We start from the raw sequence: 277,666 nt of genomic DNA, 5'->3' as shown, positions 1-277,666 counted from the left end.
ATATTAGTGATTTTTCTTTTAGTTATTTTGCAAATGCAAATCTTACTTGCAATAAAGTACTGTCAGCCATCCTGCTCTCTAAATATATCGGTATCTGCCAAAACAATCTGTCCTACAGTAATAGATCTGATTCAGCTGAATCATTCATGCATCTTGATTTGGGTTGAAGATCTTCTCATTTATGCGTCTGACCTTTATGGAAAGGTCTTTATGACATGCACATCAATTGCCTTCCACACACACACGCACACTATAAAACTTAAATCCCCTTGTAATGTTTCTGTAATCCGTCTCTTGAATATCACCATTGCATCACCACCGAACCTACAAAAAACTTTGTCATGTCTACCCTTTAAAACCCAGCGCTCTTATTCAGACTGTTTCAGGGCGTTTAAAAGGTCACAGCTGATGGGATTTTAGTCCTCCAGCTGATGCATCATAAGTCTTGTGTTTAAGTTATATAAGAGAAAGGAATAATCTAGGCGGCACGTTAAAGACTCGCATTAGATTATTTGGATTTGGGTCTCTCGGGGCATTACGTGCGTGTAACGGCCCATGGGCTTGAAAAAAAATCGAAATTGCTTTTGCAGACATGACTCAGGAATCGAGCGAATGAAAGCTGAGCCGAACAACTGAGATGAGCCAAATAAATGTGAAGCGAATTAATGACTCTGTTTTGGAAAATGGAAGATGGATTGACTTTATTGCGCTTGTGCTTGTCTGATCATATAATATATAATCTCCCCCTTTGTAAGCATGATTATCAAAGGCTCTTTCTTTTCTTTAAACTAATCCTTCTTTTTATACTTCTTTCAGTGCATCTATTTATACAAACTGTGTGTTTGTATGTGCAGGTGTGGATACAGTATTTCTTTATGTCTGAATTCATTTATGGCAGACTGCCATGTGGCCGCCCTATAATGTTTCAAGCGTGTGCGTATGGCAATCCAGGTCCATAATTATACCCCATTCCTCCTTTTCCCCTGGATGAACTATTGGGATTCCAACGTCCCATGATTCATTACGGCATGTGGCAAATGGGAGTGATGTCATCCCAATAGGATCAGTATACTGTATGTGTTACTGCACTACACACACACATTCACTTGACAGTGGATATGAAATACTGCTTTAGTGCAGCATTTTGGTTTTGTGCATCTGGCTAACTTGGTTGACTAATATTCTGTATTTTTGTAGTATTTTTTCCCCCCTATTAGTGTACTTCTTATGTTACTTCATAACTTCATAATTCATTTTTTTATTTGAATGAAACAGATTGTTGCTACTGTACCTTTAAGGCTTCTGTATGCAAATCTTCTTGTTATGATTGCTTGCTCAGCTTTAATCACTTCACTACATTTCAGAATGCAGTACACATTCCAATCGGATTGCATGATAAATTGCACAAAAAATCATAAATTTGTGAGCGCGCAATTTCGTGAAATTTCGTACAAATCCTTACAATGTGATATATATGGAAAAGTATGTATAAACTTTAATATCTAAACCTATCCCTCACTGAAGCGAGAGCAGATTGGATGAAAATGTATGAATGAGGTTGTACGAATTAATCGCGAACAAATCAAAATAGTTATGAATTGTTGTGAGACCGTATTGTATCCACGGTTGTGACCTCATACATAACGTTCTCTAAATGAGCTAAGGTTGCTTAGTTTAAAAATTGTCGCAAGTAGAAGTGGGCTCTCTGACTAAAATCTTAAATCACAATATGATAATTTTATTTCACTGTAACGATTTAATTCACAAAATATATCATGATATAGATATTTTTGCTTTAAGTAAGGTCTTTATCATACCAACATTTTTGTTACCATAGAAAATTCATTGTTATTGTCAACCAGTGTCGGTATAAAAAAAAATTAAATGAAAATTAAACCAGTTGTTACAACTGTTATGTACACAAATGTACACTGTTACGCGTTTTCTTTCACAGCTGTTTGCTTTCACTTCAGACCAAAATTGTTGTGTTTATCAGGATACTTGCAAAAACTGGCATTTTACACATAAAAACATTTTTTATTCAACTATTCAAGGCACATAAAGTGGCAAGAAATACCTCCGAAAACAACTCTCCCTGAGAATATATCACGAATATATCAAAATTTGTTCTCTTTCGGTGCTGACTGTGCTTCATCAGCTTAAAATAACTTGTTATTAAATCACAAAGTTAAAAAATGCTTCTAAACAGTACGTTACACCACGTAGCACAGCAACGTCAACATGTGAGTGTGTAACCGCGATAGCGACAATAGTCAGAAATCTCTACCAGTTTACAAATTTCTACTGGCCAATCACTGATATATCATCCAATCCCTAGTCGCAGGTTTTGCAAAATTAACATTACAATAGATTTCTATTAGTGGTCCATCTAAATGGGTTTTTTGATGGCTGATGCTAATATCTAGAGAGCAGGTTGGTTAGTGGCTGATTTTATGCTAACATCCAGCTAACATGAATGCAAGGTTTTCGCAAAGTTATGAGCCAACATTTTTTAAGTTGGATGTTCGTCTAACTTTAATTATTTGAATACTTATCAGTTTCGAATGGTTCCGAGAACATTTAAAAGTAACTTTCCAACAGTGTTTGCAAAATGATAAAATGGAACGTTCCCTTAATGTTTTCTGTGATGTTCGCAAATAAAAAAAAAACTATTTGCTTTGATCGTTCAGAAAACATACAGATGTTTTTTCACATTGGAAATGTTAATTTAGTTGCTGGTTATATACATAATACAATTCAATGCCAACAAACTAGATGCACTTAAAATGGCTAAAATCACCGGTTTTGCTCAGAATGGGGAGCTGCCATTACCAGTGACAAAATGACCTATAACATTGTCTACATCGACCAACTAATCAGTCTGACCAACATTTCTATCACTTGTCTATATGTAGTGTATATCAAACCATTTAAAAAGGTAAGATATCATGTTTTTCCTCATAATAACAGCGCATCTGTTGTTGTTAACTACAGTACACTGTAAGACATTATAACACATTTATGAGGAACCCTGTCTGATATTTGATTGGTTTGCTGTTTACGAGAGTGTGTTTTATTTATATATTTATTTTCCCACTGTGCGCCTGCCACATGACACTGACCACATTTCTCTGACCTGATTATGAGTAATACAGCTTAATAAAGAACAGAGATAAAAAAAAACAAGCACAAAGTACAAATGGAGCTCTCCACACATGCTCTCTCTAACTCTGTGAGACATGTCATATGTACAGTACACTGGTTAGACATGTATTTAATTGAAATCACAGCGACAGGATTTTCACCCAGACAGGTGTGTGTTCATTCTAGACATGTTTGACCACCTCTTTCTCTCTTTTCTTTTTCATCAGGAGGACCCTTTCCCTCTGTCTCTGGTGGATTTAGTGATGAACAGTCCGATCTCATCTGTAGATGATCTGAAGAGACTTCTGGACGTAGAATTCGTAGGTAAAGCTGATCCCATATATGAAATACGCTAAATACAATGACACAATATCTGTTTTTTTTTTGTTGCAATGGCCGCCTTGCTCTACACATTGTCATCGTCCATTATAAAACCCATATCAGCACTAGTAAACGTCTCGTCATTTGTGGAATGTGTGTGTTTTCTGGGGTGTGTTGAGTGGGAAGGTGAGGCAGGAAAGAGTGAGGGGTCTGGAATGCTGTGTGTGTGTGTGTGTGTGGATAATGGTAATATTTACATGAATGGGCCATGTATAGCTCTTCACAGGCACAATAGCAGTGACCTTGAGCCCAGTCCAGCACAAAGTTTACAAAGGGGACACAAACACAAGGCTACGCTATTGTTCCCTATACCGGTGTGTGTACATGTACATGTCCATTTTAGCTAGATTTAACAATGTTACGATGCTTACTACCATAGCTTAACCAGGCGAACGTCACTTACGGAAATACAGTATCTTGACAGGGCTTGATCAGGTTTACGGTAAGGTGTTGGGACGGTAGTGTCAAGAGGATTCAAATGGCATTCCCAGACGCAGCAGGTCTTTAGGATGAGACACACTGAGACGCATACAAATGCACAGACAAAGTAGAGTTGCGCAACTTAAATGCAAGTTTCCATGAGTCGTATGTACAGGTTCACTTTGAAAGAAGAACTAGATGAAATAGCTGAAGTGTCTCCCCTAAAAGAAAAAAACAAATGTCTTAAGTCAGTGATGCGCGGGTCAGTGTATAAACCACCGACACCCGACCGATATTTTCAACTAACCCGCCCGAAAAAAGAAAAAGAAAATATTGTACCCGACCCGCTTCCTGGCCCGCATTTGTTAATAGTAGTAAATGTGTCGCCCCTTTATATTAATTTAATTACTTAAATAGGGTATAGCCTACAGGATAATAAGCGTTATGACCGCACACATAAAGCTTGCCACAAAGAACCGGTTAAAGTAATGATTATGAATGGGGCTAAATTAACAAGGAGACATTTAATTGTTTAGTAATAAACCAGTGTTTTCTGTGTCGCTGCTAAGATGAAGTTGACGATGCAGACTCGCCATGAACGCCAGAGAGAAATGCACATTTCGTATGGATTACATATTCAGAGAGTAGACTATTTATTTTGGTTTGAATATTTTCGTTTAAAAGTAGACATTTCAAGCTTTCTGTTATATATTACCTATATTTCTTTTAAAACCCACCAACTAAAAAATTAAGACACTACCTGACCCAAAATATCACCCAACGTTTCTACAGCTTTTTTCTTAACTATTTCAGAATCTGGACAAATTACTGGGACTAACTTGTTACTGCAGTCGGTAGAGCGATATGAATGTGTGTGATGTACAGCATGATAAATGCTCATCACTTCTGCCCAAACTTTGTCAGCCTGTGGGTCATTTGGTTTATTGGAAAACGATTGCACTGATTTGCATGTTTCTTGATGATGTGCTTTTTTCTGTGGTACTCACATGCACCATGTCGCTTCACGTCGTATTCTCCTCCATGTCCCACAGAAAAACTGAAAAAACTCTCTCTGCTTCACCATCTACAGGTCTTAACCAAGAGTATGTTGCGGTCCATTCGCTATTAAAAGTGCATCTTCTCTTTTTCGTGGCCACAATGGCCATGACTACGTAATCTGACCGAATAGCGTGCGCGCTCTCCAATTTAAGATCGTCAAGTATACAGTAGATCTCTGCAGAAAAGTAATGTGAGTTACTAGATCAGGGTGTTTTTACACCACGGTACCCGATTGGCTGATGTCATAGTGATGTTAGGTTTAGGGGAGGGGTTGGGTAAAGGGGATCATTTTGATTGAATGATTTAGAAACACCCAACAGTTTGAAAACACCCACAAGGTGATAAACGCCCACTTTTGCTCTGAAGAGACCTAAGTCTCGAGATTGTTGAATGTTGAGGAGGCATTCGTGCACCAGTCAACAGTTTGATTGACGTACGACTCAGCCTATCGACTTACACTTTTAATGCTCTCCTCTGAACAATTGGACATAAGTTACAGTATGCCTATGGACGTATCCGTGTATTTATTGGGGAGGGTCGAATGAAAAAGTGGGACGATGCTCAATTTGCGTGAGGCGGGACAAAGGGTAAAATTGCTGTACAGTACAACGTAAAGCGGGACAGGTGGTCACTCTATTCGCGCCAGTTATTCAGCCAGTAAAGTGTAGGCCTATGTATTTCTCAATTGTGTCTAGTACTATATAAATTACATCTTTATTTCAAATGACCCGACCGACCGTGACCCGAATATTAGTAAAAATATTTTTGTATGACTCGTGACCGTGGGTAACCACGCATCACTGTCCTAAGTTCTTATGTCCTCCAAAAAAACAAATAATGTAATGTCTTGTAAAAGATAATGCTCTCGGAAATTTAAAAATGCAGAAAACCACAACCGTTCAAACCACGATAACTACAACGATCACCAAGAAATTATGAATTACTGTTTATAAGTGCTCACTGCAGTTTTGTGTCACTTTAAATGCTTAAAAGGTGGATTCTGATTGGCTGTCAATAATTAATCATTCATCTTCTGGGGAAATTATTCTGAAAGTGATTCCAACAAAATCATTCATCTGTGCCATCATAATTGTGATAATATATAACATGAGCTTCCCTTTAAGATGCATTCACACCAAAAATTATAACCATAAGGATAACTACATTATCGTCCGCACTAATGGACACTGTAAGCGTACTGTAGTTTTGTCGTCTGCCACATTACATCCCCAGGCTTGTAAAAGTCAGGTACATTCTGATTAGCTGCGAGTGTTTTTATCGTTCTGAAAATGATTAGCACGAAAAAGTGTTGTTATTGTTATAGTTGTGGTGTGGTTTTCCCTTTAAGGCCATTCACACACAAAATATGCTGTCGTTTTGTCATCTGCTGCTTAACATTTTTTGTGTTTTGTCGGATGGATTCTGATTGGCTGTCAATATTTGTATCATCAGCTGCAAAAATTGTTCTGAAAGTGATTCAAATTATATCATTACAACTTTGCTGTGGACTTTTGTATTCTTATATAATTAATGTACGTTTAGATGTTTTCTCTTTTGCGTTTTTTTTGAGGGGGGGGGTCAGATGAAAATGTTTTCTAAATGATTCCCTGTTCACATTGTGACATCATAAAGTGTTTAAAGACATGTTAAAGACTTCATAAAGAAACACGAGACAAATACACAAAAGTAACGTAATGCATTAGTTTACAGAAAAAAGTAACTTCTGTAAGTAATGCAATTAGTTACACAATATTGCATTGCATTACTTTTAAAAGTTACTTTCCCCAACACATAATTATCGTACTTGGTGTGAACAGACCTTTAAAGTCTGATTACACAAAAATTTAATTACACTTTAACTGGGGAATTTCCGAAGGTCACACATCTAAAATCAGCTCCATGATCTCTAACTAATCAAATTGGTGAACGATGTTCCATATCTTTAATTCCACCTTCATTCCATTTTCAGAGGAAGATGATGAGAAGCCCGAGAATGAGATGCACTCTAACGGAACACACATACGTCTTCCCAGAAGCCTTAGTAAGTCTGCTAGCATTCCCTCCCTTCCTCTCTTTGTCTCGCTGTCTCTTTTCCACACTCCCGTCTCTTCATCTTTGTCTTCCAGCAGAATTTCAATGTATTTCCAGTCTGTGGCAATTATTTTGAGACACTGTGGCATCTCCATTCCACAATGGTGTTGTGGCTTTGTTGTGTGTTTGTGCGAGTGTGTGAGATGTGCGTATATGGGCCTGGAGTCTGCTGTTGCGTCTCCGTGATGGATCCTGTCTCGTCCTGTCTCGCCACATGTCCTTAGGTCACTCTCAAACACACACACACAAGGTTCACAACTCAATTTAACCACCCACGCTTCTTTCGCACATGTACTCGAACCCTTATGTTTTTTTCTCTCTCTTTCTCTGAGTGCTCGCTTTCAGTCAAGTGCACCTCAGATCTGTAAACTGTACAACAAAACACAATGACAGTGCTTGAGAGGGTGAATGATAGTAGTTTTGTTAGTCTGGTTTGTCTAACTTCCATCCAGTTTGGCAGTGTGATAAATAAACATGAAAAAAATGTTGAATCATCCATTGCTATTTCTGACTCACAGATGTTCAGGTGGCCGTGCCGGCGATGTGTAAGGTGAGGACAGAAGTTATGGAAGTGACCCGTTCGATGTTGGACAAACGGAACGCCAACTTCTTGTTATGGCCTCTGTGTGTGGAAGTGCAGCGCTGTTCGGGCTGCTGCAACACACGTGTTTCACAATGTGTGCCGGTCAGCACAGAAACACGACATTTACAGGTATTTGTGTGCAAAATTGCAATGACTTTGTAGCTGTAGGCGATAAGATAGGAGATATAATAATGCCTTGAATGTTTTCTGTTGGCCAAACTCTCAAGTATCATTACATGAATCAATCAACGATAAATCATTCTCAGCATGTACTGTGCAGAGCTGTGTGACAAAACATCTAAAAGAGTTCATAGAAATCTTAAAATTAAAAATATACTTCATTCAATATCTCAATACCCAATATTTGTGTGTACTATATTTGTATATGTATTTGTGTCACATTGTTAGCTTAGAAACATGCTAACATAAAACAGTCAAATCTAGTTACAAATGAACTATTTTACACAATATTTATGTACTGTTTGTTATGCTAATTAGTGTTATCGTAGCAACATGCTAACATAAAATAGTTAAATATAACTTACTAATTTACCCAATTTTTATACATAAAAATGTTCCTGTAGCTCAATTGGTAGAGCACTGCACTATCAAGTGCAAGGTTGGGGGTTCGATTCCCCGGGAACCCATGTTTTTTAAAATTGATAGCCTTAATGCACTGTAAGTCGCTTTGGATAAAAGCATCTGCTAAATGCATTAATTTATTTAAATTTAAATTTTAATTTTAATTTAATTGGATATAACATTGTTAGCTTAGCAACATATACTAATATAAAATTGTTTAAATAAAAAAAATATATAGAGTATTTTAACCAATTGTACTATGTATTTTATGCAAATTAGCATATCACCTTGTTAAATGGTTAGTCCACACAAGAATTAAAATTCTGTCATTAATAACTTGCCCTCGTGTCATTCCAAACCCGTAAGACCTTTGTTCATCTTCGGAACGCAAATTAAGATATCTTCGTTGAAATCTGAGAGCTCTCAGACCCTCCATAAACCTTATAAACACCTTATAAACACAACTGGAAACCTTATATAAACCTTATAAACACAACTGAAATGTTCCCTGACCCAGAAACTTTGTAAGGACATCGATAAAACAGTCCACAAGACATCAGTGGCTCAACTTTGCTGAGCTTCGACAATACTTTTTGTGTGCAAAGAAAACAAAAACAACAATTTTTTTTTGTAAGTTCCTGGAAATTTACTGGACATTTTCCACCCCTTTGCCACCCTAATAACAACTGGACTTTTTTGCCCAATATTTAAGTGTACTGTGAATTTTTTATGTTAATAAGTATGTCATATTTTTAGCTCAGTAAAATGGAGGGATTTGTTCAGAATTTTATCGTTGTAAATATTATTTTAATATCTCTTTTTTTTTTTTTCTAGATGACAAAAATCCAATACATTAACCAAAAACCAGTCTACGAGAAGGTTGTCATACCCGTGGAGGACCATGTGACTTGTAGTTGTCAACAACGTGTTTCTGCTCAACCCCCACGACCCCAGACCACACCCCTTCCTCCACCCAGACCCCACCCTAAAGTAACATTACCAAAGACGCAATCAAAAGAGGATCTACACCGCAATGATGAACTTAAACATAATCAAAGGCTCCATTTGGAAGATAGAGAGAGTCAGGAACTACAATGGCAGTCGAAATACACAGTCGCACACACACAAGGGTACCGACAAAGCCCATACCAACATACACTTACACACACACCAGTTTATACAAGCAGAGGAAATGTTCCCACCAGACAACCCACATTAGGAGATCCACACATGATGAGTGACACAACACAAACGGAGGAGGTTGAGCCCACGAAAACCGAACACAGTGGCGACGGCATGGCGAAAAAGACGCAACAGCATTACGACAAACATCCACAAGAGGAACAACGGACGAAACCATATCAAACAACACCACAGCAACCAAAAACCAATCCTTCCCAAAAGTCCGTCCAATCAGAGCACATCATGCCACACGGCAGCCAATTAGACAGTCTAAGTCGCACTTACAGTCACGTTGAGGTCATTGGCCAATCCAGTGGCTTATCAGAAGTACTAAATCATCACCCTGAGCAATCAGAAGTTAGAAAACATCATCACCACCACCAATCTGAAGCAAGTAACCAAAATAACCAAGAAAAGGAACAGCAGCAAGAGGAAACACAACATTATATTCGTCACCAACACCACCGACACCATCAGCTTCACCAACATACAACGCAAGCAGTTAGCCAACAACAGACTAGCCCACAAACAACAGGTCAGTGTATAAAATGTCTATTGAGTCATTGTGTGTGAACACATTGTATTGTAATTAGTAGATTATGCTTCCTGTTATTCTTTCCATTTCTTTAACGTCAGAAGTAGCTTATAAAGTCGAGGGTCAACAAATCATGTAACGCTAATATTGTGATGGCTGCCTTGAGATTAATTCTTTCAGCGTTCATCCAACCATCCTTCTAACCCCAGTCTTCTGTTTTCTTCATTATCCCATAGTGATAGAAGCCCCTCCCACCACTCCCTCAGCTCCACAGACTCCGCCCCCTCTTCCGCCCCCGCGGAAGCGCCGACGGAAACACCGGAGGAGGATGAGCAAGGCCTCCATGAGAGCGATGATAATGTAATTTTATTATTATAGTTTGCTAAACCAAACTATGAAACCAACAAGAATGCATTGAGTACCTTGTGAACACTCTAAAATGTCATTGACGCATGCACTACTAAACATAGAATAGAACAAAACTGAGTCATTTCTATGTAATTGGTGGCATCAAAGAGAACTGCTGAAATATTTTCCAATACCCCATCTACCATTGTTGGGTTAACAATGCTAGCAAATGCTAAGGTTAATAGCATCTTCCATATATAGACATCACTGGTTGAGCCCATTTAAACAGACTGCAGTTCAGTTTGATACTGTTAGCGGCATGGAAATGACACACTGCTGATTTAACAAAACAATTCAATTTTCAAGTGAAATCTAATCAAAGATCTAACCAGATTTTGACATCTATCTTCTAACAGGGTAATGTCCTGAAGAAGACCAAGACTCTGAACTTCTGCCAAAGTCCCAGGAGCAACCACAAAGCTGGGAGTGAGGGTGGAGACACACACACAGGATATAGCAGAGAGACACACTTGAAATCTTTTATAATAACTGGAAATGTCTTTGATCTTTGCCAAATAAGCTCCCGTGAACTACATTTCCCATCAGCCATTGGAGTCGTTGGAGGATCTGTGGTCTCTGCACTATTGGAGCTGGTCATACTCAGAATATCCTGAGAGAAAGGACTTAAAAGGGATTCCGTACGGGTGCACACAAAGCCTGCCAAATAGTGAGACTGTATTTAAAACAACACAATTGCGGTCTGCCATATACACTTCACACTTCGGTCAGCACAACAACTGCCAAATGTGGTGCAATATTGACATAAACTACTGGTTGGACAAGAATCTGGCTGAAGTCAGTGATTAGCTACTTGGGGAAAGCCAAAGTAGCCTTCAAATGCCAATGAATGGTGTAGACCCACTGCGGGTCAGTTTGGAAAACAACTGTGGACTATTTATCCACTGGGGGAAATACTGGAATAGCAACTGGAAGAAGTAAAACTGGAATATGTAACTGGAAAGTTGTGAGGACTTGTGAATTTGGACTCTCGAAGAGCAAAACAACTGGAGATATGAAGCTCAGGACTTCCAGTATAAAATACAAATTCATCTCAAAATGTATAATCTGTACATTTCGCAAGATACTTAAACACTCCAAGTTTATTAAATAGCAAAATATCAGCTGGCTAGATATGAAATCGAGGAGTAAAAGCACTTACAAAACGTCTTTTGGACCTTTACTATGGTAATATGATGGTATTCGTTGAAGGACTTTGGAGTACCATGTATATACCATGGTATATGAATATGGTTATCCATCTGATACCATGGTACCGCCTCATTATCATGCACATTATTTAATTGGTGCAAAAACACTGGAATTTCATACACTGGAGATTATCAACTATGAAGTGCTGAAAGCACTTAATGTTCGCATGTTGGTAGATGCACGGTCAGATATTTCTTAATTCAATATTTAAATAAAATAAAGAAGATTGTGTCTAGCCATAATGATGTTGCCGTGAAATACTCCAATCCTGTAGGGGGCGGTATGGAGTGCTCTGACATTTAATGCCTGCTGTTCCCAAATGTCCGTCTGTGCATTCTGCTGCTTCTGGAATCTTGTAAAGCTATAAAAAAACTTTTTGTAAATGATGCATTTCTTTTCTGGCTTTTTACGTAACTTATTTATAAAAGGTAGATGCACTACCCAACTGCTTCCGAGAGTAAATAATTGTTATTTGTTTTGATGGAAATTACTGGTAATGTAATAATGCTATTTTAATATAAATATATAAAGTGTTAAATTTATCATTTGGTTTGATGTTTTTTTTTCCCCAGTCGAATTTTGCTAAAACGTTTTAGATTTTACTAATATGAAAATAATTTTACTCACCCTCCAAGCTGGAAGTCTGTTCATTCAAAGACGAACGTGACTATGGTTTCTTAAGTAGCATATGCATAGCATATGTTCTTGTTTTCAAAAACAGTGGGCTGTAGACTGGGGTCCTGAAACATGTTTTTAAAGGTTGACCCATTTTTTACGTAATTCATGGTATAAAAATAAAAGCGCAGGACGCTCACAAAACAGCAATATGTAACACCATTATAAAACAAGTCTACTTCCATGTGAATGTAGACAAATACATATAAAATATTTAGACAGTAATTGGCTTGTAAAAATGTATTTTATATCATGATTTGTTTGGGTGTTTTAGCATGCTAGCAATTTAATGTTACTGTTATGCTAAAACCTACTCAGAAAAGTTGTATCTTAATAAAGTGAAGTGACATTCAGCCAAGTATGGTGACCCATACTCAGAATTTGTGCTCTGCATTTAACCCATCCGAAATGCACACACACAGAGCAGTGAACACACACACACACACACTGTGAGCACACACCCGGAGCAGTGGGCAGCCATTTATGCTGCGGCGCCCGGGGAGCAGTTGTGGGTTCGATGCCTTGCTCAAGGGCACCTAAGTCGTGGTATTGAAGGTGGAGAGAGAACTGTTCATGCACTCCCCCCACCCACAATTCCGTCCGGCCCGAGACTAGAACCCACAACCCTTCGATTGGGAGTCCAACCCTCTAACCATTAGGCCACGACTTCCCACATAATATCGCCATAGATTACTCACTACTTGCAGAAGAATCATTTATATAACTATGGTCTGGATTAGAATGCTTTAAAAAAAATAATTGTTATGAAAATAAAACGAAACAGGATATAATCAAAATCCCTTGAAACCAAGCCACTCTTGGTGGCCTTCTTAAAAAACCCCAACACTTTTAATGTAGTATTAGCTATATTTAAAAAAATAATGTCAAACAAATACATCTAAAATTGTGTTCATCTGCCAATCCGCAATACAATCTGACAAAAATAGTATCATAGATTCTACTTCTTTAGCACAAATCATACTGTTTCTGCAAATGCGCATGCTAATGCTTTCTCAAAATTTAAGGTTTGCATTGTCTTCAAAATGTTGTTTGTATCTGTTAATATCACTGATATTATTTTAGGAAAGTCATAAACCAAAACAATATAGGTATAATCTATAGAAGACCGTTTCCGCCACTAAATTTAAGAAAAAGTAACTGCGAATTTGTATCTCACAATTCTTTATCTCACAATTGCATGTTGCATTTCTGACTTATTTTATCAGAAATGTGAGATGTAAACTGGCATTGGTGAGTTATAAAGTCCAATTGTGAAAATAAAACTGATTTGTTCTCAGAATTGCGAGTTTATATCTCACAATCCTGACTTTATAAGTCACAATTGCGAGTTTATATTACGCAATTCTCACTTAATTTTTCAGAATTGCGAATTTATAGCATGCAAAAAAAAAAAATCATTGTGTGATGTAAACTCACAATTGTGAGGAAAAAAATGTGTAATTGTGAGATAAAAAGTTGCAATTCACCTTTTTAATTAATGAATATATATATATATATATATATATATATATATATATATATATATATATATATATATATATATATATATATTCAGGGGCAGAAATGGGTTTATGTAATTATCTAAATCCCTTAAAGCCATGCCAAATTTGCCGGCCATCTTGGAAATGTCCCCTATGCAGCATTAGTTGTATTATACAAAAAATGTCATGCAAATGCAGTATCAAACAAACACATCCAAGATTGTCAGATAAATGATCTTAGAAAATAAGGTGTCATGAATTCTACTTTTAAAAAAAAAAATCAAATCAGGATACACACTATTTTTCAGACTGATCCTGCTAATACTCATGCTAATGCTTCCTCGGAAATCAACCTTTGTGACCACTTCAACATGTTTATGTCGTTTATGTTTATGTCTGTCTGTAAATATAGAAGATTCTTTTTTAGGAAAGTCATAAACCAAATCCAGATATAATCGAAATCTCTTGAAGTCTTGTTTGTGTGTCTGTACATTTGGATGATTCTGCACAGCATGAGGTTTTCTAAGCGTGTAGCATGTGGTGGTCACATTACAGTTGTGATTTGTGTGTGTGAGGGTGACAGGTTGCAGTGGTTACCGACAGTCGTCATAGCAGCACAGATGGATATGTATGCAAAGGGAGATCAGGTGGTGTAACGGATACGAGAGGGCTGGCTAGGGGAGATGAACTGATAAATGTTGGGAGACTGAGGGGAGAGCAAGCCAGAATGAGTACGTGGGCAAGCTGTGGGTCAAACGGCAAAGTGAGAGGAGAGATAAAAGAGGAGAGTCTGAGAGAGGGCAGACGAGGAGAAAGGGAGTGTGAGAGAGACATGTAGGGAGTGACACTGTGTGGTAAAGTGGTAAATCTTTGTGAACGCAGGCGGTAGTCTTCACAAGTGCCCAGTAACCTCAAAGGGCCCCGACATACGGGCTGCCTTGTCAAGTGAGGGTCTAAGTTAAATCAAGTCTAAAAAATTAAACACCGCAATAATTTGTAGAAACCACCAGACCCTCAAAGTTATGACCAAGATGTTAAAAAAGCACAATAGTGAAATATTCTCCACACAAAACTGTGCTCCTCATGAAAATAAGAAATTCTACTCGCATTCCAAAAGAGCTTGACTTTGCAGAATTAAGCTCCGAAAATTTAGTATTTACTTTTTTCTTATTCGTCATCGATTCCTATGAAAATATGCTTACAGATGCGAAAACACAAAAAAAAATTTTTTGACAGACGAAAGTTTCGGAGGCAATGTGTAAATGTGATTTTTTTTTTTCAAGCAAACGATCTCGGCGTCAGCGCAGAAAGTGAGTAACTAACTGATCTCTGCTTCATTACAGTTTGCACAAATGTTTTCATCGCGAACGTTGATATTCCTTCAAAACAGCTGGTAAAAGAGTCGCGCGATAACGCGCGTCATCACTTCGACACGGAATTAGATCTGGCTTTTGTTCACACAGTGCTCGTCCCAGGTCGAACCTCCCAATGTTACTAGGTCCCCTACCCGGGTTCAATTCGGTAATCAATTCTGGGACGTGGTTGCTTTCACACAGAAGGCGACCTGTCAATGTTCCGGAAATATTGCGGGTCCGACGTGCAGTGTGAAATGGGCTTATCTTGAGTGAATGTTTTCACTGGGTTTTTTGCAAAGTATTCTAGGAATGCCCTTACTGAAAAGCATAGATGTGATTCTGCTTTCAAATTCTGCCAAAATCTAGTGTATTAGAAGGTAGCATAATTATTATTTTTTTGCCTACATGGAAGTCCATACGTTTCCATATGTGTAATTACTACTAAATCATAATTATGAAATATTAAAGTTATTTAAGGTCATAATTATGAAATAACCATTTCAAATTATGAGATAAAAAGGTCAAAATTATGAGACACTAAATAATAATTCTGAGATTTAAATTGAAATTATTACAAAAAGTAAAAATAAAAAATCATGAGTGAGAAAAAAATTACAATCTTTAAACTTTAAAAACTGAAATTAAGTCAAAATAATCATTCAAATGTATAATTCTGAGATAAAAGTCATAATTATTACATACAAGTCTTTATTATAACATAAAATGTTGAAACTACGATGAGATACTAATCATAATTCTTATGATTAAGGTCATAATTATGACATTAACGTTGAAATTATGACAAAAGGTAGAAATAATGAGATGCAGAGTTATAATTATGTCATAAAAAGTCCTAATTATGACATCATGGACATAAACAGTTGAAATACTGTTATAAAAAGCAATTGCAATTATGACATATGACTGACTTTTCATGTCATAAGTATGTCTTTTCATCTCATATTTATGATGCCATAAAATGCAGTCTAGGAAGGCAGCTTACTAAGTTTTGGAACAGAGTCTCTTTAAAAGTTCAGCCAAGAATTTTTCCTGAAATCGTCTTTCATTCAGAAAGCTACTCTGATTTTTTTTGGAAAGTGAATGCCTCTTAAGATATACCAAAATCAAATGTAGTTCAGAAAATACTTTTTCAAACATTTTATTCTGTGAACTTCATTCAACCCAGCGTGAAATGGTTCAGACACGGGGGAGGATGACATAAACACTATTAAAGAGTTAATGCATCTCTGCATGTTTGTGTGTGTGTGTGTGTGTGTTGTGATGCATGCTGTGGTTTTGGTGCGTTAGCGTGATGTGAGAGCTCCAGCTGACCCCTGGCACACCCTGCAGCTTACCTTCACTGAACTCTCTCACACCTGGGCTCCACTTGGCCTGATCTCCCCTGCCCCGGTCAAACCTCCATCCATCTACCCTGCTCAAACAACCACCATACACCTCTGCGAATTAACATGTGTGTGTGCATCTAATATAAAGTCCAGATTTAACCAGAAATGTATGGGCGTGTTGCGTTTACACACAAAAAAGGTAAAGAGGGGGTCAAATTTGTTCTAATCACTTAGCTAGGGGTCATTCTAATCTACAGCGAGTGTTGCGAACTAAGAGATTATTAAGTACAACTCTTCCTTTTTCATAAATTTGTCATTAAAAATGTCTTCAGGTTTATAAACTTCATTCGAAACCAGGTAAATCCACATAGTCAATGGTGCATGGGTCCATAGAGATTAACTGTCGAAATGGTGAAACATTTTAAAACAGTTAGGTAAGTAAAACTAATCTATTGACATCATGTGACTTGGGCAGTTTGATACATGCTCCATTAAAACAATTGGTTTGAGATAATTCACAAAGGTTTCGAAGCTTCACAAACCAGTGTTAAGAAAGCATCCATCACTACCAAATTACAGATATTATTTGTTTTACCTCTGAAACAATTTTATTTTTCCAGTGATGTCATCTAGGCCAGGCAGGCTATTGGTTAATGCTAACCAAACAATAAAAAGCTGTTGTTTTGGCAAACTAGTGCCATTGTGGCTCGTACAGCTTTGGATAAATAGCTCTGATATAATGAAGAAAGCATTGTAAAATACTGCCAAATGTAGCACCATTAAAATTGAACTCAAATGTCAAAAGGTTTTGTAAGCATTTTCTCAGCTGGTCTGTAACAGTTAGTGCTGAATCTACTTTTTATGAGTTCCTGGACCATGTGAGGTGTGTTTTGGCTATGATTTTGTGTGTGCAATATTTATACATTTGTGTGCTCCATGTGTTTTGGCTGGCATGGATAGAGCTGATAATGCGTGGGTGGAATAAGGCCTAATGTGTGAGTGTCATAATCACCATCAGATCGCGCAGGGCTGGTAACACTACACATGGACCTGTGCCAGATTTAGCAGCCGTGTGTAAGGACACACTCTTAAAGGGACAGGTACAGCCCACAACATACACATGGGACACTGATCAACACCAAGAGAAAGAGAGGAACAGAGAAATTGGATTATGCTATAATACCGCAAAACTATTTAACTAGGTAGCAATTTCGTATGAGTTGACGGGCATATGCAGATTAAGTGAAAACATACAAGTGAGTATGAATTCATACAAATTAGCAAACAGTTCACCAACCCGTAAAATAGGTAGGAATTCCTATAAGATTGTGTTGGGAGAGATCAATTTGAAAAATGCTGGATGGAAACACTAAAATGCTAAGAAAAAGTACACATAAAATATATGCACTTTGCAGAACTGTCTGATACAGATACATCAGTCACTGATCACTCATAAAACTGCAATTCGTCAGAGAGTTTGTATTCGCAATCTAGACCGTGAGTAATTTATAACACAAAAAAGCCACAGTGATGATTTTGTTCTCTTGAATGCATGAGATTTTAAATGCAGGTTTAAAGCCCGTTCTCACCATTTTCACTAAAATCTATTCACGCTTTGTGCGCAATTTGCGTTAAAAAATGGTTTCTCCCACTGATTTTCACCGTCGTTTAACAAAATACCACTAAGTCAATTTTATGTATTTGTAAGTGGCTCTGGGCATGTGACCAAAAGAACAAATCTTATTGGTTGGCCAGTTTTCTTAACAATGCGATGGAATAGAGATAAGAAACTGTCTATAAAAAATATATATATCCTTCGCATTGCTGGCATGCAAATGTTCATGTTGATATGAACAGGCACATTAACGGCTAATTTAAGTTTGTCGCACCAAATATTTGTCTTTTCCCAAAATATATATATATATATATATATATATATATATATATATGATATATATATATGGTGACAGAATGTGCATTCATGTTTATTAGTGTTGAAAAAGTCTGGATTGAACACATTACACGTTCGAACGAAAAGGGCTTATTATTCAAAAATCTCTATATTTCCCAGATTTCCAGTGCATGAGTTACAAACCTACTTGTTCACAAACAAAATCGGCAACAATCCTACAGTTTCCATCGCCCGCATTCATCCCAGAATTCAATCTGATAGTTAATCTGAACAGTATCTTAACTCTTAATCGGTTTGTGTCATGACCTAATCTCGCTGTGTGACTAATGTCTTCCCCCCCCAGACAACATATCTGACACATATCGCATGACTCAATGCCTGCAGGCTTCACAAACATGCAGGCATCATAGACAATTCAGATGCTGTACTTTCACAATTATTTTTAGGTTACCCGTCCATGACGTTCAACTGATCTTGGGAATGTACTGTAATGGTTTCTCCCTCATTGTGCAGTACTGTGTCAATATTGTCTGTCTGTCTCCACCGGTTTGTGAAATCCTCCCCTCAGAAAGCGCTCAGTAGAGGGAAGCCCACCCAACTAGAGTCAGAGACCTCTTAACTGCACCATGACTGTCAATGTGTGTGAGTGAGAGAGATCATGGCCCCACTCAAGCGTATGCTGTGAGGTATGTGTTGTTTCACTACGACTGACAGCACTGAAAATACACACACATACAGACAGTTGAAGCTAAATTAGCAAGAACCTCTTCATACACTGAAAAAATTTTTTCATTCAACCAATTAAAAAAATTTAGGGTAATGGTTCACATCTATATTTTATTACTTGTACCAATTAAAAATAAATAACTTGCTCTAAACAATATTTTCTCTGTCTATGAAAACTATTTAGTAAAACCTGATAGAAAGTATATTTTTCTTGTTGATGAAAGTAAATTAATTTAAATTCTATTTTTGATCTAAACAAAAAGATATAGATTTAATTAAAACAAACTTTCTCATTTAAGAAATATTAGAATAATTTAGTTTTCTCAATCAAATATATAAAGATTCAATTAAACAATTGTTTTAAATTTAAGAAATATGTATTAGAAACATTTAACTTTATCCAATCCAACAGATATAGATTTAATTTATCTTAATATAATAGTTAATAGAAATTTAGTTTTATACAAATAAAAACATTAATTTAATAAAACATGATTCCCATTAAGAAACATCATTAATAGCATCTGATACAAATCTAATCCAAAAAGACATCAATAATTTTCAATACATCATTTTATTAACATTTTACATATCCGTAACTTGCTACTAAAGTGTCAGATTTTTTACATTCTTCTGAGTTTGACATTTTCAGATTTTTTAAAACATTTTTTAACATTTAGTAGCTGGCAAACATTGACATTTTCTTAAATCTGTGGAATTCGTCAAGCATTGAATTAGGATTTTTTTTTTTTTTTTTCCCATCAGAAATCTTTTTTTTTTTTATGATGCAACAAATAATATCCACCGGCCAAAAAAAAAAAAAAAAAAAAAAGTTGGAAACAGAACGCAAGTATGGAGTTGTTGCGTACACCGTCATAATACAATGTAAACTTAAATAAATTGGCAGCATTTAGAACAGCTGATTGCCAAGGCTTGACAGATTATACTACTAAAAATACTGAACCAACTGCCGAACCATAGCCAGCTACTCAAACACAAAATGAATTGCAGGGTAAACATTTGCAGGGATGTGTGGGAACCCTGAATTAAGATCAGGTGGCTGGTCGTCGCTTTTTTTGTTTAATACGCATGCGCAGGCATGCTCGAAATTGTACATTCATCCAAACAAATATTTTTCCGTTGAGCACTTAATGAAAAATATTTATATTCAACAATGTTTTGAACGAAAAAAATATTATTTGAAAAATGAAACAAATAATTGTAAACTAAATTGAAAGACAAATTATTAATTAGATGAGGTACTGCTTGAAAACTTTTTTTCAGTGTAGACATGTTCAAATCCCCTCTAAATTCGGTGCTAAGATAACATTTAATGTAACAGAGCTGCAGGGATGATGTTTTTTTTGTAGGCCAAAACCTGGAAAGCAGTTAGCATTTTAGCGCTACCCGTTTCATCGTCCTGAAGTCAATGAGTTTTTGGGTTAATGACTGAAATAAGGCCTATGGTGAACTCAAGTTCAAGATATGTTCGTTTTCAATCCTACAACATTTAATACATCACTAATAGGTTTTACTTCCTTAAAAGGCAATTGCTAATAAGTGGCTAAACGTAACTACAGAGAGGTCATTAAACATCATTATGCTGACTAATCTGCAACTACTGTAATCTGCTTCATAGCCTCATTGTGTTTATAATCATGCTCTTACAACCTATTCTATCTAATAATGTTTTTTAAGAAGACCAATTCATGTGATTGTGGTGAAGTTTGTTTATATCCTTTAGCTTTCTACTTCTGCTGATTGTATTTATGTGTCATGAATCATAGAATATCTTTATGACACAAAATGTGTAAGAATCAGAAACTTTTGTGGGTCACAGAACTTATTTTCCGCAACAAACCAACAGCCAGTGCAAAAACCTTCTTGGGTTTTTGTTGAGGAAACCAGGGTGATGCTAACATCTGGGATTGGCCAAAAACACGTCATCACTGCAGTGGTCTATTAATGCTAAAGGCTAAATTTATAAAGCTAACGCAAAATTTTGCTTTGACTAATTAGTTTGTCTTTCAAATGGTTAGAATTATTTACATACATACCTTACATATCAGTTTACAACAAGTTTTACCATATCTGTGAGGAGATTTAAAAACAATTGTCCCTCAGTTATTAGGGGCTAAGACTGTTAGTAATTGATTAGCAATTTGCTAAAACTAACTTATGTGATTGTACAGAGACACACACACACACAAACACACTGCTGTTTTGTACCTGCTAACTAGCACTCACCAAACTCCTTTATCTCTAACACTATCACTCACACATTTCTTCGCACACTGTGCATGTCTTGTAAGCAATCTTGATCTGTGTGTGTGTGTGTTTGGGTGGGGATGGTATTTTCCACTTTCACATATATAGTTTTACTGGATGTCACAATCATTCACACCCTGAATGAAATGCTGAATGAAATTTTTTTAACTCAGCATTTTCCTTCTTCGTCCGTTGTTTAAAACACAGGCAAATCACGCAATACCACACAGTCAGTCAGAACTAGTGATTCTGCACTACACTGTAAAAACATCTACATACTCAAAAATTTATATAACCCCATGTTTTACTCCTAGGTGTATGTGGCTTTCTTCTTTCAGGCGAATACAGTCGGAGTAGTGTTAAAACATGTCCTGGCTCTTCCAAACTTTATAACGGAATGGGGGTCAAGATTTTGAAGCCCAAAAAAGTGTGTCCATCCAACATAAAAAGTGCTCCACATGGGTTCCGGGGGTTAATAAAGGCCTTCTGAAGTAAATTGATGTGTTTTTATAAGTAAAATATCCATATTTAAAACATTATAAACCATACTCTCAAGTTTCTGCTACTACCTTCTTAGCTTGCTAGAGGTATTAGCCACAAACAAAATAGTGTTATACTTGTATTTGAGTAGGAGAACTTTACTGCTAAGTTTGAGAAGCTATTGATCATAAATGACATGTAAACTTGAGGCTGTGAAGGACTGAAGTACATTTTGTTGCACTATTGTGAACCAAGTTGTTATTCTGTGACAAATTAAGCATTAACCTTTCATTATGTTGCTAAGAATTATTTGGCCAACAAAACATAAAGTGGCCTAAACATGATCTGAAATCTTTTGCTATCGGTTTCACATTGTTGAGGTGTTTGAAAACGCTTTCACTCTACTTTTGCTTTTGCATGCCCCTCACCCCCAAACTAGTTAAGCTTTTAAAAAAATCACACATTTTTTTCTCAGTAAATTGATGGAGAAAAAAAACAACAACACTTTTTTACATCGAAGCAGGGGCTTGAGCCATATATAGTGAAAATTAAATTAACAGTGTTACGATTAACGAGTTACAAAGTAACGGATTACAGTAACTACATTAAACTAATAATATTGGTAACTACACTACTTTACTAGACTATAGGAATGTGCTTTCCTGCGTTACACATGCCGTGTTTGCCTGTGTGTAAAGTTCTGGGCCGGGTTTCCCGATAACGATTGATCTTAGCGCTTATGAGTATTTTCTATGAGTAATTTTACGATCGTTTGTTATTGTTTGACGTGCGTTTCCCAACATTGCACGTAAAGCAATCGCACACGGGCGCACGCGCCTGGCCCTAAGTTAACTTCCGGTCTGTGTTGTGTATTGTTGTGTTGTGGCTGCGGTGCTTTTACAAATGCAATTAAAGTTAATGTGATGAGTAGACTGAAGTTGGGCTCAGGTGGTTGTGCTCTGGGATGTGTTTCCCATACATTCATTATTTTTGGAGACTCGCCACGATTTTAAAACTAAACGAATTTCCAAAAGGCTTTGTTGAATAAACATGAGCATGAACTGCACTTTAATAATAATAATTATTACATTTATATGTTTGAATATCAAAACGAGGCACAGGTGTTTTTACATTACTGTATTTCTGAAGGAAGACTTGCATGTTAAAAAAATGGAATCCAGAAGAATTAAAACGGAAGACGGAATTTGAAAAAAAATCCCCCCAAAAAAAAGGTTAAGTAAAGTAATAAGTAGTGAAGTTACTTTTCAAATGCAGTAACTAGTAAAGTAATGTCATTACAATTTACAGTAGTAGTAATTAGTAACTAATAAAAAATTTTTTGTAACTACCCCAACACTATATATTAATTATAGCAAGACAGTATATTAAACCTATAATCAACTTTTGTATATGTGATAATATTTAAGCTTTTTATTATTATTATTATTATTATTATTATTATTACATTTTAGTAATATATTGATATTAGATAATGAATGGCCCTGCTAATGTTTTTCGCCAAGTTGCTTTAGCACAGACTGGTTTGGGGTGAATATGTACTGTATATATATATATATATATATATATATATATATATATATATATATATATATATATATATATATATATATGATTAAACAATTCAGTATAAAAAAATTCAGTTGACATTTGAAGGAGGGACTCTAGCCATATATATTGAAAAAATACATATTTTAGCAATGTTAATCAGATTTGTTTTTATTTTTTTAAACATTTTGTTACATTTTAGCAATATGTTTAAACTGAATGACATTGTGTTTCTCAAGCTATTTAAGCACATAAAAAAATAAATAAGAAGAAACTGATTTTCAGTGAACATGGGTTGATCCATATATTGAGAGCAGATCATCGAGACCTAAATGTGTCTCTTTTTATTTGGGACATTAAGTAACCTCACAAAACTCCCTATCAACCACTTTGAAATGCCCTATAATGACTGCATAGAAATGACTAGGCAATCATTTAGGACATCCTAGCATTACCAATTACATTTCCCTGAAAAATATGCAAAAATACATCTTCTTCTCTTTTTTCACTTCTTTCATCCAAACTGGAATGTGCAATCATTCTGTGGGGTCCTTGTGATAAAATAAAATGTGCTTGTTTAATCGAAAGTAAGAGGGCCGCTAATTTCCTTCTCATTTCAACGTTTGGAGAAGTTCGAAGACATCAGCTGCTTCTACTCCTCCTTTCATCCTGCCATCAAAACTTCATCTGAAAACAAAGGAGAAGCCTCACCACGCAGCAAATGTTCAGTGTGCGCAAAAAATGCGGAACGTCTCCAAATAAAAGCCGTGGGTCTCTGTGAAAGTCTTTCGAAATGAGAATTGTGAAACGTGGTGTTGTCCCTCCAGTCCTCGGCTGTTGTTTTATTTAGATTGCGGTTGCCATAGAGGTGTCTGGTGTTAAAATGCGCTGATGGTTGGAGATATTTTAACCCGTCTCAGCGCAGAGAGCCTGGTGTTAATTGGATCCTTGACCTCTGACCTTCTCTCACACTCCCTGGCTTTCCAGGTCCCACGGTTTTAGTTTTGTCTCCCAAAACCCCTCAGCACAACTCTGTTTAATCCTGAGCTGTCAACGCTACTTCCTGTTAGCAGCCGCGTTAGGCTTTAATTCACTCTCCTGTCGTCTCTTTCGGTTACTAGGCCCTTTCTCGCCATTTCCCCTTGTTCCTATTTGATCATGTTGGGATATTTCTGGATTGTGTGTGTGTGTGCGTACGTGCGCTGTGCCATAGCCACCTCAGAAGCTGATTAAGTGAGGACTTCATCAGTTCGCTGTGACTCAGCTCTATACAGCTGACTAATGAAGTGTCTGCTCCACTGCACATCTATTACAGCAGAGCGATTACAGCCATATATATATACACAACTGGAGACATCAGACGAAGAATATCGGACGTCTTTTCATTGCTTGGTAATTGGTTGACCTAAAGTGGTATTATCCAATTGTGTACTTAAATTTAACAGCTGACAGATTCATTGCATACCTTTCTACCAATGTTCTACCATCATTTTATGATTGACTAATATAATATAATATTATTTAACACGTAAATAATAAATTGGCAACCCTTAGGAAAGAATACTTTATTTATGTGATGTTAATCATCATCCAAGTGCTACGTGTGTCTGCTTTTGTTGTGTAGTTTACAAATGAGTGTGTGTGTGTGTGTGTGTGTGTGTGTGTGTGTGTGTCCTCAAACAGAGACAATGCTGGAATGTGCGGAATGCAGCTTGCACTTCCTGTGTTTTCATCTTGTCGCTAGGTACCATTTCCTGTCCAAGAAACGGAAAACACGGGACCCGGTCACAAATATCAGTGGACACACATACACACACACACACATGCATTTAAAAACACACCACAAACAAGTTCTGTGGTGGGTTGCCGCACTCTGACCCTCACAGTCACTAATGGGGTCACCCATAAATTTGTTTTTCATGTCGTCGCGTAACGCTCAAGCTCTCCCACCGGCTCCCAGTTCCCCAAACGTCTGAGTACACATCCTTCATGCTCACTCATGAAAAATGCCTTTGTCTTGTGCTGGAGGGGATGGAGAAAAGGGAAGCAGATATTTTCATGAGCACAATGTTCCTGTTTTTCTTAAGTTGGTGTAAATATGTGATGCAGATGGGCTAGTGTGTGTGTGTGTGTGTGTGTGTGTGTGTTAGATACGGGTGTTGAACAAGTAGCACCTGTATTCTTGCGTAACTCTCCTCCAAGCGCTTAATTCACCTTCGCCGTTGTTGTTTCCACTGTCTTGATGTTTCTTACACAACATGATGCCATTACAGTGTGATCATGTCTTCAAGTCTGGGCTCCAAATCAAGACTGCAGAAATGTTTAGTCACTGCTCATAAAGTCTTGTTTGCTCAACAATTGGAAATTTTCAAACAGATGGAATATATATATATATATATATATATTGGCTTATATTTAATTATGTGAACCAATGATGTTAATCTAAACCTTTAATTTGCATATAATTAACATTATATTAGCATACGGTCCTTATTGTAATAGGTTTCTCTGTTAATATGTTCAGTTCTTCGGCATAATGGATGATGTCACTTTAAATCTTTTTAATGAAGTTGACCCTGAGTCTCTCTTGCCACACAAGCACACACACACACACACACACTCACTCATGCATTTCTGCTCATTTTAATAGAGAGCAAATCTCTGTGGACTTGCATAAGCCTCTGATCTCTGTCTCTATCTCTCTCTCTCTTCTGAGTACTGTGAGTGATGTTATTTTCTTAGAAAGCCTCCAGTAAAGCATCTGTTCTCTCCTCATTAATTTCACCTTTTCTTTCTGTGACTTACAGTAATTTATCAGAAAGTCAGCAAAGGACACTCAAATCAGGACATTGTTTATATGTTGATTACTATTTAAAAAAATACATAAAACTGAGTGTACTGGATTGCCTTGGATCATAATAATCAATACTATTTCTTCATACTTAGTGATTTGAACTAACCCTAACACTCAGTACACCCTACTGCATAGCAACATGCTAAAACACTTAGAAAACCATACTGACAAAGTAGTTTTGCTTTCACAACGAAACACACCATTTATGTGACATGATGGCGGCAGCAACAATGCTACAGTGAGAATCAAAGTCACGCCTTCTTTCTTTGCATGAACAATTGGGTAGTGTTATGCAAATCTTCCTACACCATGATGTAGACATGTGGGGGCATGTTTAAACAAGGTGTTTTAGGAGGGCCTGGATGAGAGACTATCTCTTTGGGTTTGAGACTTTAGTCATAAACAGCTTGTAACACTCCGAAGAGAAACAAAAACTTTAAATTGCATCATATGACCACTTTACACCTTAGATTACATCAATAACTTTGAAGTAACTGCAGAACAATGTACTAAAAACCACTCAGAACATCTTTGCACCACATTGCAATGCCCTGACAACCAGCCCACACAACATAAAAACTGCATAGCAATGTGCTAAAACCCACTCAAAATACCCTAACAATTGCCTTGAACTGCTTAGAAACCACATAGCAACACCCTGGCAACCACCCGAAAATCCTACCATTGAAACCGCACATTTTTCTAATAGGCTTTTTGTACAGCGCCTGATGCCTGACATGAATATAACACTAGCAAGAGAGAACATGAAGTCATTAGTCTCATGGCTAATTGTGTCTTTCCATGGCAAATGGACCCATTTAAATGATGAATCACACGAATACACTCATGGTGAGGAGGTCTTGGAGCACCAGACGACCCTCATCAGTCGTTCTGCAGCTATATAAAGAGCTGTAGTCCATCACTGTGATGGAAAACGAGCATTCATGAATACTGCATGTGCACCCTAACTTTAGCACTGAGCACAGCTAGAGGCTACAAGGAGAGTCCGACCTCAGATTTACTACAACTAACACAACAACATCAAAGACAATAAACATAAAGCAGAATAAAAGACAAAACAACAACAGTTTTATATAACTAGCCTTATAAAACTAGCCTTTCAGGTCAAAGGTCAATCCAGGAGTGCTAACATGCTAATGCTAACTTTACTCTTAATCACTTATGTAATCAAACACGTGAAATGATAACAATGGCACTAAAGAAAAGACACCTTAAACCAACCAAAACACCCTAGCAACTGGTGTGCTAAAAACAACCCAGAACCTCTTAGCAACAACATGATGACACTTTGGCAACCAACCATATTACCCTAGCAACCACAAAGGAGTGTGCAAAGGAACACTCAGAGCACTTTTGCAACTATTGATCCCCAAGCTGAACCCCACAGGAACATGAAAAAACATTTTAAATAATTACATATATTCATTTAGCATTAAAGCTACACAGAGTACCTTAGCAACCACATAATGACAACCTGGCAACAGACCAAAACATTCTAGCAAAATGCATAGATTTGTTCTAAAAACAACAACAACAACATAGCTACACCCTGTTAACCAACTTGAACTTCCTAGCACCTGCATAGCAATGAGCAAAAAAACTCCTAGAACACCTTGGCAACCACCAACACCTCAACATAGTAACAAATTTGGAATACACTGGAAACTAAATAGAAGCTTTAAAATTACATATTTAACCAAAATATCCTAGAAATTGCATAGAATTGTGCTTGCACCAACAACTTTGTTACCAACTGTAACATTCTAGTTCCTGCATAGCAATGGGCAAAAAAAATCTCTAATGGTGCATCTCAATCAGCTACCTGGCTCCTGGTCTTGTGAAACAGTATATCATGTACACAAATTCGTCACTGGTAAGTTCCATGAATCACAGCGCGTTGGGACAGTGATCACTCGAATTCCAGTGACATGTTTCCACATAACGTCAATGGACAACATTGTAGAACATCATCACTAGAATTAATAAACCACAGGCAGCACCAGATTAATTTTTATATTATTTCTTATTCTCTCTAAAGACATTCTTTTGTTACATGCTCTTACAACATTTCAGCCGAATATTAATTATAAATGTTAATTAGATGTGTTCCTTATCAACCATAGAGCAATGAGCAAAGGAACACGTAGAACACTTTTACAACTGCATAGCAATGTGCTAAAACCACTAAAAAAATTGTAATAACCTGACTTCTAACCAGAAGTATAAAAGATTACTTAGTAATAACCTGGAAACTAACCAAAAGCATAAAAAGTACTTACAATACCTTAGCAACCCCAAAATGATCCCTGGCAAATAACCAGAACATCCTAGCAACTGCATAGCACTCAAACTTGGCGCTTTCCCCCTGCATGGTATGCCATGATATGGTTCTCTTTTTGAGGGCTTTTCACTTGGTTTGATTAGGTTTCACTCAGTTGAGGTTCCAAGTCAACCGTACCATTACCAAAATTTCATGTGTAACCTCTGTTGATCACTGATTGGCCGGAAAGAATCATCACTACCTGCGTCACAAACACAAAAGAACTGCCAGATTTAAATCAGCACACCAAGTGAAGGATCGAACGCAACACGCTCGCGAAGCGGAATGAAAAAGTGTTTTTTTCAGGAGTCGTGGCAGAAGAGGCTGCATAACTATAATGACATGTGAATAATCCTGCCCACTCTTAAGTGACACTAAACTACTGTATAGTAGAAATTAAAACCGGGCCGAGGCGAGCCGTGCCAAGGCGTACAATGCAGTGGAAAAGTGGCATTAGTAACACCCTGGGAATTAACCAGAACACTCTATTACATTGTACATTTACTAATTTACATATTTTCATTTACTATAAAAAATACGTAGAATATCTTAGCAACCACATAATGACACCCTAGCAACCAACCAGAATATCCTAGGAAATGCATAACGTTGTGCTGAAAACAGTAAAATTAACACTGGCAACTATACCATCCCCTGCAAAGATGGGCAAAAAATGCCTTTGACTACCTTAGCACACAATTTAAATGTATTAATTCACTATAAACTACTTCAAATACCTAGTAACCAGAGACCAATGTGCTAAAACACATTCAGGACAACTTTGCAACTGCATCTCAACGTGCTAAAAACACTTAGGACATCTTAGCACCCTGATCTCACCCAATCTTCGCTAAAAACGAAAGCAGGCTTTCAGAAAACAGCGAGAGGAATGCAAAATGAGTTGAATGGAGGCCCATATAGGTACATCTGAAGATTCTCTGACTGTCGCTACATGCTTGAGTTTGGAAATCAGCCAAAAAGAAGTCGTGTTCGAGGCTTATGGCAGGTCTCAGCACAGTTCATGAAGGAACCCCACCTCCTACAAACACACACGTACACGGCTCTTTTCTCTCCTTTCTTCCAAATGACTCTTGCACATCTTGATTGTGAATGGCAGTTATGCAGATGGAGAGAGAGAAAGAGACAGACATCAGAAAGACAGAGCATGGAGGAATGTATCGCTAAAGGGGAGCTTACAGTACACTCATCTTTTATTATTTCTTCTAATGGCCAGCTCAAGCCAAAAAAAGGAGGGAGGAGAAGAAGGGATGGAGGGTGAGGGTGGAAAAAGACTAATTTAGAAGAGTTTGAAAGGCCATATGCTACACTTTTGTGGCAATTTTCGCAATAAGGGGGGGCGCTGTTTCTAGCAAGGATGTAAGACGTGTTTCCCCGCTGCTCTGAGAGAAAGTGTTCCATTTACTCATTTATTTGCACAGTTTTGTATAATTTCTTTATACAAGTTGTAAAAATAGTTTACTAACATTAGAAGAATCACTCGCATTGACTGTAAGTCACGAATATGTCGTCTTCTCGAGCGAAAACCTACGCGGGTAAGAGCGGCCGCGGCAAAACTGCACACTCGCCGGAGGATGCTGATGAGGCCTCAGCAAACATCAAGTTTACAGACAGTTCATCTGCAAACATAACTGTCATTCAGGGCATGTTGGAGTCAGTCAAAAATGATATTTGCCAGAAAATTGACTTATTGTCATCGGATCTGCGGTCAGAGATCGTCACAGTTAGACAAGAAGTTAAAGACTGGCTAGGCCCTTTGCAGCAAAAAGTTGAAGCTAACGCTGACACTATTAGAGAACTGGAACGTTCGGCATCTGATCACAGTGATCGCATAACTGAAATGCAATCAGTCATATCCACGCTTCAAAAACAGGTGGTACAACTGGATGCCAAATGTGAAGATCTGGAGGGAAGATCCAGAAGGAACAATATTCGCCTCGTCGGATTACCAGAGGGAGTTGAGGGTTCGCATCCTGCTGACTTCGTCTCTCAGCTTTTGCAGAGCTTGCTGCATCTTCAGGAGAAACCTCTACTTGACAGGGCACATCGTACACTGCGTGAGAGGCCAAGGAAGGGGGAGCCCCCCCGTCCCCTTGTCATTAGAGTCCACTACTTTCAAGCCCGTGATGAGATTCTACGACGCGCCGCGCAGCTATCTCCTCTGATGCATGATGGAAATAAGATATCTGTCTTTGCGGACTATACAACTGCTGTTGTGAAGAAACGAGCTGCTTTCAAGGATTCAAAACGTCTCCTTCACTCATGCCCCGGGGTTAAGTTTGGCCTTCTGTTTCCAGCTGTGCTGCGGATCACTCTCTCCAATGGTGCTGTACACAAGTTTGAGGACCCGGCCGCCGCATCGGACTTTATAAAAAAAACTGTCTTACCTGCTAATACCTGAGGTAAATATCATGTAGTCAGTTTGGCTTTAAACAGTGTGCACTGACCAAAATATGGCTATTGTCACTCTGCTCGATAACTTGCCTGCGAGTGTTGTTCCTATTAATATAATTATGTTAGTTTAACATAAGTTCGCACACGTTATTGGTGTTATGGACAAAGTTTAGTCCTCTGTTTTTATTTATTTGTGTTTAATTATTATTATTTTTATTATTATTATTGCACTTTCTCCCAGGCAGCATAGAGTTAATTGTAGTTGTCTGAGTGTTAAAAGGGTAAAGTGCATGTGTCTCGTTTGGGGAGATGCTTCTGCTGAGGTGGGTGGGGGGTGGGAGAAAAGGGGTTTTGTTGCTGTTTTCATGTGTTTTTTTTTTATTTATTTTTATTTATTTTTATTTTTTTTCTTTCTTTTTTCTCGCTTTGTTTTCTCTTCCTCTTTCCTTGGTCTCCGCTCAATTTTTGTCAGTTTCACAGTAAATAATTATTTCACATTCAAAATTTGATCCATATCATCTATGCCACAACCTAAAATGACGCAACATCTAAGTGGGAGGAGTTTTACATTTATTAGTTGGAACTGTAATGGAGTGAACAATCCCGTTAAGCGTAGCAAGATACTACATCACCTCCAACATTTAGGAGCTCACATTGTCTATCTTCAAGAAACACATCTTAAAATTCACGACCACCTATTGTTGAGGAGAAGATGGGTTGGGCAGGTATTTCACTCCAAATTTCAGGGTAAAGCCAGGGGTGCTGCAATTCTTATACACAGGTCAGTTCCTTTTGTGTGCTCTGATGTCATAGCAGATCCCAATGGTAGATTTGTCATTGTCACAGGTAAAATCAGTAATTTTCCAGTTATTCTCGCCAATGTTTATGCGCCTAACTGGGATAACGATAATTTTTTTAGACATTTATTTTCTGTACTACCTGATACTTCTTCTCAACATCTTATTTTGGGAGGTGATTTTAATTGCTGGATTAATCCCAAACTTGATCGTTCCTCTGTTAGACATAATACACCATCAAAGTCTGCAAAGGTGATTCAGTCTTTTATGGAGGAATTTAAGGTCTCTGATCCTTGGCGCTTTTTTAACCCGTCTGGGAAAGAATACTCTTTCTTTTCTCAGGTTCATCATACTTTTACTCGGATTGACTTTTTTTTGATAGATAACAGGTTAATTTCTTCAGTTGAGTTATGCTCATACAACGCTATTGTTATTTCAGACCATGCCCCGGTTAGTATGAAGATGTGTATTAAGGAACTCGAGGGCACACGGCCACCGTGGCGTTTAAATACCCGGTTGTTGTCAGATGAGCAATTTGTGGAATTTGTTTCTAATCAGATAGATTTGTTTATATTGACAAACAAGTCTTCAGATGTTTCAGCATCCCTCCTTTGGGAAACCATGAAGGTGTACTTAAGAGGGGAAATCATCTCATACACTGCATATAGGGAAAAAATGAGGAAGCATAAACTATCAGAGATCATTCAGAAAATCGCCCATATAGATAATATCTATGCAGTTTCTGCATCCCCAGATATATATAGGGAGCGTCTTGCTCTACAGGCAGAATTTGACATTCTTTCATCATGCTACGCAGAGAATTTAATGCTTAGATCTAGATACAAATACTATGAAGAGGGTGATAAGGCAAGTAAGTTGCTGGCCCATCAATTAAGACAGGATTCATCCTCGCATCTCATTCCTCAGATTCAAACCTCATCAGGGGTAACAACAAACCCCCAGCTAATTAATGATCATTTTAAAGAATATTTTATTTCCCTATATACATCTGAACAAACTGATAACCCCCTTGCTTTTGATGTCTTTTTTAGCAAACTGAACATACCCATTGTCGATTCTGCTGCCCATTTGGAAGAACCAATCACTATAGAAGAACTCACTCAAGCTATTACCTCTATGCAAAATGGTAAATGTCCAGGGCCAGATGGGTATCCAGTAGAGTTTTATAAAAAATTTCTAGACAAATTGGCCCCCATGATGATTGACATGTATTTTGAATCATTTGATTCACTCAAGCTCCCCCAGACACTTAATCAGGCTTCCATCTCTTTGATATTAAAGAAGAATAAAGACCCCTTACATTGCACTTCTTACCGACCGATCAGTCTTCTTAATGTTGACTTTAAGATATTATCAAAGTTGTTGGCAATACGTTTAGAGTCCATTTTACCATCCATTATCTCCCCGGATCAGACCGGGTTTATAAAAAATAGACACTCTTTTTTTAATATTAGGAGACTGTTTAATATCGTATACAATCCCTCTTCTTCTGTTGTCCCAGAGGCTGTCATTTCATTAGATGCAGAGAAAGCATTTGACCGGGTGGAGTGGAGGTATCTTTTTTACACTTTAGAAAAATTTGGTTTCGGTTATAAGTTTATCTCTTGGGTGAGGTTACTGTATTCTGGCCCACAAGCTTCTGTCAGGACCAATAATACTCGTTCAGGTTATTTTCCCCTCCATCGGTCCACTCGCCAGGGATGCCCTCTGAGTCCGCTACTCTTTGCCATTGCTATTGAACCTCTCTCTATTGCACTGCGATCTGATTCTTCTATAATGGGCATAAAAAGAATGGGTACAGAACAAAAGGTATCTTTGTATGCAGATGACCTTCTTCTCTACATTTCAGATTTGGATAGGTCAATACCTACAGCACTTGGTGTCTTAAAGTCCTTTGGTTCAATTTCTGGTTATAAATTAAATCTAAGCAAGAGCGAGATTTTTCCACTGAACTCTGCTGCTAGAAATTACCCTTTACATAATTTTCCATTTAAGATCTCTCATCATAGATTTACCTATCTTGGAGTTTGCATCACAGATACATTTAAAGACCTTTTTAAATTTAACTTTTCTAAGTTGCTTCTACAGATGGAGAAAGATTTTGAGCGCTGGTCACTGCTTCCTCTGTCCTTGGCTGGAAGAATCAACTCTGTTAAAATGAATATTCTTCCAAAATTCTCTTATTATTTTCAGTGCATACCCATTTTCCTTCCTCAACATTTTTTTCGTCAAATTGATTCTCTAATTTTGGGTTTTATTTGGAATAAAAAGATCCCCAGAATTCGTAAGGCTTTTCTTCAGAGACCCAAAATACTTGGGGGAATGGCTTTACCTAACTTTCAGTTTTATTACTGGGCTACAAATCTTAGGGTCATGCAATACTGGTTAAATCAAGATTTTTCACATGATTCATTTGTATGGCTTACCATGGAAGCTACCTCATGTATGCCTACTTCGCTAGCAGCCTTAGTACATGCTCCCATTAAATGCTCATCTTCTCCCTACACCAAAAATATTATCGTTAAAACTACATTGAGAATCTGGAGGCAATTCAGACTCCACTTTGGTTTACAAACCTCTTCTATTTCTGCACCTATAGCAGCAAATTTTGCTTTCTTACCATCATTAATGGATAGGACTTTTTCTCAGTGGTCGGCATTAGGTATTATAACATTTAAGGATTTTTATATAGATAATGTATTTGCATCTTTCCAGCAATTACGGGAAAACTGTGCAATGCCCAAACACAATTTTTTTAGATATTTGCAAGTTCGTAGTTTTGTTCGGGACACGCACCCTCAGTTTCCTAGTCTCCCTAGTGTTACTCCCATTGACTCCTTCCTCAAACCTATTCATGTTATGAAGGGTATGATCTCACATTTTTATGAAGAAATCTGCTCCTTACGTGAAAGCTCACTTGCATCTATTAAATCTCAGTGGGAGGAAGACATAGGAGAAAATATTCCAGAAGAACAATGGGAAAAGATTCTAAGTCGTGTGCACTCCTCATCATTCTGTGCCAGACAGGGTCTGATGCAGTGTAAAATCCTTCATCGCAGCCACTGGACCAAAGTTAGACTTTCTAAAATATATCCTGAGGTAGATCCCATGTGTGATCGCTGTCATCAAGCCCCTGCATCTACTGCGCATATGTTTTGGTCTTGTCCATCTCTACACAAATATTGGTCTTTGATCTTTAAAACATTATCTGAAGTTCTTGGAATTTATGTCCAACCTTTGCCTGTCACAGCTCTATTTGGTACTCTTTCTCTTTCACTTGACATGCCCAAATATAAGACTGATTTTGTAGCTTTTGTTACTCTTCTGGCGAGACGCCTAATTTTAATAAATTGGAAATCACCTACACCTCCCACTCATTCTTCATGGATTAATGATATCTTTCATTTTATCAAACTAGAAAAAATTAGGCATACAATAAAGGGATCTTCTGACAACTTTTATAAAATTTGGGGCCCTTTTCTAGATTGTGTAGGGAAGTGAAATGGTTTTAAACACCTGTCTATATCCCCTCTGGCAGTAAAGAATCTTCTTACACGCAAGATTAACCTGAATATGTCTTTGGATGACCAAGCTTTATATGGCTTCTCATTTTTTTATTTATTTCATCATCTCTCCTTTTTTTTTTTTTTTTTTTTTTTTACTTTTTACTTTTTGGTTTATGTTGCTGTTCTTGCTTATTGTTTATACTTATGTCATTGTTTTATTCTCTCATGCTGAATGCTGTTTGGACGTAAGTTGCATCATATGACGGATCCATAATTGTATATTTCCTTTTTATTATTCCTTTTTTTATAACTTAGAATTAACTTTATTCTGTCTCTATTTGCTATTTGGTTCTTTCTATGAACAAAAGAGACGGAATTGATTACATTTATGTGATATTACAATGGTATCTGTAATTGTGTGATGTACTCTGTTTATGTGAAAAAAAAAAAAATCAAAATAAAGTGGGGAAAAAAAAAAAAAAAATTTTCGCAATAAGGTTCATTTATAGCTGCGTTCAAGCGATCTTGTAATTGCCGTAATACCAGTGACAACATGTGACGATCTACTCAGAGCTGTTCCACGTCCTCAGTCTGGGAGTTAGTGCCTAGTTAATGTCTAAATGAATCTGGCATCAGTGAGGTGGTTCAGCGATCACATAGTCCAAGTAATAGCTCTCAGAACGTTGCAGCTTACATGCTGTAATTACGAGTTCTCCAACCATGTGAGCACTTTGGCAGTGTTAGTGTTGCCATAGAGACAAATAATTCTAAATCCAAGGACTTGGAACTGCTCCTACTAGAACATCATGTGTTGTCATTTCAGTCTTTTGGAGGTAATTATGACATAGCTTATAATAATTTAGCGATTTCATCTGCCCATTTTATCCTTGTTAATGGTAAACGGAACTTGGCTTGCAATCCTCGATGAAGGCTCGAAACTGAGACTTGAATTGAGCTCCGAGTTCAATCACCCCCCCCCCCCCCTTTGCGATACTACATACAGGGAGGATGACAAACAGTAGAGGAGATGGGGACTTGGAGGGAAGCCGGAAGAATTGATGTTGGGACGTTGCGATGAGTGCTGCTTCTATAGGCTCCTATTGATTACTGACAAGGACTGAATGATTAGGCTCTTCCAAAAGATACATTTGAAACTTCATATAATTCTGAGTCTACTTGGAACAGCTCCAAGAAGACCATCATGGTAATTACGACATTGCTTACAATGTTTTATTTTTTATTTAATTGTATTTTTTTTGCACCAGAATGTCATAATTCAATTCTGAATGAACATTTCTTAAATAACATTTCTGAGACTTCAATAGTTTGTTTATGAAACCAGGAAGTTTACTGTTTTTAGATTTCACATCAGAAATGCCTTTAATTCAAACAAAGTCAAGACCTAATAACCACAGCAATTTCTAAATTAGGGGTTTCCAAACCCTGTCCTGAGAGCCAGTGTCCTTCAGAGTTTAGCTCCAACTTGTCTGGAAGTTTCTTGTCTGGAAGAATGCCTAGTAAGACCTTGATTAGCTGGTTCAGGTGTGTGTAATTAGAGTTTGAGCAAAACTCTGCAGGTCACCGGCCCTCCATTACAGAGTTGGAGACCCCTGTTTCAGATGGTCCATTTCTGTAACCCAGTGGTTCCCAATCCTGGTCCTGGAGAACCTCCCATGGTTTTGGTGTCTGTTTTATATGACACACTTTTGAGGTCTTGGAGTCTTTACTAATGAATTGACGAGTTGAAGGTGAGTTTGAATTGGGAGTCTTCTGAAATGGGGATCTCCTGGACCAGGACTGGTAACCACTGCTTGCCTACTGACAATACATTGGTGCAATGTCTTTAAAAAAATCCAGTTTTTCCTGAGATACACTACTTTATCACTGTAACAAGTTTCATGGGGCAATGAACAAAGAAAAATGGATGGTGGTTGATGAAAATGGGGTAAGAGGGGAAGGGTGTGAATGAAATGGTAAAAGGAAAGATGGGAGAGGACAAAAAAGGTGGGATAATGGTGGTAGTAGAGTTCACGAAGCAGCTGTGAGTGTCAGATTTAAAACAGGTTGTGAGAGGCATATAGGGGGACAGGTGGGAACTAAAGAAAGGTACGATGAGGGTCGAGACTTTGTGAGATTAAGAAACAAAGATTAAAGAAGAAGAGAAGCATGAACATGTGAAAGTGTAACTGTAGGAAGTGAAATGGTTGGTAAGAGGATGCACCTGATGGAGGAGAAGAACAAGGAATGGGTGAAGGTGTGGAGAGGTGGGCCATAAATCTTGAGGGGGCCGTGGCAAACACAGCTGTTTCAGAACAAGCCAGATGTGAAAGATGAACAAGAGGGATTCAAACTTCAGGATGTAGCTCCTCCTGCACTGTTGTTTATGAACTTTTTAAACGTGAATTTTAGAGCTCGGTCTCATGAAATGCGTATAAAATAATATGCCAAATAAGATCAAAGCTTGTGGTATTGATTTGCAAAAAATTACTTTGGTGTGCTTATGATACACAGTTTTTGCATACATTTGATACGCATCTACGCCACAACCCTAATCCTACCCATTGCGTAGCATATAGATGCCAAAGTCAATTTTTGCATATCAGTACCATGAGTTTTTGTTTTTATTTGGCGTACTACTTGTATGTACTTTTGTGAGATCGGGTTGGAATTTTACCACAAATCTTGCAGGATATTTAGAAGAATTTTCATGCAGTTTCTGACCTAGTGTGATAAAAGTGCGTATGTGTGTTTTTTGGCCTGCAGCCCACAGCCAGGTGTGGAAGATACAGGTGAGATATCCATCCATCAGATTAGGTGACACACAAACATCACATTCAAAAAGGTTATTTTGATTGAACTCAACCTAGTTTTGAAAGTGAATCTCTGTTCTGTCATTCATTTTTTTAGAGCGTGACAGAGTACGTCTCCATATCGCCTTATCTCTACCTCTTTATTTTCGTGCAGTCACACCGTTGTTCAAATGACAGCTGTTTCCTTTGACAAGCAGACCTGCACTGCCTGGAGAAACACACGCATATGCACATAACGTCTCAAAATAAGAGAGTGAATGGTAATTACTCATTCTTAAGAGTCAAACAGCTGTTCACTGCACGCGTCTACAGTCATTCAGAAAACACACAATGAAAGAACAGCCAAGGGGTGACGACTTCAAAAGAAATCAAAAGAGCCGAGATAACACAAACTCTAATAATTTGTATTTGAGAGGCACTTCTTTCCAAAGAAGCTTAAAATAAATGTATCAATATGTCATCCCCAGGAACCGAACCCATGACCTAATGCAATACTCTATCTGTTTAGCTAAAGTAATAAAACCCGCTACAGGAAAAATACACAAACATTTTTCAAATTGAAGACACAAACATTTTCCAAATTGAAATCTCATTTGATTAATAAAATCCTTAATCCTTATTTTAAACTAGATAAGGGATTACGGATTAAAACAACTATCAAAATTCACAGTGCCGTCAAATACTGGAGTGGAAAATTAGGGGCACTTGGAGTCAAAAAGGATGAGAACCACTTCTCTAAACCAAGATTAAACAAGACATTTTGCTCAGGAAAAATACTCTGAGAAACGGGAGACATTGTATGTTCTTGATTTAATATTGATGTCTATAAGAAATAATTGAGATATCAAATTTGTGATGGTTTTTTCTTTCTTTCTGTTTAACAGATACTGAGTGAAATATTTTGTAGTTACACAAGACACAAATTCCAAGATTAAAGAGATATATTTGGCAGACAACTTTAATTTTATTAAATGAATTAATAATGTACATGTAAGCTTATAAAGCAAGGGTAAAGAGGGGTGTTTAATCCTACTCCACGAAAACCAATGAATTAATCCCAAATATACTCCAACACACTTGCCTGAAGATTTCCTGTTGTTAATGTTCATTAAATGATTTTATGTTGTTCGTGTTTCATGTTTAATTGGGTATATTTAATTGGGGTCAGAACTGAACTCTGCAAAACAGTGGATCTCCAGGAGCATGCTTGCACACTCCTAACATCACCCAAAGTCTCAAACTACAGTATCTTATGTAATACTGTACTCTGGTGGTAACTACAGAAACAGCAGCCATGAGCTTCTGGGATTTCCTTTGTTATTTGATATCTTTGTACATGTTTGTATTCTTTTCGATGAGTTGAAGGTATGCTGAAATATCTAAATATATACTCCACTCAGAGTTTTCCTGGAGCACTTTCTGAGGAAGGTGGATGGAAAACATCTTTGTTTAAATCTTGTCTTAAATTTGTCTTTTGTTTAGGTCAGATCAAAACAGGCTTAGGGCAATTCATGTACCTGTCGCCCATTTCTACATTCAGACAACAAGCCTCTTGCGATGCACCCTGGCTAGTGCCAACAGAATTTGCAGGATTCTGCATGTATCCCTCTGAACATGGGAGAACTGGGTCATGGAAGTTGGTGGTACGAGGCTGAATTAGACCATTTATTCCCTTTGCATTCCCAGAGGAACACACGGACACAAGGCATGGATCATCAACGTGCAAAACCAACGGATGGCCCTCGGTTTCTCTGCACTGGTTGCTGGCATCAATGTTTAAGGTATTTTCTGAATCGCTGCGTGGAAAAACAAATCATTGGCTATCACATTTATCTCCCTCTATTTATCTCTTTACAAAGAATTTTACGACTTCCCATTCCAGAAATTCCAGAGTGTTCCAGGAATAGAGCCTATAATTTACTTACAACGAGGACAACTGTAGATGGACATCCACAATCTGAGCGTTACTGATATCAGGATCCTTCAATTCGGTAATGCAGGGGAAGTGCTCCATCTGAGGATGCTATCGGTAAACAGGATGTTCACACAGTCAGCTTATGATTGTGTACTATGTTTAGAAGATTAGAAGAATTAGATGACATTGATAAATGCAAGTGTCCAACAAATATCCTGTTCAATCAATTAAACTGCGTTCGAAGGTAGTCACTGAATGTAACCATACTGCATTTGTAGTTTAAATCTTAAAGACGAAGGCTCGCCCACTACTTCGGTTTCATCATACCAGATGTAAACAAGGCCATAGCTGATGTGACGTGGTCCAAGTTCAGGGCTCAACCTACCTGTGACACCTTTGAGACTTTGCTGTGGACAGGAGAGGGAAGAGACACGTCCCATTCTCTCAGTCTTCTAAAGAGAGAAAAAGAGAGAGAAATGTTTGTTTCCTGTAGTTGCATTTTAAATTCTCTTTTTCTGTCATTGCAATTGACCCTTAGCCAGAAGCTTGATTGACAGGCATTTTGACCGATCATAATGCTGAATTTGCCCTTTATTGATTAACATCAGTGGACTTGAAAAAAGGTGTGTATTGATGTCTTTCCGCGATTGAAACAAGATACCTTCTGATGTTCACTCATGTTTATTTTGTGCTATAATTAGACAGGAAGAGTTGATCAATTCACATGCCGTTTGAAATGAGGCGCGACAACAGATACAACTACAAAGTGCCACAAAACGGTATTTATTGTTGGAATTCCTTAAAAAATGACAAAATTCGAAAGCTGAGATGAGAACATGATGTGTGGCATGAGATCATCATAGTTTGTCGGACATAGCAACAGTAACTAAAGGGTAAAAGAACTTTGTAAAAGAATTTTACAAAATTTACCGCTGAGCGACAACCAGAATGATAAAAGCTATGATAGAGACAGCTGACGTGAGAGTCGCAATGAGGAAGTACAGGAGAAATGTAACTAGATGTGGCGCAAGAGCTTCTGAAAGAAAAACATACATTAATAAGATTTATACCCAGGGTGTCCAATCCTGCTCCTGGAAGGGTCAACATCCTGAAAGTTTCTACTGAGTCTAAAGACCTTGATCAGCATCTTCAGGTGTGTTAAGTTAGGGTTGGAGCTAAAAATCTGCAGGATAGTGGCCCTCCAGAAACAGGTTTGAACACCCCTAATTTATACAATGTATGTTGTTGTCTTGTATTGTACAACAAAGATATATTGATATGTAGGGAGTGGAGTCGTCTCAAACCAGGTCGTGTGGTCCAGTAGACGGGGTCGCTCCACTCTGAGGGATATCCAGAGTAACGCCATCCTGAACGTCTGGAGGCACTCACATTACAGCGAACCTGAGCACAGTACTCTGAGGAACCCTGGAGAGAACGCTCTGATATAGCAAACACCATCTCCCCGTCAGAGAGAAAGATGCGCTTTACATCCTCCTACAGAGAAAGATGAGGTTAACACATGCGTGAGAGAATGAAAGTGGGTGTTTGTACAGCTGCATGGCACTTTTGACCTTGAGGACTTTTGGAAGATGCAGTAAACTCTCTTAAAGCACTTTTTGAGAAAACATATTTATTTGTCCACTAACAATGTACAAAAGTGGAAATACAAAAAATTGTAATTGAAGTAGTATTTTCCTTGATTTCATATTTTTCTCAAATTTCCTTTAAAATTATTATTATTATTATTATTATTCATTTTTGTGGAAAAGGCCAATTTGGTTTAAAGATTTATGTTAATCAGTATACAATAAAAGTTGTATTATTATTTATAGATTAATTTAATAAGCTTGTTTAAAATGTAAAAAATAAAATACTGTATCATATTGATATAAAAAAGTTAAGAAAAAATATATAACATTTTTGATTTTAGCATTATAAAAGACATTAAACATTACATTAGTGAGTTGATTACAAACCTAATAATTCAATCTTAAAAATGTAAAATAAAAGCACTTAAACACTACAAATATAAATATTTTATTTGTTTATATACATGTCAGTGCATCTATTTAAAAACATCAGAGGACTGTAAACATGAACTTGTTGTTAAATTATTGAAATATTAACTTTCAAGCAAATATTACATTGTAAGAATTTGGCTGACAAAAATGTTTGGGGATTCCTGCATTACATGAACAAACATTATTAAACATGGAAACAATGACATTACACGCCCAAATGCTTCCATGTTTGAAATATTTTTGTTCAGACTTAATAATTTACTGCCACTGTGTGAATAATATGTAATCATGTAATCCATAAAAAAGTAATTGTAATCTGATTATAAGCATTTTAAAATGTAATATACTCCAATTACTTAAGTACTTAATTTTTGGAATCGGATTACTTAATCCATGATTACATGTAAACAGTTACTATCCTGCACTACATACAGTATATCAAAGAAGTTAAAGAAACATAAAAATTATAAATATTTAAAATATTGCAAAGACAAATAATATTTAGAGTTCTATCTTGTATTTTAGCTTAAACCATGTCATGATTTAGGCTAAAAACACCCTTCTATATGTAATACTCACAGGGGTTAGTATGCTCCAGTACTTGAGCTCAGTAGTGAGAGGTACGGTACGGTACTTTGTTAAAGTCCAGTTCAAAATCCAGTCTTCTCCTCTCAGTTCAACGCTCAGACCCGTGGGACATGCAGGCTGGACTAGATCACAAAAACCACAGATACAGACCAGATCAATGACACAGCTCTTTAGCAGGGGGTTAAAAAGGGGGTTTTATTTGTAGATGTACAAACTGTGTTCGTAAGAGCGGATCACTTTGGTCACCGGCACTGGCGTGAGTTGCACCTGCAGCACTCCAGGCTCAAAGACACTAAAAACACCAACCATCCTCAACAAAGCTCCTTTATTTGTGACCTCCACCTTCTCAACACATTCCCACTCGTTTCTAAAAGAGAAAGATCACACATGTCAGAGCTGAAGACAGTGTTTACACCATCTAAAATGCTCTCGGACACTCACGGTGCAGTGGAGTGCGTACGGTAGGACAGTGTGTAGCTGATGTACTGGGCCAGATCTGTTTTGAGATCCCAGCTACAGCTCAAATTATTCCCGTTGCTGAGCATGCAGTTTAGGTTAGATGGACCGGGGAGAGAGTCTGAAACAAATAATGGTCAATAATACTCCAGGACACCAGGGGGCTCCACTTGCCTAAAGATAAAAGACTTCCACTGGGTTTTCTTTTATACTCACACTCAGATATCAGTTCTGGCCTGTCGGTTAAGACCTCAGTTCTATTCTCGCCGTCTTCCACTTGTTTCTGTGTTGGTTTGTTGTGAACTTTCCCGCCATTTTTGTCTCTTTTTATTTCATGGCCAATTTCGAACTACAATGGTACAACACACAATTCAATTTGACAATTAAAAACAACAAAATCACTTTGTTATGTTTAAACCTCCAAAAAGCACGAAGAACTCTTGTAATATAAGTCTTTGCAACAGTCTCATGGCAGCTTGTAGCTACTGTATTTTATGTTTTATCGAATTGATGGCTAACACCGTGTCCTAATCTGATGTGACGCGAAGCAACAAGATTCAAGCGACTAGCACCAGATGGGAAATAAATACATGACACGACAGAATCACTCTCATTTCCTAATGAATGGACACCTATTCATAATTATTAAACCCTTTTTAATATTATTGAAATACATACTATGTGACTGATGCCATTTTTGTTGGAATACGGGTTGTTACACATGTTGGCTCGCACTGAGTTCGCAGTTGTTTCCTTTAGTTTATTTTTGAAATCTGAGGTACACTATCTATTGTTGCTTTCAGTATGGCTATAAAGGTCATGAAAATGATATTCAAACTCACGTTAGACACTTTAACATTGAAAAAACACATTATCAGTAACTGAGATTACCATTGTTATAGTTTGCATGCTATTGTTCCAGCAGCTACATCGCAAAAATAGATATCATTTCTAAAATAGAAACTTTGTGTCTCGCCGTCACCGCTAGTTAAGAAAAGATACCTTTTATCACATGTCGCAGGCATCATATGTATTTAGTACAGGGTGTCATTTGTGTGAAATGTTTATGTTTTTGTAAGACTGAATATAATATAACATCAAGGTAGTGGCGAATCTACATGTTATTTTTTTTCCCTTAAAATTATGTTTTTATACGAAATTAACAACTTGTAAAACCAAGTGTGCCGCACACATCCTGAAAAGTGATTTGGTGGCTGGCTGAAGTATAACGGATACATAAATGAAATGGGACCTAACCTATCTAAAAAAAATTTTTTAAATGCATTTAAAATAAATTTTGCCCAAAGATAGTTTCCATCATTTTATGAAGTTTTTTCCCCACACTGATGTACATTCAAGTGTTTGTTTTTGTGCTTATATCATTAAAAAAAGGGTGGTGTGTTGTTCTTGATTGTGATCTAGTGATTTTTATAGTCTATGTGTAAAACACATTGGTCTTTCTGACCATAAGGAAGTCAAAAATAATTTCAAAGACATCTCGTGTCAGTTTAGCTTGACCTTTGACTGAAAGTGTGGTCGTTTTGACACTCACTGAGCGCTCTCGGTCATGATTTCTGAAGGGGTCAGAGGTCAGAGGTGAGGGGGGTGGTGTGTCATCTAGCTGGTAAAAATTCCAGTATGGATCTGCATCTTCTATAGGGAAGTCAAGAGTAGACTCAGCTTAAGCATTACATAAACAGCCAATGCTTAGGTATGTCTATGGTATACTGTAAATCTGTTGTACAAATTGTACCAAATCTTGTGAGTCTGAAGGATCTGGAAATGCCAGAAGAGTGTGCCATGTAGAAGAAGAACAAGTCATCAAAGCCGATGGCAAATAGAGATGTGTTATACTGACATGAAACTCTCTCCCTCCCAGTAGGATTCTGGGAAGGGTTAGGAGTCTGAACACAGGGCGATACTCTGAAATAAAGCAAAAAATCATAAAAACAAGCCATCATAAGATATATTTGAGTCTTTTAGCTTAATTTATGTGTCATGGATTGATCATGAATCAGTTTTTAGATCTTAAACTGTGTAGATCCAGAGTGATGTTTAAATCTTTTTCCTAAACTACTTGTTCAACTATTATTTTACTCTACTATGACTCTTATTAAATTAATATACAATAATTTCTAGTATTTTATACTGTATTCACTGAATTGCTTAAATGTTTTAAATATTAATAAATACATTTAATATAATATTTTTTTATTAATTTATTATAATAAATATTACATTACGAATAGAATGGTGTATTATATTATATTATATTATATTATATTATATTATATTATATTATATTATATTATATTATTTTAAATACAACTCAGATAAAAACTATTGAATTACTTCAGTAGTATTTCTACATAATTTTTTATTAAATGTTTAATAAAAAATAGCTGTAAATTGATCAACTTTACTGTAAAACAAAAATGCAGTTATGGCATTTCAAGCATTACTTACAGAATACATTATTATTTGAATAAAAACAAGACAAAATTGACTTTTTACACGGAATATAAAACATTCCCTTTCCCAAATATTCTAAAGCAATTGATAAATTTTTACTTAAAAACATAATTTTAACAATATTTTACCGTAAAAGCATACAGGATTGCCTTTGAATATAAGTCGTCCCTGTCGATAATAAAGTAATTCATACTGCTGTTTAAAAAAATGATGTAAAATATTTTATAGTAGAAAAGGTACCAGAAATATTTAACATAGCTCTTTACTATCCAAAGTAGTTAATATATGACCATTTTAGCATTTTAACATTTTATTACAATTTTCTTAGTACAATTACTGACATTGTTTAACGCAATGCATAATAATATTATTAAATTATTTTTACCTTACTATTATTCATATACCAACACAACTGAATTATTTTACTTTTATTGCTCTACGACTATACCATTCCTGTGCCTAAATTATTATTGCTTTACTATTATTACTTTTCTAATATGACTAAACTATTACTCTACAATTACCACTCTCCTAATATGCCTAAAGTATTAATCTTCTGCTATTATTGCTGTAATATCAGTGGTAATGTCCAGTGATCTGTATGAAGACGCGGCTCTCACCGGTGGTCATCTGGATCCATGTGGAGCAGAGAGAGATGAACGTGAGGATCTTCTCTCCAGCTGCAGCGGATATGAGAGCGGTAGTCATTACGGCACTCCAAAGACTCCAGAGCAGAGGATTCTGGGAACACAAGATGTAAAACAAAGCTAGAAACACCCAATGATGCTGAAACACAAGCAGATTACAGTAAAACAGCCCTGACCTGGAGCAAACGTGTCAAGCTGAGGACATCTTGGGCGGACTGATGTCCACAGTACAGCCAGAGTCAAGGAGATAGAGATGTTTGGACGCATGGAGATCACCGCCTGAACAACCGCAGGCGAAGAGGATGGTTCGGATAATCCCTAATAACAAGAATAATGATTGAGATTGATTCAGAAACATCTGTGCATGACGGCCAGTTGAGCTTACCGTCCAAGCGCTTGTTCTTCTGCTTCACACTGACATCCTCAAGTGTCCCTGTGCCAGCTTGACCTCAAATGTGTTTACTTTTTAAAAGGTTCAAAACTGCTTCGTTTGCAGATTTTGTTGTGCCATACGATTCCTTCCCCTAAATTAGAAAGTAAAACTGCATTTAAAAAAATGCTATATGCCAGTCTAATCATCTATAATAACTAATATACTCACATACTAATTATTATATTATTGCAAATTTTGTATATCATATTTAATATTATATTTTTATGACTAAAAAACTTTAATATTAAATGTTTCAAAAACACTGAATAAATTCATATAAAAGGCTATTATTAATTTAATTGCTTACATTTAAAAAAAAATATTTTAATTCTTAATTATTGGGTTAAATTATTATTACATATATATTAAATTATAAATTATTCATTATATTACATTACTATTTGAATATACAGTATTTGTTTATTTATTTTAGATTTAATATTTAAAAAACAATTAAATATGAATTATATATTATATTCAATCATTAATTACTTAAATATTTTAAATATTAGAATGAATAAATATTACATTATTTTTAATTGTATTGTATTACTAATTTAATATATAAGATAATATAAATCTTTTTCTATTCTATGCATCAATCATTTTTATATGAAATCAAATTTGATTTAAAAAGAAATTTAAAGTCTTAATCATTGATTACGTTTTAAATATTTACATGATCAAATATTAAAGTATAGCAAAAATGTTACAGAATTAATATATATTATTTTCTATTCTTAATTTAACAGATTTCCATTTTTAATATGAAATTATAATAAAAACTAAAATATATGAAAAGATTTAATTATAGAACATTTTAAAATATAGATATTAAAATAAATAAAAACATATTGAAACATTAATCGTACATTACATACTTTTATTAATGAATTGCTTAAATGTCTTAACCATTATTTAATATCAAATTATCAACTATATTATTAAAAAAATATTACATCAGTATAGAAAATAATAGAACGTTTGGTAATATATTATTTTATAATATTATATTAAATTGTTTTTATAATTAGCATTGCCTAATTTACTACCAAAAGAAGTAATACATAAATAAAATTTGAGGTATCACTCATATTTATCGTACAGTAACATAGTTTAATACCTAAAACTAGAGTTTTGCTGAAATCACTAGCTCTAAGTATGAGCGATGTGTTAGTGAAGCTTGACTTAGCAAACACGGCTAATGATTAGCTGTAGTTCATTCATAGATTAGCCTCCTTCCACACATTCATCAATCAACCTCACACTCGCCTAAAGAGTAATCGTGTGTGTGCTGTGAATTTGCACACGTGTGATATACAGTATATCAGCACCAATCCCTGCTTATATTAAAGTATAAAATGTACACATTTATAATTGTGTCACATAAGTCAAGATGCGCCACACATCAAGTCACCCGTGATTTTATGAGAAGACTTTTTTTTTGGCAATGAAAGGAACTGAAAGAAGAAGTTGGCTAAAAACTTCACCGAACAAGAAAAGTGAAATGCCACACAATCAAAACTGCTGAAAAAAACAGGAGAAAATCAGTATTTAGTAGCACTAAAGATGTATAAGATATGTTCTGCGACAGATTCCACTGTGAAATACTGGTTGTGTTAAAGACTGGTTAGACACCCAGAAATTAAACTTTGTCAATAATTACTCATCCTTAGACCCAACTTCTGCTGGTCAACAACAATAAACAGAAACTGGGGTTTAAAGCTTCAGGACACAAAAGCAGCAGCAACAACAATAAAAAAAAAAAAAAAAAATATATATATATATATATGTATGTATGTATGTATATGACTTGTATGCTTTACATAGTAATGTAAGACAGGGTTATTACAGCTAATTACAACTAAAATTAAAAACATAAAAATGTTTTTGTTACTTAAAATAAAATAAAACAATAAAATAATATACAAATTTCTGTTTAATTTCAGCTTGTTGCCAGGGCTACATTGCTTGTGTTTTATTTGATTCAACTGAAACAAATAAAGCTGAATAAACTAAAAATAAAACAAATAATAAAATGAAAGACAAAATACAAGAAAACACAGATATTTTTAATTTATTTATTTAGTTGTCAAGGCTACATTTCTTATTTAGTTTAGTTTAAATTGAAATACTAAAACAACTGAAACAAACCATTAGATAAAAATAAATATAAAAAGGAAAAACAGTAAAAGAAAAACACAAAAATAATTACCAAAATTTTACAAACACCAAAAGAAAAAAACAAACAAAACAGATCATATGAAAAATAAAATCTCTATGAACTGTATAAAAACTGTAATAGTATATTAATAATAACACTGGTATGAAATCATTTAGTATTTTTTTGGACAATTGAGTTATTATTATTCACTGATTATCTTCCAGTGATCTGTGAACTGATGTTACCTGATCAGTGAATCAGTGAATCAGTGAATCAGTGACTCTGTGAAGCGAATCATTCTGATTCATAAATGAATCATTTAGACTGGATCAACTGATTCTGCTTCAAATGTCACAAACGATTCAAGGACAGGTAAATATGTCAAAAATGTTACATATTATTGTGAAAATTATCCCTTTTAGTAACCAAAAATAGTTTTCAATCTGAAACCACATAAACTAAGAAACGTTGTGCAATGATTTGGAAATGAACATCGCTTCAATCCTCGTGGTTGTAGACGGATAGATCTTTGGCATGCGTGACCAGCAGCTCCCAGGGAAACTGATTCACGGGCCGTTTGACCTTCGACCCCGTCTGTTTGCTCTCTTGCACCATGAGAGTGACGTCCTCATCGTCTAATATCCGTATCAGATCGCCCTCAGGGTCCCTGTAGTTCAAAGCAATATCTTCCACTTGAAAGACGTCCCTGAGGGGGTAAACAGAGGAAAACTAATTGTGTAGTAGTTTAGAGGTCAAATATAATTAGTATAATGCAATTTCAGGCCTCCATGTTGTGTCGGCAGTCATGTGACCTTTATGCAAATGAGTCAACAACAGCATTCAATGACTGATGAGGTTTATTATTATACATTAATACAGTGCTACTCAAAACGTTGCCCTCGAGACATCGTTTTGTGGCCTTTGTGCTGTTATTTGTTGAAAGAATACAAATTAATTTGGCGGGGTTGAAATCCAGCATTAAGATGTGGTTAATCTTTTTCTCTTTTTATGGAAAGATCTCCATAAGAGATCTCTTGTTTTTGAAGCTACTCATTTCTGTTTCTTTAAGGCAATAAATGTTGACAAGTCACACAAAATGAATTGTTTGTAATTTTACAGAGTGATTAGTTTTGCTCTAACTTATGTACATCAATTTAAAAATAAAATAAATGAAAAAATCGAATAAAATTGTATATATTTATTTTACATATTTATTTTAATATAAAAAAAACTTATTTTGGATGCAATTAATCATGATTAATCATTTGACAGCACTAATTATGAATAAAAATAAGATGCATTATTATATATTATATAGTTAATAACTAGATTTTTAATTAGTTATAATAATAATAATAATAATAATTATTATTATTTATATTTAATAATATTATAAATTTATAATTGATTATAATATACAAAGAATGAAATGAAATCAATTAATTTACAATTCATGTAATAAAAATAGTAAAAAAACAAACAAACTGAATTTATTACATAGTTAATATTTAAGTAATTAAATTGAAAATAAAAAAATTGTAATGTAAGTGCCGTTGTGCTATGGGTATCCCGAGTTAAAATCCCAGCTTGAGGACCTTTCCAGATTGCACCCCCCCCCCTCTCTCATTTCACTTCCTGTCTCATCTACACTGTCCCATAAAAATAAAGCCCCCCCCAAAAAAAAAAAAAATATACAAAACATTGTAATGTCATGTAATATATTGATTTTAAAATTACAATGATTAAATATATAAAATATTAAATATTTTCAAAGACTTTTAAAGAAACGAATTGAAAATATAATGTTAATTATATTATAGTATATAATATTATTATATATGTAGATGTTGCTGCTTGTAAAAACAGGATTCAAAATTATTAGCATGTTGCTAATCTAATGTTGAAATTAAATATAGTTAAATTAAAATATAGCCAAATTATATATATATATATATACATATGTCTTTACATTTTACATGTCTATTTATGTGTTTTGTTATATTATTGTTAGATTTAACTATGCTTTTAAACATGACTTAAACAGTTTTTTTTCCTTTTATTTCAAAAATGTTGTCTAGATAGGCAGGTCACTAGGTTTTCAAAAAAAGATTGCTGCAAGATGTTCCCTAGATGAGAAATTTGAGAAAAGTAATTCATAATTATTACACTGTACAAAAGATAAAAACGATGTGTTTTTGTTTTCTAAAGTGTTTTCTGCTGGTCAGACAGAAAAGTTTGACATTTAAAAAGACTGTCTTTGACTCCTGGATGTTTTTCTGTTCCTTCTCTCTGTTCTACCACACCTTTTTCTCCTTTCTTTCTTGAATTAAGGCAGGAAACATGGTGTGGATATTAAAGAGAGACACCAGCTCTCCTCAGTGTGAGAAGAACAGCAGAATTAGCGATGCTGATGATGGGAATGAACGAATAAACACAAAAAGATTAGGAGATGCTTGAACAGTATTAAATGTTAGAATATTCAATTAATGAGGCTCTCTTTTATGTTTCCATTCTGAGACACACTGTGAGCGTACAACATGTCAAACAGCACAGTCTGATTAGAGAGCTGAACAGGACAGGGATAAAGTACCTCATTCGGGAAAGCAGATCTTCATAAGACGGTTGAGTAGAGAGATCTTCCTCAACACAAATGTCCCTACAGCAGACAATAAATACAGCATCACATTATAAACATGATAGTGATTAAAAGGATCATCTTTTTAGATGAACTGACTGTGTGCATGCATGCGTGCGTGTGTGCTTGTGACCTTGTGTCGATGCCCTCTGGCTGTAGCAGATAGCAGCGCAAGCAACTGTATGAACTCTGAGCATGATTCCCGCTCTTGGAAGCTCCGCCCTCTTCGTCAGAGTCACTTTCTGGAAGAGGTTTAATAATGTTCACAAACGACTCCGGAAAGATTCCAGTTCTGTCCCTCACTGTGCCCTACAGAGAGAAGACACGACATTAGCAGAGGAAGACATGTCTATCTATCTATCTATCATCTATCTATCTATCTATCTATCTGTGAGATGGTTTCTTGTCTCTGCAGGCGAGATGAATTGATGCGACAGGTGGAAGGACACAATAATGCAGAGGTATTATTGTCCCCAGAAGTGGTAGGAATAATGATCGCTATGCCCCTGATCTTCAGACACATTAGGTTCATTCAAGCGACAAAAAGAGTTTCGGAGACAATGGACTAGCGAGTTATGGCTTGATCTTTCTCTTTCACCCGCTCTTATCTGCATTATGTTATTTGAGGGTCCATTGCATGTCTTTGCAATATCCTATGTTCACTCTCTCTCTCTCTCTTTCTGTCCCTGGAATTCAATTCAGGTTAAATCGTTCTCCTTTATTGTCATGATCTGATAAGATTGCAGGTATCTAACTCATAAAAACCATGTGCATGAGTGAGTGAGTATCCATATCACATCTTCTCACTCTCAGTTTACCACTCCTTCACACACACTCACATACACACTCTAATACTTAAATGTCTCTCATCTTCTCATTTGAGGTCTATCTTTCTTTTTAGTGCTTTCTCAATCACTTTATCCTTTAAATCATTCCCTTCTTCTTTTCTTTAGTGAACACCTTTATCTATCATGTACTTCTGATGCTGTATCTCCACTTAGAGTAATGTATATTTGTAGGTATATTTACATACAGTGTACACACATATTTTCATTTGGATAGATGCTGAATTTATAATATCGATGTATTAAGTTGAAACCGGTGGGAACTTGGGAGGAGGCTCAGGAGGAGGACGGGCACCTTGGAGTCCATGGGGGTAACAGAGGACAGAGGAGCCAGGGAGGAGACAAGAGGTGCTTGGAGCAGAAGGAGCCAAGCAGGACCCAGGTCACAATCATGACGGTGAGCCACGGTGAAGCCGACGGAGTGAAAAGCCATGGAGGAGGAAGGGCCAAAAACTTCAGGGGGCCAACCAATGGTGGCAGAGCAGTTGGCAGAGGAGCCCGAGGCAGAGATAGAGAGTAGATGAGCCAGGGTGACCATGAGGATCTTGAGGTCCAAGATGGGGCAGATGGTGCCAGCAGTGGAGACAGAGATCCAGAAGGCCACAGTAAAGCCAGAGTGACAGATGACCCAGGTGGAGCCGAAGGGAAGAAGAAGCCTGACAGCCATCGCCTTTGACAACAGAACAAAGTGGAGACGGAGGGATGAGGGAGTCCAGAGAAGCCAGTTGACAGATGGGCCACCGCGAAGAGGAGAGCTCTAGGAGCCATGGTGGAGTCCGGAGATTAGAGGCTGGAGGCAGAATCAAGGGATACTCCACGTAGAATGTAGTGGAAATAGAAACTGCAGCCCACTCTGGGCTGGACGTGGGAACAGGGGTAACAGACGGCTCCAAATAAGGAGGGAGGAGAGGGGGCAGTTCAGTGTACCAGTCAACGAGGTTCTCACCTGCTTTCCATTCACCCAGATCTATCCTCAGCTCACCCTCAGCCACGTCGCAAGGAGCAGCGCTACTCTCCACTTTTCACTTTCTGCAACAATTTCATGTCGGGCGTTGTAGCAGACGCTCACACCTGGTCTGACATATTCAGCAGCTCCGGCTCTGAGGCAATCCTCAGCTCTATCACCCCGTGCAGCGATGGCTCATCGGTCGTGGCAGACTCGCCATCATTGGTGGGCTCTGGAATAGGCTCTACGCAGCAGGGAGATGGTGGGCTGGGCTTTGGGTCAGGAGTGGATATGGCGAGATCATCCACAGGGCAGATGATGAATGGTGATCTGTTTCTAGCCAGAATCCACTCCACGAAGGTGGCAAAGTTCTCTTGAGGACCATCTTCGGCACACGGTGTTCAAACTTGCTTCATTGAATGAGCAGAGTGCCTCGTCCAAGTAGCTGGTGGTGTTAGCTAACATCAGGAACCGTCTTTTATGACCCCAAAATATCTGTCCCCCTGCTCCAGTTCCGGGACAAAGGAAGACATCCATGAGGGAGAACACAACAGAAACACTGTAGGAAAAACGGAAACAAAACGTGGAAAAACATGCTGATATACTGCATGCTGGTCGGGTCTTCTGTCAAGATACGCTGCTGGAAGGAACGACAGTGATACAGTCTTTAATATATCTACAATATTGGGTAAATCCACACCAGGAAAAAATAATGACACACAAGAACTGAACAGACTGAAACTTAAATACATGACAGAACAAAGTAAATGGGATGAACACAGGTGTACTGAATGACTAGCTAAACTAAACGGGGACACGAACATGACCAAATAAGGGAAAATAGGAACAGAAACAGGGACAAAACAAGACAAAACAGGTCCATGATCATGACAGTTACCACATGGAGCACATTTTTAACTTAACCCTGTTTTCAGTGTAGTTTAAGAAGCACCTCTTAGAAGCAACATTACAGAGACAGACACATATAAATGTATGTGTGCTATAATCACACTTACACACAAATGCTTCCAAACATAAATGAGATCATGCTGCTCCATCCTTTTTCACTCTCCCTCCCTTTTTCTCTCTTATAAACCCTCCTCCCTATCTCTCTCTCCTCCTGCATACCTATCCTCTTCTTCCCTTTTCTCTGCTTCTATCCTGTTATCCCTCTCTCTCTCCATCTCTCTCTCACCTCCAGCCAATCTGTGTTGACTCTCCGCAAGAGGAAGATCACGTCTCCAGCCTTCAGACTGAGCTCCAGGCGTCCGCTGCCGCTGAAGTCAAACACCGCCTAACACACATACACACACACAGCGAGGACACGCAAGCGGGAAACACACACCGACGGAGAGAAGAGAGTGAAAAACGTTCTGAGTGAGATCAAGCTGCAGGTAGGGGATACACATTCTTTAAGGACTTGAAAGTGAATGAAAGGAAAAGATGAGAGTGTTATAAGATGAGTAGATGCCTGTAAGAAAAAAAGATAATTACTATACAAAGTGGCAATAAGAGATTAAGGAGTGAAGATGCTGAACAAGAACTGAGAAGTGAAGTTTTTTTTTGTCACCAGCTAAATAGTACTGTGGAAATACTAAGCGTTTAAGTTTTTTTTTTTTTTTTAGTCTTGCACTATGGTATTTTCAGTGAATACCATGACATTCTTGTTTAAAATATGTCCAATAATTGGCCATTGTAGCAGATAGTAATACAATGCTTTGTTGTACATGAGTGTTGTACATTTTAAAAATGCCACAGTTTTACCATAGTACTGTGATAAATGTATAGTGCATGTAGTTTGACAAAAACTTGTATTCTGAACACACATTTTTGTATTCTTAGACATTTGCCATGACCTAAATGGGTTTGGATAGGTACAAAGATAATACCATGGTACTCTTTGAAGAACACCATATTTATTTAACATGTCCAAATACCATGCTTTTTGAGATTATACTGAAATCTCAGGAAATCTCTGATATTTCAAGGTATTTCAAAGATTAACACGGTGTTGCTATTGTGTGTCCATATACCATGTTATTTGTGCATGTACTGGTAAATATTATAGTGCATTTATATTGTAATCATTCACATGAATATATTAACTTTTGGACATATATTTTGAGACTTAGAAGAATACCATGGTAATCAGTAAATTACAAAGGTGCAAAGGTGGAAATCCAATATATATATATATATATATATTATAAAACACCAGAAGTCAACTGAAGATCCCCAGCATAATCGAAAAACAAAATCTTATAATAAAAGTGCTGTTAAGTACAGGCTGTTTACACATCATAATTACAAAAACAGAAAACAAAAAGAAAGCGACGCAGAAGAATAAGTGAAAATGCATAACAGAAGAGGAGAGTGTGATGTGAGATATACGTGATGAAGAGGAGTGATATGTAATGGAGAAGTGAACAGTGGAGAGAACTTGTGTGTCCTCCAATGTCGAGGTAAATTCTTCAAGCTTAGTTAAATCAAAAGAAACCAAGGTCAATTACTGCAGAAAAGCTCCTGCATATCTCAAGAGATGGAACAGAGCTCTCAGTTATGATTTGTTCAAGTACCAACTTCTGTTTAGATGTTTCTTTTAAAATATCTTCTGAAAATAACACACAAAGAGGCTTAGAGTATGAATACATACATACACACACATATATAGCTAATTTTCTAACAATATTTAAATTGTATAATTTTATATATGTAATATATAAACTCAAATATACACGCTGCTGCACTGCACTATGGCCACGGATTCCTGTAGTTTCTATCTATTGAACTGGTGTTTCAAAGTGCAGTGTGTAACGTAACTGTATGTGTGATAGGCATGAGTGGGCATCTGTTCGCACTCTGCCATATCTGTATGTTTAGATAATGCTGTAAATCTGCTGAGCTGTGGGTCGCTTGGTTTGTTTGCATGTGTAGGAGTGTGTACTGTAGGTGAGTTAGACGTGTTAGATGTTACCAGCTAATTACATCTTGGCAGTTGCTTTAAGTGTGAGCATGAATGTGTGTATGTCCGTGCACACTCGTAGGCAGCTTCTGAACAGAAAGATACAATTTGTGCCAAAACTCGATGTGAAAATCTCCACAAAATCAACAGTACAGAGCAAGTATCTGAGCGCAGGCAACTATTTCAGAAACTATTTCAGTACCACTGCTGCTGTGAAACCCTAAAAATGGATTTTGGGTCATTTGTGTGGGCTAACTTTGTTATATAGTGCAGGAAAGTAAATCAGTCTAATAATTGGCTTCTTTAGCCACACTACGGTAAAGTTAAATTAGACCATTTTAAGTGAATGGAATTTTGTTCCTATATTCCTTTTGAAAAAGAACAGTACAAATTAACACTTAAAAATGTGACACAACCTGACAATACTAGAAAAATCCTGTTATAACCAACAAACTGCAGGATGTCGGACTAATATCAAAAACTAACAACAAAATAACACCTTTCTTCCTCATATTGGACTACGTTTTCTTTTGCGTCTGGTTTCTTATCTTTTCATTATATGGTTAAACCACACTGGAAATTAAACAAGACTTGGAAATGTGTGAGAATGTGCCACAAACACACTCTGCTATGTGGAAATGTGACAAAGCAATTTCCTTCCCCCTTTTCCCAATGTAATATATGTGCTAATTAGCCTAGCGCTGAGAAAAGCTCTCAGTAGCATTAGCATTGCCACTGTACCCTGCAAGGTAGCACTCTTTTGAAACTCATCTTCTTTTTATTGTCTTTTCCCACAGTCTTCTGCAGTGGCTTCATCTTGAACTACTAAACATACAGGCTACATTCACACTTTCTAGATAATATCAGTCAGCGATTTTGGTAAACATTATCCTTAAAGGAACAGTTCACCCAAAAATGAAAATTCTGTCAGAATATGCTCAACATCATGTTGTTCCAAACCAGTGTGACTTTCTTCTGTGGAACACAAAAGAATAAGTTTTGAAGAACATTTTTGTCCATACAATGGAATTCAATAGATTCCAAACAAAACAGAAATTTCATTTTTGGGTTAAATATTCTTTTAAGAAATTTTGATAGAAAATTCAGCTTACCGTATTTTTCGGACTATAAGTCGCACCTGAGTATAAGTCTCATCAGTCCAAAAATACGTCATGATGAGGAAACAAACATATATAAGTCGCATTGGACTATAAGTCGCATTTATTTAAAACGAAGAACCAAGAGAAAACATTACCGTCTCCAGCCGCGAGAGGGCGCTCTATGTCTTCAGTGTAGACTACAGGAGCACTGAGCAGAAAAGAGCGCTCTCTCGCGGCTGTAGACGGTAATGTTTTCTCTTGGTTAATTTCTCTTGGTTAATTTCTCTCTGTTCATGTCAAATTAATTTTGATAAATAAGTCGCACTTGACTATAGGTCGCAGGACCAACCAAACTATGAAAAAAAGTGTGACTTATAGTCCGGAAAATACGGTACTTTATAGAATGTTCATCGTTTAAAAAAAAGTGATGATGAAACCACAGTTTTTGTAAATTGATTGGTCTACTTTCCAGCACTCATTTACATACTGAATTGTGATTGGTCTTTTATCACTTCAATATATTCTACCTTATATAGTCATCTACTAAAAAGTGGTGTTGCATTATCAAGCCAACGGAAAACAAGATGTCCACTGAATATCATGACAGCAGTGTAATTTGTTTACAAACAAGCAAAGCCTAAATCATAAGCTTTCCTAAAACTTTAACACTATTAATGCACTAGTATACATCTCCAAGATGTTTGTTAAAAAGTGCCTGATAGAAAAGCCTTCACATTTTAATTATTGCGCACAAACACTTGATAAACATTTTTAAAAAAGCAGACTGACATTCTAAATTGAACATCTCAGAAAGATGTCCTTTAAACATCCAAAGGGTAATGTTTTAGAGATAATGCATAAAAAAATATGTTTTCCAAATGAAAACACGTATATTTAATAGACACTTGGGTGACATATATGTGCTTTCAGGCAATCTAGTTAGCAATAAGTCTATGGAGTGAGTTTTGATTCTTTATTACATGCGAGAAAATAAAAGATCTGAGAGAAAAAAAAAAGTTTGAGAGAAAAAGTTATCACACTGATAGCAAAAAACATTTCATGAGAGAAAAAAGAATATTTGAGAGAAACAGTTTTCATGCCAATAGCAAAAAATAATTATATTTGAGACTAAAAAAAGTTTTGAGAGAAAGTATTTTCTCATAGAACATAAAAAAAATATACATTTGAAATTTTTTTAATTATTTCTGAGAAAAAAAATCTCTCTCAAAATACTTTAAAAAAAAATCTCAAATATATATTTTTTGCTATCAGTGTGAAAATATTTTCTCTAAAAAAAAAAATGTTTCTCTCGAAACGCTTTTCTTTGCTCTTGATGCAATTTCTTGCTCTCGTGTCAGGATTTTGCTTTCACTGTGAGAATTGTGTCATGGGCGGGGCCACGTTCCTATTGGCCAGTAGGGTGAGCATCGTCTTGTCTTGGGAGTCGAACTGAATCATTACACCATTGTTCGGTTCACCTGCATAGATGCCGCCTCTGCCTTATGGCTAGTTAAGTTGAGCACGGACACTCCAACGTTTGGGCAAGATGATGACACACGGCTGGCTGAGCAAGTTTAGTATCACTTAAGATTAAACATTAAAAAATAGCACTCATATTCATGAATAAATGTGTATTATATTATTTGCTTGCTAATCGCTAGTAAAGCTAACCAGCCATCATGCTAGGTAAACTTGCAAACTCACCTGGTTTATACTATGTTTAAATCAAATGCCAAATTAATGTTTTGATTTAGATAGTTTCACGCCTTATTTAGTGAGTAGTGATCTAGTTTCTACCTTTGCAATTGCTAGCCTCAAAGCACCTGAAGAGTAACTGCTTGTTCATACAACCTCCCGTACAACTTTCAACTAACGTTAGTATGCATGGACGGTGGCAACCCTACAACTAGCTAACGTTAGACAATGATTGATATACCGTTTGAAAGATTTAAAAGAAAAAATTATTACCAAGACAGTACAGGCACAAACATATTTGTTGGTTGCTAATGTAAGAGTTAGTCCTAGACCTGCAATTTACCTTGTCAGCTCTAGACCTCGGCTAGATGGTAAAAAATATTTAGAATAAGCCCGTGTAGCTGAGTTTGTGAGCTATACATGCAGTGTAGCAGTAGCTAAACATGTGCAACAACCATACAAAGACTATTTTAAACAAAACTAGGTGGGACACTTTCAAACGGTATATCAATCACTGCTCACTACTCACTAAATAAGGCGTGAAACTATCTAAATCAAAACATTAATTTGGCATTTGATTTAAACATAGTATAAACCAGGTGAGTTTGCAAGTTTACCTAGCATGATGGCTGGTTAGCTTTACTAGCGATTAGCAAGCAAATAATATAATACACATTTATTCATGAATATGAGTGCTATTTTTTAATGTTTAATCTTAAGTGATACTAAACTTGCTCAGCCAGCCGTGTGTCATCATCTTGCCCAAACGTTGGAGTGTCCGTGCTCAACTTAACTAGCCATAAGGCAGAGGCGGCCGGCATCTATGCAGGTGAACCGAACAATGGTGTAATGATTCAGTTCGACTCCCAAGACAAGACGATGCTCACCCTACTGGCCAATAGGAACGTGGCCCCGCCCATGACACAATTCTCACAGTGAAAGCAAAATCCTGACACGAGAGCAAGAAATTGCATCAAGAGCAAAGAAAAGCGTTTCGAGAGAAACATTTTTTTTTTTAGAGAAAATATTTTCACACTGATAGCAAAAAATATATATTTGAGAGTTTTTTTTTAAGTATTTTGAGAGAGATTTTTTTTCTCAGAAATAATTTAAAAAATTTCAAATGTATATTTTTTTATGTTCTATGAGAAAATACTTTCTCTCAAAACTTTTTTTAGTCTCAAATATAATTATTTTTTGCTATTGGCATGAAAACTTTTTCTCTCAAATATTCTTTTTTCTCTCATGAAATGTTTTTTTGCTATCAGTGTGATAACTTTTTCTCTCAAACTTTTTTTTTTCTCTCAGATCTTTTATTTTCTCGCATGTAATAAAGAATCAAAACTCACTCCATATAAGTCTGCATATTAGCTATAAACTATGACTTAAGTGATATGAAGACCTCAGGGCTTGTGCTGCACTCAATATCGAAGAGAACTAGGTTGAGAACAAACCGAGATAGATAGACTAAAAAAACCTAAAAAGAAGTTTGTGATGAAGGAAGTGTAAGCTATGTTGGCCAAATACAGTATGTCAACTTGAAAAAAAAAAGCCACCTAAAGACACGTTTAACCACAATAATACTCAAACACAAATGGCTATCAATCTCTTTCAATTAGCGATTGCACTCTATTGAATGGGTCTTTCACATTTGGTCATATTCAGAGAGTTATTTCAGCACGGGATCAAGGAGTCAGAGAACATCTCTAATTATAGCACGACTCTGGGGGTCACAAAGCACTCTGATTTCAATTAGGGAGTCAATGACCTCCGAAATGAGCTCATTAGCACGTGGCCGGCCAAAAGGGAGGAGAGGGAGGTGTTTTTTCCTACCTAAATGAGTGACCCAGATCGGCTCTTCTCAACTGGGGGATCAGAGCAGAATATAAAGAGAAGAGATCACTCTCTGGGGCCATGACACATGACAAAGGAGTCTAACCAAGAATGGGTGTCAGTTATTAACCTGCTTATCAATGCTTATAAAAGTTGTTAATTTGCAGATGTAATGGGTGAAATACTAAGAACTTGAGATTGAATCAACAAAAAGTATGCAAAAATAAATGCCTCTCTTTTATCAGATGGATAACCATCCAAAACAAGAACTCTGGGACTCTCACCCCCAAGCTATCAGGCAAGATCAGGTGTGAAATAGCTGTCCTTTACAAAGCGGGCCATGAAAAGAACCGTGAAATACAATAATGCGCAAGTGTGAATGCATATAATCAGTAATAGCTGACTTTAATGCTTAAACGTTATTATATGTGACTATATAGTGCTTAAAATATCTTCTCTTAGATTGCTCATACCGTAACAGTATTTCTGACAGCCAAAGTGAAGGACTCTAATGGAAGCAGATCTACTGAAACATTATCTCCAATCTCTTTATGATGGCTCACTCTTACTGTCTAAACTCCTTACAGTGAAACGAAAGAAAGAAAAGGCTTGGATTTACAAACAGGCTCTCTGTCTTGTATGTTATGAGCCCTAGAAAAATGGCCATGAAAATGCAGCACCAAAACTGTGGACAACACGACTACACGATATCCCAAGTCTTCTGAAACCATATGATAATTTTGTCAACATTTTTTCAATTTTCACTTAAAATCTGGCTTTCAAATTTACATTTAAACTTCAGCTTCCACATATTCAAACTTGCCATCTCACAATCTTGTTTGATTTCTTTTCTCTTTTTTTTTTTTGGAAAAGAGCAGCATGAACATCCCGCTGAGCATCTTCTTTTGTTCTCTAAAGAAGATAATAAGTTAAACAGGATTGGAACAACATGATTTATCCCAAATAAAAACATCTTGCTCAAGGCTTCAATAGTGACAGCTCATGGATCATCCCCTTTAAAGTTCGAACCTGCAGCCTTTCCCAGATATTTAACAGCATTGTTCTATCTTGTGTTATGAGAAGTGTAATCTGTCACGTTCTCTCTCTCCCGGCCACATGTCCACAAAAGAATAAGGCAGGAGTCTCTTCCGCTGGGATCTCCATGTGGAGAGCAGCATGCTTTGAATCATTTGCTCTCACATGAGCATATGAAGACAAATGTCCAGTAGCATGTGAGATTTATCGGCACACCTGCTACATCGATCTACATCAGGATGGGACATCAGAGAAATGTTTTGAGGAGATAATAAAAGAAGGATGTGTTTGTTGAAAGTGTGTCAAGGTTGAAAAGCATTAAAGAATTTGACCTTTGGGCTCAACCAATGGCATTTTGAATAACTTGGGATTAACTGTTTGTCTCAATATTGGAAGACAAAGAGAAAATGGGAAATGGGAATCAACCCAATCTCATGAGATAATTATTTTACTAGGTGGCAATTTTGTATGAATTTATATGGTGAGATTTGTTAAAAAATGGCAGATTTTTAGAATAATGTACGAAAACATACAAATTTGATCATAAAGGATAAAATAGTTTTGAATTGCCATGAGATTTTGTTGAATCAATCGTACACTCAAAATCGCGAAATCAGGTTTATTTACAATAGTGCCACCTTGCTGAGTGCAGGTATGGACATGATTTAATCTTATTAGAATTGTTTGGCAATTAAACTTTGACGCACACATGCAAATTAAAATTCACACACCCTTCCGCCCATAACTACAGAGGAGCGTGGGATATGAATAATGTTTTATGTCATTTCTTTGTGGTCACATCTGGTGTGGAAGGAATGATAGAATGGCAATAAGGTCTGACAGCATTGGAAGACACAAAGACAAAATGGAGGAAACCATCTTGAAGGAGTGCAAGTACTCCGGAGGACAAAGAGTGAGGGATGCATTAAAGGATGGTATGAGAAAGCGAAAGAAGAAAGCAAGACTGATGGGTGAACTCTGAGGGAAGAGTGGGAGAGATTAAAGGAGGGATTGAAGGATAAAGTGAAGAGACGGAAAAAAAGAGCAGATAATACATTAAGACAAGGAGAAAGATAAGAGAGAGAGGCTGAAGGAAAGTGACTGAGAAGTAGGTGGAAGAGAGAGGGTGATAGAAAGGAGTAAAGCACACAAAAATATTCATCATTTATTCAACCCTTATGCCATTTCCAATCGCTCAAGACAATTTCTTCCATAAAAATACAAAATGAAAAATTACGAATTTCCTGCTTGCTCTTTTCAATTTCAATTACATTGGATGGAGATTGAGGCTTTCGAGCTTCAAAAAGAAAGCAAAAGCAACTTAAAAGTATCATAACAGTCAAGATGTCTTGCTAATTATCAGTAATCGATGAATTGAACATGTGAACTAGATCGACCCGACTCCAGAATAAACGGTTTATACAAATTCATGCACAAATAGCCATTTTGAGCCAGATCTTTTGGTTCAGTACAGTTGGCTCACAAACCCAGTGTTAACAAGTGGTTCATGAATCAAACGGATCTAGTTCACAAGTTCAACTCAAGGATTCAGTGATTCAGATATGCAAAAGCTGTATGCACTTTCACGGCGCTTTTTGTCCTTTTAAAGCTTGAAAAACTCCATTTGCTGGAACTGAGTGATCTGTATTTTATGTAAAATATATTTTTTGTGTGTGTTTTGGAATGACATGAGGGTGAGTGAGCACAGATTTTTTTGGTGAACTAACCCTTAAAAAAGCAGCTCAGGGAAAAAAAAGATAAAGAAATTAGCAAAAGAAGTAGAACAGGGCAGGAACCATTAATGAGCCAAAGATCTGACCTAGAAAACTGAAAAACACAGATGTCGCTCTCTTTTTTCTCTGTACAAGAGGAATGTTACAGATTTAGTGACATCACTGTAAATCTATTAAATGATGAGTACACAAAACCACATAATTATGCTGTCACAGTATCAGGAAACTAGATTTAGACAAGACTGACACGATACTGACAGGAAACTTTTGGGTGGTTGCCAGGACTTGCTGTGTGGATCCTGGTGTTTTCTGAGTGGATTTGAGTTGCTAGGGTATTCGAGGTAGTTGCTAGGGTGTTGTGGGTCAAAAAAATCTCATCCTCAAGTCTCCAAGTATGACTTAGGTGCTTCCTTCAGTTGAAGCCCATGAGATTTTTTAGCCAAAATGTGTGATATCATTTCTGTCCATAACACAAGTTACATGCTAAATTTTAAAGCTTATGTTTTTTGTTTGTTCCCAACTAATTTGTTCAAAATCATTAATATTTTCTACATAAATTCTGATACGTATTCCGAATTCTCCCTAAAAGGAGCACATTGAATCACGCAAAGCAAACTGTAAGTGACACTGCAGCATTGCGGAAGAGTCTCGGCCTCCACAAAGTTTCGTGTCATAATCTTCTGACAAAATGTGAGAGTTTTGAAACTGAAGTTGTTGGAGGTGTGTTGTGTAATAACCTCCTGACCAAATGTCAGAGCTTTGTGTGGTGCCTGCGTTCTTGAGCATGTGAGTATGTGTGTAGTATGTAGCGTGTAGGCTGTTTTCTGAACGTGTTTCCAAGGAAACAATGGTATACCTCTGCTCTGGGTGCGGAGAGAAGGTCCGTTTTGGGCTTTACGGTTTTTCTAGTAAGAGAAAGAAAAGAAAGAGCATTGTGAGCTTCAGCTGAATAACAGAAGAAGAAGTGGTTTCTTCAACATTTTCATGAGTTTTCACGTACAAGACAGTCAAAATGAAAAGCTGACAACCCTAAATGAGAATTTTTGTGCTCAGAAGTTCCTCTTTTGTAGTTTCAGGCACTTAGGTTATGTTTCATACATATGTTTCTGTCCTGTCAGCTGTTATACTGTGCTTGTAGTACATGCTCTTACCCTGTATAATTTCATATTAAAGTGTGATTGAAACTACTAGCATGTGTGTCAGATCTGCATCACATTCAGCAGTGGCAGCTCTTAAAGGAACAGTAGCCATATAAGCTAATAAACCAGCTCCTGTTCATCAAAGAACAAAAGTAAAAAAAGAGCAAATCAATAACTTTTTTTAAGCTTTAATGATTCATCTATTTTTAATATAGAATTTGATTATTCAATTTCCTACCTTCTGAAGGGCTCAGGTAAAAATGACAATTTCAATTAAATAAGAAGTTTTTTTTATAATTATTATTAGAAATGTTAAGATGAATAGCTCTCATTTATACTGTAATTTTAAATGCCCATATTAATATCAAATTACTATTTCCATAAATAACATAAAAAGATGCCATTAAACAAATATTAAATATATTCTTGTTTACACATTAATTTGAATATTGAAAGTAAAATTATTGCAACGCAATAGCATATTTAAAGACTTTAATGTTGGGTGGGATTAATCATGATTAATTTCAGAATTCGCAATTAATTTGTTTGTTTATTTTCTTAATTGTGGACAGCACTATCATTATTGTGTATTATCATTCATGTTTCTCCAAAAACTCCTTAGCTCAGTTTCAATGGTTCGGATCTTGTCAAACCACCTACTCTGACACATTATTGAGCTCTTATAGTCACAGGAGCAGTTAAATTTTCCATTTGCTCTCTATTTAATCACGTTAAACAAGAGATTAAACGCATGGACATGATTGATAGAGCCAGAAAACTTTTCTACTGAATAACGGCGGCAGAAAGTTAGCAGAACAGCAGAATCCTGTAACAGTACACAGTGAAGTATTGGAAGGAGAAATGAGGGATTGTGGGTAGGCTCCTACACTCTGCGTGTGGGGGGCCGCAGGCGGCGCAGGACCCGGGGGACCTGTTGGCTGTCCGACTCAGTCTGGTAGAAAAACATCCGTATCAGATCATCCAAGAGTATCCAGGTAGGCAGACAAAGCAACCTCTAAACAGACAGAGAGATGGAGTTAAGACTTGTTTAGTAGGATGTTTTTAGCTTAAATGAAATGTGCTTTTTTTTGTGTGTATTCAGATGAATGTCATATTTAAATATAGTCTTGAATGCTATTGAACAGAAAATGGCATTTGAGATCTTACGAAAACCCATAGTTGAAGAATCGCCCTTAAATTAAATCAAAACTGACAAGTTAAGCTGACCGAGAGTGAAAAAAAAAAGAGAAGCAACAAAAAAAGGAACTGCTTTTTTCCTTCTTCTGGTAATTCAACATAGCGTTGTTCATACTGCAAAGATTTCAACCCCTAAAATACACGAGTGCAACAATTACCGAGCGCAACTCCCACCAATGCAACATGACTGTGACACAACCGAAAACTGACTCACCTTCATGTAATTGTTGAGCTCTGGGATTCTGCTCTCTGCAATCTCCTTTTTGTGTCCCATAAACACCTTACCTGCGGCGAAAACAAACAAGCGGCAGAAATAAGTATTTATGTCTCAAAACAAATTAGTTTGTAAACCAAGCAATCAAAAGCTAGCCGAAGGGCGCCTCCGAATCTCTTTAGTGCTAACGCTAATTAGTGCTTAGCGTAGTGTCAGCCCAAATATTACGCTAAATTACTTTCTCATTTGTATTTTTGATTTCACCCGACGGAAATGTTAATAATGTGTACAGTGAACAACAAATAGAGGTCTATCATAAGAGTCAGAGGGTCATTCTCAAAAGCACTTTATGGGATACGACTAGGAGAAAAAATTAAAATTAAGAGCGATCCATTCATACAAGTTGGTTTGAATCCAATTTTAACACCATTTCAAACGCCATGCAATAAGTCCAATTTAAATCTTCCAATTCTCATCGCTGTCTCTTAAACGGTCTATCGTTTCTAATAAGCTTCATTATAAATCTGCATTAGCTAAGAATTAGTTAGATCTGAATGGCACGAGCAAAGCAAGGAGATGCCCCTTTATAGTCCATCAGAGCAGACTTTGCTAACGTCCTCATATAAACTTGCCAATTATCTTTCCATTCTGTAATATTGCACAATCAATATTACTCATTGGCTTGAGCAATCAGTTGTCATGAAGATAATAGTTTGTAATATAACTGGGCTTGATATAACATAGGTTCGGGTTAAGCTGGCAGGGATTTTTGAAGAAACTTTGGTGGAAAGTCACGGAGAGATGTCGAAGCCTGTCGGCTTGTAGTCTTTAGGTAGGGTGCCAAAGAACAACCTCTCCTTTCCTTTGAATTCAATCATACACATACCTGAAATAATTTGAAAACTGCATTTCCTTGTGTGTGGATAGGTGAAGTGAATAGTACAATTGGTGGATGGAGACAACAGTATTAAGCAGCAGTGTGTGTGTGTGGCTTGTGCTAATGAACCTAGATTCCTCTACATCGCTAGTGTTTTAGATAATGCTGAGAAAAACAGTGGCTTAGTCCCAGACCTGGCAGTGAAGGTAGTTGGCAGGTGTAGTATCCCGGCTGGGCTTCAGATGAGTACTTAAGCTCCAAACTCTGGTGCAGGGTGAAGAACTGACGATACCTTCTGTAGATCAGGTATTTATTGTTGCCTTTGGTCTTCACCTCAATCACGAACCTCTATAAGAAGGTGATAAAAAAGTCAAAAACCAACGCAGTATGCTTGATTTAAAAACATTTAAAGAGGCACAATGGCAAAAGTTTAAGACTGCCATTTTATACACATGGCATTTAATAGTATTTTGTAGTTGGATGCTGTTGGTTAAACAAACCACAGGTTATGACTATAATGCAGACAAATAGTAAAAGACAGGCAGACTAGGGGAAAGATCAACTACAGGGGTTCAGGTCTGGGGAAACTTACATAGTAAACAATGAAACCCTTCTTTTCCTCAATATCAGCAATGGTTGCAGTGACTGGGACGTTGTCCGGAAGCTGGTCAAAATCACTGTCAGGTGAACAAATGTAACAAACATTTCGATTAGCACAGAAAATATGTCCTGAAATGTGTTTTTTAATCAGTGGTACAGTAATTAATTTACAATAAAGCAATCTGCTCCAGCAATAAAGGCATTTGTGTGTGTGTGTGTGTGTGTGTGTGTGTACACAATATAGAGATTATATTATTTGTCAGAACACTTATATTAGTACTACTATTACTACTACAACTAATAATAAAAAAATAATAATGTTTTATAGTTGTCTAAATTATACTTTTTGAGATGAGAATACTTTTCTGTGGATATATCAATACCCACAAGTTTATTTACATTTGAAAATTTTTAGATCAATTTTATTTTCTGAATAACTTTATTTAGTCATAAACAACAACAACAACAAAAAAAATGTGATTATTAGGGCTGCACTGCACATAGTGTTAAGAAATGGTGACTATTCTTGTCTAGTATAGGTTTAGTCAACTATACTAAACTGAGACTAGTCTGTTGTCCCACAGTACACTCCATCCAGTACAGGAGGTAGCCTACTGCACAGAAGAATAACTACACCACAGCATATTCATTATAAAGTACAGCTCAAGTTAAACTGGAATAGCACACAAACACTACGCCTTGAAAGCGATTCAACTACAGCGCAGGAACACCGGCTTTGATTCCATGAACGTTCTCGGGTAAATAATAAAAGTAAAGAGATGGTTTCGTTCACCTTTCATCGCGCAGCTGTTGCGGGAGAGACATGCTGGATGATGCGGGATCCCGAGCTCTTCAGACGCTCACAGAGAGAGAGAGACAGAGTGAGATTAGTTGAGGAAAGTGGAAGTGGGTTTCTGAGTCGGGTTTACAGTTGAACGTAACCTAAAGGGGAACTGAAAGAGTTCCGGTGGGGGGTTCTAGCATGTGGACTTCACAAACGAACGCGGAGAACAGCGGTATGAAGACCGCGTTTAAAATGTTTTCAAGACGCGAAGACCAAGAGGTGCCTCGTGAAAGAACGCGTCCTGTGTAACGCCCACTTAAACTTTCTAGTTTAATAAGAAAGAAATTAATTATAATATTGATAATAATAAAAAAAAAATAGACAAAAACGACATTTCGTTGATTCATTCACGTAGTGTTGTTGAATCATTTTCTCTTTCGGTTCAGCAGTCTTTTTAAGTTTTTAATTCTTGAGTATGAGAGGAATTCACCTGCAAAGTCATCAGGAGAGACAGGTCATTTTTGCACTACATACTCGGATGCGAACACAGGCTTAAAGTATTTAAAGATAAAAAATAATATAGCTAATGTTAATTTATTTCATGGGTCTCGAGAAGCAGTTTCTTGAAGTTATAATTTCTGTAAATGCTAGTGTCACCAAATAGCAAAAATATTGAATGTTTCGCTCCAATCTATCATTGGTCGGCTAAACAAGTAGTCCCACCAATAAGCCACGCTATTGGTTGAACCAATGGTCGCTAAAACAAACAAACAAAACAAAAAAAAACTGAATTTTGATATGGGCATAATGTTACCTTTTTTCATTGTTAAAATACTATCACACACACACACACACACACACACACACACATATTTATTACTAAAATACTACTAAAACCTATATGGGAAACCTGTTTGAAAACAATAGATAATTTTGCTTTTTATTTGGTGCCACTGTAGCTAGAAATTACAAACGTAAATGGTTCACAAATCAAATTGAGTAATTTAGCCAATTTAAGAAATAAATAAACAGCTTCATTTTTTTTAGATTGCATGAGGATAAAGAGAATTCATTGTTTGGTTGAACTATTCCACCAAGAAACATCAGCAGAATGAAAGGCTAAGGATGGAGATGCAGTAATAATGAGTGACCGCTACGTGGCAGCAAAAAGAACAGACCTTCTGCAGAGACACAAATGGTTTAACGATCTTATAACAGATAAATTCTAAAGATACTCTATTGTATATAACAGTAAAACATTATATGTATATATATATATATATATATATATATATATATATATATATATATATATAAATATTGACATAAATTAAGCACCACTATCCTATATATAGACCCTTACTGTTCTGTACATATTACTATAAAATGTACTTCTAAGATCCCTTAAGCCTGGGAATGTCAACAATGTCCAGACACTTTTAATCCAAGAAGATGAACCTTATAACATTGCAATCATATACATAGACGCTACATTAAGGTCAATGTCATGGCAGCTGTGATGTTTTTTTTTTTTTTTTTATGCTTTCAGCTCCAGGGATCGTGTGTGTGTCTGAGGTTTCACTTTGCCACTTCAGCGAGAGTGTTAAGATTTGACTGACAGGGCGTCTTTGAATCTAGAGATTGTTTCCCAGACAGTGTTTGTTCTTGTATTATTAGGACAGTCACAACCCACCAAAAATGAGATCACTTTGATATATCGGTTGTTTCTTGTAGACTTGTAAGTGTCCTGCTTCTCGGATGTTTCTACTGAGAAAAGATCTCATACGCGAGTTTCAGAGTGAACCAATGTATCAAGACAGTACTCAAGGTTACCTAGATTGTACATCAACTATTGTCCGTTTTTTTTTTCTTTCTTTGTGTCTGTCCCTTCAGGAGAAACATCTTTTACACCTAAATAAATGAATGTGAAAAGAAAAATGATTTAAATGTTGCTTACATATATGAAATGAAGACTAAATCACAACACTGAACACACACACACATACAGAAACTTTTTACTTGCCCTTGCCCTACTTAATTTGAGATTACATGACACAGTGTTCAGTATTCACAATTATAGACCTTATGCGTCAGAGAAACAAGTGGTCGGTCATCTTTAGATTTTATTTTCTTTGAACTTTCATTTTTGCGGTAGCTCTACAGCATCGCTGTTGAAGATTAATTAGCTGGTTAAGTGCATTTACTTATTGTAGAGTTAATATATTAGCATTGTAATGTTCAAAGTGGATGTATCGAATGGGTCATCGGGTGCAAAATGCACTTTTACATGCTTGTTTGAACATAAATTTGTGTTGGCAGTTTGTGTTCACAACCACCTTATAATGATAAAAATCCACCCAGTGTTTTTTTCTTAATTTACTAAAATCATAACCCTTTTCTCAAATCAAGCCGTTCTCAGCTTCTTGTCTGTGTGACATCACAGACCCAAGCCCCTCCCATGATTGTTGATTGACACTAGCGTTTTACAATAGACTTGCTCTGAGTGATCTGTCATTAGTCATTGTTTTGACGCAGGATTAGATGTAGACAAGAATGACTTGTTGGATTACATTTGTTGGATTACATAAATTCGTTTATGTTCATCATTCGCGCTCCAGCTTCACCTACTGAAGAAGTGAGTAGCCTGTACGTTTTTTTTTTTAAACATTTTTTTTAATGTATCCTTACAAATGGCTTTTCCGAATAATGTGCTAGTTAGCAAGTTTCACGGTGACTGCGGCTTAAATTTACTGGCTCGGAAGAGAGGGGAGGGGTGAGCAGAGCTCATTTGCATTTAAAGCGGCATGAAATAAAACAGCTTGCTCTGAAAAGAGCTGTTTTGACAGGGTAAAAAAGGTTTTACACTAGCATTGAGAAATTTAAGAGTATGTATTAGATAGACTTTTCATTAAGTGGAAAATAGGCATCCGATGACCCCTTTAACAAATGTCTGTAGACTAGCCCTGCATTCCATTTAGAAGGGCTCTTCCCTATGCCTTAATCCCTTCAAAGGGGGTGAGATGTTTAGAGGGTTGGAGTGTGTAGTGGACCAAACAACTGTTCCTTGAATTGCCCTTCTGTGTCATCCTCCCATGCCCATATAGAGGCACCGTCATCATGCAAAGAATCAGCACAAAGAATCAGGAAGGGCTGAAGTGTCCATCAGTTGTACCCTTCAAAATCCTTCATTCCGAAGGGCCAGTTTTGAGCACTTCGGTTTGGAAAGACTCTTCAATATGGCGGCCATGATTGTATTTACTCCAGAGGGTGATATATCCCATTTGGAACACACCACAAAAACACAAACCGGAAGATAAAAGACTATGAGTGCAGCGCTGAAAAGAGGCAGAGCTATAAGCAAGGTCTAAAGATGGCAGAATAGTCCAAGACCACTGTTGAATTAGAAAACAAAGCTATTGATGTGATAAATAATAATTAATAAAACATTCCTATCATAATGAAACAATAAGATACAAAAGCTGTTCTATTTAGTGTGCTATATATTATATTCAATAAAAAGGCATATTGGTCTAATAGTAGCCTGTGTACTATGAAACCCATTGAGCAATTTAGGACCAAAACTATTTACTTTATATTTACTTTACATAATTAATAAAGCTGTCGTCACATAATATAATGCTACTTTTGTTACGTCATGTCACTAGGTTTAATATTGAAAAAAAAAAAGTAAAAAAAAAAAAGCGTGAGGTTAAGAACTGAACTTTTAACTGGAGCGCCGCATTTTTTGAATGGCACTGTGAGCGGGACGCTGCAAAACGCGGGAGTGCAACGGTCAAACACGTTTACATACAAAAGCAGCGCAGTGGCATGGAAAAACGCGTTCTGTGTGAACGAACGACAGCAAGTTCTTTTTGACCAGTGACCATTTCCATTCCCTCTCCTCCTTCCTCTCATCACTTCTTATTTATTAGCAGGAGGACAGTCCATTTGTGGATACGTTTTCTTTCTATTTCTGTCTTCCTCTGCCTTTCTTTCAGTCTTCGTTTTTCTCTTCCACAGCCAACACCGTGTGTGAGTACTGCTGAGGCAGGGTAATGTAATAGGGCTGGTAGAAATAGTGAAACACGCTAGCATGGTGAGAGAACAGAGGGTCAAACAGTACAGAGAGAGAGAGAGAACATGGATTAGATGTAGGCAGGATCAAGATACATTTACATTTATATTTATTCATTTAGCAGACGCTTTTATTCAAAGCGACTTACAAATGAGGACAGTCAGTGGAAGCAATCAAAAACAACAAAAAGAGCAATGATATATAAGTGCTATAACAAGTCTCAGTTAGCTTAACACAGTAAACATAGCATGGGCTTTTAAATAATATAATAAATAAAAAGAAAACAGATAGAATAAAAAAGAATAGAGCAAGTTAGTGTTAGAGGTCTTTACACACACACACACACACAATTTCATAATAAATTAAAAGAAAATAGAGTACAAAAAGGTAAGTATTTTAAGTAAAGGTATAAAGGTAGTTAGAATTTTTTTTAAGAATAGAATTAGAATAAAGTTAGAGGGTCAAATAAAGATTGAAGAGATTTATTTTAACTGATTCTTGAAGATGGCTAAGGACTCAGCTGCTCAGATTAAGTTGAGGAAGTCATTCCACCAGGAGGGAACATTTAATCTAAAGTCTGTAAAAAGTGCTTCTTTGGGATAGCACAATCAAGTGACGTTCACTTGCAGAAAGCAAGCTTCTAAAGGGCACATAAGTCTGAAGTAACAAATTTAGGTAAATTGGTGCAGAGCCAGTGGTAGTTTGGTAGGCAAACATCAATGCCTTGAATTTTATGCGAGCAGCTATTGGAAGCCAGTGCAAATTGATGAACAGAGGTGTGACGTGTATTCTTTTTGGCTCATTAAAAATTAATCTTGCTGCCACATTCTGAATTAATTGTAAAGGTTTGATAGAATTGGCTGGAAGACCTGCCAAGAGAGCATTGTAATAGTCCAGCCTGGACAGAACAAGATCTTGAACAAGGAGTTGTGCAGCATGTTCTGAAAGAAAAGGCTTGATCTTCTTGAGGTTGAATAAAGCAAATCTGCAGGATCGGACAGTTTTAGCAATGTGGTCTGAGAAAGTCAACTCATCATCAATCATAATTTTTGAAGGAGTTATGGTTGTTGTGCCTAAGTTGGTGAAATTGTGATGGAACGATGGGTTTGCTGGAATCACAGGCAGTTCTGTCTTGGCAAGGTTGAGTTGAAGGTGATGGCCCATCATCCAGCAAGAAATGTCTGATAGACAAGCTGAGATGCGAATAGCTACTGTCGGATCATCAGGATGGAATGAGAGGTAGAGCTGAGTGTCATCAGCATAGCAGTGGTATGAAAAGCCATGTTTCTGAATGACAGAACCTAATGATGCCATGTAGACAGAGAAGAGAAGTGGTCCAAGAACTGAGCCCTGAGGCACCCCAGTAGTTAGATGTTGTGACTTGGACACCTCACCTCTCCAAGATACTTTAAAGGACCTATCTGATAGGTAAGACTCAAACCATTGAAGTGTGGTTCCTGAGATACCATTTGCCAGTAGGGTTGATAGGAGGATCTGGTGATTAACCGTGTCAAAAGCAGCGGACAGATCAAGCAGAATAAGTACTGAAGATTTGGATTCTGCTCTTGCCAGTCTTAGAGCTTCAACAACTGAGAGCAAGGCCGTCTCAGTTGAATGTCCACTTCTGAAGCCAGATTGGTTGCTGTCAGGAGATTGTTGTGTGTGAGAAATGTAGAGACTTGTTTGAACACAGCTCGTTCAAGTGTTTTTGATACAGTAAAATAGATACAGTAACAATATTCTGATTTCTAATGGATGGGAAGTGCTGTGTTAAAGGGGAATCCCTAAGAAGAAGACATATTTGACTCGTCAGGGCTCCATTTCCTGTTCTGACCAATGAAAACCATCAGAATATATATAAATAAATATACATTTTTCTGTTATTGATTACAAATTACATGATGAAAACGGTTGGTAGCAATCTAGTTTACTCTTTTTACATAATGTAAGCCTATCCTGACCACTTTTTAGATTACTTTTAGACCTAACTTGTTTTAAACTTACCTTTTAATGTATCATAATGATGTAAAAAAAAAGAGAGAATGAAAATATATTCCATTAATTGGTATCAACATTATATGAAGTGCATTAAAAATGAAACCAGGGTTTAATGGTGTAATCATATAAACCATAATAAAGTAACTGCAATCTGATTTAAAATGTAATAAAATCCAGTAATGAGTACTCTATTTTTGGAATCTGATGATGAAATCTAGATTATGTAATCAGTTACTAGCCAGCACTAATAATTTAATATAATACTGTATACATATATAATTTTCAGCAACATTACTGCAGACGTTGGTGTCACATGATCCTTCAGAAATTATTCTAATATGCTGTTTTTCTGCTCATGACACACCTCTTAGTATTATTCAATTGTTGTGGTGCTCAATTAATACAACTGATACGGTGTCTTTTATATATGATTTTTTGGTGAACAAATGCTAAAGTGGTTTACGTCAGTTTCACTGGATTATGGATGCTAATTTAAAATGAATTGTGTCCTATTGCCACAAGTAATGCTTTCTTGTGCCTTAGCTACTTTCCACCATCCCTTCTCAGATGAACTGCTATCTGTCTGTCTGCTCAAGAGAAATTCTCCTCACCTGCTAGAAGCCAACAGTGAAGGAGGGATGAATGTCAATGTTAATAGCACCATACAGAGGTCAAGAGTCAGTGAAATAAAAATAAATAAATACATACCTACATATAAAAAAAAACATGCTTGGTTATATATCTATAATATATATATATATATATATATATATATATATATATATATATATATATATATATATATATATATAATATATATATATATAAACATATATTTATCATATGTATTTTTATATTTGTATACATAATAAATAACACATTTAAATGTATTTTATATAATATTTCCTTCAATATATATATATATATATATATATATATATATATATATATATATATATATATATATATATATATATATATATATATAATACAATAATTACCTTAATATATGCAATAAAATCTGTTTATAAATATATAAAATAAATAAGTCAATAAATTATACAGAAAAATGACTGGAAATATCTGTGCAGTTTATCATATGTGTGTGTGTGCGCTTATGCAGCAAGTATTTCACATTAGTTAGTTGAGACGACAGGATTGAGTGCCACTTTCTGAGGTGCCAAAGAGAAACTGCTGAGAGTTGACAAGCGCACTCAGTCATTCACATTACTCTCCACATGACAGACAGCACTGTGACCAACACTGTAAAAGTCGCAAAACATCAAATATAAACAACAATAAAAAACTAAACTCAGCCCAAAACAAGGGCCTCCGATTATCAAGCCATATATCCACAGACCCGACACTGTCACAGAGCGTGGGGATGGTTGTGGTCCCCTACCTTGACTGCCACAAGATAGAGGAAACTAATAAATTTGGTTTCACTAAGAACAAAAGGGGAAGCAAGATGCACACTGGTTAAAGCTCAAGTACATACTGCACTAAATAACCTTGAGAAGCACTGTGAGATTGGTGATTTATCTGTGAAGAGAGATAAACTGAATGCTATACAGTATACAGTTGCTATAGAAAGTGATTTATGGGACGAGGGACATCTGAAACCCAGCTGGTTTGATATAGATGTTCTTATTAATACAGTGTCACAGTTCGGGGATCGCACAGGGCTATGTATACCCACCAAGCACTGGTGTTGTGTGTAAACATGTGTAAGGAGTTCTCCCTGTCTTTCGTCGACTGTCTTAAGTATGCGTTAAGTACACGTGGCTCAGTCATCGTAAATCTCGAACAAAGATATTTCAACAGCAGGGCGACGACAAGAACCTGGAGATATAATTTATGGCATGTTGCATTCCTCTCAGAAAGTCTGAATTTCCTACAACAATTTGGGAAAATAAAGACAACTGAATGCTACCTCACGTCACACTAGAACTCGGACGTCACTGACATATTCGTTCTGAATTTGGCAAAATTTACAGCATTCTTGGTTAAAAAAGCATCTTATTCGATTGACAGCCATTCATTTTAGTAGTCATGTATTCTATAAAAAATGTGATACATTAATAAAATATAAAAACTTAAATCTGGTTCTTAAAGCATCAAATAATAATAGAATTCATTTTATAAACAAGTGTTTGGTGTGACAATTCGGTGTGCTAAACATTTTAAAACGGATAGTTCCGGTGCTTGAATCTGATTGGTTGGGCCACTTTCGAAGTGGTTGTAAATGACACTACAAACATTCACCTTTGTTTACGTCTGTGTGTTGCTCGGCAAAGTGGGACCACAACTGTTTCCGAGGTTCTATATTGCGAACTTTAAACAACAACAGCTGATGGAACCGTAACAGCGATCTGGCATAAACTGTTAACTGCTGTAGCCAAAGAGTGCATAAATTATTAAGCAACAGCAACAACCAAGAAGACGGTGAAACATTCAATCATTTATCATTAGCGTAATAAAAAAATTAATTTAAAAGGGCAAGCGAAAACGTGCTTTTGGCATTAAACAGCAACTTTTTGTCAGAAGAAGAGTTTTTAGTCTTGTATGATGCTAATGAGTCTAAAAACCTAGATTTACCATGCAAAATATATTCCCCTTTTCAATCTGTTACGTAGTAGCGACTATGGCAAATTAGCTGTAATCCCGTAGTAGACCGATTTTTTTTTTCTGAGATTTTTCGTATAATTGCATGAAAAAAAGTCTTGTGAGATAAAATTATCTTGGGGGGGGGGGGGGGATTGGGTATTGGCACATATTGGAAACAAGCTTCCATTAATCTCTTTTCCATCACACGGCAAAGAAAACTGTTCAGCCAAATGGCTTTGTGTTTAGTGGGCATTCGCTATTGAGCTCCATTGGACTCAACTGGTAGTCAGTTGGATTAATGCGAGTCGCACCTTCTGTGGTGTGCTGAAGTGCTGTCTAGGAGGAGCATTTCAAATCGGTCACCTATTTCCATTTGAGTCAGGATGTAGGCAGTAGACAGCAAGGCAGTTCACTGGGGTTTGTAAAAGAGCTCAAGAAGCTGAAGACAGAGTAGCAGACAGAGATTTACTGTGAGGACACAAGAAGTCAAATGGGACCTGATTATTAATAGTAGCATTTGATTCGCTAGTGCCACCAAGAAAGTGATCTCACACACACACACACACACACAATCCTTCATTCTCCTGCGTGTTGCATTATGACCCAGTCTATCCTGAAATAGACATAGGGTAAGCCAGAGTATATAAGACGCTTGGTGGATCCCCATCTCTCACCTCTGGCTCTCTGTCCAAGTCTCCCCTCCAACTTTCCCTTCACACAGGTAAGGTTAGAGTTTAGGCATATCATTTCTTCTGAGGATTTCCTAAAAAAAATTGACATAAACGAAACAACTGCTAACATGAGGTGATGGTAAAGAGGTATAAAATGATAATGCGGACAGCGTAACTTGTATAGTTTGGTCTTGAAAGAATCTGATTAGAAATGTTTGTGTTCTTATTGAGATCTCTGAGTTTTGATGGAAACTGATATCTTGGAACATCTAAGCGCGTTTGAGAACTTGAGATCTTTTGTAAAGTTTTAGAGAACTTCAGCAAAAATCTCTTCAGCAAAAATCTGAAATCTGATCTTTCCTGTTTAGAAGCATTTTTTGCTTTATAATGGGTTGTGTGCATAATCTGGCTTAAAGTATAACCGGACTCTTTAAAAATAAAGGTTTCAAAAGCAGGATGTTGAAATTTCGGTTCCTCAAAGAAGAATTCAGTAAACCGTAATTAATAGATCCATTTCCTTATTGTAACAAACATTTTCAAAATCGTCAAGAAAGTTTGTTTCCAAAAAGAGCCTTTGGTGCAGTGGAATGGTTCCATTGGTTTGAAAAAGTTCTTCATGGAACCATAGATGCCAATAAAGACCCTTTACTTTAAAGATTGCAAAAGCAGCCATTGTAAAAATTAAAAGATACTTTAGGAACTAGTATTTAGGGTTCGTCAAATATGAACCTTCTAGAGAACCTCTACACCCTTTTGAAGGCACCACAAATATCCTAATGATGTTCTTTAGGAACTTCACTACATATATTCAATTGACCATTCTTGCAGGAACTTGTAAGTTTTGCAGGTTCCTGAAAGAAATTACCTTCTCCAGATGGTTCCATTGGTGTGAGCCCGTATGGTTCATATTTAAATTTTCTCTATAAATTGAGCTTGTGACTTTTTAGAACACTGTTTGTCAGAAACTCCAAATAGTCAAACAATATTTTGACAGTCACTGTGCATTAGAACTTTGTGCGATTTTTATCAATTTGTAGTTTTCTTTGGTGAAGTTACTGTGGCAGCTAGTTGTATAGAGCTCGTAAACACCTACTGCGCAAGGAAGAATTGTTAAGAAAACACCATCTCATCTGTCATGCCATATATTTTTTTTACATTTGAATTACCTTCGTTTGTTGTACTAGAATTGGCTAGCTAATGGTTTCTTTCAGTGTTTGGTTATTTCTTGTGGTCTCAGCATGACAGATTTAGAAGTGTAAAGTTGCGCCGTAGAAGTGTAAATAAGGCTGGTTGCACATCTGGTTTTAAACACCGATCTCTTATTGGCTGCTGCAGTTGTGAAGTGGTAAATGAGGTTAAGCAGTCAGATCTCTCTTAGCGTCACAACGGAGACATCTCAAATGTCACTTCACTTTATAATCTCCGACCCCCCCACCCCCCAACCACACACACATATATAGTCTAAACTACAGAAGGATAGAGTTTCTCAAGAAGGCTAACACATTCTTCTCCGAAGGCCTTTTTGCCCAACCCATTACTCTTGGATGAAACATACCTCAACTTAAATAGACAAACATACAAACACATACACAGCTGTCATGCCTTATGCATGCCACCTTTGCAACGTATGAATGCTGTAAAGTTATTTACGGGTGACAGGAACTCTTGCGATCATGAGAGGCTGAGATGAGAGCAAACGAATCTCTTCTCTTGGCAGCGGAGCTCATTGTTGGTTAGTGTTCATTACAGCAGTTGCCTAAGCTTGGACACTAATGGTTCTAATAGTAAGCTGATACAGCAGGAGGATTTGGTTTAAACATCAGTACCTTTGGAACAGTAACTGCCATTTGCCATTTGGATATTAACAGGAGAATCAAATAAACTTGAGAATCAAGATTTCCTGACAAAATTTGCTGTATCAATACTTAAATTTGAAACAAATACTATCTAAATCCTTTTGTTAGTAGTTTGTTTAACTTTAAATTCATCAACCAAAGTTTGAATGATTAAACAGCAAGAAAGCAAACTTATTTATTGGAATCCATGAACACCAAAGAAGAAAATGGTTTATGCTATACTATAGCGCTCCTTGTGGACACTAGTGGCAAATGCAAACTGCACCTGCATGGCATTATAAATTTAGTTTATGTGCACCAAAATGCATCAACACATGAAACCCAGCCTAAAATCACTGCTAAATCTGGTATACAGACATCAGGAAAAAAAGTCAGTATAGTAATACAAAACCTGCATGTAGTTGTAAAACTTCAAGTTAAAGAAAAGGCTAACCATCTCAGAGGTGAAAGGCATGACTAATATAAACAGATAAACAAGACAACACAATCAAATTAGCACTGGATTAGAGACGCGACTGTAAAATTCCTAGCAATAAAATAAAATCAACCCACTTCCATTTTATAAGTCTACTATTGCATAAGTGCATTGTGTTACGCATATCACATGCATATATTGCGAAACAGAATGTAATGGATTAGATAATAGTTTTCCTGGGATTTAACTGTAACTGGGAAGAAGAAAAGAAAGTCTTAATGACTTTGCTGCTCAAAGTCTGCTTTGGCATCCATTTCATTTATATGCGGTATTATCACCTAATATTCTTCTCTCTCTTTCTCTTTCTCTGACTCTGTCAAGCTGTCAAGATGGCAATGAAAAACCTTTTGAAAGAAGACGACATCAAGAAAGCCCTTGATCAGTTCAATGGTAAGTTTAGTAATAAACAATAATTGCTAACACTAACATTAGTTAAGGGATAGTTCACCCCAAAATGAAATCTACCCCATGAGTTACTCACCCTCAAGCCATCCTAGGTGTATATGACTTTATGAAAAAAAAAACAAAAAAAAAAACAGTCTTGGTTCTTCCATGCTTTATATTGGCAGTGAATGGTGGTCGAAATTTTGAAGCCCAAAAAAACGCATCCATCCATCATAAAAAGGACTCCACACTGCTCCTAGAAGCTAATAACGATTTTCTGAAGCGAATAGATGCAATTGTGTAAGAAAAATATCTATATTTAAACTATAAAATGCAATTTCTAGCTTCCGCTATCGAATGCACGTTCATGAAAGTGTGGCGTTCCAGTGGATTGCGTAGCGTAAGCTCCAGTGAGAAGTGACGAAACCTGAAGTGCAGAGGAGAGAGCAAAACACCAGTCCTGAATTAGAAGTACAGAATAAGGATTTGTAAAGAAAAATATGGAGAATTTAGATGTAAGCCGAAAGGAGAGTGGTTTTCCTTTGCTGTAAACAAAACTTCTCGCATTACTAGCATTTTCTCACATGAGCTTACGCTAAGTCTGTGTCCTACATAATTTGCTAAAACGTCACTCTCTCATTAACCATTGCCTATACATACTTTTCTCTATACTATGGAAGTCAGTGGTTACCAATAACTGTTTGGCTACCAACATTCTTCAATATTATATATATATATATATATATATATATATATATATATATGGAGGAATGTTGTGACAACTGAGGTGAAACCTTGGTGTCTGAGCAGCATTCGAAAATATTTAGCACATTCTAAGTCTAATGTTACCGCCCCTTAATTTGTATAGTAGTCTACACTGAAAACATAGGGTGCCCTCTCGTGGCTGTAGACGGTAATGCTTTCTCTTGGTGCTTGGCACTAAATAAATGCGACTTATAGTCCAGTGCGTCTTATATATGTTTTTTTCCTCATCATGACGTATTTTTGGACTGATGCAACTTATACTTAGGTGCGACTTATAGTCCAAAAAATACGGTAATACATCTTTAAAATAAGCTGCATGGTTTGCGATGTCAATGGAAACGGTAACAGATGGTACATTTGAATGCGGACACATTTTATATATATATATATATATATATATATATATATATATATATATATATATATAAAAAGAGAGAGGGAACAATATAATAAGATGCTTCCGATGCCATCGCAAAAGACACAGTACAAGTGCATCAGAATCCATACCCTGTTAAAAAAATCTGCATATGCGGGTTTGGTATGTTTTGACGCTGGGATGCTGGTCCTATGCTGATCTATGCTGGTCCCTTGCTGGTTTATGTGGGTCATGTGCTGACAAATGACCAGCATAAACAGCAAAAGGACCAGAATAAACCAGCAAAGGGCCAGCATAAACCATCATCCCAGTGTCAAAACATACCTAACCAGCATATGCTGTTTTTTCAGCAGGAATGTTGTGACAACGGAGGTGAAACCTTGGTGCCTGAGCAGCATTCGAAAATATGTAGCACGTTCTAAGTCTAATGTTACCGCCCCTTAATTTGGATAGTTTTGATGAACTGAGGAACGAGTCGCTATTGTTATTTTGTGGTCTGCAGTGCAATGTCATCACTGAAGTGTCTTTCTCATAAACAGCTGTGGACAGCTTCGACCACAAGAAGTTCTTTGACGTGGTGGGACTGAAGGCTCTGTCTGCTGAAAATGTGAAGTTGGTCTTCCAAGCTCTGGATGTGGATGCCAGCGGCTTCATCGAGGAGGAGGAGCTAAAGTGAGAGACGCTTTATAAGTGGCTGCATGGTTTTACATTCTTGTTTGCATTGATTGGCTCTATATATCTCCTCTGGCAGCATCATTGCCCACTATTATTCATTATTAGTATATGACTGTCCATCATTGGCCAACAGCAGGGAAGTACGGGGTTGCCAGATTGAGAAAAAGACAAGACTTCCACAGAGAGCCATTGGGGAGACCATTTTTGTAATTTAAATGAGTTGAGGTACTTAAGTAAACGATTATCATTATTAACTCATCCACAATTTGTTCCAAACATGTGTAAGTCTCTTTCTTCTGTGTTACACAAACAAAGATACTTTGAAAAATCTTAACAAACAGTTGATGGTCCAAAGTATTCCCCTCACCACACTTTGGAAGCAAATGGTTTCAGTCAACTGTTTGGTTACCAACAATTTTAGAAACATATTTTTTTGTGCGTGTTCAACAGAAGAAAGAAACTCATACAGGTTTGGAATGATTACAGAATCTTAGTTTTCACTTCTACCACCTCCAAAGTATGTCGAAACAATTATTTTGTCATTGTTGTGGGGATCAACTCGCACACTAGAAAGGTTTTTGGATTTTATTATCATATTTAGTCACTTGACTGTTGTGCCAAAGCTGTGACCTGGGTTGCCAGATTGATGGTTTATCCCTTCTCTTGGACAGGTTTGTGCTGAAGGGCTTCTCTGCAGATGGCAGAGATCTCAGCGATAAGGAGACCAAAGCATTCCTTGCTGCTGCCGACAAGGATGGAGATGGGAAAATTGGCATAGATGGTGAGAAATCTAGTGCTCTTAAAGGAGCGGTGCCTCTTTAAATTATAATACACTCTGCCCCATGTTTGTTCTAAAAATCAAGAAATGTTTCTTAAGTGACGAAATATATGATTTAATCTACAATCACCTCCGATTTTCTTTCAGAATTTGAAGCTTTGGTGCACGAGTAAATGCATAATATTTGGCAACCCTTTACACCACTACTCTCCTGTGAATACCTACAGCCAATCATAGTGTACGTCTCTACACATCCTGCCACGAGCCAGGAGCAGAACCGCCTCTTTTACCACATTTATTTATTTACCATTTCTTTTCTTTTTTTTTTTTTTTTACATACAAACTCTGTATATTTTAGTTAGTCAACCATGTCTGTCATAGAAACCTGGAGATTCCTGTACTGCTTTAACCTCCCACCTCTTCTTTTTTTGTTTATTTTGGCACGTTTCTCTGTTTATGCCTCAAAATGCTCTTTTCTTCTTCTTATCGCGCGCCATCTGTCATCCCTTTCCCTTTTTCGCTCCTCTCTTGTGACAGAGCCACAGAACTCGGTGAATACATGAAGAGAAGGAAGAGACAAAATGAGAGAAAAAAATATTTCAGAGAGATAAAATAAAGCCATGCGTTGAGAAAAAAAACAGCAGTTTTCATTTATTTCATTGACTCATCAGTGCAGTGTGTTAGTATCCTGTTCTTGTAGTATTAAAAATGTAATAATAATAACAATTAAAAAGCTTTTCCAACTGGGGCTTACAATTAAATTGATTTCATAAGTGCACCGATAGCTTTAGGGGATTTATGCAAAACATTTTAAAAAATGCTCACAAAAACTTGTAAATATTTTATCTATCAAATACAGTACATTCAGACACGAATATATAGAAACATATAGAAAAAATATAGAGGTAGTTACTGTCAGTGGATTTGTGGTGCTGATCTGTCATTGGTGACTGTGGGATGGAGGTTCACGGTGGCAAAAGGATTTGATCCTCTAGAAAACAAAAAGAAAACAGAAAATTAAACACATTCTGCACCACATTCCAATGATTTTACTGCAATCAATCAATAAACAGTCGTTTAGACAGATCTAGTTTTCTGTTGAAAATGAAAACTCCCAAGACTCCAGGTGTGTAATACCTGGGGAAAAGCGGATGCTCTGGTGCTTGTCCATGAGTAGTTGGCCTCTGCGAACATTGAGCAGGTTTTATGATAACATTCAGGTTCACAAAAAAAATACATCTAAGACTTCATTAATAGCCTCAACTAAGATGAAACCTCAACAAGAACCTGAATCTGAACAAAACACCAAAAATAAAACAAGGAAATTGCGACTTTTTATTTCACAATTCAGACTTTTTTCTTCAGAATTGCGTAATATACACTCCAAATTATAGATATTGGTCGAATATCAGCTGATCCTCGGCGAAGCGGTGCTGCTGGGGGTGGCATCTCATGATAGGTTTTTTGGCTGGTCTTGACCTCATAGTTCTTTTCAGGGAGGGGAGAGATTGGGTGAAGATCAGCTGATGCACGACGCATAGATACCACTTGGGACAGAATTTCACTGTAGCCCTGGGTTTCTGAACATTATGATTGGCTGGTTGGCTCCAGGAGGTTGTTCATGCTGTGGCTTCAGTGCGACGTGCTACGAAAACATCAAGAACATCATTCAACATCATATACTCAACTTTCCCTTAAGTCCAAAGGTAGAAAGTCTTCAGTGGGTGCCACACAGGCAGCAGGAAACCAGCCTCGACTAAAAATACAACAGTAAAGCAATGGTAAGTGTAACTGTACCTTTAGCCATGGTACAGACAGTAGACACTTGACTCATGGCATCCATACAGCCAACCATTGCGACTTGGGAGAGGAGACGGGGCTGCGAAGAAGTTTAAACAGAGAAGTCCATCTTAACAAAACAGTAGGGTAAATTACACATTGACTTAGTTGTGAACTTATATAGAATCAAAGTTAGGACTTGAGTCTCCAGACCTCTAGAGGGCACTCTGCCCAGCGGCTCATGATCCATTTCTCTGTCTCCAGTCTGCAGCAGAGAACCCAGAAAGCTGGAAGAAACATCAAGCCAGACCTAAATCTTAGGGTTAACAAGCTTCTAAAAGACACACAAAAGAGTAAAATACAAATAAATGTTTATTTTGCAAAGTAAATGTAAAGTTCTGACTATGGGATCCTCATCACACTTTTAAAATCAGTTTAAATTATTAGAGTTTGTTGAAGTATTCAGATTTCAAGTGCAACTTGATTTTTGCTCTCTGTAAGGCTAATGTTGCTAAAGCTACCATTGTCAACACATGATTTCACTAATGCTGCCTTCATGTGCTACTAGAATGATCATGAATAGGAATGTGGTAGTTAAAAATAGTGTTTGGAAGCAATGTGTGAGGTCAGTAACACAGTCACAGTAACACCGGTATGCCCTAGAGCATGAACTCTTGAAGCTTCGCATTTTTCTGAGAAGGGAGCAGGGTTTTCGCCCTCCAACCGTGTTAAAGTAGCCCAATTCTGCAGGAAAATTGGCGGGAGGGTGGCGGGAGCACCAGCTAATTTTCATTTAAAGGGTTCATACATGTAAACAGAGAGTTTTGTCTCAAACCCTAAAAGGAGTAATTTCAAGAAACAATAAAAATTGATACATACATTGATACATTTTTGCATACACTCTGGGGACAATATTTAAAATAGTGTATCAATACACTTTATGCCACCTTTAAAATCAGCTGATATAATTAATGTTTAAATTATTATGTTATCTTAGCAACATGCTAACATCTGAATCTATCTGAATCAGTTGAAATTGCGTTTGATTGAGTCTGTTGACGTAAGCTTAACAACTTGCTAAAGTCAGACTTTCAGAATCAGCGGAGATTGTTAAAGTACTGACATGTTAACCTGTCAACCTGCTAATATAAGTCTCTAGAATCAGCTTCAAGTTTCAAGAATCAAGTTTTTAGAGTTTGTTACTGGGTAAGTATGGCGATTTTAGCTTAGCAATATGCTAACATCAGATTCTATTAGAAAAACTGAGATTGTTAGAGTTTGTTAAACCTTAGTCTTAACAGGCTTCTAAAAAACACTGGAATTTTTTACGACTCCTTGCAATCTCCTGCTAATATGTAGAAAAGCACTCCACCTCCACCAAAAACAAGTTGTGTATTGCAAATGACATTTCACGACTTTAAATTATGCCAAAAAAACAAAAACAATTTCATGGCTTGTAAATTCACCCACAACTAACAGATGTGACAAAAAGTTAATTTTGGACCTTGTATGCCACACAAAGCCATCCATCTGTTCCATTATGTGCGGAAATGTCTGGGCTCGCCAGTTAGCATAAAACAGCACGGAAAGTGGGGGAATATGGATAGATGAGCAGTTACTCTTCATTCCCATCATTCCAGTGTCACCTGAGCTTCTTGATCTGATGGAGTGGGTGTTCGAGGTCTGGACCTTCTGCTCTCACTGACTTTTTCTTTCCAACCATCCGCTCTCTGCTGGAGAGATACTCCCGTCTGTCAACACACGGAAAGATGGTTGTGCAGTGGGCTGATAAGGTTTGGATGGAACTGGAAAGAGGATCCATGCGACTGAGTTCACATAGCTAATGAACTCTAGTGGAAAGCAGCTGTACCTTGTTGATAAGGTATAGAAGTGACTGTGTAAGTCCACAATGTTTTTCAGCAAGGAAACGATATCTCCTCTCTTCCTCTTGGAGAATTTCATGCTGGCTCTGCCTCAGGTACTGCATGTACTCACTGCCCTCCTGCATACACACAGACACATACACTGAGACACAGGCTCTGATCCAAAACCTAGTGAGCGTCAATGTCGTCACTCACAGTGGCAGTTGCCACATTGCGTAAAAAGTTGAACTCAACTGTGTCATATTGCCAAAGGTAGTTCTTGCCTCATGTTGTCATTTGTCACTAGCTGCATTTCTACTACTGATTTGCGACATAAATGTCAATAATAATAAAAAAATATGTAAAGAAACAATTGCACTTCCACAAGCTGAATTAGAGTAATGACATGTTATCTTAGCAACAAATGGCTATTGGACTGAACGGAGTTTCTTAGGATGATGATACACGGTGCAACTTTTCCTGAGCCATGCTGCTTGGGCACTTAACCACTGAGAATGTGTAACGAACGAACAAACACCTAACATGTACGTGAATTTGCATTGCTTTGATTGTTCTCTGTAGATCTCACCTTATCACTCGCCACGATTGGTTGATTATGTAACATACCTGCATGTTATTGGTCAAACTACTTTGGATGTTTTAGGCAATATGGAAATCCTGGCAAGGACGCGTCCTGGGAAAATGGCTCATATGGTCACCCTACCTTAGAGTTTGTTAGAACATTGGTTGTTAGCTTAGCAACATGCTAACATCAGACTGTGTTATTTGTTTTTTCTTCATAATGGCAGTGAATGGGGGTTGATATTTTGAAGCGCAAAAAAGTACATGCATTCATGATAAAAAGTGCTCCACATGGCTCCGGGGGATTAATAATGGTCTTCTAGAGTGAAACAATGCATTTCCCTGACAGCAAGCAGTTCCGGCCCAGATCCAGCCCACCTCTGGCCCGCATGGATTTCACGCGGGCCAGATGTGGGCCGGATCTGGGCCAACACTATGTTGCTGTCTGGGTTGTGTACACAAAATATGCATATTTAAAACTTAATAAACCATAATCTCTAGCTTCTGCTAGCTGTTGTATGTATGCGCACTCACGGGAGAGTAGCATTCCAGCGAATGACGTAGGACGTAGGTGTATTAGACCCCCGGATGGATGTATGCACTTTATTTTCCTTTGGAAACTCAATGCCCGTTCACTGCCATTTTAAAGCTGTTTAAATGGCAGCCACTCCATCGTTTTCATAAAGTCTCTGTTTTTGGTCTGTTTACACTGAGTTTTCAATCTAAAATGAGGTCTGCAGCATTTTTTTTAAGGGTCGAAAACGCTGGAGTAGTGTAAATGACAGGTGTAACCTCAGCAAAAGTTACGCATTTTAAAACAAAATCTCTGTCAGTGCAAACACATCTGATGACATTCGATCACTGCTGAGTGCAATAATTGGCGAAAACTTTGAAGACAAAGGGAACATAAGACCGATAACATGTGTGACTTGTCTACAAACCAAAATGTACTGTATGAATACATAAACTTACCAGCGAGTCTCTGAATGCACCACGTCTCAGCTGTCGCTCCAGTGCTGCAGCCTGACTTTTGACCTCTAATTCATACACCCTACGGCTGCCCTACACATAAACACACAATATATCAGCTCATCATACACATATACATACATACACACACACACCATGGTTCCAGACTCACTTCGATATATTACTCATCCAACTTCACATTCTTGTCCATAGCCTGCAGAACCTCCACGTGGAACCAGCGGAGCTAGAACAAGACCAGCAAAGAATCCAGTTTATGAATCCAAATTAGACAGAAAGACTTGAAAAAACAAGAAAACTAACGATTTACTTACTACGCGATCCACTTCAGCTGTTTGCGCTGGGTCTCTGATATCTGAATCAACACGTCACCTGGCAGACAGACAAATAATCTACATTAATTTAATAACGGTTTAATTTAATAACGATCATGAATACATATTTAATAAGTGCAGAAATGGAAGAGTGGGTTTTTATAAACATGATAATATAATGGTGATCGATTACCAGCTTTTGTGATTGTTCAGTCGGTTGTGTCATTTAATGCAGTCGAACCGTAACAAACTATAAGCAACTGAATCTGTTGATCATCTACGTATCATTAAAGCGATAGTTCACCAAAAATGTAAAGTCTGTCATCACTCGCTCACCTTCTCGTCCCAAACCTAAATGGCTTTCTTTCTGCTGTGAAACACATAATAAGATACTTGGAACAATGTTTTGTTTTTGTCCATACAATGTCCATACAATGAATATCAACGGGGTCCAAAACGACATTTTTGGACCCCATTGACTTTCAATGTATGTCCAAAAAAAAAAAAAAAAAATCTGAAAGATATCTTTTTTGTCTTCCTCAGAATAAAGAAAGACATACAGGGTTGGAGCAACATGGGGGTTAGAAAATTACGACAGAAGTTTCATTATTAATACCTTTATTAAAGAAATATATTAAATATTACAGTGATTCAGTTGAATTGCTAATGATTCTTGTAAATGAACTAACTAATCATTCTTATAATTAAAAAAAAATTGTCAGTTATAGTTAGGATTTATTATAATTAAAAAGATCTATAATTGATTACACCTAATTAGATTAATTATGGACATTTTGGAAGTTTTAAAAAGAAAAGTCCCAACATTTATCTTGTAGCTTGTCCAAAAAACATGGTCCTTTTTGGTCTTTTATTACCATTATGTGCATGAGTGTAATGTGCTGAGGTGAATCAATGAATTTAAAGGGGTGAAAGAATGAGTCCATGCATCAATAATTTAAGTTTCAATGCTCACATGGACACCTGATCTCTAACACACACACACACACACACACACACACGTCTCTTCCCATCACATGCAGGTTTATATGCCTGTATTAATTTTAAAGCGATAAAGACTTGTTTAATTCATGCTGTTCCATGTTTAAGCCTCTAAAACCTTTGTTCTTCTGTTCATCACTGCCAGGGCGCTCTGTGCGTATGACTGGAACGAAAACTCATTACATGGGCAGTGAGCCGAGGGTTTCGCTGAGCCAAATCTTGTTTTATGACAGAGGAGAGGAAGCATCTGCCACTGGACACCGTTTGAGGAAACATCTATTGTCTGAAGTACAAACAAGCTCTGATACAGCCAGAAAGTATAGATCAAAACTCGGTGGACATCTTGCTGCACAATCTGCCCAACTGGCATTGGTTTAGAGACGCAAAAACACACACATCACACACATTTGAGTCTTACCAAGCGATCTGGGTGATAATGTGTTGAGAGCATGCTCGCCCATCTTAGCAAGAGCGCTGAAGTAGGCCTAGCTTGTCAGAGCCAAAGCTTTGACACACACACACACACACACATACACACACAAACATAATATACATTTAGGCATTTTTCAGCATTTACTAATGATAATAGTAGCTAAAACTAGCCTTGGATGGTTTGATGGTTTTCCAAGCTGATGTTTAGCATTTAAATGTCTTTTGAAGTTAAAAACAAACAAACAAACAAACAACAATAATAATATACACACAATTTTAGCAAAAAGAATGACAAAAAATGAACAAAAGAAAAATGAAACTAAAAAAACGTAGACAAAACAATTTTAACAACACAAAGACACGATGAAGAGCAAAAAACAAATAAATATATAAAAATAAAACCATTTTTATCAAAGTGAAAACACAAATTTTCACAAAACTAAATGAAGAACATGAAAAACTAAAGAAAGTGTGATAAAAAAATAAACGTAAATTTTTACAAAACAAAAATCCACAGATTTAAACAAAACGAACTGAAAAAAAAACCCAAAGAACAAAAAAAGAAAGAAAAAGTAACATAAAAGCGAATACATTTTTACAAATCAAAATTAAAAACTAAATAAAAAAATCCAATACATTTAACACAAAAAACTAATGAAATAATAAAAATACAAATAAAAAACAACGAAGAACAAAACAAAAATAAAATTAATAAAAAAACAAACAAAACTAAAACTAAACTGTCACAAAATAACCCCACAATTAAAAAAAAACTAAGAAAATTAAAAACAAAAAAAGTAACACAAACACATTTTAACAAAACAAAATGAACAAAATGAAGAACAAAATTCTAAACAAAACAAAACTTAGATACTTTAATACCAAAAAAAAAACAAAAAAACAAAAAAAAAAAAACTGAGTGCAACAAAAGGAAAGGTTGTTGCGTTTGAAAACAAGCACAAACTTCAGGCTCACCTTGAAAAGCCTTGATGTAGCCGTTTCCTAAAGTAACCAGCTGTTGCAAGCCAGGATTAAACTGATCCATGAGGATCTGAATAACACCATCATACTGTCAATATCAATGCTGGGGCATCAGAAATACAAGTTAGTGATAAAAAGTACGGTTAGCTAATGAGCTCAAAATAAATGCCAAAAGGGAGTTTATTGTAACAGATAAAGGAGTTGATTTGGAAAACAATGATTAATGATTAAATAATGAATACATTAAATAATTACTTATTACTTTTTAGCTGATCATAAACCCTGCGAATCACAATATACACACTAATATATGTATGTATGTATATATATATATATATATATATATATATATAAACACTTTCACTCTGAAATTGCTAGCTAATTAAGTACAAAGAAATCATAACACATTGCATTAAACCATTTTTATTGCACATATGGAAAACACCAAACCTAATCCCAGTTTGAATAATTATCTGTGCTTTTTATTTCAAGTTTATATCACTCAAGTAAAAGGTTTCAAATCAGTGCCACAGCAGCAGGTTAAACGTATAAAATGAATCAATGCTTATTTTGGTCCCTGCACAATAGATCTGTAGGTCCAGTGTTAAGTATAAAAGATCATTTTGTAGAAAAATCAAACATAAATACAACAAGGCTAATGAGAAATACAAGATGTTTTCAAGTTATGCATATTCGATGCATATTTGTTGTTAAAAACGTATTATAAATGATCATAGTTCAGTTCATAATTTCTACACTTTAAAGAGAGAGAATTGATCAGTTGCAGCTTAAAAATATTCAAGTATGAAAGGTTAAAGATGAAAGATTGTGCAAAAAAACTAAACAACAAGGCAAATAACAAATGAAAGACAGGACACAGAAACGCAATGAAGATCATTTCCAAGTGTATAGATAAATGCATTACAAATAGTAAATGCAAGGAAGTACTTTGTATTTGATCACAGTGGCTATATGGTGACCCATGACTCTCACAAGAAAAATCTAGAAAGAAAAGTGTCCATTTCTCTATAAATGTCACATAATGAATGCATATATTGATAAACAATGATTGAAAACATTGCCTCCTTTTTAGTTCACCTCAATGCAAATGTCAAACATAGAACATGTTAACTGAGCAATTTAGCATACATTAGATGTAACGCGATATAAAAATAACTCACAGTTCAAATATTGGATTGGGAAATGGCAGTTCCTATAAAAGGACACTCTGAATCCTTCATGTATGTCGTTATACTAGATTAACCTTGGTCCAATTTGGCATTTAAAACATATGGGAAGAGCATTTTATAATTAAATATACATTTTTATAAATAAATCGAACACGTCCGAACAACATACACACACACCAATGTAAACAGATATATTTCTTTCTGCATATTAAGCCGCCCAACGCTGTTGATCAGCTGCTGTCAGAGCTGCAGCAGCTGCTGGCTGAGCGTCTGTATGACATCTCTGTGCTCGTACAGGTACATCTGAGTCTCCCACAGCATGTTAACTAACACCGCGTCACTGATCTCATCCAGCATCACCTCCTGAGACAGCGGAGGACTCAACCTGACGTGAAACGAGAGAAGGAAGGGAGGAAGTGGAAGGAGAAAAAGACATGCAAGACATGAGAGGCAGGCAGAAGGGAGAGGATATCATTATTAGCTCACAGAACCGAAAGACTGCAGAGACATAACCATTCAAATGAGGCTATGAATGAGGGTCATGACTGACCGGTGGTAGTTTATATCGGCCATCTCACACCAGGCTCGTGCTCGGTCCACTGCACAGCCATCCGAGTCTGTACACTGACATAAAAAACATGAAAATAAACCACCCGTACAACATCCAACCAGCACATTAAAAAATGGCCTACAACTTGTACCTAATGCAATGCTTCTTCTAAACAGGTGACAGAAGGTTTTTGTGAAGTCTGTCTATGTAAACTCACACAGTCCACCAGCATCTTGCCCAGTCCTCTGACACCAGCAAAGGTCTTGGCCAGCTCCAGTGGACTCGAAGGCCTGAAAACGTCCACCGAGTTCACCGTCACCTGAGGAGGTCTACCGGTGCCCAAAGAGACCACCACACCTAACCTGCACACCTCTGATACACGGCCCTGATGGAGCGAGAAAAAGATGGCCGCCATTTCAACAATGTCCAGAGGTACGTATTCTTCTGTTGGCAAACTTGGCGAAATACCAAAGTATACTTTGGGCTTTGGGTCACATCTGATTATAAAAAACCCATTTGGAGTAATCAACTGGATCTTTTTAGGATGTATGATTTTTTAAAGGATACTAAGTAAAACCCATTGTATGTAATATTGGTGATATTGCAATGAAACATGTTGTATTCAATTACATTTCTAGCTTAAAAGGAGTCTTACAGGTAACTCTTATGACCAAATGTATGTATCAGACCTGTGCCTTCAGGGCTTTGTTGTACTGGTGTATTTCGGTCATGGCATCTAGCGTTGGGTTATTGGCCAGCAGCCCTCCATCCAGGAAACGGCCCATTGGTCGAAAGTACGTAGGAGCAGCTCCACTGGAGCGGGCAGCACGCCAAACTAATTGCTCTAAGAGAAAGAGGATATGACTGAGCAAGAGTACAAAAGTGCACAAGATGATCAGCCTCCCACAAACAAACCGACGACCCTTAGTTCCAACGTGAGGTACGACTGCGCACCAAACACCAAAACTGTGACCCCTCCATTCCACACACGCGCTCTTCTCTCTCTCTCTCTCGGTCACATACACACACCTTCATCCGTCACCTTCCTACGCTTTCTGGGAGGTCGAGTATATCCTACTACCAAAAGATCTTCGTCCTCCCATCCTGCAACAGTGACAGTGAAGCTTTACGAATCATTTGGGATTGAGGATGACTAAGAAACCCAGAGCACGGTAACATGCTCATAAAGACCAGGAGTATGATTATTTTCACTCATACTTCACCGGCACAAAGATATTTAGAGTAACGACATCCCAAGAATGAAAGCACATAAGAGATTCACCCTGCGGGACAGTAAGGGGTTGGAATGTGGCTGTAGATGTGTACAGAGGGTCTCTTTGCAGGGCCGGTGGGTCGTAATTACGAAACAGATGTAGTTCTCCAGGGTGTCTGTCTGCAAGAACGCTAGTCACCATCACTCTGAGAAAAACAGACAGAAGCTATATTAAAAAACGTGCATTTTCTAAAGAATATGTGTGATGATGGCTTGTGCAAAACTCGCTGGCCTCATTCCAAATGGTGCGAACCTGAAAGCTAAAGTGACGAATGGGGGAGCCTACGATCTTGCGGATTCAATGGATACATGCAAGTCCACAGGAAGTGTGTCATTAGAGACAGGACCAACATTGCCAAGTAGTATTTTGTTAGGGTGTTTATGGGGGGTGGGGGGTGGGGGTCTACTAGCTATCAGTACTTTTCCCCTAAGGCACTGTGAAGGAGGTATGGCTATAGTTGATACGTCATTACAAAAGAGCACTCGGTTGGTGCTAGGGTGTAGCTAAGGGGTGTTCAGAGTTATCACGAAAGACAGTCTGGGAGGCTGCTACAGTAGGGCATTACTAGGGTGTACTGGGTCATTGCTAAGGCATAGCTAGGACATTTCATTCAAAGCAAAATGGCTGCAAATGACTCCCTTTCCAGCAGAACACCTGGCATTTTCAGCTGGCTAATGACGCTTTGATGGATACACGGCTTAAGGGTGAACCGAGCCGTTGCTGGGCCGTTATTTGGCTGTTCTAATGGTTTATGGTGAGGTCACTGAAAGGATGTTGTGGGTCTTTGAAAGAGATTAGGTAGGAAGTTCTGCGTAGTGGCTTTAACAGTGTTAGGGTGTTTCAGATTGTTACAAAGGCATTTTAAGATGTTCTGAGTGCTAACATTGGTGTTTTGGGTGGTTGCCAAACAGTTGAGTGGCTGCTAGAGCATATATTGAGTGTTCTGGTCGCTGAAAGGGCATTGCTAGGCAGCTGAAAGGATGCTGTGGGTATTTGCTAAATAATAAGTGGTTTCTAGGGCGTTCTGGTAGGGGATCGGTTGTTTGATTTCATAAAATCCCAAACCTACCTGGGGTGTGCGACGTCCGTCATCTTGGTATTTTCTCCGAACTCATTCTTGAGAAATTCCTCCAGAGGGCCAGACTCATACGGCCGAGAACCTTTAAATACCTGTTCCTTCATCCTGAAGTACAGACAGCGCACATACTCCATCGATTTCCCTGCTCACGCACACAACACAATTATATATTTATTAGGGCTGGGCAAGTTAACGCGTTTTTATCGCGTTAACGCATTAATTAATTAACGCCGACAATTAGTTTATCGCGCGTTAACGTACTTTTTATTTTGAAAGTCCGTTACTCACTGCGTTTCAATACACATAGCTAGACTGTAATAAAACAACCGAATACAACACAAACCATGGGTCACAGGAGGGGTGGGATGTTTATCAGTAGGCTACTGGATGCTTGGGATGAGCTAGCGCGCAAAACAGAAAATCATGTCCAGAGTCGAATTCCATCTGGTTGGAATGTCTTGTATAAGCGACTCCTTCTTTTGTCTAAGTTCAATTTGTTTTTGTTCTAATTCTGCACCACTCGCTGCACTGTGCTTAAAATGGCCCACAACCTTTCTTCATTTGCCAGGACGTTGTCAAACGCGCTGTTGTGCAGAGATACTATGACAGAACGCTGGAGACTGCGCGCGACGCAGGGGACGTGTTCAAAAGGCAGATGTCTTGCAGCAGCGATCATATTTCTTGCACTATCTGTGCTAAGTGTGCTGACTTTATTTGAAATATCCCACTGCTGTGCAACGTGAATAAAATGTTTAGCGCACGTTTCAGCAAAATGTCTCTCTTTATCATCTGAAAATGTGAATAACCTTGTGTGTCTTAGCAACTGGCTAGGTGCAGATGAGTAAGTAAATGTAAAGTTGGAAGAATGGATAAATGAAGTTAATTTTGTCCACTCAACCTGCATCACTGAAAGATTTTTTATTTATTTTTTTGGACTGAGATTCTTAGTCTCTTAAAGGAGATTGATGTTGTTGCTCGGAAGGGGCCAGTTAAAATGTAATGATCGAGGTTCTGGACAATTTTTTTTTTTTTTTTTTTTTTTTACAAACTAAACAAAACTTTAATGTTTTATTTAATAAAACATTAATGTTTTAATGTTTTATTTATATGTTAATGTTATATTTAATTTGAATACATTAATGTTTAAGTTAAGATTTACAAGAAATGTTAACTGCTACTAACTTTTAACTGCTGTAAAAAAGCACTTTATTTTGTTTAAAGTTTTGACAAACAACATTTTATTGCACTTTTATTCATACAGCAGAACTTTGAAAGAATAAAATTACACAATACACTACTTTTGATTTCATTATTGAATTTTGCGCATGCTGCGATTAATCGTGATTAATCGCAGAAAATCATGCGATTAATCGCGATTAAAATATTTAATCGTTGCCCAGCACTAATATTTATTATTATATCCAGTGTAATTCGGTTCTGTATGCTGATTGGTCAATACGGTGTTATAAATGCACTTAAATACTGTATGGCTAATTTCAAATACCGTGTACAATTGCTAGGGCCAGTATGCCGCCAGTGCTAGTCCCAGACACCCAGTCAAAGAGTTCCCTGATGGGCCGTCCTGCCTCCTTCTCCAAAGCGATCAACAGCTGGATCAGAATCAGTCCTTTTATTCCTCCACCATCTAGACACAGCAATCGGTCTATTCTTAAGAAAAAGAAAAGCAAGCCAGTGATCAATTCTGTGTAGGCTTGTTTTAGCCATGTTGACTGGATGTAACATACTTCTTGCTTCCTGTGTTGAGCCCATCAACCTCTGCAAATCCACGTCTCATGGCCATGACAGCTACTGCCACATTCATGATGTCATCAAACCCTGTGGACCAATTATGGGAAAGATATGAAAGCAGTGAACCGAACTAAAGGCAAACTGATTCTATCATAGATTTGCTATTCATAGATACCACTGTTATTAAGACGTGCGATACACAAATTGGAAAGGTCAAAAAACACCCGCAAACACATGCAGGCGATGATGCAACAAGCACCATGGTTTGTCAGCACTCTTAACAGTGAAACACTTCCCTCTTTTGTCTCGCCGGTTTGCATCATAGGCTGCACTGTCATGGGATTTATGTTGGTTGGTGAGTGATTGTTTGAGTTCAACCGAAAATGTTGACCTTTCCAAGATGGCAGCAGAAAAATCTGGATTAGTCAAATGGGGCATCTAGGTATGCAAATCTAGTGTCTATGACCACAGGAAGCTTTAAGTAAAATAAACAGATTTAGAAAATTCGATTAGCACTGAAATTAAGACAAAAAATGTAAACAAAATAATTAAGATTGAGATTGAGGAAGTGATGGGAATAAGGGCAGATAAAAAGAGGACACAATTTTGGTGGCGATTAAGGACTTATGTAAATACATGTTTAATGGCAAAAATTGACGTTAATGTTTAAATAGTAATAATTAGTATTTAAATCTGTACATTATGTTCAAAAAACCAAACAGCATATTTAAGTTTATAAAGTACCTTGAACGTTAGCAGAGAAGGCACTCCCAGAATGCTCCACAAGGAGTTCAGCAAAAATTTTCATCCAAAATGGCGATCAAAATCGATGGAAATGTTGATTTACTTATGTGCTAAAAAATTTGAAGGGATAGTTCATCAAAAATAAAATCTACACCATGATTTACTCACCCTCAAGCCATCATAAGTGTATATGACTTTCTTCTTGCAGAGAAATTCAATCAGTTTTATTTTATATATGTGTGTGTGTGTGTGTGTGTAAATGTTCTGGCTCTTCTGAGCTTTATAATGGCAGAGAATAGGGGTTGAGATCTTGAAGCACCAAAAAACGCATCCATCCATCATAAAAAGTGCTCCACACAGCCCCAGGGGATTAATAAAGGTATCCTGAAGCAAATCGATGCATTTTTGTAAAAAAGCTGCTTGATTTACGACGTTTCTCTTTGCACAGTATTATGTGAAACATTCCTAAAGTCCATACATTTTTCTTTTTCAGTCTATGTATAGGTAAACATTTACATATAGTATATTCATATTCACAATCTGTCAGTAGGTTGGTTGTGTATAGGTATAGTATTATATGAAGCATTCGTATAATCTGTGTCAACTCTCACTTCCGCTAACAATCCTTCATGCGAGAGTAGCGGAAGTCGTAGGATTCGTCTAAAAGAAATCAAATACACCTAGGATGGCTTTGCTGTGAGTAGATCATGAGGTAATTTACCTTTATTGGTGAACTGTTCCTTTAATTTACAGATTATTTTACAGAATATTTTGGTTTTGCGCACTGATTAGAGTGTCATGTTGTTAGCATAGCAACATGCTAATGTTAAAACGTTTGCGTCATGTGAGGAACCCCATTTGTATAACAGGACTGAAGGAAGGACTGAAGGACAGAGGTGAAAGATACTGGCAGGAAAGCTGAAAGTTTGGGGGCGGGGCTTTACCTATGCCAGGAGGCGGAGCTTTGTTGACACTGAGGGTAGGGCTGTTGAGGGAGGAGGGGTGGCACCGCTCGGCCCCTACACTACACAGCATGTTCAAGAGCACCTTACGGTTGGGCCCTTCAGCAGAAGCGCAGGATTTGACACACGCATGCCGTCACACCCATGCACACGGAAGAAAGAAAGAGTATGCATTGACTGAATGCATGAATGACCAAACAAAAGAGCATGACATTTCATTATCATAGTTAAACAACTAGATCTACAAAAAACGTCATGACACGCAAGCGTCACATAGTTTGTGGTAATGATCTCTCAAAGATTACTACAGAAAATCAAAACATCAGGACCTATCAGACAGCTTCTGCTGGTTTTTCCAGAAAATATCTACTGTAGGCTCTTTATGATGCTGAAGACATTTCACTCCCTTTTTTTCCTATTTAATAAACTGATAAATTAATACATTTCACAAATAATACAATTCGTAAATATACATTTTAAAGAAATACATATATTGAAAAAAATATTTATTTTAAGATGAATAAATAAAATGTTAAACAAATTAAAGCTTTAAATAAACATGTTTTGTTTTGTTTTTTAAATGCATTTTAACATTTTTTTTTTTTTTACAAATCATTATAAATAAAATAATTTATTTCTCAAAACATCTCAAGGTTAAAGTAGCTCATAAATTTCAAATTTCTGATAAAATTTCCTAAATTTGTGCTCTAAGAGTTTGCATGTCTCATTAAAAGGCAGTTTATTTGCATATTCACTAATATATTTGAGAGAAACATACAGGCTGTAAATTAGCTGAGCATATACTTGTTTAATTAGTGACACTTAACCTGTATTTTAAAATATTTAATTGAATACAGCAATTAAAATTTGTATTTTTAACCCTTTTTTTTAGATATAGCAACATAATATCCCGCTCTACAATATTTCTATGAATATTCAGTCAATCACTGTGTGCATAGTTAATAAGTATGCTGACATCAACCCCACCCGTAAAGGTTTGTCTCAGCAGCTTTGTGAATAGGTTTTAAGAGAAAACTCTTAGCAAAAATCTTTTATAGCTGTTTAGGAGAACTCTTAATAGTAAGATAAAATATTTTGTGAATACTGGCCCTGTTGTCTTTAAAAACATGAAATATGCTTTGAATGGCTGAGAAATTAAACACTTCCCCTTTAAAGCAAAATCAAAGCAAGTCATTAGCGAGGCAAAAAATGTATGCATTGTAAATACGCACATCAACAAAGTTTATGATGGTATATGGTTAGATAATGCTATGCATGCATGCAACACCTCAAAAAATGTCATGCCGCACACTTAAGACAACAGGCTCCGTGAGACTGTATAACTAGAAACTGAAAGAGCTTCAATACATTGGCGACTGTTCTGCTAGCATTTAATCTGATGTCTCATCTCACATCTCTCTCTCTCTCTCTCACCCTTGCTGGTACGAGCAGCGATGAGTCCTGGTGTCTCTCCCAGATCATTGTGAACCTCCACATCTGCTCCAAACACCATGAGAGCTTTGATCAGGTCCATGTGGTCCAACTGCGGGCCCAGAGGATACGGCATACAAGACAAAACAGAAGAAAATACCAACAATTTCTGTTAACGTTTAATCATTCTGAATTAATCTGTCAATTACTGGTGATTACAGTTACTTCTTTACTTAAAACCAGTCATAAGGGTCATTTTCAATTGAGATTTACACATCATCTGACAGTTAAATAAATAAGCTTTCTACTGATGTATGGTTTGTTAGGATCAGACAATATTTGGCAAAGGTACAACTATCTGATTACGCAAAAAAATCTAAATATTGAGAAAATCGCCTTTAAATAAATTTTCATGCATATCCCTAATCAGAAATTACGTTTTGGTATGTTTATGGTAGGAAATTCACAAAACATCTTCGTTGAACATGATATTTACTTAATATCCTAAATGATTTTTGGCATAAAAGAAAATGTGATTATTATGACCCATACAATGTATTGTTGGCTATTGCTACAAATATACCTGTGCTACTTAAGACAGGTTTTGTGCCCCAGGGTCACATATGAGAGTGTCAATGTGACAATGGTTTGACTATAAAGGTTATATTTGTTTGCAAAATGTTTTTAGTTTTTTTACTGCTTATAGTTGTTTTTGATAAATAAAACTACTAAATTGGAATAAACCTAAAATAAAATAAAGTATTAAGATTAAATGAAAAACTAATTTAAAGAAAAAAAAAAAAAGCTTAAGGGACAATTAGACTGAAATAAAACTACTACAATGTTACCAAAACTAAAATGAAAACAGAAAATATAAAAGCAAATTTAAATTTAATTAATTAAATAAACTATTTGTAAAAAAATAAATAATAATAATGTAATCAAATTCTATCTATCTATCTATCTATCTATATATATATATATATTAGTGCTGTCAAAATTAGCGCGTTAACGCATTCGATTAATTTGAAATATTTAACGCGTTAAAAAAAAATAACGCAATTAACGCGGTTGCAGTTTTTTTTTTATTTCCAGTTGTGGCCTATGTGTGTTCAACGTGCAAAGAAATATGGATAAGACCAAGGAAGGACTTTTAGACGGAAAGTTTCAGTATAAAACTCTGCCGGATTACTCTTCAGTCTGCCACAAGAAACATTACTCTTCATTCAGTCTGCCACAAGAAACAGCAACATTAAAATCATGAACTCAAATGTCATTGTTAAAAAAAAAAAAAAAAACAATGACTGTTGTAACAGTGCGTAAATCAGACCTTTCTGTAACGCTAACGTTAATAAGCTTAAATGAAAATAACGAAATAATTGTGTAGCGGAGTATTTTTTGTACACAGTGCCGCGAACTGTCAATCATTCCTGTACGCGTGCATCACTGTCCTCCTCGCAGCTGCAGCAACTTGCGCTCTCTCTCTTTATCAAGCTTTAAAACAAAAAGGGGACAAAAATATCATATTGTCTTTGTGCATAGGCTATAGATTAATTAGATAAATGAATATCTAAATTTGTGCCTTGCCGTCTACGGTATTTGTTTAGAACTTAGAAAAAAGATGCTGCAGCCAATGAACAGCCAGCGGGGGCTGCAGGACGACTCAACCTCCGCAGACAGTTTTTAATGTTTATCAGACAATAAATACTCAAGATTTTGCTTTAGTATAACTCACAACGAGTTTCACACACCTTCTCCGGCCACGTTGAGTTGTTGACACTTAACAGTGGGAAAGCGACACATGCGCTATTCACTTGTATAACTTAAGGGTGAATGGGTAATGTAGTTTCTGCTCTGGGTGGGATGAATTAGGAAGCTTGCATTGTGAAGGGCGCTCTGAAAATCGGCAGTGCAGGTAAAAGATTAAAACCTTTATTAAAACAGATGTCCAAATGAGCGTACCGGTACGCTACAAGCACGTTCTGGGCGCACGGCGAGGTGGCGGTACGCTCAAGAGCTATATTTGGAAGTGGCAGTACTGAGTACGGGTGCATACCGGCCCACTTAAAGCACTGGCAATGACTATACTTTGGAATTTTTTTGCAGTCCACTTAGAATTCAACATGGAAATCATTTTTGTTTTTTATTGGCATTGATTGTTTTGAAATTCAAATGGTACTTACATGCCTGTGTTTTTATTTCTGTAATAAATATGGCTTTCAAGCCAACAGTTAATTTGGAGGATATTGATGGTTTATTGCAGGTATGTTGTTTACATGAGAAAATCTGTGTTACAAGTTAAACAAAAATTCCAATAAACAATCATATTTTGAATTTAAATAGTTTCTTTGTCTTGAGTTTACATTAATTATTTACATTTTACATTTACATATCCAAAAAGTTTCAGTCTTTTAATTGCGATTAATCGCGATTAATCGCGATTAATTTTAAAAAATTGTGCGATTAATTAGTTAATTTTTTTTAATCGATTGACAGCACTAATATATATATATAAAGATTGAAATACAAGCCGGAAATGTTCTTGACAGGTTTTAGGAAATTCTCTCTCATACCTTCATTGCGAGGTGGAGTGCTGTGTTTCCATCCTGACCCTTGATGTTGGGGTCTGCTCCATGGGTCAGCAGTGTCATTGTGGCCTCAAAGCGCCCCCTCTTGGTCAGGATGTGTAACGGACTCTCTCCAGTCTTACTCAGGTAGTTGACGCTAGATCCTCGGTCCAGCAGCACACGGCTCATCTAGAGAGACGAGAGACAGGACGGTCAAATAACTAACACTTAGAATTCCTCAGGTACAAAAATAAATAAATAAAAAATCAGGAAGAACCTCGGCGGTCTTGGCCCAGTGAAGAGGTGTTCCGCCGTAAATCGGATCCTCCGCCAGAAGTTGATTTGGGTTGGTGTTTAAAATTGCTTCGGCACAACTGAAGGAGAGAGACTGAGTTAGAAGCCCACATGTGAATTATCAATTATAAAGTAAAGAGAAGATTTTTTCCCCGCACCTTTTCTCACTAAACTTCACGGCGGTGTGGATTGGATAGCCATTGCTTCCCATGATGTCACAGCAGGCTCCGCCCCCCAGCAGGCCCTTGACCACCTCGACCTTCCCGAGACGGCATGCGATGTGCATTGGTGTTTCCCCGGAGGCGTTCAACTCGTTCACACCCGCGCACATCCGTGCACACAAAACCTACGATCGACAACAATACACAATCACAGACACCCGAATTTGCCATTCAGCAGATTGTATACACGGCCTAAGTTGACCTCTGACCTCTATAATAACAGCGGAGTCTTGTTTAGCAGCGCAGTGCATGGGCGTCTCTCCGTTCTTGTCCTTGATGTCCGTGCGAGCCTGACACTCATCCAGGAGTTCGCGCACGCAGCCCACATCTCCTCTCTCGCACGCCAGGTGCAGCGGGGTCTGACCCTGGGCGTCACGGGCGTTCATCTGACTACAAGGGGCCACAGACAATCACAACTTTCGGATATTTTGTTCTTGATTAAATGTTTATTAACGGACTCAGAAGACATTTTTTACATGAGGTTGGTTTGAAAAATGTTTCACTTTTGCATATCGTGACAATGCTGCATATCGCGTGTTTTTTCACATTTTATTTAAGGGGTGCACGATATGTATCGGCCGATAATTAATGCGTAAATTCCATCAGGTGCGTGATTTCACATAGAGCAGCTGTTACTACACTGAGCCGTTGTTAACTGACGTTTTAAACTGCGCTTGACGTTTTAAATAATTTAAACTGAAATAAAAATGTATTACATATATATATAAAAATTTATCGACAAAAACAAAAAAAAACAATTAAAGCTCTCCGATACAGTGCATGTGACGTTTGAACTTTGACCTTTGATGTCTCACCTCAAAACGTAAGTGTGTTTGAGACAGTCTCTCAGCCCAGTGTCCACGGCGACGTGAGCCGAGCTCCAGTCGGGGTGATTCCGCACGCAGTCCACGATTGGCTGGAGCGTTTCAGGTTTCAGCGGTGGGCGGAGCATCTCATAAAATGGGCGGAGTTTGAGGGCGTACTGAGGAAACCAATTCATGGCGTCTTCCTCTGAAGCTACCTGGAACATCCTGGGCACAAAGATATCAAAATCACAGTTAAAGTCATTCTGGAAACCCACAAATGATGAGATTAAGAAGTGGATGACCATGAGAAGCCATATTCAGGGCAGTGGATGATGGGAAAGCAAATCTGTTCAACATACTGTGAAGCAATACGGGAGTTTTTGCAAGATTATGATGAACTCACAGGACCCTAGTGACTTTTTACAGGAAACCAATATTGGTCACCCTGTATTATGAAGCTTAACTAAAGGGTCTCACCTCAGAGCCACAGATGGAGACTCGGGGCAGAGGAGCAGGCAGTCCCATGAATGGTTCTGTTGGTTCTTGTACAGGACCAGCCTGCCCTCCCGTTTCAGTAGCACTTTGCCATTATAATCCGACAGCTGCACATCCCTCACCCGGTACGGGTTGGAGAACAGAGTCGACACGGAGCTCACCGTGTTGAGGATACGGCCCAGGAACTGCATGGTGACCTGGAGTAAGAGAGGGGAGTGGAAACTGATGCATTGATCTCATTTCACCTTCCCTCATCCCTATTAATATATATCTCCTGAATTGTTTTTTTTTTTTACTTTTAAATTTTATGAGTCTTTATGGGTCTCATCCATGCCCAGTTATTTTTTGTTGTACAAAGCCGCTGGTTTTGCTGCTTGGTAATGCAAACTGCCATTTTATTTAAGTGTATAATCTTAATTATGAACACACTGGGTTGTAGTGCAAACAGTTTTCTTAGCTTATTCAGATTAAACTGTGAGAAGCCTTATTCCTTTACTTTTGCTACATATACTGATCAAGATACGTTTGAGGAGAAGTAACTCTTTTAACGAACGGTTCACCCAAAAATGAAAATGCTGTCATTAAAGGGGTCATATGATGCAATTTGTATTTTTCCTTTACTTTAGTGTGTTACGTGGCTATTTGTGCATGTATAAGATCGGCAGAGTTAAAAGCTCAAAGTCTCCCACAAAAGGATTTATTCTATTTAAAAGAGAAGGCTGCTTGATAATGAAGGCAAATAAAGGCGGCGTGGTTTCAGTAACCACAGTTAGTGTTGAAGCAGCCATGTCAGGGAGATACTGTGTGTATCTAAGTGAAAGCAAAAGCACTTTATTTGTCTTTCTGAAAGTAGATGCAATGAATGCTATTTCTGAAAGAAAACTTTGCTATGACAATCTTGCGCTTATTCGCTTGTCTTGTTCCTGTTTTGGGCTTGAACTGATGGTAAATAGGACATTATTAACTGTCTTAAAATTTATTTTAAAAGATTTAGCTCATGATTATGGAAAGGGGTGTTACATTTCTCACAAGTGCTTGCGGTGTTCGTCCGATCACAATGCACTGGGTCAGTTGGCCAATCAGAGGCACAGAGGACCTACAACAGGGCTTGGACGACGTGATGTCATTACTTGGCGTGGCCGCCACGTTGACAGCCTCCTTTACTGCCACTCAGACTACTGTGCAGTGTTTAGACATACTCCCTCTCATCCGTGTGTCTTAATTTGATGAATTAAAAATCTATTTTAACCATGGTAAACCGTTGCTGTATTGTGGGGTGTAATAGCGCAACACATAATCGCCATGGGGAAAATAAAATGAGAATGGATTAACTTTACACCGCTTTCCTGCTTGGAGGCGCGACTACAGAGACCATAACATCTGAATATTCATTTATATAGCTTAAGTCAACATTGAAAATAAGGGAAATTTCTCGAGTTACTCATCCAAAATACGGGAAATTTCAACATTCATCTTTTTGTTGCTATCCCTCTGCTGACATAAAAAAATTTGAACTACAAAACTGCTGCATTAACTAACGTTAAGCGATTTGTGAAGCTAGGTCTCACGTGACTTTAGTTACAGATTGGCGTGAAATCGTGCTCTCACAACAACCACGCTTTCTTAAAAAGCCCAACATCACGCTAAGGTTGCTTTCAAGTAATCAAAACAATGCTTTGAAAACATGTTTCGCTGGAAGGGCAAGGAGTAGCAACAGGACAACAACACAGAGACTTGACAGGTCTGATGGAGGGGCTAACGGGATATTTTACAGGATATAACTCTGCTTCTTCTCGTTCGACTTGATGTATGTTTACATTCGCGAGGCTGCCAGCAGGACCACCACGTCCCATAATGCAACCCGGCGCCCAAGCCCTATAATGTACATTATTTGAAAAATGATGTGTTTTTTGAACATTAAAGCATGTCAACATATTCTGTTACACCAAATACACAAAATAATGATCATCATATGACCACTTTAGGCCCAATCCAAATTCTATTTTATACCCCTTCCCCTTCCCCTTGTCCCTTGAAACAGAGTGTCAAGGGGTAGGGGAGAAAATATCCCCCTAAGGATTGGGACACCAATACTATGCTGTCACACGCCATCATTTGTCATCTAGCTCTTACAATACACACTTATACTGGTGTGCTGGTGTGCATTAGAGCCTTTAATTATCCTTCTGTATTAATGAGCTGCTTACTGACACACACACATAACGGAAATCGCGCATTTCACACATATAGGAGAAAATAAACCCCACGACGTTTATTAAATACAGTTTACATTCTGAATCGCTACATGATATTTTCCAGCAATGAGAGGATACATCGCTGTTTTTAAGTAAACTCACTCAAAAAAGAGAAACACACAGACGTGAATACACGCAACTTCCATTTCTCTCTCTCTCTCTCTCTCTCGAATAGGCAATATTTGAGAAAATGGTTTAGCGATTTCTAATTATTGGGGGGATTAGTCTACATTAGTTATCGCCCTGATCAGACATATGCTGTGGCACTATCATGCAGTCTGTAATGATATGACGTTAGCGATTTTTTGCAAACATTTCTTTGAGTAATATGACCGTTAATATGAACTCACAATGGAATGTAACATAAAACAAACTTTTCGTTAAAATCTTTATTTATGCCCAAAAAGCCTACATTTATGTGTCTTTTTGTTCGCTGTAGCAGCCATGTTGCTGAGATAATTCATACCCCTTCGTTTGAAGTGTGGTCCAGAAAAACCTTCGTTTGAAGGGCTATCTGGCCCTTCCCCTTACCTAAGGGGTAGAATTGGGATTGGGCCTTAATTACTAAATCCTCGTTTCGTTCTAAACCTGTAACCTTTGTTCATCTTCAGAACACAAATTAAGATATTTTTGATGAAATCCGAGAGCTTTCTGTCCCTATATAGACAGTAAAGCAACCGCTAGCAAAGCAAAATAATGACTTTATTTAACAATTTCTTCTCGTCTGTGTCACTCTCCGATCTGCGTTCACGAGAGTACAAAATTGCATTTTTGTTTTCTTTGTGCGTCAAAAGTATTCTCATAGCTTTATAACATTACAGTTGAAACACTGATATCACTTGGACTATCTTAATGATGTCCTTTCTGGGCCTTGAACGTGTCAGCTGCATTGCGTTCTATGCAGGGTAAGAAATCTCTTGGATTTCATCAGAAATATCTTAATTTGTGTTCTGATTCTGATCTTAATGGGTTTGGAACGACACGAAGGTGAGTAAATTAATGACAACATTTTCATTTTTGGGTGAACTAACCCTTTAAGATGCATGAAGTGGCTTTCTAATGCACTGTATCCCAATGTCCTGCAGAGTTTAGCTCAAACAAACAAGCTTCACTGGAAGGCAACCTTGATTGTCTGGTTCAGGTGTGTTTAACCTGGGATGGAGCTAAACTCTGCGGGACAGCTGAACCTCCAGGGTCAAGTCTGGACACTCCTGCTATTCATCCTCACATCTGGGAGGAGCTGAGTCTGAAGACAAAGCTGCACGATCAAACTCTGCTGTAACGTGGCTACTGCAAAACTGCAACCAATTCATAACGAGGTATGTTTTTTTTTTTTTTTTTTTTTTTTTTTGCGTGCACATTCATATCGCAACCGAAATTATCACCCACGCTGTTTTTACATTTTACAGCTCGCCGTCCATTCGCTGGCTTTTCATTATCATTATAAAACTGACAAAAAACAAAACTTGTTTCTCATAACTTTGCCTGCCACAAACCAGTTTAACAGTCAGTCATCCGTGCACGAGAACTTTATAAGTCACCAGAGTCAGCACTGATACTACAATTAAATCTTTTCCCTGAAATATTAAACCTCTTAGTTGAATATTACATTTTATCCTTCGCTAAACACCTTACCTTGTCGCTATTTCATTCTCCCGTACAGACTCAGCTGATCGCTGACTTTTGACAGGACATATCAACTTTCACGGCATTACAACCAACCGTGTGCAAGCTTGACCGACAGACGTAAGAAGCCAATCATCAACCGAGTTTTCAGTGCGCAACATCGATTCCAGCCAATGAGGCTAAGGGGGCGTTTTACTTCGACAAAGAGCCAAGCGTGTTTTTAATAAGAATAGACTTGTTTGGCATTATACCATGGTTAACCTATGGTTAGTGTAGCAATTGTTTTTTGTTTTCCCTATGGTTTAACTATAGTAACCAATTATCATGTGTGTTTTTTTTTTTTTGGGGGGGGGGGGGGGGTATATACATTATCTTTTTTATTTTACGTCATGTGTTTGAAAATTAGGCAGCCGCAGCACACACCACACCATTTCAAGGCACCTCAGTGGACCTTAATGATACCTGTTTCGACGATGTTAAAAACGTTTTTAATATATCAATAAGAAAGGCTTTTACCCAAGTATTTATCACTTTATTAAAAGTAAGCAAAACAAAACGTGAAATGTTTACTTTCCACAAGCCGTCTCTTTCTCGTATGCTTATAGTAAGCGTTCTCTTGCTCCATTAGGAAACAGAAAATGTCGGGAAACTACACCTCTCGTCATTCTTTTGGGTTGTTTGTCCAGTCACAGATACTGTACGGACAGCCCGACCCAATACGGCTCAGTTTTTAACCGTATGTTGCTCTGTCGAGCGGCAGAAAAGATTTAATGTAGGCCATTCTGATTTATCATGCTTTTCCAATGAGAGTGAAAGGACTGTTTTCCCTCAGCACGCTGACTCCGCCCACAACTATGACGCGACACCGAACAAGTCGAACGAGTTGTTTTGAGACTTTCTTGTATAACCAAGCTGGTATTTATTTGAAACTTGAAACCCAGCCGATTTTTTTTATAAAGCACATCATACTTATAAAAATAAAACAAAAAATAAATATTAAGGAACGTTCTTTATATATTCGCCCTTCATGTTGTCACACACACACGCACGCACACACACACACACACACACACAAAACCGCTGCATTGGAACCAGTTTTTGTAATGTTGGAACGTTAACAGAACGTTGTAGGTTTGCCTGCTACCTTTTACATATTACTTGAGAAAGCCTGACCTGGACTAACCTATTTTCATTCCCCAAAGCTAATCCGAGAACTAATATGCATGAACATATTTACAAATGATTATAACTTCAGTGATGATAAATTAGTCAGCAAACCAACAGACAACGAAACAGTTCGTCATTTCTGGATGTTTCCGTTGGTATTGTTCTCATTTCTATTTGACTGGGAAATATTCATTTATTAAAACAGAAACATGTTCGTACCGTTGCAACCAGGACATCTGTGCAACTTGCACTACTTTTTCTTTTCTTTTCTGTTCTATTCTGTTCTATTCTGACTATAATGTTTGAAAATTGAACATAATATATTAACATAAAGTTAGTATATTTTGTCAGTATATTTATGTATATCTAAGTAGGTATATATACACACACACAGACACACACACACACATATCCTAATAGATACAGTTTTTTTGTACGAAATCAAAATTATTATTAAATAATTTAAATAATTACAAAATATTTAATTAAAATAATTATTATAAAAAATTCACCACTCTTATTGATGCATAGTATAGGATAACGAAAATATATTTTTTATATCTAAAAAGTAAGAGCTTGATCATTTGTTTTATGTATCAAGACTATCGGGGCAAGTTGACCCAAAGCACGTGACAAGCGCTGGGTTTGTTGCTGTCGCCTGTCACAGATTTGTAAAGTGTAGCGCCGCGAGACAGAACCGTCTGGAGCGCACGCACCGAGAAGATGGAGCTGTCGGCGGAAGGAGAGCGGGTTTTCGCCGCGGAATACATCCTGAAAAGCCGTGTTAGGAAAGTGAGTAAGGGAGAACGGGGGTTTAGCGGGGTTGGGAATGTTTTTCACGACGTGAGGTACAGAGAGAGGGTCGGCTTTCGTTTGTCTGGCGATGCGGAGCTTCAAGGCGCCTGCAATGAAAAGAGGGGGAGGCCTACGTGCAGATGTTTCCCGATTTAGCGACCCAATGTATTTACTTGCATTGTCAGACTGGAAATAACAAATTCGAATGTGGGACGTTTGGATATTAAATTTGAGATTTATGTTGTAAAATTGGGGTGCGCTGTGTTGGGAACTGACAGCAGCCCGCTAAAAGAGCAGCAGGAGGAGGCTAAAAAAAAAGGGACAAAGTGTCTGGCATGAGTCCATAGCAAAATCAATGCATGCTGGCCGACCCAAAATTCAAAGATCTCAACAATGCACGAAGGTCGAGTAGTTTCAGTGCTGCACGGTGTCCTGCCACATGGTTTAAGCTGTTAGATGTGCTGTATTAGTGTATATTTGGGTCAAAACACTTTTTACTGAGCCCCCCAAATAAAATAAATGGGTATGAGGTTTGAAGTAGAGCATGTGTTGCTCATGCATTGTTTAGTTAGTGTTAAATAAGTAACATTTTATGCTGTTTTCCTCTTTGCAGGGTCGAATCGAGTACCTGGTTAAATGGAAAGGTTGGGCACTAAAGTAAGTGTGTAAAATATAAATGTCGCAATGGGTGTATTTTTATATTGATATTTTTCAGTGTTGTACGCTGTTTTCTAACTTTTGCTGTAGTTCGAGTGGAAAGGGACTTTCTTTGGTTTCACTTAATGTCTGTTTCACAGTTTGTGCACAAGTAGTGTGTGTGTAAGCAAAGCGTAACGCAGCTGCAGCTCCACATGCTGTAAAATAATGTGATTTGTGTGTTACTGCTTTGAATAATTCCTTTAATAACTGCCATGAATTCTAAAATGGTTACAACATTTATTTTAAACTTGATTGTCAAGTCTAATTTACATAAGGATCATGCTTCCACCCAAATGGTAAGTAAATGACAACAAATGGACTCAATCCAGAGCTACATTCATTCTGATTTAATGAATAGAAAGTGTCACTTTGGCATGCATTGTGAAACAGGCCTTATCAGTGCAGAATTGCATTGTGGGTAGCTGAAAAGTCAAACATGTTTTTGACTTGACATACTTCTAACTACATTTCTAAACCTATTTTCAATTACATTTTTGACTTGATGTTATTATTATGCATGCAGTAGCGTTGTCAGGGTACCAAAATTTCAGTATTTGGTACCAGTGAAATTCCATGGTTCTCGGGAACCAATTTCGGTACCAAAGCAAAACACAAAAACATGCTAATTAAAAAATGTAACTATGCTTTCATTTAATCCAAACTGTGTACATATTTAATCTGAAGGGCTGTTGAATTTTAAAATCCAAGTATAACAACAAAGTTAGCTAAAAAAGAACAACTGCTTTTCTGATTGATAAGACACATTGTTAACCATTTGTACATTCCCTAACACGCATATTTTAGATTCACTATTCATTTAAAAGCCCTTTCTGTGTAAAAATAGTAAATATCATCATGTTGTCCTGTTTTTTTTGTTTTTTTTACCCTAATAAAAGTTATAGGAGCATTAAATAGTTAATAAAGAAACTTCATTCTAATGCTCCTTAAATTAGCGTTAGTCGCTCTTATGCTAACGATCAACTACTCTAATGACAGTGTTCATTTTAATCCGACATTCAAATTAAAATATTGAATAGTATTCACAAAAGAACAGACTCGCACTCTATTTGTGGTGGCATATATATATGAACATTTATTCTCTGCCAGCAGGAGGTGCTTGTAGAGCAGGAGAGAGAGGTTTTCAAAGTAACGGCTGTAATCAAATAAGTGTTGCGCTCACTAATACTGCTCAGGCACTACAGGCAAGATGAAATGAAAATGACATCCATAATTTTCAGAAGACCGTCGGTTTCCTTCAGAAATAGACTGATATAAAAACACCCTAACCAGGTTTCATCTTTGACTCGCGCAGTGCTTATGTTTATTTAACGAAGTCAAAGCCTTCTGGAAAATCTGTTTGTGGCTGTCAGTTTTGATATTGTCACAAATAAATCACTGTATGGGAAACACAATGAAACTAACCTGCTTGAACTCTTTCAGTTTTATGAAGAGTGCACATTTCGGATAGTGCATCAAGAACCAGGTTGACCGGGTATTCGGTACCACCGGTACTTAAAAAAACCTGGTACCGTAACATTTTCACTTTTTTTAGTACCGACTTGTTACCGAAGTACCAGGTGTTTGGACAACACTAGCATGCAGGTTTAATTAACTGATTTGATGCTATGGACAATTGTACACATCATGGGACTAATCAAAAGAACTTCAAAAATGCACTACTGTAAAAATACAGCATATATAAATAAACAACTTTTTAAACTGATAGTAAAATCTTGATGGAGAAAAGAAAAAGTTGATATTTCATTAATACCTGTAACCATTTAAAAGACTTCAAATGTTTTTGCAACGTAGACACAGCACATGGGAACCAGAGGAGAACATCTTGGATGATCGACTCATCACAGCCTTTGAGCAAAAGTAAGTATCACTTAAAGACTTAACTCTTAAAACTGTATTTCTATATAAAGTTAGAAAATGTAGAGAACAAAAATATTTATTCCTCATAAAGTATGTATATAGATGCCCAACAGTTCGTTTTCATTTGTTCTCTTTTTTTTTTGCTCGCTTGATTTATTTTTGCAGCTTTATGCTGCCAGTTTGACTGGAAACTAGCCTCTCTGGTGGATTTTTAAACAAAGATGACTTGCATTATGCTTCAAAGCCTTCCATTTTGATTGTTATGGTTTGGGCTTGACGCTTAAGTGATGTCATATTTTCCTTGGCTTAAATGGTGCTGTCCTACAATTCATAGGGAGAGGGAGCAGGAACTTTATGGCCCAAAGAAACGTGGACCTAAACCAAAAAACTTTGTACTAAAGGTTGGAAGTTTCTTAAAACGTTCTTTGAAATGAATCTTATACATGATCTCCATTTCATAACATATAAATAAACTTTTAGTCTGATGTTTTAGTACCTCCCAGTCATATTTGCTCTCCACCTATCTAGGCACGGGCACAGGCTGGTGATAGACCTCGGAGCTCAAATACCCAACGCACTCCACCTCGCACCACAGCGAAGCCTCCCGCCTCTTCCACTTCTGCAAGTGCAGCTCCTCCTCAGCCTTCATTATCTTCTTCCTACAACACTGCTCCAACCCCCAGAGTGCACTCTCTTGCCGCTGCTCATAAACTGAAGAAAGACATCCATCGTTGTCATAGGATGTCTCGGCGACCTTTGCCACGACCTGACCCCCTAGGCAACCCCAGGGGGTCCACATCCTCATCCCGTCCTCCCATCTCTCCATTCTCTGAAACTGTCCGCATCCTCAACCGCAGGGTCAAACCGCGGGAGGTTAAGCGAGGACGCATAATCTTGAACCTGAAGGTCATTGACAAATCTGAAAACAGTGGCGTAGCAAGTAGAAGGACACCACAGTCGTTCACGGGGCGGGCAAAAATCCCATCCCGGAATCGCATCATTGGGAAAAAGCATGGGGACATGCCTTACAGGCCTTTCCAGCATCCTATGAAGATGTTAGGCTTCCCGATGTATGGCCAACCATTTGGGCTTAACCCCTGTGGGTCAATGTCCTCCATGGCCAATGAAGGATCCAACACCGGAGTCAATCAGAGAGGTGGAGGCTGCTGTGATAGCCATTCCTCTGCTAGTACACAGAAGTTTCAATATCAGCCTCCACCTTCTCCATCCAGCTCCAGTGGGTCTAACAACAGCCCCCCTTCACCTCAGAAACAAGCGACTCAACCTGAAGCCCCAACTAAATTGGACTCTGCAGCCTCAACATGTTCCCAAGATGCCTCCCAACCTCACCCAAAGTCCAGCTCTGCACCATTCCTCCCTTCCTCACCCTCCTATTCGACCTCCCCGTCATCCTCTATTGAAGACGAAGACCAGGGCTCTCCAAATCTCGCCATTTCTCGAGGTGGAAAACGGAAACTTCGACATCGAACCCAGGTGGGTCGAGCTTCGGTCTGTCAGGTTAGTGACTGCACTACTACCCCACTTCCTGAGGAAAACAGGGTGCCAAAAGAGGGGGATCCCGATTGGCACCCTGAAATGGCACCCAGCTGTGCCAATGTAGTCGTGACTGACGTCACTACAAACCTTCTCACAGTCACCATCAAGGAATTCTGCCAGTCAGGAGCTGAACCCTCCTCCCCTTGCCAAGCTGATAAACCACCCTGTCCCACCACAGCTGCCTCTTGAAAGTTCCCCCTAAATGTCTACAATAAAAAATATCTGCCCACTAAACCCCATAATAACTTGCCAAAATGATATTCACGCACCCTAAAATAGTTGCCGGTGATGAAATTAAAATGTATTTTTTGGGTGAAATTAAGATATATTGAAATAATATTTAAAGGCAGAATTGCTTTCCTTGACCTGTTCTTTTTAAACAACATGTTATTATGGTTTTGTAGTACTTCATGCTTTTTTCCCCCTCTTTTTTCCCCAGTGATCCTGTCTTTCCACAGCCTTTTCCCCCCTCCCCCCAAGTAATTGCACCTTGTCTTATCACCTCCAGTCCTGTAGAGACCACCATTTCCATATCTCCAGACCTAAAGCTCAGAATCCACCCTAGAAATGTTGATCTCAACAGCTTTCTTGGACTCGAGATGTTGCACCAAGACATTTGTAATCTTTTGATGTCCGTTTTCATTGGGATACCGAACACATGATGCTTTGGAAGTTTAGCCAGTGTGGGTGAAGATCCGCTCACGCACTTGATAGATAACACTTGATGTGGCAATATGCCCATTTAGGCATCCAACCCATGCATTGATCTCACCAACCTTCTCCCGTGCTAACGAAGAACTTTTGCTGATGAAGAACCCAAGTCATTGTGAAGCTCGCTGTATCACACGGGCGTAGACGTGACTCTATTTATATGCACCAAGCTGCAAAATTCTGAGGACAGTTAAGTTATTTCCTTCTGCTTGAACTCCGCTCTGATCCAGTTGTCTGCTGAGACTCTAAACCGACTCAAGTATGAATGCTGAGCACTGCATCTGTAGTATGGTACTGTACGTTAAACCTTCCACATACTCAATTCCCCACTTAGAGAAGTACCTTCTAATATTTGCCTTCTGACTACAATAGTTTGTGTTTCATGTTATAGTTACTGTATTTTTGGGGCCGTTTACCAGAGGTAGTTTCCCTCAGAACTTGATTGGAGGAGTTCAAATACCATTTAGAGACTTTTACACTAAGTGGGTTTAAAAAATACCAAATATAACAGATTGCCTTGGTTGATGAAACCCTCTTTCGCACTCTCAAATGACACAGTCCGGGACCACGTGTCTTATGTTGGTGACTGCATGTTGTTGGCCCTTGAGCTTGTCCCGTGTTGTCTGCAGGTCCAACTGGGCGCTGGCATTGACAATACAGACCTGGGATAAAGCTAGCTTGGTTAGTTAGTATATGCTAGGGATGTGTCAGTACTTATATTTTGGAACTGGTCCAAATGGGTACTCATAAAGTTGCTCTATCTATCTATCTATCTATCTATCTATCTATCTATCTATCTATCTATCTATCTATCTATCTATCTATCTATCTATCTATCTTGCTATTCAAATTATTAAAACAAAAGTGGTTTCTGTGCACCCCTAGTAGATACACCACTTGCTGTCAGTTGTAGTTAAACATTAGTTCATCCAAAAATGTACATTCTGTTTTAGAATTTTCATTCATTTACTCACCATCATGTTGTTCCAAACCTGCACTATTTGCGTCATGTTTGTCAGAATGTTCCGTACTATGAAAGTGGATGGGGACCAGAGGCTGTAAATTTCTGAAAAAGACAAATGACTTGTGCGCTGTATTCCGAGATGTATAAAGCCATTCTATTGCTACCTGTGTGGAATGGGCAGAAAAAAAGCAATGCACCATTCACTTCCATTGTAGGGAAAAAGGCACCTTGGACATTCTGACGAATAACTCCTTTTATGTTTTACTTCGGAAATGTTTCAGAATGCATGAAGGCACGTACATGACAACGGTTTTGCATGAATGCCATTTAATATTTAAAATTTTACTGAAAGCTAAATGTTTTAGTTGCTGCATGGTGTAATTTTATTATTTTAGAATTTATTAAAAATAAGTTGTGGGATGCTTTTCGCTTAGGCTTTTTTGGGCAGTCCAGCAAGCAATATTATAACCTGCTACATCAGGCCTGAAGAAACAGGCTAACGCACCGTTTATGGCAGCTAACCTGGTTGTACTGAAGGATGATAAAATGTCAGACTCCACCAGAGGACAAACCTCATTATAAGATTTAATTATAGAACACAATTAAGTTCCACTTGTAGTCATACAGTTGTCCTCTAATGGAGCGTTATTACTCTATCACTGTGCCTTTAGGGAGAAATTAAAACCTTACTTTTTTATGACTTTTTTTTTAAGTGTTTCCCCAATTTATTTACTTTTCTTTTAATAACTTTTTAGTTTACCGGCATCCAAACATTAATGTGAACCTATCTACTCTCACTTATTTTCCTTTTCAAAGTTCTTTAAAAGCCTTCTTTTTTTGTTGATATTCATACATTTATCCCAGGTCTGAAATAATTAATGTTCTGAACATATCCCTGGTGCTACCCCATGTAGGGCGCCACGTGTGGTGCATCTGTACAATAATATCTAATATTGAAGCATGTGTTGCCTTTAGCTGCTCCGTTCGATTCCATGATGTTGTTACCTTTGCCTACAGTACAAAATGTTCCATATACAAACAGTCAAGTCCTTGTTTACCTTTATATCCTTAATGTTAGAAAAAAAAATAGATGTCACTATGGTGTGAAGCAATGCAAGATGGTTTCTACTAAAGAGGTAGTTTACCACTATGATAATATGTGGCCTACATTTCATGCAATAGGGCTTGTATTTTATAGGATGTAGCCTCCAGGGACCGTTACTGCACAGACAAGAAGAGATTATGTTTATAAGGTAAGGATGAAGGTATACTGGAGGTTACTTCCTCAAATTTCAGTGTCTGAAGTGTGTCTGAAGTTTATTTTTGTTCATTTCAAGATGATTTATTAATTTTACCATGCCGTAGATATGAATGATACGTGCTGCCTTTATTTTATAGCCATTGTTGTTCACTTTTACTAGTTTACTTTGGGTTTGGGAGAATGTAGAACCCCCCCCAAAAAAACAGAACTAAGTGTGATTTATAGGAGTCATTTATTTGGTAACATGTAAGATTAATGCCATTGATGAAGCTGATTATGATAATGAACTTGTTGCTATGACATTGTAATGTAGTGGGTGCATGATTTGAAAACCCTATTTGTACATGTCATTTAAATGTCATGTGTTTGTTGCTTTGTGTGTTTCTTGAAAGAGGCTTTTAATAAAATCACTTTAAAGACACTCATTGCAACCCATTGTACTAATACTTTTATAACGACTATGTTCTTTTGTTGGTGCCTTTTTGCACTTTTAAATCTTTACAGTGTGTGTTCCTATATACTCTCATTGTGTCGGACAGTGCAGCATGAACATTATGCTTATCGCCTTTTGTGTTTTTATGGATGAAAGTAAGTCACACACAAAGGTGAAAAAATGATGGCAGAATTACATTTTTTAAAGGGGTCATATAATGCGATTTCAAGTTTTTCTTTCTCTTTGGTGTGTTACAAGCTCTTGGTGCATGAAGAAGATCTGTAAAGTTGCAAAGACTAAAGTCTCAAATCCAAGGAGATGTTCTTTATCAAAGTTACGACTCTGCCACACCCCCTAGAACAGCTCATTCAAACACGCCCCCACATGTCTATGTCACTATGTGGAAATATTTGCGTAATGCTGTCGAAATGTTCACGCAAATAAAGAGGGCATGGTTCAATCAACCACAGTTAGTGTTGAAGCAGCCATGTCAGGAATATGCTGTGTGTGTATCTTGGCAAAAACATGTATTTGTATTTTTCTGAATATAGATGCATTTTTAGGACTGTAAGCCCCTTTCACACTGCGATTCCGGAAATACACTGGTTATGTGTCCCAGCAATTGTTCCCGGGTTGTTAGATATTGCATTTTCACACTGCCAGTGATTTTCCAGAATATGTGCATGGGTTCACACACAACCTTTGAAGGTCCCGTAAAGACACGTGACATCAGGGTGTGACGTGTAATGTACGAGTCGAAAACACTTGGCACATTAACTTTCACTTAAGCTAGCGAACTATCAGCGCTTCAGCGCAGATAGTGAGGAGCTAACTGATCTCGGCTTCATTACAGTCACACATCACACATTTTGTCAGCTGTCTTAACCATTTGTGTCCCTTGTACTGCAAACACATACAAGCTTCATCACTGTGTTTGTCAAGCCACTCTCTGTTTCTCTTTCGGGCTTGAACTGATGATAAAACTTAGGACACTATTAACTGTATTTTGAAAGATGAAGATCACGTTTATGGAAAGAGCCGTTACATTTCCGACAAGTGCTTGCGGTGTTCGGCCAATCACAATGCACAGGGTCAGTTGGCCAATCAGAGCAGACTGCGCTTGTCAGAAGGAGGGACTTTGAAGAAATCAATGAGTTTGAGAGAGGCGGGGCATAGAGGACCTACAATAATGTACAGTATTTGAAAAATAATGTGTTTTTGAACATTTAAGCATGTCAACATATTATGTTACACCAAATACACAAAATAATGATCTTAAAAAAAAAAGCATAAAAGACCCCTTTAATGTCAACGACAAGCAACTTACCCACCGTGTACTTATGTCTGCTAGAGGGTGATGTGCAGCTCAAATGTTAATTGGAGAACTTTTTTGATATAATGATATTTACCTAACTAGGATCTCTGAACTGGTTTTAAACACTAGTTCTCAAGCAAATTGTTCTGTCTGTGTAGGCTAGGCTATCTCTCATGTGGGCTTCACCCAGAAGAACCGCATTTTCTATTAATAGCCGAGGAGTTTATGGACTCCTTACTTTATTCCTGGCTGCACAGAAATATCATGATTCTTAATGCGAGCACCAAATTCAACGTCCCTAAAATGAATCGACATTTTTATAGAAGCATGAAAAACTGTATTTTTGCGCCTCCTGCAGGTACTTTTTTTAAACCGACAAATAGGCTTGCTAACGTTGCTATTACTGTATTATGCTTCACACTTAACGAGGTATTTGTATGTAAACGCATGAGCACAGCAGTAAAAAATCTAATTAAATTGGATAGATGGATGGCCTGATGTTTACAAACTATATAATGAGATAGATAGATAGATAGATAGATAGATAGATAGATAGATAGATAGATAGATAGATAGAGGGATGACGAATGGTTGACGAGTGTTGGAGGCGGGTTTTACTGAGGAGGATGTAACGTTATCTGCGGTCGGTCATGGCTCAGTATCCTAGTGCAATAGTAAAAAAAAATGCCTTGTTCCCTGTTTGTAACATAGAAGTGCATTTTTAGGATACATGTGTTAACAATTTTAGTTTAAACCCGAAGATTTGTGATCTCCTTTATATGCGAGCGGGCTATGGATGCGCAGGTTGCAAACCATTGCAGCATCAAGTCTGCCGCAAAGACGAGCATCACGCAGGATGCAGCTGAATGCGGGATCGCCAACACGGCGAAGAAGAAACCCCGCTCGAGGAGAGGCAGGAGAGGCAAGCGACGGAGGGGCAAGAAGGCCAACGAGCCTCCGCCGTTTCTACCTCCGGAGGTAAGGTACATACCAATGCTAACCATTAGCCAGCGAAGAAGAAGCCTAATAAACAATATCAGCAACCGAGTTTTGCGTGGAACCGTGTAACGTTAGCTGTCCTTAATTTGATTGTTAATTAGAATATTAATAAAGCAACAAATATGCTGGCAAAATACTTATTCTAGATAAACAAAATTGGGAACAGCCGCCAAAATAGCGTACAGTTATCCTTACCTACTGTAAAAATCATAATCAATTATTAACAATGTAAACATTAGGCCTATGGCTTTCCTACTTTCGTTTTATTTTTGATAGCACGTGTCGAATACTAATTTACTGCTGCACTGTGTTACTGATAATTATTACATTTTTGTTACAGAGATTGCCAAGACCAGAATGCACACTTTATTTTATTTTTTTATGCTAAAACAGATATTTAAAAATACCCGCTCTTCATGCTGTGTTGATTATATGGTAGATAATAATTGTAAAAAATCAAATTAAATAAAAGTAAATACAAAAATGTGTTAATAAATTAACACAAATTAAGTTAGTAACATAATGCCAAATAAATAAACTTTTATGCGATTAGTATTCATTTTCCAGCTCTTTTTGAGGTAGTATTTTATCCAGTGAAAGAATGATTTTTTTTTTTGCAGGGTTGATTATTTATTTTATTTAAATTACGATTTTTATTTAATTGATTGTTGTTTGCCCACATTTCTTTATTTTGTAGGCTGAAGAGGGAAACATTGAATACAAGGTATGCAGACACCTGTGAAAATTGAAGTTCTCCTTATTTTCTATTGCCATTTTTATGTATTTAATGGCATTTCCATCCACTCTTTCCTCACTCAGCTGAAGCTGGTGAACCCCACGCAGTATCGGTTCGAACACTTGGCCACGCAGCTGAAGTGGCGACTGCAGGAGGGCCGCGGGGAGGCCGTGTATCAGATTGGGGTGGAGGATAACGGGCTGCTGGTTGGACTCATAGAAGAAGATATGAAAGCCTCTCTTAAGACTCTTCGCAGAATGGCTGAGAAGTATATATTCCGTTCAGTTTATTCTGTAATGTCAGTGTGTAAGAAGTGTCTTAGAGGTGTGTTGTGTTGTCTTGGTAAGACTCTGTGACTCTGCGCAGGGTTGGAGCCGATATCACGCTCCTGAGAGAGAGGGAGGTGGACTGCGATAGAGCGCGACGGAAAATCGCTGAAGTCCTTGTGCGGAAAGTTCCAGATGACCAGCAGGTGAGCTTGTGATGCTGCAGTCAGTTTCCTTTTGAATTTCTTTTGTGAATTGTGGTTGTTGTGGTTTTAGTTATTGTATCAGTCATTGCACATTTTGTTGTAAGATCTGTTAAGAAAATTGTCTTTATTATTTGTTTATTTATTTGTTAAAAAAGCTTATATTCTTGTTATCAACTATTACTGGAATAAAATATATTATTATTTTATTATTTCTTTAAAAAATACTAAATAGGAAGAATAAAAAAAAAGTAATATAAAACAAATAAAAGTTTTAAAATGATTATATTATGCTGCTTTTTATTACTTTTATTTTGTATTTAAGAAAAAGGTCTTGTAAAAAGGATTATATTCTTGAAATAAAAACTTGAAATAAAAATGGATTAAAAAAAAAAAGATTAACTTACAATAAACTAGGAATCATTGGAATAAGATTATATTTTATAACCACTGTATACAAAATAGAAAATTACAACATTTTAAAACTACAAAAAAAGTTTTAAAATAATTATGGATTTTGTCTATTTTTGAACTTTTCAGAAAAGTTCTCATTAAAATGCTTATATTCTTAAAAAATAACTTGATTTCTGGAATAAAATATTTTATTATTATTGCTTTAAATATAAAATAGTATGTGATTATTAAAATGTTAAATATTTTTCAAATGATTAATTTAAAATAAATAAATATTTTCAACAACTTATTTTTCACCAGTTAAAAACCAAATAACTCACAGGAAGCTGGTTAGTTGTCATGTTTAGAAGAAAGTCATACAAAAAGTTAAAATCATCACAACACTGACCAGTAGACTCTCATGACTGTGTAGGTCAGTACATTTCTTAAAATATATCCAATAATTTTGCCTGTTTTTAGGCTAAATATAATATTTGTTACTTATTCATGGTTGTTATACAGCCATTTGTAGAGTAATACAATTGGCATTTTTTCTAAATCGATTTTTAAAGCCATCCTTAATTGTCATTGAGCCACTAAACGAATAATGTATTATGTACCGTCACTGTGCTTTCTGTGTTTGTGTGTGTAGTTTCTGGATCTCCGTGTGGCTGTTCTGGGTAATGTGGACTCAGGGAAGTCAACTCTGCTGGGGGTACTGACTCAGGGCGAGCTGGATAACGGACGGGGCAGGGCCAGACTCAACCTCTTCAGACACCTGCATGAGATTCAGACCGGACGGACGTCCAGCATCAGTTTTGAGATCCTGGGGTTTAACAGCAAAGGAGAGGTGAGACAAATATTCAGGAATTCAAACCAACAACCTCCTGCTTACTAGCATATATCATGCTGCTTTGAGAAATACTGGTGTTTTTCATTGTTTTAGGTTGTAAACTACAGTGACTCCCGTACAGCAGAGGAGATCTGTGAGAGCTCTTCTAAGATGATCACTTTTATTGACCTGGCTGGTCATTATAAGTACTTGAAGACCACTATATTTGGCCTGACAAGCTACTGCCCAGACTTTGCCATGCTGGTGGTGGGAGCCAATACTGGCATTGGTTTGTATTATTTATATTGCTTTATAAGTTGTAAAAGTGATTTAAGAGTATATTAAATGAGCAAGCAATGGCCGATATGGTAAATATTTACAATAAATTCAGCATTTTACACTGTTTAAAATATTTACACTACTGTTCAAACGTTTGGAGTCTGTACAATTAAAAAAAAAAAAAACATTTTTTAAGAAGTCTCTTATGGTAAACCAAGGCTGTATTTGTTTGTTTAGAAATACAGTAAAAACTGTAATATTGTGAAATAATATATTTTAAAGATTTTTCTATTTGGATATATTTCCAAATGTAATTTATTCCTGTGATGCAAATCAGAATTTTCGACCAGAATTTTCACTCCAGTGTCACATGATCCTTCAGAAATCACTCTAATATGCTGATTTGGTGAAATAATAATAAGAAATAAGCATGTCTAATTATTATCAGCGTTGAAAACGGTTGGGCTTTTTTATATTTTTGAGGAAATCATGATACATTTGTTGCAACTGCATTTGTTTGAAATCGAAATCTTTTGAAATATTATAAATGCCTTAACTGTGACTTTTCATCAATTTAAAGCAAGCTTTCTGAATAAAAGTATAACTTTTTTTTCCAAAAACCACATTATTATCTTATTGAACCCCGAACTTTTAAACAGTAGTTTTTTAAATGAAATTATAAATCATTAATCAAAACCACCCAGATAACCCAACCTTGCTTTTAACAAATTTTGTTTCACAACATATTATACGTTATTCCCACATGGTAAAATTCTCCCAGCTGGCACAACTAGAGAGCATCTGGGTCTGGCCATGGCGCTGAAGGTGCCCATATTCATTGTGGTGAGTAAGGTGGACCTCTGCGGTAAAAGCACAGTGGAGAAAACGGTTCGTCAGTTGGAGAGAGTGCTCAAACAGCCCGGCTGCAACAAGGTCCCAATGGTGGTGTCCAACCCTGATGATGCCGTCACAGCTGCACAGCAGTTTGCACAGTCCTCCAGGTACATGTGTGTGTACGACAATAGAGGGGTTATTATACATTTTACTGCATTTTTTCTACCTCAAGTCAGTGTTTTTTTGCAACATAGATTTTTCCCTGACAACTTTCCACCTTCTTTTTGAGCCTCACAGTTAAACAGCCTATTTTTGGTACTGTACCTTTAAGACTTAAATATGTAACTTGCTCTAAAAATACCCTACAAAGTACCTTAACGCTGATAGCTGTTCAACACTAGTTTGTACAGTATGCGTGTGTGTAATGATGTTTCACTCTCCCTACAGTGTGACGCCCATCTTCACCCTCTCCAGTGTTTCTGGGGAGAGTCTGGACCTTCTGAAGGTCTTTTTCAACATTCTTCCTCCTCTGAGCAACAGCAAGGAGCAAGAGGAGCTCATGCAGCAGCTCACGGAGTTCCAGGTGCAAACACACTCTTACCAACGCACATATCTTGTCTTAATTCTAAGATATTCCAATATATTTGATGTCAAATTGATGTGCTCTTTAAGGTGGATGAGATTTACAGTGTTCCTGATGTAGGAACAGTAGTTGGTGGAACACTGTACAGGTCAGTTCACATCTGTTATGTCAATCTTGTCTGTTCATCTGTAATAACTGCCCACTATCAACCACTCTTTTTTCTTGTAGTAAGTATATATCTTATAAGAAAAAAAAAGTTGTTATTATATTTATACAATGTTTATTACACTAAACATAATTTAACCATGGTATTAAAACTGTGGTTATACAAATAGTAATCGATACACCAAAAAACATGGTCATTACACTTTCAATAGAATAAAAACATGTTTAATTTTCTTAAGGGACAAATTAATATCCTTCAAACCATTCAAGGCACCTTAGAAATTCATTAGCATCCTAGCAACATCTTAGCAACCACCTAGATCACTCTCAAGTAACATACTTGCAACTACTCAGAACACGTAAGCCTTGTAAACCTTCTAAGCAAACCCCATCTGCAATGCCCGATCAACCCCTTAGAAACCACCAACTCTTCCAAATGTCTCTCAAATGCTCAAAACTCCTAGGCAAAGACCTAGCAATGCCTTAGAAACCACCCACTCTTCCAACTGTCTCTCAAAAGCTTGGAACTTCTTGGCAAAACCCTAGTAACGCCTTCGAAACAATTCACTCTTCCAACTGTCTCTAAAATACTCAAAACACCTGGACAACACCGTAACAACACTTCGGAATCCTCTTGATCTTCCAACTGTCTTATAACATTCTCACAACCACCTACAACACCCTAGTGACTGCAAATCAATGCCCTAGCAACCACTCAGAACAACTTATCAAACCGTAGCAACTCAGAGCAGTGTTTTAGCATTGTAGAATCTGATTTACACACACATTTCAATGCCTTGCGAAATCTTCATGTGGAAGTCTTTCATGCTCTTGTGGAATCCATGATCTCCCAGTTTCCAGTTTGAAATGACCTGATTTCACCAGCAAAAATCAGTTAAATGATGGTTAATGTGACCAATCCTTAAGGCCTATATAACCTTCACACTTCAAGGCTTTTTCAGGCCAATCAATATAAAATTTATCTTGACAAACTTTCCTTTTCTAGTTCATAATTAACTTTCTGTACACACACAGTGGTGTGTGTCGTGAAGGAGACCGGCTGGTTGTGGGTCCCACCGATGATGGGCGGTTCTTGAGGTTGAAGGTGTGCAGTATCCACAGAAATCGTTCCGGCTGCCGCGTGCTAAGAGCTGGACAGGCCGCCACACTTGCACTTGGGAACTTTGATCGCTCATTACTACGAAAGGTCTGATCACAAAACGAGAGCAAGAGGAGAAAAGACTAAATCAAGCCTTTATGTAGATATATCTTTATGATGTCTTTGAGCTTGAGTGTTTGTGTTTTTAGGGCATGGTCATGGTAAGTCCCAAAATGAACCCTACAATTTGCTGGCAGTTTGAGGCCGCCATAGTCCTCCTGTTCCACGCCAAGACTTTCCGCAGTGGTTTCCAAGTCACAGTGCACGTGGGGAATGTAAGGCAGACTGCCACGGTGGAGTGTCTGCTTGGAAAGGTGTGTATTTTGTAAACTCCCTGACATGTTAGGAATCAAGTCTTTACAAATGAACGTGACTTACTTTCTTCTGTAAAATACAAAGTTATGAGAAGGATTACTCCTAAAGAGAAAGTCCTTTTTTTGTCATCTTTGGTTCCATGAAGAACCTTAAATATCCATTGAATCTTTCCATTGCACAAAAGTTTCTTTATAGTGGAAAAAGTTTCTTCATATTATTAAAAAGTTCTTTAACTTTAAAGGGATAGTTCGCAAGACCTTCATTCATCTTCAGAAGACAAATTAAGATATTTTTTCTTGAAATACAATCCATTTTTCTGACCCTCCATAGACTGCAACAGAACCACAATCGAGGCCCAGAAAGGTAGTAAGGACATTGTTAAAATCAGGGGTGCCCAAACTCGGTCCTGGAGGGCCGATGTCCTGCAGAGTTTAGATCCATCCCCAATTAGACACATCTGAACCAGCTTATCAAGCTCTTACTAGGCGTACTATAAATCTCCAGGCAGGTGTGTTGAGGCAGGTTGGCGCTAAACTCTGCTGGACATCATCAAGTTTGTTATGTTACTATGTAGGAGTATTTGTATGAGTCTATGTAACATCAGTGGATAAACCTTAATTTTACAAAGCCACAAGAATTATTTTCGTGCGCAAAGAAAAAAAAAAAAGACTTTATTCAGCAATTGTTCTTCTCCATGTCACTGTCACTATTCATATGAGTATCATGATGCATGTGCTGCACCATGTTTACAAGCAGAGGAATGCAGACGCATGCATCATGGTACTTTCATGAATGGCGGTGCACGGTGATGCAAAATAGAAGAATTTTGGAATTAAGTTGTTTTCTTTGTGCACGAATAGTATTCTCGTAGCTTCAGGAATATTACATTGAACCACTGATGTCACATGGACTTGAACTATTTTAACAATGTCCTTAAAGGAACACTTTTTTTTTTTAAAGATATTTTCCATAGATATTTTTGGAGTTAAACAGTTGAGTTTTACCGTTTTCGAATCCATTCAGCTGATTTCTGGGTCTGGTGGCAGGACTTTTAGCTTAGCTTAGCATAGGTCATTGAATCTTATTAGACCGTTAGCATCTTACTTAAAAATGACCAAAGAGTTTCAATATTTTTTGTAGTTACATCGTATACTAAGACTTCATTTTTGTGTTAACTAACCCAAATGGTTTTTCAACAAAATGTTCCATGGAGGGTTCTTTGGGAAACAAAAATAATTCTGTTTTGGAACTTTTATTTTGAAAAGTGTATCATCACAGAAAAATGTGTGTGTTTGTCCTCTAGGAGGAGCTGCGGACAGGCGAGAGAGCTGTAGTGTGTTTTAGATTCTTAAAACACCCTGAGTACTTACGTGTGGGAGCCAAGCTGCTCTTCAGAGTGGGGGTGACCAAAGGCATCGGGCATGTGACGCACCTCCTACCCTCCACCCAGAACCACATGCCTGATCAGAACCGCAACCAGAACCATAGTTAGACACATCGGTAGTGACACCATTAATCATAAGAGGACATTTGACTGCATCTGCCTTGAGATTGTCCTTGCCTTGAGTTTGCCTCCCCTAGTTCAATCATGCACCTTTCATTTCCACTCTGTAGATTTGCCTATATTAATTGCAGATTTGCCTGTGTGTAAATGCTTTTGGCTCCTGTGACATTTGGAGGGTTGATTAGAGTATATGTCTGCTGGGTGTAATGGGACTCGGAAACCTCTCCTATTTTTGCACATGTGCGTGTTTCACATCTCAGGTTGAAGCTGTCTGACCTTGAGTGAAGCATTTGGGAGACACTAAGTTGGGTATCTGGAGCAGATTTATGCAGGAACTCCTGCCTGCAGACTGCATTGTAGAAATGAGAAACATAATCGTAGCACTGGAAAATCTTTTTATTTTTTTAGCTGAACTAATGTCTTCAGTGATATTAAATACATGATATTACCCAAGGAAATCTGACAACACTTAAGTTAGTTTTTTTTTTTCTTCACAAAGTGTACACCTTAAGACAGGCCTTCAACCTTGTTCCTGTAGACCAGGGGTCCTCAACTCTGGACCGCAAGATCCACTTTCCTTCAGAGTTTCAGACACGCCTGAACAAACTAATAAAGGTCTTCATGATTACTACAAAATTGCAGGTAGGTGTGTTTAATCCATATTGAAGCTAATCTCTGCAGGAAAGTGGATCTCGAGGTTCAGAGTCAAGGATCCCTGCTGTAGACCTACTGTCCTGCCAAGTTTAGCTACTTTACAACCTTAAACAAATACAGCTGGGCCAGCTAATCAAGATCTTCAGGGTCACTTGAGAAATCACAGGCCAAGTATGTTGAATCAGGTTGGACATTAAATTTGAAGGACAGCGGGTGTCCAAGAGCAGGGTTAAAGGCCTAGGCATTAAACTCAAAGTATGCTTAAATTTGGAACGACAGCGGAAAATTTGTGTATAGCCGAATACAAAGCTTTTCAAAGCATACTCCAGTTGATGGCCAGTTAGTGTAAGAAAACTTAAAGCCGCATATGCGAGTTGAGTGTACAGCATATGCACAGTTAGAAAAATAAGTCTGTACCCCAGTATAAACATAATAAAATAATATTAACAGTTGTTCCATTATGATTAGTTTCCATTATTATAACGAAATTGAAATTTCAAAAGTTGAAAATGTCCAAAATTTTTTATTGAACAAAAAACAGGCGTAACATGTTAGTGAAGATTTTAGTTTAAATTTTAATTAAAGATTTTAATTTAAATTAATCTGACAGTCCACATTCATTTTAGGTTTCATGAATAAATGACCAGTCCTGTTTTTGTTCATTTAATTTTGTACCATTTCGGTACATTTGTTGGCGTGATTGAAAATCGCCCCCTATCTTCAGGACATGAGAGGTAACCCAAAGAGAATTTTTGGAGGAACAGTCAGGCATGATTTTTTTTTATCTTTTTCTATTTTTCACTAGCTTGATTACATTGAGCATAACTCTAAATGTATTTACAAATGACAAAAAAAACTATCTGTGCATATTGCACAATTGTTTGTTAGCAAATATGAGGTTTAGGTCATTAGCGATGGCTTACAGATTTAACCGGGTTAAACTTATGGCAGCTTTTTGTAATGGGCATTTGTCTCGAGCATGCACAGGAACCCAGATGACCATTGTGTTGTGTGTCTCATTCACTCCTTTTCAAGATATTGTGCAATTGCAAAAATATTGAATGTACCGCTAATGTATAGCTCATTTTATTTAACAGTATTAAACAATGAGAATCAGTAATAAAGCTTGAGCAGAATGCATTTACAAGTGTAAATAATTTGTAAAACCTTGGTTTTACAGAAATTTTAGCGAAGAAATTTGTTCTGCTTTCGTTTTATAAATGAGGCCCAATTGCTTTCATAACTTCCGCTGTTGGTCAACAGTGCATGTTGTGCTACCACAAATAATTAATATTGTCTAATGTGCAGCTGGTATGCTTTATTACATTTAAAATGTATCTTCATTTCATGAACTTCTGCAAAAAAGGCTTAAAAAAACCTAGAAACCAGACAAGTTATCTATTGCTTTGCTATTAGTTCCGATGTAATAAAGAATCAAATGTTTTATAGAGGAAACCCTTTGTTGTTTGTAATTATTCAAAGACGGGAAATACAATAGTTTGTCATGGAACTTACAAGTTAAAAAGAAGTAAAACTCTTTAGCAGACTATGTATGATTATTTATTTTAAACTGTCCCACATTTGGGACAATTAAAAAATAACAGAAAATGTATTGACAGGGCACTTGTAAGTCTATGGGGCTAGTTTATCTAGCAGAAATGTGAAGCTTGTGATTTTATGGTATATAATATTTGTACATATTGTGCATATATTACCTGGTTTAGTCTTATGTATATATTTTTAAACTGTATTATTCTGTTGCAATGCCTTATAGACTTCCATAGTAAATGTATTACCGAACCAGAAATCAAATGGGGAAAAGGACAAAAATAGTGAGTCAAGAGATTTGACAAGGTTTATTATGATACATGAAAGCTGTCTTTGCGCAATAAATTGTTAATTGTTCACAGAACACACTGTTGTAGCGTAGCAGCAAGCACCATAAGAATAGGTTTACATAACATGACATTATGAATAAAAGAAAAAAAAAATTATATAAAACTCTTATTTTCCTTCAAAAGATTAATGCTTTTTTTGTTTGCACTTTGCCAAACAAATCAGCATTAGTGAATACAGAAACTTTGTTCAAAAAGATGAAAAGTTCCATCCCTAAATCTGACATCCTTCATATGAGATATAATACTCAGATGACTATTAATGCATCTGTATCATTCATAAATTCTTCATTCCACTTTCACTTAACTATGCATGCTTGCTTCCGAAATGTCCATCCAAATCTACCTCTTCTACCAAAGCTTTTAACCTTAAAACATGTATAGCATACCAACATGAAACTTCTTATTTTCATCATGTAAATGTGATGCATTCCTCTTCTAAACTTCCTTTTGCTCTGCAGAATTAAGTTACTGTTGAAATGGTAGACGACAACTCCAGGCACAACAGCGTAGATTTGGAGAGTTTACGCAAGGGTCCTCTGCCTGGGCTTGATTCTGGGGTACAGCTACAGAAGAAAAACAAATATGAGCAATCTGTAGTAAAAAAAATAAAAATAAACGAACAAAAAAAAAGAATGTAATGTTCCACAATATTAATTTCCTCACCCCGAGGAGGTTGCGAGGTATGTAGCCCTCATTGTCGGCACATCTTGCCCACCACCACTCGGTTTCTTCACCGTCTTCTCTCCGTAGGACGGTCAGACAGTCTCCTTCCTTAAAGGACAATTCATCCGGGCTCTCAGCGTCATAGTCCCAAAGGGCATAAACAACGCCCCTGTTCATGATGCCCATCTTCTCCTGCACACCTGTAAAAAAATTAAACAAAATAAAAATAATCAACTATATAGTTTTACTGCAACAAGTTACCAGTTGTAACTTTGGTGAGAAAGCACCTTGTGAAACTTTACTAGAGGGACCTTTTCAGAACTATTGGCACAAGTTCTCGATTTCTGGCATGTTTACACTGCATGAACTAGGAATGTATAGTTCTAGGAAACGTTTATAGGACACTTATTTAGCTCCTACTTCAAAGTAGGGTCTAAAACCGTTCTGTGTGTACTATCAGTGACGTAAGTGTATGCTGACTGTCCAAACACTGGCTATCCAGCATCTTTGAACATGCAAATCGGTGATTACGCATTTTCCTGTTGTCTGCAGCACTGTTCTTTTCTCAGCATCATCGATATGTAACACTGCAAGTTGTCATAGGAGATTTAGTCAAATTTTTGTGCTCTGCCCCGTCCACACAGAGATGCATTTAGTTTTACAATTTTGTATCGTATTGGAGTTTCGTTTCAATTCCAACATTTTTGGGAGAGTGAAAGTGCCATTTTTTAAAACCAGGTCAGTTTCGGGTCTACACAGATATTTCTTGAAATAAGGAAAATAAAGATCAGAAAGGGAAAGCTCTGGCTCCGTGTGGATGTGCCCTAAATCTCGTAAGTTGCGCATTCCACCTCTGTTATCGCGAAACCAGTGACACATATCAAAAACAGCTTAGATCCTCTATTCACCGGTTATTGACGTTTGTAAATGCCGCGAATAAAGACATCGCCGTCGGCCGCTTCAGAGTTCCTGCTGCCAGTGCGAATGCAACCAGAAAAACTGGCCTGCTGGTTAGCTCCTACAACTATGTGGTGCGAAAGCGTCTATAATGGGAGGACTGGTCTCTCACCATAGAGAAACTGCGAACATTGGGCGTAACCTTCTTCCATCTCCTCACACTTGTCAGCCGCCGTCTGCATATCGCTGTAGGTTGTGGCGTATACGGCAGCTCCCGATTCCACCAGGAACTTACATACTTGCACGTTATTACAGGAAGCAGCACAGTGCAGGGGAGTCCTTATAGAGAGAAAGACGTTTTATTTGGTTGTAGTAAATTATGGACAGAATTTTAACGGGTTTACATAAATGTTTTTCGCTCACCATCCATCGCTGTCTGCGGCATTCGCGTTAACTCCAAACTGCACCAGGAACTTTACGATTTCCGTGTGTCCAGCACACACAGCATTGTGCAGAGCAGTAATGCCCTCATCATTGGGTAAACTGGGGTCTTCCACCTGGATATGACGTACATACATATACTTCAAATCCCAACTAGCTACAGTATATTTCCGGTTGTTATATTACTCACTAGTGGACCAAGTATGTAACTGATCCTGGCCTATTTCTCACCTCATATATGATCCTCTGGACAAGGTCATACTCGCCCTCTAAAGAGGAGTCCAACAGAAGGGCCAGAGGGTTAAAGTGCACACGCATCCCGTGGTTGATGCGCTCCGAGCCCGTCTTACGTAGGTTTGTTCTTTTGCCCTGTGAAAAACATGATGGATGAATAGATATTTAGTTATATACTACAAGGAAATTCTGTACATAATCGATGTGTATCTTGTAGTAAAGTTCTTGGATATGGAGTACAGATACTAGGTGTTAGCCTGACATGAACCACTCTTTCATTCCGCATATTAAAAGCCCATTGAGGGACACTGGTTGCCACTTCTGCTCCATTTAAATGTTTAATGAGATCTTTGCAGAGTGCTCGGAATCTTAGTGTGGCTAGTTGCTAAGCAACAGCCCGAATGGATGGTTGGATCAGAATCTCTACTGACCTGACTTGTCTTCACCCTGTTTCACTGTCTCTCCCTCTTTTCTCTCTGTGGCCTTACTTATGTAGGCTAAATGGCTATATAGTTTTCTATAAAGACAAGGAATCGGTCTCAAACGTCTCCCTCATTCCTTGGAGTCTTCTTCTGGGTCTAAGCTTCAGATACGTAATGCCACATGGCTTTGCGGATTCATAAAATGACAAATGGGCCGACATGGATCAAGTCCAAAAGACTATAGGGTGTCCAAATTGTAATTGTATTAATCAATGGGCATCCACTTTTGTGGCCATGATGCACAATGTTCCTTTATGTACCATTGTCCACATCAGGTACACCATTTTGACACCATCCATGACTCCTTGCATAATATTGTCAGGCACCTTTGTGCATAGATTTTGACTTTAATGGATTGCTCACTGTTGAGTCAGTATCTGACTAAGCTTAAATGCTTACACACCTTAGCACAGCAAAAAAATAATTTGAGTTTCAACCCACCCATCAAGTACCCTGCTGCTGGGATACTCTTCCCATCAGTGCACATTTTAGATGTCTACCTTATCTGACTCATTGCAGGTGTCTTGGGTCTCTACTATCAAATCGATGAGTTGATCAAGTGTGTTTGATAAGAAAGACGACAAAAACTACTGGAGATAGCTGGAATCCTATCTCTCTGGAATGAGTTTGGGTCGCTACAATTTGAAATAAGTGTGAATGTCTCTTCAGTCCCTCTGCAGCCCCCTTCCTCAAATCTTTCCCTGGAGGTCCAATGCACTGCAGAGTTTGGCTCAAACCCTGATCAAAGTCACCTGGCTGTGATTTTCTAATGATCCCAAAGACATTGATTAGCATGCTCAGGTGTGTTTGATTAAGGTTAGAGCCAAACTCGGCAGGAAAGTGGATCTCGAGGTCCAGATTTGAGGATGCCTGCTGGAACCTACAGATATGGTTTTACATTTTGGGAATGTTGTAGTACCTACCGGTGGTAGCATGACCTGTCCTGTGACCTCTGGAGCCTTCATATTGACGGTGTCCTCTCCTGGTCCCTCCTGGTCTGTCATGCTGGGATATGGAGGTGGAGGGTAAGGTGGGTACTCCTCAACATAGGGTTCTGGAGCGGCTGGGCCATAGACTTCCTGTTCTTCTTTCAGCGGTGGTTCCTTCGGTACAGTACTAGAAATGGAGTTGTCATCCATGATAGGCGATCGAGGTGGAAGCGGTGGAGGCGTCAGCTCCTCGTCCTCTTTCTCACACTCAGGTATTGTTGTATCACGGTGTCCCTCATGGGGTCTACTGCTCTCGTCAGCTACTGGCCTGCATCCATCCTCACCTTCTGCTTGAAAGAAGGCAGCTGGGGTTATAGTGGTCTCCATGGCTGCCAACGTGGTCTTCTGGTAGAGGAGCTTCTGGATGTTGGGTCCACCAGGCCCCTCAGATTCTGTTATAGAGCCACGCTTTTTAAGAGGTCTGGGCGCATGGTGCAGTCTTTTCCTCAGGGCCTCCAAATCAGCATCGCTCTGGAGCCGATGGGAATTTGAGAGGAACGGGAGAAGTTTGGTTGGGCTGAGGGGCCGAGGAGCGCGTTCTCCCTCCTGGCCCTCAACAGAGGAGGATGCAGGGGCCATATTGTTGCCCTGGTCCACTTGGTCAATATCTAGACCTTCAGTTTTCTCAAGATGATTGATGTCCTGGATAAGAGACTGCTGGCCCCCACTGGATGGGATGACTGGTTTACCATATACTGTTATAGGCAAGGAATAAGGATCAGATACTTCATAAAAACATCTATAGAATAAGTTGGGTGTCAATTGCCATTTATATTACGCAACCACAAAAATAACATTTGAACATTACTGAGCTAAAATTTATCCAATCTTAAGGGTGTTGAGTATATTAAGTATAATAATAATATTAATAAATAGTGCATTATATTTTATGACCATATCCTCATTTGATTATTTTTTTTCGTGTCTGAGCCACAAAGTGTAAGAGCAATCTGCTATGAGCTCAAAGTTTTAAAGATATGCAAACCAATGCTGGAACTAAAACGACTACAAAGTTATGTAACAAAAGAATTAGCCTTTCCTTATCTTTTTTTGGTAAGAGCTTCACTATGACCCTTACTCACTAGGGTGGGTAGAGTACTACTTATATTCTCATATGTACAACTTTGGTCCACACTATGAACTCACATATGGCACTGACACTTTATCTTGAAATATGAACTTAGAAATCAACAGCTATACACATTTATTTTCAATGGCAAATAAAACTTTCATGCCAAATATGGTCTCCTTTGTGTCTTTAAATTAAACCGATTCCAACTTTTACCGTCTAACCATCTGGTGCTTAAAAAGAAAGAAAGTAAAGTGAATAAGAATCGACACTAGCAGAACAATGCAGTGTCCACTTACTATGGGATCGTTTAAGGACACAAAAATACTATTACTATTTTAATTCTCCCAAAATCTAGGTGAAATCTGGTCAAAAACAAATTAAGCAGCTTGATTTAAATACTGCATTCAACTCAGAGGCTGTAATAAATCCGCTGTTCCTAATTTGTTTCTGCCCCGAAGAACTTTCAACTGAACTAAAGCAAGCTTTTGAACTTCAGAAATTTTCAGACACAATGTTTGGATTAAGCCTAAGAAATAAACACGCTTATTTTAAGCCCAAAAATCCTGTTATTATACTTTCAGTCATTTACACAACTATACGGAACACCAAAGCATTTGCAAAGAAATGGTACATTGTTTTCCACTCCTGTGTCGCAACAGCTTTTAAATCTCAAACAGCAGTAATAAATGTTGGCAGAATTGTTTTTTTCTTTGGTTGAACCATTCCCTTAAATTAATCAACGTCTTTTTTAAAGTTGGTTATGTGTGCTCTTGTTGATTTGACAGAATGTCCAGTGTAACATTACATCTTGTGAAATAGATACTTATCAGATTCCATCACAAGATACCTCTGAATTTGTTTGGGTGCCTAGTGGGGTGGAGGTACTCACATCGAGGCTGTGAACGGGTCAGGGTACTTTGCCCTTGATAACCCTTCCCAAGAGTGCTTTGTTGGGTGTACATGGAGTAGATGGATCTCGCTGCCACCGTCTGGGGTTTGTGAAGAGTAGTGGGGGTGGCGCTCTCCTTCCCTGCCAAAGTATCTGACGTGAAAGGACGTACTGTCGCCGCAGGTAAGGTGTCCGGTTTAGGGGGCAGAGGTAGGGGTAAGGTGTTGTTGTGGGATGGAAGGGGCACTGGGGGTTTCTGATTGGCTGGTCTAGCTTTGCCAGGGAAGGTGCCCGTACTGTAAGGAGGTTTACTGAAGGTGGACTGGCCTGGTAGAGCAGGTTTGGGCTTGCTTGGAACAGGAGGAGGAACCTTCCCAAAGGGTCTACCTGCAGACTATGATTAAAGAGTCATTAGTGTTTATTTACTACAAAATATCTATCCGTTAGCATTGATTTATTGCCAATTTTTGGAAACGGTTAACATCAGACACTCAGTGCATTACCTGGCTGTCCCTCAAGAGGTCCTCACTACTCTGGTTCTTGCGTAAAGGCAAGGGCGGAGGTTTCAAATCCGCCTCAGAATCTGGAACAGATATTGAAAAAAATCAGCACATCATAGATTTATCATCAAATTTAAACACTACAATGCCTGGTGTCTTCTGACTGGATTATGACATGGCAGAGGTGCCCAATCCTGTTCCTGAAGATCTATCTTCCAACATTTCACGCCTGAACCAGAAATGTTCCAGATCCTCGGGAACATTTGATAATTACAGACAGGTGTGTTGGAGCAGGGTTGGAACTGAGCTCTGTAGGTAGGTAGATATCCAGGAACGGGGCTTATCCCAGTTTAACGGAGACACATTTTCAAGTGAGCCACTCGTGGCTGACTTTCCTGAAGAGTGTTAACACTGTGGTTCTATGAAAACACTGCTTTGTTTGTTTAAGCGGTCTGACATGTCAACTTCTAGCTTGACTAAACTGCATGAGTCTGAATGTGGTTCTTGAAAGGTTGGAGAGAGGCGTACCTTTCTCGTGGGATCCGTGGCTGGTCATGCGGGGAAGGGTGGAGGAGTGGCCATGGGAGTTGCTGTTAGTTTCAGTGTTGGAAAACAAATCTGACACCTTGGAGATCTTACTTGTCAAGAAACCAATACCTGTCACATGGAAACAGAATTAGAAGATGAATCAGAGTTTCCTGGTGCAATTTGTGGTGAATACTGTACACATATATACACGTACCTGTGTTCGGTTTAGGGAGAGGTTTGGGAAGGGTGGCTGTGCCGTCGGGATAAGCAGGCTTCACTAGAATCTCCTGCCTGGGAGGAACTGGAGGAGCCGGGGTGGTCTGGATGTACGGCCCAACAGCAGCAACCCTGGAAGTGCCGGTGGGCTGAGAGCTCTGCCCTTCAGATGGCTGCTGGAAGTGGAAGAGACAAAGAATAAGAAAAAGAATTTCCGTGCGTCACAAACTACATCTGAGTCTAAAAAGCACAAGAAATGTAAACGTTTGAAAAGTAAATGTAACAAGTTGCTCACAGGCAAGTTCTCTTTCTGTTGGAGAGCAGCCTTTTTCTTCCAGAGCCTCTCTCTCAGTTCAGCCACTCTTTTGTCCATGGCAGCCATTTCTACGTTCCTCTTGTTTAGATTCTCTCTCTGCTGCTGGAGTTTGGCACTTTGCTCTTGGTTCAATTTATTCCTCAGCTGCAGAAAAGAGAAAAAGTCAGAACAAAAGAGGGACTGTTGAATTTTGTGCGCAGGACTACGGCTTTTCAATTCTTTACTATTTTTTTTTCTCCATTTAAAAAATAGAGTGTATTCCTGCTAAATTTTTATATAACTTACATAAAGGACACTTGCTTTACATTTTTTCTTGAATAAATTAAAGATATTCAGTCCAAGTAAATTAGGCGGCCTTAACTACTATGTACTTAAATTTAAATTAATAATTTAATACAATGCATTTATTGTGCACATACATGTTTTTACATTGTACTTGAATTTATAAAATACTAGGGCTAAAAAAAATTCTGGTTCATTGAAAACAATAGTTGACTAATCACACATTCATTAATAAATTATTTAAATAATAACGAGCCTTTAATTGCCTACATTGCCTAATAAGTGCTCAAGTGCATGCATAAAGCTTTCCACAGCACACTAGCAGAAGTAATGATTATGAATCTGTCAGGGAAAACAGTAAAGGCTATAATGAATAAAAATTTTAATAATAATTAAAAAAAAGCTTGCTCTCTACAGATATGTGTTTTCATATTGTAAGAGTCTGTAACCGATTGTAAGAGTTTCGCGCTCAAGTTCACAGAGATTGAGACAGACACAAAGCGCATCCTGATTGCTTTCATTATTTTACAAAAGCGCAATGTTTTCTTGTTATTGTGAGTGCACACAAATAAACAGATTCAAAAGGTGTATTACGCTCATCTGTATGACCTGATGTATTGCATTACCATAGACTAGCCGTTAAAAGTCCCCTGAAGTGCTTTGAAACGCGCATCATTATTCTATGTGGTGATGTAATTTCAACTGAAACAGGAAGAGAGGGCAGGACATAGAGCAGCCCCGCCCCCTTTTTTAAAATAGCCAATAGCGTTTTGTTTATATATACTTGGGCCAGAGCCGTTGAGATCAGTAAAGCCGCATTTGACAGCCACAGTTTAATATATTACCCCCTAGATTCAATATTAAACCCTTAGTAAAACAAAATAGTGGTCATAATCATGCTGAGGCGGTGTAGTTGTAAAAGTTTTTAATATATGCCGACTCGCACCTATGATCCGCTCCTTTCGATCGCGTCTCTGGACTGGAGCCAAAGTCAGGATGTGCGCTTCCGTGTTTCGCGTGAAATAACGTGAAACCAAACCTCATTTGCACCAATCAAAAGCTTATTTACACTGTCTGAATCGTTCCCTATCACCTACACTGTGCACTAGTGGCCATTTACAGAACATACTACACTGTGAACAATTGTCCGATCTCAGCTGGAGCTTCAGCGTCTGTTTATAGCGAAGGGGGCGGGCGCCAGATTCTCGAGAGCATTTTATTGGTCAGAAGATTTGATGAGAAGATGAAGTACTATGTGACATGTAAACGATGTACGATGTGACATGTGACTTGTTTCGGTAGGCTAACAGTTAGTTGACTATTAAGGGGGCTGCTGTAAAAAATACCTGCACGTAATTACATCTGTATTTAATTTCTGTAATTACATTTATAGTTAAATGTAATTACAGTATAGCAGGATTGTGTTACAGAAAGCTGTAGACCAACAGGAAAAAAAGCTACCTGAAGCTCTTTGTACAGACGCTCGAGTTCTCCGCTTGAACTCGGTCCAGCTTCATGTGGGACGTCCATTTTGCCGCCACGTAACATGTCCAGTTGTCGACTCAACTCCTCCACCCTGCTGACGGCCACCACCAGCTCCCGCTGCTTCTGCTGAAACAGACCATTCATCTGCTCGATCTCCTCCACTACAGAGGGAGAGAAATTAGGTATATCACTCACTTGTTAATTAACTTCTCATTCCCACGAGCAAAATCGTTTGTTGTTGTCTCTGTTGATTAATTTAGCCGCTAATGGCATTTTTATGTAACAGAAACAGTAGAGTGAACTCTTCCATTAGTGGGCAAATGATCCACAACAAATGGCATCTAAATAAATGAACCTGTAAAATGCCCTAAAACAATTTTTACCCAAAAAAAAAAAAAAAAAAAAAAAAGATGTCCAACTTTCAAATTACACACCTCAGTTTATATCACAATTAAAGTAAATCGGATTTTTGCATCAGAAAACCTAATTAGTCGATCAAATCAACTGACTAGGAAAAAAATTAGTTACTTATGTTGTCAAAAGTAGAGACTTTTGATACCATTCGATACTGAAATTTTAAATATGTCCATTTCCCGCTAACATTTGAGCGGATTCTTAAAAACCGCTGATTGGTTATTGTATTCATACGCTCAACAGATATGACTGTGAATGGCTACAATGATCATCTCTTGACCGAGCGCTCACACAGAAACACACAGAAGCGTTTGAATGTCGTGTCTATCAGAACGGATCCGTCTATGTGCTGATATATTAGGGATCCTTGACGGAGCCCCTGATAGACGTGGCTTTCAAACGCTCTTGTGTTTCTCTGTGTCAACATCATATCTGTTGAGTGTGTGAACACTGTGGCCAATCAGAGCTGTTTAAGTATCCGCTCAACAGCGCTCAAATGTTAGCGGGAAATGGATGTTACAAAATTTGCATTACTGACTGGTATCTTTATTTTTATCGATATTTTTGACAACACTATTAAATTAAATTAACAATGTTAAATTTGAACCTTTTTTATATTAAACTTTTTTTATCTTTGATTTTTTTATTTAAATAGTCTCACACGACTAATTTATAATAATAAAATATAAAACTAGTCTGTAATACAATAATAACGGTAATATTAATAATGACAATGTAATAAACATGTAATAAACATTTTCCAGTAAATTTAATTGCATTTAATGAAACGTATACTTTGTTTTATGCCACTCTATAAATTTAAATAAATAAAAAGTTATGCAAAAGACTTCCCCCTAATCTAGCAAACAAATGGGCCACAGCACTACCAGAAATGACACTTCACCTTGAGCTAATATCCCTCAAAGAAGGTCAATGTTACAGCATTTTCAGCATTTCTAACCTACTTTCTCTCAGGTCCTGACCTAGTTTACTGTTGCTGATGCGTTTCTGTTCCACTTGTCCTTTCAGAGCTCGAACCCTGCGCAGTTTGGCCTCCTGGTTCTCTGCGTTCTCCCGCAGCAGTCGCAGTTTCTCCTGCTCAGACGCCTGCTGCTGCTGCTGCCGCTGGTCCTGCAGCTTCAGGAAGCGCAGTCGCTGTTCCTGTGAGGAGGCGTCGGGTTACAATCTCACCAAAACTAATTTTCAGACATCATTAAGTTTCAGAACAGTGTGCCTACTGTTTATCATTCACGCTGCTGATGGACAAAACGGTAATGGTTTTGATATGGAGATGACTCCATGCAGTTGTTTATTCTAATGACCTTAACGCAAGCAATAACATCATTCACAGATGACTTCAAACCTGAACCTTGATTTCAACTGACAAACATGAAGTGCATCTCTTTTACATTTAATTATGGACCAAGTAAAGCCATGTTTGCCATTCATTCCTATTGTATGGAAAAGAGCAGCATGGGCATCCTGCTGAATATCTCAATTCGTGTTCAACGAAAATAGAATATCATATTCTGAAATAGCTATTAAAAAAAACACACACATTGAACAGTACATTATATCAATGGTGCAGTGGGCTACCTTTGTGGCTAGGAGTTGTTGTTGTGCGTTGATCTGTTGTTGCTGGCGTGATGCCATCTCTTGCAATTCACTGAGAGTGATGTCCATATGAGGAGCTGCCATCTAAAAAAACAATATATATATCAGAGCTTTTGCCATTTTATATTGGATGGCTATGAAGCGTCTGTATGTTTGGACATTTTAAGGTCATTTTAAAGGACTTTAGTATGGTAAAACGTTGGGTCACTTAGATACAGTTATACATGTCATGGTTTTCTTTTTGAAATCTTTACATGAATTTTGAGTTTTGTGGATCAAACTATGAGTCGACCCTCATTCTGAAAGTTTTATTTACAGTCAGTTTTAAATCATGGTTTCTTAACACCGTAAGATAAATATGTTTTGCAGCGTCACAATTATTTCTAGTCAATCCAACTGTGTGTACATTTGTGTACAGGATTAAAATAGCTATAGTAAAGTATCGATAATAACATTAACAAGATAATAACATCAAATAAATACACGACAAAGGGTATTTATGGCTTAAAACTAATAAGCAAAAAAATAAATAAAGTTAAAATTTGTTTTTTTTTTTTTTAAATAAAGGTTTTATATACACAATTGTTTTATACATATCAGATACATTGTTTTAATTACAAAAAAAATGAATAAACAAATAATAATAATATAAAAATATAATATAAAACCAAATAAAATGTGATAATACTATAACTTACATAACAATAGCACATAACTTGTATGCAGTTATGCATGTTATTCTTTTCACTTTTTAAAATCCTTTTAAACACATTAAAGTGCTGTGGATTAAACTGGGAGTTGATTCTCATTCCCAAAGTCTGATTTTCAGTCTCCTCAGTTTTTAATCATGTTAATACAATTTATTTTAATTATAAAATGATTAAAGAATGCTTTGTCACAATTAATTACAGTCCATGTATGAATAATGTCTATTAAATCTTTTCATTTGCACAGTTTACAGACAATTTCCAATTCAAGCCTTAGTTAGCAACCGTATCCAAGGGGGTGGAGCTTATCTATTCTCTGAAGGGAATTCATACTCACTCCATTTTCCATGTGTCTGTCTATCGTCCCCTTCACTGCGTTTCTTCTGGCAAGAGACTCTGGAGCCCTGTGACCTCCTGTAGTTAGAGACAGAAATAGCAGTGTTGGCTAAGCTAAACACATTCTCGCTTATTTCAGGATTAGGGACTTGTATTAAACTTTGACAAATAATTAGTCAAGTGAATTTTAGTTGAGTTAAAAACACAAGTGATACTCAATCCATGTGGCTTTTTGAGGAGAAGTTTATATTTAGACTTTGACTCAAAGTTCAACAGTTAGTATTTAGCAAACTAGCATGTAAACACGCTAACAATGGAGACCAGGAACTGCTGGTGTAAACCTCATTACATAATGACTGTTTGGCTTGGGAAAACAACTAGCACTCAATTATCCTGCATATGACTGCCTGGGCCAGGGTCCCACTTACATAACATCAACGCTGGCACCGCTAGCGCCGCTTATGTGGGTTACTGGATAAACCAGTCTAAGAGCGAAACAATGCCCAAATAATGTTCTTGGTCACAGTCTGACACCACAGGGGTCCTAATCAGAGCTTACTAATTACACAAGCAGGGTTTTACCTCAATTCTGTGTGAAAACAAACCACAAACACAAGATACTAGTCAAACTTTGTGTAATTGACATAATTATTCTAGACAGAGAAATAAGGAGCTCTTTGTGAGGTAAGGCCAGGCGTACAGAGCCGATATCACTTGCATTGTTGTGTAACAGCCGGTTTTTGTCCGGTGAAGAGGGACAAAGTCACTCTGAGAAATCTGAAACCTCACACATGGTTTCACATGACTGAGATGTTTAAACTACTTGGGGGAATAGGGAGGATTCACTTCAAACACGCCGTGTAAACAAACTAGCAGAAATTGTGATGAAGGGGATTTAAAAATAACATGCAAAACAACTTACGAAAAACTACTTTAAAGCTGTGTGAGATTTTATGTATTACACATTTTGATTACTGATTACAAATAAATAAATTAACCAAATTAAAATTGTGGTACCATAACTTGCAGAATAATAGCAAATACAAATAATAAAAAATATACATAATCAGTTGTGAGGTTTTTAAATATGTATTATACATTTTAATACATATATAATTGTAAAAAACATTACAATAGAGATGAATTGTCATGGGACGTGGTTGTAGCAATAGCGCACGACAATAGAGTAAACATAAATAGTTCTAGTTCTCATTTCTAACTTCAAAACAAAAAGACAGGAGAACTAATTCACATCAACTCACATAATCCATTTCATAACCATCAACGAAGACGAGACGACAGAAACTGAAAGCTTATAAAGACAGGCAAACAAAAGGAGCAAACGAGATGATTAACAAGGTGATGTAGAAAACACAGGTGAACAGAATGAGCTAATCAGGGCAACTAAGGGAGACCAGGATAAGAAACCTGACAAGAATATAATATAATATAATATAATATAATATAATATAATATAATATAATATAATATAATATAATATAATATAATATAATATATAGAAAAATAACCAAGTAAAAGTTCCAAGTAGGTTTAACTGCAGACCAGAGATTTTCAAAATGGGGCGTGAACTCCAAATTAAATTAAATGTCAACAACTGTTTCAGTCGTGACTGGATTAATTTGTTCTTTTAGGCGAAACTTAGTTGAGACTTAAAAACATCCACTATACAATCAATACAGTTTTCCATTGGGTGCACACGCATTTAGGACACAAGATAAAGGTCTATTCTGATCTATTCCAAAGTCCCCTACCCTTAGGCAGTGCCCACGGAACAAGCCGTTCAGCAGCAAATAATTCATGCCTCGACACAGCCATAACCACAACAAATTAACAACCCCTCTATTCACAATCTCCCATAAAAGGAAATGACATTCACGCCTGTCCGCAACAACAGCATGTCCACACTGACAGCAGACTGCCAAGGGGGAGAGGGTGTAATCGAATGGGTCCGTGATTTGGCATGGTAAAAAGAGCCAGTCTATATTAAAATTGTCATCTAACCATACAGCAGAGGGTAAATAATAAACAAGACCAAACATTCTTTACCTCTTTCGTAGTGCTACTGTCTTCAATATTTAAAATTAGGCATCAGACAAGAAATTTGAATCTAAAAGTAAAACAATTATTCCTTTTTATTGTTTTTTTTTTTCCACTTTTTTATCATTAAAAAAAAAATGTAATATATTTTGCAATATAAAAATGGCTTCAGAAAGGTAACAGGATTGATGGTAACAGGGTTGACAGCTTAATTTGAGAGTGAAACTACATGTTTCCATTATTTATGGAAGGGTAATTAAATTAAATTAAAATTAACCTCATGCATTTAGCAGACGCTTTTATCCAAAGCGACTTACTGTGCATACTATCAATCTTTACATATCATGTTTTTCCCGGGGAATCGAACCCCCAACCTTGCACTTGCTTGCTTGCTAACGCAGTGCTCTACCAGTTGAGCTACAGGAACACAATTGCATCCTGAAATGTCTAGGAATATATCCTTTTCGATTATTAGTTGTGTAATATATAAAAACATATATAAAAAAGGAAATAACAGTGCTGACATTTTAAGACAAATTTACGACTAACAAACATAATCAAACTTTAGATAAACTTATTAAGGGGCCCTATTTTAACGATCTAAACGCAAAGATCTAAATGCATTTTTGGAATGGGCTGTCCCTATTCTCTTAATAAGTAATGGGCGTAATAAGCAAAGTCACCGTGCACTGTGGACCCACCCAGAGGAGCATTTTCTACCAACGCACTCTTTAAATAACAAAAAAATATTGCGCCATTGAGTTTAGACTAGGTTTGAGTTGGTCTATGGCGCAGTCTATTTTCAGCTCCTTAAAATAGCATTGCGCCAGCAATGCGCCTGAACACACCTCTTTTTTAGACCAGCACGCCCATGTGCGCACAAATGGACCCAAATGCATTTGCTAATTAAACGACGTGGCGCTGGACGGGAAAATGCGAATGGCACCAGACTGAAACTAGCAAACACACTTGCGTCCCATTGTATGATAGGACCCAAGATGTCCTTGTGTAGCATTTTTTTCATGTAATATTTATTACTTAAAAAAAAAAAAAACTTAAACCTTAAACTCAAACAAATAAAGTATGTTTAATAAAAACATTGTCCAATCTAAAAATGTTACTAAAAAAGAATTGTGCATTTGCTAAAATAACAGGGAAAAATACACAGGTGGGGAAAGACCAAGAATGAATCCTCATTATGAAAGGAAAAAGGTGAAATGTGTATTAGACACATTCATTTGAGAGATGAAAAATGAGTTATGCAAAATGACCCGAACACATTCTGTGACTTTTGAAAGCACTACTCTCATATTGACTTCTCTCGTACTCTCTCTCTCACCTGTATCGTGGCCAGGTGCTCGGTCATGACGCAGGAAGAATCGCACCTCCGCCCTTTGCTGACCCCAGCGCTGCAGTACTTCGATAATTCGCTCGCTGTCACCAATCACACGCTCTAAAAAAGACACAACCAATTGGAAACAAGTGATGCAAATTAGGTGGCAAAGATCCATTCTAGAGTGATGCATCACTGCACTGATTAATTTTATGAATTTGATTTCTTTAACAACTTTGTAAAAGAAAAAGGTTCACTCAAAATGTCTTCATCTTTATTTCTTTGGTAGAACACAAAATTAGGTATTTTTACAACTGTTCATGCTGCTCTTGACAAATAATGGCAGAATATAAATTGCTGGGCAAACTGTTGCTTAAAAAGTGAGCCACATAAAAATAACTTTTTGGTTCATAAACTTGCTCAACAGGCCAAACACACAAAAGTGCAAGTCAGCACATACCAGATCCTCTCCACATCTCGGCCAGATAGCAGTCCACCTCCCCCGGCTCTTTACACATGTCCACCACATCTCGACACAGCGTCTCCGGCGTGATGGGAAGCTCTGTGAAGTGCTTGTCGCTATTGCTGAGGTACACTGTTAGGAACATCTGAGTAAAAAAAAAAAAAGACACAACATGGGACGTTATAACAACAGACAGAAAAAACACTCTAGGGAAAGAACATTGTTAGTTCCTCAATTCATTTTTGATTCTCTAGTTCTTAAGAAAATCATTTATTTTAAAGAAACCACACTAGAATTTAATTATGTGATCAAAAGCAGTGTTATTTTTTATATTTTTCAATCATGACAACTCTCGGATGATTTTAGCATGGTGATGGATATGACAGTGTTAATGTATTTGGTCTTGGCAGAATAGATCTGCTACGCTGCTGCAAGCAGGTACAGGAACTTGCTACTGCAAAATGCTTACGGCGATACAGTGCTGTGAGTTTTTAAGAAATACTGCTGCTGCACAAATAACATTTAAAATAACAACATAGCAGATCTACACAGGTGGAGCTGGGGTGGGTGGAGGGTTTCAGGGAAACTCTGAAAGCACACAGAAAGATCTCTAGTGAATGCCAGCCAGCCATATAAATGCAAGGCAGAAAGCTCATTGGCTGCAGATGCAGCATGAACCTATCAGCTTGTGCGAAGCTGTTTAACTCTCTGAATATCATGAGTTACATTAACAACCCATCAGCCTGCACCATCTAGAGTTTCATGACTGAACTATATATTAATATAACCTTCCATTTTGAATTTTTAGCTCAGGATGCAGAGTTCTTATAGTGTTGCGTGTTTTGATTTCTCCTGGAGAGGCTGCATGAGCCTGGCTTCAGCAGCACAACCTTATACTGTCAATAGATGCATTATTTACAGAAGCTATAGCCTATCCATTATTTGTCACTTACTGTTAATGTAATAAAGTCTGAATAATACTTGCATTTTAGTGTATACATAGTTATTTTTGGTCACTGATGTTTTAATCATGTCACTTTTCTGACGATAATGAAGCGTTAATGTCCAGCCCTGGAGTCAGCCCCAGACGGCCCCGGCTCAATTTAAACCCTGCCTATACAGCTGAAACTGGTAACTGAAGAGGTTCTTGCTTCCATACATTAAGGCAGCTTCATTATGAATGCTCTCAATCATCCAGACTGTTTATAGATACGTGACTTTATGCCAGATGCCCACGTAATCTTATAATACAGCTGTGATTGTGGGAGAAAATACCAAGATGAATGGTTGACAGCAAAAAAAAAAAAAAAAAAAAAGATGCTGTATTTCTGTCTTGGCACTTTAAATGCAGCCAGCACAGATGGCTGTCACATCAAGAGGGTTCTTATCCAGAAATAAAACACAAGCATGGGGTAATTAGTCAGAAAGCAAGGAGGTAATTGATTTGTAATTCCGAAGTGAACAGCAGTTTTTGGAAGGAAAAGACAAGGTCACTGTCAATGTGGCTTACATCATTAACGTAAATTAATGATGAAATGAATACGATTTCTTAATAAATAATAAATAATGAGAACATTAAATCAACACCTTAACTGATGAAGAGTAAACAATTTTTGAAGGACAATTCTGCTAGTGTGTGTTTATTTTCAGACTATCTGTAGCAGAGTTATCACTGCTGATAGAGTGCAAAAACACTCAGCAGTTCTGTGCTATGTGTGTGTGTGTGTGTGTGTGTGTGTGTGTTTTCATGCTTTGCCAAGCGACGCTGAGGTACTACTGTCACACCAGATGGGTAGAGGCAAATCTCGGCAGATCTTCCACCTTAACCTGAGTCACATGACAGGACAGGAAACAGTGCTGCATAACAATTCCTAAACGCACATATTTTATTACACGTGTCTCTGAAATATTTGATTCTGATTGGTCAACTGCGACATTATGCAGTCAATTAAGCATTGGTCATTCATTTTTCAACTGTTTTCCCATTAAACAGTTTCTTATGTTGTATTACTTTACATGCTCTTTCATTCATAATAAAACAATACTGTTTATTTGGTTTCATTTAAATGTATTTTCTATATATTAGGATCAATAAGATGTTGTAAACCTAATTTTGTCAATTTTGAAACCTCAAATACAGAACTTTAATGAAATTTACTTAACTGAAATAAAATAAGTACTAAAACGTATAAAAATTCCTAAAACTAAAATACAAATAAATAAAAGCTAAATCAAAATATTAAAAAAATATATAATTTTAATATTAATTTTAACACTTACATTTGAAAGATTTTGTTGGATATTTATATTTTATTCCAGCTTTATTTAAATTAACAGAAAAAATGGAAACTAACATTTTTGTACTTTAGGTTAACAATACCGACACAAACCTTTTGCTGAACACACTTTTCTTGATTGCAATTTGGTTTTTGCTGCAGACCACCACAAACAGCTGTCATCAACATTAGCCCTAACTGATGTTTTTAAAATGGTTACCAGTGTATCCTGATCTGTGCAGTATTGGTGCCGTGACATTCGTTTGCCGTCACACACTGCTGTGCAAACTGGCTTTAAGAGGCTTTCACTCCTTTAGTGTGCAATCACTTTGCTTCAGGTTCTTCGTGGAACCGTCAATGCCAATAAATAACTTTTATTTTTAAGAGTGTTTATTGGAATCCATGGTTCCATGTAGAACCTTCATCAATTTGAACTCTTGGAAGATTCTTTGAAGAGTCTAAAATGGTTCTTTTACAGCACTGCTGTGAAAAACTCCTTTTTGGAAGCTTTATTCATAGGAGTGTAGACCGTAGCCCTTCTGTTTAAGTTAGATGGATGATTTTATTTCTCTCAGGCCATTCAGTCTGAATCTCTTGGGCTGACCAACAAAAGCCTTAATGAGATGAATGACCCTCGCTGGAAATGGAATTTCATTAATCTCCCTTTAATGTATATCTTCTACTAATGTCCTTACGTTATATGTCTAAACCAAACGAAACGCTAACCTCATTTGCCCCTGGGTTATGGTTTATAAGATGAGCTCTTAAAAGATCCAAATTGAGTTATGAATGGAGCATATTGACTCATGTCTACTTACAAACCCGCAGACCTCTTATGTAGTATTTTCCTTTTTGGAGATGTTAATTCTTTATTGAACGCGTACGGTGGTAAATTCTTCCCACAGTGATATAAGTGTGTATTGGAAGCCATTGCAAATAAATATATAATGAAATGCTAAAATGTTATTTTTGCAGTCGTCATATTTCTAAGACATACCAAATAGTTTATTCTGCTATTTTCCAAATTTCAGGTACAATGCTTTGTATTTTGGTCTCCAGTCATCAATGATTTTATGTAGGGCATGTGTCTAAAATTCTGGCTTTTGAATCAGCATTTGTGTCTATTGTATGTTAAATCCTAGAGAAATTGCACACAGAAAAGCCCTTTAGCTGAAAGCCAGCCCGCGGCAGTGATCCTACACTTGATCCCCGGAGTAATATTTCTGAGAAATCTTAAGTGACATAATAATGCTGTCCTAGGGCATGGGACAGAGCTTTAGGATCACTGTAATAAAGCACTATTTTGCAACAGGACACTGTTTATGTTGCCACAGGTAACCACGTGTTATGTAATGGATTTGAATAGTCAAACATACTGGCTTTTTCCCAACAGCTGACAAGGACTAAACTCTCACTGAATTTCCTAGAGACCTCATTTATGGAGAAAGTTAAGGAGAAGTTAAGTTTAAGTCATTTCCTCACTTTTTACACACAAAATAAGATGTTTTGACCATACGATGAAAGTAAAATAACACTGGACCCAACTGACTTCCATTGTATGGACATAAAAACAATTGGAAATTGTATGCTGGTTGATGTTGGTCTAGGTCTGACCTGAAGACAGGTTAAGCTGGTAGTTGGTTAAGCTAGTTTAAGAATACAAACACAACATATGCTGTTACCCATCCATGCTGAACTTCTCAGCATCTAGAGTTTCTTATCTCCAGTTAATACTGTGACATCATTTCTCTAACTGACCTGGTTTTATTTATACTTTTATGTGCTGCCTACACACTTCTATAATGAATGCATTTAACCCAGTTCATTGGGTCATTCTGAGTGGACAAGGAAAAAGCACACCATTCCTTTGCTATTCAAAGTCAAGGGGCGTAGCCTCGGGTAACTTTGCATTTCGTGCATCAAAAGAATAAACATTAAACAAAAGATTTGATGACTAAACCTTGCCATGCCAACAGCCCATTTTCAACAGAGCACACAGCTTTGACATAATGATATTCAGATTAACGCCTACAATCATTAACCCTAATGTGTCTCAAAACTAACCAAGCCACAAAACCTTATAAACCGTATGGCATTTGCAACATGTTTCCATAATAGGAAGCATTCTTAATTATTTTTTCCTGTTGTTGAATGTTGTAAACAGTAGCATATTGTTCAACTCAGATGAATAACCAGTGACATCGTCTGTTCTGCAACATACAATGTACATTCAAGTGCCCGTACCACATGGTTTTCATTAACTGTAAAGGTTCATTGCTTTGACTATTGGAGCTTGTGGTCCAATGTGGGCAGAAATCACATTCGACTTGGATGAATGAAAAGCAGTCAGCCACAAAGTCTAGGAAAATCTACTATACCTACACAAAGAGGTAATCCAATGCATGCTGAGAGCATCAATTTTTCAGCCCGATCACTACATGAGCATCTGTCAATGCATTCTCTGATCAGACAACACATAGGAGCATGGTTTACTCTATAATATGGGTTTATTTAGTCTCTCACGATTTGTTAGGAAGTAGCTGCTCTGTGTTTCTGTAAGTCTCAGGACAGAACCCACAGATTCAGCAGGCTGTCAGCCCGCAGTGTGTGTGTGTGTGTGTGTATACGGGCACAGAATCAGCCATATGGCCCCTGCAGTGTACTGACACAAAGCACGACTAATGTGAGGATTAGCCTTGAGTTCATACACACCCCTCCAGCCCACACACTGACCCTCGGAAACCCTTCGGCTACCGGGAGAATAAAGTTGATTGAATAAAAATGCTGAAGCTTCAAAAATATAGTCGACTCACTCAAGGTCCATGATGGTTTAATTTAAACTAAAGAACAGTTGAGCCAACTGCATATGTCCTCTGCTCAGCAGTACAGACCCTGCTTATTGTAGCTAGAAATAGCTTAAAGGTCAAAGTTAAAACATTCCGAGTGCCTGATTACCGGCCGGTCCTTGGGAGCCGGGTTTTCCAAACACAGTCTCCTCTGCATAGCAGCAATGTTGTGGTGTGGAATGTCATCTTGGCAACAGTTGCCATGGCAACCGGCTGCCGCAATTCTGGTCATTGTTTCCCCGCTGAGGCCTCAGGTGGCTGAAAGGGCCCGACAACATTCAGCGATATTTATAACTCCTAATGCACAGCCTTTGAACTGAAGTGGGCTACGGAATTAAATTACTACAAGCTAATCTTATTCCACAAGTGCTCCCGGACCAAGTCATCTATTCACCTGTCAAATCAATTTAGAGTCTTGAAAACAGCTGCTCTGGGTACAATGGGAATTGCACAAAATACATGACCACACAAAGACCCTACAATACCTTTCAGCGGGGGGGAAGCTAGCGACCAAAGTCAACTTCCTCTAGAGGAACTCTAAACAATGCCTTGCTATTCTGAATGCAGTTTAAGTTCAAACTGGAACAGGGACAATGCAGGTTAGTTCTGTAAAATGTCACACAATGAGAGGAATATCCCACTTCTCCTTTTTTTTCAAACACAACTGATGTTCTTTTGAGAATAAAGGGAGCTAGTAATTCACAGGAAAAACAATGAACTCAGCGTCTGAGGTACCAAATGATTTATGGAACAAAGAACACAGTCGGTGTGCAGACATTTCTCAATGCTGAAAGAATACGCTTCATCACAAACCTCAAAAACACTGTGGTTCTCTCAAACACTGAGTATGACCTCAAATAGCTGCTTTACTTTTCTGGAGATTATCTATCTTAAACTGACCATGACAGTGATGATCCATTAAGACAAATATTTCTTTGCAAGCTAAATATACAATGCTGTTATACTGGCCTCAAACACACACGCCAGTGATATACCGTATTGCATATACACATTAAAAGAGTAAAAATACTCCATTTTGTAACATTTTGGTTTGAAACCATTGAAACAATACCTAGAAATTTTAAATCCTAAAGCTGTTGTTTCTGCAGGCGGCCGTTCATTTCATTTTTCACATTTGTAAATCCGTAAAATGAAAACTCAGAATATCTCATTTGAGTTTATACACCGGGATTATCATTTGCATGAATGCAGAAAAGCTATAAATCCATGGATACTCCTGATGGTTCATCCAGATTGAAAGCGGACATCCGGTGACAAAGCCGGTGGGGATTACGGACTTGCTTGAAAACGAACCTTTAGACAAACGAGTTTTACCCAGGACTGGATGTTTACCAGAGATGTACTACAATGAAAAGGTCAAAAAGACAAATGGCCCTTGTCATCAATGTGTACAGAGGTGACACGGTCATATGTTTTACTGTGGACGGACGGTGGGGTGGGTGTATGAATGTGTGACTCACCAACACCACGACTGACTCACTCATATGATTAGTGACAGCAGAGGGAGATAGACATATGTAGATAGATATATGTATAATCTCAAATACCATGTTAACATCAAATGACTCTAACATTACTAACCTTTCTATGAAGTAAATGGCATCTATAGAGTCTGGCAGGTAAATGATATTGTGAATATTTGGCTACGTTCTGTGTCTATAATGTAATAATTCATTTTGCACATTCCCTGGCACCTTATTTAACCCAAGGAACAGCAGAATGACTTCAGTTCTAGTTGAAATTTGGGTGTCTACATAAAATCTTTCTTCATTTCACCCCCTTTCTTATCTCTTCAATTCCAACACCTGTGCCGAGGTTGTTAAAACACCTTTAAGGAATCATTTACTGGAATTAATTAAAAGATACACAATGTTCTGGATCATTCTGTGTTTGTTATCAGAAACCAGGATATGAAATCTAAACAAGAAAACAGGTAATCCAACCCCTACCTCTATTTATTTCATGGACACCCCTTTATTACCATGACACTGATTCCTAGAAATCCATCTAATCCATCTGATATGATCAAAGCTGCTTAGATGAACACAAGGAGTGACATCTTCCCAATGCATTCGTTGAGTTCATCAATGACAAAGAAGCACTGTCGATGGAGGTGAAAAATAATGTATAGAAGCGAATCTATTATACACTGAACTTACCGGCATCATATTGAAAAAGATCTCGAGATATTCCGTATTCCGTATACTTAAGAATATAAGACCTTTCCCTGGTCCCCCAAGAAGTGTTTCTTGTTGTTTTATATGCAGGTATATTATGCAAGTATTATCCTCTTCTTTTACGTATCATTATTTTAGACTAGTCTCCTCAGATATTGTGCGACAACTTTGTAGCGTTGGTTTATTATAGAAACCTGTTGCAGAATGAACCCCAGATGAACTCGGTAAATAGAGTGAAGTTTCTTATACGAATCGCTCAGACGCAGGGAACCGCAGACCACCGATCGCACCGAACCATTTGTGCTCGCAGCGTTTCGCCACCGCTGTACAATATGAGCGAAATAAAGATAACGGTCGCTCGCGAACGGATCAGCTACTGTCCGCCAAGCAGATTGCAGGTCCACGTTATATCCGTGCGAGCGAGGTTTTTCTCTGGAACAACAAACGCAGCCCAACCCAAGATGACGCTGCGCGAGATCCCGAATATCCCCGGCGCGTGCATGACAAACTCCGCCTCGCGCCACCCGCGCGCTTCCCGCCCACTTCATCATCATCTTCATCTCTGAGGAGGCGTTCAAGTACAACGGTTCGAAGATTTTAAATGGCTTTGTCTTATTTAACGTGTCTCACACTCTTTAGAAGCTTTTGAAATGAATATTAAGGAATATGACCTGTTAGTTAAATTGAACGCGATAGATCTTTGTCGTTGGTACAATATTCGTTTCAACCCCCCTCATTCAGTTTTATTGTACGATTACACAAACTACAAGCAAAAATGTATCAAATGCTATCGAAATGTTAAGAAATACTAATAGATTAGATATGACCAGGTATTGAAAGTAGATAGCTAACAGAAATAATCGTGGCCCTTACGAAAATTTACAATGGGTTTCTTATAGTAGCCTAAAAGTGTAGTAACCACGTTTTTGAGGGGAGATTACGATTTGTATCATCACAGTTTTACTACAAAAGCCATGGTTAGACTATAGTGTAGCAAAATCATGGTTAATTTGCGCTTATCATGGTTTAACTAGAAACCATGGCTTTATTTGTATTTAAACTATGGTTAATTTTCGTAAGAGGTGTTGCTGGACGTGGTAGCTACTATGTTTTATTGACATGTTATGTCGATATTTGGGTATTTTAGTCATCAATATGACAATCATTTTGTCATTCACATATCATTGTGCATCAAAGTATTACCATGACACCATCCCTGCAGATTTTGAGATGAATATTGAGGAATATAAAGGACCTGTTAGTAATATTGAACATGATTAATGGAGCAGGAGCACCCCTATTGTTCCATATTAGTCCCCCCCCCCTTCAGTTTAACTGTAAGATTAGCCAACACAAACTAGAACTAACAAAAATGTATAAAATGCTATCAAAACGTAATGAAATACCCATAATAGATTAGAAATGACCAAGTATTGAACACTGACTGGCACATGATCTTTACTTGATATCTTAATGATTTTTGGCATAAAAGAAAAAGCAATCATTCTGACCCAAGCAATTAATTTTTTGTTATCGCTACAAATATACCCCAGCGACATAAGACTGGTTTTGTGGTCCAGGGTCACATACTGTATCAAAGTACTCTGGTATTACCATGACACCATCCCTGTATCGCAGTGCCACCATAGTAGCTTTTTGTTAGGGTCATCATTTCATTGGTGTTATCAGGTCAAACCAGAATACACATGGAATAAATTAGCATATATATCAGACATTTGACAGGAATATACTGTGTTGACTAGACCTTCCTTACCTGACCTACTCGCGTAAGGGCTGTCGTGGTACATCAGTGGCTAGTCTGTAATGGCAAAAATATATATAACTAAAATATGATGCAAATACCTCTGGCAGATCTGTTATCTTAACTATAAGCAGAATGTCCTTTCAACACTGGCTGAGATGATAGCCAGGTGGCGGTCTGTATTAAAGCACTGTCTGAGAATGTGACAGAATGGTGTGTGGTGCAAACCATTGCCATAAAACAAGAAACATCTTGAGCAAAAGCTGTTTTAATCATGGCTCAACTCCCTGAAATGAACTTAGATGAGCTTCCATCGAAGAATGGCAGTAATCAAATATACCTTGAAATACAGGGATTGATCCAGTATTGTGGTCTTCAAAGCACAAACATTTATAAGAAGATGTATTATGTTTCTTAGAAATGTGGTTGAAAATAATATTTTTGTCTGGCAAAAAATGCCATTAATAACATTTCCACTATAGCCATACATAGTGACCTTGTTATCATATATATATACCAGTAAGCCACCAAGCTACTACCTGAAACCGCCTAGCAATGTGACTGCAACTTATGGGTGGACCAGCACCACACTGTCTTTGGAAAAACCCTAATTAAAAAGCTAAAACCACACAAACACTTGAATACTGTATACATAATCCTATTTTAGTGCTTGCAAAGACCCCTTCATTTCTTTTTCTGTTCTGTTTCTTTTTTCATCTCTCTCTCTCTCTCTCTCTCTCTCAGTGTCTTTCTTGACCTTGCGGAGCACCCATGATTGATAGGTTGGGGACAATGTTATGGCAGGCTCTGTACGTTCTAGATTAATGATGTTTGGCTCAGATTTGGCTGTAAAATGCCCTCTGTTGAATGAACATCAGTTCAGATTTCAGTGCAATTTCAAAGGTAAAAGCTGTCAAAAGGTTGTTCTGGATGTAGTACATACTTAATCTGTTTCTTTTCAGTACCTTTGTTTTTGTGCTTACATTTGTGTGTGTGTGTGTGTGTGTGTGTGTGTGTGTGTGTGTGTGTGTGTGTTCATTCTGTCCTCTACTGGACAAGTGCAGTTATGACAGATGCCTAACCACTCCCCGAAGTTAGGTCCCACCCTGTTAGTCAATATCCATGGACAACACATCTCTGACAGACGCTGCTGATCTAGGATCAGACTGGACCTGTCCTTTGTTACTTCACTTTAAATACAAAACTGTGCCAGAAACTGTAGTTCTGGTTTGTCAGTCACCAGTGACATCAGACCTTATTTAGTGTGTGTTTCAGACAGGGCAGTGTATGTTGTGACCATAGACTGTATAAAAACAGTTGTGACGGATGGTCTGGTCTGGGTGGGGCAGGTGGACGGATGTGTTTTTGACTACCGCCAGATGACACTTGTCCCTGAATATCCCGAAAACACACAAACAACCTCTGAAGCCTTTAAGTAATTTTAAAGGAATAATGCATTTTGTTGATATCTGTTAATATGCAGCTGACATTTTGTAGTATCATTACTGAAATCAACATTTGCAAACATTTAGGTTTTTAATGTTTTTATATCACAGTTTTTTTTTCATAGATTTCAATGGATCAAAATGCATTTATGCTTTAATTACAAATATATTAATTACACATGACCTTACAAAACCTTTTATTAGTTAAATGCTTTATGTAATGTTTTGTAGACAAATAAATTATATTTAGCCTACTTCTAGGGTCAGAAAGTTAGCATGAAAGTGCTAAATGCATAAATAATGCAAAATATTAATATAATCATACTATATAAATACATTTTTAATGAAAAAGTTTTCCCTCCACTTTCTCTTCAATACTCTTAAGTTTTTTATATATATTTTTTCTTTTTTTTCAGTATTCCATATGTATATAAAATATTTTTTTTCATCATCAGCTTAACATATTTTATGAAATATATTACACTGTTAAAATATATACTAAAATAATCTTTCCTTAGGTGTGGATAAAACCGAGGAAATAACGGTGTTCGTTAAAGTCCACTACATCTAGTGTTTAAATCAATATTCTGTAATGTATTGTTTTTACACTAGATGGCGCTATGAAGAAGCATTTACTACAAGGGAATGGGACAGAGCTTCTTTTCCTGACGCAGTGAACCTGTGGTCATGGTTGCATGCCATGTGCAGTAACTCACTGCTTCTCTCAAACTGTAATGTGCTATTATCTTCCACGCAAATTTGTATTTACTAAGTTCGAGACTGCTTGTGATTGCTTGAGTGTGTGAAGCCCAAGGAACTTGCTACACTACTGCTGTGTGTACATACTTTAAAACTGTACAAATATTTTCTTCTATCATTTACGTTACACGTTTCATAATTTCAACAAATGCTGTAGACACGAATCCCTTTATTCTGTAACCAGAAATGTATTATCAGGGGTTCAAAGCGCATTTATCCTTTCTAAAGAAAAAGTGTCACCCCAATTTCCACAAAGCGTGAACCACTGCCCATTGTGCTTTGGTGTGTTTGTGGTGTGTGTGTGTATGTGGGTGGGAGTGTATTTTTATAAACCCACAAAATTCATTATAGTTTATGATGTGCACAAGAAAAATGTCCAAGTCAATGATGTGAATGAATGACTTGAATGCTTGACATCATATTCGTTTCCTGATGCACGTTTTGTCTGTTGCCACAGGGAGAGGACAGCAGAGGAGAAAAACAGAGCAAGGGAAGCGAAAAATAATAGGAGTGTGCTTCTTGTGCTGTTTAATCTCCAGACAGTCCCTAATTTCTCTAATTATCAAGCTGCTAAGCAAACAGAGGCAAGCAAGCAGGAATTGGCCGTCTCCTGCGGCTTACACTTCGGGGGGTCGTGTCTAATTTGAGGGAAGACCCAGTCCATCTCTTGCATGAACACATCTAGGGCTAACACACCCCTACCAGTGTGGCCCCTCCCTGTCGACCCCTACCCACATGCACCAGCTTTATGGCAGATGGCGTAGTTCACCCTCCCTCTGAACCTTCATTTCACCCCCACCCTCTGCAGCTTTTGTGCCCCTGTGCGTGCAGTGTTAGGGGGCTGCGACAACAACAGCCCTCCCTATTGCTTCCACCCACCCCAGTCCTATTGTAATCAGGATTCAGGCTTCATGCATGGCGCCGAGTTCAGGTGCCCTAACAGGGTTGTCAGCACCCGAAAAATCATTATAATCCCAGTGCTTGTGCATCAGGGCCACTGGAGTTCATACTACTTTCCTGACACACTTGACCGGGATTGATCCCTAAATATTGCTAGAATAATAGGATCATTCTAAAGGCCTGTCGCAGAACTGGATGTTTTCAATAACTTACTATTGACTTCTTTGCTTAACTGTTGAGTGTAGAGATGGTTGTCAAATCCTACCAAATTCTACTTAGCAGTGCTTCCATTGAAGCTTCTTTGGTTTGGTTCCTTCGCCAGGTTTCATTGACAGCTCTTCACCACAGCTGCATACCTGATCAAGGTCGTGGATCAGGCAAATACTCTGCTTGTACAATGGTGATGAGATGTAAAAACCTTGAGCAAGGTCAGATGTTAAACCATTATACTCACTAGAGGCTTAACTGAGGCTTTGACCATTGTTGTCTCTTTGCCAGGGTTTGTTCCTTTTTGTAGCTAAACACTTGATAAAAACAGCAAATACGGGCAAAGATTCTGCTTGGTCATGAGTGTTATGTAACTGCTAAGGGACTTCAGGTTCCCTGAGGTTATCTCCATGACAACAGGGTTCAAGTCTCTTGGGACTTTTGGCACACGCGACCCTTCTGCGGGGCAAGACCCCTGGGGTGTGGGGGTAGGGACACGTGTGGGTTAAAGGTCGCTGGACACTACGGACACTGAAAGCGAATTGGGTCAGGGTTACAGTGACACAGGCCGAGGTCGCCTCAGAAAATGCCTCACATCCATAGCATTAGTTGCGGTCAAAGAAGTCCTTTCTGGCCATCAAAACCATGATGACCCTTGGAACGGATGGCACACACTGCCAATTTAATCTTATTGACAGCTAACTCACAATTCTGTTTCACCCTCAGTTTGGCTAGTTTCTTTCTTGAATAAATCTATGATCTTCTTATGCCAAGTAGGTGAATCTTTGCTAATGTTGCATTCTACTGCCCCTGGAGATTTTTAGCAGAGATTTGCCAGAGTTCACAGTTGCCCCTCTCCAGGACCATAAACTCCTTCCCTGAAATTCATCTTTGACAGTGAGAAGGACATGTATGACTCAATGTCTTAGTAGGCAATGAATAGTTTTTTTTTTTTTCAGTTACCAGTTCAACATTCACATTTGGCTACAGCCTTGACCCTTTTCCTTCAGTTTCAGGCTACTGTACTTTCCATGGTTTGGTCCTCACAGTGTAGGCAACAGAGTAAGAAGCCAAATAGAAGGTGGACAGGGGGAAAAAATCAATACTTTGTGTGTCGAGTGGCGTATACAGATGATAAATGCAGCAACAGAAGATGCCAAGATCAGTTGGCCAATGTGAAGAGAGAAAAAGAGAAGAATGAACCGAGTATAAAAATACAGGGAAGGAGTTGGGAAAAGAGTCAGGCCCCCACTCTCTCCTTCCTCTTCCCTTTGTTTTTCCCTTTTTCTTTTCTTGTGGACTGTAACGTGTTCCTCAGTTCGTATTGTTATTGCCTGACAACCCGCTGACACTCATCCTCCAACTCCCTGAAATTCTTGTTGCCTCTCCCACAGTCATTCGTTCTTGGTCTCACATCCATATTTCTGTCTCGCAGCCTTGCATATCGTGTTGTATTGTTACTATTTATTACTCTCTCAACAAGTTAAAAGAGTCTGCGAAGGAAAAGAAGAGAGAAGAGAAGGGTGCCGGGATGAGATTTGTGTCTGTGGTCATTCCAGCAGCTCTTGTCCCACCTGCCATCCGTCCATGATGGAGGGGGTGAAAGAACAGTAGAGTGGGGAGCTGCATCTCTCTTTCCCTCGGCTAACTCACCCTGACAGGCGGGAACGCAGACTGCAGAGAGGAGGAGGACGACGAGGAGGGGCCTCAGCCCCCACCCTCCAATCAGACGCTCCCTTCGCTCTCAGCCAGTGGCAGCAGGGCAAAAACAGTAGCAGGGCTAAAGCTAGTGGTCCTCTCTTCTCCTCTCCTCTTCTGCCTTCTCTTTTCCTAAGACTCTAGGCATGGAGTACTATTCCTCCATCTCCTGGGCGTCACGCCTCTCTCCTCCACCCTGGCTGACCACTGCAGTGCATCCACGAGGTACTCACTCCCTCTCTATCTGATTTTCTTTCTCTCTTCCTTTGGCTCTCCCTCACACACATTCTCTTTGGCTTGTTGCTATCGTAGATTGTTCGAAAGAACTTTTTGGTCAATGCAATGCTGTTGGTGATCCTACTCCGTTTGTCCTAACGAAATAGGACCTGTTAATGTTGGAAATGACTATGTATTTCATTGCAAAAAAAGATCTTCGCTCCACTTTTAATGCAACTGATCATCCTAAATTCATTATTGGTTAAGTTTTGCCTTGCATATTTTATGCACCGCATTGCTCTCTGGGTTGAAAAGTAGCAAACAACCATTTATGTATTGACTCCATCATGAACAGCAGGTGCTGTGGTGCGAAATATTCCCTCTCTTCACAATTGATCGTAACTTGATAGAATTCAATTGCACAACTTTTCTATTTCAATGTGAAGTTTAATATATTTAACTGTGCTGCCTGATGTATTTAAAAAGACTCGTGATCCATGAAATAAGCAAAATAGCATTATGCAGATATTTATTCACAAATGCATTCTCTGCACTTATTTTTAAACAGTGTTTTAGGGACTGTTTTTACTACCACTGCCTAAATAAAAATCAGTTTTGATATCCAGATATCCGTATAAAGCAGCATGGCACACTTACTCATGGCCTCTCAAATGGAGAACGCATTTCCAGGCTACACATTTCTAAAACCAGTGTGTCCACCCCCTCTTCTGTCTCTTGTATTGATTGGTTAATGGCATTATTTGTGGAGTGTGCCTCTCTGGACGTTAGCCCTTTTTGGCCCCCTCGCTGTATTTGTGTGTGTGTGTTTGTGTGTTTGGTCAATAGAAGGCCATTGAGGCCTGACCGATGGTCATCCTTCAGCGTTATTTGCTTTCACACCAAAGGTCAGGGGGGGTCATAAGAAGTCAGAGGGTAATAAGTTTAACCCTGATAGGGCCAAGGTCACTCATAGCGTGATTTCAACGAAACCTAATCAATACTCCCCTCACACCATCCTCTTCCTCATATTCTGAGTAGGACTCTTTCCTTATTCTTAAAAATTTATAAACAAGCACCATGTGGAGAACTAAAGGTTTTACAAATGTTCCTCATAAATGTCCCTTGTAAATGTTTTATTTTAAGTATTATGCCTTTAAAAGTCTAATGTTTTGCAAAGACTTTACAATTTTTTATTCTTTTTTTTTTTTTTTATTCTTTCTGTTTTAAAGCCATTCAAAGATGTTCGTGTCGTCTTAGGTGCAGCGAGCCAATTGTTGGAGGCAGCGCAGGGCAACACCCACCCGACAGATTTGTGAACCTTCTGGAAATTATTCACTATGCGCTTCTGCACCTGCACATCTCGTTCTAAACCCTCATTCTTAAACTGATAATACTTTCACAAAATCGAATAACGCTGGTAAATAATTTCGTATCAAAAAAAGACATGGCAGTAGAAAGTCTTTTGATGCACTGCAGTTTGCTGTGGATTTCAACTTTACATCAAAAGTCCTGAGAGAAAAACAGCTGGTGTTTGTCCAGCATACAGTGCCTTGCGATAGAGACCAACTAAATGTTTAAACATGAACCAAGTACGAAAAATGGTAGTGTGGGAAGGTCACCGGCTGGGCCACCACATACGATAAGAGCCTCCATCTTCACTTCTTCAGTCAGCCATTTTACTACACTACCAATCATCTTCTGGTCATCCAGTCTACACATGCTGACAGTAACCCTGGTGTCTTAACATTTGTTTTACAAAGTGTACAAAGATTTTCACTCAATTTTGCCAAGTTACGATAAAGTTCTCAATCTGCAATAATCTACGAATACGCTGTTCGCTATATCTGAAAACCGAAAGGCGTGTGCATGCAGCGTAATCGCAATTGCAGCGGTATATCTCATTTAAAATTTACGGTTTCGTGAAAAAAAAAGAATAGTATAATGCCAACATGTTATGGTAATAAATGCACTCTTCCCACAAACTAGTTATGCCAATTTATGTCTTTGAATCAATAATTAAATTCGTTATGCTCGTAAAATTCACAATTTTTTTTTTTTTTTTTTTAAATGACAAACAAGATGAACTGAATACCATTTTGAACTGATTTTTATGTATTGCCATAAATGTTGTCAGAATTGTTTGTACTGGCCAAATTAACTGTATTAGATTCCTTTATAGTTTGAAAGTTTCCCTAATTCGTTTGTTTACATAAGCAGACTATCCTTTAATCTTGTAGCATTGAAGCCAAGTTGACGAAATACACAACACCAGACTTTACAAAAAAAAGACAAAAACTAACCAAAACCCAGACATAACTAGTAAGCAGATGCACAAGAATCATTTGATTATCTCGTAGTGTTAAAAACAGGTTGACGAAATCTCACAAAAATTAAATACAAATTCAAAATAAAAATCGAGTGTACTTTGCACGCTAACTGGCACGAGGTATGTTAGTGTACACCATGCTGTCAAAACAGATGCGTTAGCTCATTAACCTGAACTCCTTATGGCTCACCAAGGGAAACTTTGGAAGATTTGTATTATAATACAGGCAACTTCTGTAAACATAACCCTTCTGAACAGTGTCACCCCTTTAACCAGGCCAGATACACTCAGTGCTCTTTAACACGCACATACTACATTCCTCCTGTCCCGCCGGACCGAACAAGGGGAAAGAGGGAAAAGGGAATCGCTTTTTTTCACATCTTTCCATCTTAATAAATTCTCCTTATGATCGCAGCTCTCTCAAGAAAACCAAGCAATGGTTAAACAGGAAGAAGTGACCTGCAGGGTGGAACGCCTATCAGGCAGGCTGAAGATAGATCAATGAAGGGGGGCCATTGGAAGAAGGAGAGCCGTTTGCTGCTCTACAGTCAGAGAGATAGGGTGGGATTTCACAGGCTAGCAGCACATGCTCTCACCACGCTGAGAGCTGAAAGACGTATAGTACACGTGTGTGTTTGCAGTAGAAGGTCGCTTTTGAGGAAAAGGTAAGGTAAGATGCCTTTCCCATATAATATCCTGAAATTATCCTGCTTTTGCACATGTATGTTCAGACTCGAATGATAGATTTCTAAATCGAAACGTGCTTGGCAAAAAGTGTTTGATGCATGCCGTACAATGTTACGTCTATATAAACTATATGTTTTGCAGATTTGCTCATTTATTTATTTTTTTAAGCAAAAATTATGCTTTGTCACCATGGGCCCCTGGCCCATACGACACCGCCAGTAATTCAGTTGAATGAAGTAATGCATTCATTGATTGGTCACTGAAGCCACTACTGTACAAGCACATCTGCTCACTTCAGAATGAAATGAAGATTAACTTTAGTTTTTTATGATACAATAATAATAATAACGATAACATGACTTAATACTACAACTACCACTAATAATATATTTTAATATTATATTACTAAATATTTTATTACTTAAAAGTAAAAATGAAATTAATCAATTGATTCCGCCCACCGCATGCTTAAAAAAATGTTATTTTCCAAAAATTAGTTTTAAATTAGAATTAGTTTTACAAAGTGTAGGGATGTGAATACAAAACATTAAAATGCACATTTATTTGTGTAAATTAGATGTTTTAGACAGCAATACGTGTTTTTGGCTGGTGGAAATTGTCACAGGTACAGCTTTAAAAACATACATGAGACATATTGCGTAAATGTTTAAGTATGTATTACTGTGTGCATTATATAGTATATATTATGTTGTAAATGTTGGAACATTTGTTTGATTCTAGTTGGGTTGGATTTAGGCAGGGGGGCGATCACAGAACGCTTCTTTTGTCTGTAAGCTATCACTTAATTAAAGATGACTATTACTCTTAATTACGAAAACGTCCGAGACGTCCAGGGTACCATAGTAGGAAAACTTCAGAGAACACAATAAAACAGCCCTCATTAATGAAACAAGTGCAACACCACGGATCCTTCTGTCCAGGACTGGTCATATTGTCTTTTTTTGTCTTCAATTTTCTACCAGACAATATGATGACAGAGGGGGGTCCCAGGCCACATCCACTGCCAGAGATGCTGTTCCACTTTTTCAATTGTTTTTTTTCTTTCTTTTTTTCTCTCGCCCTTTGCCCCTGGTGGGAAAGTATTTAGGACTTTAGGTCTGTGACAAATAAAAATGTCATCCCTGCTTAAATCTGCTGTGATTGTTTGTGGGCAAACCGGTGCTCTGAGGTCTTGAGATGTTGCCTTACAGTGAGAGGAGATGCTGGGAATGGCTCCGTCCTCTTCACATGCCACCTTTGGTCAAGCCCAAGTTCTGGAACACCGCTGGCCTTTGCTTAACAATACCACTCGCCACACAGGGGTCCCCTCGAACCCAGAGCTCAAACTAATTCACATTGTACAGTAAAAAGCCTTTTGAATATGACCACCAGCTGACACATCTCATCTCAGCTTAAGGGGGGAGGAAAGAAGCCGGAGAATAGTGACTCAAAAACAAGTAACAATGAAAATGAAATGTATCGAGAATGGAACTGTGTAGAGTTGGCACAGTGGAAAAACAGAGCAAAAACTAATCCCTATATATTTTTTTTTAACCAAAACCACTGTGCTTTTGTAAAACCTCAATGTTTAAAAAACATTCGCCACTAGGGAGTTCATGGGAGGGGCACGTTTTTGTTTTGAAACAACCAATTTTGAAAAACAACGTAATACAAACGAATGGATTAAGCTAAAACTGCGACGTTTTCTTGCGTTATTTTTATATTTAAAAAAAAAAGAGCTATGTTCACACCTATTTGAAATCTGTTTGTCAGAAAACATTCACGGAGCACAAAGAAGACTGACATGAACATTATGCGACATTTGTAACTCGGTATCAGACGTTCAGCTTATCAGTTAAACTTAAAAACTGCAAAAATCATCTCACTTTCTGCAAACATAATTATAGTGCCAAGGGCAAATGTTGTTCCACCCTTTAACCCTTTTATTTGCGACACGGACCATTGTTGACCTAGTTTTCCATAGTGAAAAATAAATATAAAAATACAAATTCATTTACATATTTATTTGCTTTTTAAAAATACCCTATACTAAACCGGTATACTCGATATCTGCTAAATTGGAACAACAAATGTTGTACTTAATGTCCTTTAATTGTGCGTAAGTAGTGCTGAAGTCCAACTAAAGACATACTGAAGTGTATTTGATTGTGCTGAAGAGAAACTTTTGCAAGTATACTTCAGGTACACTTAAGTGCAAATATTATTGAAAGATCATACAATTAAAACACATTTTAGCTTTAATATTAAGAAATGTGCATCTTAGTAGTAGTAGTAGCAGCAGCACTACAAATAAAGATTAATTATAATTTTTATATCAGTAAGTCTTGAGCAATATGTCAGTAAATATGACATTAGATTTGAACTAAACTTAGTATGAAAAAATATATATTTAAAATATATATATATAGATTTTTTTACTAGGTTTGACTAAATATCTTGATTGAGTGAACTCTGCCATTGCAACACACTTGCGATATCAGATTTATCTATATCTATAATATTTTTGTTGATAATTTACACGTTTTTGTGCTGCGAACAACACAAATCAGGCAATGAATGTCTGTAATTTATTTATTTTTTTCTATTTTTTAACTTGATACTAAATATATTAAACTAAAACTATAATAAAATGCCATTGATCTTTGATGTACAACCCTAGTTTGTATTCATTTTGAGGTGTGTTCAATTAAAACTATAAACTGCAACATACTGAATTGCTCACGTTTTCCTTTCAGATTTCTTTGGTGGGTATCAGGTGTTCTCAGCAATAGTTGAAATGGTCAGTATACAACTCCCACAAAAGCTAAGCCCCACATGCTTTGTAAAAGGTCTGCTAGTTTGGGAAGAACTGGCCTTTGATCTGGCCAACACGACTTAGTCTAGCAAACACACAACGGCTACTCTCTCTCTCTCTCTCTCTCTCTCTCTTTCCCTCCCTCTTTCTCTCTCCCTCACTCCTTTCTTCCGTCCTTCTCAATTTGTTGCAGTGTTCTGGGGTGTCAAAGGACCAGAGCTGTGGCTCTAAAGAAGAGACGGCGAGTGGGACATACACATCGGACGCTCTGACAATGCCGGCTCAGGTTCCTGTGAGTTTGCCATGGCGACCAGTGGGCCCTGACAGCAGCGGGGATCACGGTCTTGCAGAGGAAGGGTGTGTATGTGTGTGTAGTTGAGGGGGTGTGGGGTTATTGGGGGACACACGCCAGATGCCTTGGGGAGACGCCCTTCAGCTCACCAGCTGGGAGAGGCTAAACTGCCCATCACGCGATGGTTTTCGGCCTTAACGGATTAGAGTGTTTACGGCACACTTCGGCTATCTTACGCTCGCCAACACAAAAACAATAGTAATATAAAATAACGCTTCACAGCTGGTTTTGTTTCAGGACACAGATTTTAAAGTAGACATGATGTTGTGACACAAAACCATAGCAAAATTGTTCATTGTATAGCGTTTTTTAAATGGTCTTAAAGTTACCATTCGAATCAAAATGGTCAATTCTTATTGGAATTTTATTATAAATTAAATTAATTCATAAATAAATACTTCCCCTTACATTCTTAATAGTAAAGACTACAATAGGGGTTTTCATGGCGATGTCATAACTATTTTGTTAACATTTTTAACCTTTTTTTTTTTACTTAAAGAACATTAAAAATAAAAAAATCCGTTTTACCCTCTGAAGAACTTTTTGTGGAATGGATTGTTTCCAAGGACTGTTAAAGGGATACTCCACCCCAAAATGAAAATTGTGTCATTAATCAGTTACCGCCATGTCGTTTCAAATCCGTAAAAGCTTCGTTCATCTTCAGAAAACAATTTAAGATATTTTGGATGAAAAACGTGAAGCTTGAGACTGTCTCTTCTGTGTTAGCGAGGCCACAAGGATGCACTGTTTTCTTTCAAACCAAAGCATAAATACATGTTGAAACAGCACATGCTTATGGCGCGGCTGACACAGAAGAGAGTAGGCAGTCTGAGTGATGTGGAGAGATACCTAGGAGACTGTTGACAATGGAATTGTTGAATAAAGTTGTTATTTTTGTTTTATTCGTGTACAAAAAGTATTCTCATTGCTAACATTATGGTTGAACCACTTATGGCAGATGGAGTATTCTGCAATGCTTTTAATACTTTTCTGGACCTTGACAGTATATTTTACTTGGCAGTCTATGGGACAGTCTTAAGCCTCCCGGTTTTCATCCAAAATATCTTAAATTGTGAACGAAGCTTTCATGGGTTTGGAACAACATGGGGGTAAGTGATTAATGACTAAATGTTAATTTTGGGGTGGAGTATCCCTTTAATAGTCCTTTTTTTATGGTGAAACAATAAGTTCATCCCTCCAACAACCTGTAATTCACATGAGATTGAAAAATGACAATGATCGGTTCCCGATGGAAAAAATCATATCCCATCCAACATTTTTTTTTCTCATTCGAGAAACTATTTCTTTTGAATATGTCAAAAAAGAACGGCTTATGTATCATGCTGACTTTAAAAATCAAACATTGACATTTATCAATATTAGCATAAACAATAATGACATAGACTGCACAAGAAAATTGTTGTTTGATGTGTTTGATGAATTCGATAGTTTCACGCTCCCAACATTTAACTATGCATGCTAATGGAACACGGTGCAAACCATGTTCATCCTGCAAACTATATTAAATATAGTCTACGATGCATTTAATTTACCTTGCAAAATTTCATTCATGTTTCTCAAAGATAAGGGCATTTCATGCAAACTGTCCATGTTTGCATCCCTACCAAAATACTGCTGAGTTTGATTTTGAAGACAGCATGAAACAAAACTGTACTGTATCTATTTGCATATAATCAATCTTATTGTGAATGTCAACAACTCACCAGTGCATTTTTTGACCTCGTAATTAGAATGTCACAATGTAACCATGGTGATGTATTCCAGACTTCGCCAATCATTCCGTCCACTTAAACTCGGCCCCTTTACAATCTTCTGCAAGCTCCCGTCCAATCAGCAACTGATGGATATAACCAAATCTCCTCCCTATATTTTCATAATACATAATCCAATTTTTAAAAGATCTTTTGCTACTTCGGAGACTTCAATATGATAAAGATATGCGAAGCCTTTGTCTTTTCCTCCCTAAAAATTACATGTATTTTACATGTTTGCATTGTTTTAATTCTGCCACATTTGATAAGAATTGACTAGTGACCTACTTTTGGATCCCAATCCACCATTTGAGAACCACTGATAATGCTCAGTTTAAACCCAACCTCTTTGTTATTGACTAGCATCACAACAAAGACGCAATGGACTGCCTGCGTAATCTCTGCAGGCAACTGTGATGTGATTTCAGTCTCACATTGACCTGTAGGGGTTGAGTAGTCTGTTTACACCAAAAACCTAAGAGAAAACCACATCATCTGCACCTGAGTCTGCCTTATACTTCAATACTACATCTATGCTAATGTCAATGCTAAAATGCTAATTTGTTGTTTTGCAAAAACCGCTGAACGAACTAACTAAATTGATCAACAAAAATGCATCTTATGCTGTACAGAGGAGCTAAAGAAGTTTGTAATGAATTACCATCTCTGGGACGCGAACATCTGCGCTCCCCTGCTGGAGGACTCCGGTACTGGCGGCTGAGTTTTGGCATAATCTCAGCTGGCAACTGTGAGTAGCGTGTCACCCCTCTCACAGGCGCTGCTGGGGTTCTGTCACACACAGCACTCGCACACCATGACGAAATAACGTTGGTCTCCATCGGACAGAAGAGGGCCACCTGTGGAAAAGAAGTCAAAGTATTATCTATAGGCTGAAATGTCAATGTCTAAAGTGTTTGAACTGGCTGATGTTGGTGATACTGCATCAGGAACTGATTGGATGATATCAAGGAGCCATCAGTTCTTGATGCACTCCCTTCAGCATCTAAAGAGACACCCGCGAGTCTTTTAACTTTTACAGTCCAGTGCATGGATGCCAGTGAACAGCATTAAACTGTAAGTGAGATGATACTGTAATTGTTTGGAACAGTTTATATAGATATTAAAGATGCTGAATGTAATTATCTATCCACTAGCAGGAGCAAACAGAATTTATAGGGCTAATCTGTTTGTTTGTGCGGCTGGATATAGTAATGTTGCTGAATTATTTATTGCTGTGGTTATTTGTCTTACTTGTAGAGTTAAACACATCATATGACACATTATACATTGTTTCGCTTTGCTTTTTCATAACGAGTTTTCCACTGTTTTCAATAAAGTTATACTTTACATTTTTTTCTGAATATACATGATCTCTGCTCTTCATTTGACACCAGACTTTTGACTTTAACTGAGAGACGTACAGTCAAGCCTAAAATGATTCAGACACCCAGATATAATTTTTGATATATTTTTTACAGGAGTGGGTGCAGGACACTACAGTTTATTATAAGTAAGGATAGCAAAATAAAGTAAACTGTTACATAGTATATCAAAAAAGTCTTCATAAAGGTAACTACCAGTAACATTTATAAAACTTTGGGACCAAAAATTATCCAGACACTTTGACCTGACCATGTTTTGCTTAAGTGTCTTTTCTTTAATTCCTAATGCAACCTTTTTGACACCACAGACTGAACAAAATTAAGCATTGCTTGGTAATTGCTTGACCTAAAGTAGTATTATCTAATTGTGTACTTAAATTTAACACCTGACAGCTATTAACCAAATTCATAACACATTCTATCAAAGTTATCTGAAATGATCAAGATTAATTCGTTCTGACACAGTTTAACTCTGAGTTCTTGTCATATGTTATAACCATTTTCTAAACTATACCGAATAAGCTGTAATAATGTGAGAAATGTTGACGGTGTCTGAATACATTTTGGTTTGTCTGTACCATTATTCTTATTTTATACATAGTACAATAGCCCCAATAAAGTATTCTAACACTTACAGATAGCCACACTTAAAATGTCTGAATCTCTCTGCATTAGAGGATAAATTATCAATAAATATCATTGTTATCATTATTAATGCAATTGGCCATGCCATTTGGTTCGGCATTTTACAATTTAAGAGTAGCCTCGATGCGGTCAGTCACAGTCTTTGCCTGAGAAATGGTACAGCGCCCTCTGTCGGTTCACTTCATTCATTGAAACCGTCTGAGCTGTTAGAGGCCTGCTCAGTAAACATTAAAATTCAAAAAATGTATATAGTTGAGCCTGGGTGGTATATGTAACACAGAGAAAATATATATTATATTGACGAGCAAAAATATGCACTGCATCTGTCATGAGTTTAACAACTTTAATGAGCGCTACAAGTAGCCTGTGCTGCTGTTTATTATCCCAGTGGCCACCAAGAGCCATTAGCACTGATCAGCTCATGTAGGAACTCAGCTTCACTCTGCTTGAGCTCACTTTTAAAATCGTATGCAGTTTAAGGGCGTCAAAATTGTAGCATTTCCTTCAAATAACATCAGTTGGTCTGTTTAACAGTTAAAAACACCGGCAGCTCAAATGAGCTCGAAGGCAGGCAGGATTAAACGCACCAAAAATGTGCGCAATTTGGATTGGCATGATACGCCTTCACTCGCGCAATCAATAATCGACGAGCAGCCAAATATTATATCTGCCGGGCGACAGTTAGACAGGACACCTCCATCTAAAAGTGAAGGAGTAACAACAAGCCCCCCCAGCAAACCAGATGGTTCTCCAGCGTCAGAACAAGGGCTCAAAGATGAGCCATGTGGCCAGGTAAACAAACAAACAAACAAACACAACGATAGTATTTTATCAGTGCGACATTCGTGTTACTCACATGCAAATATCAGTGTGTATGGATATATAGCTGTTAATACACACATTTTCTTTCCTTTATTCCTTTTTTATCATGAGAATATTCTGGCCTGTCCAAAATGTGCTGAATGTTTTGGCCTCATGCGTTTTCCAATATAACAAATGGACTGATAGGCTTAATCCACATTATGAGCAAAATTATAAATATTATTTCTGCTCAATGTCATAAGAGTAATTAAATAACCCTGAAATTAATATATATATATATATATATATATATATAAGTCAAAAAATAAAACTAAACATTTAGTACATAAATATGTAATGAAAGCTAAAATTCTCTCTCGCTTTCTGGTGTAGTTATATAAAATGTATAAATTTGTGCTTCGGATGAAAGTTTGCAATTTATTGAGACCTTTAAATGTCATATATTTAGTAATCACTTCATAAAAGTTCTTAATGAGTCCAAAAAGGTAATAACTAAACATACTAAAAATCTTGTTTTAAAGGAAATAACGAAACCCCTTTCTTGTAATGGATCTAATGAAGTTCTCCAGCATCCTAAAGTTAAAGATGAGAGGAAGTCGGTCAGGAGGTCAAGTTCTACCGCTGCATCGGGTGATTTCATAGACTCACTGTCATATTCACACATCTCTCCATGTTCTTATATTTGATAGTAATGGTACCGCACCACATACATATACTTACTGTTTCCTGTTCAGCATGATTTAATTGCTTTAATATTCACTTTCATGACTGTCCAGCAAACTCTGGGAATCCCGATCCTGAAATCTTCATCCAGGGAATGCAGGGGTACAAATGGACCGACACAGACCTGGAGTTTGTCTATCAAACCAAACGGAAAAAGCGAGTTCAACAGGCACAGGTCAAGGAGTGCATATTTTTGGATGGAATATTAGTGTTCTGCGTAGTATACACTGAATGCTGCATGCTATTTTAAAAAGAACTGCATGTTGTGCAGTGTTAAACATTTCCAATTGTAGCAATTGCTGTCCAGTTATCATCTCAGAATAATCTCAGCTTATTTGCAATATTATTATTCCGATTTTTACACCAGATTTGGTTTAAAACCATTGTTTATATGATTTTTAATTATGAACACATCGAAATTTTGCTATTGCACACAGTATGCATACAAAATATCACATTCTTGTTATTTTCCCATTTATGCTTAAACTGTCCATTGGCATAAACATTTCCTTTTCACCCTGAGAATTTAATTGAACCAAGGGGACGTTTTAATGACAATTTGGTTTACAGCAAGAGTTAAGCGACTTGAAGAAGTCTCTGAAGAGCATGAAACAAATGCGGGACATGGGCTTTGCTGCGCTTGACAAAATACAAGCAGAGCTTTCTAAGGTAATACATGATGCTTTTATAATGCATTTTGTCACTTCGTATCCACCGTTCCCATAAAGTGATGCTTGTCAACCACCTGTCTGATCTCAGTATTTGTGGCTCTGCTGTTTGAGGTGGCGTCGTGTGAACGTTTACAGCAAATTTCTAAGGAAATACTTCTGAGGTCCCAGAGCTCTAGTCAGCTGGAAGGGCTTGATCTTAAAGCGCTCCTTGCCAAGCTAAAGGTTGCTGATGTGCTCTGCACTACTGCTGAGGAGAAGGCAGAGGTCAGCAAACTCAACAAAGAGCTGGAAAAAGCACAAGTATCGAGGTATTAACCAGACAGCTCCCGAAACAATGAAAGAATGGCGTTTCTAGTGGTACTTACCCATGCAAAACTCACTAGCATGATGCTAAAATGTTAGCATGTGGTTGCTGGAGTGCTCTGGGCTGGTTTCTTACCCCAAAGCCTTCTGTGTCCCAACTTGTATGTCTGTAAAATGTTTGCCAGTTTTATTGTCCACCAGAAGAAAACAGTTTGCTCAGTCGCTAATTAATCAGGTCTTCTCAACATGCTAAAATTGTTGCTGCCTATTAGCAGTTTGTAGATTTTTGATACATCTACATTTATTCTGTTTCTAGAGAAAAGGAGGAGCTACTCATGAAGGACATTGACAGTTTCAAGGAAACCATCAAACAAATCAAGGTAACCGCTAGTTGGAATGTTGGAAATATGTATATTTTAAACATTTCGCACTTAAGATTATCCTTTTTTTTTTGTGGGAAGGTAAACGTAGATGCGCTGAAAGCAGAAATATCTGCTCTGGAATCCCAGCTGTCCTGTAAAGAGGTTAGTGGATCACTTTTGACTACAGTTTTCTGTGTCCTAGCTGATACTTTTAGAGCTTAGCAGACATGAAGGCCTCTTACGACAATGACAATAACTGTAATGGCAACTGTAATTTTAATACTCATTCTAAATGAGAGGAATTTTAAATGATAACGGAGGAATTCTATCATTGGAAGCACTTAAAGAGCGTTATTTTCCAGCTAATGAGTGATAAAAGCATTGACAGCCAATCAAAATCCACCTGACTTTGAAGAGTTTGAGCAGCAGCAGACTATAAAACTGCAGTGCGCTTGTAATAAACAAAACATTATCTGCTGTCTATGAGAACGCTAATGGTTATTGCTCTTGATGTGGACTAGGGCTACACGATTAATCGAATGCGATCAATCGCGATTGTCATGCATATTTAGTCAGTAAAGCCGGGTTCTGTGATTAGCAGTAAATCTCCATCACCTGCTTTCAGGTGGAGCAGCATTTACTACACAGAGCTATAGTTCTCTGATAATCAATGCAAAATCACGTTCATAATCTTAGACTTTAAATAAACATGGAAAAACTGTATTTAATAACATGTATTTACTCCAAATTCATTTCATAACGTTAGTCGAGTGTTTAAAATAAATCTTTCTGTGAGAGGATGTGGCTTCTTAAAATATTTCGGGCGCACAATATTTCATTGTATTTTAAGCAGTGATAAAGGCTATGTCGAATAGCATTTCATTATACAGTAGCTATATACTTAATTATGCTAAAAATTGTTATAATAATAACTCAGGTAATCCATTTAGTTACTGTAGTCTTGTTTTTATTAGTCATGTTGAATCAATGAAAGCAGTTAAATCTTCTGTTTATTCAGCTGCAGCGGACAGGCACTCTTTAATTTTTTTTCTGTGGGGCATATTTTGATTTTCAGCGCGAGAGCGCCCTCTGGCCTTTGGGTGGACATTTATTACTGATCACAGAACTGTGCTTCACTGAAAGATACGCATGACAATCAAAGCTTCTGCCTAATCACAATTTATTGCCTTTTTGATTTAATTCATTAAATTGTGCAGCCCTAGTGTAAACAGGCCTTTAATTTATACCTACACATTTTTAATCATTGAAATTTGCTTTTGACTCTTGCAGGAGACACCACAGTCATCTAAACCACGGCAAAAAGGCAAGAGAGCCACCAAACCCTCTACTGCCCCTAAACACCCTTCAGTCCCCAAACCTCCCGCCTCTTCTTCTACTCCAAAAACCTCCAAAGTTCCTGCTCCAAAAACCACCAAACCTACTGCCACCCTGAGAACCCAGATTGCATCCAAACCTCCTGCCTCACCTCCTGTGCTAAAAACCTCTAAAGCTCCTGCTCCAAAACCCTCCGAACATTCTCCTGCTCCAAAACCCTCCGAACATTCTCCTGCTCCAAAACCCTCCAAACTTACTTCTGCTCCTGATGCACCAAAAACCTCCAAACCTACTGCCACCCTGAGAGCCCAGACTGCATCCAAACCATCTGCCTCACCTCCTGCAATAAAAACCTCTAAAGCTCCTGCTCCAAAACCCTCCGAACATTCTCCTGCTCCAAAAACCTCCAAACCTACTTCTACTCCTGATGCACCAAAAACCTCCAAACCTATTGCCACCCTGAGAGCCCAGACTGCGTCCAAACCTCCTGCCTCACCTCCTGCGCTAAAAACCTCCAAAGCTCCTGCTCCAAAACCATCCAAACTTACTTCTGCTCCTGTTGCACCAAAACCCTCCAAACCTACTGCCACCCTAAAAGCCCAGACTGCCTCCAAACCTACCACTGCCCCAGAAGCCCAGGAGGGTGATGTCGGAGGCCTCCGCCGCTCAAAGAGAATTGCTGGTAAGAAAAAGTAGAGGAGAATCAGTAGAAGATCAGTTAATTCCTCCAGCTCATGAAGTTGTTTTCATATGTTCTTACTCTCATTCAGGACAGACCTATTTTTGAAAACGTTTTAATTTGCAATTATGTAATTTACAGTAGACTTTTAGACTTGGAGGGAGTAGTTTGGTGCTCTCTAGTGAATATTTTGAGTTTAGCATTTACGGACACTCGATGGTGGAAATCAGATATAATTCTGTCTAATGGTATAACCATAAAATAATGTTGTATTTTTGTTGTTCCACATGTTAAGAGTGTTTTTTTTTTTCTTAGAAGATGAATAAACATTTTTTTTCAACCCTTTATAAAGCCATCTGGGTTTTGTGTTGTAGAAGGAACATCTGAGGGTTGTCTTATTCAGTGTTAGGAGTAACTAGTAACACGTAACAAAATTACACAATTGAATTACAAAAAAACAAATTTAACAGGAAAAAAAAAATCCCTATGAATAGCCATATTGCAATTCCAAAATCTGTTGAACCGAACAATGTAGGGCCTTAAAAATGAAGTTACCAAAAGTAAAGTTTAAGACCCAATATCTAAAAGGGCATTAAGATATCTTCAATACTACTTGAGTTACAGGCATGCAAACTTTGGAGAATTTTTTTTACATGTGCCGTTTCCCCAGTTTTGAATGGTCACCATTGGCACATAATGCAACAAAGATTGCTAAAGTCAACAGATTTAAGCTCCGAACAATTCCAAATTAAAAGCTAAAAAGTGATCGATTTTGTTTTGGCTGCTTTAAAAATGAAATTATTTTAATTGAAGGATTATGAAAGTCTAAAAGTGATCTGTGTTGAGTACTGCCTGCTCAAATTGTTTCAAAATGATAAACAGTTGAAAACATTTATTTGAAATGTACTCATTCTATAATCAGTAACATTGATATAGTATTTGAAATCGTTACACTACTTATATTACATTTCAAATGGGGTAACTTGCAATCTGTAACCTATTATATTGCCAAAGTAACCATTCCAACACTGGTCATACTGTATTACATGCAACTCTCACAGAAAAATTTCCATTCTGCTAAAATCGCCAGTGTCTAATTACTAAACAACGTCGTACTGGAAAATACAGCTTAAGGTGGTAATTGTGTTTGGGAACATGCTGATTTCTAGCTGGTCCAAGCTGGTAGACGAACTTGGAACAGCAAAAAAAAAAAAAAAAAAAAAAATCAGCTGGTCGTACCAGTTCAGAGGGTTCATACTGGTTTTTGGGGCACATGCTTAAACTGGATTTTCCAGTTTGTTTAACTATGTGGACCTCAGACCTTTTCAGCCCAAATAAGATTTGGAAATGTTAACGTTTCAATTAACAATGCTTTTGTTATTTTTCTCTCTCACAAAAGCATGTTCTTGTTGGTTGATAGCATGTTTCTGTTTGGTGATCCGGTGTTCTAGGTTGTTTTGAGGGTTGTTGCTCTTCTCTGGCCAACCTTTCTGAAACTTGTACATTTTTACAAAGTACATCATTCTGAAAAGCATGGTGTCCTCTGATTGGCCAAATATCCGAATAACTCAAGCATGGAAATGTTACACATATCTGGAAACGCACAGCGGCGGCAACAATACTACAGCGAGATTAAAAGTTACACCTTTCTTTGCGTAAACATTCTGGCAGTTTTATGCAAATCTTTCCCACACAGTGATGTAGACATGTGGGGGTGTGTTTAAATGAGGTGTTTTAGGAAGGCATGGACAAATCTTTACCTTTATAAGGAATATCTCTTTGGGTTTGAGACTTCAAAGGGTCTTATATTTGCACAAACAGCTTGTAACGCTCCAAAGACAAAGGAAAACTTTAATTACATTACTGAATCTGTGGTTGTTTGCGCAGTGCTATTTGGTTGCTGCATTTTGGGTGTTTTCTAAAGCCACACCAAAAAAACATAACCGTTAATGCTAACACTGTGACTTTGGTGGTATGTAGGGAAGGAGACCAGAGGCCTTTGTATGATTGCCTCACGTGGTCCAAGCTAGCCGTTATGGTTTTTCCAATGGTAAGTACTACTGACCTCCGCATCTCCCAGTAATAAGACAATCTCTGGTGGTTTCTTGAAGCTGGCTAGGTAATTGCATTCTCTGTGGTTTCTTAGTGGTTGATAATGTTCCAGGTGGTTTCTATGGTGTTTTGGGTGGTTGCCAGGTCATTGCTAATGTATGTGATTGATTAGTTGTTCTGAGTAGTTGTTAGTACAATGCTAATTTCATTCTTCTGGTTGCTTACCTCCAAAGATTTTCTTTCTACATTTTATCTTTTCCCATTTTTTTTTATTTTTATTTTAGTATAACATTTATAATACCATTCATATTTTTAATTTTTTTTAAATAATTTAATGAAGAAACCAATCTGATGTATAGTTAACATTTGAGGTTTAAAACTAAAGGAAAGCACTAAAAGTTTTTCAGTTAGTGTTTGCAGCTTGATTATTTTTATATAAAAATACAGCATGCAGTTGCATCAAACAATGTATAAACATCTTTCAATGTAAATTGTGATAATTGTTATTAATAATCGCAATTACAGTTTCAAGGGAATTATCGACAATAATAATTTTTGTGATGACCGTGCAGCCCTAATGGACATCATGAGACTTTTTCAGCCATTTTAACGGATCCCTTGTAAAAATTGTTAGTCTGAACTCATTTGTCACACAAAGGGTTTTTAAAAAATAGTGACCGTACTGTATATTGTCTTAGCAAACACTACTAATAATGATTCAAATGTAAACCATTAGTATGCTATGAGACTGCTTTCATCAGGTTTGAGCTCCCCTTGGTTGTGCTGAGAGTCACCCTTCTAAAGTTAGTTTTCAATTAATGTCCTTGGAGATATTTTGTGGTGATTTTAATTATTTTTTACAACAGACTGGAATTCTACACAGATATAATACATACATACACCCGAACGGTTGGAACATGGAAGGTTTGAAGAGGAAACACATTAACTCTTTGCCGACTCAACCAGAGTCACCCGTTATTGTTGGCTTGGAAAGACCGTGAAAGAGTCCAAATGTGGTTAACGAATCATACGGCAGGGAACAACCTCCCCTGGGCTTACATCAACAGATTTCTGCTGGATCAGTTAAACGCGGTGTTGAAGCCGGGTACACTTTCAAAACAGTTGATTTTGGAAATTTTGTTTAAGATTTCTCCACACTAATGTCTTCCAGACCCTAACTGGTTTCAGACTGTGTTTCGGAGTAAAGACATGTTTGTATTCCATCAGTATGTACCAAAACGAGACTTTGCAAACAAAGATGAACAAAGGGTTTTTACAACATTTATGTATGTACTTTACCTTTCAGAAGTTAGAATGTGAAATCAAACTTCATCTGCTTCTTACAGACAGTCATTAGACAGTCTTTGCATGTCAAACCAAGATAGGATTCTTAAATATTTAAGTGAACGATGCCTGCAAAAGCTGCCCAGCTGTAGCTACAAGCGTTTTCCTGTGTCCAGACTCACCAAAGACCTTTATACAGGGACGGGACAGTGGGAACACACTGGCATTAAATCACACGTAACGTTAATATAACTGACATGATGTAGCTGTCTTTGCAAGGTATCCTTCTGGCCAACTTCTCAATCAAAAGCAAACTCAGTTGTGACACGGGTGACCTCATAGTTGAGGTGGAAAGATTTAGTTCTCTTGCTTTTACGAGCACAGCCATCTGCTATTCTCTCCCTGATTTCATTAATGGAACATTGAGATAGAACCGGTTAAAAGGTGAATTCCTGGTCTTCGCACGCGACAAGTGTAGCCCAGGGTTTATGACAGGTCTTGAGTGTCAATCTGGGGCTTACTCTAATAAAATAAAGCTCCCCATAATAAATCAACCACATAAAAATTCACTCCTTGTCCAACAGGATATGGAATGTACACTTCTTTAAAAATGTTAAGCTTTTTTTTTTTTTTTTTAAAGCAGTATGTAATTTTTCAGGCATGTTAGCAATATGCTAAATAATGCTAAAACGTGTTAGCAATATGCTAATCATGTTGAAACATGTTAGAAGCATGCTAGCAACATGTTAAATCTTATTAGCAATGTTGCTAGCAATATACTATCAACCTCTCTATCTAAACATTAAAACAAGCTTTTACAACTGCTTCAAACTTTCAGGCTAGGCTTTCTGAAACAATCTTCAAAATAAAGTTTTTTTGTTTTTTTTTGTCTATATGGTGTTACTTAAGTAAATTTAAATAAACTTGCTTAATATATCTTTTTGAATATCCAAGTTTTAAATCAATCTAATAGTGGTGTTACTGTTTTATATCGTTGTATTGCTAGATTTAAGCTGCATGAAGGTGGTAAATATATCAGTGCCGTGAATGGGACTTATCTGTTGTGCTTTTCCCCAGGTCTCATTGTTTAAATCTATGCTTAACCTCATAAAATGTTATTAGAATATTTCTCTGACATCTTTCCTGAAATACTGCAACCAAGGCTTCGCCACAGCTGTAGTTCTCGGTTGGTACGTCGTAGTCATTTATATAAAATACAAGTTCAAGCTTAGTTTGTTTTTGTCATTCCAGGCATACGGTACAAGTAGGGTGGGTAATAATAAACTGTTGTTTTGGCAGTAGCGACAAGAAAGACAGCCAAAACCTGGCTTTTTTTTTTTTTTTTTGGTAGTCTGTAGCTTAATGTGTAAATGATTCTGTCAAATACCTCAAAGGCGAGCAGACACGGTGCAAGGAATTGTGAGAAAGATAGGATTTATGGTTTGCTCTCGATTTTTGCCTTGTACGTTACTTGGACCGGTGGGTTTCACGTTATCCTTGTACTAAACCTGAGGAATATCAGACCAAACAAATACGTTCTTGAGACCTGGCCAGCACTGGGCTCAGTGAGCTGAAGGACCTTATGTTTGCTTTTTATTCGTGTAATTTTAGCTTATAGTGAGTTGAACCTGGAACATATTTAGCTCAATGACAAAGAGAAATAAATGGAGGAATGGTGTGATTGCGAACAACCACGCACTTTCATATCTTTAACGGTCTGTTTTTGTCTGCAACAGTACTCCATTTATCAGGCCGAGCTAGTTCAGGATGCTGTTAGCATGCTAGGACCTCATGAAAGCCTATTATTATGATAATAAATGCATTGAGCTGGAAGCCACATATGTTGGTGTAAGAGATTAGCTTCTGTTTTCCTAGTATTAGCGGTGAGTCCACAGACAAGGTCAGCGCAGGAGATTGTAGGCCCTCAGAAAGCCGGGTGTCGTCCTGTCCAATGGATACCACCGATCTCATTTAAAACCCATTGCGCCATTAAAACTAACTCCTTTAATTATGGAGGCGACTAGCTCAGGGTCAGTCTTTTGATTAATCAGCTTTGGACTGTGATTTACTTCCAGCCCAAATAAAGCATGCTCCTTTGTTTTGGCTAGCAAGACAGATAGGTGCTTGTATTAGAACAACTCCAACTTTGATCTCACACACACACTGATCCTTTAATTGTAGTCATTGCGTTCAAGGATTTCAAATTTACACGTTAGATATCCAAACCAGTTATCCAACCCCATTGTAGCCACTAGAGGTCAGTGTGGCGCCAGATGGCACCTGTGTAAGCTTCTGATAAATCAGCCAAGGTTTAGCTTGGTAGTGTTTCCCTGTTAGCACCAGGTAGCAAAAGCATTTTTCGGAATCCATGTATTTTGAGGAAGTATGTTTTTGGTAAGCAATATGTATTGTGTTTGTGTTATATTAGTAGACATTTTACCCTTTTTTTTTGGAGGTGCATATTGTCCCTGTCTTCCATTTTACCGTTGTGCCATTTGTTTTTAAGATCTTAAACATGTGAAATAGACCTGTCTTCTGCCTGAAGTTCAGTGTAGCTATGAGTTTTGAACTGTGGCTGAGTTAATAATAGCTTATTAGCATGCTACACTAATTCTGCCATATCAGTGGGGTTTTAGATGTGGTTTTTGGTTAAATGCCTGAAATAAGGTCTGTGGTCTCAAAAAACATTCCCGTTTTATTCTACGCCATATAATACATCAGTAATACCCCAATCATAATTTATTTTTTTAAAACTTTTGCTTGTCTTGAAAAAGGCGGTTGCTAAAAGACTAAATGGGACTATAGAGGTGACATTTGTTTCTACAGAAGATATTAAATGTCTAGTCACTACTCCACTTTTACAGCCTGTGTTTATAATTGCACTTTGTATTTCTGCTGACTGTATTTATGCTTCAGAATTAATAAAAATTGTTCATTTAATATCTTAATAGACAAAATGCATAAGAATCATGAAACTTTGTAGGTCACAGAGCGTATTTTCTGCAATAATTCAAAATAAAGTGAAATAAAGTGGCTTTTTGTTGAGGGAACCAGAGTAATTCGAAATTCTGGGTTGGCCTAAAAACACAAAGATTACTGAAAAGGGGTGCAACCAAGAATCAAAAATCCATGTCAGTTGAAAAAAGGTGAAGCACTTTTTGATTCATTCTCAACTGAATCAAACAAACAAGTTTGTACAAGTCTACAAAGAAATCTCCAGAAAGAGTGTTTAAGCATCATTAACCTAAAAAAAAAAAAAAAAATCATTTATAATTTTTCCCTCCATTTTGGAGTTTGCATGTTCACTTAGTTAACTTAAAAGATGAATTTAAATCTGTGCCATCATTAAAGATGTCAGATTTGCCAATGCCCTAGCAGAGACAGTCCCTTCAGCCCAGTAATACCACTGCGAAACCCTGCCAGTCTCCCCATGTACTGGTTTGGTTTGGAGACGATCTATGGTCATCTCCCGAAGCCAAGAAAAATCTCATAAAAGCGTATTAGCGGGACGAAGGGGCTTAACTTCAGAATGTGGCGGCAGTCGCGTGAAGTCTGGCCAGGCGGCGTGAAGCATACATAGCTGGTTCTATGAGTAACCAAAGTGCGAAACCAGCCACGCAGATGCCCCTGCCAGCCCGAATACAATCCCAGAAACGAAAGCCCTGGTTTTGAGAAGCTGTCTGACAGCGTTATTTGATGGTCTTCTAAAGTCTCCTCCAAAATCTAAGCAATATGCCCCTGGAATGGACTTCTGATGGTTTCAGTCTAGCCAGACACTGCTGGTGTTGCATTGAGGCAGCGTTAAAAGAGTAGTTTACCCCAAAAATGAAACCCTTTCACTGATGAAAGAATATTTAGAAGAATGCTGGTAATTAAACGGTTTCCTCACATAAAAGGATTGAACGATTGAGACTTAAATATATGGTGCAAAAGTTGCTTGGACCACTTTTACTCTTGAATGATGAATTTTGAAATCCCAAAAAATAAAAGCTTCTTTTGTGTTCCACCGAGGAAAAAAAAAACATTGCTACAGGTTTGGAACAACTTGAGGGCGGGTATAAAAACCGAAAGTTAACTTATCTCTTTAAATCCAGGCTAGTCCACCGATGAAAAACATTCTTCTGATTGCTGCTCATGAGCGAGTTTTATTTTTGCTTTAAATCAAAATAGGCGTTTATAGAGGAGATTGTAAGCTTGCAGGACATTTATTACTCCAGTATTTATATGGCGGGAAACAAGCCTACTGATATGTCAACAGAAAGATCTGCCTTTTCAAGATAAGCTCTGTTTTTAGGCTGAGGGAGTTTCGAAGCTAGCACTCCGGCTAACACATTTATGATGACACACTCCATAGAGAACAGGTGAAATAATGTTTATATGTTCTTCACCATTACACATCATTCGATTTTATTTGTAATATTTACTGAATGCACTGTGGTAATATGGTACAACAGTTTAAGTGATATCATTATTTACTTAAAGGAACAGTACACCCATAAATAAACTTTTTCCCATCTTTTACTTTGGGGTTGATTATCAGCTTTGGTATGCCTTCCGAAAACTTACATGGATCACTCATGGTGCTTTTTTTGTTGGAAAAGACCAGCACGAAAATTCCCCCAAACGTCTCATTGCGGGTTTTGCTAAAGAAAGAAAATATTGCAGAATTGGAACAACCTAAGGGTGAGTACAATAAGCCTTTTTGAGTGAATTATCCATTTAAATTGTAAGTAAATCATGTTCATCTATGCTTGTGAATTGGCTTGCTTGCATATAAGGCCTAAAAGCGAGGCAGCAGGAAAGGCCTGAAGTCATTTGTTTTACTATGCCTTGAGGAATGCTTTCAGGAAGAGAGTGCTTTTAGGAGGAAGGGGGGAACAGGAGTGTTGAATGAAGTCTCGAATGTGCACTGGCAACAATTTGTAGGCAAGGCAGTAGAATAAAGCACATGAGACTAAACATTTGGACAGTGTCTAAGTACACACTCTGTTCAGCGAAGGAAGAGGGTGACGGGGGTCACTGGTCCAGCTGAGGAACTCGGAGACCCTGCATTCTTCAGATCCTTAGCCTGAAAATTCATGAGGTGCATTTTGTTGTGTTGTGGATTATTTGCTTCCCGGTTACTCTGGGAAAACGTATCGTAACATACCAGGCACGGAAACCTGCTATCAGACTAAACATTCAAGCGCTTGGCCTTTTAGAGGTACACAAACTAGTTTGAATTGAACATTGTTCCTCAGTGGCTATTGGATCATGAACACTCAATAAGCATCATCTGCAAACCCTGCAGTCTTTATCACCCTAGTATCAGATGTAAACTGAGGACTTGCTTACAATATTTGTGGTCGACTATATTGGCCAACACTGCACTGGTGGTCCTGAGTTGAGCTCCCATGATGCATTGGGTTTTGGAAGTCTAAAGAGCCAGTAGTTCTCCTTTTTACATTTCAACTGGAAACACTAGCTTATTAGTTAAACTAAGCTGCACTTATTAACCTTTAGCTTATGTTTGGCTGGCTTGTATTCATCCCAATTCGTCCCTGTGGCTTTTGCACATTATACTGACCCCTAATGGCCTGGATGATTGGTCATTAATGCCTTACTTTCCTTGTTTTATTCTTGTATGTGAACTCTATGAACCGCACAGAGGAAAATTATCAAATTTGGCATCCTGATTGTAGTGGTTTTGAATAGTTATCTGACCAACTTTGGGATAGTACCAACCCTATAGCACCACCACCCTTAATCACCCTTTGGCTTAAAAACAAAACACTTAGACTCTCCTCATGCTGATTACATTCAATATCTTATCTTTAAGTCCTGACCTGAATAAGATATTTCACATAAAAGATTGCTTACATATAGTCCACAAGAGAAAATAATAGTTGAATTTCTAAAGATGACTTGAAAACTTTTGAACAGCATGGAGAACGTTTTTTTTTTTTCTTCTTGAGCATCAGTGACCGTTTGAACCTCCTGAAATAACTGCGTACGAGTCCCTCAGCTGTCCTCAGTGTGAAAAGATGGATCTCGAAATAATTCAGTCATTGTTGGAAAGGGTTCAAATACACAAAAATGCTGGAAAACCAAAGGATTTGTGGGACCTGAAGGGTTTTTCTGAAGAACAGCGTGCAGTTTAATTGTTCAGGACAGACAAGGGACTCGTGAACAACTATCACTAAACAAAATTCAAAAACAGCTGCAGACCATTCAGATAACAACACACTATTAAGAATCAAGGGGATGTAAACTTCTGAACGGGGCCTTTTTCAGAAATTCAACTCTTATTTTCCAATTGAAATTTTGCAGGTTCTGAAAGGGGGGATGTAAACTTTTGACCTCAACTGTATATTAAATATATTTTATATATAATGTTTACTAAAATATACAAATAATAAAAATGGACTTGTTGAAAATACAGCCTCACAGATCCAACATTGTAATTTTAGCTGAACTGTAAAGGCTGTCCTCTGTGGTCTCCAGGAGGAAATGCTTCAGAATCACAGTATACGAAGCATGTGATGAATTAGTTTTGTTTTTTTTCTCAATGCAACACGTTTATCCTGGCAGATTGAACGGGACAGAGTGTGTGTTCCCTCAGACAGCCTCGACTATGAGATCACACACACACACACACACTGTAAGCGAAAGCAGACGCTCACAGACAGTGTCAAACGCATTTTATTTCGAGCTCCCCTTTAAGACTTTGTAATAGCCTCCTGATTTTTCTGAAATGATTAATGCTCGCTCTTTCAATCTAGCTGTGAACGATGTAAACACTGTTTGATTTTTCTAAATCAGCCAAACATATCAAACGAGGAATTACAGTAAGTTTCCGATCGAAGCTGAATGGCTTTGGGTGGTTAGGCTCAGATTTTAGACAGCTGGAATATAGAGGGTCACAATCCGGACAAATCAAAGCTCCAGCCACATGAAAGTACTTGCGAGGATCTTTGGTGGGCTTTCCAGACATGTCGTAGTCTGTCATGGATGCAAATATTCCCTCGCCTCGATCAGTTTGCTATAATGCTAGCGCTTAACGCTTCAGTCTGTCGCTTTCTGGTTTGTTTTTGAATACCGAGGCTATGAGTGTCTCAGACAGCTCCACAAATATTCCAAACACATATTGGACAAATCCTCACACAGCCGCGTGCCAGTATACACACCGTGCGGCTCCTTACTATCTGTCAACCCTGGCAGGAGCGCTGCACTGCAGGCTGGGAGATTTACGATAATCAAAGCTCGTCTGGGATGGAGAAGGCTCCCGATGATGGAAGATGACGAGTCCCTGGGTAGAGCTTCCTAGGCAGAAGCTAACATCATCCGTTTTCCCTTCACAATTTCTCAGCCAGCTTCAGATGAATATGGATTCATTCACACGATGGTGATCATATGTTTACAGTCTTTAATTGTCAGTGTGACAGACTGATTCCATGTTAGTTTCACACAGACATTTATTTGGATTTTGCCACGCTGTTTATAGAATTGAAAAGATTAGCATTGTTTAAACGACAGCTTTGCCAAATGAGTTTTTTCTTAAAGGAGAAGTTGGTCCGTTTCTTGTTCATTAAACGATTCAGTCTACACTTTTAAAAATAAAAGTTTTGGCATTGATGGATAAACCACTTTGGGTTCCCCAAAGTAGATGTGGGCGATACTGCAAAATCTGGTATCGATCCGATACCAAATACATATAGGGTCAGTATCACCGATACAGATACCAATACGATACTTTTCACTTAAAAAAAAAAAAAAAAAAAACTTGTGTAGGGGAGTGCAGTAGGTCTGTCATTATTTGTGAGGTGGATGAATGATCAATTATTTAGGCAATATTTTTTATCAATGTATTGAAGTCCACAAACTTATTAGTTATTAGGCACTGTAGAATTAATCCTTTACAGCCTTTAAAAAATATAAAAATAAATAAAGAACAAAAAAAATCTCTCCCTTTTTTTCTGGTTTTAAAAGCAAATGAAATAGTGCACACAATTATTACTGAAAAACAAACAAAGAACAAATATACCTGTGCAATTACATTCCCTGAGCCCCCCTTCTGGACTTCAATGTGCTATCAGCTTCGCTCACTCTGTTCGCTGCTCCTCGGCACGTTGTGTCAGTGAGTCACGTGACGACACAACAACGAATCACAGCAGAGCAGCAGGAGGGGGAGGAGTAGCAAAGTGGGCCAGGATGTGAAAGCAGCGTTTGCTCAGGATTGTAGAGGTAGAAGAAACGAGCAAAGTATAATGAACGTAGATGAGAGATATTTAAATTAAAATATCGATTCAATTAAAATTGTATCGATCCGATACCAATACCAGTGTTGGCATCGATACTACCGATATTTAAATCGATCCGCCCACCCCTACCCCAAAGCCTCTCAGTAAACGGTTCTTAAAATATGTTTCATTAAAAGAACATTTTAAACATCTAAAGAAACTTTTTTTTACACTATAAAGAAAAATCTGTTATTTTTAACAAGGAAATATTAAAACCCCATGAAATGAATATAATATTAGTTATTACATACATTATCTTATTTTGTCATGCAATTGGCAGGTGGCACTGTTACCAAATTTAGCATGTACCCTCAGATTATGGTGCCTATATACTGTAGTTTTGCAGTAGTGACCACTGTAATGATCGTCTTAAATCACTTAATTATTTTATATCTTATTATTATGCATTTATTTTAATAAATGTACACTTCATAATTTTTAGATATTTAAAGTGTTTTTATTAGCATGTTCTTGTTCAGTCTGTAGGGTGTTCTGTGCAGTTTTTTGATAGTTGCTTGCACCAATAAGTCACAAGAGACCACCCCCGATTCTCTTTAATAATCGAGTCTCTAGACACGGCTTGGGTATGTCTGCAGGATTTCTCTCGCCCGTTTTATCACTTGCCAGCCAAAAATCCCAAGTTTGATTTCTAACAGCACTCCTCTTCTCAACAGCACACGGTTTCTGAAGCCTCTTTCATGTTTTGGACTCAAACGCAAACAGTCACAGAAAAGTGTGTGTGTGTGTGTGTCATGTCTTGCTTCAGCGATCCCTTTTCACCCGCCATCTCTCGGTTTCTCTCCTACATAAACACAATCACACTTTCACGGCCACGAAATGATCATTAGTGTCCTAATTTCCATAGCTTGTGTAAACGTACATCATCAAACTGAGACCGAGACGGATGGTATTTGTTCAGATGGAGTCGGGCAGTGATACCGAGCCGAAAGAGCTTGAAGTTTTGGGCCGGAGTTCAGAACTCGGCACTACATGGCAATATGACAAGACTTTGGTTCGGTATCAAAGCAACATCTGTTAGGACCATTAAACGCTCGCATTTACTGAACAGGCTAATACTTAACAGAGGTTTACAAACTGACGTGTATAAAAACACACAACCTTGTCCGGCGTCAGTAGGCCTATTTGTCCAATTCAAACAGAGCTTGTTTGTGCAATCGATAGTGGAATAATTGCGCACAGTTTTTGTTAGTCAGCTGCGACGGCATGCAGTTTTTGTTTTTATTTCTTTTTTTTTTATTGAGGAGGAAATGTTAGGCTTGTGTTTATGTTTGAAATTGTCTGCAAATGTCGTGAGAATAAGGATTCTGCCCGTGGTTCGTAAAAACGCCGAACCCTAAAAGAAATAAACGTTTCGCATCTCGGCAATATCCAGATGAGGAAAGAAAATACTTATCAATCTTTGAGAAGTCGTTGCCAGTTGAAATTCACCATCAATTTGAGCATAACCTCATGTTAAGAGTCCTAGCCTTGGCTAAACGTCTTTAAACAGTCAGTTCCTGTGATTATGAGCAAATGAGCTGAGTCAAGGCCAATGGGTATGTAACGGAGCGCTTATGTTCCAGAAAATCCAGTGTTTTGGGTGATCGCTACAGGTGTTGGTAGATGGTCAAATCTCCACCCTACCTTTCTCGAATAAAAGTCTCTTTTTTTAATTCTACTTCATCCAGATGGAGTTTGTTTTCATTTCCACCCACGATAAATTCTTTTCGCAAAGGGGACGTGTTAAAAAGCATGCATCGCAGAGGTTTACAGGTCCGTGGCGTCATAGATATTTTGACCTTTGATATTGTAGTTTCGGTTGATTTGGTCTGTTGAAAGTTTCCAGATGGGCCTGATGTTTTAGGTGTGCTTACAGGGTCATTTGCAAGCTACAGGCTGATTAAAGAGCTGCGGCTGTAGCTTATGTTCAGCGCTGGAAAACGCCATCCTTGCTGATGGCTTATTGATGAGTTAAAGCTCAAGTTACTTAAAGGTGAAGTTTTGAATTTTTCTGCCTCTAGCAGCAGCAATTTTATTTTATTTTATTTTATTTATTAAGGACCAAAGAGAATAGACTGAATAGAACATTTAAGGTTTAATAATATACAACCCCAATTCCAGAGAAGATCGGATGTTTAGTAAAATGCAATGACATAAAGAATCTGTGATTGGTTAATGCTCTTTAACTTTTATTTAATTGACAAAAAGTACAAAGAAAAGATTTCCAAAGTTTTCACTGACCAACGTAAATGTATTTTGTAAACAGGAAAAAAAATTGTTTTTTGACTACTGCAACACACTCCAAAAAAGTTGAGACAGAGGCAAAATAAAAGTGAAAAGGTTATAGAATATCCACGTTAAACTCTTTTTAAAAAGTAAGGAGGTGAATTGGTTATAGGTCAAGGCATCATGTTTGGTTGTAAAAGGAGCATCTCAGTCTTTGCAAGCAAAGCTGGATCATGGCTCATCACTTTGTACCAAATTTCATGAGAGAAGTGTCAAACTAATAAAAAAATCACACTTTGCAATGCAAAATTGCAAAGAATTTAGTTCTTTAACCAACAACCATCCATAATATTGTGAAAAATTCTGGGAATCCAGAGAAATTACAGTACATGTAGGGCAAGGCAGGAAACCTCAGTTGAATTTGCTTGACTTTTGAGCCCTCAGATGGCATTGCATAAGATACCGTCATGCTGCGGTGTTAACTATAGCCTTATGGGCTCAGGAGTACTTCAGAAAACCACTGTCATTTACCACAGTGCTGCTGCATCAAGAAATGCAACTTGAAACTCTGTTACTTGAGGAGAAAGCTATACTGTACATCAGATCTATGCAGCAATGCTGCCGGGTTCTCTGGCCAGATAGTCAGATAATCAAAAAATAAAAATAAAAACTAAGAAAATGTGTGCTGTAGTTAGATGACTCCACATTTCAACTTGTTTCTGGGAAAAAATGGATTTTGAGTTCTCACTCCCAAAGACCAAATGGACCATCCAAACTTCCATTAGCGACAGAAGCTAAAGCTAACGTCTGTCATGGTATGGGGTGGCCTTCTTGCAAACGTCATGGGTGAATGCCATACAGTATGTGTGAAGGTACCATTGACATGGAGGCATATATTGGGATTGTACAGAGAAATATACTGCAATCAAGGTGATGTCTTTCATGGCTCCAAGGTTATTAGATCAAGACTATGTCAGCTCTTATTCTGCATGTGCTACAACAGCGTGGTTTAGTAGACAGAGTGAATGTTTTCGACTGGCCTGCAGATCTGTTTCCTATTGAAAATGTATGACTCATCACGAAGGGAGAATCAGACGAAGAGAAGTCTGCTGAGCATCTTAAGTCTTATATCAAGCAAGATTGGACAAAAACTATGCTTGCAGGACTTTAACAATTAATATCCTTGATTCCTAAAGAACTAAACATTGTAATTAAAAGGACCGTTGATGTGACACAGTGTTAAACATGCCTCTGTCCCAGCTTTTTTGGAGTGTGTTCCAGCCATTGAAATCAAAATTAGTTTCATATTTACAAAATACATTTTTGTTGGTCAGTGAAAACTTTTGACAATTAAATAAAAGTTAAAGAGCATGCACAAATCACATTCTTGATTTTACTGCATTTTACAAAATGTCCCAACTTCTCTGAAATTGGGGTTATAATATAATATAATATAATATAATATAATATAATATAATATAATTTCATAATATAAAGTTTGGGGTTTGTGAGTTGTTTTGATGTTTTTAATGTTTTGTCCATGTGTTTTTATCTCTTATGCATCTATTTGATCCAAAACTGTGAAATATTTGTATTATTTCATGTTATTTCACCATTTATATGATTAATTGTCAATAATTACATTTATTACAATTTAAAACAACTGTTTAAAATGTTAATATATGTTCAAATGTAATTTATTCCTCTAATATGCAAATTTGGTCTCGAAATTTCGTATAAAATACGTGCTGCTTCATATTTTTTTTAGGATTCATTGATTAATAAAAAAAAGTGTATATACACACTTTTAAAATACAAAAATGAAGTAAACTTAATTTTATGCATTCTTGCTGAATATAACTATTAAAAGAAAAAAGAAAAAACTCAAATTTTTGTACTGTAATGTATAATTTAATAGATGAAAAATTACACAGTTTAATATTTTTGTGGAATTGTGACAATTTCGGTAAGATTAGAATAGAAAAACAACAACAACATTTATTTGAAATCAAATGCAATATAAGAAAACAACCACAACTGTGCTTATTCAGGACCTCCCTCATCCTTCTCTAAATTGAAATCTTTTTATGTAAGGGTTTTGGCAGAAGCACTTGTAGTTCAGAACCTGTTGTATTCAGAAATGTTGTGGCTGTGCTTGTTCATTACCATAGACACATGCTTAGGAAAAAAACAACAGAACTGGAAAGGGAAGATGATCATTCTTCCCGCCTTAAAAGTGACTGTCTGTACGAATCTGTTGGTCCAAATGATTTTTAGGACATTTGGCCAGACAGCCACAAAAATGACCAGACAGTGACTCAGAGACTGTTGACCTCATGGGGTTCTGGAGCAAACACCTCCAAATATTCTTTTGATTTAAACGAACAAGAGGCCCCAGTCAAAATAACCCCACGCCGCTACAGCTTCCAGACCACAGCGAAATAAGATACGAGCTACATGTCCTAGCCAAACAAATAAGAGGCATTTAATAGAGAAAAGTCCTGACGGATACCATGGTAGTCTGGCATAAATACTGTAATTATCACATGAAGGCAATGTTCCTGATATTTGCCATGAATTATTTCCTAAGCACACAAATCAGAGGAACTAATATATTGTCCAAGCAGTGCCCTGAAGTACAGATTTTACCTTCAGGCTAGTGAATCATTCAAAGCTAATGGCTATAATAAGATTATCTTATGCTTATAATCTATATAAAATAGGTGTCAAATAATATTAATTAATCAGAAGTTATTGAGTTGGCTTGTGCAAAGTATATCATATAAGTATAACTGGATTTTCTACGGTTTTCCACTGTCTCAAACTACAGGTCTATGAGCTTAGTTTCATGCAATTCCTTATTTTATGTTGTTGTGTTTTCTTTAAATTATGTATTTAATTATTTTTTTGTGTAGCATTTTGTTTTTGTTCTGTAGATTTATCTTCTGTTGTGTTTTGTTCTTTGTTATGTTTAATGTTGTGTTTTCTGTAATGTTTTTTTTTGTATTTTTTTTGTCTTTTGTTCTTTCTTTTTTTGCTGTTTTATTTCTCTGTTTGTTTTGTTGCTTTTAGACAAGTCATAGTGTTTCGTCTTTGTTTTGTTGTGTTTTGTGTTCTGTGTTTTTGTTGTGTTTTGTTTAATTTCATGTTTTTCTGTTTTGTTTGCTTTGTTTTGTTTGCTTTGTTTTGTGGTTTCTTTGTGTGTGTGCGCCCTTTGTTTGTTCTGTTCTGTTTTTTTGTTGTAAGACATATGGACTACTTTAAAGATAAAATTATGGTGCTTGCCAGTACAAAATTTGGATTCACTTTTACACACTTTCACAAAAATTGCAGCATAAACATTCTGCTGAATATCTCTTTTTATGTACCACACACACACACACACACACAATAAAGTACATGTCTGAAATTACATGAGGATGAGTTTTGAGATTTTGGAGTGAACTGTTCCTTTAAGAAAAGAGCTTATTCGTTCCTGAGGGAGTTTTCTGAGCATATTAACAGATGCTGTTGTTTTTTACACATCTTTACACACTGATGATTAATAGTTGAATCCTCAAATCAAATAACTAAGCTTTGATCAAGCACATCGGACTGACCTCTTGACTGCATCTTTGTCCTTGTATATCTCCCTTCCTCATCTTCTCCTGTCAGCTGACCTGAATGATGCTGCCCTTAACTCTCGTAACACCATCTGTGTTGACTTTCTGCCATTAAACTGCCACTCCATCTCAAATAGAAATACCCAAAGGGGAGTACATTTTGGTAATAGAATCATCTCGACCCCATACATTCACCACAAGCCACAGGCGAGATGCAGGTTTGGTTGTATTTCTTCGGTTGGGTGCAGCAGAGCGTCTTCCAGATACATTTTCATTTCTTCTTCCCTTCATCGTATACAGCTGACATATGCCTGCACTCCCGCTGCCCTTGTCTGCTTTTATCATTAACTTAACAACTTGAAGGGCCCGCAGGTGCTACAACGAAACCTCAAATGTTTCTTCTTGAGTGAAAATGTCTTCTGTTTCCCAAACTTCCAAACCTTGATGAAATAAACTCCTGGAACGTTGACATTTATTCTACTGCGAGTCATGTTTTGGAACCGATATGTACAACAGAAAACCTACAGAAAGCTATAATGTTTCCGGTGGGTGAATGTGGAGGTAAACTGGTCTGTTGAAATGATTGTGTGACCTTATAAAGATATCAAGACTGTCCTCTAGAGCCTCTGAAAACATGCTAAAAAAAATATGTGAAGACAAATATGCGCTCATAAATAGGCTTTGCTTCAAAACATGGTGAGCTATCTGTGTAGGACTATTTTAAGGCTTCATATGTGTGCATTTTAAAGTTATAGCATTATGCTAACTTCTTAAGATACCTTTTTTTCGGCCACATTTGAAGAACACACTTTGCTGAGCTCGGTGAAGAACTCCAGCCAAGATGGTGGACAAAGCTAAATTTCCATTATTCATATATTCAATTTATGTAATGGCACACTGGAATTGTGCTTCTTAGAGTGACATTGCTTCAAATCAATATTCCTTTTTCAAATTGCCTGAAAAACCACCTAATTTTTTTTTTCAATAAATGGGAGTTTTTGTGAAATTCACATTTCCATCGGGCGTGTTTTAAATTCACAATTTTAATTTGCGCAATATGAAGGCTAATGGAAACACAGCTCATGTGTTCTTAGAGTGACATTGCTTCACATCAATGTTTGTATTGTTGTGATTCATTGCTCACTGGTTCACGTCTTATAATGCTTATATGACATTTTTTTTAATTGCTATGGAAAAATGAATGGAAAAACTACTTAAATACCTAAAACAGGGCTGCTAAAAAGGGGGGCGGGTAGTAATGTACTCTATTACGGTGTATTGTTTGTACTCGGAAATCGGAAATTGCGTGTTGCTAGTAAATAGTAATACAGCAACAACTTCAGAATCCAAAATGGCGCTCAGCACATCAACGTTAGTGAAACAGTTGTAATACATTGTTTATAAGCGCTTCTGTTTGTATTTTATAAATGTTGATAAATAGCGCTGATGTGTACAGTATAAATAAGGGGTAAATAAAGGGTCAACCAAGCTTTTAACGGCAAGGAAAGCCCCTAATACTTGAGAGTAGCCATGTATGATGTTTTTTGGAGGTTATAGTAAATTAAATAATCTTCATGTGACTTTTACTTACACCAGGTGACCTGTAAATGTTTCCACTGCAATTGCGAAATATTCCTTTTTCAAATTGCCTGAAAAACTGAAAAAGATTTTGTGAAATTCACATTTCCATCGGGCGTGTTTTAAATTCACAATTTGAATTTGCGCAATATGAAGGCTAATGGAAACACAGCTCATGTATTATTGATATCCTGACTCATCCAACATATTATCATAATACATAAGTTACAAACAAGCTTACATTTTGTATTTAGGATGCTGCCTCAGAAGACGCCATATTTAGGAAGCTCACACGGTTTTGGACCAGAGCCATTGTGAACATTACTTACATGTGTTCTCCATGCGGCCTCATGCTAAGAAAGCTACAACTCACTTTTATAATGGCCCATTGAGAACCTACAGTAAAAATCCATTATGTGTCACCGGTAGTTTTCCAAAGTTTTACCTGTTTTGGATTACAAACAGAGCACTATGCATTGGATGACAGGAGAGGGGAACAGCCCAACATTGGGTCCCGACAAAAGCCATTGAAGCATGTCTGACAAGAAAATTGGCAACGTTTGGTTCAGTGAGGTTTTGAACAAATATAGTTTTAAATACTCTGCTTCTGTAAATAAGCATGATTTCACACGTCCCATTGCCCAGGAAAAAGACACAGACAATTCCAACAGTAATGTTATGCACAACATTTGACATGTTCTAAAATCTGGATCGATGCATGGCTATCACTTACTAAAAGTACTTTGGTGGTATTATGATGTAGTGATGAAATCATGTGGTAATTGATACTGCATATACCATAGTACCACAATACATTACTATATCCGTATACTATACTATTTAGAATGGTACATGTCCAAAAACCTTTTTTGTAAGTGATATATGTATAACAGAGCTCAAAATGACTCCAGAAGCAGTTACATTGGAATCTTTACATGACTAGGAAAAGGCTGTGAAAGCATTTGTTATTTGTACGATTATTTTCTTTCGCAAATTACTGAACAAACATTCATTTTACAGAGCCATACCTGTTTAAGCAGCCAATCTGTCAGTTAACTCCAAAATTTGAAGTAGCTCCAGCAAATGTGGAAATTTACGTCTTTGCAAAAACTGTCACGGCGCGAAATTAATGTGCGTTCCTTATTTAAGAGTCACACTCATGGTCTTCGTGGTCGAAAGTGTAACACCTGAAATGTAACTTTTTTTTTTCTTCAGTAAAATCAATCTAAAATATTTTTGTTCAATAATCTATTTTCTTCTTTCGTATTTTGAGAGAATTGTTTGATACTAAATTAATATTATAGAATATAGTACAATATTTTCCCCTAATTTCTTTTTTTTTTTTTTTACAATTCTTTCTCAATTAATACAGTATTTCAGATTTAAAAAAATACAGACTAGGCCTTTAAAATAAAAAAAATAAAAATGGTGTAACCACTAGATTCCCGTATGGAACTCTATAGAGAGGCTTGTGAATTCCCTAGTTGTTTTATACATAATTGTTTACTTTTATTAGGTTGTGGATTTAAATGTATATTAAGTCATTCCAGAAACTACTTTTTGACTACGTGTAAATGTTTTGTTGTTTTAATTGTTGATTTGAAGTGTAGGTTTTTGCATTAGTATTACTACATTCAAACCTTAACACAGAAAGCATTTTGTTACACAAAACATTACAATTCTATAAAAATGTAAAAATTTACCGATTCATTTGAGCATAATTCTGTATGTGTGTGTGTGTGTCTGTGAGTGTGTATAAGTAAGTGTGTCTGAGTGGCTTTATCTGTTTTACACTCTTTTAGAGCATAACCCATTCCTTGCTGTCCACTTTTTACATCATTGTAGTTTTATACTGCATTGATTTTATTGAATATAGTTGTAGTGTTAACAGTCACACTAGTTCATAGGTGTGTGTGTGTGTGTGTTGATTTCAGGCAAAAATATTGATGACAAAAAAGTGAAAACATCTTATAAGATATCTTCTTTTGTGTTCCACAGTAAGTCATAAAGGTTTGGAATGACATGAGGGAGAATAAATAATAACACAATTGTCATTTAATGTTGTTTCTTGTGGGTGGAGCCTGTCTCAAAGCATGTGAAAGGGGGCGGGGCTCCACAGATTTGCGGTTCACCACTGATAGCAAGATAATAGTCTGTTTCCTTTGATTTAAATGTCATTTTATTCTTTCCTGCATCTGGTCCTAACCTCATCGACCGCAGCGAGGGCGTTCCAGGTCCTAATGAATTGAACACAGTGATCTCGCAGTGTTTTATCATCACGTGCACTGGCTCATGAGCTCAGCAGAAATGGTCTGTGGTGACAACTTTTATTAATCTGAGTGATTCAGAGGCCGACAGAGAATAAACAAGGATGTTGTGAAAGCAGTTAGGCTCATTTTCACCAAAACACAGCCTGTCGCCGGCACGTTAATGTTTGTTGTGGATGTCTGGAAGGGAGCATTTATAGGATGTCAGAATGTGTGAACGCCTCTGTGATTTATTTGACCTGTAAGTTATAGCGTTTCTGTGCCGTCAGACAGGTCTTCGATCTCAGAAGAGAGACGTATTTGCAACAGCAGTTTCATACTGGGTGGTTGTGTGGAAGTATTACATTTTTGCACTTTGATGACTTCTGAACATAATTCAACGTTCTCCAGAGCTGCTGCTTCGTCTGTTCAATACAGCTGTGAAATCTGGAAAAGAGACATATTTTCTTGGGGAATTTCGAAAGGGATTTTAGAATAATGATTTACAGCATTTATAAGTTCTGGTTAGCATTACTCAAAGAGACTATCATGTTCGGTCCTACATAAGTTACAGTCATACTGCAAATGCAAATTTTGCTTTACAATGTGCTATATAAGGACTTGCTGAGGGTTAAGTTATTCTGTGACTTTTATAGTTATCTGCCTGGAACATGGAACGTTTTTTTGGCCAATTAAAGTTACGACAAAGTGGAAGTCGTGACAGTTCTTCTGTATTGTGATGTAGATCTGAGTGTAATACATTATTGAAAATAAAAAAATGTTGGGTGGGGACTTGGTTCTATGTATTTGATTGGATGTTGAGATGTAGGCGTGGTATTCAAAAGGGGAGGCATATAAACAAAAGTTTACAGGGGCGGAGCTTAAGTGAACTTGATTGTATTTTTACCAGAATATCGAGTTAGAATTTTCATTATATGTCAACTAGAAATATTTAACAGTTGAGAAAAAGCATTATTTATGGGTAACTGTTCAACTATGAGACTTTTAGAACATAAAATGGATTACGACACACTTTTCACACTCACTGATTTAATTTGGTCTAACAAAATCCAACAGATGTCCATGATTCATGGGAGAATTCAGTTTCATTTTTTTTAATCAACAAAAATTCCTGCCGCGATATCATTTCCAGCACATCTAAAATGATATATTGTGTTTAATTATATTTTGTAATAAAAATGATGATCAAAATGCATTTTTTATAATAAAATGACATCATATTTAATACTTCTCTGTGTATTTTTATTAAAAAAATAAAATAATAATCAATTGCTGGCACATAGAGGTGTTTGAAGATGAAGAAACACATCTATAGAGCTTAGTCAGGGCAGCGCCATATTTATTATTATTTTTGACAGAAATTAAGACAAGGTTGTGAGTTGTACATTGAGTTCAATGGGTGTTCAACAACAAACCAATTATTTAGCTGACAAAACATCCATCCCAAAAAAATGAATACCTTTCAGTAGATAAAATATCCATAAGACAGTTTTAGAAGTTGTACGTTGCAAAAACGACATGATCTAGGAACTTTAGGGTATTTCACAGTGTGTGAGATTGTGAAGACTCTCACAGTGTCATTTTTATTCATGTTAAATTCATTATTGTGTCTAAACTAACCTAAATCTATATTCAAGAGAGCAATTTCGATGACTTTAACTTTCCCTGATATTTCCAGGCATCCATGAACATAGAAGCCTATAATTAAAGGTGCTATATGTATTTTTGTCTGTACCAAAGATTAAAATACTATAATATATTCGCAGATATCTAAGAAACATGCTTCAAGTTCACATACATGTCTATATGAAAAACAACGCTAAAGCCAATTATTCTACTTTGAAAATGGAGCATTCTATTTCGGAATGTCTGTTTTTGTTTTGGTTTGAGTGACTCCGCCCACTGCCAGTTTACCCAATAATATTTTGACACCCCAGGTTGCTGGTTGGTGGAAAAGACAAACAAACTAGATCAAAGATGGCATATTAAAACGCAGATAAAACTTTAACATTGTGTAAGGCTCGCTGCCTTCTGTTGTCAACTGCGACTGTTCCTTCTTTGTGTCAATCTGGCAACCCTTATAAGAGTTGAGTCTGAGGTGGAGCAGACGGGACGGGAGAAACAACTCTCTTTAATATTTTGAATGTGTACCACTAGCTGTCAATATTACATACTGCACTTTTAATTTCAGTTGGCAGTTGATGCAGCTTTATTTGTGTTTGCTCTACCACAGAGAAAAATCAAACAGTGTGTTTATAAAGAAAGTTGGGTCAGGTGCAGCCCAACCCAGACGAACCTGATCTGACCCTGATCCTGTTCCATCACAGACTGTCTTGTCCAAGACTCCCCTAGTGGTTTACTGGCTGTCTTTTCACTGCAAGAATGCTCCGCTTACTCTACGAACTGGATGGTGTGGAAACTTCTTTCTAGACATCAAGGGAGGTTCGGTGTTTGGTTTGATAAACGACTGCTGCTCTGTCTAAACTCCTTCTGAGATGAATCGCTTCCCAGAGAGGAGGAGAAGAATAGGTTCGCTCACCATGTTTTGTGTTCAGGAGAGTTGGGGTGTCGTTTTTCATTTCGATATGGAATGATTCTTAAAGCTCTTCTAGCATAAATCGTCCACCCACAACATTGCTCGTCTCGGAGGAGCATTTTGGAACCCCAATAAATGAACAAAAAATAACAAATTAATCCGTCTGCCATGAGAATGTGATTATTCACGGTCTTTGGCGTTGCATGAGGTACAAATTCCTCAAAAAGAAAATCAAATAACAAACTTTGTGACTTAAAAACTAAGCATGTGTTTGCATTGTTAAGTAGTATTATTTCTATACTAATATATAGTACAGACCAAAAGTTTGGACACACCTTCTCATTCAAAGAGTTTTCTTTAATTTCATGACTATGAAAATTGTAGAGTCACACTGAAGGCATCAAGGGCTATTTGACCAAGAAGGAGAGTGATGGGGTGCTGCGCCAGATGACCTGTCCTCCACAGTCACCGGACCTGAACCCAATCAAGATGGTTTAGGGGTAAGGTGGACCGCAGACAGAAGGCAAAAGGGCCAACAAGTGCTAAGCTTCTCTCGGGGAACTCCTTCAAGACTGTTGGAAGACCATTTCAGGTGACTACCTCTTGAAGCTCATCAAGAGAATGACAAGAGTGTGCAAAGCAGTAATCAAAGCAAAAGGTGGCTACTTTTAAGAACCTACAATATGACATATTCAGTGTGAATCTACAATTGTCATAGTCATGAAAATAAAGAAAACTCTTTGAATGAGAAGGTGTGTCCAAACTTATGGTCTGTACTGTTATATATATATATATATATGTATATATATATATATATATATATATATATATATATATATATATATATATATATATGTAGTACTTATTATTGGTTTGATTTACCCTTTTACTTTTTTATTTACTAGTTTTAGCATTTTATTTTTTGCTTTTAATATTGCTTTTTCGATTTAATTACGTTTGAGCAAATGTAGTACTTAGATTAAGTTTTTATTTTAGTTTTTAGATTTTAGATTTTATTATTTATCATATAATATGTATTAATGTGTGTGTGTGTGTATAATATATAGTATTAATGTTTTTATTTTAATTACTTTTATTGTGATTTTATTTTATTTTTAGTAGTGCTGTCAAACGTTTAATCGTGATTAATCGCATCCAAAATGCGAAAAATCACATTTTTGTTTACATAATATATGTGCGTGTGTGTGTGTATATATATATATATATATATATATATATATATATATATATATATGTTTTCATATTAAATATATTTATATATAAATCATATTAATATATGCATATAAATACATGTGTATATATATATTCAAAATATATACTGTATATGTGTGTATTTATGTATACATAATACATATACACAGTGCACATACTTTTATTTTGGATGCGATTAATTGCGATTAATCGTTTGACAGCACTTATTTTTTTATATTTCTATGTAGCTTTATTTTTATTTCAGTTCTATTAATTTTGTTCTAGTTTTTTTTGTAATATTGAATTTTTTATATTGTTTTATATTATATAGTTGATTTTCTTCACACTACAAGACTTGGAATATAGTACAAAAATCTACGAAAAAAATAATGCATAAACATAAATGTTTTTAATGTAATTACTATCAAATCTCGCATTTGATTTATTTTCCCAAATCAAGAACCGATGCTGTCATGTTTGCTCAGTAGTCCACAGTAGCCGTCAATCATTTCTATGACATCATAAGCATATAGCGTGAGTTGCGTGTAAGAGGGTGATGACAGGCACATCCTTTCAAACTAAAATTTCCCCCTGAATATGTTCCACATGATTTATCCTCTGCTGGGACATAAACCAGAGGCTGACCGTGATAGCAAACACCACAAAACGAATACCAGCCTTCAGAGAATTGCAGACTTTGGCTATTTAGGGAAACCTACATGAAAGCTTGTCTTTGTTACATTAAGCCTAAATGAGTTTTTCACATTCACAAAGTGAGACCTGTTTTACATCTTTTGCTCACTTTGTCATGTAATGCTACCATTTCAGCCTACTTTGTCATCATATTTTGCTTTGACAGTATAATTTAAGCTGTTTAAAAAACATTATGCTGTTAATTGTGAAATATATACTGGATTAAAATAAAAAGTGGTGGACTGCAGAATTGCAAAGTGGTGACACATTTGGCTTCGCAAGTCACATGAAGACCTTAGCATGCTAGCATGAGTGAGCTATAGAAGCATTAGGTTTGCTCAGAAAAACTTAGCAAGTGCAAGATATAAACTGAGAGAAGAAAAAAAAAGATAACACTTCATAAAACGGGGACATTTCAAGAGACTCAAGAGATTCAGCCGGAGACAGAAAATGGAAAATGATGTCCTTAAGTGATCCTCACTTTAGCTAATGCTAATGCTGCAATGTTTTTAAGTGCTCCTTCTGTTAAAAGCTAACTGGGCCTCGCTAACTAACCAAACAAGACAAAACAAAGTGTTTCTTTCCTTTTTCATTTAAGTCTGTCCTAGCACAAAACAACAACAAAGGAGTGAAATAGTTGCAAAAGACTATATGTGTGGAAAAACTGTTTAGAGTAATAGTGAGTTGTTTCTAGCGGCTGTGCTTCTGCTAAGCTTACTCATTCATAGCTGTCTGTTTACTTCTCCAAGTCTTGAACGAGTGACCCTCACAGTCGATTTGAAAAGATTCAAATACCTCGCAGACTTGGAAAAGTCCACTGCCGTCTCAGACATATGGCTCAATATTTCAGTTGAGTGTGTCATGATGTTTTTATCTGAGCCTGTTTTATGGACTTTCTTCAGGTGCCGTGTTTGCGCTGAGGAGGCAAGAATTGCGAGAATTAGAACTAGGAAATGACCTCAAATATTTCCACAGCTGCACTGTATCCAAAGTAAGGCCTGCAGCGTAACTACAACAGCAGGCTCACGCTGCGCATTCACACCGACAGCCTTTTGAACAGAAATGAGAAAACAACCTGATTTTTTGGGCTACCACATTGAGTACTTCTTTTCATAATGCTGATAAAATGTAAAATAGTGGGAGAGAACTGTTGAGAACTATTACAATGCCTATCCCAATACTTCATTAGTAAAATATAGATAGTTTACACTGTACATTGTTTTAAACAGGTTTCACGAACACTATTCCTGACTAGTTTTGTGTATTTGAGACCTGCGAGCTGAAAGAGACTGTGTTTGGGAAATATGACTAATATGTGCCTCTGTAGAGGGTCAGGAATCGGTTTTCATTTATGAAATGTACTTATAAGCAAATTGACAGTGTCTGTCTTGTGTAGGTCAGCCAAATTGTAAAGATGCATTAGTGTTGGCTTACAGCAGGGGGCTCTGTAGATTGGTCATTCTTCATTTAGGATTATTTTATGTTTACATTTTTCTATTATATTATTTTAAATGACAGCTTTTAATATGTTGGAATATTGTGGTCTTCTCCCTTTTCCAGACACACACACACACACACACATGTTTGTTTTTGTGAAAAGTGGGTTCATCCCATAGGCGTAATGGTTTTTATACTGTACAAACTGTATATTCTTTCGGCCTTCACCAACCCTACACCTAACCCTAACCCTAACCGTCAAAGGGAAATTTTGTGCATTTTTACTTTCTAAAAAAAACTCATTCTGTATGATTTATAAGTGTTTTGAAAAATGGGGACATGGGTTATGTCCTCATAAGTCACCCTCTCCTTGTAATACCTGTGTCATACCCATGTCATTATACAGAGTTGTGTCCTGATATGTCACAAAAACAAGAGCACACACACACACACACACACACACACACACACACATCATAGCTTTATTAGATGTTATTATGAAACCAGCTTTTATTGAAGAATGCTTGAAATCCACTTGATGGTAGATCAAGGACATGGTCAGATCCATATTCAGTCTCATGTGATAACTGAAACAGACGAAAGCGTTTATTTTCAAGCTCAAGTCCTCAAGTAGTCAAAAGTGTACAAATGAAGAATCCCCAATAAAAATAAAGAAAGGAAATGAGTGAGTGAGACTGGAATGAGAACCCTGACAGAGCTGGTCCTCCAACACTCTACATAGATGATTCCTTAGGAACGGTTCCTTCATTTTACAGTATTGATATGTAATAGCTACTGTTTTTTTCATATTTTAAATGCACCATTGCAGGTGAACATCTGTTCAGATCCAACAGGGATAATCAGAAACATGAAAACAGTTGGCATGATTGGCAGACTACACAACTACCCATAGCTTTTGACAGTCAAAGGAGATATATGGATAAAAAATAAATTCCCCACCAATAAAAATCAACATTCTGTGCGGGAAAGAATTTATAGCCTATACTAATTATCATACCTTGAATTCCAACAATTTCTCACATAGTTTTCTTTCTATAAATGTCTTTTTTTTAAAACTTCTGTTCAACTTTTCTCATTTACTCTAATGATTTGTTCAAAGCCACACCGCTTGTGTGGAGATGAGTAATTGGAAAATGTTATCTTTCCTGACAAAACAGACAAATTAGCAGACATGTCTAAAATGCGTCATCAACATTCCGTGCGGGAAAGAGTTTATATAAAAGTAGCAGAAGTACATAGCTATCGTATCTCGAATTCCAACTGTTTCTGACATGGTTTTCTATGTCTATTTTTCCTGTTAAACCTTTCTCAGTTTTGTCACCTTGCCGAATGTGAACTACCCTTACTGTAAGTCAGTATAAAATGGTTCCACCACATAAGAATGATTCATAACTTGTTCGTTTGAGTATTAGTGGAAGCACTGTGCAAGACTGTGTCGTTTGTGCCATTGTGAATCCAAACAACACGATTAAATGCGGTGGGTGTTTGGCTGTGTATGCCGGTGTGCTGCAACACAGAATAAAATCCCGCCATACAAGGCAACATTCCAAAACACAATAGCATAAGCTTCTTAAAAAGAATGCTGTTGCTTGTAAATCTGGCTCTATGTTTTGCCAAAAAGAAGATTTTTGCCACACTTTGGAAAACACATGGTTTGACACAATGTTCTCTTGTCTCAGGAATGGAGGGGAATTACGACCAGAATGAACAGCAGACTAACTCATGCGATGATAAATAAATAAGCCTAATTTCAGTATATTTATATTCAGTATATATATTCAGTATACAAATATTTTTGAGTTGTTTTTGAACAAATGTCAAGATTTCTTGCCGCACAAATTGTCCCTGACCTCTTAAAATGTTAGCTTTTTCCGCTGTACGGCAGAAATAGTCCAGACGCCCTCACAGCAGTCAGTTGACACTGTCCAATATCACAAGAACAGAGGAATAAGCGGAGGTTTACATGCACCTGCTAGCGTGAGTCACTGGATTCATCTGCCAATCTCACAGATTAAAGTCATTTCATCGCACAGCAGGAAACCGAAAATTAATAACAGTATAATCGCTGGAGCTCTGATCATGCAAGAGCTGCATTAACATGCACGCACGTATAGGTAAAGAACTATGTTTAGATTAGTATGATCAAACATAGGGATGTTGGGGTTTTGAAATGACGCTTCGTTAGGTTACATCTTTAGCTACACCAGTAGGTGGCGACAAGAGACTGTCTTTATGAGTGAGTCGCCAGTCATGTAAATCATTAAAAATACTGATTTGTTTAGTAACCCAAAAAAAAAATTAAAAGAAATTTAAAATGACTGGCTTAATTCGAATTTGTCATTTGGGACGCAGTTATAGTATTCAAAAAACAGTAAGCGAAAAGTAACTGGGCGCTCTATGTCTTCAGTCTAGATGTTAGTAATGTTTTCTGTTAGTTCATTTCTCTTGGTTCATGTCAAATTAATTTTGATAAATAAGTCGCACCTGACTAAGTCGCAGGACCAGCCAAACTATGAAAAAAAGTGTGACTTATAGTCCGAAAAATATGGTACTAATTCCTCCCGGATTTTAAGTGTGCAGTCAATGGACACTTTACTACTTTGCTAGAATTTATGAATGGTAGTGAAGTGATGCAACTCACCATGGTAAGTCACATGATAGTATAACAACATGGTGGATGTAGTATGTCCGGATTTTATTCATACTACTCATATTCATACTCAGGGTTGGGAAGGTTACTTTTAAAACGTATTTCATTACAGATTTAAAAAGTAATTTGTAATAAATTTTGTTAGATTACACAAGTTTTGTAACTTATAACAAGGTGTGTAACACAAAAAGTCATCAATAGACCCATCCACCAAATCATAGCACTTGTACACAATAATGCAATTGTACTTATTTGTCTTCAGGGAAACAGAATTAAATAAAAAATATTTAAATATTTAAACGAACAAAAAATGTAAAATCATCAAATTTCTAAAGTTTACACCCCCTGCTCTTAATGCAATGTGTTTCCTTCTTGAGCATCAGTAAACGTCTTCGACTAATTCATTCAGAGTGCAAAAGTGAGTCGTTGAATCATTTATTCAAGCGATTTGTCCAAAACACCAGATTCATTTAACCATTTAACTTTCACCCCGTCCTGCATACGGGACGCCTATGTTTACTTCACTATATTACAATTAAATCTAATCTAATCTTGACAAACTATATATCGTTGGAAAGGTCTAAGACTCCCAAATATATATTTTACCAATGTTTTTTTGTAAAAAATTATGTATGAAAAGTAATAGATTAATTTATGACAAGAGTGCACCCTCAAAAATCTACATTGTAACATGAGTTTCTTCATTGCCTTTTTCTCTATCACACTTTAGAAATTATCAGAAATTATATATCAGCTGAAAACTTAAAATCTCAAAACTCATCCTTTAAAAGACAATTTTAAAATCAAACATTGCATTACCATGTAAATTGTACATCAATATCATGTTACAAAATGTTTTCAGTCATGAATTATAAAAATTTAAGTTTGGATCGTGCGCATTCAAGTCTATCTTCAAAAATGTGAGTTAAAACAACACTACTTGTATGTGGAGGTATGGAAAATAGTATTGTTACTGATGGAGCAAAAATAGACGAATTAAGAGACAATCATTTTTCTAAATAGTTCTACATACAACTGTCTGTTGTAGAGAACTGAACAGTTACTGGTAGCCATCGACTTCCATAGAATTGGAAAAATTACTATGTAAGTCAGTGGCTACCAGCAACTGTTTGATTACTAACATTCTTCAAAATATATATATATTTTGTTTTCAACAGAAGAAAGATACTCATAAATCGGAACAGCTTGTGGGTAAGTAAAGGATGACAACTTGCATTTTGTAACTTCTAACCTGACTGAGGTCCAGTAATGCAGGTTTTATTACATTTTTTATATATTATAAATATTTTTGTCAATATTTGAATCTGTTATTTTGTAAGTTATGGTAGTAAATAAACTGACGCAAGTCATCTTAAATTATATGTCAATAACAGTCCTTGTTTGTCAAGTAATTTTAATTTGACATGTCGTTTTTCAAGGTTTTTAAATAATTAAAAAGGCTGCTTTGGGTAAGGGAACCTAACAGCCACTGCATCAACACCCTGGGTGGAGGCTTACTTGACCGCTTTTCTCTCTCCCTTTCTTTCTTTTCCTTTTGCCCACCTCCTTTGAGGAGTTGCCTTGCCCCTCCTACCTGCCCATAAAAGTGGAAACCATGCTGCCTGAAGCCTTTAACTACATTTCTCCTTCTGTCTTCTGGATCTTCTTCCCTCACTTCTCACTCAGAGAGAGAGAAAACCGAAGAAAGAGACAGAGAGAGGTCAGGAGAGAGAGAGGTGAGTGCTGTACATATATAATGCGTGCTGCAGGAGGAAAGAATTAATAAAATGATGAGTGACTTGAAATATTGCGCATTGATATCAATCTGAATAGGAGTGTATATTATTTTTCCAGTCACAAAAAAAAAGGTTTGGTGAAATTCATGGAAATTCAATATTCAAGAGCTTGTGAAACCAGACAGAATATATATATAATCCTCATTTATTTTAATATGCAATGAGAACAAACTCAAGTTGCAATTTTTGGATATGCTGATTCATATCCTGCTGCTTACCACACCTGCTGCTGTTGTGCAAGAGTCTTTATCCAGCTCGCTTTGTATATTTCTACAGCCACATTCACTTTAGTTTCACTTTGATTTTCCTGGCACTGGGCATCGCTGTGAGCCAGAGGGCGGCTTTGCGTGATTTTCCCAGCTTCCTCCAGCATTCAGGGCTGGATGTTTTGTCTTCAGGGTTCAGAGGATCCATTCATGTGGGCACGTGACCAGCTCTGCGTGCTGAGGCATCCTCTATTCTTTTTATTTTCCCCTCTCGATCAATTTCTCTAGTCCAGATCGATTTTAAAAAATGCTTTGGGCCTGGCATTGATAACTAAATGGATTACATTTTCAATGCAACTCGACCAGAGACATCTTGGCGATGTTTTGGTATCAGAAGGGGTTGTGCTTGTAATAATGATTGTTATTAATAATCATTATCACAGCACTGTATTGATATTCTTCAAACTCTCCTTTGTAGGTAAAAGGCCTGAAAAAGCTTTTAATTAACAGGAATTGTGGACATTTATTTAGTAAATTATTAATACTACTACTACTTTTATACATTATATATATATATATATATATATATATATATATATATATATATATATATATATATATATATATATATATATATATATATATACTTAAATGTCCTAAAATTGTGATTTGCAAGCCTGGAAAAGTTAGGGTATTTAATAAAATAATAAAACAGTACACTGAAATAAACAAAATATTTTATTAAATGATTACAAAATAAAATTCTAATTATTTTTATTAAAGTACCATTTATTGTATGTACTGTTCTGAACATGTACATTTAACAAACATTAATTTAACACAATGTTGCATCAAGCTAAACAAGCAGGCCTAAAAAACAACACGATTCAATGTGTTCTTAACTGAGTGAAGAATTGTTCTAACCGATCCTGATATCGTCAGTGAATAAATCATCAGACTCGTTCATTTCTGGTGGTTTTTGGTTGTTTTTTTCCATTTTGAAATCAAATGGACCCAGTTCAAAATTAGAACTAGTTCTCCTTTCTCTGAGTTGTTTAGTTGCGGAGCATCTTTTATTTCCGTGCAAAAGCCTTATGAATCCGGCGACCCTGTTGTCTCTCTTTCTCCAATCATTTGTATCTTTCCTGAGCAGCTTGAGTCATTAAACAGTCAGAGACGCAGCCTGACCTGTGAATGTTCCTTCAGCTCCCTCCAGCTATTAACAGATTGGTGTTTTATAACTGTGTTTTCGATCTGCATGAAAGCTGGGCACTCTTACACAAATAGAAAAACAACAAAAATCGAAGGAAGGAGAGTCTTGCTTGAGATTTTGTTGGATTCCCGTTGGATTGGCTTGCTTCATTCCTAAGAAATGTTTTGTGACACGTATTATTTATAAAAAGTATTTTTTTTTAAGTTAATAGCACGTACTGTCCTGACCTCTGGCCAAACGCTGTGTACTGTACAAATCTCCTCATCCTAGACTACAGAATTACAGGTCTTCCCGGGCAGTATAGTTTCTCATTTTAAAATCAGCATCGTACTGAAATGAGAACACCAAAATTTGGCGGATCAGCGATTCTCTGTGTAAAGAGAGGTTTGGCTCGCCACTTACGGTTTTGATGACACCAGATATCTGAAAGTCTGAGAAGACTCTGGGCTGATCAAAAATGCATGCGTTTATTACATGGAATTACCCTGGAAAAGCCCAGAGTTCTATCACAGAATCAAGGTATAGGGATGGTGTGAAGGCTGAGCGTGTCCAGAACGAGAGGACGTGGGCTTGGGATCTGACATATGCTCACAAACACACCAGCGCACCTCGGGTCCTGGCCTATGTTTGCAGTGATATAAATCATCAGCATCAGTGTCCAGCTGGCACAATGAGAGCTATCCGAGGCCATCTATTAGTGCTGATAAAATATTCACACAATAATTAGAGATTGGGAAATTAAGTGGACATGAAGGACTGCAGGCTTTGTCTTTTAACACAAAAAGTGAGGTAACCCACTGCCTGGATTTGGTGCCCTTTGAGAGCAAACAAATATTTTGATTTCGTTTAATTTGTGCTTTAACCAAAAGTACCCCAAAAAGAAAAATATGTAAAAAAATAATAAAACAAAAACAACTGCTAAATATTTACAGTACATGAAGCAAAATTCAATTATACATTTTATTTGGAAATGATATGCATGTTAAATTTGATTATACACGTGCGTTTTCAGTCGGACTTCTCTTGAATGTGCGGAGACAAATTCTTACCCTGTTCATCGCTGAACTGGCAAGCAATTCCAGCTGCAGTGCTGAACCGTTTCCTCATCGAGATTCTCCTCATTATCAGGTCTTCCCCTGCATTTGTCTTATGGACAACTAGACTTTTCAGGGGATATTCTAGAAATCGGATATGGAATGAACAACATCTCTTGCTATAGCAGCTATTGCCCTTCATCGGGACAACCTGCTGTCGCAGGGTTTCAGTCACCTTAGAGCAGCCTGCCATCTGGCAATCTCAGTGAAGATTAGAGGAATGCTGCCAGTTTAATAGGGTTTGTCATATAATTAAAGCCACAGTCATGTCGCCCTGCAGCCCAAGACTGGTTGCCCCCTGCCTTCGCATCTTCCAGGTGGATGCTACATACTGGTGGTGGATAAAGAGAAAAGCACTATCAATGTAAAGAATTATCATTATTATTATTATTAAAGAAATTAGCACCAGATGCCAGAATATCACCAAAAACCATCAACTTGGATGTATCTGTAAGTGTTCTCTAATTTTGATTACAGTTCTTTTTTTCAAATATCTTAAGTATTTTATACTGTGCTTCAGAATACAGTTAATTTATGAACTATTAACCATGTTATTAAAAATATAGTATTACTGATACCCAAACATTAATTATATACAGTAGATATAGCTAATATTTTTTTATTATAGTGTTTTATCACACACATACACATCATAATCTTAAAGATAGTACCTGAGTCCGTCTTGTATGAAAAGAGGTTTTAGTACCAAGTGGCTGAGATGGAAAAATATGGTTTTCTTGAAATGTCAGCCATAACCTTTCCAAATGAAAAGATAAAAAAAGTTTAAAAATGTAAGAATTTTTTTCCCCTGACCTTTTCAGGCACAAATGAGACCCATTTCATTTTTATACGGGATACAGAAAGGCTTTCTGCTACCCCATCATGGTTTATATACTGGCCAAAATCTCTTATTCCCCATAGACAAAAAAACATATGGTTACATGAAAAACTTCCCTTCGACCTGAGAGGGAAAAGTGAGTGTGTGAGTTACTGAGTGAGCGAGAGAATGTGTTTTACAGCTGGCAGCAGTTCTGGCTCACGGTCCATTCTGTCAGCTGATTCTGCATTCCGCTGTCCTGTGGAATAACTGCAACTCAGACTCAGTATATTTCAGCAATATCACACCAGCAAGAACGCCACCACACTGAATTCCAAAAATGTTAATTTGTGTATTTAGCAGATGTTTTATCCAAAGCGTAAGCGACTTCTAAAATTTGACAAAGAGCCAACAATATTCATTATATACGATGCCAGGTTTATTTAACAACTAGATTAGGAAGCAAGCTAGAGAAGAGGAGAAATGCAGTTTTTTTTTTTTTGTGGTGGTGGTGAATTACTGTACTTCCAGAAGAGGTATGTCTAGAGCTGCTTTTTAAAAGATGTTCTCAGCGCTTGATTTGGAGATTGACCGCGAGAGGAAAAGAGAGGGTGAAGGTTCTGGAAAGGGCTTTTTACAGCGATGCAATTAAATAAACATTTTTTTTATTTTGTGCCATTGAGGATCTGTTCTGTGATCAGTTTTAATGTCTAAAAGACCATTTTAATAATCTAAAGAAACCTTGTTCCACTATATAGACCCTTTTGAGCATTTGAAAGTTTCCATAGATGTTAAAAGCTCTTGGAATCTGTGTGTGAGAATTGTGCTTACATCTGTTTCATGGGAGAAGTGTCTTGAAACTTTCTCTCACTCTTCCCACTTCCAGAGAAAGCATGACCTGTAGTAATTGGTAGGGTGGGAACACAGAGCGGTTGGTGTGGGTGGGTGAGTGTGTGTCTTTTGGCATCTTATGCTGTTTACTGTCGGCACGTCATTATCACCATCTTGCTGACTGTAAAGAACTGTAAAGTTCTTCAACTTCAGTAGCCAAATCTGAAACAGCAGCTCCAAAATACTGCATCATGAATCCATTTGTCAGCGTTATGGAAAGCAACACTCTAAGCTGACTATTCCTTTTATTTATTTTTTTACCATTTTTTTATTTTACATACACTTTTATTGAAAGTAATTTACATTGCATTCAGGGTATACATTTTATCAGTTCACGCATTGCCTGGGAATCGAACCCATGACCTTTGTTTTGCTTCTGTAATGATCAGAGGTTTGAACTACAGGAATGCATCTGTACAAATTATCAGTGCTACTTTGAAAAGGAGCCTCTTTTGTGTCCGTTCCATCTCACTGGGTTTCACTTGGCACGTTGCAGATGCTTCTTATCCAAAGTGTCTTCTGGTAATTATATTTAATTGACTATCACCCCTGAGAAACCTGGGGAAAAAGTGCAGGGTTCCCTTTTGGCATGATTTTATATGACATTTCCATGGACTTTCTATTTATTTGTAATTTAGTGGATCGTTTTAAAGTGATTTCCAATTGAATGTCAGTTTAAAATTATTTATTCTTTTCTCTCCAAAAATATGACAAACATCTTGATATTGAAATGGGCCTTAATGGACAGTTCAACTTTTATATCCTCCAGTTATTAGCTAGAAACATTTACTGCCCAGTCAGTCATACAGCCAGTTGCAAACAATGAATTTGATCATGCTAGCTTGCTTTTGGGTTTGACACTTCACATTTTACAATAAACAATATTTAGACTATTCAGTATTTTAAAGCATGACAGGTAGATGAATGTATGTTCTATAAACAAATTCATGATATACAAAGTTAAGTTTTCATATTCTTTTGTTTTTATTTAACATGGGAATCCTGAAAGTGTTTCAGTGCAAAAAGTAGTGGGTTCAGATCTCGGATGAGCCCCCGATTTAGGTTTAATTTTTGGACACAAAAGTTACATTTAAAAGGTCTACATTTCATAACAAATCTAACTAAATGGCATTTGGTAACAAATTAGGCAAATTATCTTTATATTAAAAAAAACTAATATATTATTATTATTAGTATTATTATTAATGCTTTTTCTTTAAATAAATAGACACCACTGGCAAAAATCATAGAAAGGCTCAAAAAGAATGTAGGGCTGAGCATATAACCTTATCATGCCAACATTGGTTATATGGTTGGCACCCAGCATGCTCTTCTTTATTTGTTTATTGTGAATTGAAGCGAAACATCTGGAAGCAGTCAGAAAAGCAGGAATGGAAATTTGATTATATTAGAATCGGGGCAGGGCGATAACAGAGCTGTGGCATGAAACCAAGGAGACAAACGCTGCGGTTATAAATTTTGGCCAATAGAGTGGAGGAAAACATTGGTTTCTGCTCTCTGCAGTGGATATGTAGAGTTGCAGTTGTGTCGGTTGCTTGTCCTTGTGGTTTTGACCCTCGCCTGTCAACATATTTCTCGTTTGACCTTTGGCTTCAGTGCCAATTTTTTTTTTTCTGGCATGCTTGAACATCCAAATGTAGGCCGGAGGGAACAACGTGAGAAGCTTGTTTCAGCCTTGTGAATCTGATAAATGAGCATGGAAATTCAACCAGGCCAGGTTGTGAGTTGTTGGGTTCAGAATGAACGGAAGCTTTTAGGAGCCATGTTTTTTTCCCCATGACCTCTCCTGAACTGCTTCACTTGAGATTGTTTTGGCATCTCCTTGGTAATTTATGCTGGGTGTGTACCACGAATGGAAATAAGAGCTATTGATTATGGTATTCTGTATCACTTAATATTTTTCAGACATGGCCAGCAGTAACTGAGAAATGTTCCAATGGAATTAGGCTGTTTTGATGCCCACAACATTTTTGGATATAGAACATTGGATGGACGTTCCCTTTGGCTTGCCAGTCTAGTCGAGCACAGAGAAAGAGTTGTTTTTCTAAAGTGAGAGTTCTAGAATGAACATAGTCAGCACTAAGAATGACACAAGATCCTCTGAAAACAAATCACTGGGTGGAGTCATAAATTAGGGAGGACTGAGGAATGAAATTCATTTCTGAGGAATGAAATGTTTGGTTTTTGTTCGGTGCCCAATGAATGCGGGAACTAATGAATGAATGACAAAGGATGTGTAATTATAATTATATTATTATTTTATATTTATATAATTATATAAATTATAATTTTTTTCAAATGCATTTACAAAAACTTTGGCCAGTTTCTTGCTTAATCCATTTTCCAAATAATTCTTTATTCATAAAAAAAAAAAAAAAAACTTATAAAAGGTTATAAACCTTATTAAAGGTCTACACTATCCCTTAGAGGAACTGAATACAGAATAAGGTTTGAACAGATGATACTGGAGTAGGTTTAGAGATGTGAAAGAGGTGGAAAGTATCTTTGGAGTCACAGTCAACCTGGCTTGCAGCATCCCAAGAAAAATGGTTTATGTGTTACTTTGTATTTTTGTTCTATTCAAGCTCGATCAGTCAAGATCTCCATTTACAGTAGCTCACAAAAGGAAATCAAAGCTCTGGCATCCCACCCGCACACTGATCCCAATATGTCTCCATGTATTAGAATAAAAAACCGACTCCCTAAAAAGCATTCCAGCTTTTAAGATTTTTCCACGCTCAATCAAAGCAGGATGCCCCCTCCATTCTGGGGTCGGCTTTGGTTTAGGCTCACGTTTTGGATTTTAGCACGGCTTTCGGCTTTTGGGTGCTAAAAAGCCAACACTTTGTAACTGAGTGGTTGGGATTCCCATTCATCACAGTTTCAGGACAGATCTGAAATGATGTGGCTCTCAAGAGAAGAGAAAATTAGCAAAAAAGTAAGAAATACTGTAGTGTTTTTTTTTTTGTGCCCTAGTGTTCTGCTTATTAGACGGCATGATAATGCATACATTTTTTGCATTTGTGTTACTTGCAGTGCAAGGTTTCATTAAGATGGCATCACATGGTGGCAGTCTACATTTTTGTGATTATAAATTCTGATCATTTTTAAGCTTTATGGTGCACAAAACAGTGAATACAAAACATTCAATAATGGGATAAGAAACAATCCTAACAGTTTGCCTTTTCTTTTGATTTGGAGAAAGCAAACTGTTAGCTTTCCCACTGATTTCACAAGCAGTTGCTCAGGATTATTTGCAGTCAGATGGTGTGTGTATAGTTAAGACCCCTTGAGTGAGCCAAACAGTATTCATATGTGAGCAGTTACTGACCTCTAGTGGTCATGTTTAAGTATAACAAATTTGTTGATGTAGTCTATGTTAATACAAACAAACTCATTATTTTTAATGAGTGACTGAATTAAGAAACTTCAAATATTATTAACTTCAATGTGCATTTAAAAAAAAAAAACTGAGCTCTTTCCATAAAATATGGGGTAATGTGCAATCAGGTCGTCATTATGGAAAAATGCATTCTAGATCTGTAAATGGATATTTCAAGTCATCAGTAAATAAATATATTTATATCTTCTTGTTCTAAGAAAAAATAATATAGTCCATATACTGTTAGAAGGTTCTAATGTTGTTTGTTTGATGCGGATTTAAATTTTGGGGGTAATTTCTTCTGCCCTTAAAATGTTTTCATTATTTACACGATTCAAAAATATTAAGACTTTTGCTTGTTCAGCCCTGAATTGAAGGGACAATGCAGACTTTGTCAGAGTAACATATTATATGCTATATTTATAGAACCAATAGTTGATTACTCAGTCATGTCTTTATGTGTGTCAACTTTCTTCTCTAAAACAACGTGCAAGGCATAGAATTGCTTCCACTACACTTGGTCTAAGGGTACTGCTAGCATTTTCCTAGACAGTTAACCTTCTTTCCTGTTCTCTATTTCACAGGACATGGCTGGGCCTCTCCTCTCAGCCCGCTTGTTTGTACTGGTGGAGCACCTCTGTCTGCTACATCATATCCATGCAGGGGCATTTTATGGTCACAAACCAATGCCCCAACAGCACCAGCCTCTGCCACAGTTACCTCTTCTGTCACATGGCAATGAAGGGATACCCCAACAAATAACCCAACACCATTACCATGGAAAGGAAACACCACACTTACCATATGGAAATGAGATGCCTTTGCTTCCACAGTATGCAAAAGAACGTCCACAGATACCCATGCACATGGGTAAACCTATTTTAGGAAAAGGTTTGTTATTTAGCAAATTCCTAAATAATTACTTTGCTTGCAAAATTCACTCCACAGGTTAATTTAAAATAAAAGGTAAATCACTGGCTATAATTCACTTTCCACGTTCCATCTTGTGCACAGCTGTGTCTCCACAGCTTTCAAAGTATACTCAACCACGGATGGACGAGTTTGACGTATGCAGTTCCACCTAGTAGACTCGTTATATCTCAACATTCAGTTCACACCTGTGCTGTTGTATGCTGACTAGCCACACGATCACAAAAAATTGGCTCGACATGGACAGTGTGTGCATACATCTTCAGACACTTCTGATAATGGAAACTGCATCAGACGGACAGTGCACTGACAAAGTTTACTTTTATTTTGTACTGATAGAAAGCATTTTTCATCTTTCTGACATGTTAAGCTATTAAAAACACCTGCCATCAGATTTTAATAAGGTTTGGGATGTTTGTGTGGTTTATTATTAGTTAATTCTAATTTCAGCTCTTTTGTATTCACTAAAAAGGTTAAAATAATACAATTGATTCATATTTAATATATTTTGGTTCAAGAGACCAAAATATATAAAATTTTCTTTTGACTTTTAGATATGCAAATATTGTGTAGTTTATGTATAATTTAAGTTACTCTGACCATGACTGTTACATCTTTTTTTTTTTTTTTTCAGGTGAAACCATTCCAAGAGGAGAGAAAGGTCCTCCAGGTGAGCCTGGACCAATGGGACTTCCAGGGCCTAAGGGCCCTCCAGGACTTCCTGGTCATGGTATCCCAGGACCTACAGGTAAACCTGGTCCTCAGGGTCCACCAGGACTCCCAGGATTTGGAAAGCCAGGAATGCCAGGTTTACCAGGAAAACCTGGAGGTATAGGTTTACCAGGACCGAAGGGTGAGCTGGGACCAATTGGTGGTGAAGGGCCAATAGGAATGCCAGGACCTCCAGGTCATCCCGGGCCTCATGGTTTACCAGGTGTCTCAAAACCAGGTGCACAAGGACTTCCAGGACAACCTGGAACTCGTGGAGAACCTGGACAGAAGGGCTTCCCTGGAATCCCTGGTTTTCCAGGACCAAAAGGTGAAAATGGTAATGGCCTACCAGGACTGCCAGGACTGAAGGGACCTCCTGGACTTCCAGGACCACCAGGACAAGTAGGACTTCCAGGAGTTGGCAAACCAGGACTGAATGGAGTACCTGGGGCTCCTGGAGGCCAAGGTAAACCTGGTGCACCTGGAGAACAAGGATTGGCTGGGTTCCAAGGGGAAAGAGGACCTCCAGGGTCACAAGGACTACCAGGCTTTGGCAAACCTGGTCTGGATGGCTTGCCAGGGAAACCAGGTCTTCCAGGTGGAAGGGGCGAGCCAGGTCCATCTGGTTTACCTGGCAACCCAGGCTTGCCTGGTTTTGGCAAACCTGGATATCCCGGCCCTAAAGGTGACAAAGGGCATGGTGGTTTGCCTGGCCCTCAAGGCCCAAAAGGTGAAAAGGGTCATGGTGGTCCCCCTGGAATGATTGGACCACCTGGGCCAAGTGGCCTACCAGGCCCTCCAGGTCACTTGGGACAACCTGGAGGCATTGGTTTCCCTGGTCAAAAAGGAGAGGGTGGTACAGTAGGACCTAAGGGACAACTTGGTCCAAAAGGTGAACCTGGGCCTCCAGGACATCCGGGCAAGCCAGGATTCCCAGGAGAATTGGGGCAGCCAGGACCTAGAGGCTTACCAGGTCCCATAGGACCTAAAGGTGAATATGGACATAACGGCTTACCTGGACTACCTGGAGCCCCTGGAAAGCCTGGTGCAAAAGGAGAAATTGGATTCCCAGGAGAAAAAGGTCATCCAGGACCCATGGGAATCCCAGGATTAATGGGTCCAGCAGGACCAATAGGCCCACCTGGTCTACCAGGACAAAAAGGGGAATATGGACCACCAGGGAAACCTGGAATGCCAGGTGAGGGAAAACCTGGGCTTCCAGGCCCAATAGGACCATCTGGTATACCTGGACCTGGAGGGCCCCCAGGACAACCTGGAATACCTGGTCCTCCTGGCCCACCTGGCCTACCAGGACATCCTGCTCAATCTCCATTTATTGGGCAAATCCTTCCTGAGACAGGTCCTGGGATAGATGGGGCAAAAAGTGGTTATAAGAAAGAAAAGCCTGGAGGAGCCATTATTGGTAGGAATGGCATAGAGATGCCTGCTTTTACAGCTCAGCTGACAACACCATTTCCTCCAGTTGGGCAACCTGTTGTTTTCAACAAGATTTTATATAATGGCAACCAAAATTACAACTCTCAAACTGGCATCTTCACTTGCAAAATACCTGGAATTTACTACTTTGTCTACCATGTTAATTGCAAAGGAAACAATGTATGGGTGGCATTGTACAGGAACAATGAGCCAGTTATGTATACATATGATGAATACAAAAAAAGTTACTTGGATCAGGCATCAGGTAGTGCAGTGCTGCCCTTACAAGTTGGAGACACTGTTCATATCCAATTACCATCAGACAAAGCTGCAGGACTTTATGCTGGTCCATATGTCCACTCATCATTCTCTGGATATTTGTTATATCCCATGTGAATTTGTGAAGAAAGAAAAAAATCACTCATATAAAATAAGTGCTACATATTCCTAAAGTAAACTGTATGTGCCATCAGTACAGAGCCACTTGTTACGTGAATAGAAAAGTATGTAGTGTGTTTTATGCATACACATAATTACATATTTTGAAACAGTCTTGCAGCATCTTACATTATCCGTACATCCATATGGTTAGCACTTTGTTAGAACTCTTATCACATTATTTATTTACATATTTCCTATTGTTTGACAGTATATTGATTTTATATAGATGGGTTCACATTTACTACATATCAATGTAAAATGATGTGATATTGACATAATGAAGAATGTTCAGATTGTTAGATATGCACTATTTTTCTGCTGTCTTAGATTCTCATTGCCATCTCAATGAACTTCAAGAAAGTATGTGAGCACATACGTGTTATATTTTTAAGATTTTGCTATTCAGTGATCTTATTAACTAAAAACATAATTAAAATACATATCTGAAATGTCCTGAACCTTACATGTAGGTTTTTATTTCACACCCAGCAGATTTGAGTAGGTCAGATCATTGTTTATTAAAACAAACTCAAGGGTACTGAATAATTGTTAATAAGTACAATATCAGTACAAAATAAGTTGATAAGGCCACATGGACACTCTAAGTTAAATTCAAATAGTCTTAGGAACTTCTCTGTAATTTATTTTTAGTTATACTACTGAATGACTAAATTTGTATATGTGCAAAAAGATGGTGGGACACAAAAAAGAAGGAATTTATTATTTGTTATTTTTGACAATGTTGCTAAACTGTTAAACAAATATGGAGTAAAGATTTCATGTCATTGTTGTTGTTTTTTTAATAAATTGAATCGTCTAAAAGTGTGTGGATTTGTAATTAGGGAATTCCACAAGCAATAAAAAATCCCTGCTTTCAATCTTTATGTTGACCATTATTTATGGGATTATGGATGTTTCACACTGAGCTGCTGCTTTTAAATAGTGTATAATTTCTGGAAACCTCAGCAATGCCAAATGATTAATAATGATTTAATTAACATAATGCATAATTTAATAAGCAAGTATGTTCATACGATGTATCAGTCATCTTAATGAAAATATATAGAAAGTCTTTTCCAAATCATTGTTCCCACTCCGCGTCAGTGAGGGCGATATTGCATTATGTCCAGGCGAACGCACGTTTAGAAGAAGAGATACTTTTACTCAACGTTTCTACTGTGTGTGTGAATTTGCTTGCTGGTTCATGTTCAAATAAGGTAGGTTAATAGTATTGGTGTTCAAAAGTATGATATATACTGTCTTCTTTTTTGTAACACCGATTATGACTTTGAATGAACGTGTATTGTGCCTCGTATAAATAATATTGTCACTATACCGGTAGGAAGCATTAACAAAAGCAGTAGAAGTTGGATTGAGTGATTACTGTGATATAAACATTCATTGCATTAGAATAAAAAAAATGCATTGTCAGTAATTATTTGTAAAGTAATAATTAACTATAGTTATTATAATATCTAACAGGTACATCGTGCTACGCATGGGTGAATATATAACCGCCTGTTTTACAGTTCAGTACAAGGTCGTGAACAAACAAAAACTACAGAGAAGAAGTAGAAGAAAAAACGTCTGTGCTTAGCTAAAATAGGATAAACAGTAGGCAAATTCGATTGCGGAAATGGAGGTTTTGCACTGCTTTAGTATAAATTGGATCGATATTTTAGACAAAATGGAGAGTATTTACGGAAACTATTTTAAATTTTGCATGCAAGCGAGAAATGTTGTAGTATCATGGTAGAAATAGTTTAAAATAATCTGTGGTAAATTTTACTTTATTTTTTATTTTTTAAGCGATATATTATTATTAATGTATTTTCGCAAACACAAATGTTTGAATGACAGTCACAGCCACCATTCACTTTCATTGTGGAAAAATGCAATTAAAAAGAATGAGCAGGTCAACCTCTTTTTGAACAACAGAGGGAGAGTAAATTGTGACGTAAATTTCGTATAAGGATAACTCTTCTGATTTCCCGCGGTTTATAACGTAGGCGTTGGCTATAACTTGCCTCATATACGCTTTCTAAACCATAACGCGAGTGTAGTCACAGTTTGCCTCTTGTAAAACTTCAAAATTTACCTAGTTTACTTTTACCTCAGGTTGTCTACTGTGGAGGTTTACCATGGCATCACGGTCAGGACCGCGCGCTACAGGAACAGACGGAAGTGACTTTCAACACCGCGAGCGCGTGGCGTCACACTATCAGATGAGGTACGTGTGATGTTAATGTAAAAATATGAATCGTTATATTTGTGTTTTGTATTTACAGTGTCCCGTGAGCAACATTGCTTATTTCGGTTGTGCAGTACTTAATCTTTGAATAATAATAATAATAATAATAATAATAATAATAATAATAATAATAATAATAACGAATAAAAAGAAAATCCACTTTTTTATTTTAGAAAAAAAAAAAAAAAAACGTGGCGTAATGCACTTGTAGTACATCCCGAGTTGTGAAATGCTTTAAAATAAACAAAAAAGAAAGCAACAATAAATGAATGTAAACTAGAACATGTTATCCAATATATTAAGACATGATAGGGGGTGTATGTGTGTGTGTGTGTATATATATATATATATATATATATATATATATATATATATATATATGAGGAACAAACCCCTAAAAATACAAAAAAAGTTCAGTAACTGTGATCCTGTTGCACTGACCCTTCTTAATCCCCTCAGTGTGGCCCTGAAGTCTGAGATCAAGAAGCTGAACATCGCTCATGCTGTGGTCTGGTTGCTTGTAGCAGCACAGGTGGTGGTCAGTCAGCTGAACTTAGTATCCCATAAAGTGGTGGCCTCTCCGTACCAATGGGAATACACGTATCTTCTGAGCATCATACCTACGGTCTTCAGTTTCATGGCTTTGCCAAAAAACAACATCAGTTATCTGGTCATCTCAATGATCAGCGCTGGGCTTTTTTGTGTCGGTCCTGTTCTTTATGGAGGGATGGAGATGTTCCCTGTGGCTCAGCAGCTTTATCGGCACGGCAAAGCTTATAGGTTCATCTTTGGTTTTTCTGCTGTCTCTATAATGTACTTAGTTTTGATTATTTCACTTCAAGTGCATGGCTGGCAGATCTACTACAGCAAAAAGCTTCTGGACGCCTGGTTCACCAGCACACAAGATAAAAAGAAGAAATAAGAGACTGCTGGAGAATAATAGTTTGTCGGCTGCTTATTTGTGCCTTTATTTTCTCTTCCTGATGGCTCCTTCAATCACATCCGTTTTTATGATTACCTGACTTAAGTATTTTGAGCCTATGAGGAGATCAGATTCGTTAAAGGATGTTTGTTGTCAATCTTCTCATCCACTGGCTCTTGGCCCAGATCAAGACGTCACGGATGTCCGTTTCTGCTTAGGTTTGAACTGCTGGCTTTGTAATCTCTTTCTGTTTTTCCACCACAATTGAACATGCTGTTTAACAGATCCCTCGAGTTGTATTCATAAGGAATTCATTGGGATCTAGGCACGTCTAGGAAATGTAACCCCAGTGATGAGGAATCAGTTGATGTGTGAAGAACCACAGCAAAAGTCCATTTACTAAGATAGTGCACGTCATATATTCTGCTCTTTTCCACTAATCAGCTTTCAATAAAATTATCAGATTTTTTTTTTTTTTTTTTTGTCAGTTTCGAATAAATAGACTGAAATCAACTAATGGTGTTGTTTGAGGTTGCAATACTATGTAACAAATCTAAAATGTATAAAGTAATAAGAATTAAAAAAAAAAAGTAAATAAAAATGTTTACATTACTGCCAGATGGCTGTTGGAATTCCTCACCTCTTTATCGATGGTAAAGTTGCATTTGCTCTGGATTAATTCTCTGGTTTGACTTAATATAAAGATTGAAAAATCTTTCTCTGAATGAAACAACCAAGGTTATTATTCAATAGGAATGCTCAGCAGATAATTAACTAAGGTTGGCGAGTTGCATATAGGTTTGGAACAACAGGAGGGTGAGTAAATGATAACATTTAAATTGTTAGGTGAGCTATACATTTAAGGGCTGACATTAAGATCTACCAGGTTTGTTTTCTTTCTGTAATTCTTTATAAGATGTCATAATATGTAAACGTATAGGTGTTGTCAGTTATTTAGCAGAATCACTAAGACACTTAATATAGTGTACTCATTTCAGGAAAATAATATAAAAAACTCATAAAAAGTGCGTTTAAGATATTAAAACTGTATTACATAAGCTACTGTTAGTTCTAGTTTTTTTAAGGTCTCACCAGTACACAAATGTTCAGTTCATGAGTAGCCAACAAGGCAGCAGAGTTTATGTTGAGGTTTCTAGGCGTGCATCCTCTCTCATGGATACATGGGTTCCAAAGCTTTATTAGCTTACACAGATTAACGTGTTTAACCTTTGCACCTCGTTCAGCTTTATTCCTTTCCTATGGACGTTCTTGAGTAGCACATTTCTGTTTGCAATCCAAAACACTGTCAGTAATAATCTCACAGTGCGTTTTTAACGTTAAACCATCATTACCGTTAAATGTTGGTAGCATCTGTGTTCAGTGTATGATCAGTATTTACAGTCAAGTTACGGAAAATCTCGTCTCGCAGTCTGAATGTGCTAGTATCTTTAACAGATGTCCAACACATGCACAGCTACATATAGGATACTAAATGTCAATATACTATATAGGAATAATTGTTTCTTTATCGTAATGGTTTCTGCTTTTTAGGGTTTGGGCTTTTGGTCATTAATTTGTGTTACCATGCGCCATTAATTTGACTGTTGTTCAGTGTTTCTGAAATGCGTGAATGACAGTGATTTGCATCAAGGCTCACTTTGAATAACAAAATGAAGTTAATTTTTTTTAATTTTTTTATCTTTAAACAAGTGATACATGCCAATCTTTTACACTAGCATTGTTTATTTGGACGAAGTATTTTATTCATCATTATTAAAGGGCTCAGACTTAACTGACCTTAGAAGGGTGTTTTTCTTCTAAATAAAGAAATGAATTTATATCTGGGATGGCATGAATTTGTAAACTATCAATTTAAAATAGCCTATATATTCATAATTACACTTTATTCAGACTAGTTATGAAGCCTAGACATACTCTTGTCAGGTCTGCCAAGTAGGAAAATTATATGACCTGTCTGACCCAACATGTTTCTTGTCATTTTTGTTTTTTGCACAACATTGTGCATTACCGTGTCCATAGCTCTTTTTTCCCTTAAAAATGCAAATTTAAATTCAACTTCTGAGACACCAGTCATAACTAGATATTTCTGAGATCCAGACCTGGATCATAAATGGGATGATGCTGAATCATTTAATGCTGCTGCTCATATTTCTTTCAGGTAAGGGATTATTACAGATTAAGTTTCAGAAAAAATAGATGTAGCGCGGGTGTTATAATGTTTTTTTTATTTAAATCTATACTTTTACACATTTTCAGCTCCCCCATCCAGACCTTCGTCAATCTCTAACAATACATCAAAAATCTATTCAATATAAATTTCACATTCAATCTGCAAATTAATGTACAAACAACAAAAAGACAGTATATTTTTAAAATTTGTTTAATGGCATCTTTTTTGATGACTGAAGTCTAATACCACTGATGTCTCTATTTCTAGTATAAAGGACATTCTTTTCGAAAAGGAAAAAAATAATTGATTATGGCTTTTCATGGAACAATAAATTACAAAAAAACAAACAACAACAACAACAACAACAAAAAACATTATTTTTAAGAGTGTAGCTGTTGGGTCAGATATTTTGTTATTTAAAGTGGTTAAAAATAGCACTGCTCTAAATGGTTTTGTTTTCTTCTGTTTAACCAGCATTTATAAATGAGGTGCTACTACAACACACAACAACACCTGATAATCCAACCCAATTTTAATTCCACCCCTATTACCACTACCACCAATTCTACTACCATCCCTATTATCACCCCCACCAATTCTACTACCACCCCTATTATTACTACCAATTCTACCACCGTCACCATCATTAACACTAATTCTACTTCCACCCCATTACCACTACCACCAATTCAATTACCACCTCTATTACCACTACCACCAATTCAATTACCACCTCTATTACCACTACCACCATTATTACTACCACTCCTATTACCACTACCACCAATTCTACTACCACCCCTATTACCACTACCACCAATTCTACAACCACCCCTATTACCACTACCACCAATTCCACAACCACCCCTATTATTACCACCAATTATATTACCACCACCATCATCACTACCACCAATTCTACATCCACCCTATTACCACTACCACCAATTTTACTACCATCCCTATTATTATTCCCACCAATTCTACTACCACCCGTATGATTACTACCTACCAATTGTACTATCACCTCCATCATCACTACCAACAATTTAGCTACCACCCCTATTACCACTACAACCAATTCTACATCCACCCTTATTTCCACTAACATTAATTCTACTACCACCCCTATTAACTCTACCACTATTCAACTACCACCCCATTACCACTACCACCAATTTTACTACCACCGCCATTATCACTACTACCAAGTCCACTGCCATTACCGCCCATACTACCACTATATTTCACGAGTTCACACTTACATATAATTAACTGAATATTATAATGCGTATTTGGCGTGCTGTCCGGGGAAGGGGCTCCGAGCTCGGGAATGGCCCGAACCTAGAGTACCCCCCCGTATATGAAAGTGTAAAGTGAACTCTAGTGGAGGAGAAGGGGTGGAGGGGGGATGCTGATAAACCGTCAATAGAGACAGGTAGGCTGATTCAGCTGTATTTATACCCTAAGGTTGATTATCTTGAGTGGTTCCACCTGTGCTAATTAGGTTAAGTATCTGACGTGCTTCTCCCGAACCTTGTTATGAAACTACATTTCACGAGTTCACACTTACATATAATTAACTGAATATTATAATGCGTATTTGGCGTGCTGTCCGGGGAAGGGGCTCCGAGCTCGGGAATGGCCCGAACCTAGAGTACCCCCCAAAAAGCTAAAGAGCAGGAGGACAGCCGGCCGAACTAAAGACCCCCCCAAATGAGTGCCACGTTTGGCGGGCTGGCATCTCGAGAAAGGGTCTGAATGTTTGTCCAGTGGGCCTGTGATGGCGGCTCACTGTACCTGGACTGACGGGCCCTGCTGGCCTGCAACGGGGAGCAATTGTAATTTGGAGCGACTGATCAGGCGAGTTTGTGCCTTTCTCCGCTGTGAGACCATTGCTCGCTGGACCGAAAGAGAAAACAGGAAAGAGAGAAAATGAAAGCTTGACCGGGAGATTTTCTCAGACTGCGTCCGTTGTGAGACCAAATGCTCGCTGGACGAAAGAGAAAACGTAAGTGCTCTACCGGGAAAGTTCTCACTGCGTCCGCTGTGAGACCAAATGCTCGCTGGACAGAAAGAGAAAACAGGAAAGAGGGAAAATGAGAGCTTGACCGGGAGATTTTCTCACACTGCGTCCGTTGTGAGACCAAATGCTCGCTGGACGAAAGAGAAAACGTAAGTGCTCTACCGGGAAAGTTCTCACTGCGTCCGCTGTGAGACCAAATGCTCGCTGGACAGAAAGAGAAAACAGGAAAGAGGGAAAATGAGAGCTTGACCGGGAGATTTTCTCACACTGCGTCCGTTGTGAGACCAAATGCTCGCTGGACGAAAGAGAAAACGTAAGTGCTCTACCGGGAAAGTTCTCACTGCGTCCGCTGTGAGACCAAATGCTCGCTGGACAGAAAGAGAAAACAGGAAAGAGGGAAAATGAGAGCTTGACCGGGAGATTTTCTCACACTGCGTCCGTTGTGAGACCAAATGCTCGCTGGACGAAAGAGAAAACATAAGTGCTCTACCGGGAAAGTTCTCGCTGCGTCCGCTGTGAGACCAAATGCTCGCTGGACAGAAAGAGAAAACAGGAAAGAGGGAAAATGAGAGCTTGACCGGGAGATTTTCTCACACTGCGTCCGTTGTGAGACCAAATGCTCGCTGGACGAAAGAGAAAACGTAAGTGCTCTACCGGGAAAGTTCTCACTGCGTCCGCTGTGAGACCAAATGCTCGCTGGACAGAAAGAGAAAACAGGAAAGAGGGAAAATGAGAGCTTGACCGGGAGATTTTCTCACACTGCGTCCGTTGTGAGACCAAATGCTCGCTGGACGAAAGAGAAAACGTAAGTGCTCTACCGGGAAAGTTCTCGCTGCGTCCGCTGTGAGACCAAATGCTCGCTGGACAGAAAGAGAAAACAGGAAAGAGGAAAATGAGAGCTTGACCGGGAGATTTTCTCACACTGCGTCCGTTGTGAGACCCAATGCTCGCTGGACGAAAGAGAAAACGTAAGTGCTCTACCGGGAAAGTTCTCGCTGCGTCCGCTGTGAGACCAAATGCTCGCTGGACAGAAAGAGAAAACAGGAAAAAAAAAAAAAAAAAAAAGATAATGAGAGCTTGACCGGGAGATTTTCTCACACTGCGTCCGCTGTGAGACCCAATACTCACTGGACGGAAGAGAAAAGGTAAGTGCTCTACCGGGAAAGTTCTCACTGCGTCCGCTGTGAGACCAAATGCTCGCTGGACAGAAAGAGAAAATGGGAAAGAGGGAAATGAAAGCTTGACTGGGAGATTTCTCACACTGTGTCCACTGAGAGACACAATGCTCACTGGACAAAAGAGAAAACGTAAGAGCTCTACTAGAACAGTTCTCGCTGCAAGACCAAATGCGGGAGATGCAGACAAGGCTCATGCAGGAGTGGACACTGTTGCGGCAGCGGGGAGATACAAGGCTACTTGCTTTTGGCTGCTGTAGATATTGGCTGCGGGAAGAGTAAAAAGGGGTTAGTAACATTTGATGGGGCAAGCAAAAAATGAATGGGTAGCCTACTGTGTTACCAGCTTAGCAATTGGTTGCCTGATTTGACAATTCCTCAAGCATTGTCCACATTATTATGTTACTGTTGGAAAAGCATATTTTCCTCTCATTTGGCCTCCGGGCTCTTAGGCGGTCTCCCGGGCGGATACGTTTGGAAGGCTGTTTTCACGTTGTTGTATGGACTGTGGAAAAAAAAGGGTTTTGGAAACGATGAAGCATGTTTAGTCTTGCAAGACATTGTACCCGAGGACATGATTATAGCAGTAACGTACCAGTCACCCCCCATTTGCATGGAGACAGAAATTACATACCCAAAATAAAAATGTTTCTGCTCATGATTCTTTCTGACTAGATACATTATCGACGTTTGTCCATGAGCTGACACTTCAACGTTTTACCGTTCAGGAATAGGAATCGTATTCCTGATAGATTTTACTAAATAACTGTCACTGAAAATATGTTTTATCGAAATATTGGTCAAATATCGAAGCCAGAGTCTTTAGACTTTCAATTGATGCACGGTTTATCCATATCAAGTCAGAGTGAAGTTTAACGTGCTGTGGAAGTGAAACAATAATAAACTGGGGCCGTCGGCGATGCTTGCAAGCGAATGGGTTAATAGCAGTTATGTGCTATTCGCTTCTAAGTGGTTTCTAAAGATATTTACTTGCCTGTTTTTCATATTACGGTCCTGAAAAGGCAACATTAATTTTACTCCCACTTGCTGTCCTGTGTCAAAACACGAGGGCAGATGCGTTTTACATGAATTTTGAGTGATCACTAAATAAGTCCCTAAATAATTTGGTCCTGCCAGAAAAATTGCATGGAGATTTTTTTTTTTTTTTTTTTTTTTTTTTATAACTTATCATGGAACATTATTGTATCATTTCAGTGAGGTTTAAACGTGCTCGGAAAGGCAAATGTAATGTCTTGGACATTTCAGTGTGGATGGAGACTGGAAATAATGCCTTGTTCGTGGTTAAATGTGGCATTATCATCTGACGGATCTACGTTTGTATCTGTAGTCCAAATCTATGCGCACTCCACACTCCAGATCAGCAGGTGGCGGTAATGCATCTTTACGCTGGTTTGCCAAAACCACCACAAAACACTAGTAGAAGATGGAACTGCGTCATGACGTCGTTTAACAAACTTTAGCCGCGAACCTGCTTTTAGATGCAACATTTTGGATGCCAACTGCCGTAAAATCCAATGAACCAGTTTTTAGAGTTTTCGCCTGAAAATGTGTTGGTTAACATCGCGCGGTCAAACTGCAACTCGGCCGGAACGCCGGTGTGAAAGGCTGAGTCGCGACGGGAAGTGAGAGCCTTGTTGCCGTGAGAACTTGGGTGCGGCCCAGGCTGGTTGGATTCCAGCTCGAGGAGAGCTCGGTCTCGGGCGGCATGATCATTGTGTCGAGCGAGCGAGCTCGGAGCTTACACGGTCTATTGGCCACGACTTGTGGCTTGACGAGGAGAGCAGCTGTCGCGATGACGCTTAATGCTGCTCAATGGTCGTGTTTGACTGGGTAGGAAAGATCGCGGGTCCGGCAAAAGCAGCAGGTCTTATAAATCCCCGGTGAAGCTCTCTTCGTTGGTACGAAAAATGGGTCCGTGGTAAGGTGACAGACGAAGCGAACCGGCATGCTGATAAACCGTCAATAGAGACAGGTAGGCTGATTCAGCTGTATTTATACCCTAAGGTTGATTATCTTGAGTGGTTCCACCTGTGCTAATTAGGTTAAGTATCTGACGTGCTTCTCCCGAACCTTGTTATGAAACTACATTTAGTGCCTCAACCACTTGGTCAACATCAAGTTCCAGCCCTAACCTGCTTTTAACCACTTCTCAACCTACAGGTATGCATTGCTGAAGAGTTCTCTGAAATTCTAGCTTGTAATATAAGTAAAACCATTTTATGATTTGGTCAAGGATGACTTGCCAATATGACGGTTCCCAAAATGGTTTTGTTGCAGGCAATACCTGTTCAGAGGAAACACTCACCAGTTTGACCTTCCAACTCACCATGATCAGTCAGATTAGTTATTCAACACAGCTTTGCCCTCAAGGAACAGCCAGTGGTATGCAGTATAACAAATAAAACATTAATGAGTACAAAAACATTATATAAGCATTAATGGGAGGAACTAGGTTGTAAAAAAAGTATCCTTTATTTTGACAAACTATACAACATAGTAATAAAAAAAAATAGAAAAGAACGGAAATGCAGTTATTTAACTTAATTTCTGTCAGAAATGGATATCAAAATATTATTTGAGCTTGGGTGTGTAATTTCTTTGGTTTGTGTTTTGTAAGTTAACATGTTTAACCAGTCTGGTGTGTCTTTGATATCGTCTGTAGCTGGTACTCCTATGGCCTCGGCTCAGTGTTTGTATTTTACACCTTTCCAAACATTTGGTGGAATTAAACTTCTGGACTGTGCCTTGAACCTGGAGGTGTTAGAAAGCAAAGTCAACGTATGTATTTACATCTTTGACATTTAATAGGGCACAATGGTTGACAATTTGAACAAATTCACATTCATTTAGATGACAAAAAGTCGTCTGCAATTGTAATTTTAGTATCATTAGTTTTTATAAAAATTTTGAATATCTAATGTTTTTATTATACCATATACAATACTTTTAATTATTTTACGATATTATCCATTTTTAATGTTAAAATTGCTGCCCTTTTTTTTTTTTTTGCAAATTATTATTTTTTATTTAGACACAAATAAGTTTTTGTTTTCTCCTTGTGAAAAAATAGGATATTAAATGTTATTACACAAAAAAAGTCACCAATATTTACTTTGTTGTTGTTTTAGACCCAAAAATTCTGATATGATTTTTTACGAGAGTGTGTGTGTATATAACTTAAAAATAAAAAAAATAAATAAAAAAAATTGTTTTGTGCAATGTTTTGTGTATAGTATAGTGTGTGTGTGTGTGTGTGTGTGTGTATATATATATATATATATATATATATATATATATATATATATATTATAATTATTATGATCATTTTTATTATGTGTCAGAGAATTCTCCTGAAAGAATCAGTTTGGTTGCAGACGATGATAATATGGTATCTTCTTCAGGACGTCCCACTGATCTCCTGTTAAATATCAAACTGCAAAACGATTCCCAGAAAGACTGGAGTACTGTTTGTGTTTCTGTTTTCATTTTGAGGGATAGAAATAATAGTCAAAGTTTTGAATACCTTACTCCTTCCCTTTTCCCACGGGGAACAGAAATCCCAGTGTTGGAATGGTGCTTTATGAAAACGATTGTTTTTTCAACTCAAAACATTTACGGAGTGAACTCGATACCAAGAGAAGGGTGGTGTCTGCCAGCCTCACAGAAAAAAGATTCGCTTTATAACATGGAGTGTACCATCAGGCCAGAGGTAAATGATCATCTTGTAATGATTACATAACATATGACAGTTTATGAATCACTCATGTTATTAGTCAATAAAACACCTACATATGAATTAACGTACAGTCAGTCGTTACCAAAAAATAACTGGCCAAACATAAATAAATAAATATCTGAAAAATGAATTATATGTAATTTATTTATTCACATATTTCTTTTTCATTATACTTGCCTCAATATTTTAATAAATATATATATAATAATGAAAACAATTCTACACACATATTTAAAATCATAATTGTAATAAATTAATATGTTATAACGATGTAAACAAATTGAATAAAACAAGTTAATTATAATTTACAGATTTTGTAAAAACTTTTGTATTCATATTAATATATATAAGCAATATCATACTAGTTTTTATCATTTGTCATTTTCAAAGTTATGTATCAGCTTTTTAAACAAATCGGTTGATTTAACTCATCCAACCCACTGGTGGCTGTTTTTACATATATAAATAAAGTAGCTTATTTAATTTGTGCAATCATTTAATATTTCTACATTAAAAAGTTATATTTAAACTTAAAATGTATGCACAATCCATCCAAGCATCTTATTTTGCTGATAGTGATTTCATTTAATAGTTAATAGCCAGCATGTCTTTTTATTCGATTTAATTAATTGATTAAATGAGGACCTGACATAAGAGGACACAAATATGACAATAACTTTTTATTATACTAATAAGCCAACATCTGGATTTTTTCCCCTCAGGGTTTTAATCTCTCAACTGAGATAACACATCCTTGTTTATTATATTATAATGAACATTTAATATTACATTTAAACTTTAACTATAGCCCTTACATATTGCATATTAATTGTACTATTTAAGAACCCCAAATCATATGTTTGTGTATTCTGTGTTACTCCCTAATGGTGCTCTGTTTGAGGACATTTGTAGTGTAGGTATAGGGCCCAAACATAACCTTAAGCCCAGGGGCCCTGTCCCTTTAAGTCCTACCCTGGGCGTAGGTAATCACAGCGTGCCAATACACAGCCATATCTCATATCTACAAGTTTGATATTGCATTTATACAACAGTTTGACAGCGTCGCTTTAGAACTAGTACTGCAGGAATTCAATTTCAATTTAAAAGTCTTTACTGCTGACCCGTAAACAGTCTCTTGTCGCCATCTAATGGCTAACTAAAATCACCATCTCACACACACACACACATTTTTTTCCAACCAGTCCAAAAAATCTTTTCAGTTTTGCAAAGCGAAAACATGGGCCGTCCAATACACACACACATGGTGTCTTAAAAACCTCAAGAACATTGTGCATTTCTGAGTGGGCTGGACCAACCACTTGTAGAAAAACATTCTTTGTTCTATATGCACCGAACTTTCGTATAAACACTCAATGTTTCAAGGAAACATTGTGCAATTCTGAGTGTACTACACAAGTGAGTGGGCTGGACAAACCACCTGTAGAAAAACACACACTCCTTTCTCTCTATATGCACCAGACATTTTCTTATAAACAGTTCATGTTAGAAGCACTTATTAAGATAACACAAATGTTTACTTGTGAATGCACCACAAATCATACTGCACTACTTTCTTGTTAACCTTAAATACCTCTTTTGCACAATATCATGCACAGTTATTATGTAAAGTACACGTGTAGTCTGTCTTAGGTTATGTGTATGTATAGTCAACTATTTATAGTATATGCACAGTATAGTTAGATTACCACTTCAGATAGTTAGCTATGTAGGTCTAAAAATTGTTCTTAAGACAAGCGTTGTATGTTTATATTATGTTTATTTATGCAGCTCCGTGTTCCTGCGAGACACAACATTTTCTTCCACTGTTTGTCCACACATGTAGTGGAATGACAATAAAGCTCAACGTGACTTTATGTTTTCAGTTTGCATGTGTGTTTTGGGACTTCGCGCATAAAGAATGAAGAACAGAGGGCTGCGTCAAAATACATAATCCCAATGGAGTGCAATATAAACGTAACGTTTAACGTGTAATGTTAAGTATGTTCCCCCATACATCATTTATTTATATATTTTAAGCATAATAACAATCTGTAGTGATGTGTGCTGAAAAACACATTTTGCCAATAGTGTATAAGATAAAATTAAATAATGCAATTCGAATACAATCGAGCATCGCGTTAGTTCAGTCAGGCCACGTTAGTCAATTAACTCCCTCCTCCAACCCCAACTCCACCAACTGAACCTGTAATCTGATCTAACTTGTTCTTTCTTTACAGTGTCTTCATTGGAAGCAGTCTCTATCACATTTTGTTTACAACTCATGTAATTGTGAATTGTAATTATATATGCTTCTAATGGTTCTGTTCTGTACCCCAGGGGGGTTTGTCTTGCATGGCTGCATGGACGGGCGTGTGGAGTGTTGCCCAGAACATAACCATACCGCCAACACTAACTGTATGCAATTATAATTGTCATAAATATACTTGATGGAAGTGGACCTGATTTAATTCTATATAGTCATTTTATACTTTTATTTTATTTCTAGGCGTATCAAATATATTGAGACCTTATCTATATTGGAAAACTGAACATTCTTTAAAAATAGTATTTTACAACACTGTTAAATGTTATCTTCAGCAAATCAACGAATGTAAATTTTTCATACTATACAATGTAAAATTGTGATGCTAAAGTTTACTGTTAGCCAAATTATTTAACTTTTAATTTTTTTTTTTTAATTTATTTGGACAAAATAGTACAGCACTTTAATTTTAGGCATGTGTCAGTTATTAACCAGAAAAATAAAATATTTTACTGGAAAACACTTTTTTTATTTTTTATTGTGGCAACATTTCTTGGAAGATCATTTCAAGTATTTCTATTACATAATGTCTAGCAAACTAATGCTAATCAATAGAACTGGTTTATGGAACAGGCAAAATCTAAGTATATGTTTTTTTTAGTTTGGTTAATCGTATTTTTTCCTAAGTTCTACAGGAAACAAAGAGGAGCTAACTCCACCAAGCTCTTGGTGAACATCAGTTCGTTCATTTTTGGGATCAACAATCCGGTCCAGAGCTCAAAGTCATCTGTTTCAGAGCAGAATGTTATTCCTTCATCAGATGTGCAGGAGAAGAATGATCAGGGTCATTGTACAGCAATCACAGCCCTGCTGCAGTACTTCCTGCTGTCCACATTTGCCTGGAACATCCTGTAAGCGGCTCATGTGTTCTTCCTCATTAGAAACGCCCTCAACGGTCCGCCCCGAGCTTTCCAAAAATTTCCCACGACCATACGCTGGGGTACATTTAAATACACTGATATTAAAAGTCACGACGGTTTGATTCTGTTTGCATAACTTGTAAATAAAGAATGTATATTAAATAGCTTATGTATGTATATATACAAAAAAATATATATATTAATTTTGATTCTTTAGCTCATGAGGGACTCCTATGAAGAAGAAGATTTTGAGTAGTTTCTCTCTGGCTGTTGTGCTCGGGTTTGAGATTAGATTTCTTCAAGCTGATGTTTTAAGATATTATGTGTATATATATGTCTTGCATTGACTGGTGACTGACCACTTAATTTTTTTTCTCCTTCAAAATGTGTTCAGATTTTCATTTTATTCACACACAGCTTTTCTAACAACAAGATCAAGATATAAACTGGATCGAAATTGGATGGGTGTCTTTTTTTTTTTTTTAGTCATATGATATCAACTATCAATATTCTGAAGCCTTGCATTGGATCAGCATGTGCTCTGTCTGTAGTGGGACTGTGTATCACAGCATTGCACCAAATCTTAACCCGGTAAAAGTGAATAGTTAACACTGTTAAGTACACAGCTTTCTGCAGCGAAGCAGTTTTTATATTCATGCACATGCCACAGCAAGTCAAGAGGAGGCAGTCCTACTCTGTTAGTGGTGAACATCTGCATATATATGATGGTTTTCAACCTTCTCTTCATCTTCGGCATTGACAACCTCGTCCAACATGTGAATGTAGCAAAGGTGTCTGGCCAGAATATAGTCCCTGAGTCTGACCACCACAAGTACCAAGATCAGGGACCCTGTACGGTGGATTTTAAATAATCATCATATGATGATAATACACCAAAGGTCACGATATCTAAATAAATACAATATAGTGTACAAACCACCCTTTCCTTTCCTCAAAACTCCTTGGTGAGACTATTGTCTTGACCTCAGCAAAGATGTACTATTCATCATGCAGTGACGGCTCATTAAATGAATGAAGTCAAGGAGGAATATCATCTTGAGTCAGATATTTTGAGTAAGAATGGTCTTGGCGTTCGTACAGTTGTATCCTGATCCAGTATTGCATTAGCAACTCCATTTTATGTTCTCTAAACATGTTCTTATGAGCTTCTTGGACTCTGTTCACATTTGTACTTTTTATAGTACTGACTGTTGACACATTTCTCAGGTTATGCAATCTGACCTTCTTGTCCTAAAGCTATTAGTACTGTTCACTATAATTACTTTCACATATATTTCGAGTTCACCCAAAAATGAAATTCATTTATTCACCCTTAGGCCATCCAAGATCAAAATGTGTTTGTTTCTTCATCAGAACAGATTTGGAGAAAGTAGCATTCCATCACTTGCTCACCAATGGATCCTTTGCAGTGAATGGGTGCCGTCAGAATGAGAGTCCAAAACAGCTGATAAAAACATCTCAATAATCCACAAGTAATCCACACCACTCCAGTCCATCAGTTAACATCTTATAAAAGTGAAAAGATGCGTGTTTGTAAGAAACAAGTCCATCATTAAGGCATTTTAGCTCTGAACTGTCACTTCTGACGCTTCCTCCATTGGAAAATTCCCTGTTGTCCTCTTACATCAAAATCCACTGGCATGTCTGTTTAGAACCGGTTTGGATTTATTTATTTTTCCGCTTGTAAACAGGGCATAATCTATGCATATTTCTCTCCTGTTTCAGACAAGGTGACTTTTCACAAGAGAAGAATTTTGATTAGTTTTTTGTCAACACAAAGCTTTTCGCTCCGCAAGATGTTAATTGATGCACTGGACTGGTGTGGATTACTTATGGATTATTGTGATGTTTTTATTTGCTGTTCAGACTCTCATTTTGACGGCACCCATTCACTGCAGAGGATACACTGGTGAGCAAATGATGTAATGCTTAAATTTATTCAAATCTGTTCGAATGATCTGTTCCAAAAATAATCTTGGATGGCCTGAGTGCATTCCCCCCACATGCCCCCCCCCCCTTTAAGGATATACAAAAATATGCTTTTTCCCAAATGATGATTAAAAACGGCTTGAAATCCAATCTAATAGTGACTCACATTCCAATAAACAACAACAAAACAATAAGTATAGCTTTGTTAACACCTGATTTTATTTGCTGTTCATACTAAATAAACTAAAAGCATTTGAGCTGGAAATGCCTGTCCGATTATTGTTGCCTATCTATACAAACTTGACAGCTAAGGTTTGGCACAGCAAGCACATTATCATCCGTCAGTTTTTGCCATGTCTGACTGATATGTGCTCTGTTGTAAAATAATATAAATGTACTGTAAACACACTAATAATAAGAGTTTGGCTTATTGCTTTTTTACTAATACTGTTGATGTATGTTAAACATTGATGAAATGATGCGTAGACTGTTGGGTCTGAATTTATTTTGGAGATTTTATGTACGAGTTACATAAAATACATTTCCTTACCTAATTAAAATTGATTGATTGATTTTGAAACGAGATCCAGAATCCAGTGTTAGTAACCATGTCATTTGAAGTTCATTTCTCTTTAAGCCAAGTGAGGAGAGCATCTCCACCAGGGGGAAGCAGTTACAAGAAAATACATTTGTGAAATGCAGAAGATACATAAACTGCAATTCATTGTAAATTCATTAAAAACATACCCGCACATTGGGTATTTATTTCCTCTTTGTTTCGCGTTGATTCAAATCCGTGTCAGATGCTCTTTAGTTTTGCATTAAAGTAAGACAAGCTAAAAAAAAAAACAAAGAGATAAAAGCTGTAGGTTCAGAGAAATCCAGAATCGGTATTTATCCCATGTAGCTGTCAAACAAGTTAGATTAGCTTGAAGGCATATGAGACCACAGGAATTCAAAAGAAGAGATGACCCTATTTATCCCTGTTCTAAAATAAAATATCACAATCACAATACCAAATGCTAATATTATATGCTAGCGGAAAACATGGTGAGAATATTCTTGTTATTAGCAAGTGGCGAGGTTTTGGAGCAGAGGCCAGACCACTCTGGGTGTTATTTTCTGTCCTCACATAGACACAAGGTGGAATATTACTCAGTCCTACGGTTCAGTATTTAAATAAAACTGTTCTGTTCAACTCATAATTCACTATTTATAGCCGGTAGTCCACACAGACGAAGGCGTTTTCTCTTCCTTTGTAGACAGTGACCTCATGGCCGCCGTCATAGCGGTTCTGACCTCTTCAGTCTTGTGCATGTGAATGCACACCAAAATGTGATTCGTAAAATGACCTGGTCACAATGTCACTCAATGACACTAGTAGTTCCCTCGTTTGCCGCAGGAGGGCGCACACATTCGGTTTCCGTCTATTTCAGCAAGCAATATTAATATCAACAAACTAATTAAACATTCATTACAGATGTGATGCTGAACAAACAGGGAAACACAAAGATATTTTGTTTAAATTGCGTACAAATAACAGACCTTCTCTTTTTTTTTCTATCACACAAGTTTGAAGGCTTGAGTAACTTAAGGTTTCAGGATTGTTTTTGAATAGCCAACTGGCTAAGAATGGCAATTACTGTATGTGAAATACTTGTTTAGTAATAAATCCTGCTCAGGATGACTGGATGTGAGTACAAAGTACCGGTTGTCCTTTCTGGTCCACTGGTTTTACCACTTTTGGGGTAGCCTACGTATTGCCAAAAGGCTTCCGAAAACAGCTGACAACACATTTTCAGCCTGTTTTGTTCACACTTCACGATTTACTGCAAAAGGTGTAAGATTTCTGTGTCCTATGTCATTCCTGAACGTACGTGTTTCAGAAAGAGAGCAGAGTGTTCTGGGAATTCCTGGCTATCGTGTGTCTCTGGGATCTCAATTGATGCCGGTAAGTGACCCGTTAGCGTCACACTCAACAGTCAAACGTGTGGCTCGTACGAAAACATACTGGCCTCTGTCAGTGTGAGGGATTTGTGTTGGCACACATTTTGATAGCTTATGAGAGGGCAGAGGATTTCCTGTCAGCAATGGTGGTTCTTTTTGGAGGTCTTTTTAATGATTCTTACTTGGATCAGGGTCACAAGACTGTTATTTTGACTGGTCATATGACTGTACTTTTTAGATATTAGTAACATCTGAGCAGTTGTTTACAACTAATCATGTTTTTAACATTATAAAACGGATAGTTCCGGTCCTTGATTCTGATTGGCTGAGCCGCGATCGAAGCTGTTGTAAATTGCACTACAAACATACACCTTTGTTTACTGTTGTGTGTTGCTCGGCAACCACTTTGTTTGAACCTCAACTGCTTCTTAGGTTCTACATTGTATGGTGGAAGAATACTGTTTTTATTTATATCATTGCACTTTATTTGTTCTGTTTTATTCCGTGAAACTTTACTGCGTATATGGAATAACCATTTAATAAAACCAATAAGCCCTGTGAAGCTGTGGTTTACAGCGGATTTATAACAGTTAAGGGGGTTTTGCAGTGAAAAACCTGTGGTTACAGTACATTTATAACAGCTAACGCCTCTTAGCTGTTATATATTAAGTGTAAACAACGGCTTCTTTGGGCTTATTGCTTTATTTAAAGCTTATATGTTATCTGAAAGTTCAGTGCGCAGTAGACCCTTTTTCTGTTAGTAAAAATTAGGGCTAAACATTAGGGCTAAAACTAAATGTGCAGTACTAAGAACTGAGAACTATTTCCCAGTACCATTTAAAGGGTTGCGTTCACATGACCATGTGTACTAGGACGTGACGTAAGCCGGTTGAAAGTGATGTAATTTGTGCACGCTGTTCAACAGCGTTAACAAAGAAGATTAACGTTAACAAAAGGAGAACGGAGGACGCTGTGATCACCGCTGTGTTTTTGTCGTGTTTCACGGGTTTCACAATAATGGACATGGAATGTCGACGTATAATGAAGTCAAGGAGGAATATCTAAGACTAAGAATCTTCAATGATAACTGGCAGTGCTACATTGTCTACAAGTGCTGCACTTCAGCGTCCGTATATTTATTGCTGTTGATCATACTTGTGAAATAAGTTGACACAATGTTTACAGTAGGTTACAAAGCGCTTTAAATCATGGCTGATGAGGGCGTTTTCAAATGCGTCTGGCCAATCAATATCTACTTACGTCACGGTTAGTACCAGTTGTGCTGGTTAGATCCTGCCCTGGAGCAGGAGCTAATTTGGTTCTCGAAAAAGGCAGTCCGTTACTAAAACACCCAAAAGTGGATAGTTCCAGAATTAGTTTCTTGAAAAGATTTCTGCGGCGCAAAAGGCCCTATTGTGACGTTTTCCTGTGGGCGGAGCTTAGGTGGTGGCAGAAAGATCCCCCTGACTGCTTCATTAACGCTAGCTATGAAGTCTGTTAACTTGTTTTTTTTTAACAATAACTGGAGAAATTTGACATTGCATGATGATACAAAATTATTTTCAAAAAATAATTGTGAGACAAAATAGGTAACATTAAATGTAAAATGTTATAGGTTTAAATAGTGTTTCATGCTGTAACTGTAGGGCAAATGTAATATGTTCCCAATGAACTGCATATGTGAATATTATGTAGACCAGTTATTTAAATCAAATTCATGCTTTAAAAGTAGTGTAATCATAGCAGGTTTCATTTGTTAGGCTGTCCATTTAAACATTTGCGTTTAGCTTCAAATGGCGTTTTTGATGACAGTACTCTATAAAAATGATTTGCATTCCGATTCTGACACCCAACAATACATTTTATCTCTTATTCCGTGGATGTTTCCCGTTTCACTCCAACATTTTTCTTCTGCCACCACGATGCGCACGCAGCGCTAGTGACATAACTGACGGCTACACGAAATTTGTGCATTAACGCTCTGTGTAATTTCAAAGACTGCTTTCAAACAGGTTTCCTAAACACTCCCCTCATCTGCCATTGGTCAGTGAAACCAATGCCTTAAATGCACGTCATTGGCTGAGCCAGTGTTGCTATGCTAGACTGGTCGGCACAAACAAAATAGACCACTTTTAGAGGGGAAATCAGCCTACAGATGGTTTACATATTAAACTGAGAAAATACTAGGAGACAGCTTTCTAACAATAAACCCAAATGAACCACAATACTAAAAATTAGCTACATTTTTTCTGTGATGTATTATGTAATTTTAAAATCTTCACAGATGATCAGAAGTTGCAGATTATTTTAATTTTTCATTTCCAGTGCTGTTACATAATGACCTGCGTGTTCCTTATTAAAGTCCTTATGGCCTCTGTATCATCATGCAAATTCAATTATTATTGAATTATTGACGGAAACATCTGTTTTAGGCCTGTTTTGTTCAGAGAAGTCTTTAATCCATCTTTTTGTCAAAATGCAAAATGCATTCGCACTCTCTCAACTTGTCAAAAATACAACAGTTTGTTTCGGCCCATCATAGCAACAGAGAGGTTAGTGAAGCTTGGTTTATTTTATGGCTGTAATTGTAAGTCATGATTCACTTTCAAATCAGCTCATTCATATGCCTCATGAATCAATGGATTTAATCGAAGTTCAGATTCTTGTTTTGGCAACCTCATGTACATGAACTACCTTTACCTGGGTAAATAATGTCAAGTTTGTCTGCTGCCGTTCACGTGTGAAGCATAAACAGGTGTTGATAATGCAAAGCCTCTTCATAACTGAGTCACTCAGTCATCTTCGCCAAATATCCCAGTGTTTGTTTTGATTGCTCAGCAGGGGGGGGTTCAGTTCTGGGCTCGGAACCAGATCGTAAGATTTAGGGTTTGCAGGAATGTCCGGATCTATATGTTTGCGTGCATGTATGCGTTTGTGGTTTTGGCTGTTGTTCAGCATGTTGTTGCTGAGATGTGTGGCCCACCAAGCTTGTGAATCAGTGGGAAGGTATGGGAAGACACTCTCCTGCTGTGTTCCACGTTGGCATTTATTCAGGTTCTCCACCTTTGTTGTCTTTCTTTTCCTAGCTGTTCTTCTCCTTTCCCATCTGATAAATTATCCAATAAGCAGTGTATGTTAACCGCAAGATTGTTGACAATCCATGATTCAGTGCACTTTTTCCCAAGCCACAATTCATGACAGGCCAGGAATGGCCAAATGCTGTTTGACATCAGCCAAATTAGTTATATGAAGCAGACCACATCTCCTCAATGTTCCTCATCGTTTTGAGACGTTCCTACTTGACTGTAGTATCAGGACAATATATATTATATATACAGTATCCAAGATAAAGAAAAAAAAGTGTCCATTTGTTTTCGTGATGGTCCATATTTCTTACAGCATGTTCATCACAAAAAATATATATTCAACTGTGCCGTTTTATGCACTTTTGCATAAATGAACATATCCAAACGCTACCATTGTGGCTGACCTGGGATACTTTCTGCACCCTCTTTGGTTCTTACCTAATGTTGTAGTACAAGTGAAAACTAAGTAAAGGTCTGAACTGTGGCTAACAGTTGATATTAGAGTAATTTAAGCAGACAAAGTGTGCTTACCTCACTGTAAAAGCGGCCTACCTCAGGCTGTCAGCCCAACTGCTTCCCACTTCCTGATCTGTCAGTACTTTCCTCTACTTTCAACCAACTACTAACCTCTTGCTAAAATTAGAATAAGAGTGGTAATAGAGCAAAGGAAAACATTTACCAAGGAATTTGGTTTGACCCAGACAGTTAGCACTCTGTAGCACACAGTTTTGTTAAAGGTTGATGGCACGTGGAGGGAAGATGAACTCACGTGTGCTCAAGGAGACAAAACGTGTGTGCCTGAGTGAGACCACCATACCTCTGTCTGGAGAGGGAGGGATTTGAACTGATAAGATATTCATGAAAATTTGATTTGGACTGGGTTGTCGGCCTGGAGCAAATCTTCAGCTGCCGTTGAGAGGAATGGCAATGCTAATGCTAATGTTTATGGACTCCTTTATTAGACAAGCATGCATTTTCAGACTGGTTTTTACTTGTTTGGTAAAGGTAATTGGTTGAGGAAGAACTTAGTCGAACTTGCTTGGTGGAGAAAGCAGAACATTAGAATCTTATGCAACCAAAACATCACTTACGCAGTGTTTGATGCTCTCCTTTTTGCATGCGTTGAAATAAGACCACCCGGGCTTACTCTGGTTTTACCAGCTGTTCTGCGCATAAACATAAAATGTTAAAAATAATAAAGATGATGAAGTGTTGGATATGTTATTATTGGATGCTGTTGCCAAGCACATGCTGATTCCCAATTGGCCACGGTCTGATTGACATGTCCTTCTGCTTCGTCCCAGATAGTGATACATTTGGGCTGTTTGGAGCTTCTGTCCCAGCGGACCTCCACTCATAGCATGGGCTGATGAATGGCATGTCACGGATAGACGTTAGGGAATGGAGAAAGTGAAAGATAGAGACAGAAACTGCTCGGATCTCTCAGCCTAGCGAGGAGTGATATTAACCATATGACTCTGGAGTCTTGGAGTCTGAATACTAATAATAATTCCCCGAAAGCCATGATAATTGGGTCTTCTTAGTTGTTGAGTTCCACGAAACAGGACAATGAGAGCTTACTCTGGAACTGAAAATTCGCTGACCTCCAAAGAGCTTTCTAGTTTTGTCGCCTTAGCCATTTGCTGTACACTTCACTTTTCACTTTTCACTCACTTTTTTTTCACTTTTTTACCATCTGTATTCCAAGCGACCAGTGTAATGTAACAAATTTTAATTAATTTCATAGTACCGACAATACTTTTTGCTTTGGTTCTAAAAGTTATTTTGAGTGTCGTGATTTTTCTTTGGCACACATTCACTCAGATGTGAAACAAAACATGCATGTTTTGGGTTTTACAGATTGTGTTATTGACTGTTAAAGATGTTGGCACATTCATGCTCAAAAACAGACATGATTCTGTGATTGGTTACAATGCTTATTCTGTGCAAAAATCACATGAGTTGTTATTCAGTCTCCAACTCATGACAAAAAACGTGACCAGATATTTTTGCAAAACATTAGCATTTTACTGCATTCCTCTGCATTGGTGATGCCACTGTAAAGCAAGTTTTATTTTTCCAAAGATGTTCTATTTAAATGTATTACAGTTGAAAGGATATATCACCACAGAATGAAAATTGTTATCAGTTCCTCACCCTAAAGTTGTTGCAAAACTGTATGAGTTTCTTCTGTTTAACAAAAAAAGAGACTTTTTTTGACGCACTGGGTATACCTTTGGCATTATTTTTCAACGTGCAGGTTAGTCCGATAGACTTCTATAGAACTCAGCAGCGTTTAAATTTGACGTATTGGGTCAGCACACTGCAACGAGACTACATAAATAAAAATCAAAAAGAATAGGCTACAAAAAATTATATATGACAGATCGTTTTTATCTGGCCCTCCAACTTGTTTTTGAGGTTTAAAAATCCTCGCAATCTGATATCAAAGTGCTCTCTGTGCAAAGGCTTAGCGCATTCATCAGTGGTGAGTTTAACAACCCTCAACAGCAGGGAAAACGGCATTAAAAGGTGAGTTTAATATACCATAGTAAAACTACAGTTACTGAGGTAAAAACATGGTAAATGTCCCGTTCCTGGGTTTTAACTTCAAATTTAATTTGTTACTATTGTACGTGTCGTGGTTACCATGATTTTGCTACAAATTTACATATTTGATCCTGAAATTAATATATTCAAAGTCTATGGCACGTCACGTGACCGACAGAGTTTAATCACACTAGTTAGCAGGTGTGTTCATTTAGTTAAACGCAATGAAACTCAAAGGATGAGGAAACTCGGATGACTGAGATAATACAGCGAGAAAACAATATGGCGCTAATCTGATTAATAAAGAAGACAGAATAAATTTTAAAACAGGCATTAAAAGAACGTAATTACATCTACTCACCGAACCTGTGGCACATGGAAACTGATGGCAAGTATCGCGATGTGTGCTGAATGAGACTTCTTGAACGTGATTTCATAGCGATAAACTATGAATAAGCGATAAGCGAGAATGGGTTGTAAGAAAACGGTTAAACTGCTTACTTGCACGCGCCTTGGAGCATTGTTAAACTCACCTTTTAATGCTGTTTTTTGCAGTTGCGCGTTGCTTTGGTCAAAATCACTGCTGAATGCTGTTTTCCCTGCAGTTGAGTGTTGTTAAACTCACCACTGATGAACGCGCTAAGCCTTTGCACAGAGAGCACTTTGATATCAGATTGCGAGGATTTTTAAACCTCAAAAACAAGTTGGAGGGCCAGATAAAGACGATCTCTGTCATATAGAATTTTTTGTAGCCTATTCTTTTTTATTTTGTTTATTTAGACTCGTTGCGGTGTGCTGACACAAGACGTCAAATTGAAACGCTGCTGAGTTCTATAGAAGTCTATGGGACTAACCTGCACGTTGAAAAATAACGCCAAAGGTATACCCAGTCTATCAAAAAAGTGACGCCAGATCCCTTGACCATGCATCAGACATTTGACGAGTAGGGAGTGAGACTGTGTTGATTTTGCGAATACAACGGTACAGTAGATCCACGACAGTGATTATTTAACATTCAGATAAAAATAAAAGTTGTACTAGTTTTAGCACCACTCGGTGGACTTTAAAACATGCTGCATTAAACGTTTCACAAAATGCTTGTATAGGCACGTTTTTCCATAGGACTAGGTAGTCAGTATTATACGAAAATAGCCACAATAATCAAGTTATCTTGGATTTTGAGCTACACAGGATGTAACAAAATCAAGGGTATTGAAAAATGATGGATACCCCAAGATGTGCATGTGTGAATAAGAAGAATGCATGCAAACCTTTCCTTGTGTTTTTTTTTTTGGCACATTCTCACTGGTAAGGTTCTTCTTGTTGTAATGATGGATGACTGCTCAACTAATTTGCATTAGCAGGATAAATAACCAAAAGAGTTTATTCTCACAGTCTGCGGACCTTTGATTCAAATCCACACACAGAGACATCTCCATCTCTGGCTGTAAAATGAGCGACTCTCCTCCGGTCCCGCTTTAAGGATCAGTGAACTTCAACAAGGTCTGCTTAAGAAAAGCATAAGTTCATGGTTTACAGTACCTCATAAGGCCAAAGAAGTGGAAATGTGTGACAGTTGTATTTCGGATAGGACTGCTGCCTGTTTTCATAAATTAGCCTTCTCTAAGCCCTTTGGTGCGCTTTCATTGTGTATTGTTGAGATGATAGATCATCCCTCACTTTATTTTCATCTCTTGATTTGACATTAAAGCCTTTGGGACTCAGTACGCCATGTGCAGAGCAGTGAAAGACAAGCTCTGGCTCAGTAAAAATGCTACGTCTCTTAAAATATATTCAATGCCTCATAGAAGCAAGTTGATGCAAAGAGATATATGTGTTGCCACAGATACTCTGTTGCACCTGTTTGAGCTCATCTTTTGTGGTTCAAGCTTTGGTTTATTTTTATGTGCTTGGTTAAGCTATTTTAGACATGAATGTGTTATATGGTATGAGGTGAATGAATACTTGGCTGGTCACTGTGTTGGGTGCCTGACAAAAGAAGGGCTACATGTATACGGCAGGAGCTTCATCTTCGTCTTTGTCTTGTTGAACCACGATGAAGTGCGATTGATAGTTACTAGTGTGCATTTGTGGTTGCTGATGAAATATACAGTTTGTTTAATGATGAGTAAGCTGCAGTAGGAATATTTTACTGCTCAGGGGAGAATTAATTTGAGATGTTTCTCCTTACATTTTATAGGATATGAAAAAATAGACACTTACTCTACAGTAAATGTGGATAGCAGCTCATATCTCTTGGTATTGAAAGAGTTTGATGGGAAATGTTTGGGTTCATTTTGAGATTGAAATTTTGCAGTATTGAGATACTCCATAAAACTACTTGAAATACTTGAAACTTCTTTCATTTGAACAGTGTTACTAGTCTCTGTCTATCAATATTGCTTTGATATTAAAGGGGTCATATGATGCTTCATCATTATTTTCTGTATTTGGTGTAACAGAAGATGTTGACATGCTTTAATGTTAAAAAATACATTATTTTTCAAATACTCTACATTATTGTAGGTCCTCTATGCCCCGCCTCTCTGAAACTCATTGTTTTCTTTAAAGTCTCTCCTTCAGACAAGCACAGTCTGCTCTGATTGGCCAACTGACCCAGTGCATCGTGATTGGATGAACACCGCAAGCACTTGTCGGAAATCTATCGTCTCTTTCCATAATCATGAGCTTCATCTTTCAAAATGCATGTAAAGACAGTTAATCATTTCCTAAGTTTTATCATCAGTTCAAACCTGAAAGAGGAGCAGAGATTCGCATGACAAATACAGTGATGAAGCTTGTATGTGTTTGCAGTAAACGGGACACAGACGGTTAAGACGGTTAAGCTGACTCCACTGTGTGACCCTCTCTCTCTCTCTCTCTCTCTCTCTAGATACACACAGCATCTCCCTGACATGGCTGCTTCAACACTAACTGCGGTTACTGAAACCACGCCGCCTTTGGTGACATTATGCAAATATTTCCACATAGTGACATAGACATGTGGGGGCGTGTTTAAACAAGCCATTTTAGGGGGGCATGGCAGAGACTTAAATTAAAATGTTTTTGCTTCGTTGTTTTTTTTTTTTTTTTTTTTTAGTTTTACAGTATAATCTCATTGCTGAGAAACTATTTTCTTTCCAGTAGGACCTTAAAAGGGACATTGGATCCAAAAGTCGCTTTAACATCCTGTTTGCACGTAAATGTAACTATCCAACAATGATAAAAAATTCCATTTTTTTTTTTTTATCAAAAAACCTAAACATGTTCAATTATCAAGTCGTTTGATTTTCTGGACCCACCCATGACCGCTAACAGACTGTCCTGTATTAGCCAGTTGTTTGCTTTCCGCCATTTTCTCCATGGTGTAATGGTAACAATGTCTCATAAGTAATGCAGAAGTTTTGTAGCTGGATTTAAAAAATGAAAATAAGACTGCATTTTATCCCAACGTCACAGCCATTGAGGACACAGTGGATTCATTTATTTAATTATTCATAATATATATATGTGTGTGTGTGTGTGTGCGCGTGTGTGTGTGTGTGTGTATACAATTATATTATTATTATTTTTATTGTTTTTGATGATAACACTCCACCATATACACAAACAACAGAAGAGAAGGATGGAGTATCATTTAAAGAGACATGCACCAAAACGGGTTGCTATGAACAAGGCTGTTTTTGATAAGGTAAAAAGGGTGTTGTTTTACACAACCATTGAAGAATTTAAACCAAAGTGTGTTGGAGACATTTCACAAAGACCCAAAAAGAATCAGTGCAAGCCATCTTTAGTAACCCTCTATTGCACCATTAAAATGGACCTCAGTGTAAAATGAACTGATGACAAAAATTATAAAAAGACTATTGTCTAGACTATTGTCTCTAGCAATACTACCAGTCTGAATTTTAATTGTTTCCTTAGCCAGGGCATATAAAAAATTCTTGTCCAAAAGCAATCATTAACAATGCAAGGAATTCCATAGTAATTATGAAATGAAATTCACAATGTTTGTCTCTGAACAAAGCAAAGGCATTGCCTAGAATAACAATAAAAAAATAATAATAATAAACATGAAGATTTTACTCACAATTCTTATGAAGTAAAAAGACAAGCTCTTAACATGACCACGGCAAACGTCTAACAGTGATGACAAAAAGATCATCTGCATAGCTGAACATGAAAACAGCAAACGACAAACCAATATTCTTAAAATACTGACCACATGACTGCAGTGCTAGCTGGAAAAATGCGAACCCTTTACAAATCAACACCATCTCTCAATATGAAACTGTTCAGACAACATTGTTAGACTTTGACAACATTTGGACAGATATTGGTTGCTCCAACATGTGTTTTGTTGTAGATTCAAAGTCACTTTTCTTAGTATCTGTGACTCATACAGACCATATGTGGGATAAAATGTAACCTCTTTTTGCCGCTGTAATAAGAGCTGAATGCAGTTCCACAGAGAATATAGATCTTTTCTGTCTTTGTAATCTCAAGACTACCATGGTGAGATGAATTGAAAGCTGAAGGGAAGCAGAACTGGTGAATGGAACAAAATTCTCCATAAACTTTGTCTTCCTCCTCACGGTGGTCTCTTCCGGAGGTTGAGGGTGTATATTCGAGGTCTGAGGTGTGACAAAGTGGCGGAGTTGAAAAAACGAGACACCTCCTTCGCTGCAGACTGTAGCACGGTGACGTCAGGTACGTACGTCATGTATGTACGTCACGTATGTACGTCACGTATGAGTTTACCGTGCATGCGCATGTAATTTGCATTGCGTGATGACGTTAGTTGTTTTCGCGTTGTGCGTGCGTTAAAACGATGTGCATACTTAGCAGAAAACTCGAATAAAATGTTAAAGTATTAAAGAACATTAAGGTGTAAAAAAGACGGGGAAAACAACCGTGTTTAACCATGTTTCATTTGAGGTAAAATTATACGGAATTAAAGTTTATTTTGTAGTATCTGTGTAGTATCTCACTTACAATATATTAACATTCTGTTGCACTTTACTTCACTGTGTATATTGTAATATTACACTTCAATGGCACCTTATATTTCTTAAAGTACAGTCGTCGGCTCTAATAGTGCAGATGGTAAAACGTGTGTTGTTCACAATTTTAAACGCAAATTTTTAAGAAAACAAAAGTAATATCTCATATCCACCATACCTTACGAACATCCGGAAGTGAATGAACCTGGATATGCACATTAATGACAGTCAGTCCCATAGACATAAATACAGATATAGAGTATATATGTCTATGGTCAGTACGTCGCACAATCGTATTTATGGTAGATACATATACGTCACTGCGCATGCGCGGTGAACACACGTCACATACATACATGACGTACATACGTGACGTCGCCGCCCTACAGTCTGCAGCGAGGAGTACTTGGAAAAAACGTCTGTATCTGACAAAACATTGTCGTCCCAGCATTCCCAAGATCTATATCTGAGACTGCAGTACTGGTATAAATTAAAATGCTGTTCAGGTGATGGATTTCTTAAAATAATTATTTGTTTAGCTCAGTGTTGTTTACTTTAAAAATAAAAAAAATTATTAAAATAAAAATTAGACTCACCCATCTTTTTATTTCAAGTAAACATGGAGGTTACAGTGAGGCATTTTCAGTGGAAGTAAATGGGGCCAGTTGTTGAATGTTTAAAAAATATAAACGTGAAACATATAATTTTCTAAAAGCACATTTTTTTAATGTTTATATAGTGTTACATAGTGTTGGCATGATAACAACAATGTAAAAATCGCATAGAACGTTATACAGAAACGGTGAGTAAAAATGTTTAATTTTTCTAGCTAAAATCATGTTGCATGTGGCTTGCATATGGTTTATGACTTGTACTTATGAAAATGTGAGTATTTTAATGTTTACAGATTGGCCCCCTCTTCACTTCCATTGTAAACAGCTCACTTTAACCCAGATGTTTTGCTTGCTTTCTTGGAAATTATTTTTTGTTGTAGTAATCAACGTTATTCCGCAAATCCTGTTGATTTGAGCTGACTTTGTGATAAAAAATTTTTAAATGTAGTTTTAATAAAATAAAGAAATTATAAAATTAGACCAAAAAAATAAAAACTTAATAAACTAAAAAAAAGTAAATAAAAAAAGTAAATATTTCAAAATATTAATAAACACTGGAAAAGTATCGTAGAGTTACTAAAATGACATGACTCAGAATATTCCTTCAATAGCAAACCATTGTAATTACACCCAGCTTGGCCTTGAATCTTGATGCATCATGTGAGACATGCAGCAGAAGTAGGTCAACATTCCCAGATAATCCAGGTGTGTAGTGGAGGAAAATATATTCAGGTTATGTATGACATCTACAGTGTGACAAGAGAGATGGGAGGGATAAATAATGATGTACTGTGCCCTTGACAATGAGAAGAAAAAGTGTGAATGTTAATTTCAGGTCATAAATTAAGCCCATTAATCTGTCCTCTCTGCTCTCTGTGGTTAAAGGAAAAGATTCCTAAGAGTTAAAGTATTCTTGGCAGGTATATCTAATTTTCTCATACACATACCCTTTAGTCTCTTCCCCTTATCCTAATTTCTGTATGATACTGCTGAAAGCTTCAGTGAATTGGCACACCGTCGTATATTATTCGCTTAAATAGAGGAGGTGGCCAGAAACCTGGTTTCTCTCGCTTTTTTTGGCATCTATGAAGATCGGAGGCAGACGGTTTTACATATGATGGATAGCTGATGGTCTAATCCAAGATTTACAGAACAGGTATACATCATCTACAGATAATAATCACCATCCCAGCAAAATCTTTACCAGGAATCTTAATAATTATAATGACTGGAAAAAATGAGCAAATAAGATTCATCTGGACTAATGAATTTGATAATGAAATCAGTGGAAAAAAATCTTAAAAACTACAATGGTGCAGAATGTTAAAGCTTGTTTCAGCCATGGGTAATTGCAACTTTTATCCCGCAATTCAGACATTTTTAAAATGTAATTATTTTTTTTTATAATACTTAGATACTCACTAACTCAGAGTTGCAATATTAAACTCAAAATATTGTGAAAATACCAATTTTATGAAACTGGATACACCAGCCACTAGTCAGGTGACTTTAATTATGGAAACAATTTTTTTTCTTTTCTTTACCTCCCAAATCCCCTGCAGATCTTTCAGGAATCCCAGTATAAGAACTCTTGGCATAACTTTTAATGCATGATATTGATACCAGAGAATATATAGAAAATAAAAGTTAGGTCAAATGCAAATCAAAAACATAGAATACACCTTTTGCGTAATCCAGTAGATTATGTTAGTAACTACAATGTTTGCAATGAAGTTGAAATTTGTTGCAACTTGGATTTGAAAATGGAGTTGGAAGATTCGTTCAATGGCGCAAACTGATTAATTTGAACAACTAAATAATTTTTAATACATTTTTTTAATATACCAATGTACTGTAGGCCTATGTTTAGTTAAATTCAGCTTTTTATGTTTTCAACTTGTATGAAACCTAAACTGTCCTAATTTTCCTCATGTCACACTTGAAAGTCATGAATCAATTCATTGGAATGTCTACCTCTTTGTTGCAGCGTGTTTTGAGTTGAAGTTGATTTTTTTTTTAAAATGTCTTATGAAGTATTCTAATTTGTTGAGATCGTGAATTGGAGGGTTTTTGTTAAATGTGAGCCTAAATCATCACAATGAAAAGAACCAAAGTCTATTTGATTACACAACATTAACTTACCGTACATTTACCGTACATCAGCTTGAGATAGTCACCACTGATAAGCTATTACTAAATACAATCTAGAAACTTAAATGTTCTGTAAAGCTGCTTCGCAATGAATTGTATCGTGAAAAGTATCGTATCGTGAATTGAATTGAATTGGACAGATTTTTCAATCTTTTGTTGAATAGCTGATTTAATGTTTAGTTTAATGCTGCTATTGATTTCTATTTTCGTCCGCTTATTTGTTTAAAAAGCTGTCTAGTACACAGATTGGCAAACTTCTTTGAGTGAGTCTATGAATGTTGTCCAAAATGGACACATATAAGCTATGATTTATTACGTCTAACTTTATCTTTAAGCCTCCAGAACAGAAATAGGTTGAACAAAAATAGGTTTTCCATTCAATTTTGCTCTAGTTAAATGATGTAGGGGAGGATTAAACTACTAACCTTGATATAACACAGACGTCCTTTCCTGTCAACCTAAGGACTACGCAGATTTTCCAAGCTTTAGCTGGTTATGTCGAAGTCAGACACAGAAAAGCAGATGTTTGTGTGATATTTATGTGTTCATATCATTCACCAGGGGAGAGCTGCAGATTACGCTGGAAATATAGATGGATGAGCAAGTAGAAAACGACGCAAGGGAGCTTCAGAATGTGCGTTGTATAGCTGCTTCCATCTGGATTTTGTCCTTGTCACTTGCTCGCCAGTAGTTTTGAGGTGAGCACAGTATCTCTGAGGTTTATATTATGTTGAGCATCCCATAAAGCAATTCTGCAGTTTCTATATTTTCTTTCCAGACCATCATAACTTTTTGAGTTGTTTCAGAAGCTAATACGACTTAAATGAATGTGCATTGTGGGAATAATCATTGTGAATTTCCAAGTTGGCAGAAAAAATTGTTTTCTGAAAGACATAATAATAAATCCTAAATAATCTGGCATTAATAATCTTTAGCATGGGCTGTTTGAACAGAAAAACGAATATATGCAATGATATAACTTTATGTAGACCTTAATATGAGGCAGATTTTTATTAATTCGCACATATTTGTGTAAATGTATTTCAGTCAGACGGAAAAAAGCAAAACTGCAAAGCTGTGTGTCAAAGTAAAAAGTGTGTCAGAATGAAAAAGAGGGACGTATATTATCTAGAACTCATCAGCAAATCAATGTCATGAGGTAATTTTTTTTCCCTCTTCAAAATTATCACATGGGATTTCACAGCTCTGGTGATTGGCTCAAAGGTTTGTTGTCCTACAAGCAAAAATGACTGATTAACAGCCATGCAGCTGCCATAGAGATGAATGGGAATGCTAAGGGATAGCTTTCTTCATGTTTTATAGACCTTTTTTGGTAGAACAAATGCACTTTCATTCATCTGAATAACCTCAAAGTTGCAATTTTCACAGCTTATAGTGTGGTTGTCCTCTCTATATGGATTCTGTATGAAATTTATTTTATTTTATTTATTTTTTTCCTCCAAATTCTGTTTAATGTTTTATTTTCTTTTTTCATTTAAATTTTTCTAGACCCTGTTTTAATGGTTAAATGAAAATGTATTAATTAGAAAGAATTTCATGAAACACAATTTCATCGATATTTAACAAAAATTGATTTGTGAAAGGATTATATTTTACTTGATATAAATTCAGTTGTATTTTTTACCAAATTCTATGTTTTCTATACATTTTCTGGATTCCCATTTAATATTAAAAATTATATCCTATTAATGATTTTATCAAATATTTATTTATTTAGAGATACTGCGTGTCTTTTAATTTTTCTGATAAGTACGTTATGGTAAATATATATATATTTTCTGTTAAATATTCCTTAAAAATAATGCTTTAGTAATAATTATTAGTTTGCATTCTTCAAATGGTATTTGCGCAATTATGTAACGCCCAAATAAAGCATGTCTTAAACTATTTAGCACTTGAAATTACTGCAATCAGAGAGCGCGTGGTAGAAGAGAGAGAGTTTTTTTCCAACACACATTTATTTATTCAGAAAGCAAGAAAAACACATTGTCCAAACAAACTGCTCCAGAAAATAAAATACTTGAAAGCGTATTTTCATTAATGTACTGTGGCTTCTCTATGTCTTTATTCTGTGTTTGTGACTATGCTAATTTATGATGTGGTTGTTATATTGATTTGGTCAATATATATAAATGAAAGTTGCGTCTGCGTCTGAGGTTAATTTGCGCGTTATTAGTAAATTACCCGCAGAAATTTCCATGCCCATCGGTGTTTATTTGCAATTGCACTTTCATGCCAATTTGACCTATTTAGTAAAACTGGCCCCATATATTTCAGAGAAGAGAAACATACTTGGTATATTGCATGTTTAACATAGCTGTAGTACTAAAATGAAGCACTTTCAATGGATTCAAGAATCGTCAGTCGGTGAATATCTAGATAGAGCTGTGAATGTTTATATGCTTATCATTGAATGTGATGCTACATTTTATTCAAATCCTGTTGGATATTGACTAAATATCTTCTAATCTATACCTTTTGGCTTTAATAACATTTTCCCAAGAAACAGGCAAGAATGAATAGACTGTCCACCATGATTTCTGATCTTTTCAGCAACAGAACACTTTAACATGACAAACTCGTAATTAGAACTAAAAGTGGAAAGTCGGGAGTTTCCAATAGCATGTGAAGGCAGCATTAATCCATATATACTGTATAACATTTAACGCCTTACAAGACTCTTACAAGGCCTTAAACGATAGCATCAAGCTACAGTACACAAGTTCTGTTTTGTGCTTCTTTCTCTTTTCTGTAACAGTTCAGTTCTGTTATGTTAATGGCAATGTGAGGAAACAAATAATACGAAGCTCACGTTGTCGCTACATGTGAGTGTGCACTTGATAAGACCTCTGGTTGTGTTTTCTGCTCTTCAGCTCAGAAAGCCTCTAAAGACTAGTTTGGCGGGCAGTAAGGATGAGTCAGATGAGTTTCGAAGTGAAATTTGTGTGACACATTAGCAGACACACTGTGTAACCTGTTAAGTATTTGAAATCAGCATGGAATCGCTAGCATTGTAGCATGCTAGCGTTTGTTGTTGTTTTGTTTTTTTCACAGTAATTTGGCGTCTCACTTGGTGGTTCTCCATGTGCAAAGACCCAACTGCATATTACAAATGTCTATCCAGAATCTTTTCATGAGAAACAACTTTAATAACCCAAAAACAATCATATTCTGGAAGCCGTACAGTTCTATATACAATTTAGACACCAAAACGGCCTTGTTTAATTTTCTCAGCCCTTTTGTACCAGATGGGCTGCAGGTGGGATTGTTTTGCCCGTCCATTCATGTTGTAAAATCAAGTTAGCATGTGTTGTTAGCCACCTGTTTGTGTTCACGTGATTTCTGTAGCATTGTGTGCAGGTTATCCCCTGTTTATCTTTTTGCAGGGCTACGTTTAGTCCACTCTTTCATCTGGTTTCTCCTGACAGGAACAGACAAGGTCACCTGCGCCCTAAGCTAAATGTTGTTGTACTTCGTCACGGGAAGAGAAGTAAAATTTATTTGGAGGTAATTATTTCTTTGTCTGCATTCCACATGACGAAATGTGATCGCAAAACCTGGGTTTGCAAAACACATGTTCTCTCATAGGGCATTCCTTTGTAATGAGGTTGCACAAAAATAATTATTTTCAGTGGTGTTTTTTCGCCAAACATCCTTGAGGCAAGACACCCCATGAGAATAGGGTAAAATTAAAAGTCAGAATGTATAAATAAATAAAAACTAAGCATTAAAATAACTTTTAAAAATGGCTAAAAGTAAATTACTGAAAGAACTGAATTAGAAAGTGACTAATAGATATCACTAGATATCAATAAATACTTAATACCCAATTGATTGATTTTATAAAAAAAGATTTTTTTTATTTCATTTATCAAATACGGCATTATATAATTAAACATGCTTTTTTGCATAAATGTGCATACATTTCCAGAATGGAAATCTGAACACTGGATAAAACATGGTTCAAAATTTTTGTTTCATTTTATTAATATATTTTTATCAGTCCATAAATAAAAACAATACTGTCAATGCCCAGAAACAAAAGCTATATAGACTACATACTATACTTGAGAAAATAATCATACACTATACTTTACTACCCCTAACATCATTACAATCATTGCAATACAGACTTATTTTCTTCTGTGGAAAGAAAAAAAAAAATATATATATATATATTTGGGCTAATTTCTCTGTGCTTTTTTTTTCTCCACAAAAATGAGGTCAGAAATGATGTTGACTGAAATGAGGTTCAGTATTGTTTTGGACCCCATTGTCTTCCATTGTTTGGACAAAAACAGGCGACTGTGGCGTCATGCAGCTCATCTACCTAATTTCAAAACATAGTCAGCACTTCTGTTCATGATGTGATGCGAAGAAGGTCCCTATGGATGTGATGTAATGCTACGCCACCCTTTGCTCCGAAGCCCTTCTCCGCAGTCGAGACCACACAACACTGTCCCGCCGCCAGCTTTTCTGCTTCCTCCATCAACCGAGCACAGCAATACTTCTTCTCTCTGAAGGTTTCCTTAGCTCAGCTTAATGATAAACCTCCTTCTCAGTTTTTCCCTTTTGGAAACCAACACAATCTTTCTGTGTTTTTTTGGACTGGACGCAAGATTTCGCTTTGATTTGTTTGTAAAGCAATGAGATGGGAGAGTCAGAGATTAAAATGTAATATATGTTTTTTTTTGCCTGTTTTCTTGTAGTGCCTACGAGCTTGAAGGATTTTTGGGGTGATTCTAGGAATCCGTCTGTAGATGCAGTGCAATTTGCTGTAATTGCACACAGCTGTTCTCCAGGATTGTTGTTGTGCTGTTTAAACTCAGGGAAACGCCATCATTCATCTCTGATCAGGGGTTCTTCTTGGTGGCAGTGAAAATTTGGCCTTAACATCAAGTACTGGTCAGTGTTTGTCATCAAATTATCCAGAAATCGAATTCTTTAGGCTGTTAATTAAGTCTTATTGATCTTTGGCCTTAAAGGGGTTACATTTTTTCTTTCTCTTTGGAGTGTTACAAGTTCTTGGTGCATGAATAAAATCTTTAAAGTTGAAAAGACTAAAGTCTCTAATCCAAAGTTACGACTCTGCCACGCCCCCCTAAAACGGCTCGTTCAAACACACCCTCACATGTCTATGTCACTATGTGGATATATTTGCATAATGCTACCCAAATGTTCACGCAAAGAAAGAAAGCATGGTTCAAGTAACCACAGTTAGTGTTGAAGCAGCCATGTCAGGGAGATGCTGTGTGAATCTTGGCAAAAGCACTTTAGTTGGACTTCTGAAAGTTGATGCATTTAGGAATCTTTAAGATTACTTACAAAATATAACAAATATAACTTTAAAAAAGGTTGATAAAATGGTAAACCTTACATTTTAGCCATTAAAGAAAAGGGATCAATCAAAATGATAATTAATAAATGATTATATGTATTTTATCTGCTTCATAAATAATTATAGATACCTTATGTGTAGAATCCACAAAAGCTTATTTTGCACCAACCGGTCAAAATTTACAGCAAGGCATGCAAATTCAGTCCATTTTTTGTCAAGACAGAAACTGCACACTCTCTGATCCACTCTCTGACAGCAGGTGGCACTAATGGAACAGCAGAATTAGAGTTGTTTCCGTAATCTCAATGGACAAAGCAGCATTGCTACTTTATTAGGTATTACATGGAGCGAAGGTGAAAACAAAATGCCATCCAATCTTTTCTGAAGATAATCAGAACCTTCTAAAATACATTTATATAATCAATTAATTAATATATTCCCTTGTATAATTCACTTAGCGCCCTTTTAAAGGGGTCATATGATATTGCTAAAAATATTTTTTTTTGTGCATATTTGGTGTAATGAAGTATGTTTATGTGGTTTAAGGTTCAAAGAACACATTTTCCACATAATGTACATTACTGATTCTCCTCTATGCCCTGCCTTCTGAAATGCGTCGATTTTTTACAAGGCTCATTGTTCTGAAAAGCTAGGTGTGCTCTGATTGGCCAGCTATACAGTGCATTGTGATTGGTCAAATGTTTCAAGCGTCTGACGGAAATGTTACACCCCTCAACATGTACTGTTATGACCTGTCCCGGTGAGAACACCAGCATGACCGGACAAAAACAATAAAACCCATTACAAACGTGGCAGCTGTAGCTTCCAGTGGGGACATAATTACTGAATATAATGACTTATACTGTCTTTTTTCGCGTTGCATTGCATATCGAGCAGCTTCTGCATTTGTGATCGGAGAAATTACAAACAACAAGTGCTACTCTACACTGCTCAAAACTCTTGTTTGAGTCATCAGTGGCAAATCCTTTACATATGTAAACTTAATTTCATACTGGTAGTCAGAAGCTCCTGACTGTCCTTGCAAAGAGTGAGCGGCAGCCAGCGGCAAGAGCAAGGAACAACATGGGGCTTGAGTGAGGTACGGCCCGCGGCTTGAGTGAGCAGCAGTCTGCGGCTAGAGTGAGGAACAGCCGGGGGCTTGATTGAGCAGCAACCAACATCTATAATGAGGAACAGCCGGCGGATTCGATGAAGGAGCGGCTAGGGGTTGCACCAGCCACATGTGACAACCCAAGGTTGGACCCAGGTTGGTGCTAATGGGACCGGTGGCAACTAAGTGAACAAAAGGGACGTCTTCTTTCTTTTCATGAACATTTGGGTGGCATTTTGCAATTCTTCCCATATCGTGATGTAGACGTGAGGCCGTGTTTAAATTAGCTGTTTAAGGGGTCTTAACTTTGATAAAGAATATCTCTTTGGATTTGAGACTTTAGTCTTTGCAACTTTACAGATCTTATTTATGCACTGAGAGCTTGTAACACCCCAAAGAGAAAGGCAAAATTTAAATCACATCATATGACCACTTTAAAACCTCCCATCTTTTCTTTCATGTTTTCAGACAAAACGAAAATACTCTGGGTGCTGTGTGCACGTGAAACTGTTACTTAAAACTGTGCTTTATGCAGGATATAATTTATTTGTCCTCAACTGTTCAAATCGCGGTAATCAAATACGGTTTTAATGATAGCTAAAATATAAAATGGTAAAAACAGCATCGTCTTTTAGTTAAAATCTTCTTCTTTTTTTTTTTTTTTTGGATTGAGTCTTGTTTGTAAACTAATCGCAGAAAAATGTAATTAATTAAAATAGAGTCCATTCCCTCTTTCCTAATGTTTCGATCAAAAGGAAGGCAATGCAAAGATTGTTTTTCCACAACCTGGCACTGCACAGTGTCTTATTGTCTTCAGAGCATCTTTATCATCTGGTTTCTGTATAGACCTGCGTTCGTCTCTCTCATAAACACTTTGGGTGCATCCGAAAGCTCTTAAAGGCAGGACTGCGTCAAAGCATGTCCGTATCCAAATTCTGCTTTACTTCCTGTCTCCGGAGGTACCTTCTTCTGATCGAATTTTGAAGACCGCATGGATGTATCCTTCGCTACCTTTGATATCCCACAAATCCTGTGCGTTCCGTTCTGTGACAGTGAAGCTAAAAATTAAAGATGTCATCTGAAAGTTGTGTTTGGTGATTAATTTGTGTGTAAATGTATATTCCTGACTAACTTTTTGCACTTTAGATGTTGTTTCTCGCAAGAAATCAGTACTATAGTAATTAAATATTTGTTTAATTATCCCCAGAACTTTTTCTTTTTTTGTTGTAAATCATTAAACTGCAACACTGCCTCAGAAGCCTGTCCAAAATCACCTTCATGAGGTGCCTTCGTACAAAAACGCTGCCTGCAAAGGTATTGTCTCATACATCAGCAAGGGAGCAAGTCAGCTGCCTACGTTTTTGGATGTAGCATACATATGTGGGCGGGGCTGAACAGGCAGTGATGTAGAAGCAGGCGTTGATCTTCTTCTGTGGAGGTGGTGTTTAGCCACACTATTACATCATAGATTAGCACATTCCACAAGTTGTTGTTTTGCCAGACTGCCTTTAACATAAGCCGTTTTTAGACTAACAAGAATGTTAAAATTTTTAAACTTACAGAATGTTTTGTACAATGACCCCTTACCGTATTTTCCGCACTATAAGTCACACTTTTTTTTTCATAGTTTGGCTGGTCCTGCGACTTATAGTCAGGTGCAACTTATTTATCAAAATTAATTTGACATGAACCGAGAGAAATGAACCAAGAGAAAACATTACCATCAACAGCCGCGAGAGGGCGCTCTATGCTGCCAGAGATGCTGCTCAGTGCGGCTGGAGACGGTAATGTTTTCTCTTGGTGCTTGGTTCTAAATAAATGCGACTTATAGTCCGGTGCGACTTATATATGTTTTTTTCCTCGTCATGATGTATTTTTGGACTGATGCGACTTATACTCAGGTGCGACTTATAGTCCGAAAAATACGGTATATGTGAAAAGCTCAGTGGTATTTTGGTTTCTCAGTTAATGGCCCCTTTAAAAAGGATGCATGATACTGATCAATGTGAAATTAATTGTGTGAAATTGAATGTGAAATTGAATTGAAATTGAATGTAAAATTTATCAAAGTGAAATGTTTTTTTTTAAACTCTATTAATCAAAAATACTGAAAGTAGCATTAAGCAACATTTAAACATCTATAATAAAAAAAATATATTGAGTGTCACATCAGCATTTTAGAATGATTTCCGAAGGATCGTGTGACGCTGAAGACTGGAGTAATGATGCTGAAAATTCAGCTTTGCTTCACAGAAATAAATTACATTTAAAATTTTAATTCAAATAAAAACTAGTTATAAATTGTAATAATATTTTAGGACATTTTTGGTTTTAATTTAATAATGAATGCAGCCTTTGTGAGTATAAGAGACTTATTTAATAAAAAATAAAAAAAAATAAAAATGTATTTATTTTCCCTAACAAGTCTGAAGGGGCTTTGAGGTCCATATGTGAAGAAAGGTTGGGAAGCACTGGATTATATCAAGTACAGTGACATTTCCCGTCTCTAACAGCTGGTGTAAAGTTTACCATGCCTTGGAAATTAATTTCATTTCCTGTTCCTGAAAAGTAATGGATCGCAGTGCTCTAGCTTCATTTGCTGGGTTTCCTTTCGGTCCTCACTGATATGTACAGGTGGAGCTGAAGAATTAGAGCTTTGTTTGTGCTCTGGTTTGGTTTAGCATCTTGTCAGTCGGCATCTCAGTGAGTATTAATCAACACCACGAGATGAGAACGGCTCCAGAGCCCAGAGATTCCCTTGGCTAAAGCCACCTGACAAGTGATGGTGTTTAATTTCCTGGTCCCCACTGAGATCCTGCATTTGTCAAACTGAGCCCGCAGGGGAAATAGGTTTCAGTACATGTACATTCTTTTCTTTTATCAATCTAGGAGGACAGGAAAGTTACTCAACTGAAAACGAATCCTTTTATGTCACTGATTAAGATCCTAAAATCTCTGACAGTGGATCACATATTGATTGTAAAACCAGCGTTTGGGGTTTTGTATTTTGAGGCGTTGGTGGTGTTCGTGTCATATGAAGTTATAGCATCAGTTTGTTCATTTATAGGAGTTTTGAATGGGGTCTGAGGCCAAGCTAGTAATGTACTCATAAACCAGGAAGGTCAGGACAGCCTCGAGCCCACATTTTTCCCCGTTACCTTGGCCTACGTGGGTCTCAGAGGCCTATTGCTGTGGTAAAAGGACATGATATTTCATCCAGTCTTTCTCCTGGTAATAAAAGCCTGATTCAGCATGCCTCATTAGACGATGCTGGTGTGGCAAACGCTGCCTGTATTGTTCGGCCGAAGGAACATTGAGTGGATAAACTTGTTTATGGTGCTTGTCATTGTTTTTAACAGGGGTGGTACTTTTTAGCTGTTTGGGACATATTTAATGTGACTTCTGAGATCTGCCTGGTTCATTTACGGCTTTGGAAGAGGTTCGCGTCCAGTGGGCTCCTTCTTCTTTTACGGGCTCGTGCTTGTTACCTCTACAAAGATGACAGACATTTGGAGGCATTTGTTTTCCTCTAATGAAGCTGAATCTGTGGAAAAAATGGATGTAGAAAGAGTTTTCACTCAGAAACGGCTAGTAAATTTCGTAAACAATTACAAAGACACATTGAATAGAACATGAAGTTTTTGAAGCAGAAGACCCCAAATAATAGTATTTTCTCGTAAAAATGTACTCCAGTAATATGTAGTTCCATTTTTTACAGTGTATTTATGAGGGTCGTATAAGGACTGAGAGAGGTTTGTTTTTGCCGATGCTGTAAGCTAAGCTCAACGTTTTTGCCAGTGTGCTTTCTGTCGACAGGCCATTTATCTCGGCAAACAGGAAAAGGTGGTTTTACACTCCTCTCTTGCTCAAACGATGTCCTCCTTCGTTTTTTATTCATCCCCTAGGGTGTGTTTGTCATCTTTAAGGAGGCCAGAGAGCCCTGCTGAGACTTTCATTTGATACGTCTGAAGAGTTTCTGAGGTAAACCGCGTATTTAAGAAGAAACCCCGTGCCAGCCCAACCACCGTAATCCACCTTCAGCATAAACTTACCACCAAACCTCAACACAGCCGTGGATTTTGATATTGTAAGAGCTCGAGGAGAGTATAACTAGCCACAAGACAGCATGATAACATCGGTCTGTGTATTAAAGGGCTTTTTGGAGACATCTGTATGCTAAAAAGCAAAGTTGGAGACAAAAGCAGAGCCTCCAAGACCCAGACCAATATTAGACCCCTCGAGGCCCAGATCCATATCAAAACTGAAACACTGAAGGACCAGATCCAAACCAAGACCTGTCAGTTTAATAAAGTGAAAGGAGAAAAAGAAAATGCAGTTAATTCCATATGTCCAACAACCAAGTTTCGCCTTATTTTCAATTAGTGATTTTTCCATACATCAAAACCTTCTGTACTGTAAGATCGAATTAGTTAATTAAATTTAAAACACAAAGTAAATTATAAAAATTAAGTCGTTAAATTTATTTATTGACTGATTGTTTAATTTTTTATTAAATGACTAACATATTTGTCTTAGACTGCTGAAAAATCTGTTAACTATACAAATGATTAATTACAGAAATCTAAAAAAGTGTATTAAGTACCAAAATAATGTAAATAAAAATATTTCTTAAAATTCAGGTTCACAGGCACTAATATAATATAATATAATATAATATAATATAATATAATATAATATAATATAATATAATATAATATAATATAATATAATATAATAAGTAAAGATAATTGCTGTACCTGACACTTTCTTATATTTAAAATGAAATTAGTTTAAAACAATGAGAGGAATCTAAATTGTATTAATAAGGTATATAATAATATAATAACAGTAATATAATATACAAAAAATATATAAGGTGTATTATAATTATAAAATATTTCTCAGTGCAAAGGTACACATAATAAAAATAATAACAAATCTGCTTATAAATAAAAATGTTGCAAATTTAATAATAATAATAATTATCATATATATATATATATATATATATATATATATATATATATATATATATATATATATATATATATATAGTTGTATGTTTTGCTTATATTCCTTATTTTACTCACATTCTCTTTTTACTTTTATTTTTATTTAATATTGCAATATGAAAATATTATTACTGAAATGTATTAACTGCATTATGAGCTACTTCTCTTGTGCTTAAAATATATATATATATATATATATATATATATATATATATATATATATATATATATATATATATATATATATATATATATTTTTTTTTTTTTTTAAATAAAGTTATTTATTTATTTATTTTTTTGATTTGCTGGCTGTTCCTGAAGTGTGCAGCTTAAAGTAGAATGGGTGCAAGCACTTTGGAAGCTAAAACTGGGTCACAAAGTAAAACAATATGAGGAATCACTGATTTAAATCAAGAGGATTTTAGGTTTCACAATGGACGGCCGCGTGCCAGACACCTTCAGTGACTCCTGCTGAATGATGAAGATACCCTGCTGACTTGCGGTTGAGGTCATTTTCACCTTTAATACGCTGGAATTAGACTGCGGTCTTGTCCGAGGCCATAAGCCGAGACCCAGATCCAGACCAAGACACTGAGTAATAAGAGCCACACCACGGTCACATTAATGTGGTCTCGAGAGATCTCAAGAACAAACCCACAACATCAAGACTCTGATTAAAAGCCTATTCTTTAAAACTATTAATTGCGAAGATTGGTACCTGACATGCAAATGGAAACCCTATTCGTCTTCAGAAAACACTTTGGATGTTCCAGCAATGACACTGTGGTTCTTGTCTTACAGTTTTCCTGTCCGTTTCGATGCTGTCTAAGCGCTCTGATGAGCTGGAGTCTCGATGTGGAGGGAGTAGGATGGCAGGAGTGAAGCCAGTGTGGTTTCTGCGGCAGGCCTACTCTGAAAGGTAAAAACATATGAAGCTGAAGCAGAAATAAGGAAGATAAACTACGTGTGCTAATGCTAAGGGGTCATTTAGAGTATCAAAATGAACCCAAAAAGATCGAAATATCGTCATTCTTTTGTAAACAACACACTTCCAATGTGTCTAATGTCTAACTCCTGGACAGGCTTGTCAAAGTTGAGAGGTTTTTAATAATTCTTGTGCCGTCCACGATGGTGAAAATGTGGCGGGGTTTGGCCTGCTTTCTCCAACTGTTGCCTGCCACGACTGTGAGGTTCATTCCATCCTGATTATAATTGCTTTCATCTTGTATCGTGACTGTTTTCAATTCTTCACGGCGCTGTCAGCTCGGCGAGGTTCACAGAGGATGCAGGAGTCCCATATTGATGTGGTTTAGGTGAGTATTTCATAAACACTTGTTTTGGGCTCCATTATCAGTCTGAATTTCGTAAGATTATTTATGTTTACAGTTACTTTGGAAATGTAATGGGATACAGATTAACAGTTACTCTATTTGAAATGTTACTCTATTTAAAATGTAAAACTATTTTAATGATGTCCTTACTACCTTTCTGGGCCTTGAACATGTCAGTTGCATTACTGTCTATGGAGGGTCAGAAAGCTCTCGGATTTCATCGAAAATACCTTAATTTGCGTTCTGAAGACATGCAAGTAAACCTAAACCAAACCCTAATTCTAACCCAAACCATATAGTAAGTACATATAGTTAATTAATATCACTCAGTACTTATATATACTTATATGTATGATTAACAGTGTTTGGAACGGCGTTTAAAAGAACGGCGTTAGGTAATGACGTTATTTTTTAATTAACTGGGTAATATAACTAATTACTTTTCCCGCCGTTACAACGCCGTTAACATTACTGAAAGTTAAATGCGGTGCGTTACTATGCATTGATTTAATAAACTATGCAATCCGAACGCACACCTGGCTCACACAGCGAGTGAGGAGGTGGGTTAATTATGAGATAAGCGATTATGATTGGCTAAGGCAGAGTCATGTGTTTCATGGTAGCCAATCAGAGCCAGTGTTTTTACACACATGCCGGCACACGCGGCAGCGCCAGTGGCGCCAAACACACACACATGCAACAGCTACACAGAGATTCGCAGCAGCAGCAGAAATGGCGAGTCAGGAGCAATCCGATGAAAAGTTGGCATTTTCAAGGTGGAGATATAAGCACTACTTCAAATTCATTGTGGTAAAAGGCAAGAACGTGCATTTAATGTGTAGCCTACATGTAATGTGTGATACACGCATCTACAAAGCTAGTGGCCAAAAACACTTTTCTTACAAAGATAATACTTGAAGTGCAGGATAAAACTCTTGCTGTCTGTTGATGTGCAATAAATATCGAAAGTCATGTACGAACACCTGTCTGTTATACTCATTTCAACTGACTTGTGAAAACTGCAAAAAAAATAAATAAATAACAAATTCTCTGTAGCAACTTTTTTTTTTTTTTTTTTACAGTAACGCAAATAGTTACTTTCCCTGGTAAAAAGTTACTTTTATTATAGAGTAATTCAGTTACTAACTCAGTTACTTTTTGGAACAAGTAGTGCGTAACTATAACTAATTACTTTTTTTAAAGTAACGTTCCCAACAGTGATGATTACACTGTAACAAGGACACTTTAATATAGTGCAACTTTATTTTGTAATTAAATTACGTAACGCATGTAGCTAGTTACTCCACAACTTTGTATATTTGCTTATGTGTATGTTAATAATGTTTAAAATTAAGTTATATTATGTCTTTAATTTTAAAGTTTTTACATTTAAAATGTATTGTATATTTTATTTTTATTTATTTATATTTTGCAACAAGGGCGGTTTTCATATTGTTTTACTATTTATAACTTTTTATTATTTTGTATTGGCAATTTTTATATATGTTATAATCAAATATAAATTTGTACCTTTGTTGAAATTGGTTTTTCATTTGGACCCAGATTTGTAGTTTTGCACATGCACATTATTGTCAACTAAAAGTTACTTTTTATTGACTACAGTTTTGTTTTTAGTCATAATTGATGAGTTAATTATTTTTTAAAGACATAAGTCTCTCCTATAACAAAATGTCTTTATTGCCACCTTCAATTTAATTTAAAGGTACAATTTGAAAATATCAAAAAACCACTAGACTAGTGTTATATATTTTGTCCAGCTGACTACTAACAATATCTCTAATGTTTTCAACTACTTGTAAATCTTGAGAAAATTCCCATTCTAAACAGTGACACGGGGCAGTGCAGTCGCCTGTCAATGACGTTAGTTACCCTTTGTTACCGCCTTTACTGATGTAGGAACCACATGACAACAGTGTCGTGGACAAATGCGGAAGTAGCTTCACGACAAACTTCAACTAGAAAGAGATGCCGATCTTGCTTGAGTTTTACTCGACAGGTGAGTTGTTCTGATTTGTATCTTTACAGAAAATGTATGCTAATATAGCGATCAACAAGATTTGTATTATTGGGCATACACCAAACACGGGACATCGTGTCTCTAGACCCGCACGAGGACACGTCTGATCCATAGTCTGATCGCATCTTTGCATTGACTTTGTATGTAATCTACTCGTGCAAATTGTTGAACTTGCGTTAAATCCATGATTTATCTTTTTGTCTGATTGATGGCTGTCAGCAGTTGAGTAGAAGACAACAAATCCCATCATTCCACGCTTCTTCACATCATCAAACCACGCGATTGTTATTGTTTTGGAAGTGCGCCCTCTAGTGGCAGGTCATACCTTTAAATGTAGTGTTTTCTGAATAAAAGTTTTTTTTTTTCATTCAAAAAGATAAGTAACTTTTAAACTGCAGTGTAAATAGATGAAAATCAAGAAATATGAAAAATGTAGTTTAAATTTTCATCAAAATAAGTAAAAAAGAAAAAATTAACACTTGTCTTTGCTCTACATCTCTAATCTATTAAATTAGCATCAAATGTGTTCTCTTTCACTCATTTCGTTCTTTCGTTAGACATATTTTGTACTAATTTGTACTGTTTTTAGTGTTTTATGGAACTGTAAATCAGATGAATACAATAGTAGTTACTGGAAACCAGGCTAATGTCAGATACAGAACTGCTGTATTCAGCCTGGGACTAATATATTCTTATCCCTGTATTTGGATAAGAAAGTGTCTGCTAACTGACTAAAATAGCTAATAATTAAGGACATTCTGGGTTTAAAAATTATATTATCTTTGCCAGGCTTTAGTGTTCTTGCCAGTTGTAAGATGTAGTTTCCATGCAGTTTCCATCTACTGTAGGTCCCAGTGACAAAATGAATCTGTAAAGAGTACATTCTAGGGTCCTTTAAGTATTTTAATTGAGAACATGTTCACTCAGAAAGAAGTTGATGTTTAATATGAGCAGTTCAGAAACATTACTGAATCAGTACAGCGAGCAAAAATGCTGATTCATGTTTGTATAGCTGCATATCAGGACAAACTGGGAAGAACCACAAATGTATCTATCAACTCGCGGTACATAATTAATGATGTGCTGACTTAGCATATGTATAATGTATTATTTAAAGCCGCTCACTGAGGATTTTCTGTCTCTGTCCTCCTGTCTTTTCTCTGGCAGCTGACTAAAGGATGGAAGAGGAGCAGGAAGAGTTTTGCCTTGCAGTACCTTGGAAAGAATCAATATGAAGAAACATATGTTGGGTAATGAATTGTGCCTTTTCAAGTTGTGTGTGTGATTTTAAACATTCTCTGAGATCAAGATCGTGCTAATAAATTGCACTGTGCCATCTCAAGGCAAATTATATGCAGTATTGTTTCAGTAATGTTTATTTTTTTAATTCTTTTTTTTTTATATTCATAGAACAATTTAAGATAAACATATGATGGAAACAGGGTTGATGTTTTAGTATTGTCTTAACAGCAAAGCTGTTGCGTTACGGACGTTCTGATTTTGAATCCCAGCTCAAGGACCTTTCCCGACCCCCCCACTTCACTTCCTGTCTGCTCTCCACTGTTGTATCATAATAAAGGCGAAAAAAAAAATGCTTAATGAGTATGATGGCAGCATTATGCATTTTTTTTTTTTTTTGTGTTAAGAACAATCTAAAATAAAATATATTAACAGGGTTGACAAAAAACATAACAGTACAGAAAAAAACCTCTTTGAAAAGTTCACTTCTTGAAAGTGTTCCAGTGTTTTCCTTTATAAATTTACAAAACCGAAAAAAATATAGAGGTAACAGGGTTGATTTTTTTTCTTTCTTAAAGAGTTCAGTTCTTAAAAGTGTGATGTGTGTGGTAATTATTATATGATATTATTTTATTTTATTTTATTTTATTTTATTTTATTTTATATTATATTATATTATTTTATATTATATTATTTTATATTATATTATATTATATTATATTATATTATATTATATTATATTATATTATATTATAAATACAATATTTCGAGATAAAATATGACGGTAAAGGTTGATTTTTTTTATATTGCCTCACAAACACAGACAAACTTCTTTGGTGTGATGGCTTTCTTTTTTAGAACAATTTTACAAAATATGAAGGTAATAGGGCTGACATATAGTAATGCACTGCTTCAAGACTTTAAGTCTATTAAGTGTCTTCAAATGTGATAATATATTGTCAAATATAGTGAATAAGGACACAATTTATTTTGTATTCATGAACAACATATGTGAATCATATATAAACACAGGAGGGAGAACAGGCCAAAAAATAAAATTAACATTTTGCCTAAACTTACATACTGTCAGCACCTATTCTGTTACTCAAGGTCCTAAACAAGATAAAAGCTTTATGGATAGATCCGTCTGCAGTAACAACATGAAGGATTTGCTTTGGGTCTTTGCAGTCTTACAATATCTTTTTTTTCTCCATCTTTTCTCCATCTCTGTACATGCTGTCCCTGAGAGACGTGTCCTGTTGAAGGTTTGCTCACTGAGTTTGATGGCTTGTGATAGTATCTGGTCTGTTCATTACGACACTCCCTCTTGAGACAAACAGGATGAGTGAAAAACATTTTTCTTCGCAAACGCATGCGCAGTTATGCACCAGCATCGGTGTGCCTCATGAAGACATATACTGTAGGTCGGAAAGTTTGGACAGGGGGAAGAATATACATATGGCTACTTTTGAATTGATGTCAATGGTTAAACATGCTGTTTGGGTCCAAATGATGTGGTTGAAACCTTGACCTGCTGTCTGGATCTACATGTAATTCCTAGTGGTAAAGCGACATGCGTTATAGGAGTCGATGATAATTTGTTCCAACGATTCTTCCTTATGGTGGCATAAAGACAGTCATGTTGGCCAAATGTGTCAGCTCTTCCTGAAAGAGTCGGCTATTAATCTGATGCACAGACAGACGTCAGTGAAACACCAGGATCATTTGAAATCAAAGATGACGTTCATAAAGAACATTGAAACAAAGGTGCTTTAATGTCGAGGGACTTCACCCTTCACTTTCAATTGAGAAATTCGCTAGCTGTACATTTGGGTGAAGCACTGATGGAGGGCTAAATGAATCCGATTGGCCAGTTTACATCAACAAACCATTTTCCCTTCACACCTCAGTGCTACTGGCCTTGTAAATTGAGACTTTGAATTCTCACACACATGGCTTTCTGCTTGCCAGTAGTCAATATGACTATGAAATGTCTGAAATGAGATCCTTCATTGAACACGTTGAGAGTCCATTTGTGCTGCCAAACTCAATGCTTGATGGTCTGTTCACCTCACGCTCTCACTTACCCTGGTGGTGTTTGAGGGAAACTTTGAAGGTTTTTTTATTTTTATTTTTTCTCGGCTTGAGGGTGGTGACAAGGTTCGCATATGTTCTCCAATGGGATATGCATGTTGCATTACTCTCCAATACAATACTTGCATTATGCATGTTACAATATTATTATTATTAGTATTATTAGTAGTAATATCAGTATTTAATATTTGAATACATTAATAATCATGAAAACCATGATGTAAGAATAATAATTATTAAAAAAATATATTGTTGATGTTGTTGTTAATAACAATAATTATAATAAGTAAAGGTTTATTAAAAATCATAATCATATCATCAATAATAATAATAATAATACTGTTATGTATTAAACTGTTATGTACTGTTATGCTGTAGAACATAGAACATAGAATAGTATAAAAATATTTTATATCTAGTATAACATATTTATATAGTATAAAAATAAAAGTATTATTATTATTATTATTATTATTATTATTATTAAAAATTAATATTATTAATACAATTATTATTTTTATAAGTATTTTTTACAGATGTATTATAGTAGGTGTTTGAAATTGTAATTAAATATTTATTATTAATTTATTAATAGTTTTTTAAACATTTTAATAAGAATAGTCATTTATTATTATTATTATTATTATTATTATATTTTTAAATGCCATTATTAGTTAAAAAGATAGAATAGTATAGAAATATATGTAATCACAATAATTATAGGTGTATTATCATCTTCATCATCATCAATTATAATAATAATAATAGATAATGTGTTATTATTATTATTATTATTATTATTATTATTATTATTATTATTACAGATGTATTGTTATAGTTGTTTAAAATGTTAATTAAATTGAAAGTTAATTAAATTTAATAATAGTGTTAAAATATTTTTTGGATAAGAATGACCATTAACAACAACAACAATAATAATGCATTTCTTATACAAATCATGAACAAATACACACTTTATCAGCATTGTCATCATTATTGCTATTTTAAATATATATATATATATATATATATATATATATATATATATATATATATTGTTATGCTTATTCATGTAAATCCAATGTTAAAATATGTGTGTTTAAATGAATATTATGATATTGTTGCAGTGTTTGTATTTGTGGAATAGTAGCTGCTTATTTTATGAGCTTATCTGCCTACATGATCCATGAAGCTTAAGATGTCTTAAACATAAGATGTCAAATAAAAAAGTAATTTCAACAAAAATATCATGATCGTTTGTTTATTCCCCTACTTTAGCCTTTTCATTTAACCTTTGTAGTAATGATTGCCTGACTGTACAGCATGCCTTACATAAAGCCAAATGTTTCTGGAAAACATTTCCAAATTTCATGTATGCTGCTTTAATCAACCACAGGGCTATCAAAACAGCCCACAAAACATTCAAATCACTTAAAAGATGACTGGTCTAAGGATGGCGAGACAGTGTACGCAGTCCATTCATCAGCAGTAATTACATTACATCACAAGCATGCAAGCCGTGAGGCCCCTCTCGCTTATATAACCCTCAGTGGTCTTTCCCTCTTTCTACGGCCAACGAGAATCATGCATGTGTGTGCAAAGATGCCGTTTAATCACAAATATTGTCATTCAACATTACAAGAAAGGGTTGCGAACACAGGATAGCGATTTTTGTTGGGGAGGGAATTCACACCCCCTTGTTCCTGTGTCACAAACTCAGCCGCAGACAATCAACGATCGCGTATCCTTTCTTTGTTCTTTCGTTCTTTGATTTCAGCATCCGGTTCTTTTCCCAACTTGCAAACCTCTTATTGGATCTGCAGACGGCCATCTTGAATTTGTAAGAGGACCGTAGCATTTCTCGATTAATGCGCAATTGAACTGGATCAGAGTGGCGCAATTTTGCAAATCTGTTTTCTTTATTAGGGAACCTCGGAAAACAAACAACCTGGCGAATCGCAAGGAAATGTGGAGAGTCCCTCACTGGGCCCAAGGCCTTTCTGCACCTACAACGATGCAAATTAGTAACTTCAAAGCATAAATGCGCGATTTGCGCCAAAAGTTGAGATTACAATCGCTCAGAGGGCTCGTTGCCTGATTGTATGACAGCCAGGTTGGTGATGGCCTGCAACTGCCGAGCTCATCAGGTGGAGAGATATTCAGAGGATTCGTTTCCCACTTCTTTTGTCTGTTTAAACAATTAAGGCCTGGACATGACAGAGTATTGGACGGGCGTCCCCTTCGAGGTCCCTGGCGTAAGATCCCGCTCCAGCCGTGATTAAGTGATGTCTTTTGGAGCCGGTGCCGGTTAAGTTATTTCTTTTGTTTTGGGCTCCAAGGAAAATCTCCACCAGAGCAGATGGTGGGGTAGGCAGGAGTGAAAGGGAGATGAAGGAAAGCGAGAGAGAGGTGACACATTTTCTCCGGGAAACCTCAGAGGGCTCATCACGGACTGCTGATCTTCCAACTGCTTCAGAATATTTTAGTGTTTTTCCTTCTTATTGCGACCTAAGAAACTTGCAGCATTGCACTCCAGTCCATTGCGAGTCCAATAATCATGTCAGATATTATCTATGGCCTCTGCTTCCAGAGATGTTTCACTTTATAGATCAGGAAGAGTGGAGATGATTCAGCTGTAAAAAGCCAAATGATGCAAATATTATTATATATATTTTTTTTGTTGGTCAATTTACATGCGACTGGAAAATGGCTTGCGTAAATGTTTGCTTCCCATTTCAAATGTTAGGCACTGCAATAAAATTAGATTTCTCAAGATGTTTCAAACTTTTCTTTCTTTCTTTCTTTCTTTCTTTCCCATTTGGGGAATTACAATGGAGAACCAGATCTTTCAAGTTTCTAAAAGGGCACAAAAGCACCATAAAACTATCAAAAGTAGGCCTACTATATTCCTAATCTCCCATATGAAACTTTTTGTGAGGAAATGAATAAAATTTAAACTGGTGGTTCAACTAAGAAATTAATGTACTAGTGCTGTCAAACGATTAATCACACTTTACATATAGGTAATAAATATACACAGTACACACATATTATGTAAACAACTTTTATTTTTGATGCCATTAATCATGATTAATCGTTTGACAGCACTATAAAATACTCACACTCAAGTTGTTCGAAACCTGTATGAGTTTCTTGGTTCTCTTGTACACAAAAGAAGGTAAAAGATCTAAAATGCATTTGTGATGAGAGAAACGACAAACAAAAAGTGCTACTCTGCACTGCTCAAAACTCACCTTTTAAGTCAGTGTTATTCGTTAGTGGCAAATTCTCTAAATATGAAAACATACTTACAGGCCGAGAGTCAGAACAGTCAGAATTGTAGGTTCTGGAAACAGTTATCCATAAAATACATTGCACACATACAAATATTTGGTTTGGACTGTTCTGGAACAGTGCTGTAAATAGAACTTAACCACTGATTTCTAGTTGTGTCCTCTTTAGAAATGGCAAACTAAGTATTTTCGGTGAATAACAAATATTTCAATCTGTTCCTCATACAAAGACTTTCAGTGAACTCAAGAAATGTGTATATAGCTAAAGTCTTCACGATAAACTCAAGATTCGGTGGCAATAGCTGCGTGGGCAGCACACTAACATATAGTGCCATTGCTTTTCGGGGCATCCTGAGTTTGAATCCCAGCTTTTGGACCTTACACAGGTTTTCTAAATGCTGCCAAAGAACCATTTTTTGTTTCCTCAAAAATAATTTCAGTGATCAGTTTCTAAAATAACTCTAGTTTTTTAATTATCTGAAGAACATTTTTCCACTATAAAGAATGGGAAGGTTCCATGTATGTTAAAGGTTCTACATTAAACGAAGAAAAGTAATTTTGTGTTTTATACAAATGACAAATTTTGGGCATTTGGTTGCAAAATTTGAATACTCAAAATGTGTTCAAAAAATTTGCTATAAGTTATGCATATAAAAACTAGGGATGCATCAATCGGTATCAGCTCTTGATACTGGCATTTTCTGCGGATCTGGTATCCTTCAGACGAGAATGATCCAAATCCGATATTGTGCGTATACTATTCTGTGTCATTGTTGAGTGCCACAAAAGGCACAAAAACAGTATAAAGCACCAAATTGTTTTTGTGCACTATATTTCAAGTGTTCTGCACAAAGAAGAGTTTAGGTGAACTTGAATTTAATGACTTAAATATTAATCTGTACCTCACATTGAACTATGGAACAGCCTCAGAACACTTGAAATATAGTGCACAAAAACAATTTGGTTTTTTATACTGTTTTTGTGCACTATATTTTCAAGTGTTCTGCTTTATACTGTTTTACTGCTGCGCCTGTCTGTCATCCTCCATTCAGCAATCAAACTGCATGTCTTTAATAATATTTAATACACTACATATCAATATCTCTTCCCTTTGTACTAATGATGACTGGTTCGCGAACAAATCATTTGATTTAACCGGTTCTTCTTAGTGAACCGTTTGAACCAGTTGCATCTCCAGTAAGCATTAATCCATAAATTATTTATTTCACCTTTTTAACATGGCTGACACTCTCTCTGAGTAGAAATTAACCAATATCCCGGAGTCATTCATTTCCTCAAACAGTACAGTGACTGAACTGCTGTGAGAACTGAAGATGAACACAGAGCCGAGCAGCTTGTGTGTTGTACTAACTTTTCTATGTGGACTCAGAGGGCTGCACAGCCGGCACACTGTGACTCGAACGATTGTTCGCCTTCTGCTAATTCACGCCTGCGCCGACCCACAATACATTTTTCCTTATAGATATGTATTTCGTAAATGGATTCAACATCATCTGCTGCTCAGTATACAGAATTAAATTAAGATAAACAAGGTTCTACACCAGGAACCAACTATCTATAATGCTTACAAGAATAGACTACATCCTAAAATATAATTATAAGTACAACTAGCATCAAGCTACGCTTGAAAATGTATGTAATTTTTTATGTATTTGCTTACCCACTTTAAAGCTGCGGTAGGGAACTTTTGACGCTCTAGCGGTTAATAAACAGAAATGCTTGCATCTTGCGGAAGAACATCGTAGCCGGAACTACTTCTCTCTGTTTATGTCTATGAAGAATCACAAAGGTACTGGGTTACTCCGCCGCGGTATCCCCGAAGCAATCTAAAATAGTCCAAATATAAACACTTATAAACATTATAGGTGCACCCTAGTGATTCAGGACAAGCCAAAAACACGGTTTGGAAAATGGATTCATGGTGTACTCGCTTATTATATACATTTTTTAACATTTTGAACACAAAGTTACGGACCGCAGCTCTGATTGGTTGTTTCTTACCGGGAGCGATGGAGTTTCTGCAAATGGCAATATGACCACTGGGAGGAGCCAGATGAGCTTGATTTTTACACAGATTATCTGTCTCATATTCTACTGTCAGGACATAATGACAGGTTTAATAAATATGTAAAAAATAGGGCTATAGGGCTATAGTTGATTTTGATTAATAAGCACACATCCACTCTTTATAGGTTTAATAACACTACACTGCTTATATTTGTCATAAACATTCTCTATTGCTATAAAAAATAACATGAGCTGCATACAAAACACATACAGAAAATGTATTGTCATTATCATATGTCTATTTGCTTTCATATTTCAAAAGAGTAAACACGCTCTGACTTAGAAATCTCACACATGACGAAGAAAACGGACGGTGCTCAACGTATCACATAATTCAGTGGACAATTAATAGAAAAGTTACTCTGTATAAAGAACATGTGAGAATAAATCTGTTCTCAAATACTAACGATAACAAGCACTCAGCATCCACTCTCTTCTCTTTTCCAGGATACTTTTCTTCTGTGTTTGTTTACACTGGTTTTCAAAACAGCGCCACCTATCTTGCCTTTTTGTGCAACAGCAGCTGCTACGGTCACATGATCCTAGATCAAATCTTATTGGATGGCCTGTGTTTGTAAAGATTTGTCAGACTGGTTAGAATAAAAATCGCATTTTCAAGCTCATCATTCTGTTGTTTCAAGCTCATCATTCTGCACACAGGATGTGCATAAGCACTCTGTGCAGCTCTGTATTGGCGCCTTTAGTATTATAATACTTTTCTGTGCAAACATCAAATATTATTAATAGTCTTTCTTGTTCTGTCCTATCTATCACATGTTGCTGCATTTACTACTGCTGTGATATACATTTAAAGGGTCATGAAACCCCCCATTTCTGCACTGTTTAGTTCACACCGCAGTTTTAAAAAATGCTAAAAAAGTGGGCATGGCAGCGGACCGGGGGAGGGGGAAGAGGGAAGACAGACAGCACACACAGCTTTGCGTTCAGACAGTTTCATTTCACTACCATCGAGTTAGAGACACAAATAAATGCACAGCCATTTGATTTACCCTGCATCGAAAACATATTACATTTACATTCAGTCATTTAGCAGACGCTTTTATTCAAAGCGACTCACAAATGGGACATATATATTATTCTGTGGCATTTAAATAAGCCTTTTGACAGGTTGTGTCACAGAGCTATAAAAACGAACTCTTATTACAAAGAAAAAACACTCTTCTGCGATCCATGAATGTTTCTCTGTTAATGTGTGCGACATTATTTCACAGTCTGATGCGTCTTTCATAGCAAATCAACACATGTTGTTGTGAATAATTAAGCGAAGCGTCTTCTCATAGGATAAGAACATGCAATCTCATGAATAATTGAATAGACACCAACGCTCATCAATGTACTATAGTCCATTGCCACGTCACATATCGTGACATGAACACAATGTAGATTTTAAATCCAGAAGATGAAAATAGAGCAAAAAAGCTTAAAATTAACCAATTTTCTCCAACAGTTAAAATTAGTGGATGCTAACATTGTCTTCTATCATGTACAACACAAACATCTCTGCTATAATCTTAGAATAAGTAGTCTGGGGGTTTCATGACCCTTTAAAAGACACATCTTTTAGATTTCTATATAAATGTATATAATGGTTTTGTCAAAGATTGTGATTATATATTTTTTCATTTGTTACTTTTCATTCAAATGATGTTGTCTATATGTAGTAGATTGTGTTTAACACACAAAAGAGTGATGATCAGGTCAAAAGGAAAGAAAAGTATAGAAATCGGATTAGATCGGTATCGGTATCAGATCAAATCGTTTCTGAAAGAAATGGTATCGTTGCATCCCTAATAATAACAAACAGTTAGTAGTGAATAGAGACCCATCGTATGACGACAATCTATATCATAGTTGCATATAGTTGAAATTGTATAAGTACTACTTTTTAAATTCTTTTTTTATGCCTTTTTGCCTAGTTTTTTGCCTTCACTCATTCCCTTTTATTATTTTGAAAAGAGTGGACCAGATTGTCTTGAACATTTCATCTTTTGTGTTCCAGGAAAGATGGCAAGTCATAAAATTTTGATGACGAATTTGACAGATTTTTCATTTATTACCTTAAAGCACACCATAAAATATTCAGTTTAACTGGCATTTACCAGCATATCTGCACTTGCATTGTGGATTTGGATGATATAACACCAGCTTCCTTGACTCTTTCAGAACCCACTCCCACTGGTTTGTGAAATGTAACCCAGCACTGTTCTCCATCATCTTCTCTGTATTTCTGGCTCCAGAGGTCCTGTAAAGAATTGCTGTCCACTTTTGGCCTTCAGACCAGGCCAGAGAACAGGTGGTGAAGCCATCTCTAGCAGTTTTTCTTTTGCTTTAGCTCTCAGTGTACTCGAAAACGAGCCATGTGGCGTGCAGAGCCGCGCTGAAGGTGAAGGCAGGGCTGGGTCAGCACGGGCACAGGATGGAGAAAGTCTTTCAGGAAATTCCTGCGCAGAACAAAACGTTTGACACAAAGCCTGGTCTTAAAATTTTTTTTCACTCCATCTCTCTAGCATTTTCCGAGCCATATGCTTGATTTGCGTTTTTTACATATTAAGAAACCCAATGCAGTTTTTTATCATATCACACAGCACTACATTGTAAACAGCATTGACCTTTTTACAGGACCGGACTTTGCTGTTACTGGAGGCTTTCTTGCTTAACGATTTGAACACACATGATAGTAATTGACAGCGTATGTTCTTGTTGAACTGCAATATGGAAACTATTCCTTCTCTCAAATGTAATTTTAAATCGCAGGTGTCCAAATACATGAGAATCTGTGGAGTGTTGCTTCATTCCACTTGATGGGGTCAAGCGAATAAAGAGGGGGGAAGGATAATGACAGATGCAGTCACTCTGAAATGACTCCAGTGGATTGGAAATATCTGAAAAATCTCGCTCTTACTCGCAACAAAGTCATTACTAAGTGGGGCGAACCATACCATCACAACTCTAGGATAATGTATACGGTATTCAATGTGGCCCACTCATGCTACAATTTTTATTTTTTATTTTTATTTTTTAGTGGTATGGAAAGCCGTTTCCACCATGGTATAAAAGGTAATAACAACTCTCACAATTCAGACACTATTCTTGCATTTTTCAGTTTATATTAACAAATTAGACTTTGTTTCTCAGTATTCTGACTTTTTGTTCCCCTAAGAATTATGAGAAACAAAGATACTGTAACTAGATATAAACTAATAATTGCAAGATTAAACCTCGGAACTTCAATATGAGACTCAATTAAATGTAAAATTGCGAGATGTTAAATAGCAATTGTGAGTTTATTATTTGCAATTTCAAGATAAAAACATAATTCAGAGGAAAAACATCCTGAATTGTAAGATATAAACTCGCAATCGCAAATTCAGAGAATAACAGTTTGAATTCTGAGATATACATTTGCAAATGTAAAAATTCTCCTGTGAGATAAAAAGTCAGAATCGCAAAATATAAACTCACAATTCTTAGACAAAAATGCAACATTTAGAAGAAAAGAGTGGA

At 37.2% G+C, this 277,666-nt stretch overlaps 11 protein-coding genes and 1 pseudogene across 20 annotated transcripts in view; 7 read left to right on the top strand and 5 right to left on the bottom strand.

The window, feature by feature from the left end:
• LOC113039864 (uncharacterized) overlaps positions 1–12,027 on the top strand; it is a 13,554-nt gene extending 1,527 nt beyond the window's left edge. Inside the window, exons 2-7 of the mRNA XM_026197995.1 lie at positions 3,372–3,468; positions 6,974–7,045; positions 7,614–7,807; positions 9,095–9,977; positions 10,214–10,337; positions 10,742–12,027. Coding sequence (XP_026053780.1) covers positions 3,372–3,468; positions 6,974–7,045; positions 7,614–7,807; positions 9,095–9,977; positions 10,214–10,337; positions 10,742–10,754 — 1,383 coding nt within the window. The 3' untranslated portion in view covers positions 10,755–12,027. The remainder of the gene's footprint in view (positions 1–3,371; positions 3,469–6,973; positions 7,046–7,613; positions 7,808–9,094; positions 9,978–10,213; positions 10,338–10,741) is intronic.
• Positions 12,028–39,029: 27,002 nt separating this feature from the next.
• Positions 39,030–46,702, bottom strand: LOC113039863 (interleukin-3 receptor class 2 subunit beta). The gene is made up of 14 exons (XM_026197994.1): positions 46,650–46,702; positions 46,441–46,543; positions 46,238–46,358; positions 44,899–45,068; positions 44,698–44,798; positions 43,362–43,494; positions 43,131–43,266; positions 42,905–43,056; positions 42,681–42,811; positions 41,385–41,574; positions 41,011–41,116; positions 40,466–40,532; positions 40,091–40,188; positions 39,030–39,961 (listed from the first exon to the last, which is right to left on the bottom strand). The coding sequence occupies exons 2-14, from the start codon at positions 46,529–46,531 to the stop codon at positions 39,649–39,651; spliced, it is 1,809 nt and encodes a 602-aa protein (XP_026053779.1). The 5' UTR covers positions 46,532–46,543; positions 46,650–46,702; the 3' UTR covers positions 39,030–39,648.
• Positions 46,703–48,944: 2,242 nt separating this feature from the next.
• Positions 48,945–68,635, bottom strand: LOC113039861 (neutrophil cytosol factor 4). Its single transcript, XM_026197991.1, has 10 exons — positions 68,466–68,635; positions 67,665–67,749; positions 67,267–67,420; positions 66,196–66,266; positions 65,672–65,799; positions 64,502–64,550; positions 54,483–54,581; positions 51,630–51,805; positions 51,452–51,517; positions 48,945–49,567 (listed from the first exon to the last, which is right to left on the bottom strand). The coding sequence occupies exons 1-10, from the start codon at positions 68,495–68,497 to the stop codon at positions 49,360–49,362; spliced, it is 1,068 nt and encodes a 355-aa protein (XP_026053776.1). The 5' UTR covers positions 68,498–68,635; the 3' UTR covers positions 48,945–49,359.
• Positions 54,537–83,754, top strand: LOC113039862 (parvalbumin-7-like). 2 transcript variants are annotated; one of them, XM_026197993.1, is made up of 5 exons: positions 54,537–54,681; positions 80,460–80,528; positions 82,203–82,335; positions 83,010–83,119; positions 83,264–83,754. In XM_026197993.1, exons 2-5 carry the CDS (start codon positions 80,468–80,470, stop codon positions 83,287–83,289), a joined length of 330 nt encoding a protein of 109 aa, XP_026053778.1. In that variant the 5' UTR covers positions 54,537–54,681; positions 80,460–80,467; the 3' UTR covers positions 83,290–83,754. The 2 variants fall into 2 exon arrangements, with proteins under 2 accessions (XP_026053778.1, XP_026053777.1); XM_026197992.1 differs by lacking the exon at positions 54,537–54,681 and adding an exon at positions 77,726–77,857.
• Positions 83,755–84,020: 266 nt separating this feature from the next.
• LOC113040515 (brain-specific angiogenesis inhibitor 1-associated protein 2-like protein 2) lies at positions 84,021–91,286 on the bottom strand (annotated as a pseudogene).
• Positions 91,287–91,487: 201 nt separating this feature from the next.
• LOC113039858 (85/88 kDa calcium-independent phospholipase A2-like) lies at positions 91,488–108,409 on the bottom strand. Of its 3 annotated transcripts, XM_026197985.1 has the most exons (18): positions 108,304–108,409; positions 104,396–104,610; positions 103,928–104,143; positions 103,322–103,502; positions 103,050–103,237; positions 102,875–102,971; positions 102,604–102,786; positions 100,034–100,142; positions 98,582–98,698; positions 96,890–96,980; positions 96,649–96,812; positions 95,136–95,286; positions 94,075–94,211; positions 93,822–93,896; positions 93,482–93,636; positions 93,010–93,177; positions 92,793–92,866; positions 91,489–92,627 (listed from the first exon to the last, which is right to left on the bottom strand). In XM_026197985.1, the coding sequence occupies exons 2-18, from the start codon at positions 104,602–104,604 to the stop codon at positions 92,483–92,485; spliced, it is 2,460 nt and encodes an 819-aa protein (XP_026053770.1). In that variant the 5' UTR covers positions 104,605–104,610; positions 108,304–108,409; the 3' UTR covers positions 91,489–92,482. The 3 variants fall into 3 exon arrangements, with proteins under 3 accessions (XP_026053772.1, XP_026053770.1, XP_026053771.1); XM_026197987.1 differs by lacking the exon at positions 108,304–108,409 and having other exon boundaries at positions 91,488–92,627; positions 104,396–104,606; XM_026197986.1 differs by lacking the exon at positions 93,822–93,896.
• A 1,704-nt stretch (positions 108,410–110,113) lies between these two features.
• Positions 110,114–117,747, top strand: cbx6a (chromobox homolog 6a). Of its 3 annotated transcripts, none has more exons than XM_026197990.1 (6): positions 110,114–110,253; positions 110,870–110,913; positions 112,768–112,833; positions 113,168–113,234; positions 113,362–114,327; positions 114,830–117,747. In XM_026197990.1, exons 1-6 carry the CDS (start codon positions 110,185–110,187, stop codon positions 114,830–114,832), a joined length of 1,215 nt encoding a protein of 404 aa, XP_026053775.1. In that variant the 5' UTR covers positions 110,114–110,184; the 3' UTR covers positions 114,833–117,747. The 3 variants fall into 3 exon arrangements, with proteins under 3 accessions (XP_026053775.1, XP_026053774.1, XP_026053773.1); XM_026197989.1 differs by having other exon boundaries at positions 113,362–114,351; XM_026197988.1 differs by having other exon boundaries at positions 113,362–117,747.
• Positions 117,748–119,632: 1,885 nt separating this feature from the next.
• Positions 119,633–128,852, top strand: LOC113039857 (GTP-binding protein 2-like). 2 transcript variants are annotated; one of them, XM_026197983.1, is made up of 12 exons: positions 119,637–120,052; positions 120,771–120,797; positions 120,893–121,077; positions 121,176–121,281; positions 122,324–122,521; positions 122,618–122,792; positions 123,564–123,783; positions 124,064–124,199; positions 124,289–124,347; positions 125,400–125,571; positions 125,673–125,837; positions 127,142–128,852. In XM_026197983.1, the coding sequence occupies exons 1-12, from the start codon at positions 119,867–119,869 to the stop codon at positions 127,328–127,330; spliced, it is 1,818 nt and encodes a 605-aa protein (XP_026053768.1). In that variant the 5' UTR covers positions 119,637–119,866; the 3' UTR covers positions 127,331–128,852. The 2 variants fall into 2 exon arrangements, with proteins under 2 accessions (XP_026053769.1, XP_026053768.1); XM_026197984.1 differs by lacking the exon at positions 120,771–120,797 and having other exon boundaries at positions 119,633–120,052.
• Positions 128,853–129,828: 976 nt separating this feature from the next.
• On the bottom strand, positions 129,829–153,629 carry tp53bp2b (tumor protein p53 binding protein, 2b). 4 transcript variants are annotated; one of them, XM_026197979.1, is made up of 18 exons: positions 153,116–153,626; positions 145,811–145,958; positions 145,357–145,470; positions 141,961–142,037; positions 140,899–141,000; positions 140,286–140,463; positions 138,865–139,049; positions 137,101–137,265; positions 136,804–136,978; positions 136,590–136,718; positions 136,065–136,144; positions 135,562–135,955; positions 133,535–134,295; positions 132,127–132,264; positions 131,878–132,011; positions 131,627–131,793; positions 130,558–130,757; positions 129,829–130,457 (listed from the first exon to the last, which is right to left on the bottom strand). In XM_026197979.1, the coding sequence occupies exons 1-18, from the start codon at positions 153,122–153,124 to the stop codon at positions 130,416–130,418; spliced, it is 3,198 nt and encodes a 1,065-aa protein (XP_026053764.1). In that variant the 5' UTR covers positions 153,125–153,626; the 3' UTR covers positions 129,829–130,415. The 4 variants fall into 4 exon arrangements, with proteins under 4 accessions (XP_026053764.1, XP_026053763.1, XP_026053765.1 ...); XM_026197978.1 differs by having other exon boundaries at positions 136,804–136,981; positions 153,116–153,625; XM_026197980.1 differs by lacking the exons at positions 145,357–145,470; positions 145,811–145,958; positions 153,116–153,626 and adding an exon at positions 143,222–143,274 and having other exon boundaries at positions 136,804–136,981.
• Positions 153,630–170,364: 16,735 nt separating this feature from the next.
• Positions 170,365–175,330, top strand: LOC113039855 (transcriptional regulatory protein AlgP). Its single transcript, XM_026197977.1, has 8 exons — positions 170,365–170,891; positions 171,443–171,551; positions 171,698–171,819; positions 172,215–172,313; positions 172,427–172,623; positions 172,935–172,998; positions 173,080–173,142; positions 174,271–175,330. The coding sequence occupies exons 1-8, from the start codon at positions 170,655–170,657 to the stop codon at positions 175,009–175,011; spliced, it is 1,632 nt and encodes a 543-aa protein (XP_026053762.1). The 5' UTR covers positions 170,365–170,654; the 3' UTR covers positions 175,012–175,330.
• Positions 175,331–206,418: 31,088 nt separating this feature from the next.
• Positions 206,419–218,652, top strand: col8a1b (collagen, type VIII, alpha 1b). Its single transcript, XM_026197976.1, has 3 exons — positions 206,419–206,567; positions 214,836–215,142; positions 215,816–218,652. Exons 2-3 carry the CDS (start codon positions 214,839–214,841, stop codon positions 217,723–217,725), a joined length of 2,214 nt encoding a protein of 737 aa, XP_026053761.1. The 5' UTR covers positions 206,419–206,567; positions 214,836–214,838; the 3' UTR covers positions 217,726–218,652.
• Positions 218,653–218,883: 231 nt separating this feature from the next.
• On the top strand, positions 218,884–221,573 carry jagn1b (jagunal homolog 1b). Its single transcript, XM_026197975.1, has 3 exons — positions 218,884–218,987; positions 219,889–220,000; positions 220,481–221,573. Exons 2-3 carry the CDS (start codon positions 219,912–219,914, stop codon positions 220,941–220,943), a joined length of 552 nt encoding a protein of 183 aa, XP_026053760.1. The 5' UTR covers positions 218,884–218,987; positions 219,889–219,911; the 3' UTR covers positions 220,944–221,573.
• Positions 221,574–277,666: the final 56,093 nt, after the last annotated feature.

The sequence above is a fragment of the Carassius auratus genome, chromosome 22 (genome assembly GCF_003368295.1).
Source record: "Carassius auratus strain Wakin chromosome 22, ASM336829v1, whole genome shotgun sequence".
Classification (NCBI taxonomy): Eukaryota; Metazoa; Chordata; class Actinopteri; order Cypriniformes; family Cyprinidae; genus Carassius; species Carassius auratus.
This window is presented reverse-complemented; position numbering and strand designations above follow the sequence as displayed.

Bases quoted from the DNA above. Each gene is read 5' to 3' on its own strand.
- LOC113039863 (XM_026197994.1), bottom strand. From the start codon at position 46,531: ATGCGTCCAAACATCTCTATCTCCTTGACTCTGGCTGTACTGTGGACA. The intron at 46,359-46,440 runs GTCAGGGCTGTT...TTGTGTTCCCAG, and splicing joins GCTTGACACGTTTGCTCCAG to AATCCTCTGCTCTGGAGTCT. The intron at 45,069-46,237 runs GTGAGAGCCGCG...GCTTTATTTCAG, and splicing joins ATGGATCCAGATGACCACCG to AGTATCGCCCTGTGTTCAGA.
- LOC113039861 (XM_026197991.1), bottom strand. From the start codon at position 68,497: ATGTCTCTCCCGCAACAGCTGCGCGATGAAAG. The intron at 67,750-68,465 runs GTGAACGAAACC...TTCACCTGACAG, and splicing joins CAACAGCTGCGCGATGAAAG to TGATTTTGACCAGCTTCCGG. The intron at 54,582-64,501 runs GTATACCATTGT...TATGTGTGTTAG, and splicing joins TCTCCGCACCCAGAGCAGAG to GCGGTGTTTGACTTCAGCGG.
- LOC113039862 (XM_026197993.1), top strand. From the start codon at position 80,468: ATGGCAATGAAAAACCTTTTGAAAGAAGACGACATCAAGAAAGCCCTT. The intron at 82,336-83,009 runs GTGAGAGACGCT...TCTCTTGGACAG, and splicing joins ATCGAGGAGGAGGAGCTAAA to GTTTGTGCTGAAGGGCTTCT. The intron at 83,120-83,263 runs GTGAGAAATCTA...ATTTTCTTTCAG, and splicing joins TGGGAAAATTGGCATAGATG to AATTTGAAGCTTTGGTGCAC.
- LOC113039858 (XM_026197985.1), bottom strand. From the start codon at position 104,604: ATGCAGTTCCTGGGCCGTATCCTCAACACGGTGAGCTCCGTGTCGACT. The intron at 95,287-96,648 runs GTATTTGAAATT...GTGCGTGAGCAG, and splicing joins GGCCCTAGCAATTGTACACG to GGAAATCGATGGAGTATGTG. The intron at 93,178-93,481 runs GTCTGATACATA...TCGCTCCATCAG, and splicing joins ACAAAGCCCTGAAGGCACAG to GGCCGTGTATCAGAGGTGTG.
- cbx6a (XM_026197988.1), top strand. From the start codon at position 110,185: ATGGAGCTGTCGGCGGAAGGAGAGCGGGTTTTCGCCGCGGAATACATC. The intron at 110,914-112,767 runs GTAAGTGTGTAA...TTTGCAACGTAG, and splicing joins TGGAAAGGTTGGGCACTAAA to ACACAGCACATGGGAACCAG. The intron at 113,235-113,361 runs GTTGGAAGTTTC...CCACCTATCTAG, and splicing joins CAAAAAACTTTGTACTAAAG to GCACGGGCACAGGCTGGTGA.
- LOC113039857 (XM_026197983.1), top strand. From the start codon at position 119,867: ATGGATGCGCAGGTTGCAAACCATTGCAGCATCAAGTCTGCCGCAAAG. The intron at 122,793-123,563 runs GTTTGTATTATT...AAATTCTCCCAG, and splicing joins GGGAGCCAATACTGGCATTG to CTGGCACAACTAGAGAGCAT. The intron at 123,784-124,063 runs GTACATGTGTGT...CTCTCCCTACAG, and splicing joins CAGTTTGCACAGTCCTCCAG to TGTGACGCCCATCTTCACCC.
- tp53bp2b (XM_026197978.1), bottom strand. The intron at 139,050-140,285 runs GTCAGGACCTGA...CTCCCTCTGTAG, and splicing joins CATCAGCAACAGTAAACTAG to TGGAGGAGATCGAGCAGATG. The intron at 130,458-130,557 runs GTGAGGAAATTA...TTTCTTCTGTAG, and splicing joins TACCTCGCAACCTCCTCGGG to CTGTACCCCAGAATCAAGCC.
- LOC113039855 (XM_026197977.1), top strand. From the start codon at position 170,655: ATGAGCTCGAAGGCAGGCAGGATTAAACGCACCAAAAATGTGCGCAAT. The intron at 170,892-171,442 runs GTAAACAAACAA...CTTGTTTTAAAG, and splicing joins AAGATGAGCCATGTGGCCAG to GAAATAACGAAACCCCTTTC. The intron at 172,999-173,079 runs GTAACCGCTAGT...TTTTGTGGGAAG, and splicing joins AAACCATCAAACAAATCAAG to GTAAACGTAGATGCGCTGAA.
- col8a1b (XM_026197976.1), top strand. From the start codon at position 214,839: ATGGCTGGGCCTCTCCTCTCAGCCCGCTTGTTTGTACTGGTGGAGCAC. The intron at 215,143-215,815 runs GTTTGTTATTTA...TTTTTTTTTCAG, and splicing joins TAAACCTATTTTAGGAAAAG to GTGAAACCATTCCAAGAGGA.
- jagn1b (XM_026197975.1), top strand. From the start codon at position 219,912: ATGGCATCACGGTCAGGACCGCGCGCTACAGGAACAGACGGAAGTGAC. The intron at 220,001-220,480 runs GTACGTGTGATG...TAATCCCCTCAG, and splicing joins GCGTCACACTATCAGATGAG to TGTGGCCCTGAAGTCTGAGA.